Below are 288,358 nucleotides of genomic sequence, written 5' to 3'. Positions count from 1 at the left end.
TTGTACTGACAAGTTCATAGCAGGCAGTGAATTGCCCTACCAAAGCTGCTTATTTGGTTTGATTTGTTTTTACAGTTTTTCCCCCTCTGCAGTCCCTTGCCTTTATGGTGGGCGGAATTCAAGCTGAAGATTTTCTTTTGTGTATATTAATAGGGTCTTCTCTTCCCAAGTACCAATTTTTATGAAAACTCCAAGAGTTTACATATCTTTGGTACTCCCAGCTCTCTGTCAGAAGTAACTAATCAAGCAGAAAGAGACTGAAATTAAGTTAGTAGCTCATACATACCATTCGCACACAGCCAGTGTTGCCACAGGAGTCTTGTTTCCCTAGGGAATCATCTGAAGATGTTTTACTAATGATCAATAAAGGCAAAGACAAATTAATGTCTTGTCTCCGGTTTTGGGACAAGAATTTGAGATATTTGTAAAAAAATAAGTGGTCTTCCCATATGCCTTAAGCTTTTATGAGAATGCATGCACAGTTGGCCTGATAGCAATTTATCATTGCACGTCATGCTAGCTTACTTACACCAATATTTTTATAAACCAGGTTTATTAGGAAATAATTTAATAAGAAAAAATATTGGAATAATAAAGCATGTTAAGCATACAGAAAGACATCAGACATAATGTAATATTTTTTTCCAAAAATTATCATCACCCACCTCCATCCTTAGTCATAGGACTGGTCATTCTGAATGTCTACATATATTCTCTTAGGCTGACTGTTTGCAAACTGATATAAGTGAGAGCCTGCCAGGGTAATAACAGACTCAAATAGCAGTATATTTTTCCCAAGAGTTGCAGCAAAACGAAAGCTTCATAAGTATAGTTGTTTAATGTATCAAAAATACACAAAAGCTCTGAAATGTGCTTTTCTTCTAGCTTATCATGCTGTGAGGTTACTGACTGTCTTTGAGACCTTTCAACTTCAGCTAGTGTCATTTATACCATTTCATAAGACCAAAGGCCAAAACTGTTGTAACAAGCTGGAAGCAGCAATACCCTAACATAAACAGAAAGGAAAATAATTTTTTTGTTTCTGCTCCTTGCCATAAAACTTCTGTCTAAACTAATTCATTTTAAATTCTCTTGCCTTCAATTTCACAGTTTCTTCTATGCTGTCCTTTAAGTCTTGAAGAACATAATATATATCACTGAAATATTTCTGTAAGACAACCTTTTATCCCTTTTGGCAGAAATTCATGTTATAATCAAATTTAAAATAAGATGCACACCAATTTAAAATTTCATCTTTAAACTGGACAGCTGGGAAATTTTCTGTTTGGACTGCATTATCTTTCTAATTGAACTGCTTTCTGAGCAATGCAGATTGTGGTGAAAGGTGCCCTCTAGCAAGATGGCATTTCTAATCGACTCATCTGAACTGTAACATTATTGCTGCCTTTCATTTGATTGTGTCATGATGAGTACATCATGATGCCTGTGATCTTTAGGGAAGGTGGATCACCTCCCTAAATTTAGGATGTTATGAATTATGGGCTGCAAAACTGTCCTTTGCATGCAAACAACCAAGTGAATTTCTTCCTGACATGGTCTGTTACTACAAAGACATTAGAGATGCTATTTTAAGTCACATGTGCAAGCTGCCTGGAGACTATAATCAGGTTGACTAATCAGGTGGCATGGCAAATTTGGCCTGTCATATGGTACATTGAATCCACTGTCTTTGTATTCAACTCTAATATTTTTTACTTACTGAGAAAATAAAATCTCCTTTCTCTTCTCTTTAAACTCAACTCATCCAGAAAAGTGGGTATACAGTTGCAGTAGACTAATTAGTTATGTGTAAGCCTCAGATATAGGGTGAAACCTCGGGGTTTTAGCCTATATAATAACTAGGGGCTCTTATAAGATTTATAATATTGCATCTGCTCTTGTTTCAGAGCCTTGATTAAAGACAGAACGAAGTCTGTGTTGCTAATGGTTTGTCGGTTTGTGGCTCATTTGCTAGTTCTGCCTTTCCAAAATATTGCTTGCATAATTTGTAGTCCATTATTATGCAGAAACAAAATCACAGATGTTTGTATTACTGAGGTTTCCCTCTTCTAACTGCATACTCTCTTAAGCACATCCCGTGAAAAATCTATGTCTTGCCCATTCATTTCGTAATCACATAAGAGATCTTCTAGAAGCAGCATTTTATGGGGGTTTTTTAATGATTCTCCTCAATCTCTTTGCCTTCCATTCTTCATTTCTTTCTTTCTTGCATGTTCCCTATCTCATTGGCATGCCTGACTTTCGGCAATATTGTCAAGACATCCATCCACTCCTGTTGTTGTGCTTCAGATTCATTAAACAATCACTGGAGTGATTATCCAGTGGCCAAACCTCGGTTGGATGTTCTTCACAAGGTCAAACTAGTCTCCAGTGGCACAGTCATACCAATGGTAGAAACTTTGGAACAAAAAAATATTTGTTGTCTTTCTCCAAAAATACAATACAAAGACGTGAAATTTGGTTTGCCTTCCATCTAATCAAAATATTTCTGTAGAGAAAGGGGGTTGGGAAGGATAATCAACAGGAAGATCGAATTAAGAAATCTAACTGTAGTTGTCCAAATCATAGCTGGCCTATATTTTTCATCTAGGCTTCTTACTGTAGAAAAATAGAAATGTAAGGATGATGCATGCCAGTTGTCCTTAGCAGACAGGAGTCATTCTTTTGAAAGACCATGCATCATTGCCCATAAAGGGAACCACCTTTTAATTCTAATGCATCTGCAATGTTAAAAGGATGTTCTGCTTCAAGATCTAGTGGAGGAACGGCTAGCTATTCTAGACGTCTACAAACCTTGGAAAAAAAAAAGTAACAGGAAGGCATTTCAAGTGACAATGAAGATACAAAGGAAGATTGTTTTATAATAATTTCAGAATTTATGTATCTCTTACAGAGTTTGGGAAGCATATTTCATCATTTCCAAAAACTGGCTAAAGTGGCTAAATAATAGAGCAACTGCTATGCCAACAAGAGGCTGTTGCATTATTCAAGGAGCTTAAGATAATACTGAGTGTGTTTAATCATACTTTTCTCATAATTTTTTGCTTTCTAAAGAATAGATGTATACTCTTAAATATTGACATAAATACTGTTGCTCCATATAAATGTTGCTGTTCTCTCCATTAAGGTGCTGTTGTTCTCTTTGGTTTCAAAATAATCTTAAAGTACATTTTCTTTCCCTAGACACGAGAGCATAGGTGAAAGCAAGAATTCAAAGGAAGTAGAACTGTGAGTGAAAGGACAAACTTGTTGGTACCATAGCTACCCTAATCTGATACTAAGATTGCAGGTTGGTAACAAGTGAAATATTTCATAATACAGTCCATGATAATTATAAAGAAAATGTCTTCCTTTTATGAAAGTCAGGTTCCAAACCACTGTCATTTTTTCAGAACAATTACTATCAAGTTATATCTAATCACATCTTCACGATCATTCAAGTTACAAAGCTACATATTTCCTTGCTTTAAGTGGACTTATTTGCTCACATCAAAGTTCTCCACAACTGATCGTAAAATGAACAATGGTAAGGCACCAGAATGTCATTATTTCTGCCTCTGCTCTGTTTCTAGAAATGTACCTTTAAACTCTTTATCTTCTTTCTAGAGAAATATGCTTTCTGAGTAGTCCCAGACTGAAACTGTGCAGGTATACTTTGACACAATTCAATATTCTTCTTTGAACTTTTAAAGTTATACCATTTTCTCACTTCAGTTTGAAGCTCTTCAAAATTCTTCTATTTGCAGACAATAAATACACCAACATAGCAGTAACATCCCTTTTGTTTCAAACTAATAATTCTGTTGTTCCAAACTCTAGAGACATAAAACCCCAAGAAAGATTGAATGAGATGTGAATGTAGACACTAAGGAACTTGGAAGTTGGATGTTTCAACAGAGTTTAGATCAAGAATGGTGTGTATATGCAAAAGCATAGAAGACTGTCGTTCAGCAGGTTTCTTGAAGGAGTTTGATGATTCATCAATTATTGTGAATGTTAATCTTTGGGGTAACAAAGGCTGATCAAAGGTATTTGTGGGTTGCAAGACTTCTTTGGATTAGATCTTGGTGGCTGATGTGCAGATATATTAAGGTGTTGCATCCTGGGATTGGGTTTTAGGGGTTCTTATTTGTGTTAGCTAGTCGAGTCCTGTGTACCCCCGCGTTTCCCCTGTGTTGTTTCCCCTCTCCCCGCGGTTTCTGGCCCCATGCTGCCTGCTGCCGGATCTTCCCCCTCTGCCGCTCCTGTAACCACCCTGCCGTCTGGCCCCAGGAGACCCCGTGCCTGCCACCCCAATCCACATGATCCTGCTCAGCCCGAGGCTCGGTGCCCGCCCCTGCGGGGTTCTCTGGTTGGTCGCTGTTGCTGGCGTCACCGCCACGGCAGCCGCCCCTATTGGCCGGCAGGCCGTGGATCCTCTTGCCCCACCCCTCCATAAAATCCTACCCCGCCGGCACCCAGGCGCCATTTTCTCCCATGCGCGTGCCGGGAGCAGTTGCGTCTTTCCATCGAACCGCGCCACGTGACCAATAAACCGTTCCTGCCAAGCACGGAGTAAATGGACAAATTCCTTACGTCTTTACCGGATCCCTAGCGCACGGTAACAGAGGCTGGCCAGCCCATGCGCCCGAGACACGGAGCCGTGTCCGGGAACCCGCGGCAGAAAACCCCGGCAGCACATGGAAGCTACGCCACAGCCAGGCTCCCAAGAGCCGCGTGCAGCCGGGAAGAGCGAAAACCCACGCCACATGAAGGCATGCTATTTTGAGTGGAAAACGAAATGAGATATTTGCTAGCACATAGTAAATACAACTCAGGTAGTTTTAGGTATCTGCAATACCTAAGCTTGAGCTAGTTGGGGTAGACTTCATTTATATGTGGAGGAAAGGAAAAGGCACTTTTACAAACTTATTACAGACTTCGGTATGTAAAAAGTCCATAGTACAAGGAACTGTTTTCTACAGTGTAAAATAGGAAGGCCAGATGACTACATCAAGTCAAAATGTACAAGAGTCCTACAGTTTACATATGTGTATTTACTAAGCAACTATTTCTATTTACCAGCAACATTGTTTAACTTGACTTCATCTATGGCCAAAAAAGGTCTTGACTTCTATTGGCTGACTACCTCTCAATAACTAAACACTGAAATTATTTCTCAGTATCTGATTAGGAAATAAGTTGGAATTCACATTAACTTGTCGGCTATTTTTTGGTTCAGGAAACATGTAATAGAGTTTTTGTTTTACTTTAGCTTTTTTGTTTGTTCTCTTTTTTTATCTAGTTTGTGGTATGAACATGGGTAGAGAGTTCATATTAAAAAACCAACATATTCGGCATGTTTACATAACTTAAATTCATAAAAATATTAGAATGTAGAGATAAACCAAACAGATTTTAAAGAAAACTTAAGGTAAGTTCTACATAGGGTGGAAAAACACCAGGACAAAAATACTGAAATTTACAATAAACAACCAAAGGAACCATTCTGTAAAAAAGACAAACTACACTGCTTCCCAAATGGTGCAGTAGCATAAAAAATAGGCAGAATAGAAGCCATTGAGTATTCAAGATCCACATCTAGAAAGTAATTTTATAGGGCAAAACTTAATGTCTTCCTGTCTAACTATTAAATGTGTGAAACAGTTTTGAATATCCTAAGCCAGGCTACTTTGATGTTGATCAGTTTGACCTAGAGTCCTATGAATGAGTTAAACTATCTTCTACACTAAAGGGACATTTTGACAACAGAAGTGGAGGTGTGTCATACCAGAACCATTCAATTATGTAATAGTTATTTTCTTTTTCCTTCCTTTTTTACTTTTTTTCTCTCCAGAAAGCTGAGAATTAGATTCTTAAACTTAAGAACACAAGTCTCTTACTCTGTCTAGTCTCTCACCACTGACTAGTGGTGTAGGAACTTAGCACTAGCAAAAGGCAGGACCCAGCACCCACACAGAATAATAAAAATCATGCTCATAATTACTCCTGTTTAATGCAATGTCATCTATCCATGTGTGTGCTCTTCTGGCATGTAGCTGTGGAGATGCTTTGAATCTCAAATGGCTGTAGACAAGATGGGCGACTGAAGATTTCAGTATTTTCAGGTTTCAGAACCTGAAAACTGAACTTCAGCAACAAGATACGTCTGGCAGCAAAAAATGAAGATGTATTTTTGCATTTCACCTTTATCTCTGATGGTGCTTGCAACACTCTATTTTATTATGTCTTGTTCCAAGCCAATAAAGACAGGATATCCTTTCTGTGAAGCTTGGCCCTGAGAGGCCCCACATTGTCTTTTGTACCAAACTAAAACGTAACATGCCAACAGCTAACAATAACATAGTACATGATACACATACTTATAACCAACTGGACACTAACCATGCTAACATTGCAGCAAAGTGGTCATTATTAAGAGAATTACAGAATTACACACTTGCTGTAACCTGGAGAGGTTAAGCTCTGGTGTACTGAGGCTGTGCAGTCTCACACACTCTGAAACTTTAAGGCCTATTTCATTCTTCCACTTACCCATCCACAGGTAGAGATGATTTTCCTTTCCATTTCTGTTGAACAAATATCAAGACAAGACAAAACATTCTTTCTAAGTGCTATTCGACAAAATGAATGTTAAATATGGACTATAATTTGGTTTGCCATCATTTTTTACTAAGTACTTGAATAATGATCCCATTGTATTATATAAGGTAAATATAGACCCATGCTTGCGTATGTAAACTTATATTTCAAATCAAAGAAAATTCATTAAATCACAATCAAACAGTGTCAGGCAACTATAAAAACAGACCAGACACATAATCACCTATTTCATTTCTAGTTGAGCTACTGTTTGAAAATGAGAAAGTCTAGAACAAACAAAATAGTCAGATTTCTATTATATTTTAAGAAACATAGAAACACTTATGCTTTGAGAGCATTTTTCCCCTGTCATCTATGCATATTCTTTCACTTCATTTCACTTTTATGTGGCCTTTACATTCTGTATTTATAACTATGAATAAATAAACTCCATATTCTCGGAGTATAGCAAAACATTTGCTAGATCTTCTTTGCCAATGGTAGTATTGTTTTCTGATTAATGTTGGTTAATAGCACATTTTCCTCCATAAATAAGGAAATAGAAGCAGTTACAGGCATGACATAAAAACGAAATTTCCTTCCTATTTGTGCTTACAGATGTTCAGGTGTTGTTAATATTGACACATAAACTGTGTGTTCCATTTCATCCATACAAAAATGAACCAATTTCAAAACATTCCTGGAGTCATCCAACAGCAACTTAGAGAACTGCACACATTTTCATATCATATCATATCAGTATTTAGGCATCTAAGTTATGCCTTCAGTTTCTCAGCTTTTCCTAGCTGAATATGTGAATCTTGCTGCTTGCCTTGGATTTTCACTGGATGTCTTTGCACAGAAACAGTGTCTGGGTGCCAGTCAGGATACCTATATTGCTAGAAGTAATTTTATAGCATAGGTTAGCATTGCAAGGATTTATATATAGCATCCAGTATATAATAGTATACAATACTTGAGATATTTTTTTATTCTCTATCCATTTCCAGCTAGATATGTATGTATAAAAAGAGTATTCAAGCAGGGTGTCCAGCATGTCTGGAAAACTCGGTCCTTAATGCCAGTTTGCCTTATCATAAGCAGCAGCCTTCTCCTATTTTTCCATTTTCTGGATTTAAACATTTTGAACTATTACCAAATATGCATAGCTATCTATTAAATAATCATTTATAAGAAATGAGATATCAATAGCAAATAAAAGATAAAGACTCAGAAAGATGAAACATCAGTCAAAACCTAAAATTGTACTGAAAACCCAATTTATTAAAAAAATCAAAACGCAGAATCAAAATACAGCCCCACTGAACCAAACTAAAACACTGATTCAAAGTAATATGAAATAATGTAATTTTCTTATTTACATTCACTTTTACAGCATCCACAGCTTCCAGTTCTACTCTGCATCCAAGAAGATGAAAACTTCTTTTAAAAGAAAGTTGAACTATCATGTCATTGAAGAGGCACCTAAAAAAATCCCACAAAAATTGTCTGTATTTGGTCAGACATGGAATCACATAATGAGACAGCACACTATATAAAGTTGAAATTCAACTCTACTTAGCAACAATTCATAACCAGTGAACAGTTAATTTTCAAAATTATGAACTGTGAATACAATGAATTTGGAGAAAAGTCCTAAGTAAGGTCATACAGCAATTTTCATTCATTTCAAGGAAGCAGATAAATTGAGATTATTGTGTGAAAGAAGATGTAGGAACAAGAAAATTTTACATGTGGGAAATTAAAATAGTTAATATTATTAAAATATTTGAAAATTTAGCATTGAAAACCTTGAGAAGTACAGATTTGTTTAGAATAAAATATTTAGGGATTTCAATAAACAAGATCAAGATAACAGGAAAAGTAGTAACATCAACAAGAAGGGCTAAATGGAGATAATGGATACATTTTATAAATGTAATGAAAGATGACAAAAGTAAAAGGATATAATAGATAATTCTGTTTACTGACTTTTAAGGTCAGGAACTTGTTTTTAATCTCCATGCTTGCAATTAATTGTATCACTTATTTGTTCTGCAGAAGACTTCATGTAAAACAATGGGGAAACAGATGCTGGCTTTGAACTCAAGCAGAGTATCAAGCCAGAATGTGAAAAAAAGGCTCTTGTTTGAAAGTCAAAACATTTGAATTAAGAAGACAAAAATACATTTAACTATTTGAATATTAACTTTGTTACAAAAATTTATATATGTGAAAAGAAAAAACAACCCAGCACTTTCTAGGTTAAAACGATATTAAATAGAACAATATCATAATATGATTCCTGATGTCTTTAAGACATATGTGCATACTCACATACATAATTTCTCAAATATACTATAATTTGGGATTTGTTTTCCATAAAGCTACAGCATGATTATTTGAAAAAAATCCAGCATGTTTTTTTTTTTTTTTTCCCAGAGAAGAGCAATAGAGATTAATGTCCTAGTGGATGCAAAAGTCTATGTTTGTTTTTAATTTTTATTATATATATTTGTGTTAGAACCTATAAATGCTGTCATTCTGGTTCATTTGATACATCTAGCTCAGTCTATTTGCCTATGTTAGTTGACAACAGATGTTATTTCATTTTGTAACAGATGTTGTATTTACTGTAAAGTACAAGTGAAGAAATCATAAAAACAGAAAGAGAAGGTAGAATCCACCATTCCCAAAGATAACTTCTTGAGATGGACAGGTCTGAACAACAGCACATGGCAGCAAGGACATTTAGCTCTCTGTTGTGGATGTCTTTACAGCTCTGTTGCTCAGTTCTGGCCTGACATTCTAATCTTGGTTTCTTATCTGGTCACTTCTGCTGTTTAAATCATATTGTCCTGTAGTGGGGGATTTTTGACAGGATCATCCTATCTCATTGTTGTACTACCTTCTTACCAGAATCAAGAACTTACAAACGTAATGAAACTCACTGCAAAGTCCAGTTAATTAAGTTTTGTGCTGGGTTTTTGATGTAGTTTTCTTTGTTGTTTTCATATGTATAAACACAAATAAATAAATGTTGTTAAAAAAAACCCCTGTAATTAAGTGAAAAATTTCTGGAAGACAGATTTCAACAGAGTTTTCCAAAGAACTGTCTCCTCATTTCTCCTCTCCCTTCAAATCAGCATGTTGGAAGTATGCATGTACTGTAGTAATGAGGAGTTAATTTACAGCTTCTTCATTCCTTATTTGGAGAAATCCATATGAAGAGGGGAAACTATTTTTGCTCTAGGAACATATGGAAAGAAACAGGGGAATTCACATCTTACATTATCCATAATCTTCAAAATCAGAATAAAGACAATGATATTAAAGATGAACTAACTGAACACCTTTGTATTTTTTTAAAGTATGAATAAATATCATCACATTTCTCCCACTGTTCTATTTCTCCTTATTATTATGATTGCATCCACAACATTCTTATTCTCTTCTGTTCTCTATGAAAGTTGATTCCTTAGTTTGATGGACCATAAGGTCTTGGGTTGTAATTCACTTTATATTGTCAGTATCGGTTTGACTACACCCTCTTCTATTCTGCAATGAATTTGTTTTTATCTTCAGTCTTGCATTTGTTGGATCAAGTTGCTAGCTACCATAAGGTGTCAAAATCTACTAAAATTATGTTACTGATAAATCTGTCTCATGTTTACTGGCCAGAAAAAGCTATTGAGAAGAATCAATATTATCTTAAATATTTTGCTTAGATATTGGGCTGCAGAAAAAGACAGAGTAGAGCAGAGTAGTGCAAATTTTTTTCCCTCTTTTAGTAAAGCACTATCTTAAAATGGTTTAGCTTACAAATTAAAAAAAAAATTAATAATTTGTACATATTGTAAAATCTCATTATTTCATATTGCTTATCTTTCTTATTCACAAGAGCTTGAGTCTGATGTTCTCATTTTAGAACTCCTAGAATACTTCTTCCCTGTTGTGATAAAAAGTAAACCTTTTTGTAGATGCCACAATGGCATAGGTAAATTGCAACCCCCAAAATATCCAATTTAAAATGAAAGACTTTAAGTGAAGATTACTTTTAAGCTATTAATATTGCTTGTCTGCTGATCAGATGAGATTACTGGAAGGATGTTGACGGGTGTAACTGACCAAAGCTGAAATTGTTTTGTAAAAATAAAAGGTATAGGTAGTTTCCTGTGCTGCATTCATCAGAGAAAAATGATACAATATCTAAGGAAATATTCATCTATCTAACACAAGTATCACTGCAGATTTTTTGTCACGAATATTAGTTGACCGGTAACATATGCATATGTGCATTATGAAAATAAATTTGTATGGTTTGTTTTTTTTTTTTTAACACTACAGCAAAACATCATTTTCAGTCTTAGAGACTGAAAGACACAATAAAGCATGCTGCTAATATCAGTTTGCAAATACAGCTATACAATAAATATTTGAAGTACATTTCTGAAATTCATAATAACAAAGTAAAATGCCATGGTCAAGATGTTGCACTCATATTTCTGATTTGTTCTTATTTGAGCACATAGGAAGGCAATGAGTGTATTAAAACCCCAGCAGGAGCAATCAGGGCATTTAGCATCTTGCAAGTTACTGGTGCTCAGCAGTTTTAGGGGAAACAAAAAAAGCGTTTTGCAAGTGCATCCACAGGGTACTACGCTGTAGGTGGTGCTCTGATACCTAAAGTAGCTTTTGTGTACCAGAAACGTGTTCATGCTAATTACAGCCTGAGAAGTCTTCTTGAGGGAAGAACCTAGAGAGTGATGCAGATGGAAAAAAGAGATGATGGAATAAAACAAAATGAAAAAATATTTTGAAGATAAGCAGAAAAAGTATACATTTGACATTTTTCTTAAAAATATTTTCATTAAAACAATTTTTATCTTACAAAGTGGAACAAGATTTGCTCATTTTGATTAATTTTCTGGGTTTTTTTTTTCTTAAAAAGAAATAAGTAGGCTAAGATTTTTTTGGACAATCAGCATTTCATCAGAGCTAAAAATAGAGATTATAATATTGTTTGCTCATGTAGGGAAATGGTGCAGCTGAGGTCAAAAATAGCTCCTTTACCATTGCTCCAAAAGGAACATGACTAAGCTTACTTAATGTGTAATTCTGCAAAACATTTTTAAACATATATCTAACAGTCATAACTGTTATGTCTCTTAATGATTACAATGAATTCTTAGAGAAGAATGGGGTATTTTTATTTGTTTTTCTTAATAAAATGCCTATTTTACCTCTTCTTTTGGCTTGTATTTGTTCCATTCCAATCATAATAATAAGTCAAAATATTACAAATTATTTGGCATATCAACAAAATTATTTAGCATATTTTTAATTTTAGTGTATCATTTGATGGCAAAAAAAAATTCATTTGCTTCACTGTTCAATGTCTACTTTTTTTTTTTTCATTTTAATAAATCTGAGGCCATATTCCATTGATTGAACTTAGTATTATTGCCAGGTTTTTTTCATTTCATTCAAAATGACTAATCAACTATGGTCATTCAATGACCAATCAATTGCAACAGGTTTTTTATTTTGAAAAGTATTAGATATTTATTTTTACACACACACACCTGTACAACACTGATAATTCAACACTACTGGCTTCAATTTTTAAATTGTCAGTTAAAATTAAGAGTTGTAATGTATTGTTGTGCAAGTCCTTAACTTCACACTCAAACTTGCGTAGAATAAGTAAACTAAAATTTATACACTATGTAACTTCATTCACATGCTTTCCTTCATTTTGGGAAATCTATCACTTAAATTATATGTAGTTAATTTATCCTAAATAAAAAGATGAAGATAGCAAATGCTAACCCAAATGGATTTGGTTTTTGTTGTTTTAAATCCTAATGTAGCAGCTTCTGAACACTGAAATAGTATGAAAGGATGCTGTTTGTTTATGGCCATGAAGAAATAAGGAGCTTTTACTAATTAAACTCATTTAACAGCTCTATTGATGATGAAAATAGAACTAAGAAAAGTATACCACAATCTTTCATGGACACTCTTTTTCTCCCCTTAGGTTTAATGAATAAGGACTAATCAAACAGATTTTTTTTAATCAGTAGACTAGATATGACATGGATTAAATGCAAGGAGCAGATCCACTGAATAAGCAGAGTCTATTTCTACAAGCATACTTCACACTATAAACACACTTGATCGGCTTCAATTCTATTATAACAAGAACTCCTTAACTGAATTTATTTAATTAGAAAAAACTAGGGGCTCTCTCATTGTCTTTACAGATACGCATAACATTTAAAAGCAAAAGTTAATTTTATTTTAAAAAGATATTACTTTCCAGAGCATTTGAAGGAGTCTCTTAATGCAAAACAGTTAGCACATTTGAATAAACAAAGTTATTTTTAAAATTAATTCCTATTGTAGCTTAATAAAAAGTTAACTCTCCTCTGAATATGAAAGTTGTGATCCTGTATTTTTAGTTTTCAAATAGTATTGTCAATCCTCCAGAACAGCATTGTTTCATGATATTTTTATATCTATATTTTCATTCACTCATTACATTTGTATTTGTAATTGTTTCTATATTTTGCTATTTTCAGATAAATATATGAAATTTTAAAAAGTGTGGATTTATTTCATTTTGAAAAACCAGTATTAATTTTTTTCAAATTGACTCTGCTAATGAACACTGTATGTCAAGGGCATGAAAGTGACTTGTAGTATATGAAAGCTCACCAAATGTGGCATTTGTTTTGCTGTAGTTCAATATTTTAAGTTCCAATACTACATTTTACCCCAGCTCTTGAACACACTATATTCAGTTAAAATAAATCTCTGTTCATGAAAGATTCTAGATTTGCTTCAAAGCAGTTGCAGACAGTACTGCAAAAACACAGCTGAGATATGCACAACTGGAAAAGATTTAAGAAGCTGATGAAAAGGTGATGAAATTTGTCTAAATGTATTGAAATCATATCTTTATTTGCATCTGATATGTATGTACCTATCTGCACAAAAAGACTGCATGTCTAAAGTATGTGTCACAGATGGTGGTCAAACTAATTAATCAAAGGTCCTGACAAAGAACTATTTTTTCTTCTTTTTCCTCACTCTGTTACTACTCTGCTACTGACCACGTCACTCTTGTCCAAGTCTCCATTTCTGGAAGAAATTAAATTTTCTTTCCTATTGATGGACTATGAATTGTAGAATAGGAGACACAGGGAATGGTGGGTTTTGCTGTCAGTGCAGTGACAGCATCTATTATATTATCTCACTTCTAAATCTCTCAGTAGCCTCTCTACCACTTTGAGTAGGAGAAAAAAACACAATGAATAATTACAAAATTCAGCTAAATGTTGTCTACTCTATACTTACTGTGTGCTATGGGCTAGTCAGAAATAGATTCAGGTGCACTGACTGATACAGACATCTTCTTGCTAGCAACATCTAGTGAAAATAACCGTTAGAATAATGGAAATATTTTTTGGTCATTGCTTGCAGACATCTAAAATGGGAGGTAAGCAATTTAGTAATTCCTCTTAAGAAATGTGCTATCACTTTTCTGGAACCAGTGTATTCAACCCAGCTTGCAGCTGTTGAAAATTCTCACAGGTTGCTGACCTGACAAAGGATTTTAATAAATGTACACATTGATGTCACCAAGAACCACTAGTCTCACTGATACAAAGCTGTGGAGAAAGATAAAATCTTGGCCAAATATTCTATAGTAGACTAGGGCAGGTTGAATGCTTATGACATCATTAGCATTTTTATTGGTGGATACATGCATTGACACATGTTTATTTTTGTATAGTATTTTCAGCACAGTCTCACAATGAAGGGTCACTGTGTTCTTCACTACATACATATGAACAGCCATATACTTGAATTCAGTTATTTTCTCACTAATAAGAAAGAATGCTTTTCAAAAGTCTGCACACAGCTAGCTTACTTGCCCAGATAAGGTTGGGGCAAAATAAAACTATTATATTTTCTTGTGATAAAGTAAGTGGTTTGAGCTAAAGCTACATTAAATGGATGGCAAATAAATACCTTGACTAATGTCTTAAAATTATTTAAAATGAGAAAAGTATGTATATCGTTTTCATCTATTTTTTTTTCACAGTTCCTCACCTTAGAAGAAGGGATGGTTGCTCCACAAAGCTTTGTAAGAGCTGAGGACGGCACTGGAGAGGAAAAGAAGGACTGAATGTTTGCAGAAGTGCTAAATAAAGGTGGGGGGCCTTTATTATGTAGAGCAGACAGCTCACAGAGGCTGGAGAGCTTCATTCTCCCTTGGGATGAGGACACACTGGGTGTACCCAGATCAAGATACACTCCTAATGAGGGGTTGTCAAAGGATATCTTTGATGTGTAACACTCACTGTCAATAGATATGCTGATAGTAAATGGAACTATAATGTTTATTACTATACATTGTCCATAAATACTTATTTCTCAAGAATCTCAGTCCAACGTGCATCCCAAATAATCAGGACTCTGACTGGACAGCAGGGTTATGTTTGGTCAAAAAAGCTGCCAAATGCTTCAAATGCCTCAGCTCCTCTGAGGTATTACTTTGATCCTGGTGCCAGGGTGGTCCTTTACACACTGATTTATTTCAGAGTCAAAGGCAAAAGATCTGAAGTACAATTTATCATCAGTACTTCAGATTCTGGGGACATACAGAGGTATAAATTTCTTAAGTACAAATATCAAGAGTTTACAAATATTATTCTGAAGAACATCTATAATAATATCTACAGGCATTACTGTAACATTCAAAAGGTCCCACTGTGCCTTGGTATTCAGCTCACGCTCTCATATAGAAAGTCTCTCCAATTCCCAGTTTTTTCACCACTCATCATTTTCTCTTCATTACTCAACAATTCCCTCTTCCATAATTCTCTTTCTCCCTTAGTCTATTAATTGCTGTATTCCCAAATCCCTGCAGTACATATGTTGTCTCAGTCCTTCCCTCTACCATAGTCATCCTTTTCCACACCTCCATTGTTAATCTTCATTTTCTAATTAATCTAGAAGACAGCTTGCTGTATTTGAGCATTTGAGTTAGCTAGACCAGGTACATCCCTAAAAGATAGCCATGTCTCTATAACCACATGCATTTCACTAACTGTCTTACACACCTGTGAAGGTGTGTATAATTATATCACATAATTATTTCCGTTAACATGCCAGGATTCATTCCTACACAACAGCTGAAAATCTCCCCATTGAGTGTGGAGAGGGCATTTTGGGGAAGGGTACAACAGCCACTTTGCTTTATCTCTCCTGGCATGTTCATTTATTTAGCTCAATAAAGCTACTGTGAGGCTTGAAACCATGTTCTTAGTAATCCTGAATGTTTGTGAAGCAAAACAAGAAGTATCTGCTTTTTGCATGGATGCAAGGGAACAGAAGACAAGAATTACATCTATCAGTACCTAGAAAGGCTGAAGTGTGGACTGACTTATTGAACATTTATAAAAACTGTGTCAGAGCACAACTTCGTCCTGGAGAGATCCTGTCCAAATCGCTCTCAACCTCTTCTCTCCCCTCTTTTCAGAGTCTGCTCTTAAGCATCTTTTTCTTACTTTCCAAATCCCTTCTAACCATGCTGACACCTGTGCTTTTCCCCTCCTCCTCCCCCTACAATATTTTTAGATCCAGTTTGGTCTGAAGTAAATCCTTTGGCTTCTATTCTCCAGCTGTTCAGCGTTTTTCATGATACCTCCCTCTAGACTGTGTTGAACACAGGTAAGATAGGTAAGACAGTTCTTAGGAACTGAGAAAAGGAAAGGCAGTGAGTAGGTTGAAACAGTAAACAAGAGAGAGCGTTTCAATGCTCAAGCCAAGAAAGTAAGCTTGTGAGACAGAGGACAGAATAGTTGAAGATGAGGCAGTGTATCGTCAGTCTTTCACTCCCTGACGTTTGCTTCCTGTAGCTGGATCACAGTAACAGAAACATCTCTCCAAACTATTTCACAGCAGCACAACATCCTATTGGGGAATATTTCCAGTTAATTATTAGCATTCTCAATAAACCTAAGGCAGACCTTTCAGCAAAAGTTGTCTGTGTAAAAAGACACAGCAGCAGAGGTTTTTGGCCAGCTTGAGAGAGAGAGAGAGGGATGTAAGGGTCCTCCTGCCTGTACCCAGCCACTCCAGACTCAGAGTGCACAAAATTAGAACTGTAGAAGACAGAGGTAAGGGAAACACTGCTGCAAATGCAACACTCTCCAGTTATAAACATTTCTTCTTTTCATGCTGTTTCAGCTCTTAAATTTTCATCTCTCTGCAGATGCTGAAAAATACCCACAGATTAGACTTCCATACCTCAAATGAAAATAACATATAAAGGGGAACATTTTTACAAGTGAAATGAATAGCTAGATTCTGTGCAAACACTGATCTCCAGATAGGATAACATCATAAACACTGGGAAATAAAATTAATGGTTGAATGATAGCAGTACTGTGCTCCCAAGAATAATAATCAGACATAGATGTTTAACCGCCTGTGACTGAGGACTCCTGTATCTTGTTATAACTCACCTCCCTACAGAGTACATGGCTCCTTCTAAATATAAATATTTGAAGTTATAATACATGTGTATTTGAGTATGATAAAATGAGCAGGAATTTTAAAGGTTTGATTTTTAAAAAATGGTATGACTGAAAAGGATAATCTAATCCTAAAAACATAGAAGCCTCTTTGCACCATTATATTGGCTGTTTGGGTACTTTTATGTAGTGTTTTTGAAACTGTTTTTGAATAGTAAGAATTAGCTCTGAAAAAATCAGTAATTCCAAAATGTTTTACTTTAGACGAGTTTTTTTTTTTTAACTGGTTTGTGCATTAGCAGTGCTAAGTAAATATAAAAACATATTGGGGAATTGTTTGTCCTGTTTTCTCCTTTTTGACTGAATTCTACTAAATTGTCACCTCTGTTACAGATAAACAGTTTGCAGTACTTTGAAATAATAATACATATTTTTTTTTAAAGGGAAATTTTTAAAGTTGGGAGTAAAATACCAAACCAGAGCACCTTCTGATGGTCTGCCACTACTCGTTTATAATTTTTTAGAAATAAAAGACCTTAAAAATACCAAAAAGAATGTTACAAATTCTTTTTAATAAGTCTCACTCTAATAAGGAGCATAAGGATAAGGAGCTGACATCACTACATCTCACTAGATAATGCTGTTTGTTTAACAGACTTATGAAAGTTTTATTTTTTCCTTCAGGTAATTTTTCTTTTCTTTTTAGAGGTAGTTTGATAAAGTAGCAAATTCCTAAGATTTCTTAGTAGTGTGTACTGCATAACATTCACATTACCTGTGATCTTGAGTGATGTATAAAGGATATCGATTTATTCCTCATTCTTTTTATCAATTAAAACAGAACTAACTGGCCTTTGTTAAGGAGCCAGTCTTGCCTTTGAATATGCTAATTTCTGTACCTTATTATATCAGATCCCTTATGTGTTGCACAGGAATAGTAATTGCCATGCCACACTATTGTGAAGGTAAATATTATGATGTGATATTCTCACCTATTGTAGCAAAGAAAAATAAGATGGACGGTGCTTTATAAAGAACAAACAGATAAGTTCATACGTAAGTTCATACAAGTTAAAGGACAGTAACCTTAGGGCCTTAATTTCTGAGTGTTTTTTTCAAGATACGGAACAGTATTTACTGTTTTAAATTTTTTTCCTTTAAGGGCATTTAGAATTGTGCCACTTTTTCCTCTTTAGGAACACTGTTCTCAGTTTAGTAGATTCTATTCCAAAGTTACATTTAAGTGAAGTTATCTGTAGGAGAAACCACTAGAGCTATGAAACATAAAACACAAAATAGCAACATGTGTGCTCGTGGATAACCAGTGCACACAATGGCTTTATGAAGACCATTCCACTGGTTTCAATAGAGACAGATTGGATTCTATGAGCCCAACCATTTGAATCAGTGAAATAATACATTTTTCTTCATCAATATCCTGTTTCTTCTAGGTGTGGGGAGAACACAAGACACTTAGGTCCTGAATGCAGTATCTTCTCTGAATAAAGTCACTGGAAAAAAAAATCAGTCTAGTCTTCTTCCTCACTTATGCTTTTGTTGGCTCTTTTCAGCCAGCCAGTGGAAAGTTTGGTATGCTGTGATGTTACTTTCCCTATCACTTCATTTACTCTAGATTCTGAGAATACCTGCCCAGGTTTGCAAAAGCCATTTGGAATCTTTGGATGTAAGACAAGGGTTGAAACTTTACCTGCTCAATCAGTGAGAGTATTGCCACTAACTTTGGCAAGGCATGGAGTTCATCCAAAGCAGCAAGACAAAATTATCCTTCTGTTTGCATCTTACTATATCTTTTGTTGGCCTTTTTGCCAAAAGTTAGAGGATTACAGAGAAAAAAAACAAAAAGGAAAAAAAATTTAAAATTGTAGAAATGGTTTTGGGGGTGTGGGGAGGTCAACAAGGCTAAAGGTGCAAGAAAGGAGCCTCGGGTGCAAGGAAGAACAACTTAAGATTTACTAAAATAAAATGTAAAACCAATGGCATTTTCCGTTACTGTGGTTTTAAAAATCAGCTATGGTTCTGAGAAGGTAATTTATCAAACACAGAATTGTAAAACATTTTTTGTGTACATCAGTAAATATATATTTAAGAGAAACAAAATCAAACCCAAACTGCAAGGTGTGGATGAGAAAAAACAATCTACTTCTGTGATATTTGACATCACAGATGAATACCAAAACAAAACCCCAAACACAACTCTGGTTTATTACATTCTGAAGGGTCAAACACAGCAAAGTCACCGAAAAGATACTGTTGTAGCTTTATTGAAATAAAAGCTACAAATTATTTACAAGCATAGGAATTACTGGTGTCCTATTCTGAAAAGCTACAAAATTAGACAAACTGAGAAGAGGCAATTTTTTTTTTTTGCTATGTGCTGAAGGTTACTAGAATAATTTATAAAAACAAATATGGTACTGTCTGCAGAAATCACTGGACAACAACATGACAGCAAACAAACTCTCCAAGTGCGTTAGAAATGGCAAATTCAGGCTACAGATTTTCTGGTGTTTTATTCAGAAGGCAAAGTGATTTTTCTGTTTATAATGACGTAAAGAACTGTAGATCTGTAAATGTTGATCTATAAAATACTACTTTTGTGCAAAACAATGTAATATAATATCAGTAACTAAAGGCACTTTCACCTTTTAAAATACAGGATTGATCTAGTCTGTAAAATAAGCATCTATGTGATGGAAACGTACGTTGATCTCCAACTATCATTTCCTATCACAGTCCAGAAAACCGAGGCGAAGACTCAAAAAAAGACCCCAAAAAACCCGGTCCATAGGAAAACCTCGTCACACACTTCACTTAACCACTTTGCCCCCTCATCTACGCAGCTTTGTGACAATGAACACCCATCCGTCCCCATAGGTCCTGGCACCTTTGCCGGCCCCGGGTCCCCGCGGGCCCTCGGGGCAGCCGCAGCCGATGGTGGCTCCGAGCGGGATTCAGCTTCCGCGGCTCGCCTGCAGAGAGCCTGCCCAAGACGGCGGGTGACACCGGCCAGAGCCCAGCGCAGCCTCCGAGATTCGCACCTGGATCCGTCTGTCGCGGGTAGGACCCCCATCCGAGACCGCCGGCCGGGCATGCTGCTGATGCTGCTCGCCTTCCCACACCTCTCCCACTCGCACCCTCCCGACTCGGGTTTCCTATCCTGCCTTTCCGCCAGATCCAAGCGCAGGAGTTTCCTCCGGACAAGTGCAGCCACATGCGGCACCACCCCCTTCATCCCAGAGCTCCGCGTGGGGCCGGGGACGCGGCTGGGGCGGGACGGGCGCGGCGCTCCCGCTTTCCCAACCGCGCGCAACTTCGCGGGGCGGCGGCGGGCGGGCCCAGCCCAGCCCAGCCCAGCCCGCCCCCTACGGCCGGGCCTCCCCCAGCCCTCCCGTGACCGTGGGGCCACCATGTGCATCTCCCACCCCATGCGTTCCTCCCTCCCTCCTTCCCTCCCCTTTCCCACCGCCTGCGCAGGCAGGATGCGCGCGGCACCGCCATCCCCCGGCGGGAGCCCTGCGCGGTGCGGTGCGGTGGGGCGGGCACCCCGCTCCCCCGACGCGGCCCGGCCCCGGCGGAACCGCGGAGACAAAGTTTGCGGCGGCAGCGGCGGTGCCCGTGCAGCGCGGGGCAGGCCGGGCGGGCGGCGGGCTCGGTGCATGCCTGGTGCGTGGATGAATCGCAGCAGGCGGCGGCGGGCGGGGGCGGGGGCCGCGGCCGGCGATTGGGCGGCGCGGCGCTCGGAAGCACTTTGTTTTCTATTCTAATGAGGGCGGAGCGGGGCTTGTGGATATTTACGTTGAGGCGGGAGCCGCCGCCCTTCATTCACCCACATGGTCCCCGAGCCCGACCGCTGCTGCCGCCGGGACCTGCCTTCGCGCCACTTCCCTCCCCACCCCCCCGCCTCTCCCCCCTCATCCGCCCCGCCGGGGAGCGGCGCGGAGCGGCTCCCCTTGACCGGGCCGGCCACGCCGCGCCGGGGCCGCGAGAGAAGGAGGAGGAGGGAAGATGGTGGCGGCGGCCGCTGGCTGGTGAGTGTCGCTGCCGCGCGCGTGTCGCTGACAGGAAACCTGTTGTGAGGCGGCGGCGGCCGCCCGGCGCGGAGGGCGAACCCGGGAAGGCAGCGCGGCGGCGGCGGGGGGCGGGCGGGCAGCTCGGAGGTGGCGGCGACGGTAGCTGGTGGGGCCGCTGCGAGCGGCCGGGGCGGTAGGAGGGGGTGTGGGTGGGCGGCGGGGGGAGCCAGGAGAAGGGCGCATGGCGCGGCGCCTCCCGAGCTCGCACACGGGGCGGGAGGGGCTGGAATGAGGGAGATTTGAAAAAGCGTGCGCGCCGCTCGCCGCTGCAGTGAGTCCCGCCGCCCCCTTCCCGCCCCCCCCCCTCCTCCTCCCGCCGCGCTCCGGGCCCGGGGCGCCTCGCCGGGCCAGGGTGGCGCGGGGAGCGGCCGAGCCCCCGGGACGGGCAGGGCAGGGCGGCGTGCGCGGCACAATGGCAGCGGTGGCCGGGGGTGGGCGCGGGCGGGGGTTCTGCCCCCGCGGCCCGCGGGGGGAAGGCCCGTCCGGGAAAGTTTGCGCCGTGCCCGGCGCGGCTGCGGGGGGGAGCTGGCGGCACCAGAACAAAGCCGCACGTGGGGCAGAGGCCGCGGCGGCGGCGCGGGGGCTCCGCTCACCGCCCACGCCCAGCTCGGGAACGGCAGCGGCGGTAAAAGAGGAGGCGGCTGGCGGGGAGGGACGGGGGGGAGGGCGCGGGTCGGGGGGGGGGGGGGCTCTCGGGGAGTTCCCAGCGAAGGCGCTTTTGTGCTCCGTCGCTCCCCGGGGGAGGGGGCGCGGGGCCCCGGGGAGCGGGCAGCGCCGCGGGCTCCGAACGCGTCCCGGGCCCCTCCGCATGGGCTTTTGTTCGCAGGAGGGGCGGGGGCGGCGGGCCCGTCTCTTTCCCCTCCCCCCCACACACACACAGTTCTCCGCCGAGGTGCGGGACCTCCCGCTTCTCCCGGGCAGGCGATCGGGGGACAGCGGGCGCGCCCCGCGCCGCCGCTCGGGAGCCGCGAGCTTCATTACGAAATCGGCGCGGCGGCGGCAGCTGCGGGCCCTCGGCGGCGCCATGTTGCTGGGAAGGGGGAGGAGGCGGGGGACATGGCGGCGGCTGCGTGCTGAGGCCGATTGTTCCCTGTTAGGCCCGGAGCCGCGTGTGGGCAGCGGCGGCCCGGGGAGCATCTTCCCCTCCCCTCATCGCGGCCCCTTCCCGGCCCGGGCGGCCCCCGGGCGCAGGCGGGCCCGACCCTTTCGCGTCCGCCCGGACTGCGGGGCTCGGCGGGGCCCGGGCGGGCGCGCGGGGGGGGCGTCACGCCGTAGCCGGGCTGTGACCTCCGCGCTGCCGGCGGCGGCGCCCCCTGGCGGCCGGCTCTGTGTTCTCGGCGAGCACGTGCTGCGGGGAGCGGGCCCGGCCCCGGCCCCCCGGCCTGGCCCGGCCCGGGCCCACGGCACGCACCCGGCAGCGTGGGAGGGATCCTGCCTAGACGCAGAGGGGATCCACTTACCGGGAAGAAAGTGTGAGCCCGCGTGCGGTGTGTGGCACGGGGCGGTTCATGGCCGCTCGAGGGGGTACGGAGCGTTTCGCGCCCTCTCGGGAGGGGTGGAGTGGGGATGGGGAGCGCTGGGTTTGGGAAGTTCCTCGGTGACTTTGTTCATTCCTCAGCAACAAAATGGAAGTAACTCGGTGGTTTTTTTCGCAGTATCCGCACGTGCAGCTGGACATTATGGAGCTTTCTGTGGATGTTGCAGCAGTGTGTTAGCAGAGGAAGTTAGTTTCAACAGATGATGGTAAGTTTTTATTTTTTAATAATTTTTTTTAAGTATAGGGGCAAAAGCAGTTCTTTTGAGGCTCAGGCTTAGAGTTCAGTTAGGACCACTGAATTCCAAACAGTTCCTTGGGATTGGATGCATGTGTAGCAGTCTAAAATTTCACTCATTTAGAGGAGAATAATGCAGGTTTCCCAAGCAATCATTTGTTTGACTAAAGCAGATTGACAGTGAGGAAGTTACAAAAATCTTCAGATTTCGTATCTTGAATTTTTCTTATTTTAACTAAGCTCTTTTTTTTTTTAGTCAGTCTTACAGAAGCTAGTTTTATTGTAGTTTTGAAGTATTATGTTAAATTGGCTATAAGTATCACGTGAGTGAGACATTATATTTACATGTTCCTTCAAGTTTATATTCCTGTTAAAGAAGGAATTAAATACATTTTCAGATTTCAAATATAGTACTGTCCAGCATTACTGAACCTCTGGTCTATAATAAGGTGTAATTTGGTTGTGGTAGTGTATTTCACAGCTATCACTAGAACCTGCTTTTTGTTGCTAGATAGACTAATCTAAATGCCATGGTAGAAATTGTAATTTGTGACAGGGTGTCTTGTGTCAGGAGCAGCAAATATTCTTAACTGGACAGCAAAATGAGTAATTGGAAAACTTAGAAAGATACCTACCACATTATAAGGTGGTTTCTTGACTTTAGAAAGCCACTGGTAGGATATGTTGAATCTAATTTTTGAATTCCTGATTTTCTGGAATTTCAGTGTAAACTTTTTTAATTGAAGAGACTTGGTGGGAGCTCTTCACTAAATTCAGGTTTGCCTTTGAAAAGTCAGGTATTTTTAACTCTTCAAGTTGTTGAGGTATTCTAAAAATAATGTGGGAGAAGCATTTATTTAATTTTCACATTTGGGTCTTCTACTGTGGATCAGAATTGATTTTGATACTCCGTAGTATTGCATAGGCGTGTCCTGGATTGGGCTGATGGGTTGCTTTAGTTTACTCTGAAGGAGATCTTTAGCCCAGAAATGTGAATATTTGTTCCAAAGCTTGTAATTTGAAACCTGATCAAATACTCACTTTGTTCTTTTCTTTCAGCAGGTACAAGGTAGACAACATCTTGAATTACTAAAAAAACGCTGTTTGCGTCAGAGTAATGTCAAAGTGCTTACAGTGCAGGTAGTGATATATAGAACCTACTGCAGTGAAGGCACTTGTAGCATTATGTTGACAACTGCCTCAGGAGATCCTGCAGGACTTCAGAGAATGGAAAGGTACAGTGTGGTGGTGTCAAGTGCTTTTTGTACTAAGGTGCATCTAGTGCAGATAGTGAAGTAGATTAGCATCTACTGCCCTAAGTGCTCCTTCTGGCATAAGAAGTTATGTCTTCATCCAGTCACTCAGGTTAAGACTGTAGATGTTCCAGTAGTTTTTTTCTTTGCAGACTTCTGTTAGTTTTGCATAGTTGCACTACAAGAAGAGAGTGGTTGTGCAAATCTATGCAAAGCTGATGGTGGCCTGTTATAATCTACATCAAGGACTTTGAATGCTTTCTGCTGGTTATGGGATATTTTGTGGCCTTCCTTATTTCAACAGCAGTCTAGTGAATGACAGCTCTTGTAGCACTAAAGTGCTTATAGTGCAGGTAGTGTTCACTAATCTACTGCATTATAAGCACTTAAAGTACTGCTAGCTGTAGAACCACATGTTAATTATGTCTTACAATTTATTTGTTGTTTATTGAACACTGTTCTCTGGTTAGTTTTGCAGGTTTGCATCCAGCTGTATGATACTCTGCTGTGCAAATCCATGCAAAACTGACTGTGGCAGTGACAAGTCAGTCAGTGAGTGTGGAAAAATTATACCCCTTTCTACACAGGTTGGGATCAGTTGCAATGCTGTGTGTGTCTGTGGTATTGCACTTGTCCCGGCCTGTTGAGGTTGGTGGGGATAGAGGCTGAAACACCCTTGTAATTTTAAGGAATTTCTCCTTCACTGATCCATGAAATTTTAAATTTCTATTTTTTTTTTTTAATGTAATGGAATTCTCTGTGTAACCAGACTCAGATTTTTTTGTATTTGGCTTCCTGTTTTGTATGTATTGGATTTGTTGCTGACAGTATGTATTCACTGAAATTTTGAGTGTGGTTTTTTTTCTCTTTTTTCAAAACTTATATCATTACTTTCCTATTAAACTGAGGTGGATGCTTGTTAACAGTTTCTTCATGAATTTGTTGGGAAGAAATGGTCTTGAGTATCAAAAAATCTGGATGAAAGTTCAGACTTTTTCAGGGTAAGCTTGCTTTGCGAATGCAAATTACATGAAGGATTCAGCAGCTTCCTTTTGTAATGCTTCTTACTATATTGAAACTCTGCATTTTCTAAATGATAATGGGGTGCATTATTAGCCTTAGTTCTTTCATCCAGAACTTGTCAAATTAAAGAGCAACAAATGAGGTTACAGGCAGAGCCTTAATCATTCATCACCTATGGAATCTTAATACGTGTCCACTTATCATGGAGTATCTACATTGATGAGTGTAACAGTGAATCACTTAGCTTGTGACACATAGCAATGAAATAAAGAAAGCATCCCTTGAGCTTCCTGAAGAACTTACCTGAAGGTAAACTCATCCAAAAAAGAAGCTGAGATTGGTTGTTTGGGAAAGATATAACTGGCTCTATAAGGAAGAGTCACTAAAATGTGTAAGTGGCACATTCAACAGATCTTGCATTGTTAAATGAGCTGCATAGAAGTAAATTACTCTCGTAGCTCAAATGTTGATGGGTTTAGTTTTCAAACAGGCTTACAGAGGACTAATGCTATAAATTCAAATTACTCACTTCGGTGCTTTAAGCTGCCAGACCTTATATAGTATTTTAAAGAGTTCCTTTGTAGTGGGAAAATACAGGTCAATGCTGCCCTTGCTCTTCTTACTTCAAATTGAGTATGACGCTAAATGGGTCATTCCTAAAGAGTGTTGAACGCTGGATATTGCAATGCTATCTTTCCATATTACTCTGTCCTCTAGCAAGAAGTTGAAAATACATAGATGCCTTTGACATCCTTAAACTTCTTTCTGAAGTAACCAAGCCATGTTTGACTTGTGCATGCTGCTTAGTTTCTACTGCTTTTGGTGTCTTATCTATTCAGGAAGTATTGCTCAGATAGGTTTTTTGCCCCAAATACTCTTATTTCCAAGCTTAAAATTCTCTTAGTCTTACAGATTAGAGGAATCTTGTGTCTGTGGAGTCAACAGCTGAGGTGTGTATCTTGTCCTGATTTCTGGATGCTCAGTTTCTGCAGTAATTTGCTGGTGATTTAAGGTTTAACTCCTGAAAGGGTAAAAGCAGTATTCTCAAAAGTTAAAATGCGGAAAATGTTTTAATATATGATCATGTTGATACCGCCATGTAAGTATCAAGTTTTGAAATCCTTTTATTAGTTGGACAATGAAACCTTTTAAAATGAAGTGCTTCCACAAGGAAGTTTTATGTCAGTGGAGCCTTGTCCATTGAGTGTGTTGCAGTGTACCTAGTTTTAATACCTTTATGTGAAAATGAACACTGTGACTTCCTTTTGTGTTCCCATCATAAATTATTTTAGTGCCTGGACTCCAGAAAAATACTTTGACATGGTGTGGGTATGAGAAATGATTTTGTAACTTACACAGCATCTTCAAGATGTAATAAGCTCTGCTTTAGTCAAGAAGCAGTTATGGCAGCGCCTTTCTAATACTAGTCTTCCTTGCATGACTTCAATACAGCATTGGCTTATTGGTTTTAGAACTTCAAAGTTTTGAGTTACTAATATGCTCATTTTGGAAAACACCTTGATACTCTGACTGTACTTTTACACTTCAACTTAGTGTTCTCATTGATATGTAATAAGTAAATCCAGCCTGTCTTACGTTAAGTTCTGTGTAAATTGGGCTTTTTCAGTCATTTGAGTGTTTCCTCATAAATAATCATCAGCTCTGTACATTGGTTTCAGTGTAGCTGAGATACTGAAGTAGTTGACAGGAGACTGTAGAGAGAGAAGTAATGCTACTTGTCTTCAGTATTCATGTAGAAGATGTGACTAGAGGAGTGGTTAGGTGGCTGAAACAAGTGCCAGTTCTAAAATCCTACAGATATCTCGAGGTTTTCTGCAGATGTATTCAGGTTTTCTGTTAAAAATGTCACGTGTGAGAAGCATATTTCTACTGGCTTTGATACAGGTATTCATTTTTACAGTGAGCTGCTGTGAATTAGTTGAAACATATGAACTTCCAGGAGATTAGTCTAAAGATAAGCCTGCATGGATTTTTAGGAATTGTCTAAAATGAAGTTTTTTCCAAGTGTATATGCAGCAAGAGTGTAGCTTATGCTGTCTTTCTAAACAAAAAGTAAAAAATTCCAAGCAGTATGAACACTTCTGTAGTCCTAGTATAGCACAGTTAGTCTTATAAGAAAAACCTTGTCTGTTAACCCTAGAAAATTCTGTGTACTCAGTATATGAAAGCATGCTGGGGAATGAAACATTTTTTACTCATTTGTCACTGGGTGATACTGAAAAAACAGCTCAGTTCTTGAGAATTGACTTTCTTATGTTGACATTTGAATATCAGACTTGACTAGTGAGATGACTGTCAGACACAGACATTTTGAGCTCATTCATAAGACATTAAATGAACAGGACTAGAAGGGAGTCTCCCCTGCTGTGGTGGCACAGAGTTGGATTTCTCTGGCATAGCTGACTTTCTACCACAGAAAATTAATGCAATGCTCTATGTTCTACAGTACATCACTCGTATTTGTGTAGTTCATAAGTGGTTTTGTATACGAAGTCTTTGTAAAGACAGCTTTCTTTAAATTTGTGATTATTGGAATTTGTTTTCCATACCACTTTTGCCTATCATCCCCCAATGATAGAATTAATTTCCTGAAGCCTTTTCTCTCTTTGGTCCTGGTAGCTTCATGTGAATAGGCTAATGGCATTCAGGATATGAAACACAGAAGTGCCACAGATCCAGAATAAGAAGGAGTGGACTGTATCATGTTCTGACTCTTCGTAGAAACCTTGCTATAAAATCTGCAGTTCTCTGAAGAGCCAGTTTCTGGCAATTTCCTTTCCTCTTGCTACTTTTTGGTGATGTCTAAAGGAAAAGATACTGGAGGAAAATAAATGTGTGTTGTTAAAATTCTCCATTTACTACATCTATTCTTCTGATGGCTATCTGCTGTGCATGTGTCTCTTGTACCTGTGTAGCATCTCTCTAATGATACAGCAAGAGTAGTGTTGAAGTAGATACCTGTTAAGATGTATGGGAATTACCTGGAATCAGATCATGCGTGTGTTCCTACCCTGCTATTGTTGCATGCTACACGTTCTGAAACTGCAGTTTGGAACAGGACAAACAAAAAATGCTGCATGCATTCATTCCAATAGAGTAATACAAGACTGTTTAATACTACAGCCAATTGGGTTCTTGGTGGGAGGAGAACTGACTAGCAGGTAGAGACTGAGAGTCGTTTTATAACTCATTCTGGATTTTTCATTGCCGTAAAGAAGAAAAAACTACTAAAGCCATTGTAGCATTTTATTCTTACTGTTAAACAAAACTTAATTTTGCCTAGTTCCCCTTTTAAATGGGTGAGCAAATCTGTGAATTTTTGGGGTCAAATGTAAGGGTTTTGGTGTTTTTATTGAGATGGGGTGGGATGTTGGGGGTTTTTTCATTACACTTAGCTTGCTAGGATGACATGACATGCAGAATTCTAGTTTTAAATGCCCAATGCCCAAACATAGAATGCTTGATCAAAAAGTTTTATTACTAAAAAAATAATTCCAGGCTCTGTGAGAGTGAGTCAGGTTCTTCACATTGGTAACAAACTACAGGCAAAGCTGTAAATGCAAATAGTTGTGATCTTGGGTAGCCTTCAGTGGCATTTTATGACACAAGGAGATTAGCACTTGAATGACCGATTCCTTCGAGCATTACGAATTTGTACCAGGTTCAGACATCCACTTCAGCTGAGGGAGGCACTCTCCCTAGTTAATTAAAGGAAAAAAATGGCTTTTATGTGTGGCCAACATGCCTTGCATGGAACAGTTTTGACACAAATTTTGTAAACAGCAAGCTGAGACTTCAAAGTGAAGAAATGCTTACTTGGATGATTGGTGTTTTGGTAGTATCTGGGATTTAGACTGATTTTGCTTACTGTCAGCTGACCCAGCTAATGCCTGACTATCAATATATAGCTTGAATTAATGGGGCAATGTTTGGAAAGAAAAAAAAACAGTCTGTGGTGAGTGTTTAAGATTATTATACAAATAATCTATATTGTAGTCAGTGCAAAATACATCTCTAGTGATTTAGAAGTGTGTTGGAAGAATCTGACCTACAGGTAAGTGGTAGCTGGTCATGCCCCATTTTAATAGAAGAATGTAGGCCTATTTCTTCTTGGAAATAGTGTGATATTCCCTGGGAGGTGGAAGGTGATCAAGGATGCAAGTAAAGGAAGGAAAGATGAAAAAACTGAATGGATGGTAGAAAGCTTGGTTAAGACAGAAGAGTAGCATGACTTGAGTCACTTAATCTCTGCTTTGTATGCTGCTATGACCAACAAGAATGTTAGAGCAACTGTCCTGCTGTGGGGCGTGTCAGCAGTTGGGACAGAAATGATCAGGAATTTAACAATGGATAAGATGCACAACAATAAGAAATCCCTTGGGTGACATGTTATAGAATCTTTAAAAGATTCCAGATACCCGCATCTTTTAAGTGTATTTATGGCAGTCCTTTTTCCTGCTGCAGAACAAATTAACTAGTTCCTGTTTATTGTACTTGATGCAGAGAAAAAGCTGCTTCTACTGTTGCAGAGGACTGGCATTTTTCTAGTTACTTCTGTAATTCTTTAACTGTCCTCTGCAGAGATGTATAATATAAGCACTTAGGAAGTACTGAGTCACTAGTTAGTTGTTTCGATGTATGTGTATCATTTAATTTCCTCACTCCATACTACTTTGGCAAAGGCCCCTGTTTTATGTGGAAAATAACACTGCAGTTCTGAATATTACTTATAATTGTTGGAAATAAAAGATACTTGTGTTAAACCTTGTAAAACTGTGCGTTCAAGTTGGTTTTATTTTTTTAGCTTTCCTAGTAGTTTTCCAAAGACCAAAAAATGTCTTGAAGAACTTCTTTTATGTATCTCGTTTTCTACACACCAACTTGAGAACTTGGCGCTACTATGCAGCTGATAATTTTTTTTCTAATTTAATAAAAAGTTTCCTAATGAAACAAGAATGTCTTAGGGACAACTTTCTTAACTGCAGAAAAGAGTGTCAGTATGTGTGGTATGCTCTGCTAATAGGGTTTTAATTTAGGTAAAATCTTAATTCTTACCTAGCAAAAGATTTTGAAAAACTGGTTGATTGAACAGTAATTGATCCCTAGATTTTATTATTAGAATTACTCCGTGTGGGGTGAAGGTGTATAGTTCTGCTATATTAAATTTTTGATAGAATGTAATTTAATGAGTGACATACTACTGTTCTGGGATGTAGTTTTGTGCATCAGTGTTACCAGATGAAGCATAAAAACAAATCATTACATCTTTGTGTCTATCAAAATAATGCACTGTAAGTCATAAATATCTTTGAAATTATATTATGCTTATGTTCTCAAGGCTTGTGGAGGATTTTGTGTTAAGAAGTGCTCCCTTTCAGTCATCACAGGGAAATTTTGTGGTATAATACTGCACAGGGTGGTTAACTTCCATGAGCAAGTTGTAGCCTCTGAACTGCTCAGTTGATAATTTAGTTCCAATCTGAAGGTCCTGCAGCTGTTCTGTGTGTCACCAAATTATACTCTCTGTCAGCATCTTCTGGTAGAGCTTTAGCTCTGATCTTGCATTAACAGATACATGGTGCTTCTAAGTGTATTGGACTGGGAATGTGTGCAGGTGAGAATGCTGTAAGAACTGATTAGGTGTTGGAAAGCCCAAAGATGCTTACTTACATAATTATGAGAATGAATGTAGAGTATTTTGTGGTTGCTTGACCAACAATCCTACCAGAGGTTCTTGGAGTATTTTCAATGGTCAGCCAAGAAATTTGGAATACATCAGACTTTGGGGAAAAATTGAACTAGAGATGCTAAAAAAAATATTGGGGTCAGTCTCTGTCCTTTAGTTACTGGGTGCCTGGGGAAGTAGTTCTTTCCAGTTCTCCCTGTTCAGGTGTTCTGAAGAAATTCACTGATCCCAGCTTAAATCCAAATGGTTGAGTTATGAATAGATCCTAGCAGGCAGCATTTGAGAGGCTGCTCTAGCAGTATAGTGAAAGGAGGTTTTGCTCAGGGAGATCCATATCCACGGAGATCAGTGCAAACAGAAGTGAGAATGTTCTTTGTCTGGCCAGGTCTGAGCCAACTACTGTTTGAAGCTGTATCCTGAATGAGGATGATTCTTTTTACCTTTATTTCCTAGCAACTCACATCCAAAGATTGTATAGATCACTTTGACAACAGGTGTTCACTTGTTGGTATCTAGTATTCAAAGTTATTTTTGTCCCTTTTGAAGGCTTGTTTATTAAATTTAGCCAGTAATTAAACAGTCAGTAGAAAGATATAGTTATGCATGAATTCAAATATGTATTGCACTTGAAATTTGGAAAGAAAAACATACACCATATTTTCATGTGACTAACATGTTCTAAATGGGAGGTTGAGATGGATGGAGGTTAAAACATAAGGGTAGAATAGGGGAGGAAAGGGAGAAAAATAATGGCTGGAAAAGAACCTTGTCTGTTGGGAAGACTAGAACTGTGATCTCTCCAAGAAAGCCTAGAAAGTAGGTAAACTGTGCTTGGAGTGATAGTGTTTTGCCATTTTTGAGTTCATAATACTGCAATAGTTGCGTTTGTTGCAAACTAAGTTTCATTCTAAAAGTGAAATAAACTTTCCTGCTTCTTATCTAGTGGGTTTGGTTTGATGTTTTGGGGTTTCTTTTTTTTTAGAGAGATGAGGGGCTGATTTGCTTTCCAAAGAAGTAAGAGAGGTTAAAAAATTCCTGCAGAATTTTGCTGGACTGGTAGACTAGTCTCAATTCTTGTCTTAATTCTAACACAACTTTTGTTCTAACACAACTCTTGAGTGTGCCCACAACGATCTTGTCTTTCTTGAGGTAGTTCATTCTGCTCTGGTGATGTATTTGACATAGGGAAGCTTAGTAGTTTTGGGAGGAAGTTTTTTTGGTTTTTTTTTTTTTTTTTTTTTTTTTTTTTTTTTTTTTTTTTTTTTTGCATTTATAAGAGGAAATGTGGGAGTGCTAGAATTTTGAACTATTCCATTAATAAAGTAAGTGAAGAGTTCCTCTTCATTGTAACATGAGTTTCTTGATTACAGAGAATAGAATCTTTATAGGTTGCTTCTTCAAACTGGTGGTTTTCAAATTGGTTTTTTTTTTTTTTTTTTTTGTAAAAATAAAAAAACTTAATAAATTTTCACTGTGAGAATGAAGAGTGGTGAAAAAAGGAATCAGAGCTTTAGTGAATCCTTCCTGCAGTATTTAGTGATGGCATATTCAAAGACTGTCCTAGATTCTCTCTGGAGATGATGGTACTCTTGTATTAACACTTTCTCGTCCTTCCCAAATCCTGAAGTTGTTCCTGGCAACATACCCTAGTATATCAAAAAGTAAGCCTTCTTGCACTGATTGGATGTTTCTCTGGGTTATTTTCATGTAGCAGTTATCAAAACAGCTTCTCTGGACTCAACCTGGAATTTGAGTTCTGTCCTTCATCTACTGAGAAAATTCCCATCCAAACTTAAGCAGCATCAATGGCCTTGACAGACATACTTCATACTCTGACATACGAGTGGTTACCTGGGAAAATAGTTTGTGGGAGCTGCCAAAAGTGTTGTACATACTGAAGTATTCAGTATTGCAGCTGGGAGCCACATTCTGGTGTCTGCAACCATGTGGAGTTAAGCTTGAAAATTATTTGCTCCATCTGTGCATGTATAGTTCACTTGCTAAGTGCCTCTCTAGTACTAAATTAAGAGCTCGGTCTAAATTGTACAGATTTGTAGGCCTGTTCTCCTTTGGGGATGGGAAAGCTATAGGATGTTAGGGATCACCTGCTTCTAGAAATCTGCTGATTTCTAGGACTTTAAATTAGGTTACATTCTACCTTATATTCTTTTATAAGAAGTGTGTTTTTACAGACATAGCAGAAGTAAAGTAACTGTCTAGAATTCAAGAAAAATTTAAGAGGAATATCTATATTCATAAAACATGAACTAGGTATTTCAGAGTTCTGCTAGCGATAAACTGAGCCTTCCCTCTGTAGCCTAAAGGGAGCCTAGGCCAAAGAATGCAAACAACAAATGGGTAAAATTAGTTTACTAATAATCTTCTGGGGAGCACAAAACAAAAGCACAAAACAAAACCTAGATCACGATTTTACAAAAATATGCAGGTGTATGTCTTGCCTGTCTGTGTGGCTATTCAGAATCATTCCTTGGGATTGAGTGATCCTTGGTGGTGTGGTAAAATCGGTCCCTTGTTTGAAGTCTCCTGCACTCCCAAGTTGCTTTGAATGTCTTGTTTATGGATGTCTGGTTTTAGTGTGAAGGAGGAATACAGCTGGTGCTGGTAGCTGGGCTCGAAAGCTGCACATAGAGATGCGAGTTGAGCTCCGAGTGGGAGCCCAAGACAGAGTGAGAGCCCAAGACAAGAAGCCGGGAGCTGCCAACCTTTGGGATAACAAAGGGCATGAAGATGGATGCCGCCAGCCAGGTGAATGGACACTGAGAGTCACAGCAGGAGCTGGGAATTGCCGCCTGTTTGGATAACAAAGGAGCTGAAGACCGGAGATCCAGTGAGGTGGATGGATGCAGAGAGGGGGCAGGAGCATGGGGAGACTGATAAAAGCCCAGAGGTTTCTTAGTGAACGGTTTTTCCTCATAGGTACCAGCTTGCACTGTGTCTGTGGTACTGTGCTGGGAATAAATGGATTTCTGTAATGAGCCATCCAAAACCCTGCTCTGGGTAACCTGGTCTGACTGTGTGAGTGGAGTGAGCAGGGAGCCAAGCAGGGCTCCCATCAGGTCACTGGAGCCGCCTGCTGGCAATGGGCTTCTGTCCCAGCAGTGGAAGTCTGGCCTTGTGGAGTGTGACTGGTGGGGAGCCCATGAATGGTCAGAGTGGGAAGTTTCCTTACCAGCACTTGATAAAATACATGATGCCACCACTTGAGCTGGTGTTCAGTGTGCTCAAGACACCAGTGCCGTTTCCACAGGCAGCAACACCACCATGTGTTTGACTGGCAAGGCAGGTCAAGTGTCCTTTCATGTGGTAGCTGTAACTTGTAGAACTGGTGCATTATCAGTATTTGAACACCCTGTCAGAGCTGCAGCTCTCTGCTCCACTAGTCTTTTCACTAACTAGAGATTTATCTCTTTTACTCGTTCAGAACATCCTCATCAATTATCTTTTTATGGCCCCGACAAACTCAAACTTCTCTGTTGTCTGAGTCTCTGGTGTGCTCCTGATTGATAGGTAGGAAATTGCACATATGTGGTGAGGATATAGACATTTATAATCTTGATTCATCTGCTTGGTCTGTTCTAGTATCAGGGTTATGTTTGTCTTCTGCTAAGAGTTCTCAGGGTCCTTTAAGATCTGCCAACAAGTCTGAAGTGCGGCTTTTTTATCACTCTTCCTAAACTTTGTTTAAAAATTTTCTAAAAACGTTTATCTTTGTATGTAGATAATTAACCTTTTATATAATTGTTAGAAATATTACAATGTTAGTTTAAACTTGCTGTATTTTGATCAGAATTTTAATAAGTATTGTGGATTCCAGGGAACATTTTGGGGAAGCTTTTAGTAAAACTATAGGTATTTGCAATTTCTCTGATTTCCTCTGGCTTGCTTTTAGATCTAGCCTTTCCCTAAGCATATAAGGTCAAAAAAAGTAACTATGCTCCCAAATGACATTTCCTCTTTGTCCTTGAGGGACCTAAGAAATGGGTTATAGACAAACCAGGAGCTTTTTTTACTTTCTTCAAACTTCAGGAATTGTTCTTTCTTCACAGCTGCTTCCTGTTTCCCTATAATGATCAACTTCTTGTAGTTGATTTAGTAAGATAGTTGTTGCTGTGGAGTCTGCCTCAGTATATGTATTTTCTTAGATGCTTTATTTTATAGTATTAGCTATTATTTTATAGTAATAAGTGCAACATTGCATTAAGATAAAGTAAAACTGATCTAAGTTCTGGGTTTCTCATAGTTGAACTGTGCAGTTGACTTACCTTGTACCTTTCTTGTTCTGTCTTCTACCTGGAGACTACAGTACTGTAATACAAAATCATCTTCTTTCCAAGAAGCTTTGCAAACTGAAATTAGCACTATATACTGTTGCCTACTGGTTAAAATTCTCAAACTTTGTTGTACTTGTTTTTCAGGTGTTCTTTATCTTGTGCTGATTGAGTTCAAGTAAAAATAGAATAGTTCAGTTGGAAGGGACCTACAACAGTCATCTAATCCAATTGCCTTGACCACTTCAAAAAATTAAAGTATGCTCCTTGGGACATTGTCCCAGTGCCTCTTAAACATTGTCAGGCTCAAAGCATTGACCACCTCTTCAGGAAGCCTGTTTCAGAGTTTGACCACCTTCTCAGTAAAGAAGCGATTCCCTGGTGCAGTTTTGAGCTGTTCCCACCATATCCTATGACTGATCTCAGAAGAGATCAGCACCTCTCTCTTCACTTCTCCTCAGGAAGCTGTAGAGACCAATGTGGTTATTCCTCAGTCTCCTTTCCAAACTAGACAACATCAAAATATTCAGTCACTCCTCACAGAACATCCCTTCCAGCCCTTCCACCAGCTTGGTTGCCCTCCTCTGGACACTTACAAGGACCTCAACATCCTTCTTAACTTGTGGACCCTGCACTGCAAACAGCAGTCAAGGTGAGGCTACACCAATGCCGAATACAGAGGCATAATCCCCTCTCTTGACAGGCTAGTGATGCTGTGTTTGATGCACCCCAGGGTGTAGTTTCACCTTTTGAATGCCAGGACACTCAACTGACTCACATTGATCCTGCTGCCAACTAGCAACACCAGACCCCTTTCTAGAGGGCTGCTCTCCAGCCACTCCTCTCCCAGTTTATCCTGGATACAGAATTTGGTATTTGGACTTGTTAAATTTCACCTCATTGACGATTATGCAATGCTCCAATCTATTGAAATCCTTCTGGAAGGTCTCTTGTTTCTCTAAAGAGTCAATAGCACTCTCTAGAGAGTCCCAGTTTGGTGTCATCAGCAAACTTGCAAATACTGTGTTCAACTCCACAGAAAGTCAGAGCTTGGGACAACTGAAACATTTGGCTGCCTTAACTGAGTTGGTAGAGCTTAATTACAGAAATTTATGGTTAAAGTAGGCACTGTAAAGAAATTAAATAGAGTGAATTAAAATGTGTATTTGAAGACAAAAGTTCAAGACAAACTTCAAAAACATCAAGATGTTCTTTTAGCAGAACACATAGTTGTTTCAAGAGTGTGTTCTGAGGTAGCTCTGAGTTCATTTTGCTCATTAATACAATAATTACCTTTAAGAGTTTTTAAATTCTGGATATAGTGTTTTGCAGTAACAAATGTGTAAAATCCATTATGAAAGGCTTGCTTGAACTTCTTATGATCTAGTATGCAAGGAAATGCATCTGCTGCTTAGTTATATGTAACTGTCTTTCATTTGAGTGTCTAATTGAAAGGAGAACTGGAAGAGCTTCTAGAGTATTAGATAAATGTCATATCTTTAGAGATGGCAGTATAATAATTTGAGATAGGTATCCATTTTATGAAATACAAAGTTTTCATAATTTTAATGGGATAAATATGATTTTATGTCTTAAGTAATGAAGGCAACTCAATGGTCCCAAAACTTAGCATGATGTGTTCTGTATTTACTATTCTGGAATAGAAGTTAGGTAGCTGTTGCCATGTTTGAACAGTTGGTGGCTCCAATGCTTTGCAGCTATCACAATACCTACTACTGAAACAAATTAGTTAAATTCTAGCTGTACCAAACTAGTTAGAAGCGTAAAAGGAAAATCGGAATTAGGAACTTAATAAATAGCCAAACATTTGCAACTTGCATTTTAAGCCACAAGGTAAAAACCCTCTTTTTATTTCTTAGATAAGCATAAACACCACTATTGCTGTCTAGCTTAAGATAAATTATAAAGGGGCTCCTTTACAAAGTGCCAGTTCATAATCAGTAGCAATACTAAAAACAGCATAGCTGGCAGCATCCCTGCTCCATATTGCAGAATTATACAGGTAGAACAGATGTAGATAGATACAGCTATCCTGACCAAGAAAAAGGAGGGAGAGAATAATCAATCCATTTCTGGAAAAGAGGCAGAGATGAGCATGTAGACAATCTTTAAACTGAGACTTGTTTAAGTGCTTATGTACCTAAAAGGGAAAGTACTTTTGTTTGGGTGTGGAAATAAAGAATTTGATGGGCACTGGTACTTGATAAAGCAAGATGACAACTTCCTAACAGAAGAGCAGGTGCTGCTTTTAGCTGTCTTTTCAGTCATTGCAGGAACATTTAATAAACACAAAACTTGAAGAGGATGAAAAAGGTTGTGAAAAATGTTAGCCCTAGAAGTCTGGAGAAAGTCTTAGATAAATGTGTAGATGTGAGATGAGAAATGTCTGGTGATGACTTTTTCCAGCTTTTTGACCCCCAAAAATATGACTGGAGAGATGGAACATTACTCTACAGGTTTTCCATGTTCTAGAGAAAAGGAAAATATAGAATTCCTTTTTTTTTTTTTTGTTAGCCAGTGTTGGAAAACTACTGTTTGTCTATTTCTGATGAAATATTTATATTATGCCATCCTGAACTAGTGTAGGTACTCTACTACTGTTTTCCTTTCTGCCTTGTTTTTCATCTGGATTGTTATTACCATGTTTTATTCTTGAAGCTTCTGTAGTTTATGGTAGAAACAGCACCACAGGACAATCACAGGAAATGCATCCTTGCAGGTACAGCGTGGCCCTCCAAACCACAGTAAGGTAAAGAGCAGTTTGAGAAGACAGTGAATGAAATCATATAGTGACCCAAAGTTACATGTGAGTGCAGTCTGGATGTAGCATTTTCTTTCTGTACAGTTGAATGTTATGTCCTAAAGAAATTCTATTTAGGCCTGAAAAAGAGGGGGGAAAGGATTTTAGGAGTCTTTATAATGTGCAAACTTACTACGACCCTTCATTTTTATTTCCTTCTGTTTCTGGAGGAGATTAACAAAAATTAACCCTGCTGATCAGAATTTGTTTGTCCATTTTGATTGCTGTATAGCATTATACTATCTTAACAATATTTCATCAAAAAACATATACTAGCAAGGTGAAGCAAAAAAAAAAAGTATCAGTTCAATACCTACCCTCACTTCTATATTTCTTTTTAAATTAAGATTTTTGAACTAATTTCTTTATAGTAGTCACCTAAGAGCTGCACTTGAAGACAAGGTTTGAATATAACGATACAATATTTACTGGAGATCTCCTTTAGCTTTTCTTTTAAGCCGATAACATTCTTTTCAAGTATGTTCTATGATCACTTTTTCCTATTTTTAATAATATATCTATTAATATTAATTTTGATAACTTTTATTGAAACCAGGTAGTATTAAGATTGAACTTACATGCTTGAATTATCTATACAGTACTCTGGAATAGCCAGTGGACAACAGCAGACTAACATTTCAAAGTATTTACATGCTGCACTGATTAATTCTTGTTCCTACAGTGGACTCCAAAGTTGCTCACATGTAATATATAGCTTCCATGAAATATATGTCAATGCTATTGAGAAGACAGGAAAAACACACCAATCTGAGACCCTCATCCAGGACTAATCAGCTCATTAGCAGGGATCAGTTTGGTTTCAGTTTGTGAAAGGATTTGTGGCTTGGAAAAAAAAAAAATTATGTCTTCTGTGTGGCAGTAAGATGTAGTAGGAAAATCTGTGCTATGTATCTCCTTAAGCATGCTATTTTTTTTTTCTTTAATGAGGACCTTGGCCTTACTTTTTCCAGGTACTGATTTCATTTTGCTGTTTAATACAAAATGAGAAATAAACTTGAAGTATGCTTCACAAGTAGTTCGGGATAACAGTATTTGTGAAACCTTGTGTGGTGGATGGCTTTGGTATTCACATTCTTTCCACTTGAAGATTTTTCCTGGAACTGAGGCATTTTGGATATCTCATACCTATAACAGCAGAGAAATACCTATTTGTTGTGGGTTGGTTTTATTTAGTCAGGTGTTTTATTAATGTTAGTTAGGTTTGTTCCTTGTACTTCCCTATTTTTCCTCTCACAGTGGTTTGTCCCAAGTTGTTTACCCCGAGAGTTCTCTCCACTCGGATCCACAGTTACCTGTCAATCTTCTCACCTCTCCCTGTTTTCTCCTTATTTAATCCCATCAGTCAAGGTTTGTCACTCCCTGTTGGGTGTCAATCTTCTAACCACCCCCAGCTTCTTCAAGAAAGTTCTGTATCAATCACCCCACCTTAGCCTTTCTATTTGTCCTAGGACTAGTACCCACCTCTGTTATGTTACCATTGGTTGTTATAATCTATGTCATCCCTCTATCATTTGTCCTCATTGGGCGAGCCAGGTTTCCGCCCCTGTCTGGCCACCCCCTATTTAACCTGTTGCCAGGCTTTGTTCTCTGGCATTTCGTCACTGCATCCACCTCAAGAGCGTTTGTTCCGACCACGCCTGGGGGAATAAAAGCTCTTTGGGCTCGCAAACAAGTGTCCTTCTCTCATCTCTTAGTCTCCTCTTGGTGTGTGAAGCTACCAAAGCTGCGTTACCCACGCCGCAGCACTCAGCACTACCAGGGTGGCAGACGCCGTTCCCCTGGAGTGCCCTCTCACGTGGCGGCCACCCGGCCTCACACGGGCAGTGCTAGCCGGCTCATTTCGTCTGCTTGAGGTTGTGGCAGGTAGCCGCCGCACCTATCAACAAATAACTATATGCATCAGGCATATAGCCAGTAACATCATTACGCAATTGACATAATTGATATCATTACAATTGACTTTGCATTGTGAATTTCATTATCAAGTTAATAAAGTTTTTGTGCTGATGAAAGTTGTGTCCTGATAAATATAGACTGATCCATAAAAAGAGCACATGATGTGGTTTGACAGGAGGTTCAACAGCCTTTGAATAGAAAGCTGTGGCTGTATTTTGTGTATTTTTAATGCAGGAAAAGATCAGTGCTAGCATTTTTAGATTAAATTCTTGGTCATGTGTAGCAAGGGTATCCCACTTGGTAGACTAGTGTTTTGGTTTTCCCCAGACCAGCTGCTACAACTACTATAATGCATGTTAATATAATATCAGAGATTAATTGCATAGCTTTGCCACTTAAAAAAATACATTAATATTTTGCATGTTCACTTGGGAGATGGGAAAGTTTGGATCTGTCTCAAGCAGAGATATCCAGTCACTTGAATCTTGAATATGTGAATGGTATTAAAGAAAATGAAGGTGACTGCATGATTTTTTGTTTTGATACTTAGTTACATCAGATGTAACAGTTTCTGTGTTTTGGTCTAAATTCAAGACTTCATATGAATTCTTTACCTTAGTGTGTCAATTCAGGGGGGACCTAATGGTGAGGTAGGTCACCTGTTCAATACTGGCAGGGTGTAGCTCCTAATAACCCAAAAATATATGCCTGGGAGTTGTTATTACTGAAAGTTAAACCTTTACTGCCTTTCAGGAGTGCCTAGGTCTGTCCTGATTTTTAAAATGAAAAGAAAATAAGAGATTAAGAATGTTCACCCCAGAATATCTAAGGAGGTCTCCATGGAAACAGTGTACCTAGCTGTAAGGAGAAGTACTTTTGAAAGTAAATGGCTGACTGCTGAGCTATGTTTGAAGTATAAATTATTAAATGAATAAAATCTTTATGAAAATAGATATGCAATTACCTTCTGGATACAGTACTCTGAAATGAGTTCTAGAATTTGGAATTACTCTGAAGAAACGGAAGCTGTGCCTGGATCCCAGGTCTGCACTTCTGCACCCTTTTCCACCGTAAGGGGGAAGTCAGTACTGCAGGGCTCAGGGTCGGGACGGTGTGGTGGTGTATGATGGGGATAAGACCTTTCAGCCCACCCCATGTCCCCAAGCCAAGGGTGCACCTGCGGGAGCGGGGCAGTCCCTGGCAGCGGCGGCAGCAGGCAGGCACAGCACTTACTTGGGTCTGCCAGAAAAGCCTGCCAGACTTTTCCTGGGTGACAGCAGCTGACTGATTTCACCGGGAAGATGAAGAGCATGTAGGGAGTTACGGAGAGGCCAGGAGCTGGGACAGAAGGGATCCTGGGACTGTAATGCACAGCGGAAGCCTCAGCTGAAGTTAATGGAAGAATAGCATCTGCTGCGTGCTTGGAGGCGGGAGGAGCAATGCTAGTGGCCTGTCATTGTTGAAGATGTCCCTGCTCGTCACAGGAGAATTGGACTAGAGAACCTTTAGCGGTCCTTTTCAAACTTTACTATGATTGTAATGTACTCCTCTGTGGTCTGCATCTGTTTCCACAGTCTTCTCTTTCTCCTGTGTCCCTACCGGAGTTCTCAGCTGACAACTCTTTGTCGTTGCAAGCATGAAACAATAATAGAGTTTTCTCATTAAGTGCTGAAAAAGATTTTCAGTTAAAATTCATATTTTTTACCTTCTTTAAAAAATACCAAAATATCCCAACCAACATTTTTGAGAATTTATCTCAAAATCAAAACTTTTGCAAGACTAGTATTAACTTTTTCAGCTCTACTTTTAATAAACGATTAGATGAATTAAACTTCAGAGTTGTGTGTGAAGTTTTACAGGCCTCACTACGTTTATGGTATAGTTGGTAAGTGTGACATTGTTATGAATACAAATGCTGTGTAGCTTTTAGTCCTACTTCACTAGCTTTATTATCCTAACCTAAAATAAAATAACTGTTTGGGTTTTTTCTTTGTTTTTGTTTTTATTTTTGATTGTTTTTGGGTTTCTTTCTTACTATCTATAGAATCATTATAATAGCTCTGTATAACTGAAGAAAATGTTGGTGATTTGTGTGGTTGTTGTTTTGTTGTTGTTCATCCTCATGCTGTTGCTGTAACTTCAAGAAGTTCTATTTCAGTCCTAGGATCCCTACTCTGTTCAAAGCTATATAAAAATCAAAATGATGTTATCAAAACCAAGAACTTACAGAGCACATATATTAGATCAGAAATAGAATTTGATGCTGGGAGATGATGTGAACATAGCAGACAACACAGACACTAGTCTGTCTTCTTAATCAATAAAGATTGATTTCTTTACTGTAGTATGTATAGAAATAATAGTCAAAACTAAAATGACTCTTCTAAATCACTAAATCACTCTTCAAATCTTTTTACTATGAGGCAGCTTAATAGATGTTTGTACTACTTTCAGATACATGAGACAAAATAGCATGAAAGTATATGATCATTTCAGAACTTGAAGATGGAGACAGGTGCTGTAGTCCTTGGGAAGTAGAAATTCCCCTTTGTATCCTGAGAGGGGACCACTTAGAAGGATATGCAATCAAAGCCAAGCAACTTGTGTTTGACACAATAAGAAATATGAGAAAAGTGAATGTGGTCTAAGCAACAGTTTGGAAAGGGTTATCTTTGTGGTAGCTCTCTGAAGAGATGAAAACAGGAAAGGTGGCACAGCCATATAAAGTGTTTTCAGTCATTACAAGATACAGTCCAAAGGAGAATGTCATTTGTGTAGATGAGGAGGAAACTTAGCTGTGTTCCAAAAATAATAGAAAGCTTCATTTTAGCTTTGTGTGATTTAGAGGGATAAATTGAAGATCCTCCTCAGCATTGCACCAGTGTTTCAGGTAATAGAGTGATATTGTTTGTGATTAAGGAAAAGATGCAAAGGGAGAATTTGTGGAAGGGATATTCTTAACTCATCTTGTGCTAACAGCTAGATATCCATGAGGAGCTATCGGTTGTGTATGTTCAGGCTTTGGCCAAGAAGATACAAGTGTAGCCAATGCTAATGTTCTCTCATAAACTTCATATATAGGTATATATACTCTCATATTTAAATGAGAGGAGTTCCTTTTTTCTGCAAACCTGCTTCATCACAGGCTTACATCCTCCTACAGGCAGCCACCAAGCTCTGGCATTGGGTTCTCCATGGACTGCAGGTGGATCTCTTTTCCATAATGGACCCATTCACATGTCACAGACCTTTCAACTTAAGTTCAGACTGAAGTACCAGCCTGTCCAGTACAGCAGGACAGGAACAGCAGCCACACTGGCGACCTGCCATCCCTTGGAGGCACATCTGCATGGCTGTTATCAAAGCATTCCCAGGCACAATACAGTAAGGTGATAAGCAGTACAGCACTACAGCTAGCAGCAAAAGCAAAATATGCCCACTAAAAAGCACTAGATTCAAAATACAGTCACAAAAGTGAGCCCCATGGCAAGAGACAGGAGCCTGCTCATTACTAGCTAAACAGCACTACCAAATAGAAATTCAGTCTAGTGTATTCCAGAATAATTAATTCTTGAAACTTGTTAGCTAGAATACACATTTTAAGACTAAAATCAGGGAAGCTTTGAAACATAAAACCTGAAATTAAATTCAATCTTCTAATGGAGCAAAAAATAATTATTTCCTTCCCACTTCCTATGCTAAAGTTATTAACAAAAAATAAAAATTGAAAAACCAACTCTCCAAATCCCCCAACAAACAAAAACCCACTTCATCTTTTGGACTAAACTAGAATATTGCTTATGTGGTAAGATCTAGTTAAAACATGTACATTCAATTTCTTACCAAAATCTTCCCTCTTCCCTTAAACTGTAGAGTTGGAGGATAGAGGTTTCTCTGAATTGATATTAGTGGAGGATATGAGAAAGTACTGGTTCCATTTGAAGCAAAGGGGTTCTAGAGATTTCCCATCATCTGTTGCTGTAGGCAAACTTCCATGTGGTTGTGGGGTAAAGGAGAAATCTGTAAGTAGGAATACTTATATGTTTTTCTTAACTTGCAAGAATTTTTTTCCCTGAATACTAATACTTTATTTTCATAAGTTTGCTGTGAGTGCTGCACATCTTGTATTAGGTGTTGAGGGTGCCATTTCATCATTTTCAGAATTTGCTCTACCATCTTCAAGTTGCTGAATAAGATCCTATGTTCTCTGGCTCCCATGTTCAGGTTGTTTTCCCCAGTGGTGTTTTCCAATATTTTAAAAAATACTATTTTACTGAATGAAAAAGGGATTCACTGCCTAGTACCAGTTTCCATACAAGACATTGCAATTTATTTATTTATTTATTTACTTTAATCTAAACAAAATATTTTTATTTGCAGTAGGACTCACTGTTTTCTTCCCTCCCCCCGTTTTTTTCATGGGGGCATAAAATGTCTTTCGCTGTAGTGTGCTTTATCAAGAAGATTGTAACATGTCCTCTGTGTACGTTCTTTATACATCAAGGTATAAGAAAAGCACAACAAATTCTGGTAAAGGACATTTCATATAATCTACGTTGGAGCTTGCTGACAGAGGGAAGTTGCCAAACCCAGGAATATGGATGATTCAGGAATCCCTTCTTATGACCTTTCATTCAGTAGACTGGATAATGACATTGTTTTATTGCTTTGCTCAGTAGTGATTGATCTCTAGTGCAAATTTTAATAACTTATGTTTCGGTTTGTTAACTGTATTCAAATGAAAGTGTGGAATAATCCACACTTAGAACTGATTTTGCAGTCTTGTGTTGAAATTGCTGACACAGATTAAAGATTTCCTTTAAATTGAAAGCCTTATGTTTTACAGTGCTGAATGACCACTTGCAGCTTCGAAGCACACTAAGAAAAATTTCTGGCTGTCAGGGGTGACATTTAAAATTTGTGCTTGGAGAAAATTCTTGATTTTGGCATCAAGAAAGCTGTTCTAAAGATAACCTGATGCTTCCCACCTGCTTCCTTGGCTGCTGCTCTAAGAGCTCGCATCGGACTTCACCTTGTAGATAGGACAGGAGTTTGTCACGTTTGCCTCAGGAAACTGAAACTTTTGATGATGCTCTGAAGGCTGCCGAATTCTTGGAAACTTTTGTCAGAAAAACAAAAGTTTGGCATTTCAAGCCAAACTGAACGGCATACCTTACTGACAGTGTTAAGCCTATTGTTAGCAGTTCCCCAAAGGGCTATACTTTTTTTTTTTTTTTTTTTTTGGGTTTTTGGGTCAAAATTGTTCCCCTACTATGCCAGCACTTCCTTTGCCTTTGGGTTTCTCCTCTGCAGCCCGCACTCCCAGCACCCCGGGTATACGTGGTGGGGCGGGGGTGTTTCCTCTTGTCCCCAGCCCCGACACGGGCGCTGGGCAGCGCCCTCCCGCTGCCGCCCTGGGCGAGGGGGCCCCTCCTCGGGCGGGGGCCGGGCCGGGCCGGGGGAGGCTCCCGGCGGCGGCGGCGGGCGGTGCCTCCCCCCGCGGCGGCGACTCGGGGCGTCTCGGCTGCGTCCCTGCGGCAGCTGGCGGCGGTCGCGGGCCATGGGGAGGAAGAGCTTCCGCCTCGGTGTCCTGACCCTCGCCGTCCTGCTCCTGGCCGCCGCCTCGGAGGGTGCGGAGCCGCCGCCGAGCTGCGAGGCGGTCCGGAAAGTTTTCCAGCTCCGGCGGCTCGGCCCGCTCGGTGGCGTCCCGGAGTTCCCGCGGGCAGGTAAGGCAGAGCTGCCGGGGTAGGAAGCACCGGGAGCGGCGGGGCCGCCGGGTTTGAATTCAGTGCCACCGGCGGCGATGGGTGGGTAATGCTGGTGGCGGGGCTGGGCCCCACGGGCACATCGGGTCCCCCGCTTTGTAGCGACATCGCGGCTGGCCCCTTACTCATGACAGAAAACGCTCTTCTCGGGCTGTGGGCACTGGAGCACCTCGATACCTGCCTAAAACGCCCTTGTGCCCACCCACTTCCACTCCGTACCGCACAGAACAGAGCGCGGCTTCAGCTGGGGTCATCCTGCTTCCAGCCGGCCGTGGGCTGGCACAGGTACGTTGGTGGCAGCGCGAACCCTGGAGGCTGGGGACAGCCACCGAACTGCGTCTGGGGCTGCTGGAGTCACTGTGCTGTGAAATGAGAATGACTTACATCGCTGCAAGTGGTTGGGCTGCGCATTTTCCCTACTGGATATCTACCTGTCACTGGAATGTAATGGAATAAAATTCCCGGGAACGTAGAGTCTTCATGGCAATTTGAGTATATCTAGCATTTGTATCAGCAATTTTTTTTTTTTTTTTTTTTTTTTTTTTTTTTAAGTAGATGCTGAATGACGTTGCAAAGCACATATATAGTAAGGTGTAGGTTTTTAGGTTTGAGGTTTTGGTTCCAGGTTTGTGAGAACTTCAGTTGCACTCAGAGAATTAAAATACAAGTATTTTAGTGATTAGTGATATAGGATGAGAAAACAACTTTTTTTTTACCCATCTGTAAAGTGTGTTCATGTTTGGATGACAAGTTAACTAGTAAATGTGAGTCAGTGCTTTTTAAACAGAAAATGCAACAAAAACTGAGTTAATGTCCCCCTCACTTTAAAATATCAATAACTAACCTCATTGTTTTTTTTAAAGATAATTTGTATGGTTTTTATTAACTCTGCAAGGCATACTAGGTTTATTTTAAAGAAATCCCTCCAAAATAGAGCTTTTAATAACTCTAGCTTTAAATGTGACAGATAATGCTTAACAAAGTCAATATTGCAGTGTATAGTTTACAAATTGGAGTACTATATTTATCACCAGTACATTTATCAACAGGCATGGCTGTCTTCTTGCATTGTCCTAACCTAAAGATTTAATAATTGTCTTTGATAAAAAGAAAATAAACACTTCAGTTGGAAAACCTGATGAGATGAGTACTTCACAAATGAAGGTGTTTGGAAAGTGAAATCTGTGTTACAGCTCTGTCGGTGATTTAGTTTTTCTGTGCTGATTATTTGTGCAAATAATCTCAGTATGAATGATATGGTATCACTTTATCTATGTTCTTCTCATTCTGTAGCCTAGTGTAAATTTTGTGCTTTCTCTCTTATTATTTTTGATTACTATACCATTCATTTGTGTACTAGGGATAGGGAGGAAATATGTTGACTCAAGAGAAAAGAACTATAGTACCTTACATATGTTTCTACTGCTCTGCTCCTCCAATTAATTTCCTTCTTTCTCCTATAATATTTTTTATACCACCATTCACTTTCTTCCTTTGATTTTGACTTTTCTGCATTTCCTGCTCATAGGAAAAGCCGTGTTTGAATTGTAAGAATATATAAAAACATTCCTTTCTCTGCTTCTGCCCTTGCAAACAGTGGGCAGCAGGAGGTGTGGTACAGCTGTATGGTCAGCAGCCTTTCACTCTTCGAAGGAATTACATTGCTGTGGGCTGCCAGAGTTCTTGTTCTGAGTAGCATTGATCTCAGATATCATGAAACAAATAATTGCAAACAGTAAAATCTATCTAGAAGTGCAATGACAAGAAAAAGGGGATTAAATGAGTATTCTAGAAGGTTTAGGTGTGATTAAAGGTATTAGTAGGCTCAAAGCGTAATGTGAAGAGAAATGTCAGTTTTTGCTACTGATCTTCTATATTAAGCCTTCTTTTGAGGTAAGATGTAAAAATATTTTAAAACCTTTTCTGATGACACTAAGAAATGTGTTTGTGTATAAGATGCACACACTTGCACATGCATTTCTTGTAGGTGTCCACTTATGAAAATAGGTGTCCAAGCGGCCTTTACAAGTTTTAATTTTGGTGGGCATCTAGCAGCATTTTAATTTTATTAGGGTTTCCATCATGTTCCCAATGGGGCTGAGAGATGCAATTACTCTGGGAAACTTATATCTTTCTGGTAGTGCAGTGTGCAGTGGGTGGGATATCTTTGGCATCTCAGGTGTTCCTTGTGGGCAACCACAGTGGACAGCTAGTGCAGCTTATGGCATCATGGAGCTACTCCATTATCAAATGTTGGTGTTGTCTTCAGAATAAGATGCATAAATGCCTCTACTGCATTGCCTTTATGTCTTTATTTTAGTGGTACCTTAGACACAACTTGTTTAAGAACACTTGCATTTAAATGTCTTAAGCTGACTCTTTGGGGTAGAGCATGATCACCAGCTGAAGAACAGCAGGAATGCTGGTTGATGTATGGTTTTGTATGCAGTGGAAGTCAATAAAATTATAGGGTTTATAGTTGCCTTGTTTTTGTTGCATGTATAAAAAAAGGCTGTACCATTCCCATTCTTTCCTCTTCTTGGTAGGAATAAAAACAGTAGCCTTATATCAGTAAATCATACAAATTCTAGTTCTGGAGATTGCCATGTGTCTGTATTTTGAATATATGTTAGCTCAAAATCCTATACATTATTTTATATAATTAGTTTTGCAGCCATTGTATAAAGATTGTGTATCTTTAAGGGAGAAAAAAAATACCTCTGTCATCCTATGCAGAAATGACATATATATGTACATGAAGATGATCTTGAAGGATATGAAAACTATGAATTTGAGTTTGTGTTATCATCCACATAGGACAGGATATAATAGTGTTGAAAATGGAAACTAATAATAAATATATATATATATATATTTTTTTTTTACCAATCCCAAGATACTTATTGCTACCCCTAGCAATCAAGACACTTGACTAACACTTCTCGGTCTTTTGTAAATGTGATTTGGGAAGTATAGTACAGACTTATGCTCAGTCCCATCACATGCTATATTGGAACATTAATTGCGTTCATGCTGATTTTAAGTGTTAGTTGCAAAAATACTTTTTTTTTTTTCCTGTCTGGTTCTGTGCTACAAGTACATTTTTGGTGGGACTGTACAGAATAACCTCAGTAATTAAAAATCCGAAAAGACACTTTTTTGCTGTATGAAGAATGAAATAAAAAGTACTCAAAGGTTAGGTCTGGAATTTTTTATTTTATTTTTGTGGATCAATATGACTTGGATTAGTAAAAAAAAAGAAATGGTTGTCTGCAAAATACTTTTTAACATATTTTTATTTCCTATGTTCGAGGTATTGTATATCCTTTCTGGTATTGTAACGTAAGATTTCTTGAAGATTTCCACTCTTATACCCTATATGCTAGTAAATCTAGAGCTTTTAGCTAATTTCAGCAGCTCTTTTTTTCAGAGAGATTAAGTGGGAGCTCTGAGCTCTTCTTGTTATCTTCGTTGCAAATAATATTTATTTTCTGATTTCTTTCTCTCAGAATACCTAGAACAGAGATGTTGTGGATCCCCAATTCCTGGAAGTGTTCAAGGCCAGGCATGATAGGGCTTTGAAAAACTTGGTCTAATGAAATATGTCCCTGCCCATGGTGGAGGGTTGAAACTAGATATTCTGTAAGGTCCTTCCAACCCAGACCATTCTATAATATCATTTTAGCAATAGCAGAATAGGATTGCTGGTAAACCATTCACTCATGCCTTCCTAACAGAGATCCTCTGGTAGGTATGTCAGTGAAAAAATTTTCAGGCATCTGTTTGTATCAAAAAGCTGAATTCTGTGGCTTACTGAAAAATGTTACATTTACTGTCACTGTAGAATCAAACAATTCCCAGTGAAGTGGGGGGAAAAAAGTGCTGGAGAATTTTTTTCTCAGCAGTTTGTTTTTGGTTGGTTCCTGTTCATTTGCTTTTTTGGTTTTGGGTTGGTTTCTTTTTTTCCAGGGATTAATCTAGGCTTCTTTTTAGCAAACACTGGGAGATGATATGAAAACAAGAAGCATAAAAGAGAGTGAAGACTGTGATTAGTATAAATTTTACTGTAAGGGCTTTTTGGTAGAGAACCGTTATGAATATCAAATTGAATAAATGAGAAAAAACGTGCTGGAAGGATGAGATAATGCCAGGAAAATTTGGTCTGTGGTACTGTTGTTAATTCAAGTTAAAATATTCTTGCTAATTCCCCTTAAAGTAACAATAGAAGTCAGTTTAAAATCCAGCAGGTTACTTTAATGCAATTCTAAGATCATATCTGAATTTTAATTTGGGCTTCTAGTATAATTTACATTCCAGTAATTTGGATTTTGGTTCTACCTCAAGTCAAATTTTTTTTTTCTTTTGTTGTATGGAGGCAGGGACACTTCTAATTACTTTATTTGTTTAACAGGCATTCAGAGCTCTGGAATATGATTTAGTCAGAGACAGAAAGTTAATTGCTCTGTCAAATCAGTTACTGATGTTCATTATATCACATCTGTTTTTGTAAGGACTGTTGCCAGCAGCATAATTTTATGTGTGTGAACATTTCACCTCTGGATCCACAAAACAATCACTGTGAAAAAAAAATCAACAATTTTTTGAGATTAAATCAACAAAAAGTGGGCTCAGCTATATAGCAGTTCCCCTATCTCAATCTCCAATCTTTCAGCTTCTTTAGGAAGTCATCAGTGCCCAGTAGTCTTAATCTTGTTGGGTTGGCCTGAAAGGTGGTGCAGCTCAATAGAAGACAGAGGACTGCCTCCTGACTCTCATGTCAAGTGGAACAGACCAGGATTATGTCTACATTGCTTAAGGCTGATGTCCTGTAGAAGGAATAGACTGTCCTCACTCCATGGGATTTTCTCTTGAATCTTCTTGGGAATCAATACGATGCTTTTGTGATGCCAAGACACTGTTAGTTCCCCTGCCCTGAAGTTCAAGCAGTCTCAAAAACAGGAGGCCTTTTGGACAGGACGGCATGTTTTGCTCTGTGAACTGTAGCGTGGGTGTATTGAAGGCTTCACCTTGCTAGTGTGCTTCTTAGTAGGCAGGAAGATGAGTTTGGAGTGTATAAAGAAGGAGCCAAACTTGTTCTACAGTGTTGTCTGGAGTGCCCTTTGAAAGCAGTATATAGAATTCACCATCTCTTGAAGTGCAGGTGAGAGAAATACTGACGCCTGCTGAATAGAGCCACAGAAGTGGGATGATAGTTAACAGTATTGACAGTCAGGGCCAGGTGCTTGAGGCTGATCCCCATCTCTTTTTCTGAGCAAAGCTGAAGCACTTTACAATCATAGTGATAGCAAGTAATGCTAAATCTGGAGTGGTGCTTGTAACAAAAATAAGTTAATAAATATTAAAGGATAAGCATGAGAAGGACTTAGGTCTGAAACAGGTTCCAAATCCATTTTGAAATAAACCACTGATTTGACAATTGCTTCCAAGCCATATGGCATTTCAGTGCTGGCTTTTGAACGACTGTTTGTCATGACAATCCTGTTTTGGGATTTTTCAGACCCTGGATGTGATCTCTTGGAAGTCTAAATAAACTGACAGAAATTTACTACAGATCTGGCATTTGGTCTTCCTGGAAGTTAATGTCCTCATCCTGACAGTGTTTGTTTATCTCAGGGCACTGAAAATACAGATTTGTACAGCTGAGATACTTAAAAGTTTGAAATCAGTTGCAGATAGGTAAACTTGCACCTTAGAACAATTACGTTTTTCTTCTCAAGCTGTCTTTCCTAGACTCATCTAGATTATTTTTAGTTCTAAAACCTTTCCTATACCATAATTGCTTGCTTCAATATATATTTTATTACAGGCTAAAGTATTTCTCTTCTAGCTGTCTCGTGGTCTTGTCTCAAAGTGGTTCACAGTGTAAAGCCATCAGAATTTGGTACTGAAAAGAGCCAATATGCCTTTTTGGAGTAGAAAGTGTTTTCTTCCTCTAATTTCAAAATTGGTTATTGATGAAACAGTTCTTGTGGAAGATGGAAAGTTTTTCAGATGTGAAAACTCAGAAGATAATTGTGTGGGTTTTTTTAATATTGCTTGTACTGAAATTGGAAGGACCTGTTTCACGTTCTGGTTTATCTTCCTTCTGAAACATTATCTGTAAACTCTTCCTTGTTCTGTAGTTCTCTAAAAAAACAAATGGAAAACCACTATGTGGGTTTTGAGCAACAATTTAATTTTTAGTCAGTTGGGTGCTTTTTATGTTGTATTTGGTTACTTTTTCCTGGCCAGTGAAAGAGCTGTGTTTAATGAGTTGGAACAAAAGTAGGTCAATAAAATGTACTTCATGTGTACATGATTAGCAGTCTTAAAACTATAAAATAAAGTTCACTTAGGATTGGGAATGAGATCTGTGTTCAAAAGATGCTGCTTAAAAAATACTTTCCATAAAATCAAGGGAATAAAATAATACTGAAGAGTCATCTGAAGCCATATATAAATATTCATTATAATTTTAGGGTTTTGCTGAAAGTATGTCTTTTTGAAGCTGTACTCAAGTCCATAAAGACTAGATAAAATTTCAAATTAGCTTCTGTAGCAGTGATACCTATATCTTTTGCTTTACAAGTATATCTATATATCTTTACTTCTGCTTTACAAGTGACATAGATTTGAAAGCTAAGCAGTGCCTAACAATTATTTAAAATACTAATAAGAGTTTGGGTAATAGACCTAATTTTTAGGTTACTTCATTTTAATATTAGACAAGTATTATTCATGCCTATGCCTGTATACACAGGGTAACTGCATGTGAGCAGTTACCCTGTATATTATTTGTTAATAACTAAAATGTAGAAGTTGAAAGGTCATGCAGATGAAAATAAGTTTCTCACTATGTTTCCCTGAAATCTTGTCATATCTGTCAGTGAAATAACATATTTGAGAACACAATTTGGATTGGACTGTTAAGTTTTATATTGATATCATTTAAATTCACATATTTATTCTTTCATGGTATGTTTATTCTTTTTATTAGAAAGCATTGTTTAGATACAGTATTAAAAAAGAAAAATATTTTGAATACCACATGATAACAGAGAAGGTGAATGATGCTTTTTATGCTTTATTACGCTCCAGTTGTAAAGTTATAAAAGTACTGAACTTTCCCTCTGGGATTTCAGCCTGCCCGAAATTTAAAAAAAACACTCCTTTGTAGAAGTTTCTTACAATCTATTAGGGAAGTAGGTAGTCAGTGTCATGGATTCATGGGAATGTTTGACATTAGAGAAAGACACAGGGAGATTAGATTGGAAGTTAGGGCTGCTCCGTGTAGAAGTTAATATAAGCGTGTTCATTATGCACCTGTCAGGAGTGGGCTTTCCACTGGTGTGTTTGTAATGCTTGGAAGTAGTTAGCTTTTTTCTAGTCCCAGATTGACAGAAGCACAGGAGTGCCAGCCATGAGCTGCTCCAGCAGTTCAGTATTTTAGAGGATCATAGAATCACAGAATAATTTGTGTTGGAAGGGACTTCTAAATGTCATCTAGTCTGCAATGAGAAGGGACATCTTCAACTAGATCAGGTTGCCCAGAGGCCTCACCTAAGCAGATCTTGAGTGTTTCTAGGACTGGGACATCTGCCACCTATAATGTGATGTACAATGCATATTCAACATATTTTACCAACATTGTTTAGCAATATTCACAGCTGGAACAAGATTACATTGTCAGGGAAATTATATTATATGACTTTAATTAACTGTAATAAGTTTTCCCTTCCCACAGAATGTTAATTAGTATCCCCTTCTGTTGAACAAGACCAAATGTTTTAAAGCTTTTGGTGTTTCTTCTATGTGTCACTACCCATGTAAAAAAACAAAAAAAAACAAACTGTAATTGTTTTCTAGTTGTTTGTGTTTTGCTTACTTCTGTTTTATGTTAATCAGTATAACTGCCTTTTCCTTAGGTGTTGATCTCCAGGTTTGTACTTCTAAAAATCCAACATGCTGTACCAAAAAGATGGAAGAAAGGTATCAGATTGCAGCAAAACAAGATATACAGCAAGTGCTTCAAACATCAAGTGCTACATTAAAATTTTTAATATCTCATAATGCAGCTGCTTTTCAAGGTAAAGCTTTCTGCTTTTTGTTTTTTTGTTTCCAAACTTGTTAATACTTTTCTTGATTTTCATCTTTGATTATTTATGATGTAATAAAAGTTATCTGTTAATTTTTAGCTTCTCCCTATGCTTTTATGCTTTCAAATAAGGAGTACTAAATCATGCAGGTGATTAGAAACGGCATTGCTTTTTGGAATTTGTGGCTTTTAAAAAATTATATTTGAGAAAAAGTAAGACATCATTCTAGTAAGTTGCTTTGATTTTAATTGTAAACCTGTAACTTCACATTCCTCTTTAACTTCTTTTACTGGGGCCATACTAAAATGCAAAATTAGTGCCTGGAGTGCTATGAAAGAGAGATTTTTGTTACATCACTGTTTCCACCCACTATATTCTTTGTGTTTTTCTAGTAGACATTCTTGGGTAGTTTGTTTTTGAGATTTTGAGGTTCTTTTTTCAGATCTAGTTTTTCAGACTTTTGAGTTTCTAAATGTAATTGAAAAAAATTGCACATTGAGTGATAGCTGTTTTAATAAACATTAGGAGATTACCTGATAAATAATAGTTATTTGGACTGGTGGTGGGGTTTTCTTTTTACAATTACTCTTCATATACTATTAATTTCTTTTTGATTTAATTTGGCATAAGTTAATGCAGAAATTGGTTAAGAGAAGATGTGAAAGTAATAGAGGTGTGAGGTTGTATGTGATGGAAGGAGATACAGAGTTTACATGTGTTGAGGACAAAGCCCTAAAGTCTTGTAATTCGTCTGTTAATACGTGCTTATTAACCTTTATGACCACTTCATTAGAATGGGTAACATTGTAACTTCATACAGGCTTGGGAAGTTGTCCTTCTGGCAGCTCGCTTGTTTTTAACCTGTGATCCTGAAATAATTAGCAGAATGGGATCCTGAAACGCAAAGTTGACTTTGGAGTCCTAAAACCTCCTCTTTTTTTTTTTTTTTTTTTTTTTTTTTTTTTTTTTTTTTTTTTAATTTAGTCTGTCTAATGCTAAAAATAAGCTGGAGTTGTGAGTTGCTCTCCATCTTTTGGGAGTTTTGCCACTTAGCCTGCCTAACACAGCTGTCAAAGGGTATTACAATCAGGGAATCATTGATAAAATGTACAGAGAAATCTTTTAATCTCTTTTCTGCTTTTGTTTTTCCTTTCAAGTTCTGTGTATTATCTTTTGCTTGGTCCCATAAAAGTTAGCCTAGAATTTGGTACATTTTATAGTGTGTTAAATTTGGTCTGCTGTCTTGGGTTCATCATTTGCATTTAAACAAATAATTTTAAAAGCATATACTTAAAGGGGAAATCTGTTTTATATATCTTACACACTTAATGTATTTTCAAAGTACATGCTTTAGTCTTTACGAGTTTTGTCTTTATTTTCCTTTTATTTAAAGAAGTATAACAGAGAGAATGTTGCCTGGATTCTGGTATTACTGGGATTTAAAACCTTGTTTAACCTTGAAGTAATTACTTGTGGAAAAACATGCTATTGAATATACCACTAATTTTTGAAGAATTGCAACCATTGCTAACTAAAATTAAAGCTAAATGATTTCAGATTCAGAAACAATAATAAGATGCTGCTGATGTTTTTTCAGCTTGGAATTCTAGGTATATACTAAGACATTCTATCTGATCTGATCTGAGTTTTGACCCTGCTTTGAGCAGGACTTTGGGCTGGACACTTCTTTAAGTCCTTTCCAATCTGAATCATAGTATGACAGGATGCCTATCTTACCACTAAATGTTTAGGCATTCATTTTATGTTTAGATGAGGCTGGGCTGGGCATCTAGGAGTGTGATTATCTCTTCTGATACTTTGGCAACTGGACAGACATCTCAGGAATCATGCAGAAAGCGTGAAGGTGATTGTTGGTGTGTGTAGAGAAGGGAGCAGATGTCATAGATTTTGTCACTGCTGTCACGTGCCTCTTCTTAAAATATGTTGAGCTTGGCCTTAAAGGGGTGGACTGGATTCCAGCGGAACAAATAGCTGATTTTGTCTCAGTTTCTTACATATTCAGTAGAGAGAAGTAGGCAGCTAAAATATATGATTTGTATCTGACTCTGCAGGTCTTCAGAAGTGTGTTTTCATTCAGCATTAAATACAGTCTAGAGATCCTGCATCTTCAGGGTGTCTAACTACCAGGGACTTTATGGTGACCGTGTTGGTGAAATGAGGCAGCTGTCTGCCCATCTGTCTATTAATTTGTAATGTGTGTGCATGTGTCTTTATATAAGAGTAAATTCATCTATATATATTGACATATCTTTGTCAACTTCTAATGTTTGTGAAACTTCTGTGGTTCTGTATTATGGTAAGTGCTGCTTCCTGACAGTAACTATTGGCAATTTTCAAATGTTGCAAAAATTCCATGCCTCTTAGGACATGTCAAGCTATGTGGTGCAAATTGCTCCACTTGTGTACTGGGTCCTACTGAGCACTGTTAGTTTTTCCCTTGTGTTTCAGGATGTTTCAGAATGTGTGTTTTCTTTTTCATTGTGAATCTATTTCTTTGAGGGATGGTAAGGGAACAGAAGGATGGGTGGCAATGAAGTTAAATAAGATATTAATCCGGTAAGTGGGAGATACATTATGGAGAGCAATAAATAATTTTTCCCTTGGGAAAGGTGACTAGAGAACTTAAGCTGTATGATAATTTTGTTTCAAGACAGTACTTTTGATAGGATAACATTATTGCACATTTCTGATTTTTAGTATTTCTTACCTTAATATTTGAGGAAGTAATTGTTGCTGCTGTACAGGGATTGCTATAACATCTCCATTCTAGTAACCATAAACCCAAATCCTTTTTAAACCTTACATTTACATGCCATAGACATATCTCAGTATGTACACACTCATTTTATACAGTTCTTAGATGTTACTCAAAGTTCACACTGACCTTTGCTATACCTGTTTTCAAAAGATAAACAAGTGCCAACAGGGTTACAGTATAGTCACATTGCAGTGCTGGTTTTTGTGTAGAGAAAAAAAGAAATCCCTACAATTTCTAAAATTTAGAGAGGAATTGAATAGGTATCTAAGAATCTGGTGATTTGCTGTAGGATGAAGTGCTGTGCAACAGAATAGCAGATCTTGTGTCACTTCACTATTTTTCCACAAGAGAGCTGGTAACCCTTTAAAAAGTGGCCATGTACGACATAGAACAAGGTAACAGCTTGTCTGGTTGAAAGGGAAATTCAGAGATTAGAATTTAGTTGCGGAGTCTAAAGCAAATGGACTTTTATTTGTGCTACTACATTTGGCAATTCTAGTACTGTTGCATAGTTTTTATAAATACGGAAGCATCAATCATTTCTGAATGGGGCTGCCTGTCACTGAAACAGGTCTTGGCAAGTGTGTGTCTGTATGCAGTAGGTAATAAACTGCACTCTTCAATAGAGCATTACCTGGCATTTCCTACTGTGTAGGAAAAATTTAATGCCTTTACCATATAAGTTCTGAAGTATATTGAATCAGGCTTTCTTGATGCAGTTTCATGTTTTTCTATTAAATTATTGCTACACAGTAGATCAATTTCCACTTTATCCTAGAGCAGAATTAAATGAAGTCAAATTGTTGCATCATATTGTTTGAGATCACAGTACAAATATTGCATTTAAATTGTAAAAAGTTTTAGTCAGTAGCTAGAGTAAATTGTGTGAACTAGAAAATGGGTTGAAATCTTCTGAGCTGCTTTCTCTGGTACACCATAAGACATAATGGAATTTCTTTTCAACTTTGTGAAACTAAATGTGCTCTGGCACTAATTCAATTGCTTTCCACTATTCTGAAGTTTTCTGAAGAAAGATTTGATGATCAGAAAACTTCCAGCTAGAGCTGCTGTATCTTTCATGGTTTCGAATGATATGTTGCCTGTCAGATCATTTGCAGTACAAACTGCTTTGATGTTCTAACATTTTCTTCTTCCACATCTCCATAATCCTTTATATTTTAAGTGTGATATAAATAAGCCTAAATCTAAATACTGGTGAATCCCACTTCTTTTAATTAAATGAAACTTAAGGATTCTATTAAAAGACAAAAATTAGGAGAGGTTGAGAGACACCATTTGTCACTCTGTTATATTGAGGGATGAGAGTCTCAAAAATATCTGTGGTTCACCAGAGTTATGTTCCTCTTTCTCAATTGCTCTGCAGCCCTTCCTCACAGCTATGATTATGCTCCCCTCTGGACTGAAGAAGTAGGGAATTTTAATAACCCAGAAGAATAATTATACCCACTGATGGGTCTAAGGAACAAAGCTGTTTTACAGACTTTTAACTTCAGCGATCATCTATTCATATAGAATTTTGAATCCTTTACAATAAAAAAACAGGATAAACATTATGCTAATATAACTTAGATTTGGGCCCAGTATGTCTGTATATACGTAAAACACAGCACTAAGGGGCTGCTGGAAGTGCAGAAATGTGGAGATTTAGATTAATACCTAAAATTCAATTATTAATCCTGAGTTTTAAGTTCTGTATTGCAAGCAAGTCTTTTATCATTCCAAAGGAGTTTGGTTCTACTCTATCTCATTCTTATCTTTAGATACTTATTTGCCTATATGTGTGCTGTGCCTGTAGGCACTCCTGGGGTATATATATGTATTGATACATGTACAGGGATTTAATGAGCTTCTGTACCAGTTTGCAACACATCAGTCTTTTCTTAAATTGTTTGTTTCAAGTGTGCACTTGCACGCCTATATTCTAGTTTCAGCCTGTTCATTTACCGTCAGTTCTTTCTCCTAGTTACAATAGTGTCTGAATTACAATTAAGCTGATGTCAATGCACTGTTCAGTCTCATATTCAGTGAGTACTAAGATTTTTTTTTCATATTTTTGTTAGTACCCAGCTAACTATTATTTGGTTTATGTTTTTGTAACAGAGTGATCAGTATTTAGATTTTTTTTATGCTTTATGTAGTTCTTATGCATTTGAAAAAGAAAGTGAAGTACAAATTTAAAGCATCATTCCCTTGGGAGCAGTGGCCATAGAAAATTTGTATTTTCATGGATACCTGCTTCCTGCTTATTCTGAGAACTTAGGGAAGCTAATAGCTGACAAAATGCAGGAGTTTGAAAGACTGAACTCCGGCAGAGAAGGTAGTATAAAATTGATGGTTTTGAATGAATGTTTAATATTATTTCAAAGGTAGAATTCCCTGCAGCCTTTTAGATTTCCAAGATTTTCAAATACACATGTAAGTTTTCACTTAGTATTTTTATTCTGTGTTAAGAAAAAGTAAAAACCCAAAAAGTTAGCAAGTCAAGTCTTGTTGAAAGACAGAACTCAAAATAGTCCTGACACAATGGAGACAAAGTGCAAAAAAATTGTTGTTCAATAGGAACAAATGCAAAGTACTCCATTTAGCTGGGGAGGAACAGTGGAAGACATAATAGTATGGGGGATATCTTGCAATGGATTTGTTCTGTAGGATAAGTTCTGTGAATAATGATAGATCAAAAGATGGCAAAAATCAGCAGTTTCATACTGTTGTCAGGCAGGCAACTATTTTAAGATTCTTAAACAGAAAGACAGAAGACATCTGCAAAACTTCTGTTTTGAATTGGTAAACTGGAGAGCATTGTTCAGTTTTGGGTAGTGTATTTGAAAGACACGGACCAATTGGAAAAAAAGAGAGAAAAATTATGCTCTGAAATCTGCATAGAAAAAACTACACATAGAAAAGTGCTTATCTGTACTCCTTTATAGCAGATAAAGCCCCACTGGTGTCTTACTGCAGCAAAGAAAATACAGGCTCAATATTAGCAAATATTTTCCAATGACAACATTAAAATGCTTCTGGTTAACAATTTTGGGAATTCTGTGTCTTAGAAACAAGCTGAACAAGAAAACAGTTGCCAAGAATTATGTTGAAAATAAGATTAATTCTCCTTGCAGGCCAGGGGTTAGACTGGACTACTCAACAGACTTTTCTTGGCCTTAGGTTTACAATGTGATTTACAAAGAAAGGCTAAATTATTTGAATGTTTTAACTAGTTTTAAGATTAATCTGTGGGTGTTATGCTCTAACAAAAAGTGTTTGTTCATTAATCTCTCTCCAAGAAGCTTACACAGTTTTTACTATAACATAATGGGATGGATTGCTTCAGTCATAAAGACTCTTGCAGAATGGGTTTAAATTTAGAATATTATATATCAGTATCAAAAGAACACAAATTAGTTCATAACTTGATACATAATTTTCTTTTTCCATTATTAGTTCTACAATGGAACTATTGTGTATAGAATTAATAGATCTGCACCCTGTCACTTCAACAGATACTTACGCTATTTTGAACTACATATTCTACATGGGAAATTCAAAGAATTGTACAGGTTTTACAGTACAGATAGTCTTATTTTTAACCTTTTTAATTTTCAAATTGTGTCTTGGTGAACCTGACAGACTGCTTAGAAGTGGAATCATGTACTGCATTTCGAAGGAGAGTTTTACTGCATTACTGCATTTATCTTTGTGAGAGGTAAACCAGTTTGGTTTCCCAACAGACGTAAACCTCCTGATGTTATCTGATCTTATATGGACTTTTTAAAGATAGGTATATTTCCATCTAGAGTGGATAAATCGGAATGTATTTTAAATGACTTTTCAAATTAGAAAACCATTGTGTCAAAACAGCAGAAAGGAAAAGTGAGGGAGGGTAGAATTGCTTCAAATTAGAGTTAATCAAACATTGAAATACATTATTACAAAACTTAGAAAACCAAGCACTGACCTTCCTGTAAAAAAGTTCTTCCTGTACTTGAAGTAGCTTAAGTATAGTAAAGAGAGAATTAAGTCAGGTAATATGCAAAAAAGGACTGTTCTGTACACATAAACCTGGGAGGAGAATTTTGCTCCTGTGGAGACAAAAACTGAAGGTTGTCACTGCAGACCTCAGGACTTGCCAAATGTAGCTGGAAACCTATGGTTAGATAACTGAGCTGAGCCCAGTGTCACCATTGACTGTAATGACAGCTTGGACACTTAGCTGAATTTCACAGCTTGGACACTTAGCCAAATTTCACATGGTATGCTTTGTCTCACCCCTCAAAAATGTGTGGTTTATTCCAAGCCTGTGATCCTCCCCTGAAGTATCATGTGTCTGTAATCCCATTGGCCCAATCTTGTTCCACGGCCGCTTTGAATCCCCCTGTTAAGTGTGCCAGGGGGATGGGGCACCCTCTCTCTTAGCCGGCTCTCCTGGCCGGCGCTCTTTCAGCCTCTCTCTCCCCCTCCCCTTTCCCCCCTCACTCCCCCTTCCCCCCTCTCTCCTTCAGAAACCATGCTGCCTCCCGGGGGTAGGACCCCCAATAAACCCTCATCCTATTAGCACCCTCAGAAGCCGTGTGGAGTCTCCTCACCTGCCTGCTGCTACCAGCGAACTCACAGCTTAGGGGGCCCCCCAGGGACACGCCGGGGGGTTCTCCCAAAACGCACCGCAACACATAGATACCTACACTGAGGTGGGTCTGAAGCTGTGCCCCAGTGAGTCTCTTCTACACATCAAAGTAAGAGCCCTCAGAAGTTCCCTACTCTCTGAAACCTTACCGTCACCCTATCTGACAGTGCAAGCGTGTGAGTAAAGTTTGGGAACAAAAGCAGGTTACTGAGCAGTAAGCTCGCACTTGAGTTTCCAGCCTGTCAGCTGCTTGGAGGTGATTGCTTTTATCCTGATGTAAATGAAAGCTGGCTCACTGCTTCCCTCCTGCTGGAGAGGTGGAAATGTGCAAGAAGATTGCATAAACATATTGTCAAATCTATTGTTCACTCTTATCATGTGGCAATTTGCTTACATGCAAAATAAGAACTGTTTTTCTTGAATTAAGCAGAAAGGTATGTGTGTCATGTAACAAAGTAGGTGACAGTGATTTTAACAGTCATAATGAAACAAACTTACTTACACAAAACAGGTCATGAGCAAGTGTAAGTAGTAGTGTAAGAATCTTTGATTCTTAAAAGAGATGTTGATACAAGTAATATCCATTTTTAATAAAGCTACCAATTTCATCTGGTATTAAAGGCTTGAACTTAGGTCTGTGCAGACTAGAGGAGTGCCATGATAGAAATCTGCTGATCCTTGAGTTCTGGAAGAGAACATTTTGTATGCACTATTTCAGTGCATTTGAAATGCATATGCATTGCAGGTCAGAATGTAGCATGCAGCATGCTACAGATCTGCTGTAGATCAGCTGCATAGCCATTCAGTACTTGTACAGTAGCCATTTATCTAGGGGTTTTCAGTAGTGTCTAAAAATACAGCAGAATTTACTGAGGAGAGTTGGCTGTTTTCTGGGCTATTTATTTTGCAGTGTGTAACTCTTCCCTGTTCCAGCTGTCTTTGTCTGTATACCTACTTAATATCCACTGTGATAGAAGAAAAATGAAAAATTAGCCTTGTTGTTTGGTGGTTAGGGTACTTGTGTGCCACAAAGCAAGGGTACTGCTCCAGTGAGTATTTTTAATTATTCGTATGATTTGTAAATGTAGTCTGCACTGACAGGCCTGAATCAGTTTAGAACAAGTGTTTTTCAAGATACGTAGGAGCTCTAGGCTGGATATATTTCCATTATCCAGATCTCATCTGTTTTACTGCATTTTTCAGTGACTCCTCTAAGGTCACCAGACTTTTAAAAAAGGGGATTATTGGCTGATTGGGAGAAAATTAACTAACTTCTCTTAAGAATGAAGAGATATGTGTCTAAATTCCAGTGGACATTTCCCTCCACTGCTACCACTGTGATAACCATGGTCTGGCTGCTTGTGGAAATAAGCTTGTGCAAAGTATAGCAAAGATGTTCTGCAGAGCCAGGCTTGCTGAGAAGATTTCTTTCAAATCAAGTTGATGTGTTATTTTTAAACTGAAGCATACCAATCCTTGTTCCATACTTGTGTAAAACACATTATGGATATATAGATATATTTATTTATTGTTAGGCATCTGAAAATAATTAAATATTTGAAGTATTTCTTGTTCTTTATGTTGTGCCTATGAGGTCTTTTGAGCTTTGTAAGATGGGATAATGTAGTTATAATTTACAAGGTTTATGGATGTACAGAGAGGGACTAGAAATTTGAAGTTATAAAATGGCTTTCCTTTGTGTTTCCATTATGTCATAACAGTTTCAAACTAAAATAGTTTACAAGCTAATTTTCTTTGTTTTCACTAACACAAATTTAATGTCATGTAATTTTAAACAAATTGCTGATAACGTAAAATGCCTGATTATCACCAAGAAGTAGTTTTTTTCAGTCCGCATCTGTTACTTAAAAGTTGCAAGCCAGAATCCTGTAAGCAAAATAAGACCTAGTTCAACCATATTAAAATTCTATGTACATTTTAATTTGATTTTGGCTGTGTGACCATGTTATACTGAAGCTATTACCTGGCTCAGTGGTCCCACAGACAATTTCCCTTTCTCATTCCGATTTTATTGTAAATGATTGTCAGCGTAGTAGAGGAAACTGCAAATTCAATTTTGATCAGTCCCATGAGAGACTTGATTCTTCATGACTTACTATTGTTATTTTGAAGGTAAATTGAAATAGCCATCTAATTTAAGGGTTTCCTTCAGAGTAGAGGATTAAAATCTGTAATTTGTTTTATGCAAGGTCTTTTTCTTTATTGTGTTATTAGGTAGAAGCTAATATTTAAGGAAATCTTGTAGTGATTGCTCCCATGGGAAAGATGTAGCTATTCATTTAATAATTCCATTTTATATTTAATGGTTTATTAAGCTGGCTTTTTTTCCCTTTTTTTTACACCTGGGGATCATAAACCTGCTGTTCTCTTTTAAAGACGATGTTTTTTGAGTACTTACTATATTTTAAGATTTAAAGATAGCTCTTCCTCCACTCATGGCACTTAGTCCTTACTGTGAGGCAGATTAATGACCTCTTTGGTTTAAAGAACTTTGATTTTGCTTCCTCTTTCAGTGCTGTTACTGTGGTACAAACTAGCCCAGAATATGGGAGATGAAATAGTGAGAAGTTAGAAGAGAAGAAAAGGTAACTGCCTGAGAACAAAATGGTTTAATGGCATAGTTCAGTGTGACCCTCCCAGAGGCAAAGGTCTTAACAGTAGGTCATTGGGATGAGATTCAGGGCTTGATTCAGCTGCAGAACAGGTATCTCTCTCTAGTGCTGTTTTAGCTGTCTTAGGGTGTCCTTTCTGTCCTCCAGGCCAAGCATGACAGCAAGGTGCTGATCCCACAGAGGATATCCTGCAAAACCTTGAGAAAAGTAAATGTCTGTATTCTGGGCAAAAGATTCAACTAAGTTCATTCTTTCGGAATGTAGAAGTCAACAATGAGGCGTCTACATGTGAGGTAGGGGCATTTAGTCCCATCATGTTCAAAGGAAATGAGATCAAATAAGTCTCTTTTAAATGGAGTCAAGTAACGCCAGTGATTACTCCTTTTTGCTTACATGCTTACGTCTTACATACATACTGCATATAAGATATATGTATATTCTGAAAGTAAGGGGCTAAGTTATATTGAAGCCCTAGACAATGTCACTGCTACAGAAAGAGTTACAGGGGCCTAAGGAAAGAAGATTTAAAAAATTGCAATGAAAATGCTGCTTTTCAGGAATTTCCCAGTTTTTCAGTTAAGATACAGAATAGACAAGGTAACAGGGTGAAAAAAAATCATGATCATAGGTTTAGTCTTGCTTCTAGCTACAGGTTTGCTTCACTAGCTGAAATACTTCTTTGGTACTCAGCTTCCCTCCCTGCAGTTGCTATGGTTCCTAATGCAACTGGAACAGAAGCATACTGTCAAAAAGATTTGGTCAGATGCACAAAAGTGCAAGCTTTTTGCGTATTTTCTTAAAACTCAACACCTCTTATAAAACCAATCAAGAACACTTATACTAGAGACAAAAATAATTAAATCATCCATGTCAAAGATCTTCAGAAAATATCTGAGCATTAGCTTATGTTTGTGCACTCATCACAGGAGTGGATTAAAGAAACCAAATAAAAAATCTGAGATGGATAAATCCTAAAAAAGCCAATCTTTAGAGAAATAATAAGAGAAGTATAAAATTAGGACATTAAGCAGAAAGAAGAGAAAAAGAGAAAATAGGTGTGTCTTTTTAATTTCTTCTTTTCTTTAGAACTTTACAGTCTTTGTTCCCTCACCTGCCCAGTGCATAACTAAACCCAACAGTGCTTTCTTGAGAAGATCACAACCTAAAATGATGGTAAGTATCAGAAAGGAAGGTGAAAATCAAAGGCAATATTAATTAAATAATAATTAAATCAACTGCTGTTTGCAGAGAATCCAGAAAGTCTCTTTTCTGCTTCTCAAATGAGGACACTACTCTCCTCATGTAACCTAAAGAAAAAAAAAGTTTGGGCTTTATTTAGGAGACTAAGACTCCTCTTCTCTGCATTATCGAGCTTTAAATTTCAGTGGAACACAGTACAGCTACAAGCTGCAGCTGCAGTAGAAGGAGCAGTGCCCTAACTTGGCTCATTTACATGAAAGTAACTATTGTGACACTGAAAGAAGTCCAGCCTTGGCATCTTCTCACTGTTCATGCTGAGAATTCAGAACAAGTGATAGTTTTTAACTTGTCACACCTGAAAATGTAAAACCTAATACAGTGTGAGAACAGTGTGGCACTATTTTCGTGAAAACTTAAAAATGAAAATTCTGAAGACCAAGGAAGCTCTATTTAATGTTCTAGGAAAATGAAACAAGAAAAATACTCTGAAGAGAGCATGTAGAGTTTAATTCAAGGTTTAAGTTGTTTCTCAAAAAAACCTTCTAATTTACTTCTCTTCCCATAATAATATAGGAGAAGGTGGTATTGGTTACTCTTGACTCAAATCTTTAGAGCATGGACAAATTCTGGGGAAAAATGTGCTGGTTTGTTCTACAGATCTATTTTCCTATTTTCTTTTTTTCCTTTACTACTTTACTTTCAGAAGTTGACTCTACGTATTTAATATGGAGATATGCAGTGTTAGTAGCATTCTTTTGCTGTCCCTTGGGTCCACAATGACAGAGTAAATATTTGGCGTATGAACCTGGTGAGCTACTAAGTAAATCCACAGTGGTGAATGCATCTTCTAGGCAGTGTGATCTCTGGCCATGAGGAGGTACTCAGCTGGTTGAGATGCATTTTCAATGTGTAGGCATAAGCAGTATCTAGGCCAGTGCTTCTCCATTTGGTTAATATAAATGGCCAGATGGACCCAGGTAGGAAATAAGCCATACATTGTAATAGTCAAGGTGATTAGCCACTGGAACAGGCTGTTTGGGGATAACAGAATATCAGCCCCATTTCAAGTTCTTCACTGCAATCAAATGTCAGCCACTGCCCTGTTTTATAAAGAATTATTTTGCAGGCCCAAGGTGTGTTATAGCAGTCAGATCTACAATCCTGTTCCAGTCTTAAAAATGGTGAGTGTGAATGTAGGAAAGCATTCATCATAGTACAGTCTGGCAATGGAATGATTCTTTGAAAGATATATAGTGTCAATTTAATCAGAAAACTGAATGCAGTCTACTCCACAGACTTCCCCCCACATTTCTTCCTCATGCAGAATTTTAAGGGAAGACCACTAAGTTATTCAATCTCTCCAAGGAGCTTTGCAACAAAGAGAGATTTAGCATTGTATGTGTATCACACTTTTTTTTTTTTTTAATTTTCTTATTTAGACAAAAGTCTAAATATCACATTAAGTGTTTATGGTTGATTTGGATACTCTTTGCAGGCTTTATATATTTTTAAGGACCTTAGAATCTATGCACTTTTTTTATCCTAAGTGAATATTTTCTGGATGGTTTGGGTTAGGAGTATCAAGTCACATTACCTATTTAGGTGCTGAAATCACTAATTTCTTTCAATATCACAGACTTTTACACCACTGACATTATCGCTCTCTGCAGTCCGTTTTTGCATAGTTATTCATTAAGGCTTTTTAAAAAAAACAGATAATAGTCAAAATTTCTTCCTTTTATTTTGCACTCTTCTCTGTTATTAATACTGTCTAACTGAATTTGTCTCAGGCTTTTAAGAAGATAGTAAAACCTGAGATCCATCGATGGGACTTCAAACGATCAAGTTTTACAACAAAACAGGACTTTAAAGATTTTGTCAGAGCTTTTATTACTTGATCACAGATGGAGAAAGGTTGTGCATGACAACTACTTTATTTTTTAAAAAACTGAGATGCTTTGAGCATCTTGACATCTTATAACACTGCTGTTTTACTATGAAGAAAGAATTTCTGTCTGTTCCTGCCCCGAATCATCTTCCCTCTATCAAATGAAATCTGTAGCACTATACAGGGAAAGAATGACATTGGAAGCAAGTTTCCATGGTTTATTATTAATTGCTAAATGAGTCTTTACCTTACGTAAGTAATATTTTGCCTCCATTCTTTAGCAGGCTAAAGCTTAACATGACTTAAGTGAAATCAGCTTATTTTTACTATGATTCTCTAGTGAATATTATTTTGAGCTGTTGTTTGGGTTTGCTTTCAACTATCTATTTTGATTCATGACTCTATTGCTATAGAGCTATATAGGATTGAGAACACTCCTAGCTGAAGAAAGTAAAGAAATGGTAGGAAAAATATAGGACTTGTATAATTCATCATTAAAATTCTAATTTTTACTGGATTTTATGATAAAAAATGAGTTAAGCAGAAGTTTGTAGATGGAGATAATTTCTCTTATGATCTGTATTGAGTGGATAAACTTTAAACTATGTTTTTTGAACTCATAAAAAGTCATTATCTTTATCTACAAATCCTAATCTTATCTGTGTAGTGATGTAACCAGAGTTACAAGAACAGTATACTAGTACATAGCCTACTTTAGATGTAAGAAAATTAATCAAAAGAGAAAATTATTGTACTCCATGCTGTCTCAAATAAGTTCTACTTGAGGAATTTTTCTCTGAAAAAAAAAATTCTGTTGTCTGCTCCCAGATTTATTCCAACACCAGTATCTAGTTGCCCTTTGAACATCAAGGCCTGTTCTAATCTACTTCTTGTTACTACCCTAGTAAAGTTATGCCTTGGAGGACCTCTGAGAAATGTATTAAGTGAAAGCGTTTTTACTTTTGGTTTATGTTTTTCTCTTGTCTCTTTGACGAGTTTTCAAAAATTAGATGTAGCAACTGCTTCCAAGTATTCACTTTGTGAGAGCACAATAGCTGGAATCTTTCCTAATGCTTTAATTTTGCTACTTTTTCTGCAAAACTTTGTGTTTGTTTCCCTCCCTTTCTATTGAGGGAGGGAAAAGGCATCTACATAGAAGTGGACAGTAGGGGGGACTTGGACTCTTTTATAATTATATATTTTATTTTAAACAGCCTGTGGATTCAAAACCAAGAATGCTTCAAACACTGACAAGACATCCTTGTTCTGTGTCTCCATAGCAGGGCCTAACCCCCTAGTAATTTCTGCCTTTATCTCTGAGTTTTTGATGATAATGCTAGAGAGAGATTTTTACCTGCTCTCCTTCCTACCCTAAGAATTTTACATCCCAGGATGGCGGCCAGCTGGCTGACCTTTCACAGGACTAGTGAGAGATACTTGCTTCCACATGGCTTGTTAATCCCAAGGAGAAGCCCCAGCTGTTTTTTTCCAAATTTAAAGAAAATAATTTGAGATTTGGAAAATTTTGGATTGTTGTTTGTTGTTTTAGATCAATATTTATGCATACTTTAATAATCTAGTTGCTTTTCTTCTGAGTGATGTGTACAAAGAGTTAATGTACTTTTGTTGGGTTTTAATAAATCTTAAAGAAAACTGTCAATGCTTTATGTGTCAGATATTTTAACAACATGGACATCCAGATCTATTCTGTTGCTGATTTTTTTTCTGTCTATATACAGCACAGATACCATATTCTTCCTTGCCTGAGGAGGCCACAGACACCTGGTTTGGCTAAGGACAAAGCCAGGGCCTAAAATACACAGGAGCATGAACAATGAGCTAAAAAGTGATTGAAAGGCTTGTGGTGAAGCTGGCAGGAGAAATGTGTTCATCAGGGGAGAATTTTAAACTTTATTCCCAAATATTGTGCTAGGAAACTCTAGCATATCCAGCATCAGGAGAATGCTGCAGTATGTGTACAGACCTTTTGTTTTAGTAATTTTCTTTTGTGTCTATGGATTAGATTTTTTTGGGTTTTTCCCCCCCTTATTTTTCTTTAAAAGAGATTGCAGTCTATCTGTATGATCTTTAGACCAATTTCAGAAAATTAATCTATTGCAAAAATAATGCCCATTATTCTGCCAAGGAAACACAGGTGGTAGTCATTCTCCTGTTAGAATCCCTGATGATGCTTTTGATAGATAGACTAAGTTCCTCAGCAGAATAAATGTGGACAAAAAAAAACATATTCAGTAATAGATAACAATTCATAGCTAGCTCATAGAGCAGAAATGGTCCTGGTTCTTTTTTAATGTACTTTTCCTACTTTATATCAAATTTTATCATTCTTTTATTCATCCATGTACATTTCCTGTCTGATTTATCTGATGTTCCTTCATATGCTTGCAACTTTACTTTCTTTACCTATTTTTAGTTTGGTTATTTTTAGTTAGCACTTTCATTTGCGATTAAAATCGGTAATACTAAAAAACCCTGTTCTGCTCCTGTGTATTACACAAATTAAGCTTTTTTTTTAAAAAAATTGGTTTCCTAAGCACAAACATTAATACTACATTCAGTGACTTGACACCTCTTACCTGGTCTCAGGGGTTCTTCTGTAGAAGCACAGGTCTCCTGTGAATCCTGTGCCACATCTTCCTATCACAGGTACTCTGGGGCTCCTTCTGTTGCTCTGTATATTTATGGTTATTCAAGTTGCTTTTAAGCAGATTTTATTCATATTAGCATTGACAGCAGTTGAACTGCTGGAGAAGAGCATTTTTAACACTGCTGTTTAGAAATTAGCTGAATGCAATGAGACTGGGAGAATAAGTTATTTTTTACTCAGGAGGCATGAGAAGATTAGTATGTATCTATAGTTTACTGGGATGCATGCAGAAATCTGGCTTTCCAAGGAGGAACCAAATACATGATACAGTTGCATCCTCTTAGGGTCTTTACTGAAGTTATTGCAGTTGTTTTGCTGTGTAAAGCAGCCCCATAATGACTAGGAAATATCTTGATTCCTCCAAAGAGAGAATTGATGTCAGCAGTAGAATTACACAGATAGGCTAATGACTAGTCATATATTTTTTGAAAATTCCCTTTCTCTATTTCAGATATTGTTGCTCATTGGAATATCTAGTAGCCAGATTCAAATCCTTTTGGGGTAATGTTGGACAGTGCTTTGATGTGGATCAAGACTTGAAACATTCATTCTGTTTCATATGCCATATGTAGAGATAGAATCACATGTTCCCTGTTTTCAGTGGAAGCTGGGGCTCTTGCTGAGGGAGCTGGGATATTTAGCCTGGAGAAGAGAAGGCTCAGGAGTGACCTTACTGCTCTCTACAACTGCTTGGGAGGAGACTGTAGCTAGGTGAGGATCACTCTTTTCTCCCAGGCAACTAGCAGCTGGACAAGAGGAAATGGCCTCAAGCTGTACCTATGGAGATTCAGGTTGGACATCAAGAGGACTTAATTAGGAGGAATTTCTTAACTGAGAGGACTGTTAAATGTTGGAATGGACTGCCCAGGGACATAATGGAGTTACCATGCCTGGAGGTGTTCAAGAAATGACTGGAGTTATGGTCTAGTTGACAAGGTCGTGTTCAGTCAGAAGTTGGATTCAGTGATTTCAGAGGTCTTTTCCAACCTAATGGATCCTGTGATTCTTTCAGTGTTTACTGTTAAGGTAGCAGAAAATCAAAATAACCAGATAACATTTATTGTTTCAATGTACTTTTTTTTCTAACTAGACACCATTTGTTTCATCATTTAGATTCTTCTGATGAAGATTCTGTGATTCTTTCAATGTTTACTGTTAAGGTAGCAGAAAATCAAAATAACCAGATAACATTTATTGTTTCAGTGTACTTTTTTTCTAACTAGACACCATTTTTTTCATCATTTAGATTCTTCTGATGGTGGTGCTTACGGTTACTGCATCCTTTCCCAGAAAGGCTTAGAAGTCAAAAGAAACAGCATTTTCTTAGGTGTCTCTGAAATCCTTTAAGAAAATAAAGAGCTCTCTTTTTAGACAGTGTGAGTACTTCAGTCAAAACTAACTTGATTAAACATAACAGATGATGGAGATTTTAACTGTGCTGTCAAAAGACAGCTTTGTTGATAATGTGAAAGTTAAGCAATTAGTTTGCTTTCCAGACTTCTCAGCTGTTATTCACAAGGAAAGTATTGTGAGAAATTCTACTCTTGCCTTTGACCCTTTCCTTCACACTTATAAATGCATGAAAGTGAAAACCAATGTTCTGTTCTTTATAAATTTTTCACTTAAAGCTCTCTTAAGAATAACCATGAAGAATTGCATGAAATGGTTTATATATATAGTTACTCTAATACTTCTCTTTCAAGAGGAATAAAGAAAACCATTGTGGTTACATTTGCTTCAAAAGTTAAAATTCTTTGTGTTTAATGACTGCAGTATCAGTTTGAAGGAAAGTAGTTTAAAAAAATATTTTATAACTGAAAAGTTTTCCATACTGTAGCTCAGAACCTACAAACACAGTAATTAATCAGTTTTCAATTTATGTTATCTTTTCTGGTACAGTAAAAGCAAGAGGTTTTACAACATACACTAATGTGTTCAGGTTATATTCTTTTTTCTTTTTTTGACAGATTCTTAAAGAAAGGATAGGTGTTTTTCCTACCCTCCCATTCATACATTGAATATGTGAAGACCTTGAAGTCCAGGATTTATATTTTTCATCTGAGAGGTGGCAAGTGAAAAGTACAACTCAGGGAGATCAGTTTCATAGCATGGTGATTTGGCATTGAGTTACTCCAGACAGCTGAGTGGTGAAGTCACTGAGATAATTAATTCATCTGTTGAGGATCTGCTGAAAGACTTTGCCAAGACACAGTAACTGATTTTGCCATTGAAAGGTACCTATTTCTTACTGTTGTTTGCTCATACTTAGTGATTACAAGTTTTACTAATTCTGCTGAAAGTTCAGTCCTAAATTAGGCAGTTTAGCCCTCAACGTAGGCTGTGGAGAGGAGGGATGGTGAAGTGCACCAGTCATGACTCATGGAGGTGTCTTTATTAGCAAGAGAAAAAGCCTAGAGCCATGAGACTCCTTGCTGTCTGTACTTAAGTGGAGTGCATTTGAGCAGCTTGATTAAATCCACAAATATACCAAAACCCATCTTCATTCCACGTAATTTGAACAACTAAGTTAGGAGCCTAGCTTTCCTGAGTTCTTCTGTAGTCAACAGTGGAAGATAGGTAGTTGAAGAGTAAAATTAACCTGCTTCTTCATCTCCCACCTCAGTGCCTTTGTTGCTCCCTGAATTTAGGCAGTGTCAAATGAGGTATCAAGTCGCATCAATTTCAGTAGGAATTGGGTTGCCATTATGAATTTGAGTATTAAAAAGCACATTCATTGTCTTTAAGTATTTTGTTTTCTAGCATCTGTGTTCAAGCTTCTTGTACAAATAGATGTTCAGTGGATTCAGTTAAGAATCCGCTTCTCTCTGTTGGATTTGTGCGTGTCCTATAATCCTGATTTCCTTATTTAATGTAGGTTCCTGAATTAAAGTCAGTATGAGTTTTTAAAGCATGGCTTTTATTTTCATGTTCTGTGCTTGCACACTTCCTAATCTTTTAAGTATCTGTGGTACTGGAAGGATAAAATTTATTCCAAGGCTTGTGAACCAGCTGTGTATTTGAGGTCACTTAATTTTCATTGATTTGTATCAGAAATATTTATGCCAAGGAATAGTATTCTGTTCAAACAGAATGAGATACCTTTGTCTGTCAGTTTCTCAGTTAAGTGCTGGTTTTCATCATGGGTATTTCTAAAGCTCTTTCTTATTTTTCTCTGTATTTTTTTTTTAGCCTCAATATGTACTTCTAAATTATTAGTGTTCCTTCCTTGCTGACTGTTTGGCAGTATTGCTGTCCTCTGCTCTTTGTAGTAGCCCAATCACTTTTGTGGCTTCTTAGTGAAGTACAGTGGGAAACTAACACTGGATAATTTTTCCTGCTGTAGTGTGTTTAAGTTGGATACTTTCCCTGATCTGCTTCATGGAGCAGCTGCACAAACAGTTGTGTGTCTGTCTAGTACTGCAGCCAGAGACTTGTGAAACCATAGCCTAAGTCATGGTCCTTTTGAGCTGCCTCCAGTGCTTATAATTAGAAGGCAGCTATGATTATATGTCTGCCATAACTTCTGGTTTTGTAGTCTTTCTTTCTTATTAGAGTAGGTACTCACATTCATCCCATTGTAGTTATTAACCCCATCTGTTTTACTGTAAATCAAATGTGCTACTTTAAGTTCAGGGAAGGGAAGCATTAGGGCAGTCTTGTAACTTCCAGTGCTTTGTATAACTAATGCTAAAACATGTTATTTAATTAAAAGGTTTACATAGTTTGTCTGTAGTATAATATAATTCCTGTTGGTTAATATTTATAATTAGGTAAATGCATCAGAACTGTGTTCTACTTCATACAGATTTTTTTGCAATTTTTTGCATGAGTTCTATACAGTGCAGACTAAAAATATAGTAGTATTTAATTAATACACAAACTTCTGAGAAATTGACAGGAACAATTCTAGTATAAAATGGGACAAATACACAAATTAGATCTAGAAGTTAGTGTAGAACTTTTGAATTGAACTCTGAAATTCAGCAGAACTTAATCTGGGAATAAATGTTAAAGTGCATTGAAGTTACAGTGATGGAAGATATAAATAATATTTAATTTAAAACATTCTATCTTTTAAAGTTGTATCCATCTGAAGAAAATACAGTTTTGAAGTTTAGCATCTGTCTCAGCTTAAATAGAGATGTGGTTTCTTGAAAATTTTCATATTTAAGGTAATAATTAATAATTCAGAAGACAGTTATTAATCAAAAGAAGAAGGAATACATTTCCTTACTCTTGTATCTGACCAGCAAAGTCTCAGAAGTGGGAATTAATCTATAAGTAATATTTATTTAGAAATTAGCTCAAATACCATCAATTCCTTCTCTTTTTTACTTTTTTCTTTAAGTCTTTACCATCCAACTCTTGCTTCACATATACTCCAGACATTTTCTGGAGACTTTCAGACAGAATAAGCTTGGAAATGATCCATGTTAAGTATAAACACTGTTTATATTATGATCTGAAAGAGTTACTGTATTTTCATTTTATGATTAAGTAAGCATACATACGTTGTTCTTAGTCAAGTGGGACTACCTCTCAGCAGATTCACCATACTCCTTAGTCATGTGGCACTCTGACTCTACTAGATTTTAGTGTAATTGTTTTCCAAAGATTGTGTTTCTTATCAATGAGGAGTTTGAAATATGTATTTTTTTTCCTGAGGAGCAAGTATTACAAAAATGTTGTGTAGAGATTTGAGAAGTGAAGGAAAAAAAAAGAGGCAAATGTTTATACTAACTGGGGTCACAAACATTCTTTTGATCCAGATGTGTCAGGTCCTTCTGGAAGACTTGTCCTGACCAAGGCTCTGCTGCTTGCAGATGCAGCTCTCGGTGATTTGCAAACAAAGTGTAGCAAAGGAGTAAAATGGGAAATCAGCAAGCTTTTGAACAAAAGGAAGCCTAATTCACCTAGTTAGTATAGGGGTAGACTTACATGAGAGAGGGGGAACTCACACTTGCTCACATACGGTCACAGAGGTGGGAGATCACACCACGGCCATGCCTTCAGCACCTACTTATGCTCACTCAGGGTGACAATACTAAGATCTTGGGCTCATATTAATATATCCTAGCTTTAATTTGAGCTGCATTTGTACTGATAAATAGCACGTTGCCTGGGAGGAAGATTGAAACTATTATTCATTCATGTTGCCTGAGCATTAGCGTTTTCTCAGAGAGTGTTTGACTTGTTCCATGTTGTGCTTGCTAAAACGTTCATCACAGAGACAAACCCCTAAATGCCATTTGTGAAATACCCCTGTTCCTAAGAGACAGGAATTTGATCTTACCCATTTTGTGTTGGTAATAACTCCTCACTTGACCCGAACCCTAACTGCATCCCTGCAATACCCTATAAAAACCCCATGACCCTGCCTTTGCCTGGTCTTTCCTCTCCATCCTGCCCTTCCTCCCCAGGGGTAATAAATGGATTTTTGAGCTTCCTGAAACGAAGATCCATCTCACCTATTCCCATGCCTGGTGCCGGCAGCTGCACCCTCCCAGGACACGATGAACGCAGCTGCAGCACAATGTAACGGCCATTTGGATGAGACTGTGGTACATTTGGCTGTATTTATCCTGCGTGGACCTCAGACATTATTGTCATGACACATTGTGTTCTGTTACATGCTATGGAAGGTGCTGCAACTGTCTGTGACACAACTTCAGACACTTTCAAAAAAGGAAATGAAAATTAGGTGCTGATGGCATAAGGTTTACCAGCTACTTGGTGGGCTGAACCTGTGCTTCAAAGGTGGTACAGGCCACTCAAAGCTGACCTGATCTCTAGGATGTCTCTCTTATTGGTACAGAGTCTGAAGTGGCTTTGGTTTTCATTTAGGCACTTAACCCCAGTTTAATATGAGGTCATCTCTGAGTTTTTTATATCTGAACATGCTGAGCTTTATGAAGAGCTTCCAGAATACATGGAAAGTGGAAGATTGAGTGATGCTAGTACATTTTTCATGTCTATCTATTAGACAGACATGAAAAAGCTCTATTAGAGCTTTCTGGTTCTTTACAGAGATCTGTACTTGGGGTATCAGCTGAAGAGGAGAAGGTATCTTGCCATGAATATAATTTTCTTGGAATAGCTTATATTCTATGGCAATAAGTATGATTGATAGAGTGCATGACACATTTCTTTCTTCTCACTGTATTTTGTGGCTGATGTTTTTTAAAGTATTCCCTTCAATATTTTTGTGTTAGGTCAGAGAAATCTGGTCTCTTGCAGTTACTGCGTGCTTTACTTTTCCACTTATTCACCATCACACCTAAACAGATGCATTCTGTTGTTCACATCTGTTGAAGTTTTTTTTTTTTCCCTAGTCAGTTAGCTGACTTTTAGTAATGCACATTAAAAAAGTTGAATCAAGAATACTAACGTTTTTTGTATGTGTATGTGCAAATTCACTCACGGTGCAGAAATTGATTTTGAAACTGTCCTTCAAATCACAAATTATTACTATAATAGTTAAAAATACACAGAATATCTTCTTGTTGTTTTAAAATTTTGTGCATTAAAATACATATCTAGCAAATGAATGAACATAAGAAAAAAGCAACATTAAAAATATTATGTGATGGATTAAATGAAATAAGCTCAAGGAAGCAAATTTCCATTTTCTGTTGTAACACCTGCAGGTGTTAATTCAGTTGTAGTTTTAATGTACAGGTTCTGGACTGTGAATTGGAAAGGACAGATGTGCTAAATCAGGTCGAGCTTGCAAGGCTGAGGTGTTCCTCTTGTGCTTACTACTGTTTCTACAGAAATCCATATGTTTTAAGACACATGATACTATTTCCTGTGTCAGCTTGGTGTCTTGCTCCGCTGCAGTATTAGCGCATAACTCTGTGATGTGTGGGTGGTTTGTACTTTCTGATTACCAGGGGTAAATTCAGGAGAATCACTATCACTTTCACCAGCTGCATCTGAAAAAAGTATATTATTCTTCCACAGATTTGTTAATGTAATTCCTTACTTGTAGTGTTTGACAGTTGAAGCCCTGTCCATACTGTGACAAAATATCTCACTAATATGTATCAGTTGATCATCTAGTCAATCATCTCTGTTGAGTTTAATAAATAAAATTTAGCTAAAACTATTTTCCAGAGAGGTATCTAATTTTGTTTTGAAACTGTAAGGAGGAAGATATGGAGCCATTGTTTTCTTTGATAATTTGATTCAGTAGGTAATCACACTGCAAGTGAACATCTTTTCTGTTAAAGAGCTCTTTAATATCCAGCATTTTCTCCATATGAATGCAATTGCATCATTATCAATAATTGTTTCACTAAGCTAATCAACCCACTAAGTACTTACTGTAAAACATTTTACATAATTGTGAGATAGTTTTACTGATGGAAATGATGTATCAATTATGTATGCAAATCACCATAGCACTGTATACAGAGGCTAAATTTTCTGTATACTTCTGCATTCTTAATAGTACCTATTTGTATAGGGATTTTTTTCCTGAACCTGCCCGTGATATTTGTTACTGTATCTTACATTGCAGCTTTTCCTTCCATGATGAGCTGGGTGTGATTAGGGGTGACTGGCACTTCTTCCTCCACAGTGTTATCTAATGCTGTTACTGTCCTAAAGACTTAAAGCTTTCACCTGCTCAGTGGAGCTTTTGGAGAACTTGTAAGGAGCAATACCTGTGGTGTAGAGATAATGTTACTCTACTCTGATCCTGAAAATATACATAGTGCAGACACTAATAAAAAGTTAAAGATGGAAAGTTGAAAACTCAACCCAGCTAAGTTAAAGCAGATTATAATATTATTATAAGTCCAATAAACTGCTTTTTTTTCCCTATAACCAAGAAGCATTAAGCCCCGTGAAAACACAGAATCTAGGGGTTTAGGAAAGATTTGGTTGTAAGCCTTGTACAGTCAGGATGAATACAAGATGCAATGATAGGATGATAATCCTTTCACAACTAATCGGGGCAGTATTTCCCATCATCCCTTCCTGACATGAGAAATGAAGTGCACTTGCAATCCAGCCATCTTCTTCCAGTGCCAAGAAAATGAGGAGAATTTCCTGGAGTTTTTCCCATCATTTCCAACATCTTGGAAAAATAATTAGCAGAAAAATGGGGCCCATATTCTTTTATTTATTAGTGTATGTGAGGAAAGAGGAAGGCCTCCATGTCCCACATCAGGTGAGGAGAAGAACACATATAATCTTCAAGACTTCTTAGACTGAAAATATGTAACAACAAATTCTGGCACCTCTGGTATATAGAAGAAATTTTGGTGTTTGTCTTCCTGGAATGTTCAGCAAAGGTATTAGCTGAAAGGTAAAGAAACACTGTTGGGGTTTTACTTTTCATCTGAGGAGTATACAGATGAGGGAGAAATGGAGCTGGAAGCCAAGAATTTCAAAATACAGACAAATACAAAGTGCAGGGAAAGGCTGCCCTACTGAGAGGTTACACAGGCAGTTGAACTAATGTTGAAGTACTAATGAACTAATGATGAAGTACTAGTATGTAATCTAGAACTGCATACCCAGTCATGTGGTATGTATGTGGGCTCATGTCTCTAGGCAAAGCAAGCTTAGATCACTGCAGGTTTAGATTGCTTAGAGTTCTGTGTGGACATGTCCTTCCACTCAGATTCATTCCTCCCAATTCTAGTCATGTAACTTGTGAGGTTAAACACAGTGGCCTTACTTGTTCAATCCAGGGAGGGAAGTAGAATGGGCCCTTAGGGCTATGGGAACATGACTCTTCCCTGTTCTGAGGTTGGAATAATCAAACAGGTTGATAGAGACTTCTCAAAATGACATGAGAAATAGATGTTTGTGACAAATGACAGTGTGTGACAGAAATTGCAAATAATAAATGGATTTCTTAAGCAGCCATTAGTTAAGCAGGAGTTATGGGAGAAATGGCTGAATGTCACAGGTAGTGGGAGGGGAGCATTGAGATGGTTAGAGGAGCAGAGTCTTGCCAGGCTGGCAGGACATAACGGTTGCATCTACTTGGTAATGCTATCACATGTTCTGAATTTGAGTATGAGTATGGCAAAACAGGCAACCAAATGGGAAAAGCTAGAGATGGGTTGTGTGAGAGGAGATTGGGTGGAGACAAGGGGATTCAAAAGTGGCAAAAAGGTGAGCACAGGAATGACAGAAGGGATAAGATGCTGTTCAGGCTGTGTGGTGGATGGTGGCCAAGAGCACCTGTCAGGTCACAGCAGACAGGGTAGGACAGTAGACTAAAACCCTTGGCCTGACCATACTGTAAGTCAAACTTTTTATGTCATGGTTGATTAGATCAGGGAAAAATCCTGAGTTTGATCATTATTTCTCACAGATCTTTCTTAATGTTTGCAGTGTATTTATTGATAATTTACTTCTGCAAATTTATTACACTGAATTCTGATGTATTCAATGACTGAAAGATGTCTCTATGAACAATTATTTATCTATTGGTCTTGCATGGTAATGCCAAAACCACTCCTTTTTAGATCCCTATTACAAGTTTTTCTCCAAAGAATGTATTCTATCTGCATCTGATATATTCATCTAATTCCCATTCATTTGCAGTTTGTTTTACTGAAAGTGTAGCCTTTGCCCTCTATTGCTCATCTTCCTTTTAACAGTGTGAATAAAAGACACTTTTTCATATGCCATAGTAAATTAAGAAGCCTTTCTTTTGTAGGGCGTAATAATGTCTTCTATTTATTAATTTACAAAGCTATTCTAATTCCTTTGGGAAAATATGATATTCTATTTTCATTGCAGTCTTGCTAGATCCCTTTATTTTCTGACAGCTAAATCTCTAAGGAAAATTTTGTATAAACAGAGTCATATTTGCCTTTTAAACATTCTCACGGTCATTTCCTTCTGGAGTTTTTGATATTCTGTATTTATTTGTCATATGCAAGATGAGTTAGAAACAATTTGGATCATAAGCTAATTGGTATCTCTGGTAACACAGTTGTTTGGGATATTTTTATGCCTGTATGTGGGTTTTTAAAATTTATTCTAAATTTTTGGATTATTTATAGTAACCTAAATGTGTGTACCCCAGGAGTCCTATTAACAAACACAAAAGAGTTTTGTAAGGATGATACCTTAAATTGTATATGTATGTGTTCTCCTTTGGAGAGAATTCTTGAAGTATTCATAACCATAGACTATTTGTCTTTACAAAGGTTAATGAACACTAGTTAACAACTGAAAAAAAATATTTCCCTGGCATTTGGCATCCTTTTCTTTCTTCTGAAATACTACACATGTTGAAAATGACTGTGGTTTGGCTGTCTATGGAGATTCAGTTCATTTCTCAGTTGACAGAAATTTCAGAGAGTAACTAAAAATTATTAAAGCCATTCAGTAGGAAAGAATGACTGTTACATGGGATATATATGTACAGGATGTATGTGCAAGAAGGTCTTACTTACACTTGGATACACATATATCCTGTCTGTATGTATTTTGTTGACTGTGCAGTGTTGTCAGTTGCTAAGTTTTCTTACTATCATACACACAAATCCCAGCTCTTTACCTTAGATCTTCCCTTTAAGATAGAGCCATCAGTGTTTTCAGCAGATTTCTATTTTCGGTTCTGTTCAGCCCATAATTATTAAACCAAGTATGTGTTAGCTCAAAATTTTATTGCTTGAGGATCATGTCAGCTGTTTTCACAGAGGACTAATTCAACCATTTTCAAATTCTTCATTATATTTTTAAAGAATATTTTTTCTTGAGATGATAGTCCAGTTTACATAGTCCAAGAAAGCAGTACTTGAAGATAAGTTGATAGAACAGTGGCAATTGGGACTTGTTACCTCAAAATTCATCAAAGTTTTTCCTATCTTTTTATAGGTTAATAGGCACTATAAAAGATACTATGCATGTTCCTATATACAAAAGAAGATAGAACTGGTGCTGCATGTTAATAAAAATGTATTCAATGAGGTGTGACAAGTTACATTTATTGCAATATTTTCCAGTTGCTGTGAGAATGAATCTAGACTGATATGATTTCTGAAACTCATGACAGTGTGACCAAATAGCTTTTAAGATGAGAGAGAAGTAGTGTAGCTTTCCAGAAAACATTGCAGAGAAATGAGGATGGTGTGAAGGTGGCAGATTGTAGCTGTAAGTAATATGAAATTTGATAAAAAATAGGAGGATTTTCAGGTGTTGAATCAGAATAAAGGAGAACCTTGTCTTCCTTTTAATCATGAAGAGTTTGAAGAGCTACAAGGAAATCAATCAAGAACTGCAAACTGTTGTTGATATCTCCATTCACATGTAGTCTTCTGTTAGAAATCCTCTGCAATAGTTTTCAGTGATTTTCAGGATACTCCTGTTCCATAAAACTGGCTGCTATTACCACTCGTGAGAAGTGTGCTGAAGTACTAATACGTAACCCAGAACTGCATAAAATAGTATGTGAGAAACAGTTTTCCATACCTTTGTACTGACTCAAGTACCGTGATTTTTCTGAGAAATTTACAGCTGAAAGTCTGGTAATATAAAAGATGGAGAAAACATTGAAATTCCAAGTGTCCTAGCTTTCTGAATGTAAAATACCATTTTATTTACAGACTGATTTGTGATTTCAACCTTCTGTTTTGAAAATAAGTTAATCTGTTCTTTTAATATGGGAGCATATGTTGTAGCTGCCCTAAGGGAATTCACTAAGGACAACTCATGAAACCAGCCTTGCATCAAACAGTTTAGGGAGTTATCAGCGCAATGCAGAACACTTCCAAGAAACAAACACTTCACATCAAAGTGTAAAGACTATTCTGTATATTTTCATAGAAATGCTTAATGCTGTGCTACTACAGTGAATAGCATATAGCACCATGCTTCTAAATTTTAATATGTTATTGCTTCCGTAGATGCTTGGATTTTGGTTTTGTTTCTTTTTGTTGGTTTTAATTTTTTTTTAGTTGTGGGTTTTTTCCAATAAATAGAAGAAGAATGTATGTTCTTGAATTGTTGTAAAATTTTATATAATTGTGAAGTGTTCATATAAGAACATGTTGTCCAAATTTTTATTACATAATTTTATTGCAAACCAGAACATAATAAGTGAAGAACCCCATTAGTTTGTTACTTGGAAAGGATTATTTATTTTAAGGTGACAGCTCAGTTTTGTCAGCAGAACTTTATGGGAAGATCACATGCCAGATACTGACCTTGCACATCTTGGTGATCTATGCAATATCCTATAAAGTTCATAAAATTCTTCCCTTTGCAAAGCAGCAGAGTCAAATTATCCAGCCTCTACGCCACCAGAGAGGGGAGCATTAAAACAAAGGTTTGAGAGTTTTTTCCCTCCTCTGTAAAAAAAAACACTTTCCAGATCATAAAGTCAAGGGACTCTCCACCAACGTCTTTGCATGAGGGTCTTGGGATGGAAAAACATTTTATCATCAAATGTGCAAAAAAAATGAAAGAAAGACAGGAGTGTTCCCTTTTTTAGGTGCACTAGATTGTCCACAGCCCTTTCAGTTATGTTAGAAAAAGAAAGGAGCCAGCCATGCTATTACAAAATTGCCATTTATGTTACTCTGGAGGAAGTATTAATATTTTCCTGTAACTTTCACACTTGTGAGAACTGTACTGAAAAGCAAATTTAATTTTCTTTCTTTTCAAGTGTAATTATGTTTGCTATATGCTAATTGGGAAAGTTCAGTGTAACTTAAGATTAAACTATGTTTATAACAGGAGGTAATAAGGTAAATATTTATGATTTTAAAACTTATGTAGTTTTTGAAGGATACATTTTAGAAATTTAGGATTAAATTTCTCTTCTTTAAATTTGCTGTATTCACCAAGAAATCATTTTATGAATTCACATGGAAGTTAATCCTGTGTACACTTACCAAAATTTACACTTTATATGTTTCGCTGAAGATTTTAAAACCAGAACATGGCAGTGATAGATCATGTTAAAAATATATTTTTTGATTTGCAAGCAAATGTGTGGCATGTTTACAATGAACATCCTATATTAATATATTTTTAACAGATATACTTTCAAGTACACTTAAAAACATTCAAAGTATTGTTGTGATGAATGATGTATTCTCTTGCATTTATATGCTGATTTGCAGTGTTGTAGGTGCTCATAACTATTAAGCCAGATATTATTGTGAACTAACAAAATTCTGTCCGGTAAAAAAATCTGTCAAAGCATGACTTCATTTTATTATATCCCAGGTCAGTACATGCTTATTAATGGAAAAAAAAGCTAAAAGGGCATATTAGAATGCATTTGGATTGCTAATATCATGCTTTGATATATTTGTTCTTACTTCCTTATGTATTATTCACTAAAGGAATTGTATTTCATCCTACTGACTATATCCTGTTTATGTTCTATGAAGAATTTTTTTGGGTAAGAGTACACATGTACTTTTTTCCCTTAGTGGTCAGTAATGACTTTTTTTCTTTTTTGGGTATATTTTTATTATTTTATTTAAGGTTATCCCTGTGTTTTAAGTTGTATATTTCTCTGAAATGAGAATTAGAAACTATAATTCACTGTCTACAAAATAAAAAATGATCAGTCACCACAGCTCTCAAAATTTTATGTCTTCATACATTAAAAACTATGATTTTCCTTGAAAATTAAATCCAGGAATTTGAATATCTAAGTTTCTTATTTTCTAGAGCACAGGGAGTTAATACTGCAGTGCTTCTACCCTGAAAAAGTTGAAGGTTTTGTACACTGGTACAGCCACAACTAGAGATGTTTTAGGACTTAATCACTTTAATTCTGAATTTCAGAATCTGATGTTTGGTTATGGAGAGTTAAGTAGCAAATAGTTGTGGCAAGAATACATACTTAATAGAGAGTTTTGACTAAGGCACAGAAGCTCTACAGAAGACTGGAACTCCAAAATAATTTTCTGTTCAGCATTTTCCAGCATTTATGGAAGATAACTTGCAGGTTGAACAGCAGCAGAACTTATCTAGCCAGCCTTACTAAAAGATTAAATCAGTATTTAATAAATCATTGTACAGCTCAGAGGTTTACAGCTAGCCCCATTTGTGTGGGGTCTTAAGTCACTTACTTCTACTCCTGACCTTTCCAAAATCAGGGACCTAACTTTCAGATATTTTCTGGTCTAAGTTAAAGATTCTAAAGCATTTTCTCTGCATTCATCAGCACTGTATGTTTATTAAGGGCTTTCCACTTGTCACTATTGACCTGTGGAAGGGTCAAGCTCCAGCTAAGAACTTTACGTCTATGAAAATACAAGCTGTGTTTTTACTAATTAATCAGTAGTAGAGTATCCAGGCAAATGCCTGTGTTCTGGATTTGACCATTCCTATGATTGACAACTATGTCAGAACATAATTGCTTGTTAGTCATCCAGCACAATATCAAAAGCTTCCTGTGTAGACTTTTGCAGTTGTTATGGTTCAAGAACACCTACTGCTGGAAGCCAGCATGCTGGTTCAGAGTGGATGTGGGTCATTCCACACACATTGTCTTCCATGACAAAGTACACAGCCATGTTTAATTCATTAGTACAGATGAAACTTAAGTGTCAGAGATATCCGCAGTCTTGAAGGTCTCAAAATTACATTTTTGCCTCTTCAGTCAATCTGTTCATAGGCTGCTTTGAATGAAACACTATTATACCAGCACATAATAATTAGAATTCTTGGAAAGTTTAGCTACTAATATTGGCATTTGGGGATTGTTGGTTTGCTTTTTAACCATAAAAGATTTGAAGCTGTGTTTTAATATTGTGCTGAAGTGAGCTTTCTTTTTGCCTGTGATATCTAAAGCAAAGAGCTTTTATGTGGGATTTTTTATCAGAAACGGCATCTGATTAGGAATTGTGTTAATGTGAATTTAAGATTAGGTAAAAGACCTTTTTTGCCTTTGCTCTCTTGACTCGTTGTGGTAGAAATTGAATGCAATGATGAAATGCTCTAGTTTTAATCTTCCCAGTAAGAATCAAATAATCAAGCTGCTACCAAGCAACATGTTGGTCAGTTGAATAAGTCTCCTAGACTTCACAAAAGAATGTGCTGAGCAAATGTGAAGGTTTCACAAAGCCATTTAATAGCAAACTGCTTGCAGAGCAGTTCATTACTGTTTGAAGGAATCATTGCTGATGTATGGGAGTCATATGCTTTGTATTACATAAAGGCTTTTAAAACAATCCTCAATCCAAAGGTGAGCCTGACATTGTTCAGAAAAGATTAGGGAAATAGCATTTGATAAACCATAGCTCAGAGTTCCAGTAGTTTCAGTGGAATCCTACCATAAAAGTTATTAAGTTTAGTCCTAATGAAAAAGTAGTTCATTAGCAATGGCACTACTTTATATCTGCTTCGGAAGTGAAGAACCAGTTATGGCTGAGAAAAGTAGGGGAACAATCGACTTGTTTTTCCTGGTAAGTTCTTGGAAGCCCGGTATAGTCTATAAATATAAATAGAATTCAGTTAACATATATTTAAATATTAAACTGTTTATAATGATCTAATTATTTGTCAGTACAGAATGATGACTTAGGTGATTCTTGAGGCTCTTAAGAAGGTAGGACGGTGTAATGGTAAATTTACCCTGCAGATTGTGCCAAAGAGCTGGAAGAATAAAAAACTTTCATCGCACTGAGAATGAGGAAAAAGAATTGTGAGAAGTCCTCTGGTTTTGTCACCTCTACTGTGTGTATAAAAAGAAAGCAAGTAGTTTTCTGAACTTCAGCATGTATAGGATAGGTAATGTTTTCTTTTGTGCATATTCTCTTCTCCATTGAAGTTAGCTGAAGCCCTGGACATGACTCAAGTAGGATAAAATTACATATTTTATTTATAGTTAAAGGATATGACCTCTGAATGAAAATAAATAAAAGTATGGAACTGAAAGTATTTGCACTCATGTAAGGGAATGTTAATAGATTCTCCAGGTACATAATAACAAGAACATATACTTTAGGTATTTTTAAAAATAATCAGGTACTTTTATAGCCTGCAAGGTTTCAATAATGTGGCTTTTCTGTTTATTAGCTTCTTTATAACTGTCCTGTGTAATAGTTGTGGATATAGAAATATTGCATAATTGTAACATCCCAATACTTTATCAGAGCTCTCTTGTTTCAATATTTCAGTGTCATTCACAATTAGTATTGAAGCATAATACTCAGCAAATACAGTCTAGCCAACTAGAATAAAGGTAACCAAACAGGATGAAGTTCATAAAGTTATATTTGTACTCAAAAATTGATCTTAATTATCACAGTTAAAGTGGCAAGGAGATTTTCATAAAGATTCTTTTAATGTTCACACTGTCAAAAGAACCCAACTCTGCTGATAAAGCAAATAAAATTTTGCCAATGTTTAAAAAAAATTGCTTTTTTAACTTAAAAGGAGATTTGAAGGAAAAAAGTATGAATAAAATTAATTTAATGTGGTACTGTGACCTAGTCCTTAAATGACTGTCAATGCTACATGCAGAAAGAGCGATGACTTCAAATGTCTTGCTTGTTTTCTTTGTACTCGAGATACTGAAATGATGTGTTACTGTCATCTGCACAGAGTAATCTCTGCCCAGTTGATCTGTTGTCTCATTTCTGTATGTCTTCGACAATAATTGAAGCAGACGTTTCTGTCACTGTTAAGCACTGCAGAGAAAACATGGAACTTGTCAGGAGAGACTATAAGGTATCGCGATTGTATGTTTCACTTCTTAGCCTTGAACCCCCAATTTATTTGTCAGCTTTGTGAATAGTATCAAAGTTTTGATGCAGCCAATATAAGATAGATGTGATTCCTTGTATTGCCAGTTAAATTTCTGGAATTGATGTTTGAGGTTACCTATTTCTATATATTTCATCAAAACATGTTTATTCTTGTATATGCACATAAAATCTCTCATAGGTTATCAATATTAAATGCAACTTCTAAGGGATTACTTTGGAAGTTATTTTGTCATGCTTTGCTCATTGTGGTGGTTTTTTTTTTCTGGTTGTTTTGGTGGCATCTGTTTTTCCCTGTCCTATGGTCTTCTTGCTTAGAATAATTCCTTGCTGTCTTTGTTTAAAACAATTTAAAGGGAAACGCTCAAAACTGAGTTGTCCCCTTTGTTTTAACCAATCCTTGTCCACCAATAGTGAGAAACAAAATATGAGTAGATAGAAGCGAACAAATAACAATTTGCTGCCAAGTGAAACTGCAACAGGAAAAAATAACAGTAATTAATTCCTAGATACAAAATTCCCAAATCTCACAATCTGCCCAAGGACAGAGAGACACCCATAATGGCGGAAATACCCTTTCCAAGATGGCATCCACCACGGACAACTGTGTTTGGGGAGATGGGGAAAATGGCATCAGACCCTCCCCCACCAGGTGGTGACCTTTGCAGGTGACTGTGCCTTCTTTGAGACAAAGGGAAAGGATGACAGTAGACCCTCTTGGGAATGTGGGAGGTTACAGAGGAGCTCAAGTGGCTGATGAGAACTGCTGGCGTGTGGGCGGTGAGTGCTGCTGTCTGCTGCCTTCTCCTGCTGCCTCGTCCTCCTGCCTCCTCCTGCTGCCTGCCAGACTCTGCCGGTGCTGGTGCTGCTGCACTAGTGTCAGGTCTGGGGAAAAAATGCTCTTTGGGCACCAACACAGGGTGACCTGGCCCCAGGGACTGGCTGGAATAGATAACATTTTGGGTTACCCGTCACAGAGTCTTGACCTGGAAGAAACATACTTTCAGTTCATGTTACAGCTTCATTCTTATAATTTTTAGGAAATTCCAAATTTTTATTACACTTATGCCAAATTAAAGCAGAAAACAAGAAGCATAAAAAATATGAAATACATGCAGACATCTGTCTGTTTTTGAGAGATACAATTTTTGAGATACAATTCTTTTGAACAGTGTATAAGCATTCAGATATATGTAAAAGATTTTAGAAACATTTTGATATTACTGAAGGATCTCTTCATCTAAAGACTATATACAGGGAGCTTTTAAAAGCCAGTGGTAATATAATGTTAATAACTTCAATAATACTTGGTATCAAATTTCATCTAGTAATTTTTGCATTGGTATGTGGTTTTTTGATCTTTACCATATCTTATGAGGAGATTTCCAGTCTTGAATGAAAATATTCAAATTATAAAGGATTTGTGGTATTTTTAAGGTACATTAGATCAGCAATTAGTGTTCTCAGTCCTGGAAAAGGTACAGCTTATTTTGCTTACTATGTAGCCTAGTGTGAGCTTTTTATTCACTCAGTCTTGTTTTCAGCCACTTACTGTCAGACATCTCTTACCCATGCAGGTTGGGGTAAGATATTTCCTAGGCATGCTTTTGCCTGGAAAATTTTTGCAGGCCTTTTTGAAGATTCTGTACTTTTACCACCATTTTCAGGGGTTTGGCATTCATTACATGTGTATATACATGAAGAAATAAGCTGTTGTTACTGCACTGGTAATGAGTGTGATTGGTCTGTAATGAGTTACCGTGACAACTTAGTGCAAATGTCCTTGACCCTTGTATCTGAGGATTTCAGGAGGCATAGCAGTCACTATTCATGTGCAGCTAAAGTCGTAAAAATATGGAAAACCCTATGGTTTGTTCATAAACCATAATGTACTAATGTACATAAAACCCTAATGTATTACTAGTTATCATGTAATTTATTGACCTGACTTCTTAATTTGGGCTGAACTTCTTAAATCTCTTGCTATAAAGTGTAGATTATAGAATTGATTTGATGATGTTGTTGTTTTCTGAATTGTTTCTAACTTTTCTGCAGTCTTCTCAACAAGATGGCGCAGGATTTTAATACTGGTTTCACTGGGTTTATGTATGGGTGCATCAATTCTGACACAATATGATCCCGAGGACTGAGTTATCCTTTATAAATGCACTGTCATAAAAGCAATTGGAACTCAGCTCTCTGTATGCCAATATTTCTAGGTCCCTCAGTATCAGATTATTTAAAGATATTGCATTACCTGTCTTACACTCCTTTGAACTCTGCATTTGGCATTTTATCTCTGTACAAATGTCTGCATATTACAGAAATATCCAGATTCAGCTGTATGATTGGCCTTACCACACTATTTGTATTCCCTCCAATTTTATGTCATCTGCAAATTGTATCAGCAAAGGTTTTATCTTTTGTACTATTAAATGCAGTTAGTCACAGCACAGGATCTTAGAGAATCTGGTTAATTTTAGTGATCCAAGAGGGGTATTTACTTCATTTTTACTTCAAGTGCTTGTTCTTATTTTTTAATTCAAATGTTTTAAGTTCTCATCTCATTTACTTTTGTGAACTGAAAGATCTTGTGATCTCATTATAAAGTAGCAATCTTTCCAAGAAGACCTATCTTCCACAAAGTCACTCTTCTTGGAACTAATTGTGATTTTACTCTTACTTAAGAACATTTTGCTTTCCCAGGAAAGCATTATTTTGCCTGTAATCAATATCAGACCAGTGAAACACTATCCACTTAGCATACATAGTGTTTATGAGCTCTTTATCTTTTTGTTTTTAATAGTTATTACTACAATACACATATATTTAAATATTTTGGAAATTCTGCAGAATCAAGTATTTTTGGAAGATCCAAATTATTTCTTCCAGAGGTAATTTGTAATAGCCTTGGATGAATACTGTGTTGTTTTGTTCATTTAATAAAATTGAATACTTTCTTGTCATTACAGTTATCATGCAGAATAAAATGTCTTTCTCAGTTACTATTTCTGTAACAGAATTTTCCTTTTCCTACCAGTTTACTTGAAGGCTGTCAATACCCTTCCTTAACTCATGATTGTAAACCCGTTTGGTGTTGCTCTCACAGGGAGGTTAACCTCTCACAATGGGTCTGGGTTATTTTGCATTTTGTGGGGAATTGGAACTTTTTCTAAATTTAGGTATCAAAGGTTTGGAGGTCTATATCTGAGCTGGGTGCACAGGTAACATTTAAAGTCAGTGGAGAGAAAGAGACACTTAGAGAGCAACATGTTCATATTTTAGGAGCAGATGAATGATGCTTTAGACAGCCAAGTTCTCCATATCGATTCTACAAGTATAGACTAGTAGGATTAGTTCAGGTGCAAAAATTTTAAACATGAACAGATGAATTTTAATGTCTCTCATAGTATTCACGTATATATGTGAAAGGCTCTTCTTTGACCTACAGAATCATCAGAACTTTGCAGTGATCAATCCATTTAACCTGTTTAAGAAAGGAGTGAACTATCTTCTGGATTTATCTCTTTATTTCTTGTAAAGTGAATGTGTAGAATCTATTTAGATCAAAATAATTTTATTTAAAACAACTGTATTAAACTCAATGAGGTGAAAAATCATCGTATGCAGCTAATTTCCATCAAGAATGGATACAGTTTGTGTATTTTTTGCTTGAGACAGAGCCAATTCAAATACCTGCTATGAAGGTGGCTCTTGAATGAAAACCTAAACATCCACTCTGTTCAATTAAAATTTGTCTAGTGGTAAAAGTGGCACACAACACTAAGATACCAATACCCAGGGGTATCAGAATGGAGAAAAATAAGGTAACAGCATGTTGCTACTATAGTTCATGTTATGGAGCTGCAAGGGATACCATTCTCCTTGCTAATAGTTAAGATAGGAGTCTGCTTTTTTCCTGTAATTAAATACTACTTCTTACACTCTTCTTGCTTTAAAATACTCAAAAGCGGAGTTATCAGAGAGGGCAGAAGCTGTCAGAACATCACTGGAAGTAGCTGTGTAACTAACTTTGATCTGCTGTGGTTGAAAGATAATTGTGTGTTTGCCACAGAGAGGAGAACCACGGTTTTACACATCCAGCAGGATGTGAAAAGACACTGAGAATCAGAAGATTTAGCAGATGCTACATAAGATTTGCTAGCAAAATACAGAAAGTGCTATTTTAGAGGCCTCTACAGTACCCTGTCTGACCACTAGCTGTGCCTTCAGAAAGGGCCTTACAGGTTCATGACACACCTGCCAGTCTCACATGGAATTCACTCCTAAAACAGCTTCTGTTATCACTCAGTGCTTTAGAGAACTGAACATAACCTCTTGGGCTGTTTTATTAGAGATCTATTTTCCATCACACAGGACAGAATCAAATCCAACTGAAATAAAATAAAGGCAGAGGTTGGCATGTAAATACATTTTCAAGATCTATTATTGTGTATATATGATGTAAATTATCACCTCTTTAAAGGACTTTGGAAAGATTCTGTATTAGGGTGTGAAGAGGGAAAATCTGAATGGCACAATAGGAGTATGCAGTAGCTGTGAAATTTGACCATTGTGCACTTAAATGCTATTAAGCTCACGATTTTTCTTAATTAGGACTTGAGATATGTTGGCTGCAATGGACAGAACAAGGGCAATGGTTTTAAATTAAAAGAGGGCAGTTTTAAATTAAATTTAGGAAAAAAATCTTTGCTCAGAGGGTGATGCAATACTGGATCAGGTTGCGCAGAGAAGTTCTGGATACTCCACCTCTTAAAGTGTTCAGGGCCAGGCTGGATGTGGCCCTGAGTGACTTGATCTAGTGAATGGCATCCCTGCACATGGCAGGGAGTATGGAACTAGATGATCTTTAAGGTGCCTTCCAGCCCTACCTTTCAGTGATCCATGACTCTCTATATCTAGAGTAAATTAAAAAAAAAAAAAAAAAAAAAAAAAAAAAAAAAAAGTACACTAACTAGTACTGATATTTGCATCTTATAGAAGTTGTGTGTAATTTTTAGATTTTTATGATACTAGGTCAAAGAATCCACAGTTTTCAATAGTTCACACTGATTTTTAGGTAAAGATTGTAATTTTGGAGCTGAGGTCATCTTACTGTAAATTTTTGAAGTGTCAGTTACAGTGTAACAGATTGCTTGCTCTTACGCATCTTCCTCAAGCAGATTTGCTCTGCCGGAATTTAAATCTTACTCTTTGGAGTCAATTAAGATTAGAGTTGAAAGTTAGGAAATCATTAAAGCAATCAAAAATTCAGAGTTCAGGCAGCTGCAGCCTCATTTTATCATCTTAATAGAGACTGTGTACCAATAGCATATGGTTAACTATTCAGCAGAACTTGAAGAATGAAAAATTATCACACCTCATATCACTGTGTGGCTCTTTTGTTCATGTTTTCCGAAGTTCATCACTAACGGGTCTTCAAATAAAGAAATAGATCAGGACAGTGGTAAGTGGTCTTATCTTTATACTTTCAAACAAACGTGTGACATTGTTATGAAAAGTCAGTGCTATTCAGAAAACTGTGGTCATGTTATTTAGAAGGTAAATAGTAATTTATCAGAACAGTGACTCCCTTAGGAATAATTAGTGTTGAGATCACAATAAACCAGTTCCTGTCAGTTACTGACAAAGGTAATTGCTCTCAACTGTAAGCTCAGGGAAAGGATTCATCATATATACCTGTTCTTGTACTTCTTGGTGTTAAAGAGACCTTTACTGCATGCTTAGTATCTTAAGAAACATGAAGGACTGTCTTCACCTGACAGCTATTTAAAAACAATAATGGCACTAAAACTTAGGCTTAGGACTTGGCTCATGAAGTTCTGTAGAAAAACAATGTGCATTAAGAAGTGTATGTGTGTGGATGATAACACTGAGACTGCTTCTCACTTGGCAAGAATTACTCAACAAAGTTTTTTTTTAGTTTGTGTTGGTGGTTTTATTTGTGTCATAAATTAAGGTTTTTCAATGCAGTATGAAAGAAAAATACATGGATTTGGCCTGTAGAAGAGAAAAGTTGTGAAATGAAATAAAAATCATGTAATTAAGGGAATTTGTACTATTTCATGTCACACTTACCTGACTACAATTAATTATTGAGCAGCAAAAACAAACTTTGAAACCAATGAGATTTTTCATCTAGAGAAAAACTAGAGGAAAATAGTGACATCTTATAGTACTTTGATGTTAGAAGAATTTATTGTACAAAATATCTGGGAAGGTCTTTGATCCACTTAAAAAAAAAATTCCAAAGAGAGTTAGAAGCACTGAATATCACACAAATATTAGTGCTCTCATTTCCTTCCCCTGAGCTTTTTCTTCTTTGTTCCAGATGGTTTCTAATTTTTGAGAGGGGAGTTTTAGGAAATTCAAATAAAACAAAAGCTCTGCATATAGCAGATGACTAAAATGAAAGAAAAAAAACCCTAGGACTCTTTTTTGTTTTTACTTCTCATTGCTTTATACATTGTGATTGCTGAAAAAAATAAGGAAAACAAGAAAGGCTTCAATTCAAAGTAGCAAAGTGTTACAGATTTGAAAGATGGAGATGTAATCCTCATTTGATAGAAACATACAGCTGAAATTAGTTTAAATGTGCTTCATTATTTTGTTCCTGAAAACTTTCAGTGGCTGTAGAAATGCTTGACCTTCAGTTGGGTTGTAAAGCCTCTCTTGATCTGTGATTTTAAATTAAGCTGTATCTTCAAAATTTCCTTGATGCTCAAGATAACATGTACATTGGTTTGAATTTTGATATCTTATTTGGCTTAGGTTAAATTATTTATGAATATGATAATTTCAAGCATTACTTTAAAATTTGTTTAATTAAAAATAATAATAGTATAGTATTTGTTTATATAGTGATCTTTTTTATTAGTTTAAGTGATTAACTTGGGATAGCATTAGTTTGTCATGGAGTTTTTAATCGTCATAATAAACATGCTGTTTTGCTAAACTTTGAGAAAAATCAAAATTTCTAAGATATTTCTCTGATTTTTTTTGAGATTGTTATGAGTAAATAGGAGTTGATTCAGATGTGTGGAAGATGTTCTGTTTGCCTTTTAAGAAACAGTTAAATCTGCACACATTAGATTCTTTCTTCAGCTGAAAAAACACAGTCTTTTCCAGTTCCAGAAAGATTAATTTTCCTTTGGTTTGCCGAGGAGTTGACACCTATTTCTGGTATCAAAATTATTATAGAAAATTTAGGTAATACCTATTACCCTGCAGGTACCTGCTGCAGATGATGCAAGTTTCTGTGGCTTCCCTAGGGTTTTTCGGTGGGATTTGGATGCCCATCTATCTAAAGAAATACTGAAATGTCATTCTACGAAGGAGAAAAGTGTAAAACTCTCAGAAATAAGCAAATGCGGTGGATTGTAATTAAATGGCAAAAGTCCTTCCAGAGCAAAGAGGATGCTGCATGAATAGGCACTCACTAAGTTAGGCAGACTCAGAAAGTAGGGGAATGTATTATGTTCTGAATTATTTTTGGTAACTCTGTAAAAACATAAAGGAGATTTACATAAACTAGTTCCCATATTGATTTTTTATCATAAAGTCAATAAGTAAATGAATTTAAAAAGTAAAGATCCATTTCAGGACTGGCCACTTGGCTACTGTGAGCAGTAGTTAGTATTCATGGCCATCCTTTTAGTAAGTAACAACTTTTTAGTTTCCACAGACAACTGTACCATAGACAACAACATCCCTCACTCTTTTCCCTGCCTTTTCCGTCGCATTTCCTTTATTTTCCAAATACTGAAAACAAACAAATTTTATTTCCAAGCAAACTGATGTAAAAATGTCTTATAATGAGAATAAGCTACAATTTTCCTTTTTTTTGTTGCTCAGACTGATCTGCAGTTCATTGCCTAATGCTAAGTGTAAGAGAGAAAAGTCATGTCTGTATTACAAGGATCTCTAAAGAATTTCAGCTCCTTGCAGGCTTCCACATATATACTTCTAAAAGATTTTTATGATAGTTCTTGTTATATTCAATCAGATCCATATATTGTTTACTGACACTACTCACTTTTTATTTTTCAGTATGCAACATGTGATTACACAGTATTTATTTTTTTATGTTACAGAAAATACACTTCAAAAGTCCACGAAGACAAAAGCCTTTCAATTTGCTTCTTTGTAAAAAATAATGGATTAGACTGCAATACAAATCCTATTCTCAGAGTTTGCTACAAGCTCATAGATTTACTTCTTGGTGATTAATAGCTATAATATTTTTATATCTCATTCTTGCTGACCTCAGACTCCAGTGAAGCTAAAGGGTGTCAGTTTTTGTGAATAGGCCACTGGAAGACATTAACACAAAGTTTCCTTAATCTTAAAACCTGAAAACATCTGTTTGAATTCTGTAGCACGTTGTGTAGGTTTTCAATGAAGGCAGCTTTTAAAAAATTGGCTGATTTTGCTCCCTGCAGTGGCTTTTGCTTCAGCCAGTGGGAAATTATTTCAGAAGGATTTAGATGGTGCAGGAATAATTGGTTTAGTAAGAAAAAGTAAGTCAAAAGTTAAAGAAGTCAAGCACTTTTCCACTACATTTATATATCTCTTCTTACACCAACAGTTCTTTAAAAGGAAAGTATTATACCTTATTTAATTCTCTTTCCTGCTAACTTAATGGCAGCAGAACAAAATAAAATTTCTCTGTTATTAGAGAATAATGGTTTTACTGATGCACATTCTATAGTATTTTCATGATCATTAATTTCTCAATGAGGAATACTTTCTCAATAAGGAATACTTTCTCTATTATTCAGCAAGTGAAAAATGCATAATTATTTACATTTTACAGAAAATTAGTCAACATTTGTTTTAAAAACTGAAAAAACCTGATTATTATAAAAATGTAATAAAATAGTGACTTTAAAATGCAATGTACTAGTGGGGCAGAGAGAGATTGCATTGATATAAATGCTTGAAGTTGCTTTAAGTATAGATTAATCTGCTACAGTACAGAAAGTTCTGCAATACAGATTTTTTTTTTTAATAACATTTACTAGTAGGAATCTGAAATACAACATTCCTCAAGATTCACAATAATTCCAAGCCACCTGAACATTGTTTATTTGGGTCTTGGGCACCTGTAGTGTTCCCAAATCCTAGGCAAGAGTTTAGTCTATCTCCCTTCCAACATTGTGTGTCTTGACAAATTCATTAGGCACTTTTGGATTTTGGCTGGTAATCACTTGTTAGCACAAATTTAGTCTGTAACTGAAGAAGTGCATATTCTAGGGAAAGGAAAGCTCCTGCTTTACTCCACAGATGAGTTTTGCAGACAGCCTGAAGCAACCTCACAAATGCAGGCACTGTTCCTCATGGGGAATGTCATCCATCCCAGTATCTTCTGGAGGGACAGTGCAGCAGGATGTAGGAAATCTAGAAGGTTCCTCAAGAGGACTGATGATCAGTTCCTGACACAAGTGATAGAGAGGTGCGTAACTAGACCTCATACTCAGGAACAAAGAGGGGCTCATTGGGATGGGGTGACAAGGCAACTTTGGCTGCAGTGACCATGATGAGACAGTGGAATTCAAGATCCTGAGAGGAGAGAGCAGGGTAAAGGGCAAGATTACAAGTCTGGACTTCAGGAGAGGAGACTTTGACCTCTTCAGGGATCTTCTTGAAAGAGTCCTGTGGGATGAGGTCACTGAGGGCAGAAGGGCCAAGCAAGCTAGTTGATATTCAAGGATCAAGTTTAAGAGGTGTCCATCCCACTGGTCATGAAGATAGGAAAAAGAGGCTAAGAGTAGTTGCTGGCAAAAGTCAGATTTAAGAAGGAAGTATCCAGAATGCGAAACCATGGACACATGACCCATGAATTGCTGTCCAGTCTTAGAGGGATGAAGTTAGCAAAGCCGAAGCCCACTTGAAGTTGAAATTATGGAAGAATGGCAAAGACAACAACAAAGGAGACTATGAATATATAAACAGCCAAATGCTAACTGGAGAAAACCTGTACCTGCTGCTGAATGAGCACTGGTCATGATGACAAAGGACATGCAATATGCTGAGGTATTCGGTTCCGTCTTCTCATTCTTTACTAATAAGACCAGTATCCTGTTTTGGCTGCCCCTCTCAGCATAGACGAGGCCAGACCTGGAGTACTGTGTCCAGTAGGGGCACTTTAGGACAAGAGAGATGTGGATATGTTGGAGAGACTGCAGCAAAATGCCACAAGACAATTAAGAGACTGGAGCATCTTTCATATGAGGAAAGGCTGAGAGAGCTGAGACTGTTCAGCCTGGAAATAGAAGGCTCAGGGGAATCTTACCAATGTCTGTAAATACCCAGAGAGAGGGTGCGAAGAGGAGGGGATTAGGCTCTTTCCAGTGGTGTCCAGTGACAGGAAGAGAGGCAATGGGCACATACTAAAACACAGAAGATTCCCTCTGAAAATTAGGAAACACTTTATCATATTGGGTGGCCAAACATTGACACAGGCTGCCCAGAGAAGTGGTGGAGTGTCCATCCTTGGAGAATATGAAAGTCATCTGGACATGGTCTTGGACAACTGACTCTGGGTGGCCCTGCTTGAGGAGGGGAAATGAGGCCTGCTGTTCTTGAGAGGTCCCTTCCAACCTCAACCATTCTGTGATTCTGTGATATGAGGCAATTTTTAACTAAGTGTCCCACTGTAACTGCCTGTTTCTCCAGTTTAAGGCAGAGACACATGAATTCTCCAAGTGGAGAAACAGAGAAGTTAATTGTGGTCAAGACTATAAGCTGTTTCAATTTATTTTCTTTCTATCCTAGAAAAGGTCTCTAATCCCTGGTCTGGATTATACTGGAGATAAGTACTTATAATATGTTTTTCTTTTTTGTTTCCATCTGGTTGTTTTACATGGGAATATAGATTGTATAGGTAAGTGAAAAACTGTTTTCAGAGTGAATGCACTATTTTGTTTGGGAAGGGAGGTGTTCCTAGGAATGATGATATTTTCAGGGTACATGCATTCAGAGAGCAAACTTGCAAACCCAGTTCCATCCTGGAAGATCTGGATTATGTCATCCATCCTGGATTATGTTTCTCATGAAGATTTCTTTTTAATGGGACAGGAATAATTTTGGAAAGAGGTGAAACAATAAGTTTAATTTCTGATTTCTTGAGGTAAATGGAGATGAGTTACATTTTTTGCTAGTTTTGGAGCATTTGTGTGACTTTGTTTAGTCATTTCTATGTATTAAGTAATAGTAACAAAAAAGAATCAAATTATCAAACTTGAAAGAGATCAACAATTATACTGTGGGTTAATGACTACATATTGGGATCTCTTTAGACTCAGTCTTGTGGATGCCTAAATTGTAAAAGGAGAGTGGTGTGATTGAGAGCTGCAAATTTGGAGCATTTCCTGGTAGGTATCTGCAGTCTCACACTTAGGTAAAACTCTTCAAAAAATTATATCTCTCTATATATCTCTTATTATATGTCAGTTACAACTGCTAAACAACTAGAGATAATGAGGGAGTACATGTTATCTTATATGTATTTTGGAAGTGTTTACAAGAGGTTGTAGCACAGAAATGACGTAGTTCTTGGCGTTTGCAGAGACTATGGCATGGAATGCCAAGCATTTAACTGTGTCCTTAAATCCATTCCAAAGCAGCAATATACACAAGGCCATATTTAAATGTTTAGTTGTGTTGAAATTTTAATCCTGCCAAGTCAGTGAATTTAGCAGGCTCAAGGAGGAGTTGATGGAAGCAAGACAGGTAGTAAAGCTAATGCGCCTGAACATAGTTACTGGAGGTTTGCAGGTGCAGCTCGTAGTGTTGGCAGTGTTCAGCTCTTCATAAGGACTGCAAGGATGGTTGGAGTCCCTTTATCTTGCATCTCTCAATCATTTTTGAGTGAAAATTGTTCAAGGCAAACAAAGTAAGAGGTCTGTTTTTTTTAAAAATCTATTATCAGTCAAATGGTGGGTTTTTAATCCTAGCTGAAGTCCAGCATAGCACTTAAAAGAGCAGAAACAAGAAGGACAGAGGCTCTCCATAAAAAGCCACATGGAGGTGACGTGAGGAAATGGCTCAAAGTGGCATTTGGAGCACTTTCATCTCAGTATAAGAAATAAAGTTTTTACAGTGAGTTAATGCACTTTTTACAGATGAATACTTATCACTGGAGGGTTTCACGATTCAATTGGACAGGTTGCTTGATAATCTGATCTAGTCTCCCTTTCCCACAAAAGGCTGAACCACTTGATCTTTCAAGAGCCCTTCCAACCTGGGCTGCTCTAGGTTGGTATGTCTTATTCAATTCTCTTTTACCTCTGTTCTTTTATTTGATCTTATCCAAGTCACCATCTTAAGCAGAGTGAACCAAATTAAAAGATACTGCATTATTAAACAAAAAATAGTATTTTCACAGTTACCTGAAATACATACACTACCTTCCAGGATGATAAATGGTACAGCTTCAGTGATTTCTTTCCTGAGGCTGAAGAAACCCCCATTTTTCTTTTCTAAAGCATTGTCTCTTTGAGGGTACTAAGAAAAGCATTGTTGAAGATTATAAAGAAAAATATTTAGTATACATTTTCATATTTGAATTTTTAAGTCTAAGATGAGTTTACCTACCTTAATTGGCTTATGGCAATATACAGTACATAATATGTACTTTCACATCCCTTACACAAGGTGAAACAGATGGTGATGTTCTAAAAATACATTGTTAGACACTATTTTACATGGTTTTGCTCTTGACATTTTTGAAGTATCTGGAGGTTCAGGTGCTAAGCATCATATATATTTACCTGAACTAGAAACTTTATTTTGCATGTATATATGGTTTGATTTTTTAATTTATGCTAAAAATAAATGTCTATTTTCCTTTCTTCTCCCAGCAAATCATAAGCAGGTAAAAAGCCACTTTGTAACTTTTAACTTAAAATTGATTTTGTTTGCTAAATTATTTTTATCATTTTCATGAGAAATAATTAATATACAATAAACTGTAAATGAGTATTGCAAAATTCAAAATTTAAACTATTGGCAAAAAAAAAGAAAAAAAGCCAGAACATTCTAACGACAGATTGCTGGTAGCTGGATTTCATTCCAGTCTGAGTGGAAAAAGTTATTGTGTTGATAACCTGAAAAATGCTTTTTTATCAAGCCTTCTGAAAAGAAATCATGAGGCCAGAGGCAGACATTGGTTTCTGCCTGTTGAGTGCTTGGGTGTTTTATATGAATCTGTGGATAGAAAGTAAATGAGAGTTTTAGTTTTCTCCCTTTCAGCTTACTGCCCTTGCGACAAATTATAAGTCAGCCTTCCTTTTTCTTGCTCTCTGTTGGAACAAGGATTGTTGCGTTTCTGCCTTTGTCTCCAGTGACAAAGGAACTGTTGATGGATTGTCTGAAGCAGTATGATATGTGTTGGGGCTGCTAAGGGTTGTTAGGTTTGCAGGTTCAGCCACTGGTGAAGCTGAGTCTGTGTCGCAGGGCCACACGGATGAGGGGACACATGCACGCGCCGAGGACACCGACATGGCTGATCACACAGGCTGCCCCAGGAGGTCACCAGCGGAGCACACACCCAACACTCCAAGTTCACAAGCACGTGGACATTTGTGAGGTACCCTGGTGTACCTTTACACAACTGGCACCTCTGCCTGGATTCCAGCCTCTCTTACCTGCCCCACAGGCTGCTAGTGCAGCTGGGTGCTTGCTGCAAACACGCATCACTCACACATTCATCCCACAGATACCCCACATTAAATACCAGCCTCTCTGCCTGTCTGAGACCTCTGCCAGGACCTGAGGCCCCTTCACAAACACTCACACTACCCCATGAGCCAACACCAGGCACACAGACTGTGACCCAAGTCCCGCTCCAGCCACCAGCTCTGAGCCCCTCACTCACCCCAGTACCTCAAGTTTATTTTTACATGTACACCATTCACAGAAGTTGTAGGATGAATACCCCCAGTGCCTCTGTCCAACACTGATTAGCAGTGCAATTGTCTTGTTTATATCCCTTTCTGCATACTCCTGTATCTGTTTCCTCCTGCTTCCCCCCCGCTCATCGCCCACCACTCGACACAGTCCCGCCAAACCCTTCCACAGTGCAGGACCCCCAGGTTTGCATCCTTGTCTCTTGAAAAGTACAGTTCTTTGATAGCCTATCAATTAGTGTGACTGACCAGGTTTGTTTCTGGTTATTGTTTGCTAATGCTAATTGGCCTGGATTTATGTCTCTCTGTATTTTGTCTCCCTTCCTTTCCTCATCCTCCCATCTGGAAAAAATATTCTCACGTTCCTCATAACCTTATCAGTTATGCCACTGACACTTTATTCTTAACCTGACCGCCTGTACTATGTGTTGTTCATGGCTTTGTGGCTTCTTTGGCCAGAAACTCTCAAAAGGAGCAGGCAGTTGCGGCATGTACCCTAAAAAGAACCTCCACCTGAGATGGAGTATTTGTGTTTAAACTATATCAAGTTGAACATTAGATTAGAATTGTCCTACTTGCTAGGAAAATGGTATTAATATTGGCATTAAAGCAAAATTATGTCTAACTGGCATCACTTTGCTGGAGGTGTAGGTAGCTGCAGTGAAGACTCGATAATGAAGACCTTTAGGCAGGAGGAAGGTGTAATTTAATTTGACCTTAGGTTACTTAGGCGTATAAGAGGGAAACAGCTGGCTGTGTTCTTGTCTCAGGGCACTTCTGACCTAGGATATGTGAATATCAAGGTATGGCTATCCAGAAAACTGTCAGGACAAGCGAGGAAGTATGTAAAAGAGTGTCTAAAGCTGTAAGAGTAAGCAGTGGTGGAAAATAAATGTAAGAGCTCATTATGACTAAAATTGCTACTGGATCACATTGAAGTACATATTTCTCCAGGTCTCCCATGCTACCAGTACTGTGCAGAGACATAACAAGCAATGTCTCAATCATAAAAGGTTCACAGTGTAAGTAAATGAGAAAGAGAAGCAAAGAACAAGTAATAAATTTCCTTTAAGTCCACAGGTGATTAGTGGCAGATGAAAGAACAAAGGCAGTCTTTTTCTGAATTTTGATCTAGAGTCCATTAGTTATATTTCATTACATATAGGGTATTACTGTTATTCCATTCCACTCCTCATGTTCTTAATGAATGATACAATATAATACAAGATGCAGTAGAAGTTCCCTCCAGCAATATTGAGTTACTTACTTCTTTTGAAATTTTGTTTCATACATATTAAAAAGTAGTGTTTTAATAGCAGCATAGTTTGGTGTTTTGCACGCCTTTGTGGTAGGATTTTTACTAATCTTTCTTGTCGCAGCTTGGATTATACCTGTCATGCTTCATGTAGATCAGCAAAGACATTCTTGTAATATTGTAGAATCCCTAAGCATTTCTTTGCGCCTTTTGAACTGCATTGGGTGTTTTTTTTAGTTCTTTTGTTCTTCAGATTTTCTATTGAGCATGGAACTCCTTGAGTAAGCAAAGATTTTTGTCTAATACCCAGGGGCAGTAGTGAAATTCACATCGTTGTGGTTAACCGTGAGAATTTCCAGTAACGATTTGTGACTATGTCTTTTAGAAAAAAGTCTTACTTTGAAAATGTTGATGATAATAAATTGTAAAGAGTTAGCTTATTGTCAAATGTTTTACATCCTAATGCAGCAATGTTTCACTGCAGGGGAACCTATATGAGTGCCCAGTCCTGTCATTTGCAGGACAACAGATGTTTACCTTCTAAAACTACAAAGCTGTAGAAATTCGGAATATTTATGGTTAATACAAAACTATATGTAGCAAAACATTCTTAAACGAGGTATAAATAGCTAGACTGTAAGATAACTGACTGATTTAGACTGCTGCAGGCTGTTTGCATTTGACAAGCAAGAGGAGTGTACTGTGTCCATGAAGCAGTTGGCTGTTAGCTCTTTCAGAGAGTTACGAACTTTAAAGTTTATAAAACTTTACAGAGTTTTTATTATAGAAATATGAAGGAGGACGGGAATCAGTTTTCAGTTACTGGTAACATTTTGGGTGTTTGCTTGACAAAATATCCCTCTTTTGCTGTTAACTTGTCATCAGCCATTTATCAGTCATAGTTTTGGTTTATTGTGTGATGTCCAGAGACCTGTACTATGTCATGGACCAATCTGTAGTGGCTGCAGCTACATGCATGTCTGATTTCCTTGAACTCAGATATGGTGCTTGGTCCCATCAGTCTGGCACAGGCACAGCCTGCAGAATGGGCAAACCCTCTGCCATAACATGTCTGGAAAGAGCATTAGCTTGGAGTTATGGGAGTAAATCAGCCTGAGTCAAACTCTGAATGATTCAGACCATTAGAAACCTTTTATTTTGAGGGTTTATTTGATCTGCTCAAACTTTATTTGAGTTTTATTTGATCTGCTGTTCTAGAAAGAATGATGGTTCGTACTTGTGTTTCCCAAAGGAAGTCTTTGCTTTCATAACCTACAGAAAATCTCTCAACCCTCATGCTGTTATTTTTGTATGTTTTACCTGGTTTGTATCATCTTTACACCTGTTTGAACCCTGTCTAATTGCCATCCTTAATGCATCCTTTCAGTGTCAGTCCTATATTGCTGCCCCACAGCTGTATTGTACTGGTTTTATAGTTTCTTAAACAGTAGCCTGTTTAGTAGTTAGAGATGTTACTTTGGTGTTCTTTTTCTCATGTAGGGCATTATGTTGTATCTTACCACTAAAATTATCTCATGGCTCTGAAGAAGAGAATTTTAAACAAATCACATGAAATAAAAGATAAATTTGATATCATAAATCATGATCAAAAAGATGTCCTTAATGCTTGCACTGTAAAAGATAAAATATGGCTTGGAAGCCCTAGCAAGAGGATACAGGATACAGTGAGTCCTCACATCTTCACTGCAGCTCCAGGGCATTACTGGCTCTGGGGCTAATTTGTCCCAGTAGAAAAGACTTAGCACGATAATTCTGTACACCAAGAAGTATCCATGACTAATGGTATATATTTAGGTAGTTCTCACCTCTAACAGGTTAAATTCCTAGCAGAAACAAAGTATATTGACATTCCAAAGTCTGTGTAAGAATGGTGCTCAGCATGTGGAATAATCTATGTAAAAGTGATGATAAGATTATTAAATACAGCACAAAGCTAGTTTTTAAATGAACAAAGAGTCAGGTCATTTACATCTATATACTAGAACATCAAATAAATGTATAGATAACTCTTGTATAAATCAGACAGTGTCAAATCTCTCAGCTGGTTTCAATTAGTATTTTGTTGTAATGATAAGTAAAATCAGCCCTAGAGTTATGCATGTTAGCTAAGTGCAGCATAAAAAAAAAAAAATCCCAAATCAGTCAACCAATATTTATTTATAATATTTTTTTTCCTTTTAAAGATTATTAGTACATTGGCATAGGCAGTCAGTCTCAAAGGGAAGTATTCCTATTTACCTTAATGCACAGACTAGAGTTAGCACTGATGACAGCAATCAATTGTAAATTTTTTTACATGATACATAAGCTCTGTGAACAAAGACAACACTTGCCTGTCTCTTTTCATTGTAAATTTTATAATTGTAACTTCAGGTGGATGAAAATACTGATTTTTTTTTTCTTTTTTTTTTTTTACTTTTGAAAGAAAAACCTGTGTCTTGTGGATACTGTGGGATTATTGAGACTTTGTAATGACATTATCTGGTTCTGACATAATAATGTGGATTTAGAATAGATGTTACTCGGCTATCTTTTTTGTGAAGTGCCACTAGCTAGAAGAGGTTAACTATGAAATGCTGGATTATCTGAAGTCAACTTTCTAGTCCAAATTTAAGGCCAAGATTTTATGCCACACCATAGCATTATGTCATTCCCTAAGTTTTAAAATCAGTTGGGCTTTATTTATCAATTAAAAGGCAAAAGATACAATCAATTGTGTTTTCTACAGTGATGTTATGATAGTCATGTTCATAGGAAATAGAATTGGTATTTCTGGTAGGATTATGTTTTAGTAGAGCTGTTATTTCTGAAGCTGAACGTGAAACATTTATATGCCTTTTTCTGCACATAAAATCTCTTGTTAATTTTTTTGCCATTCTCTTCAAGGTTTACATGACAGTATGCAAAAATCTTTTGCATCTTTTAGGTGTGTGCAATTATCAGGGCAAAGTGAGAGCCAACTTCTCCTTACTGCCCTTCCAGTTCAGTGTTGCAGGTTTTTTCCAAAGAGAAAATAATGATTTAGTCTTGTAAGCTGCTGCAAGTATCTCTTAAAAATGGATGAAAAAAGTTTTTATATCTTACGTGAAGAGGTGTGTGTGGTGCCCAGAGTTTTCCAGATGAAAGAATATACTTCAAAGAAGAACTATTGTGTAAACTACATCTTAATTCCTGTAATCAGTATACATTTAAACCTGCAGAGTTGAAATCTGCATTAATTTCATGTTGCTTTTCATCACTTACATATGGTATTGTACTGGTAGGTTTTTAAAAATCACTGTAATTCTGTGATTTTTTTCTTTTGTTAGAAGCTTCTTCTAATTTATTTATTGCTTGCTTGAAGAATGGACCCATAATTGGATCAATAAAGAAACTGCATTAACTGAAAGTTGATCAAAAGTGAACAAAACTCTGTGTTTCAGTATCACATTTCAGTCTGTCTTATTGTTTTTATAGTTCCAGTCTCTTCTCACAGGCCTTTTTAACCATCTGTATTTGCTGCTCTCAGCCACCCAGGCTGCAGCTATTTCTGCAAGTACCTTTCTGAATGACCATCAAGTAGATAATGAGAAGTAAAGCAATTACATCATGTGCAATTTTTTGCACCCTTTTATTTAATATGTAAACATGACACTGCAAGAAAGAAACCAAGTGGTGTTTGCTTACTTACAAGTAATTTCTTGGGGTACATTTGAACGGACTTACGGTAATTTATAATTCAAGGAAAAGGTAAGGATAACAAAACATAAGAACAGATTAGTAACACCTGGAGCGGTTACAGTCAATATAATTCTTACAAGACTATCACAGGAAAGTGAAGGACTAGAAAGAAAGTAAGCTTATTAATAAATAAGGTAGATTAAATTAATGATTAATGACTCTTAAGTAGCCAAGTGCTTAGGTCATTTAAAAAACCAAAATCAATCTTGGGGAAAAAAAAAAAAAAAGGAAAAAAGAAGGTAATGAGCAAGTATGATCAGGTTGGCATATCAGGATCTATTCCAAGTCTCAGGAGAGACACAGCTATGCAGTCTGGTTGAAAAACAGGTATTGAATTGGGAGGCTGAGATCCACACCTGACTGTGACTTGCTTTTTCTTCTCAAATCACACTCATGCTAGTGTTTATCTGCCTGTTCACACTATTTCACCTGTGCAGTGAGGAATGGCAGCTGATGAGGCACCGCTGCCTCTGCAGGGCTGGCTGCTCGATGCCTGGGTTTGGTTGATCCGGCAAACTCCTCACTCTGCTTTTCTCTCTCACAGATTGAATTATGGCCTGGGCCTTAGCAAATAGCAGCTGCACTTAAACCAAGTTACACAGAAATTTGCAAACTGTAGAAACATGTTTAGACCCAGTGAATTTAAACACAGTTTATTAAAGCTGTAATTTATTCTAAAAAAAAAAAAGAAAATTAAGAAAAAGTGTGTAGGCACTGGAGGATTAAGACAGAAAATTAAGGTGGAGCTGATCTTCAAAAACTGAAGTGGATAAGAGGGAAATGATCATTATGAATTCTGTCAGTCTAAAGTAAATCTTAAATGATGAGAAGAATACCCTTAAAAACAAATAGTAAATTGAAGCATGGGAGCAGTTAGTGTAGGAAAAAAAAACAAAAAAAACAAACCCTGTGCACTAAGTCAAATGATATTTTAATCAGATTATCAGAACGTTATTAGTGTCAGTGATTAAAAAGGAGAGAATAGGGGAATAGAGCTGATATATGTAGATGTCCTTAACCCTTTTGGATGCAATTCAAGATATTGGTAATTGTCTGCTGAGCCCTAACAGTCTACAATGTACAAAGTAACCAGAAGGCATCACTTACCCTGTATCCACTCAAGGGAATTCTTTCTTGATACAAGCTAGGTTTGCATCAATGTATGTATATATATTTATAGCATATCTGCATATAGATTAGCACTGTATATTTGCAGTGTTTGTCTTTTTCTGTGTGTGTAAATACATGTCTTTTGGGGTTTTTTCCCTCTTCAATTATTTCTCAGTCTGCACAGTTGGAATGGGACAGAATAATAATAAGTAATAAATAACCTATTCAACTACTAGGAAGAGCACAGGGTAAGACAAATGGGTTTATTTTAAACAACTTTTATTTTACATATTTAATTATATTTAAGTTAGAGTATGCTAGGTTATAAATAATTCAGTGGATCTGAGAGGTTAATTTGGAAAGAAAAAGAAAAAGAAAACTGTAAAAAAACTTCACAATAAAATCTCAAACACAGCCAAGAGTGAGAACAGTTTTATTGGAATTGTGCCTCTTTTTCAACATTTACATCTGTACAGTTATGTCAGATGGTTTGATGCTTTAAAAAGCTTGAGTCTACATTTATTTCTATAGTATTTTCCAAAATATTGAAAAATATTTATTGAATTGGACACCAGTTTTCTAGAAAGTAATGCTGAAGGACATCTTTTACAGATTTCACAAATATTGAGGAGTATTTCTAGGAATGATAAATATCCAGGAAATTCAAGTATATGTCTGAATTTACCAGAAATGCTTAACGTGCCAAGTTTTATAGGAATACACTGCTAGTTTTCTCGTTAAGGCAGCCTAGTGTATGACATAGTGGAGAAATCACTAGATACAGTCACTAGTCACTTATGGGTCAGTCCTACAGCATGACTCATGGGGATTTTCTTTCTGTTTCATCTTTGAGTTGTGAAGGCAAAAGTAGAAATCATACCTATTGCCCAGTCTGTAGTTATTTCATCTTTAACACATTCCGGGTATTCTCTTCTTTCCATTCTGTGAGAAGTGCTCTTGAAAACTGACAGCAGTGCACGTGTTGATAAAGCCATCAATATTACCAGCTTAACCTCACTTCAAAGTACAACATGATATATTTGCTAGGTACAGTTATACATATGTATCGAATGACTGAAAACCCTTCTGGCACTTGGGTCTTATTACCTTTCTTGATTACTATCAGTTTGCTGCATGTATAGTTCCTTCTGAATTTTATTAATGAGCTTAGGGTCATTACCTTAAGCAGTGTGTATTCACGGTAATTTAAAAATCAAAATAGACATAAGGCAATGGAAATTAAAATAAATAGCAATTGTGTTTAATGTATTTAAAATAGTTTTTTTAATTTCTACAATGAAATAATTAGTTATTAAAAATGCACAGAGAAGTAACATGAGAAGGAATATATCAATTTATGTCCATACTGCTTTTAAACATGGCTGCTCTTGGCTTGGATGGGTGCAGTTTTCACTGAGTGAAAATCTTTGTGGGTAGCTGGACCTATTCAGTGTTGGTGAGTGGAGTTAGACACAGCTGATGGACAGGCATCAGTGGGATTCCCCACAGCTCAGTACTGGGGCCAACCCTGCTTCCTGTCTTTATAAGTGATATAGATGAGGGGATTAAGTGCACCCTCAGTCAGTTTGTAGATGACACCAGGTGTGACAGGTGTTGATCTGCTGGGGCTAGGAAGGCTCTGCAAAGGGATGGGGATAGAATGGATCAATGGTCTGAGGCCAATGGCTTGAGGTGCAACAATGTGAAGTGTGAATATGTGAATATGCCTGCATATTGGTCACAACCACAGGCTGCGGGCAGAGTGCCTGAAAAGGTGTCCAGAAGAAAAGGACCTGCAGGTGCTGTTTGACAGTGGCTGAACTTGAGCCAGTGAAGGCCCAGGTGGCCAAGAAGACCAATGACATCCTGGCCTGTATCAGCAATAATGTGGCCAGCAGGACCAGGACGATGATTGCCCCTTGTAGTCAGCACTGGTGAGGCCACACCTCCAATCCTGTGTTCAGTTCTGGGCCCCTCACTATAGGAAGGACATTGAGGTGCTGGAGTGTTCTGGTTTAGGGAGGAAACTTCCAAAGAGGTCCCTCTAGAAAGCAGATTCAAGCAGCCCCTCCCCCTACTCAAGGGGGAGATTTCCTTGGAGAAAAGTGGAAAAAACCTGTTTATTTAACAAGCAAAGTATTCACAATCAATATTAAACAATAAAGCCTCTTGTTGTTCCAAAGAGTAGGCAAATTCAGAAGGTTCTTGTTGTGGGTTGTAGCTCTGCTTGCTCAGTCTTTAATCAGTCCCTCCAGCATTGGAAAATGCCATATCCCAGTTGCCTGTGGGCCAAAGGCATGAACTCCCAGTGTCATTATGGGTTTTCAGTCCAGAGCCGGGCTGATCAGTTTGGAGCAAAAGAAAAGCCACAGTCCAGAGAACTTCTATGCCTCAGCTAGCTAAAAAAAACTAAAAGGAGAGCTCTCTCCCACTCTCTGTGCTGCAGAAAACAGTCCATCAGAAGGAAAGATGAAGCTCTTATCTCTGTGTTTTGAATACAGCCATCTCAGGCATTCCACCGCTTCTCCCTCCCTTCACACTCAGATCTAATTTTAAAAGTGCAAAACTTATTTCTGGGCTAAACAAATTAATGGGGATACAATTCAGCATCAAAAAGTCACCCCAGACATGGAGCAAGTCCAGAGAAAGGCAGTGGAAGTGGTGAAGGGTCTGGAGCACAAGTCCTGTGAGGAACAGCTGAAGGAGGTTGAGTTGTTCAGCCTGAAGAAAAGGAGACAGCTGGAAGACTTTATCACTCTCTACAACAATCTGAAAGGAGGCTGTAATCCAGGTGGGCATTGGCCTCTTCTTCCAAGTAACAAATGATAGAAGGAGAGAAAAGGGCTTCAAATTGCATGCGAGGAGGTTTAAATTGTCTATCAGGAAAACATTTCTGCATGGAAAGGGTTGTTAAACAGTGGAAGAGACTGCCCCAGGAAGAGGTAGAGTCACCATCCCTGTAGGTATTTAGAAGACTTGCAGATGTGGCACTCAGGGACATGGCAGTGCTAGGTGAATGGTTGGACTCAAAGATCCTAAGGCTCCTTTCCAACTGAAATTTTGATTCCATGATTTTTTTTTTCCTCTAAATAAAAAATACATAAACCCCAGTGGTCCCTGAAAACAAACATTTTTAAAATGAACTTAATCATATTCCTGTTAAGAAGTTAAAAAATGTCATTTATGGTAAATAGATCGCCTTTTTTTTTATGTAGTAAGTAAGCTGATTGTTTCAGAGCTACATAAATGATGTTTTTTTTTTTCTAAAATAACCCAGAGAAACTAATAAAACTTTCAGATTAATGGCTGTTCTCAATTTCCATGTGAAACCAAAAATCTCATTTATAATAATGTTACTCAGTTTATTATAAAACTGTTAAACTTCACTAACTTATCACAGATTACTTACTACGTATTACTCAGAGCTACTGTGTACAAAAACCATCATTAAGTCAGCAGATTTGTTTTATTTGTTGCTTGTTGTCGTAATTTAAAATGAAAAATTGAAGCATCTATTCCATATCATTTCAATTCCTGCCTACACACCGTTTGCTAAAATCTGTTCTCTACCAGATTTTTTTATGATTCAGATGTTGGGCCAGAGGACACCATAATTTGCCAATCAATATCAGAAGGCAAATCTTTAGAAATTAAGTTGTTAAAATTGACATGATGAGTTACAGTACTCACTTAAAGGTAATGTATTTTCAAAATGTAATTATATAGCTGAACTTTACCTGTAGAGATTGCTCTGCAGGAAAAAAAAAAAAAAAAAAAAACACCAAAACATTTTATTTGCCTTGCTAATCCAAGAAATTGACAATTCTACGTTTATGCATTACATGTGCTGTATAAATTTCCTGTGATCCCAGTTTCAGATAGATACTGCATAAAACACATAGGTCAAGGGACCCATTCTTGCACTGAAAGATAAACTAGGCTTCCTTTTACTTGCTTAAACATCTGAATCTTTATAGATCTAATACGGACTTAATTGTTTCACGAGAAAATCTGAGTCGGCCAAAATAGCTAGAAGATGTAAAACCCCCTGCAAGCTAAAGCCAAATTTAAATAATTTCATTTTCTTAAGCAAAATTCTTTTTTTAGCTTTCAGCTTTTCAGCACATAATTTAGATTATATTTTTGGTAGCAGCATGAAAGAGTGAGCTATAGGTAAAAATACGAGAGCACTTGTATATGTGTATTTGAATTTTGTCAATACCAGAATTCAGATACTAAATCTGAAGCACTAGCTAAGTAATATGTAGCAGACCTAAGAGACAAATACATATTGAATACATGTTGGAGAAAAAGGGTTGAAACAGTAGTATAGCCTGAAAGACAACCAGCTAATGATGACACAATCAACAACGGAGGTGCTTAAATTTTGTCTTTAAAATGGACCAAATTATTTAGTAATTTTGCATCTTTAAAGCTCCTAATCATGCAATCATGCAAAGAACTCCACTAAGTTAATGGTATTAAGTGTTTTCAGGACTGGGACCCTAATCATCATTTTCTTTCTTTCTCACTCTTACAGCATGTGTGCAGCTAATTGGTGTTTTGACTGAGTCAACATATGAATGGTAACACCAAGGAATCAAAGGAAATTGTTCTCATTAGAATGTGGAGCTAGAGAAGTACTGCTTTCCAAAAGAAATATTATCCTCAGAAAATATTAAAACAAATTGTCCTTTGTGGCATAATAAAGTTTGTGTAAAGAGAAACATCTGGCAGAAATACATAATCTACTGTAGTGTAACATTTGGAATTAATTTATTTATTTTATTGTCATAAACAGTTTTTTAAGCTTCTAAATATTTTATCCAGATTTAAATGTATCACTGTGTTGAGTTATTCTATTATATTCAACTTGTAATTCCTCTAAACTAATTTTATTCTGCGCATAACAACCCCTGGAAAATGAGACATGTTGTAGGTCAAGAAACTTCAGGCAAGGTTTTAGACTTTGTGTACAGTCACACATTTCATCACTAAGTATTTTATAAGGCTTCCAACATCTGGAGGCACTAAAGTGCAGGTGTCCCAGTGTTGACAAGAAAATTTGCCTTACAGTAGTCAATAGTTCAGGAACTTAATCTAAAGTTTCTTCATTGTATCTTTTATGTTTATAATATAAATATTCCCACTCCTTTTATAGTCAGTGGAAAAAATGAGCCATAGTCCAGATTTACTCCACTGGAACTGTATTGGATGCCTCTGTAAAACCAAAATCTAGAATTTGTATCTGAAATACACACCTACACTGAAGATGTCTTTCCTTAGATTAATTGTACCATGACTGGTAAACTTTGATGAAAGATAAGACAAAAAAGTGACTCTTACTTTTTACATTGTTGTGAAATGTGCTCAGAATGGTCACGCATTTTTTATCATGTCCATGTAGTTGCTGGACACTTAAAAATATTTAGTTCATACAGATTGTAAAGATACCAGAACATATGCTGAATAGATATCTAAAGTATTTATGCACAATAACAATATGGAATGTAAATAATGTAGAATAACATAGATGCCAAAGAGATGCCAAATCAACCAACTGAATTTTATACCTGATCTTCTCAGCATTTCTAACCTGAGCCTGCAGTCATCAGGCTGCCCACTTCAGAAGCAGAGCAGTAGGACACGTGTTGCTTTAAACAACACTGCATACACCCTTTTGTATGAAGCAATGTTTTTGTAAATTTAGCACTGCTTCATGATTCTCTAAGTACCAAGAGAAAAAGAAAAAAAAACCACCACTTTTATTTGAAAGAGAGAATAAGGGGTTGAGACAGAAGAGAGAAATACAGAAAGATTTAAATCCAAAATAATCTAGAAAGCCAAACAGTGCAACACTTTCAAGACCCACCTGCCTTCTCAATGCCCAAGGAATGTTAGATCCATCTGTTAACTGGAGATAAAGGGAAATTATTCTGAGGAAAAGAACTGCAAGCTTTTATGTTATCTCATTAAGAGAACTACATTGCAGATTTCACACAAGGACAGTATTTATAACATATAAATGCAAGATTTGATATAACCAGCATATATACAAAGACATCATAAGACTTCAAATGTCCATCAGAGTGGTAGTATATTAGTTCAGTGTATTAGTGTTATAAGCTCTTTTGCCACTGAGTGTGTGTACAGCAATATGTTCAGATGTTGTAAAAGTACTTTGTAAAAGCTTTTTCTTTGAGAGGAATGAAAGGGAGTAAAATAACAATATTACATTAAATGAAATAGAGTTTTTCAGCTATTATACTTTCCTTTTCTATTAAATTAGTCATCTGTTTTCTTTCCAAGTATGTAAAAAAAAATCCATCTTGCTAACAAAGCTCAAGAACCACAGAAGTTTCTCATCATTCAAAAGATACATATAGTAAAATATTTCTTCAAAATAATCATATTTGCCCAGATTCTAAATTTCTTTTCATCCGATAAATTCCTTTCATTTGCTCTGGTCAGCAAAGAAGGAAGTGAATGTATATTTTCTCATAGTTGTTCTCTGTCAGGCTGTTCTGAGTTCTGCAGCCAGTCACACAAGAAATGAATAAGCATGACATTGATAAAGCAGTTGTGATACAAGAATTTAAAGGTAAAAGAACCATACGCCCAGTGGTAAAGTAATAATGTTGCTCAAGGACATGGCAGTAGATTAAATCCTATTATACACATACATACATACATACATACATACATACATACATACATACGTACATACATATGTATAATGTTTTTTTTTTTCTTTTGATGACCATAAAAACTAATTTAATGCATAGAATTTTGTGCGCTTCGCACTTTAAAAATTATTTTGAAATATATTCCTGGAAGCAAATTTGGACTTCTGACAGTATTCCTCTGTGTGATGTGTGCATGCTGAATATTCAGTGTATACAGATAGATACAGGACATAAAAGCAGTTTTATTGTCTACTCCAAAGTCTATTTAGTGAGCAGAATTCCAGTAATTTGTATGGACTCTGGAGACAGAGCCCTCTTCACCTTTCACCTGTATTTTTGATCTGAGTATCTAGCATATACAAACCTTACTCAAATAATTCTTCCTAGGAACATGAGTAATTTCTTCAGGAATTGTGAAGGTTTTGAGGGTTTTTTTTTCCAGTTCATGATAATTTGACCTTGATCATATAATCTTGGAATTGCTAGGGCTGGAGGAGACTTCTAAGATCATCTAGTCCAACTGTTAATCTAAAGTTGCCAAGTATATCACTAAACCAAGTCCCTAAGCAATCATCCCAGTCATCTTCCACTCCCCATCTTAGAAGTCCTAAGGAGCACTTTGAAGTCACTGAAGTAGTGTGAATACTTTGTTATGGGCATCCTTGTAAATGCCCAGTAAATGACAGTAAATGCTTCTAGCAGTATATGGCTTTTTGTTCAAGCATGTTTTGTCTGCTAGTCAAATTACATTAATATGAAAAAGTTTGAGGTGAATATATGTTCTGTTTTTTCAGTAATTGGTTTGTTTTAAGGCTAATTTGTCATGCTTTAAATATTATTTCTGAAGCAAATCGAATTATTTGAGACATTTAAAAAGTAAGGTAGTGATGTTCTTAATAATTTATTGGGTTATATTTATTGTTAGTATACTTGTTATGTCTTGGCATCAAGAACATGACTGCATGAGACAGAAATGAGGAAAGGAGAATACATATTTAAAGGATCTTTCAATATAAAACACACCCCTCCCCCCAAATATGATATTGAAAATTCTGTTTGAAAATATCACCTGTGCTTAATGACTTGTTGTAGAGAAGTTCTAGAAATGCAATTTTATGAATTCAGATGTTTCCTTTAAAATGGCTGATATAGAACAATAATTGCAGATGAGCGACTATATAATCTTGTGGGGTTTTTTTAAATGCATTGTAAGTAATAAATATAATATGTCTGGTAAAGTGATTTAACTAAATATTGCAGCAGGCTTTCATGAAAAATTCTGATAATTGCTTTGGTCTTTTCTGACAAGTGAAGGACAAGGATAGAACTCAGCCTCACAAAGGAGTTGCCACCCTTCGATGAACTGTTTGTATACACAACTGATTCCACAAAGTACAGCAGAGCAGTGGTTCCAAATGATACAACAAACAGCATTATGTTATTAGTTAATGAGGGAAATTTCAATCCAATACTGTAGTAACAAATGCATGATGGAGCACTGGCTGCTGCTGTTGGAATGCAAAACAGAGCAGCTTCTGATGCACAATGTACTTGCCATCATTGGCTTTTCTGGGTGTTACGTAGAAGTTGTGCTGTACTCCTAAGGTCTTGCAGGGATTAATTTATTAAGCTTTTGAAACTGAGGAATCCTTCTGGGAGTGACATTTAGAATTCTGTGTGAGGTAAAGCTATCATATTCCCTATGAAAAAAAACATAAAAAGTTTTAAAAAAATGTGGAAAGGAGGTAAAAACATGCACAACAGTTTTATCCCAACTTGAAGAAGAGCTGTGTGTGTGTTCCCTCAAGATCAGGTCATAGATGTTTAGAGGGAGGAAGAAGTTTTTAAAACTCTTATTATTATTGTCCTGACTCAAAGCCTTTCACTTGCCAAATCATAATTCTTCTGCCCAAAATTGAATTATTGCCACAGCTGCACTAGAACCTAAAGCTCTAAAGCCCCACAACTCTTTCTAGTTCCCTCTCCCAGACCACCCCAAATTCCATCTTGTCTGACACTCCAGCTCTACCTACGGTTTCCCAAACCTTATCCACAGCGAGTCCTACAGCATGTTCTGTCCTGAGACCTTATTTCTTGTGAACCTGCTTAACACACCACCAGGCTTCCCCATTCCTCCAAATGCATGTCCTGCCTGTGCTGACTGCTCACCCTAGGGCCCTCAGCAGGGCTACTCAGCTCCTCCTGAGCTCTGCTCGTGCTGCCAGCATCCATGTCTGTGCCCTGCTGTATTGCTCACAGCTGCTATACTCCCCTGTTGGTGGAACCATTGGCAAAAATCATCTCTAGATTTGGTTTTTCCAGCTGAAATTCTGGGACAGGTAAGCAGCATAGAACCACTAAGGAGAAGGAGCAAAACATCTGGGTGAAACATGGCCTAATCACCCCTGTAATTACCTTCACATGAAAATGACATGACTAAGAAAGAGGATCAAACATTAACAGTCAAAAGATCTTTCTCATTTCCTTACTCAAATGTTACTCGCACTCAGTTAATTGATACTCCTGGACTTAAAAATATTATCACTTCATTGTCACCTGAACAAGTATTTAAACCTATTTTTTTCTTTAAAATTTTAACACAGTCCCCTGCAACTTGGTGAGATCTCCTTCCATTATGGAAGACCGCTTTTCAGTATTTTGGTAGGTGGTGCAAAATTCTGGAAAATTCTTATCCAGTGGCAGTTCACACATTCATTCCACTGTCATATACTGATAGGAAAAAACCTTTCATCATAAAAAACAGTAACTGTCCATCTTGAGTTAACCTGTTTCTGGTCTCATTTTCTACAGACCTGCCATATTCTCTTGGGTTTTTGACCTTTAGATCTTGTGACTTTTTTTTTCCCCTCTTTATTATTGATCTGTCTTCCAAACTCCTCCCTGTCCTATGATTATGCATGATGAAATGTTCATTTATCAGGCATCCTGGCTATCAGACAGCTGAGCTCACGTAGAGCCTTGGTTCTGTATTTGCTGGACTATTTGCTAGGTCACCTGTCAGCCTCAACTTCTCATCTCTTGCCTTTGTGACCAACAGTCAGCATTTCCTCATAGCGTCTCCTTTCCCATCTTAACATGATCTTGGGGAACACCAGACTTCTCTCCTGATTTGTCACGATGGTACCAAGTATCATAACCAGCTCAAGAATTCAGAAAACTATGAAGTCTGGGAAATGTCAAGACAGAATCTCTCAAAATGTTTTAGGTTGCAAACAACAAAGGACAAAACTAAACAGCTTTTGTCTAACTTGTCTTTTAAAATTTCACCGTTGTTTACTCTGCACTCTCATAAGGCAATCTGTACTGGACCATGGCTATCACTTCCAGTAAGCTTTTCTTTATGCCTAAATTAATCTCCATTTCCAAAGCTGAAGCTTATTACTACTTGCACTACCCACAATAGACATGAAGAATATTTTTTCTGTTCCTCTCTGCAGTTACTTTCTATCATGCCTTTCCTGTTTTAGGTTGGATTTAACTTATATTACTTGTATGTTTCATTACAAGTCATACTTAAATCATCATCTCGGGTGATTCTTTTTGTTATTCTCCCCTCTATTTCTTCTAGACAATTCAGCTACTTTGGGAATTCTAGTTCCAAAATCAAATTTAATGTTGCAGTGTAATGCATCTTAAAGCCAGCTACAGCAGAAAGATTATTTACATGTCTACAGGTTATGTTCTCTTTTTTTTTAATGCACTAGTTGTCCAGTCTCTTCCTTTCCTACATGGCATAAAAGACTCCTGTTCAGCTTCATATGCACGAAAGCCCCCAGATGTTTTATTTCTTGCAGGCAGTTATTCTAGAGTCTGTATTTGTGCCATTGACTACTTCTGCCTGAGTAAAGTATTTTTCACTTCTCTTTGGGGAAATTAATTCTGTTTTTGCAGAACATGTATCCAATATGTTCTGGTCATTTTGAATTTTAGTTCTGTAAGCAAAAATGCTTACTGTTAGCTTCAGCTTGGCAATACCTTTGTATTTCATAACTTCACGTTTATTAAAATGATGCCAATATTGCTTATTAAGGAAAATACTGATTTGGCCAACGGTAGATTCCCAGGAATCACAAATCTGTATATTCTTGTTCATCTCTCTCAGTATATTGCTTAACAGGGAACCATTTTTATTTCTCTGAATTAGCAACTGGTTTTGCTAATTAAGAGTAACTTAATTTAGACTATTTTAAGTCAGATTATGAGAACTTAGAGAACATTATATATCAGAAGCTTCACTAAAGCTTGCTTTTTTCTGTTAAACAAATAAATCTTGTTTTGCCCCTTTAGCCCCCATAGAAATTGGCTTTTAAAAATTGTTTCAATCTTACTCATCATCCCTTCTGCTGACACTTGCAGTTTTTTGTTTGCTGATATATTCCAATGTTCTTTCTAGAAATGAGTATTAGTCTGACTGATACATATAGCTTTTCCAGCTTTTTCTACTTTCCATTTTTCAAGGATAGATAGGTGGCTTGTTTGGTTTTGTTCACAGGTTTTGAAGTGCCTCTGAAATTGCTTCAGCAAATTCTCTGTACTCCCTGAATTTCATAATTTCGGAATGATTCAAAGCCAGCTAACTAATGGGTGTGTTCCCTAACCTTCTTCTTTTCTTCTATCTTAAATGCATTGATGTTTGTGTTATTTACATTATCTGCCTGATCACATCTAACTCTATTAGTGAAGACTGAAGCAGTAAATGCACTAAACATTAATTTTTTTTTAGTGCCATGACTTGATAGCTTTTTTTCCTCTTGAATAATGGACCAGCTTTCCTTTGTCTTCCCCTTGCAGTTAATGTTCTTACTGATCTTTTTCTTTGTTTGCCTTGCATGTTTCTTGCTAGTTGTTTCACATTTTGTGCCTTCACTTTTCTCAGTGTGTGCATCCGTCTTCTTTTGTAAGCTCTATGTCTTCTTGCTTTCTTTTTTGTGTAACAAATTATTATCAGTCCATCTAGAGAGATTGATGAATAGTCTGCATTTCCCTAAATTACTTTCCCAAAAGATAGTTTGTTTATTAGAGATTGTAACTGTATCTGATCTTATTTTTCAGGCAGTGTTTCTTAGATGTGTGTAAGAATTATCTTGATCTGTTCAGTCTTTATGGATTGCCAGTGGTGCAATAGCCCCCATCTTTCTTTCCTCATTGTTATAAAAGATATTAGAACAAGCAATCAGTAATAGAAAACATGGTAGTCACATATAACAAGTCATATACTTTTATATATTTTTGGAATATGTAAACAAAGATGTAATAATAATGATATTTCAGACAAATTTCCTGTCTTCATTTAGTCATAAGTGTAGATAGAATATGTATGTCTCTTGATGTATAAAACATGCTGATCAAATAATAAACAATCCTCATAGCCTCCTTCTATAGAAGTAAATATATTATCCTAACATTGCAAAATAATAGAATGGGATGAGAGGAAATGGCTTCATGTTGTGCCAGAAGAGGTATAGGTTTGGTATTATGAAAAATTTATTCACTGAAAAGGTTGTCCAGCACTGCAACAGGCTGCCCGGGTAAGTGGTATGTTACCATCCCTGAAAATTTTTAAAAGGTATTTAGATGTTGCACTTGGAGACATGGTTTAGTGGTGAACAGTGCAGTTCTGGGCTAATGCTTGTACTTGCTGATCTAAGAGCTGTTTTCTAATGGATGGAATTACAGCACTTGCCTAAATCTTCACAGATAGTCAGCATCTCAAAATTTCGGGGATATTGGAATTTGAGTCTTCATGATTCTCAGTACTATTCAGTGATGCAAACTACCCTACATTATTGTGGGAAATGCTAACTATTTTACTTCTATTTCCATATCTTCAGCTCTCAGTCCTAAATAACATAACATGCATTTCAATCTATCATCTCAGAACACAGCTACTCACTATAGCTTAGCTATGTTGCAGTACTGTGAAATAGATTCTGTACAATACCCTATCATATGGGCATGTATACTACCCATTAGTTTTTTATGGAGTCTGCCAGCATTTCTGTTACTGAAACACACACAGCTCAGAAGTAGACTTTTACTTGAAAATGGAGCCATTTTTGCATGATGTAGAAGCTGGTCAAGTTTTTTTTACAAAATACTATGCTGTTAGCACCTATCCAAGAATCTAGTAGATCTGGTCTTAGATTGGATAGCTTTAAATAGCATAAGCATTGTATCCTGTTCACTCAATTAAATACACCATTTCAAAGTGCTATTTAATTGCTCACTATTGCTGTAACTATGACTGACAAGTGATTTGTACACTGTATTATTTATTATTGCACAGTAAGAAAACTAGAATTTTTGTTCAGATTTTAGCACTTGACACTCAGTGAAAGCAAATCTTCTAAGTCTGCAAATCATCTTTAAAACATTAGATCAAGAAACTAAGTCTAAAGAAGCAATTAAACACCAAACATGGTAGTTAAGTACCAACCTCAGTGGGCTCCCACATTGCAATCTGACACACAAATTGCAGCGTGATGTGTGACAGACTGATGAATAATATTCTGTATCAACCTGTAAACTGGCAGACATTCTTGATACAAGTGAGTGAATAGGCTTAGTGTGTCCAGCTGATAGTTGTCTTTCATGTGATGCCAGGTAGAAGTCAAATTCTATCGAACAGTAATATTCTTAGATGACTCATTGACAGACGTATCTTTGATAGCAACTACCAGAAGCTGAAGAAAATTTCACTGACTGCCTTCAGAACTGTAATCTGAAAACATGCCATTTAGATGGTACCTAACTCTACAGGTGCTGCAGTTTCTAAATTCCCAAAGGTGCTCAAAAAGTGTACTTCCATAAATATGTAGGAGCACTTCAATTTCTAATGTTTCAGTTTTTAACTTAACTGTGGTGGTGGCATGCAAAAATTAGAGGTCCCCATGCCAAAATCTCTTGGATCCTGGTTCTCACAGTGTGTGCTAGATTGATCTCAGTACAAAATACCGTAACAGCCCTGGCTTTTCTTGGAGGCCTCCAAGGAACTGATAATCTTATTATACTAAACTATAACACTGAACACATAAAAAATCCAGCTGCACTTGCTTTCTACCTGAAGGAATTAGATACGTTTATTTAATAATTTTTAATGCATTCAGCATGCAACTCAAGCAGCTTTGAAAACCTCACACTCTCTTCTCCAAAGCAGATTTCTTTCCTGCTTTCTAAATAATTGAACAAAACTGTTCTCACTGTTAAGCCAAATAATTGATTTCCTTTAGGTAAGTGTACCTAACACATTATTTGAAAATGAAGTATGGTTTTTTGTCAGCATTTGATCCAGGATCTCTCTGACTAGCTCAGGTTTTTTCTTCCTGGGAAGAAGAAATCACTGAGTTCCATAAATGCACAACATGAATGAATTTCCTGTGTGTTTCACAGTCAAGGATCAGACGTAGTGCAGCACAACAAAAAAGATCAAGGGCCAGTAACATCAATAAACAATGACTTCTTATCATTATGACCAGTATGAGATTCAAAGCTCAGTCTCCCTTCTAGCCTTTGATATCCAACATCAGCAACTGATTATGTGATAAAAGAGAAATAGGTGATCCTACACAGCATTGTTTTCTCAGAGGAACTTAGAAATTATTACTGGGTAATTTCTTTTCTGGTCTAAAAACTATTATCTGTGGAGCATTAGTGGAACTAGGCTATTTATTCTGTCCCATGCTGTACTGGAAGCCACTTTGGGACACAGATGGATGCCACAACCTTGTGCCATTTACACATTAACAATATATTATATTGTGTGTTATTTTCAATGGATGCACAAAAGTACCTCTCAGAATTTTCTTAGGACTTCAGTTTTTAAATAATAAATAATCTTCCTTCGGCGAGATAGATGTGCGTACCAGAAAAGGATATGTTCTGAACAATAAGGTGAGCTGTTTTCTCCATCTTCCACTGAAAGGAGAAGTCTCTGCTGGCCCAAGTGTTGGTAAAACTCAGAGTTCGCTTCACATTCTAGCTAAGTTAGGAAGACCAGAGAACATCAGTGTACAAAAAGGTTCACCTCCAGCATGCTTGGATGCTGCTTAGAAATCTTTCTGTAGAGCTGGCTCAACTTTGTATACAAGCATTCTTAAAAAATTGAAGTGTTATTATTTAACAATCACTGGATTCCTACTTTCACGTCTTGCTCTCCTAGATATTTTGATTGTAGAGCTTCTTAGGAAAATTAACTTTATTTTCTGGAACAGGGAATTACTGCAGACCTGGATTTCTGTCCTAAATTCAGGAAATTAGTGGTCTTGCAGCCAGACCCAGAGGAAAAAAAAATTGGAATCTTAATGTCTATGGAGATCCAGGTATTTAGAATAGTTTATTTTAGGTGGATTTTTGGAAATGAAGATTTAGTTCAGAAAATTGTTTCAAGTGGGACTTCAGTGTAATAGTAGTTCGCTAGTAGAAGTATCTTAAAGTCAGCAAAGTACTGACTTTTCACTGCATGTTGCTTTTCTATGGGAACTAATCTATGGGAACTATTCTATGGGAGTATATGTATTTCTATGGTATAAACAAAAAAAATCATGTCAATATGGTAGATTATTCTTTAGGAAAAAGTGTATTGAAATAGTAGTGTGCCGCATCCTTACTGTAGGAATGGAAAACGGGTGTTATTAAATTCTTAAATGGATGGTAACAGACATTATATATATACAGTATATCAAACAATATGCATTTATTGACATTAAAAGCAAATATATTACTGGTAGATATAAAGATATTTAACACCTAAAGGTTACCAAAAAGTAAAGAATCCTATAAAATATTGCTCCCTTTTTTATTTCCTCTCCCCTCCCCCAGTGTATTAGTTAATAGAAGTTATCGTTGTGGCAATTGAAGACCTATGAGCTAGGTAAACTCAGTACTAAATCCACCTAGAACTAAATTTAATTGAATTTGCAGACATTAAGAGTCTGTATTAATCTTCTCTAATTTTAGTCACTATAAAGTAGCTAAAAGAGTTTCTATTCAGTTGCCTCATTTAGGCTCAAGCTAGTTCATAAAGAAAAGGAATTCCAAAGTTCAACTTATCCCATCCTAAGGTGGATGGTTGCCATAATCAGGATGAATTGTTTGAATGGGAGCTATAGCTGGCACAGTTAAAGTGTCTTTTTAATTTATCAGTAACCTTAGATTTGCCTCAGTGATAAAATACGAGGAGGTGCCTGTCCGATTATCTGCTGATTATCCAAATAGATAGGATAGGTAAAGTGTTTGACTTCTGTATGGCTAAAGTAAGGTGAAATGAATTCTGCTTTAAATTTTGAAAAAAATGACATTTTGGCAGTAATTGTCTCATTATTTTGATACTACAAATTACAATATTATTCATATAAAAATATTATTCACTTTATTTTTCCCCCATCCCAGAACACTGTTAAAGAAAGAATACATCTGCATTGTTCTTACCTGGCCTTATAAACTAAGCCATACAGTAGTACTTATTTGTTTACGTATTTATTATTGAAAAGTATTGATTTGGTGAGATTGTAGCAGCAAGTTATAAATTATGCATAAACTGCATCAACAGATAAACAAGAGAATAAACCAGAGCTTTGCAGTTTTAGAGTGGTGTTTTTATTTATTATGGGTTTAGAAAAGCTAAAACCAGTAAAGCCCAAGAAGGAGGAAACATTCTACTTGAAAAAAAAAAAAATGTATATAGTTTTTTTTTTTTTGCCTTTTTCCATTACTCCTCTGAGTCCTTTTTTGTATGTGCCATGTATAAAGACATATGACTGTAATATGACTGCTCACAGACCTGTGTCTGCTCAGTGGAATGGTTTATGGTGAGGTGCATTTTTCCATAAAAAATACGTATGGGTGTCATCTTTTCTCATATAGATAAAAGTTTACTAAGGCCCGTATTTTCAGTTGATCCACAATAACTCTTCCAATGCTACTTCTTTTTTTCATGCTTCCTAAATGACCCATGATTATGGCTCATGCCATACAGAAAGCCAATTAATTTATGCACGTGTAACCAAACCATGCAGCAAAATGTCAGGTGAGAAAAAAAAATGTGAAAAATCTTAATGATAGGAATAAGTCAGAGAATCTAATAAATAATTGTTTAAAAAATGTTCTGATACTCAGCTTCACATAGGTAATGCTCATTGAAGCTTCCGAAGCACACTTCTGAAGTGCTGTTCCTTGTACACATGCTCTGTTTTCGAGCCTCCTACTATGTGACTAGTTGCATCTTTATTTTAGGGTAGCATTAGGATATATTAAGGTATATTGATTTGCATTATCTGCCAGCTGGAAGAGAAAGGGATGCCTTTCTTGCTGTTTGCTCTGAATCAAATGACCAGTTTCTGAGGGCAATTTCATGTCTTCAAGAAGGATAGTCATCCATCAGCAGTCATACTGGTTTGAGGAGTCTTCTTCAACCACTAAGAGCAATACATAAGAGTCTCAAGAAAGAACAGGATGTTCCTGTATCTGTGCTGTAAATGTCATCCCACTAATAAAGAGAGGAAGGAAATTACTTCTCAGGACATTCCTGTAATATTAAATATGCACAAACTACCTATATGAACTTCTGATCGCAGAAGAGAATAGCAGGGCACTTATAAGAGTCTCAAGAGACTGAGAAGTTCCCTGCTGTTCACCTTCCTCTTGTTTTCACAGCGTATTATTTGCTGATTTGGAAATATAATCATTCCTGCATGCATGGGATATAAGCAGAGAATTTTTTTATTGCTTTAAAGACAGATGATTTTCATAGTTATGGTTTTCCATCTTTTGTGTATCCTGTGTTCAGAGTAACAGTCTGTGTTCAAGAGCTGGGATTATCCTCCCTCAGGATTAAAGTAGGACTAATTTCCATGGCTTTCTTTTAAAAGAAACATACCATTGGAATTGAAATGGAAATTTTCTCTCCTTGAATGGTCACAGCTGATCGGTGCTGTTGGTTTTCCTTCTCCCATGACATTCTTCATAGACTCCAGTGTGGAGAAGAGCTGTGGTTCACTTTGTCACTGCTAGGAAAATGGCCAGTTCAGAAAATAGTTTATTATTTGATCTTCTTGTCAGACTGGATTTGGCAGGGAATTAAAAGGCATTTGGTACATTGAATGGAGAATAAGGATGCTACTTCCAGTCTTCATAGACAGCACGGCTTGTATTTCTTTTCTCTCCTATACCTCTGTTATCTGTTTGATCTCTGTTAATAGAAGGTGAGGGAGCTCTGTGAGGAGATCTGAAACTATATACAATATTCAGAAGTTAAATGAAAGATACACAAGGGGAAGAAAACACTACAGCGCTGCCATCAACATTACAGGAGGAAGATTGCCCAGAACTGAATGTCTGCTGCATCGGCATTGCTAAGTGCACAGGTCTCAAGAAATATCAAACTGCAGGCCAAATAATACAGTGTGGCTCATTTCCACACCACTTAGGACTTCTTCCCAGAGCAGGATGGAACATCTTTTTCATGTACTGCTTGACTGTGTGTGCACACTTGATTTTACATGGTATTTTTAAATGCATGTTTTTAGTCTGCAATAATAGGATGGCTGCACTGCACACACCAAAATAAACCCAAGGTACTTTGCTATATGCCATTGGTTGTCCGATTATAAAGGGAATGGGAAGCTTTAAGGAGCAATATTGAAAGAGTGTGGAGAGTGCTGCAGCTTACACTGTTTCAGCTATGCTGTTTTTTCAGAGTGGTCCCTGTAGTAAGCCTGTCTATAGAACCCCACAGGCACTCTTGGAAAGAACTAGCAGGAGTGATCTGAAACAAACCTGGGAGTAAGCTATTAATCATATATCCAGTGGTAAATATGCATAAATAAAAGAAGATGCATACACATTTATTTCATGTGACTACTAGGTCAACATTAAACTAAGTGACATCAAAAAGAAATGGAACATGACGTCCAACTTGCAGAGGCATATTTTTCATCGTCTGTACAGGATGTATATTTTTTTAAGAGTTCATTACTTTTACCAGAAATTTATTATATTATATAGATTGCATTCATGTAGTAGAAGTTAGATGAATACATAATAGAAAATATTTTATCTACTTGCAAGAAAATAATCTCTGGACAAGTAAACCTCTGGAGCAAACAGAGTTTGATCTAATTTTCTACAGCAGGAATTCAGATACAGCTCTTCCAAGACAACAATATGGAAGTTTTAAGTAAATTTGTAGCTGAGATAACCAAGATATACATGTGAAATAGCAAAACTAATGATGATCAGTATAATAGAGTGGATTGATGAGTTTGTCACCATCGGCTCCCTCAATACAGAATTGAGAGAGGCACTTTTTTGGCATGATTCATGCATGCATAAAGATTTTTACATGATTCATTTTCCCATAAACATCTAAAATATGTCAGATTAATCATACCTTAAACATCCCATAAGTTTCTACTGTTGAGGAAAAGAGAATATTGTATTTAGCTGAGGTGGTAGCTGAGATGAATCACTATCTTGTATACTTATGTGACAGGTGTGATAAACAGATGTGATCTTTATCTGCTGTCTGGTGGATTTTGAGTTTGGCATTGTCATTATTTAGTGAATATCAACTGCTTTCATCAGTATTGGCATGCATGCATTCAAAGATACATACAAACTGGACAATATAAAATTGAAAGTTCTAAATGAACCTTTTACCTTGAATTACACAGGTAAAACGTGTTTTAATAGATGATATCACAATATATGATACTCCAGGGGCATAAATCAGATTCTCACGCAGAGCCATTAAAAAAAGGAGGAGAGGGGAACATGTTCCCACATGTCTTATCAAGATCCCCTAGAAACAGGTAGTTTTGTTCAAGGCCATCTATCACCCATGTTGATCAGTCTGTTATCAGGTAAAGGACCCTTGTGTACAGCTATGGAGCAGCATTTGTAAGATGTAGGCATGTTCACTTCAGAATTGTTTTCCACATGGTTTTCATTGATTGGTTTCTTTTGTCAATATACACATTCTGAAATGCCCTAGTACTTGTCTTTGGATTTCTAGATGTAGCAAAAGACTGGTAAGGGTGAATGGTTTATTTTTTGTTAAACAGAAAAGGAGGAAACTAGAGCATTTTAGATTTCTTGGCCTAATTTCAATTATTGGGAATAAAAAGATGAATTATTTAGAAGCTAAAAACAAGAACATACCAAACAATAAAAATTAAACTGTATTTACTGGCAACAAGTTGAGTTAAACTAATCTCATTTCCATGTAGGGAAATGGATCCAAAATATAGGTATGTGAGAAGCACATACCTGGTCTTAAGGCAACCAGCTTTCCTAAGTCTCTTTATGATCTTCAACGTGGCATTCACATAAGTAATTTGGGAATGATCTTGATTAAATTACCACTAAACAGATGCTAAAGTTTTTTGTAAATGTTAATTTGATTGGTTAGCAAGTGTTCACAGTCAGAATAGAAAAAGGCACTTCACACGTGGTTCTTAGGCAGGTACAGACACCATTTTCACCCCTGTGTTGAATGGTGAAATAATCAGTGTTCTCTCAATGAGGGCGGGCAGTAAGATCTCTTTCATAGGCTGGAAAATAGAGCTAGAATTCAAAATGTGGACGTGTGTGGATTCTGCACTGAGGCAGGAATAAGATTGAGTTGAAGACTGAAGAAGGACTGGCTCAGCAGTTGTTCTGTTGAAATTATGTATAAAGCTTAGTGTTTCCCACAGTAAACATGACTTAGAGAAACCATGCAATTCTGAAGTAGTTTAGCAAAACATTTTTATAGCAGCTAGTCAGGCAGAGCTGAATTTGGAACTCCTAAACATCCAGCTTGTCCACTTAAACACATAACTTGGGCAATTTAGACTTCTTTTTGGTAGTATTTAGAATTAAGTTCAACTACATAGGGGCAGAATGTGCCCCCCTTATGACTGAAAGAAGATTCATCATTTTAATAAAAAGATTTTTAACAGTTTTCAGGAGTAAGAGTCATCTCCCAGTTTCTCTGAACTAATCACCCTCTTTCTCTGTATAAATAGAGGAGAAAAGCAGTGTGATTCATCTTATTTCCATGTGGACATCTAAACTAGGTCAGATGAATCATGCCATCATCCTCTCTACTGGTAGCTGAGATGTGGACAAATCTGCTTTGGAGATGTATTTGGTCTTTAGAGAGGTCTACTGTCATTTGCAGAGGATCTAATCTGAAGTAACTAAGAGGAGGAAGACGAAAATAATTTGTTCCCATTGGTAAAAGCAGATGGGAGTATGGTGAAGCACTGGAATGATTTTCTTGAACGTTGTGGCTTCTCTCTTAATGTGCATATTTTAAGGATAGTTTAGATGAAGATGTTAAAATATAAGGTCATAAATCTAGTTGAACCTGCCCTGGGTTTAATGGATGGATTATAACACATCTCAAGTGTCTTTTAGCCCTGTGTTTGTACATGGTTTCATTCTTAGTGATGTATCTTCCAGTCCTATGTAATCCAGGATACATAACTGTAAAGGGAGTGGAGAGGTAATGAGCCAGTTTTGAGTGATTCCAGAAATGCATACCCCTTGTCACATTGCACGATGGGGCAAATCATATGATGGGATAGAAAATACTGTGGGCTTGTAGTTTAGAAGAGACACATATTTCCATAAGCTAATATCTCCAGCTCCTTCCTGGAAAGCATTACATGCCTTGAGAATGTGTGAGTCAGCAGTGCTGCATCAGCACTTGCAGGACAGGGCTTAGCAGAGCACCTGCAAACAGTATTGGGGTGAAAGCAAGTAAAGTTATGCTGTGAAAGTAGGTAATGTGCTGATTATACTCATAATCTTTCTGAAATGAAAAAAAAGGAGCATCATTTAAAAAGGCAAATTATCTTTTGTGTATTTGAAAAGAACTTGGTGAAGTCTAAAAACCATTAAGATACTAATTTTGAGAGAATAATTTAATGATATTCAGCCCATACTCAGCCCATATTTATGCAATTACACATAAGAAATTGATATGCATTTAAATCTAACATCGGTTGTTCTCTGGTCCATTGAGTGAGCTCTGACTAAACATTAATAGTTTGGTGAGACATTAATAATATGGTAAAACATTAATAATGTGGTAAAACATTAATAATAGGTGAGATAATCTCATTAAAATGCATCAATATACTAGTATTTAAGAAGAGGATGTAAAAAATTTTCAGAGTAGTCTGCTTCTTGAAAACGTGTGTGGACTATAGAAAGAAATCCAGACTAAGTAAAGAAATCCAGGGTTCGACTTCTTCCCTGTTGCCATGAGGTCAGAGAGCTGGACTGAAAAATCAGATGGGAGATCCTTTGTTCTGCTGCCTCAGCAGAGGAGGGCATGGAGATCCATGGCCTGCAGGAGACAGAAGAGGTCTCAGTGGGACCTAAACAATTCTTCTATTCTTTCATTCTAAGTGCCAAAGCTACTAGCAACTGTGGATCATTTAACATGTATTATTTAATCCTTATTTTCTAAAGAATGTGTCATTAGTGTAGAGATCAATTGTATTAAAATCAGGATTCATACTGGATAAGGAAGGATGAATCGAAGTAGAGTGAACTGTTCCCGTCCATATCAATATTTGATTTTAAGATGTTATCATCAAAAGTAGCTACACAGAATATTCCGTACATTTGTAATTTTCAAAGCAATTACTCTTTCCTGGGATTTTCCTGGAGTACAAATATCTTCTGAATTTCATTTAACTTAGATAAGTTTATATACTGAAACTGTATGTCTTTTCCTAACCAGTTTAGAGAACTGGAGTTTTATATTTTTGACAAGTGCTATTTTCTGCTTCTAATTGTGAGAGAGAACATTTTACTGCTTGGTTATCCACTTCCTTTGAGTTTCTACCTTGTCAAGTGAGAAATGCTACATTTACTTACCTGTCTGAAACTTGGAAGTGCGTACTTCATTCTTTTTTAGAGCATGTGCCAAAATAGGTACTGAAATACATGGTGTAGACCAAAATGCTTTTTATATCACCTGCATTAAGCAGAATTTTGCACATATTACTAATCACTAACAGTGATAAGGTCACTAATCACCAATATAGCAGAGCTATGCAGAGGGACATGCTCTACAGAGGGGCATTTCTTCTTGATATCCAGTATTTACAGAGGAACATGGAACTAACTTCAGTACGGTATAGATGCAGTCATAAAATTCATTATTCCTGAATCTTCCATAAAAATAATGGATTGTTTTTATGAAATGTATGAAATGCAGACTTAAGGATGTTTTCATATTTTTTTTTTCCTCAGTAAATTTGAGGTTAAGCAAAGTGAATTGAAAGATAATAAAAGCATCTAATCCCTTACCAAGCTCTCTGGAGGATCTTTGAAACCCATTACATGTAGTCATATGTCAAGTAAACAATCTTCTTAAATTCCTTTGACTGACTGGTCTGATAATTTTTAGTGCGGAATTCCTCAGACTATCAGATGCAGGAATTCACCAAATGTCAACCAGCACTTAGAAAAAAACTGTGATATTAAATATTCAGTGATATAAAATGAATATATTTACTTGTTTGATGTGCAAGAAATGTTGATCTGTAGTGTTGCATGTGCTAGAACCGGATTAACGTTTCACTTTAATTTGTATATTAAAAAAAACCCAGCTTATTGAAGATGAGTGAGTATTGTCACCATAAAACTGGGAAAATTGGAAAAAATAAATGGAAAGTCAGGTTGTAAACTTTTAAACAGAAAGACAAAAGCTTCATCTGATGTCAGTCATCATCATAGCTTTATGGAAATCTTCCTGAGGTTGTTCTTTCTTTCTGTGATTCCCTAATAATTCCTACCAAGTTAGCATGTATAGACATAATGCTCTGGCAGCTTCCTGGAACCAACCATATATTTCATTCTAAGAAAAGCAGACTACAGGTGTGAAGAGGGAAAAAAATTTGCATAAATGCACAGTAACTTTGTACTTTAACTACCATTAAGACCATTTTATAGAAGCACAATCATCTCAGCTCTTTATTTGTATAAATTGCAGTACTGAATTATGTTTAAGGACACTTCCCTTAATACCAGTTCACTACAAAAATCTTAGGGCTCCAGTGTCACATCTCTTTATAGTAAAGGGAGAGGAACAAGCAGTTCCAGTGAGCACTTCATCTCAACCTAAAGTAGTCATCTAAAGTCAGAGAGATGAATCATATTTTAGAAGCGCTTCTTAACTCACATACACATAGTTTGAAAATTATGTGAAATGAATTTATCCTTCTAATCTCTTAATTTTCTGGCCCTCCTATCTCAACATCATCCTGGTATAAATTCTGAATAATACTATTTTCATACATCTGAGATGATTTGCTGTCCTTATTTATTATGGCAAATATGTAAAAATGGTTATCTTAAATCAGTATCAATTTAATGTCTTTTTGCAAACCATGCACAGCATTTTACATCAAAATATTTTCAAACAATTTTGTTATAAGATTGTTATACACGTTTTAAAGCTCTGATTCCCTGGAGTGCCCTGCTTGCAACTCTGAGCATATTTTGTTCCAGGGCAGTAAGTAATCTATTCAGAATTTAGAAATATTTCCTCTGGGAAAGTATTGCCTGGAGAGCAGTGCAAAATCAGAGAGAACATAAGCAGAATCCAAGGGGGAAAAAAAATTGCTTTGGTTGAGCTCTGTTAATTGCTAGTTATTTCTTCTTCTGGCACCATAGAAAACAATCTGCTCACGTTGCTTCCAAAATGACAAGATGAATGGTTCCATAGTCATCACTATTAGAAGGATAACACCAGACTGAAAAGAAAAGGAAAGAACAGTTTTGAGAGAAAAGTGGAATCACTCCTTATAACTAGATAAAATCATAACCTTGCATTATTCATTCATTCTTTCATTCATATGACAGACATTCAATATTAAAATATGATCTGTCGAGGTAAGATACTTTACATTCCAGTTATGACTTAGGTGTATGTTAAATAGCAAATTCAAAGGCTATATATTTTAAAATCATCAGCAGCAAGTTTCACTGAAAAGTTAAAAAATAATCTTCTGAATCAACTCTGATGATTTCCATTAAGTCATAAAAATTAACGTAACTCCAAAGAACTGGATAAAAAATAAATTTATTCCAACATTATATTGAAAAACAAAACCACAACAAAAACGGAAACAAAAAACCAAACCAACAAAACCCCCCAAAAAACAAAAACAAACAAAAAACCCCAACAAAAAGAAAAAAAAACCTACAAAAAAACCCCAAGCAAATTACAAGATTTGGATCATCGTGTCAAATCACAGGACCTCTTTCATTGTAGGGCTGTTCCTCAAATGCATAGCTGAGGAGATGGAGAAGGAAAGGAAAACACACCCAAATTTTTTGATTTAGAAAGTAAATTCTACATTGCAAAATAGTTTTTGTCAGGTTTAGTCAGCAAAAATTAACACTGCATGATGATATTGAGTTGATTATAAAACAAGAATGAGAAGTACACTACCAATTCAGACTAGTGAAAAGATGTAGCACGAAAATGAGAGAAATTCATCTTACCTGGCTTTGGACATTTCTCTACATTCTATGTATTGGTTAACTTGGGAATGAGTTTTTTATGAGTCCTCACAATTTCTTTGGGAGGAAAAAAGAAGAACACACCTTACATATGGATTTGAGACAATTTGCTATTTCATTTCAGAGTGCAACAGTGCTTTTTAGTGTAAACAATGCTTATAGCCTGAATTATGTATGATTATGTATAATTGCTAATTCCTATTAATATTCCAACTAAAACTGTCCTTTGCCAACTTCCTTGTGTCCTGATGCTAAAAAAAAAGACGCAACACTAGCCCCAGCTAAAAAAAAAATACAATATGGCTAAACCAAACTCAAAATCACAGGATATATAGGAAACTCCTTAAATGTATGAATAATATGCCACTGAACACAGAACAACTTAGGCAATGGTCAGCCAATTCTAATTCAAGTTTATTCAATGTTTGTGTTTTTTTCAAAGACAGGTATATTAAATTCAAGACCAAACAAGACCTGGCAAACTCTAGAGTTTGTTATGAGTACTTTGAGCTCTAAAAGCCTGAAGTGCATCGCTATCCTTTGGCAACACAAAGTTGATTATGCTACAAGTTTAATCTGTTATACCTGTTTTCTTACTGACTTCATTGGTGAGTCTGCAGTCTATGAAATGGATTAATTTGAAATATGTGTTAATGAGGAACAGTTTCAATGAGTCTCAAATCTATTTGACTGGCACTTACCCTATTGATCTCTCTCCCATATAACCTTCACAGGTAATGCCCTAATGAGTTCATTCTTTATAGTTCATTTATATGTCTTGAAGACATGATTCTTCCAGCTCATTTTTCTGATATGGTAAATGATTCAGGAATTTTGCATTATATCTGTCACTTTGTAAATAGGAATAGCTACACTGAATTTCCTACCTATACATAATTCTCCGATGTATTTTAAACAAAGATAGTATGAATGTAATGCTGTGTGGATGAATTCTTCTCCACTATTTTTTTTCACAGCTTCTGAATGGCTTTTGCTTACCTTTGGCTGTTACTTGTACCTCAGACATTCATCGTGAATCTAGAAGGACAATGTATGCAAGGTACATTTGATTGTGCTATAAATCTTTAGAAGAGGGAGTATGATGCTTCTGGTTTAGTTGTGCTACCCATAAGCAGAAAGAAAAATTACAAGGTCACTGAACATCAATGGCACCTGGCAAGACTTTCCCACAGAGTTTTTTCAATTCATAATAAATTTATAACATTGCTAGGTTTTCCAGGTTTGCTTGGATTTAGTTATTGATTCCTCTATATTATGGGCTGATCCTTCAAATAGTCCAGGCTCATCAATTTTGGATCTCCTCTGGACTGTGAAAGGCAGTTTTGCTAAATACGATGTCATAAATCAAGGATGGATTTTAACCTGCTGGTTATAATTTATTGAGTTCTATATGTTACCCTATATGTTATATGCTATAGAGTGAATTAATTTATAATATATAATTGAAGCTAGTGAATTATTGCCAAATTATAAGATTTCACAATATGTTGGAACACTACTAATACTGTATTTTTAATTTATTAGACTATCTCTGCATTAAGTACCATATGTGCTTCAAAAGGTAGTGCTCAGCATTTAGAACCATGCATTTTCTCATTTAGCAGATTAATAGAACATCTGTGTAAATGAAGGGTAAACTTAAGAAAATGTTGTTGGATTACAACAGCATGGTTCCACAGAAATGTTTTTCAAATTAATTTTCTAAGGTTCCTATAGTATAATGACACTTTGCCAAAACTATTAAGGATGAGAATTGCAGGGCTGGTTTAAAATCTAATCCAAATTCTATTTCATTCTGTGCAATATTTCCATTAAATCTGATTAATGTCCAGGAATAAAAAACTGGACTTGTTCTATTTGTTCTAGTAAACAAGTCACGTGTATACTTATGATTTTTATTTTAAATCCATTTATCCTCTGGACTAATTGATACCTTGGAACTTCTTTGTAATTTAGAACTACCCATGGCTCTAAGGAACTGAAAGGCTAAAGGAAGAGAGCAAATCCTTTAAAACAATGACCTGATAGTTATTTTTACATCACTTTGTAATCACTTTGTTAAACACACTATTATCAAAAAATAATGTATATATGTACTGGTATGAAGTATCAGCTGAAAAAATGCTAAAAAACACCCAAAAATGCTAAAAAACCAACTTATTTGAAAAAAACAAACAAGTTCTCATCCACAAATTTCCTAGCCTCATGTTTTGTTCTTAGTAAAATCAGGAAGAGAAATACTACTGTAAAATTAATTGATTAAAATATTGACAAGCCTGAAATTTGATTTAGGAGTGTATAAACAACCATTTTAATTGTCACCAAAGAAAAACAAAATTAACATGTCATCTGTGGAAAACACTAGAAATTATTAATAGTAGGGTTGCACAAAGTATCTATAGGATATTGTATAGCAGTTAATATGAAGATCTCATCAATTATGGAGATATGAGACACTGGCCCTGACGATTAAAAAAATAATTTAATAACAATAGAAAGAGCTTGTCTGGCTCATCTTAGTTATACTTAAAATGTATTTTATATGTATCAATTTATACTGATTGAAAACTCATCACTTCTTTTGTGTTGCTGAGTAATTAATGCTGATTATGTTAGTCTCAGCCCATAGATTTAAAAGATAAATGCATTGCTACAGTTTGCAGTATTGAACCAGTATATATTTGTCACTGAAGTTTCAGAATGTGTTGTAAATGACATAGATTGCCATCGTAAGGTATTCACAGGACCTATTCAGTATTGAAAGTAAACATAGGTGTGATTTGCTGTCTGTCAGCAAATTTGCTGAGAACAAAACAAATCTGTGAAATAGCCATGGTTATAAAGTAGAAAATGTGCCAGTACAAAAAAAAAAAAAAAAAAAAAATTCTGTAAGAAATCCTAAAATGACAATTAAACAACATGGTGCAGAATTGTAAACACAAGTGGCCAGTATAATCACATTCTATTTAGAAAGGCAGAAAGTCAGTAAATTACGTAGTTGATTATTGTACTCATTCATCTGGGGGTTGCTGAGGCCCCAGCAATATAGTTTAGTTCAGTTCTGTTTAGACCAGATTGTAAAATCTATTGGTTGTCCATATGCAGCATGATTTATTCTTTGAACTAATATTTGTGCACTTGGTGATAGGATACTACAGCCATGGTTTGTAAAAGACATTTTAGATCACAGACTTTATGGTTTCCATCTAGGAAAAGTAATAATAAAAAAAGCTTTAATATTCTTCACATATTATTATTTTTAGCCATCTAAGCCAAGAATCAATTTTACTTAATTTTTTTGTCTTCACTTTTCCAGGCTGCTTCAGGATTTTATATGAAGGAGTGTCAAGTCTGTGATAAATAGATATCTAGAATTTAGTTCAGTGGTTTCAGCATAGCCATCTAGTACCATTTTAAATGCAAAATATTTGTAAAGAGCCTACAGATATGACACAAGACCTGCAGAACACACATGCCCTTTTGGACAGGGAAATAAAAAATCTACCACTAAAAATGCTATCAACTCTTAGGCAACTAAATAAAGTTTCTGTAGTGGGAATGCTTGTTCTTTGCATTCCTTGTTTCCCCCAATAAAAATGAGATGTATTATAGTTAGATATTTAATAATTTAGGGCTGTCATTTAGTTTCCCATGTTCCTGTGCCTTCATGGGAGCTGGATGTCCAAACTGCGTGTACAGCTGGTGGAGATCTCATCCTTGGTTCAGGTGCCTTAAAGTGGGCATCTTGATCAATTTAATCTACCCTGTCTGATTTGTTGTGCCTCATTGTCTGCTCCAGAAGGAAATGGGTCTCCTGTAGCTCAGGGATGACGTGTGAGGGACTGGTGGAGGTGCTGGGAGCTGCAGAGGTACTCTACTGCATGTTAACTCCCAGGATAAACCCAAGAGGCTTTTCTATGTTGAATAGGTCTCCATTTGTGGGAACATAGCTTCCTGAAGGGTACTGACTTTAGGAGTAGGACTTTTGAAACAAATTAATCTCTTTGATATTTGACATTATCTCTTTGACATTATGATATTTGGCATCTATGCATGATTATAGTGAAATTCACTTAAGGAGAGGTTCACATATGTATCCCACACAAGTGGGATGCACTTTCTGACTCTGTACTGTGAGCTGTCAACACTTTTTTCTTACTTGTGTGAATGCTAGAAGAATAGAAAAGAGAACAGCAAATTCAATTTAAGAGTGGCGTGAAATACAAAACTAAGACTTAAAAATAGCAGAGGAATGATTGTGATTTAGAAGCATGTATCTTTTATTGGAGAAAAGAGAGACTGAATACAAAGTATATATGATCTTTTCACAAAGCATGCATTTTCAAAATCTCTGCAGTCAGCAAGAATCCTTGCACTAACCTGAACTGAAAAAAACTTTTTCTCATAATATAAGACACTTAGACATAGGTATTTGTTAAATATGTGATAGCCAGTCTTGGGGTTTTTTTACATTTATTCTGGTTTTTCTACTATAACTTTAGTTCAGTGACTGACCAGCAGACTTCAGATTGCTTCAGAAATTGCTTGACATGGTTTCACACAATTTGATTCTGCCTGTATTTAACGTCACTGTTTAGACAGTATTAACTGTACTTCACGCTTTTCCTTACTTTATTTTTACAATCTTACTTAAAAATGAATGTGAAAAAATGCATGAAAACTTGTAAAACTTGAATTAAAAGTTACTGAGTTGTAGCCATTCAGTGTATAAAATGGGTTAATATTTGTAATATGTTTTTCTGTGTTTCTATTCTCAACTCTAAGCCAAGTTTCTTTTTGATCTATCCATATATTGCTTCATTGTCTTCCCTAAAGTGCAACCTTCTCAGGCAGATCTAGGGAATTCCTCAATGTAAACACTCTTTTTCTGTTTTGAAAACTGATGTTTTTTCTTACCTGCAAATCATAGATCAAGTCAGAAGAGGCTATTTTTCCAGTATACTTAAACTGCTTTATTAAACACTGCTCAGTGTATTTAAGGATTACCACCTAAAGTGTGAAAAGCAAGTTTGTCCATACAGGCTTTATTCATTATCCAGTTCTTGAGGCTCAGAAATGGATTATCCATCAGTTCCTGAGGAAAACAGTTCTTGACCATACCAATTGCCAGAGCAAACAGCACTGGGTAAAATCATGTTCTCATGTGTGTTTGGAACATCTGCGTCCTCTGGAAGACACAAAATAAAAACTGATCTTTAAGAGTTATTAAGTTTTAATAGAATTGAATAGTTGTTTATATTGTTTAATGTTAATTTTGCCCATCCATTTAGGATGGTAAGAGGAATGACTTGGAGTTACTGAAAGCATTCAGCTGTTTCTTGCAACTTGCAGAATGATTCATGAGATGAGAGAGCTCATGTGTTTATATACATAGATATAATAGGACTTTGCTGTATTTTGTAACTTAATAATGAAGCTTACAATTATTTCCTTTTATACTTTTTTTAGGTTGTGTTTAATGTAGCCTGCAAAAAAAAAAAAAGGATTATTAAGTGTGTTGTAACATTTCTTGTAAGGTGCTTCCCTATATAGACAGTTGTTGTAGTTTGTGAGAATTTTCTCTCCTCAAAAATTCTAATGCAAAAATTAATTGGGGATATATGTAAGTTGTCCTAATGTAATTGTTTTATGTTCTTACACTAATTTCTTTTTTTAAAACCTTAAAAATAATGATTGATTGATTGATTAATTGATTGATTGATTGCAGAAACTTTTGAAATGCTCATCAGACTGGCTGAAAATTACACAAGCACACTTTTCTGCAATGTGTATAGAAACATGGCTGCTGAGGCTACTGTGCATGTGCAGGAGCTTTTCACAGATGTTGGGCTTTTCTTATTTGGCACAGACGTCAGCACAGAGGAATTTGTGAATAGATTTTTTGACACCCTGTTTCCAGTAGTCTACAACCATGTGATTAACCCTGGTCCGACTGACATTTCCCTGGAATACGCGGAGTGCCTCCGAGTGGCGAGAGGAGACATCAGGCCCTTTGGCAACATTCCCAAAAAGGCCATAGGACAAATGGGAAGATCACTCGTACCCAGCCGGACTTTCTTGCAGGCTCTGAATTTGGGGATTGAAGTGATCAATACAACAGATCACCTGCACTTCTCCAGAGACTGCAGCAGAGCTTTGCTGAGAATGCAGTACTGCCCCCACTGCCAGGGGCTGACGCTGAGCAAGCCCTGCATGGGCTACTGCCTCAACATCATCCGAGGCTGCCTGGCTGATGTAGCAGAAGTTGATCTCCACTGGCGGGGGTACATCCAGTCCCTGGAGGAGCTCTCAGGAGCCCTGAGCGGAGCACACGGCATCGAGCATGTGCTGCTGAACTTCCATTCCCTTGTTCATGACGCTCTGGTACAGGCTCGGATCAACGGGCCAGAATTATCTGAGCAGGTAAGATGCTGGTTTTATCCACACTCGGGGCAAACATGACAGTAGGAAAAGTATCACTCATAGCTGTTATTTGTTTGGCCATTTTTATGGTGAGGAACCATTTGTATCTGAATTCAGCTTTTCTTGACTAAGCAGTTTCAGGGAGCACAAAAAATACTTTTCATGAACATAAGAAAATTGTTTGATTTTTATCTTGTGTGCACATTATGATAAATGTAAACAATCCTTATTTTAGATAACAGTGGCCTGCCTTAAAGAATCTATGCCTTTTTATGTATTATTTCCATAATTTTGGAAATTGGTATGTTTCAGAGGAAGCAGCATAGTTCATTTGTAACATGAAATAAATCCTTTCTTACACTTAAGAAAAAAAAAAAAAAGTTGTGTGAGAGCTCTGTTAGCTGTGAATGTGTGAAGAATTTTAGGATACTGCTATGGAAAGTGGACACTATTTAACTACACTTTAGGGAAAAAAAGCTAGTATATATGCTAATTTATGAGGGTAACTACCAAAATCCAAATTTTTCCTGTATTATATTTAATCCACATTTTTTTTTTTGTATTCTTACATGCAGACTTCCCTGACAGTGGCATATTCTATATTACGTACTGGATCGGATAGCTTGGTTTGAGGAGAGGCCTTTAGTTTGATAGTACACCCTAAAGAGAGTGTCCAGGTGTCCCTGTGCTGTGATATCAGCTGAGGTTCAGGAGCACTTCTAAGACTGCTTCAATACGTGATTAGCTGAAGTTAAAGCAGTGTCTTCTACTCAGCAGCTGACATGACCTCTGACAATAAACAGCTTGCCTTAATATCATAAATAAAGTTTTTTTCATTTCTTACTAAGACCCAGAGTCTGATAAACTTCATCTTGCTGAAGAATCTTGCTAAGATTCTTCATCTTGCTGTAGTCTGTGAATAGCAGTGTTCATTTCTACAGATTTCCCACTATATCTGCTTTATGCCAACCAGCTTCATGAGCCATAATATCCTGCTGCTCAAATTCCTTGAGAAAAGCTGTCATCTTTTTTTGGAAAAGGGTTTTTCACTAACATTTTGACTCAAAAGTGGTTCATTGATGTCTCTCTAATTCCCAAGTAATTTCAGATCTACAGTTGCCTTTTAGGGAAATACCCTGTTGCTCCTTTGATTTCTGTAGGATCTTCTATGCCTACCATTTTCAGGAGCAAGCTAGAACAAACAAGTAAAGTTTCAAGGGAAGGATTTGTGCTTCCTACTTCATCCTGTGTCACTTAATTTGAAAAGTTTTAGACTTGGATTTTCAACAGTGAATTTTCATTGACCCAGACTTAAAAGTCTCTCAGCACACTCATGTTTTCAAAATGAAAGTTTTTACAGTCCAAAATAGTATATTTCACTGAATTTTAGTAAAAAATTAAATGGGTGAAGAGCCCTCCACTTAGTGTTTTTGCTTAAGGAAAATTCCATATTGATCCAAAATATAGTGCTTTATTTTGATATTCCTTCCTTCTCCCCATCCTTCATTCAATGTAAGGGATACTAAAATTTCTTATGTAATAATATTTGTTGGCAATGTGCTTGTTCGAAGATCATGATTTTACTAATGCTACATTAAAGTCATCTGTGATTTTAATATGATGTGTGTATAGAAACATTTCCCAGCTTCAAAACCCACATACTTCATTTTTGCACCAGACCTAGACATCTGTCACCTCATTTCTCTGTTATAATTGACCAGTCCTTTCTCTCTTTGATCACTAATTTGGTCAAATAAGACTGTAATGCAATGATCCTTTGGAACATGGTGATCTAATCAGTATATTTCATATTTTCCCATTTATTAGGTATCAAGACTTCATTCTGACATGTAATAAATATAGTATTTCAGCTTTAAGAGGCAGAGGAGGGGAATTTCATTTAAATTGGCTCATTAATATTTATTTTATCTTCAGAGTGACTCATGAACTGTTTCAGGTTTTGATAAGCAATTAATGCGTCAGTGACTCTAACAGACTGGCAAGTGACTCTGCAAGCAAGCAAATAATAGTTTGCTTAGGCATGCAGCAGTCTGCAGTTTTAAAAGAGAATTTCATTACTTTTTGTGAGTTTTAAAGAAGCGAACAAAAAAAATTAAATGTTTAGAAGTATCATATATAATTATGCAAGTGTTAATGTGAGAATCTATAGGGTATCCTGCTTAATGATACATGTAGTTATGCAGTCCTTTTACTCATTCATGGCTATGTTTTTGTAAATAACCATATGTAAAGGATTTTTTTCTAACACTTTGCAGGAGTATTTAAATCTGATGTATATTCATGCTCTAAGCTCTGTGTGGTGTGGAAAGAACACTAATGCCTATATAGCATGGCTTCCTTTTACAAAACTTTTTTTCTAGTAATTTACAGCTTGTCCCCTTTTCTGCTTGGGTCAGCAGAGCAGTGCCAACTCTGTGTCCATCTGGAATTTGTCTTTCCCTTTCTTCTTACTGTTTCAAAATCACCTTTAATTCTGCCTCCCATAGCTCTGCTGACTGACAAGTAAGTGCAGCACCTGTTCATCATCTCGATACCAGTGCATTATTTGATGCTATTCTGCAGAATCTAGTGGAGATGTGTGGGCTGTGCAACTATTAGTGTATTTCTGTATTTTCACACCTACATGTTGTCATACATTTAATGCCACTTCTGTTCCTGAAGTCTGTATATGTCCATGTATTACTCAGTGCATAGTGTACCCTGTGCTTTTTAGCTGGAACAGAAATTTTTTAGCAAACAACTCTGTGAATGCTTGTGCAGATATAGTGTAATTGAGGTTTAAGAGAGCTGCACCATACAAAACAAAAACAGCTGCATTATTAGGATAATCTGAAGAAGAGGGTAGATAGTTCTTACACACTGGATAACAGCTAAAAGTGCCCATTGTTACAGAGCACCTTGCAGACTCATCCTGTGCTTCTTTTTCAGCCACATGCTGGAGTTGTCACATGCAGGTCTCTGAGCTTGTGTGTAGCCAAGAAAATCCCCACGGAGGGCACTGTACAGCCTGATGAATGCACAAGAACTTCATAGCACATTTAAGCCATTTAAGTCCATGTTTTTTACATACATGTAAAAAACCCCAAACCAAACCAATACACCACAACAAACTAAAACCCAAGCAAACAAAAAACCCATGGAAATTTGTTTGCAAGTTATAATAAATTGTTTCACGTCACTCCCATTCTGTTACTGAAACTACTGTCAGTGTTAAGACAGAAGGACAAAGAGAGATTTCAGCAAGATTTACAAAGTTTTGGTGTGGATAGAGCCTACTATCCCCAGCATAAGAGCACTTTTCCACTCCCTTTATGTATGGATTAATGTCACAGCCCCAGACCATGGAAGGCACACTTACTGTGTGATTCAATAGCAGCTTAATCCAGTGTCACCCTGGATTGCCCAAGTCCTGCTCTGGCACCATTCTCAGCTCTCTGTTCCCACCCCTTTGCCTCCATGCCTGCTGCCCTGGCAACTGGAAGTCAAACAGGTTGAGGGAGTGTCTGTGCTCTTAGCCAGAGTTTTGTTTTGCTGTTTGAAGACTTGTGCTGCCACGCATTGGGTAAACCGCAAGAGAGAGGTTCACTGGAGTGGAACAAACCTGAGAACCTGAGAGGAGAGGAAAGGGGTCTGAGGTCAGGCAAAAATGAAGAAAAAGGGGAAAGGAAAAGGAGAAAAGAGAAAGCTAAATTTCATAGGGCTTCATAGTTAAATCTTTCCTGCAAAATTTGCATACAAATTTTGTTCTTGATTCCGAAAAGATCAATGGTGTCTGAGTTTAATATTGAATAAAAGAGATGAAAAAGAATATTGATCAGTTGTTCATTGGCTATTCTGAGCACTGATGATTTTAGGATCTGAAGGAAAATGAAGTATGTGACCATGATACTAAAAGATACATATGCATATAAAAATGAGGGAATCGGAAACACAAAAAAAATCACAAAAATTCTGGCATTTCCTTATTTTGGAAGTGAGGAATCTGTACTACAGGTTTGGTAACATTCTTGTATGTATTTTTATATGTAATATAAGCCTACAAAAATTCAGAATGGGATTTTCAAAAGTGCTGTGTCTTCACTGTGTTCTAAGAGATTTCCAAACAGTTGGAGACAAGAAAAATATCAAAACTGTGGAAGCTCTCAAGTCTGTTCTTCTCAGTCTAATCCTGAAACAATATCTAAGTTATGTGTCTTCTAAAACATAGGCATAATTATATTCTATTAAGAGGGAGTTTTGTCTTGGTGTTTTGTTAATCACCTGTCTAATACTGGAAAGAAAGCAAGATCTTTCTTGTGGCATAGAATGCTAGCAGAAAGAAGAATTTAATAGACTTTACTTTTCTTCCTGGGTATTTTTGTTGTAATTGACTAGCTATAAACAGCCAGAATTGCTATAATAAAGTGATATCTTCAAAGAGAGCAAGGATGATACAGGAAAATACAGGTCAGTCAGCCTTACCTCCATTCCTGGAAAGGTGATGGAGTAACTAATCCTGGAAACTATATTCGAAACGAATGGAGAAAAAGTTGATTGGGAGTAATGGTTAACCTACTTGACATCCTTAATAGGACAGCCAGATTGATAGGATATGGGTAGAGCAATGGATGATGTCTACAAATTTACCAAAGCCTTTGATACTGTCTCCTACAATATCCTAAACTGTCAAAATGCACAGTGAGGAAGACTGAAAAATGGATGCGTGGCTGGGCCCAAAGGATTGTCATCAGTAGCACAAAGTACAGCTGGAGGCAAGTCATTAGTGCCCTGACCCCCAGGGGTTGATACTAGGGCAGATACTCTTTAATGTCTTCATTAATGGATGGGGTGATGGAACAGTTTGCCCTCAGCAAGTTTGCAGACAGAACAAAACTGGGAGGAGCAGCTGATACACCAAATGGTTGTGCCATTCAGAGGACCTTGGCAGGCTAAAGAATTGACCTAAGGGGAATCTGATGATATTCAACAAAGGGAAATGAAAAGTCTTGTACCTGGGGAGGAATAACTCCATGCATCAACAGCTGCTGGAGGCTGACTGACTGGGAAACAGCTTTGGAAGAAAGTATGTGAGGCTCCTGGAGGACACCAAGTTGAACATGAGAAATGGACCTGTACAGTAAAGAAGCCTCCTGGGTTTCATTAGGAAAAGTGCTGCCAGCTGTTTGAGGGAGGCGATCTATCCCTTCCTAGCACTGCTGAGACCACATCTGAAGTGCTCTGTCCAGTTCTGGGCTGCCCAATATGAGAAAGTTATGGAGTGACTGAAGTGAGGCCAGCCGCAAAGATGAATATGAGACTGGAGCATCTTCCATATATTGAGAGGCTGAGGGAGATAGGGCTGTTGAGCCTGGAGAAGAAGAGGCTCAGGGGGAATCTTATCAATGTGTATAAATACATGGTATGAGCCACTGAAGAGGAGAAAGCTAAGCTATTTTTAGCCTTGCTCACTGACTGGACAAGAGGCAATGGGCAGAAATCAAACCCCATGAAATTGCATGGAATGAGTTGTCCAGACAGGTTTTGGAATTCCCATTTTGGAAATATTCAAAACTCAAGTAGACATGAACCTGGACAACCAGCTGTGTCTGACCCTGTTTGAATAGGGATGTTAGACTATATGACCTCAAAAAATCCCTCCTAAATAAATCTGATTCTGTGGAATGGTTTAGAAGGTGGGTGTATCAGGGGAATATTCTTACTGAGGAGGCAACCATCTTTTACTCAGTATCTGTGGTGGGATAGGAGCTGCATAGAAGGATCATGGACAGGGCAGGACCATATCCTGTTCACGGTGTTTTTATAGTGCAGGATGGGGCACTGGCTTCATCTCATGACTGGTGAACATTGCCTTGCAAGCATATTGCTAAACCTGAGTCTTCACAAGTCTGTATGCACTGTCTGTTTATTTCACAATCTTTGGTCAAAGCAAAAGAATTAATTGCTCTTTATACAATCTCTAATCATGGATAAAATTCCCCACAACAGGGTGATAACATTTGAAACTAATGGAGTGATAGCCTCAAGGTTCTCAAAGGAAGTGGTAGCCAAGCTCCCACTCAACAGTAGTACTTCTGTTCTCAAGAGAAGTGGAGGTACTGGTGATAAGCTATGGAGGGAAAATGAGGTTTGGTTTAGAGCTTGGACAGATACTACCTAAATTTGAAATTGTGGGAAAACTAATTATATTGTTCCTGTTACCAAACTATCTATCTGGATTTAGCCTTGTACTTCTTTAACTTTCAGCAAGTGTGTGTTCCCATTACCAATTTGTAAAACACACCCCCCCAAGTGAGGCACTTGCCATAAAGTTCTTTCATACTTGAAAAAAGACAAAAAAATCCCGAACCCGTATCATTTTCAGCAAAGCAGATTTTGGAATAAAATTATGGAATTCTGCCTGAAGCTTTTGGCATATGACTTTGCCATCATAACTTTCCTGAATTTAAATTATTTGATACATTGATGAATTTAAATTACTTCACAAGATCAATAGAAACTGATTTGTGAAAACTGCTGAACAGTAATTGGATTTAAAGTCTAATACAATTGTGTTCAAAAAGAAGATTCCTGCTTCAGCTAACACAGAGTTAAGACCATCACCTTCCCTTTCTCTCCATTCATATATGCATACAGCCATAGCTGTGAAAAACTGTACTGCTTGTATGATACAGTATGGCATATTTTTTTATACATTTGTCATTTTTTTAATGAAACATGAAGTAAGACTATTTCACTCATGACCTTCATCAAATTCAGATTATTCTAGTGTTGTATTTCACTTCCCGATTGTTTCATCATGGAAAAGCTCTTTGCGTCTATCAAAAAGTTTTCTTCTGAAGCTAAGCTGGGTGTTGTTCATCAGAAAAGAGAATGGAGAACTTTGAAAACAAAGTGAAAATCACCAAGTGTTATGGCTTGTTTCTAACTAATGAAAAGTTGTTTTCATTAAATAGTAGGCTTTATTCCTACCTGAATATACTTAGCAATTGGGCAGCTCTTCCCATCTGTTTTTGTTTGATCCATCCTTTCTATATATTTCAGTAGCTTGAATTTACTGAGGTCTGAAGTATCAGACCACACACTGTATATTGCTGTAAGTCCCTATGCTGTTTTTTTTGTGACTGAAATCAGTGTTTATCAGATAATGAGAAGATACATGCTACAACATTTAACATAAAAATCGTGGCAACCACAACTCAGAGCATTTTGTATCTTGGAATGGCAGTTGTATGCCTAATGTTGCTGGATTATCCTCAAAACTGGATAGTCTTTTTCCAGTGCAATTATTCTCCTTTTTTCGAATGTGTAGAAACAGGGCTTGAAATCATGCACGGAATATTGGCAGAGGCAATAATACATGCATAGGTATATGCATGTATTATTAATAATACATGCATATTGTGGAAAAATGGGTGTTAGGATTATGATCTGCTCCTTTGTTATATCCAGGCATTGTACTCAAGTGCAAATTGGAAACACAAAATATGTACATGTTGCTGGACATAAACTTGATAATACCCTGGTTGTCTTTTATTTTAAGGTTTATGATACACTGGGAGATATGTGGCAAGCACTGGAAGCACTTGTTTACATCAAGAAACAAGTTCATAATAGCAGAACATGAAACCATGAAACCATGAAACTATGACTGTCTAAACAAAATCAGTTGCTCTGTTCCTTAGCATCTCAGAATTTAAATAGATGGTATCTCAGCTTTTGGTAGCACTTTCAAGGTACATCCTTTTCTATGCCTCTTCTTTTTTTCCAATTTTCTTTTTTTTTCTTTTTTTTTTTTTTTTTTTTTTTTTTTTTGGAAATGACAGAGGACATATTTCTCACCTTTGGTGAGAAGACATTCAAATCCAATGTTAAGTTCACATCTCACACTTTTCTGAAAAGTGCTTTTTTAAAATTCATTTGCTGAATTGCGCAGATTCCTCCCCTGTGTCTCCTACAGTGGAGTTACTTGTATGGGCTGCAGTTGCACTTGCAAAGTATTGTGGACTGGCAACAGTCTCCAGTGCCCAAGCCCCCTGCAGTACCTGGGGGACTGAGGGGTAACAGAAGAGCTGGAAATGAAGGAATGAGATTTACCTTGAGATGAAGGAGGGAGGAGATAGGAAGAGGATGTTTCTAGTCTGAACTTTATTTCCCACCATCTTAATTTCTTTTTAATTTGCAATATATTAATTAGTCTTCCCCAATCTGAGGCTGTTTTGGCCATGACTTTAATTGGTGAATGATCTCCTTGTCTTAATCTTGACCCACAAGCTTTTTCTTCTTATTTCTCTCCCCTTATTCTTTAGAGGAGGGGGAGTGAGAGAGCAGCTGGGTGGGCCTTTGGCTCTTAGGCAAGTCCAACCCACCACAGTTAACAACACATATGCATGGCTTTGGCAAACAATGCTGAGTAGTGCAGGTTTACATGAGATATGTTCAATCTAGACTGCCAAAGGAGTATATAATGGCATGTGTTATGCATTTGGATTTAATGTGTTTTGAATGAACCTGCTTCACAATTTGAAATTATTTGAAACATGTTAAGTTGTTCAATTTTGCTGCATTTATTTTTTAAGATGGAGATCTGGTATGTCAGGAAAGCGTAGGATCTTTAATATACCTTCCCTTTTTTATCTTTTTTTAATAACAGAAGATTAGGTAAATTTGGGCAATATGCACAGATCTGAAATGGCTTTTCTCTTTCCATTGAATGCATGGGAACTCAGAGGCCTGAAAAATGCAGAGAAAGCAGTCTGGGCTGCCATCATGGTCTGGGTTTAGGTGATATGATAGATATCTAACTCTGCTTTGGCACAATGGCAAGTTTGTCTCAATGTGCCTACTGGGCACTTGGACTGAAGGTGAGAAAGATTCTCTGAGACTGAAAGTACTGCGATCTGATTTTTCATATTTGAAAAAAGAGAAGAAAGGAGACTTTTCACTCCTCCCCCAAAGCTGAGTAGAAGGCATGAACAAGTGTAAAGAAGAACACTAACTAACACTAACTAATCCTTTGTGTAAACTGTATATGTGTTTTTTCTCTTCTCTTCATTTTTCATTGTGAAACAGAATAACTTCATGAAGAGTGAGGTACTGAGCTGAGCAGACTTCTAGTATCTTGGTTGGCCTTTAAATCACTACCAACTCTTTGTAAGGGCAAACTTTTTTCAGGCCAAATTCAGGGAGTTTGAAGCAAATGAGCTTTCTGGACTGTTTTGGTCCCTGAAATGATATGAACATGTATGAATAAGTGACTGTTTTGTATGTTGCAAAAGGTCTTCAAGGAAAACTGTTTTTCCCAGGTACAAAGAAGAGAGTGAGAAGCCATTGAAAAGCTTAATATACACATGCACGAAGCAGAAACATTGATCTTGTAAGCTGCAGTTTGGAATGGGGAAGAAACACATAGGGTCTCTGAAATACTAACTAGGTAGTGGGTTTTTCCCTCCTTTTTTTCTGACGTTTTTTGATTTTTATTATCATGAAAAGGTGACCCTCCGATTATAGAAAGAGTTATTGACAATGCCTAATGCTAAATGAAATAATGTATTCTGACTGTTAATTTAAGTGAACATGATAACATGATTTTATTAGCTTACATACTTCTGTTACAGAATTTTGCTAACAAAACTGCTGTGCTCTTCACAATTTTGGAACATAAATTGCAGCCTGCAATAAAGTGTAAACACGTTGTGCAGATATGCTGATGCAACCAACTTGGTTTGCTTTCACTAATTCTTTATGTATTGAAAATTGAAATATATTTTTTATTTTAAGTGAGTTATGTGCTTGGTAAAGGTTATAGACCCCCAATTCTGCTTTTATTGACAATCACATTTCTACTGAATTTCTTTTGGTTTACACAGGTGACCTTGGATAATCTTAGACCTAGATTTAAAGAACAATTCTGCTTGTGTCCTACAAGGCAGCACAACGTTAGCCCTCTGTGTCAGAGCTGTATTTGCTGGGCACACAGAAATAAAGAGTAATAAAGTATATTTGAACTAAAATAAAGCATAAATAAATCAGTCCAACTACACACTAGCAGCTGATCTTTGGAAAGGGCTACTGCTGGTTTTATATAATTTATTTTTGGAGGAGAACCACAGAGTGTTTTCACTGAACATACATGAAACACCTTGGCATCCACTGAAGCAGACTTGGATTGGGAGAGCTGGCAGCCTCTCATAAGAAGCAGTTTTTGTTGAACTGCCTTTGAAGAGTTTGAACTGGCAGTGCTGTGTTCTGGCTACAGGGTAACTTGGCTGGGAGCATTCGGATTTCCCCTGACATTAAGTCATTTAAAGTAAAAAAAAAATAAAAATCATTTCCTTCCAGCTCCATTCAGGAGGAGAAATTATTTTTACTGCCAGACTTGCTGAGTGTTAGTCCCTCATGAATAGAACAGCAGAATTAAAACCATTTACAATTTTAGTGATTAAAGACCAGAAGACACAAATTAAAAGTATATTAAGTAGCTCATATTCAATGGGCTCTTAGATTTCGTTTTGCAATCCCCAACATGCAAAATTATGAAGGAAAGCACAGATAATTAAACATTGATAAGAAATGAGAACAGAGTTCTCAAGAACTTGGACAGGATTACTTATTTTGATAAATGTAGTAGTAGGAGGAAGATATGAGTCTCAGTCATGTGAAAGTTGGGGACTGTGACTCCTAGAACCCAGCAGCTTGAACAGCAGTCTTTTACAAAACCATATGAAAAAATTCTAATTATACAAAGCTGGTTTACAAACTCTTTGCATTTTTGTCTCTTTCCTTGGTCCGAATTGAAGATTTTGTAGAGTCGCAGAATGGTTTTCACTGCAAGGGACTTTTAAAGATCATCTAGTTCCACCCCCCTGCCATGGACAGGGACTCTTTCCACCAGAGTTTCCAGACCAGATATTCAAGGTCCAATCCAGCCTGGCCTTGAATACTTCCAGGGATGGGGCATTTCCCCATGACAGTGGTGGTGCTGCATAGTGCCAAACCAAGTGGAATTATTAGTTTGGTGTCTCCAAGTGGTACTTCAATTTATATATCACAGAAAATTACTTTCCTTTTATTTCCAACATGTAATCCTTTCTCATTCTTTTTCCTGAGGAGGCTGCCACTGCCTTGCTGGTTGGTGTGCATTCTGTACATCTGCAGTTTACATTTATTTTTCCTCAATACCACCTGCTTGGTTGTGAGACAAACTCTTTCCACAAGTTTTCTTTGAATTGGATTTGTCCTTTTTTGAGCTTGAAACCACTTCCAACTCTATATCTCTTGAAAAATTATAGCTGCACATTTTTGTGTATCACCTGAAATTTCAATTTCAATTTTGAATAAAATTTCTTGGAAAATATCATTAGCTGTCAGTTCTGTTTGAGATTTGTCTTACAGGGGATTCTGAATTGTTTAGTAATTTTAGCAGGTATTATTCTAAGTGTCTAATTCTCTAGGCTTTTGTTCACAATGTTTTCCTCCTCGTTTGTCATGGACTTCTCCTGAAAATTCTGTAAAATGCTAAAGGGTAGGTATGAATCTTGTAATTTGCCAGTGTAACTCCAGAACTTGGTTATTTTCCTGTGCCTGAGACATCTTGTTAGAGTCAAGTAGTCACAGATAAAGAAGACAAAATTTGGAAAGAAAGCAGAGAAAATAATACGGAATTTCTTCATGGTTTTCCTGGGTTGCAAACCTGATACTTCACCAGTCTCTCCTCACATTAATGGTTGCATATTAGCAGTTTTCTTGTTCTGAAGAAAAAGCAAATGTTTATTACCTCATGCTTGCTCTCCTTGTTTTCAAAACCTTGGATTTTGTCTCGATAGGGAATACTTAAATCTCCCATGTGTGCCCTCTCATATGTCAAAATACATTTTTCTTTGAAACAGAAGTTTGAGATTAAATGAGCAACTGTTCCAATAGAAAAAAAAAAAAAAAACAAACAAAAACCCCCCCAAAAAAACCCCAAAAAACAAAAAAAAAAAAACCCAAAAAACCAAAAACTAAACAAATCTAAACCCCCCCAAACCAATAGAAGGCTGCTGAAGTGCTTGGGAATACTGAAATACTGATGCTCCCTCTCGTGGTTTAGTTGAAATAAAACAAACCAGGGAAACTATAACAGTATAATGCATTATTTTCCTTGATCAAAATCTTTGGTATTTTTGATTAGTAATCTGGTGCTGGAAATGCTGTCAACTCATCAAAAATCTGTTTCTAGAAGAAAGTATTCCTTTTGTATTTCTAGAAAGGAAAAGAAAATTAACCACAATTTTATTTGTAACAAATGGATTTCCAACCAGCATAATATTTCATTCTAGCTTTATTTTAGGGTTGTTAGATTTCAGCTGTCCATTTGCTCACGAGTGTTTGAGTGGATTTAACTGTAAGGAATATGACAAGTTTGTGATCTGACAGCTAGAATTGAAAGCCACCAGACTAATCACTAGCTAAAACATGCATTAAATAAAATCAGATTTGGCATAGACTGTGCTGTGCATCGAGGAACAGGAGAAGACACCTCTCTGGGTACAAAACCTCTTGGTCTTTTACTCAGATCTGGCTGGGTATCAGAATCAGGAGTCTGAAAACTGTCCTTTCCTTCATTTAAAAAGTTCCTTTCATGGGTTTTTTTGGTAGGTTTAGCAAGCACTGTAAGTTTTTGATACATGTATCAAAAACTGTATAACTGTATATACATGTATATCTCTAGGATTTCCTGTAAATGGAGTATGTGTCAGGTGTTAAGCAGATTGATCCAGTCTCACTGACCTTCAAGGCATCAGTGTCCATGCAGGTATTTAAAACTTGAGTCTACTGAGACTTGGTAAATCTAGTTTGAATTGCATCACAGGACTTTGCATTGTTTGCTTCAGTCATTTGATGTAAAATAATTTTGGTAGACATGCTGAGGTCAGAAAAACCATTTATGTTGTGGGGGAAAAGAGCAAAAGGCACAAACCAAAACCAAAACAAAGAATGTGACACATTTCTCATATGGAGTGTCTGAACTTAGAGGACAAGGTCTGACCATTGCTATGATGCTCCCATCATTGTGCAGTCCTGTTTAAATGCAAAGGTTTATAATTCTCCAGTTTTCCAAACTGTGAGTAATCATAAGTAGACATTCTAAGGAATTGCACCAAGCAAAATCAAAGTGCCATAAAGTTCATGTGTGGCACTAATTGCAATTTAACTGCGTGGTTATTACAAGAGCTTTTAATTAACTCAGTCATCATACTGTGGCATACAAATTGTGCGTAATAACAGCATGCTGACTATAATGACAATAGGTTTGTCTGAACTGTGAAAATCAGGAATTTTATAAATTTCTGAGGTTTCTTTTTATGCTCTTAAATATTGTGTGGTATTTAAGAAGTTTTCAAAAATGGAAAAAAAAAAAGAAAGAAAAAATCCTAGCAAGTTGCTGAGGCTTGCCTGTTTTAAGATTTTGTGGAAGTCTAATTCTTCCTGAAATTCAGTGAGAGTTATCTCACTAAATTCTTTTTCTGATGATTTTTCTGTTTCACTTTTCTATTTTTCATCCTCTTTGAGGATCATTCTTTATACTTTTTTGTTTTTGAAGCCAAGAAAAATGCTCAGTTTTTGGAAACAATCAGAGGAAGTCCCATTCCAGTGACACTGGAAGACAGTAAGAATACATTCTGATCAGATATTGTTGAAAAATGGTAATTTATTAGTTCAGTAGAGTAGTAAGAACATTGCTCTTCACTCAAAGTTATGATTCCAATCTCTCAAGACTGGCAATAATAGCACTGAATGATTTCTCAATTGGAGGGTTAATTTTGCAGTGCAAAGACTAAAAATTAGGAAACAATGTAGCTAATGGCTATAGTTGTGCTCCTTCATAAAACACAAGAAATACAACTAGGTGATGTTACACTTATCACATGTACTTCTTCCTGTAGATATAAAGAAAGCATTAAAAAAATGTAAAGCAGAAATTATTATGGAAACTGTATTTATCTGGGTTTTAGACTGTCATCCACCCTGTGCTGGGAAATTAAATACTGGAATGTTTGAGTTATAAATTATTTGGCTCACAGACAGAACAGGCACCTGAAGGCAAGACAAGAGTACATGACATTCATATGCACAAGTTTACTGCAGAAACCAGGTGATAATGAAGACTGGGCTAGTGAGGGAGGCAAAAGTAAATTTGTCATGCACAGGAAGTTAATGACATAGAAGTGACAGACACTGCTGAACAGTTGAAAAACCCCGGGCTGGGTTCGGCTGGGTGACCTATATGAGCATGGTGTACAGACACAGAAAGAAGAACCAACACCACACAGAGCCAGTGGTCCCAGAGGTTTAAGTATCACAGATATAAGAAAGGTTACAGAGTAGCTGACATGACCATTGTAAATGCTGAAGTAGCTCATCCTTCAGAAACTGTGTCTGAATAAGTGAGTGGCTGCTAAAGAGCGAATTTTGTGCTGCTGCCCTCATTAACAGAACTGAGTTCTCAGCAGTATGATTACTGTCATGCATATCTTTGTGAGAATGGCAGAGGTGCATGTGGTGCTGTACACATGCTTTTTATTAGAATTTTCAGGATTTTCCAACAATGGAAAAAAAAAAAGTATTTAAAAAGACATTTCAGATAATTACTGGTTTTTAATGCTATTTTTATATATCAAATTTACCCAAGATTAATTTTTAAGAAAGATTTTGTATTTGAAACTGAGGTTTGTATTTACATGTATCAGTGAATGCAAATTTCCTACTATTTCAAATGCATTTCTTGAGACATTGACTCAAAGAGAACAGAGAAAGGCTGTAAGACAGTATTTTGAAAGAACTGTTTATGTACACCACATATAAAACAAGTATCATCCATATTCCAAGGCACTATGACTGTAACAATTATTGATTTTCTTTCCTTTTTTTTTTTTTTTGTTCATTTTAGTCAGAGCAAAATATAACGAGACTTTACTGTAAATTCAAGAAACATGGATAGTTGTGGATTCTCTTGTTTTCCTGGTGAAGGTGAATTTATATGAGGTTTTTTCAGTTTACTATATGTGGAGCCATTTTATTTATTTTTGTCTTTCTCTTTTTTTTTTTTTTTTTCCTTGACCTAAAGGACTGTTACTCATATGCTCAGGGGCTGTATTGGCCAGCAGATCACCTCCTTTCTGTTTCTCCTCTCCCCACAGGCTCTCACCCTGCAGTCAGGCTCTGCGAGTGCCTGGACATCAAATGTGCCTTGTTCAGATGTGCAAGGCATCTGAGACCTGCAACATCCTACACACCTGACCCAGGCCTGTCATGAGACAGGAGCCTCCTTCCCAAACATCTCGATCTGACTCTCACTCTCTGTTAAACCTTATTTTTATTTTTGGTAATACAAAGTGTAGCTGAAGAGCTATGGGAAGCTGGAACTGAGGCAAATTGAACAATCAGTTGCTTTGTCATAGAAGCTGATCATAAGCATAATGCTCCCTGTGTCACATCAGTGAGCATAAAAGAATATGATAAAAGTGAGACAAATGAAATGATGGAAACATTTTGTGTCTCTGGCATATCTCCATTATATTGGCATATAGAGGGGCTGATGTGATAAGCTGCTGCAGAGGCTGGCACTGAAGGAGCAAACTCACATAAGGATGTGTGAAGCAAGGGGGGAAAATGGAGAGTCCAGTTAAGCTGGTGGAATATCCTTTAATGTGGGAAATGCTTTACTGGAGGAAATAGACTGAAGGAGGGTTGAAACTGAATTTGAGGACAAGAAGGAATGTAGTGAGATGCTGTCCAGAGAGACACTGCCTCTAAGAAGAAACATGGAGATGAATGCCTCAAGTGATGTTCAAAGGGTAATCCCTTAAAGGACATTAGTCATATGTCCAGAGATAATTGTCTTGCAGGTAAATTCGGGCATGTCATTTGGAGGGGGTCTAAACTATAACTTGGCTCCCTGAGTTGTAACATGTGAACCACAGCCTAAAAGGACTACTCACTTTCAACTTGACCTTCAATTTCAAATCAAAAGGTGAACACTAGCTCTTATGTACTAATAATAATGATTCTTCTTTTCACTGACCTAAGCAAGTGCATTCAGTGAATCTTTCATTATCACCATATATAACATGCATGACAACAAACTCATTAAAATTAAATGTGTTTATTCTATTTTAAATTTTAAATATTTTTCTTGACTAGCTGTACAGGAGCTCTTGGTATGAAAGATGGTCCCTAAGATTTGCATTTCTCTCTTTAATGCATGATGATAACTTGAAAATGAGATTTATTTGCTGTCTCTGTTCTTACATGCGGGAATATAAAATAGGAAACAGTAATCCTTGTTGTGTAGCGTACACACTCCTTCCTTCACATGGTAGCATTTTGAATATGTTTCTGCTTCAAGATTGTATGTCTGCCTTAGAGGCCACATTGATCTCCTCTCTCCCTTTTTCTCTCTAAAAGTTGACTACCTAATGACTACCAACTTTTCATAAATCACATACAGTATTAGTTTTTCACCAGTGCCAGCTTACACAAATGCATACTGTTCAGTCTGCTTAATATATCTTGTCAGATATGATTACAAGCATAACTATCTCTTATTTAATAGATATATGTATATACCTAATTTTTTTTATTCAATGACTAGGAAGAGTAATGAGCTATGAATGTGATATCCTATGTCATAGAAAATGCTCAGTATCACATTTTACAAAGAAGAAAATGAGACTTCATGTGAATTTTTATCTGTTGACATCTAGATCAGAAAGCCGGATATAAAATTCCTTGGTATTTTCAACATCTGTGGTCCAATATCATTAAACTTACATCTTGGATCATTACCTTAATGGCTTTCAGTGTTGTAATGCAAGTTTCCACCATACTAAGTGTCCACTATATATTTGTGTAGGTGGGCTGAACATGCCATAATAATTCATCAACCCTGAAAGAAGGCAGAAAGTTCAATGCATATTAATAATATGATTGGGATACATTACAGAAAAAATGGAAATATGCTGCTGTTCACAACACATCATATTCTCTGAGGATACTGATACAGTCTACATAAAAATAAATTTCCTTATGGGAAAAAAAGCACAATCAATAAAATACATGGTGACTTTCTTACACACTTGGTATCCCTTACAAAGGAATGCTTTTACTGTTTTTTTCTACTATAAAATTTCTAATTATGTGTTTGCTGCATTCATTATGGATACAATGTTATACAGTATGATAATTAATTATGCTTTTCGTAGCTTAGTCTTTCATTCTTGTTAAAATGTAGTGAAACTGAATTGAGAGATACATAAAAATTGTTGCTTACATGTGTTCTTTCCTTCTTCTTGTGGCTTTTTTCCTTTTAGGTGAATAAGTTATGTGGTCCTCCTGTAAGAAAGCCTAAACAGTCTCCAGGTTGCTCCTTTGATCAGAACAAAGATAATCAAGGGTTGAAGATGTTCTCCAGAGACAGTGAACAAACACTCGCCAACAGAAGAAAGTAAGACATTAGTTTTACAGCCAGAAAGAAAGAATAAAGTAACCCATTAATTTTACAACAGAGTAGATTATGCTCAATGCAATGGCATGAGCATTGAGAATAAAGTCCCCAAAGAATGAAACATTTTAGCAACACAGCCTATTCTGTTACATTTTGGAAAGGGTGATTTCATAACTAGATTTTGTTTTTAGAAGTAATGGACATATGATCAGAGTCATTTGGTGTGATTTAAAGTATTTGGGAAGTAGATAACATTGATAGAATATGAGTGGTAGCTCTATGTGTAATTGTTAAAATTGCATTTAACTTTACATAGCAGCAGGCATTATTAAATTTGAGAAAAGTGACTGTAGCTTTTTACAGAAAACCATTTGTACAAGCTGATAAGACAGAAAAAATGAATTATTTTTCTTACATACCTTTCTGCTGCAAAAAAGAGACAACTAAACATTTGGGACTAAATCTTGAAAGCACTGTTCAAGCAAAACCTGCTGATTTTTTTTTCTCTGGCTCTTTTGCTGGTATATAGTGAATTGAAGTGACTGCAGAGGCTTGGAGATTTCATTTAAACCTGGCTCAGCATTGTAGGGTGAACTTTGTGTAACTGTGTGAGTTAGGTGTTTGAGCTGCCATCACAGTCTGTGGAAAGGAGAAGTCATTTTAGCTGCCCACATGCCTGTAAGCATCCAGTGCCACTCAGAGATACCCTGGGGTATGCCAGCTGATCTCCTGCCAAGAAGGATGCAGGTGTCCCATAAGTTGCATCATAGAGTTCAAGCCTGACAGAGTTGAAGAAGTGTTTGGAACATACTCTCAGGCACATGGTGAGACTCTTGAGGATGGCCTTGTGCAGGGCTAGGAGTTGGACTCAAAGATCCTTGTGAGTCCCTTCCAAATCAGCAAATTCTATGATTCTGTGGTAGCTTCCAGCTTTCTGCAGATATCTTAGGTAGCTGAAGGAATCTCAAAGGCTAGTCTATATTTAGACTAGTTAATCAGGTTTTTAATGACCGTAATAGCACTCTAAGGCATTAGGAATGTTGCAGTTAAGATTGAAGGCTCCAGTATGCAAATGAAGTACAAAGTTAAAATCAGAAATTTTGTTTCTATCATAGTGTTTCCTAAAACACAGAGAAGTTTTCTTTGTCCTCTTTTTCCTCTCATTTCACTTTGTAGTGCAGAAGGAAAGAGAAGTGAGAGAATTGCAGGGAATAATTGCTCACTGCTGATGTCTGGAGAAGAAAAGGTGCCTCTGAGCTTCAAAGGCAAACCATTCTTCTCAGTGTAAGGACCTCCAATTACTAAATAGTGGAAAAAATGCAAAATATAAATAGAGGTTTTGAAAACATTGTTGTAACAGAAAGATATGCAAACCAGAAGTGTACTTCAGCCAGCACAGACGTTTTTTAGGGAATACCCATTAAAGGGGTGCATGTTTCTCAGTTACATGCAAGTTCTTGATATTTTCTGATTGCTAACACTCTGCAAACACAATACCATATTCTAAAATCTCACTTAAACCAGGACTGTTCCATGTTTCAAAGCACAGAATGCTGTATTGACCTCAGGGAGATTGCCTGAGAGACCTTCAGGGGCACAAGAGGCAGCACAAAGCAACATTATTTTCCCTTCCCTTCCCTTCCCTTCCCTTCCCTTCCCTTCCCTTCCCTTCCCTTCCCTTCCCTTCCCTTCCCTTCCCTTCCCTTCCCTTCCCTTCCCTTCCCTTCCCTTCCCTTCCCTTCCCTTCCCTTCCCTTCCCTTCCCTTCCCTTCCCTTCCCTTCCCTTCCCTTCCCTTCCCTTCCCTTCCCTTCCCTTCCCTTCCCTTCCCTTCCCTTCCCTTCCCTTCCCTTCCCTTCCCTTCCCTTCCCTTCCCTTCCCTTCCCTTCCCTTCCCTTCCCTTCCCTTCCCTTCCCTTCCCTTCCCTTCCCTTCCCTTCCCTTCCCTTCCCTTCCCTCTCACCTGTCTGAGATTCTGGAGACACTTCATGGTATGTAAACTCTGCACCAAAAAGGGGAAGGCAAAGAAAGTTTGAAATCCATTGATACAGATTCCAGTTTAACAACTTGCTATCTGCTATCATCTGCAGTTGCTGCCTCCTGGATCATCTCCTTCCTTATTAGGCACAATCACTTTACATTTCACTGTATATTCCCATAGCAACTGTAAGAACCTCACGTGGAAGTGTGACTTCAGCAAGTGCTTGCAGCCTGCTCTTAAAGAAGGGCTTTTCTCTAACTCCACCTTATTTACCTCCTGTGGTACTTCTGTTTTCCAACCGAATGTCCAGATGAATGTTTACAATTTAAAGTACTCGTTGGGTTGCTGCTACCTGAACTTCTGAATTATTTTTACCTATTGGACCTAAGCTGGTATTTTCTGGTACTATTTGGTACAAGAAGAAAAAGAAATTTCTCTGTTCTTCTGATGCCAAAAAACTGTTAGATGAATTTAAAAAAATCTAAGCAAACCCTTCCATAGCAACATACAAACTCAGAAGTATGTAATGCTTGTTTCTCCAGAACTTCATACTGCAGACAGCTTCTAGTACAGAGGATGAAATTGTAATAAAGAAAAAAAAAAGAACATTTCTAAATAAACAGATAAAAAGTATCTTCAGCTTTCACTGACTGTAATTGCACATTTGTGGTCAGCTGCCTATAATTACATGCTATCTGGTCTAGAGGATGATCATGTGAAAATTGACATTCATACCGTTTGCCCTTCTAACTACTTTGGTCAGACATCAACAGGGGCTGAAATCAGTTATTACTTCTCTATTAAATTTATCTTTGCCTCAGGACGTATTTACTAATAAACGAAATGACCTTTCTGTTAGAATGCAGTTTGTGACAACATATTATGACAGCTATATTTATTTATTTATATTTCTTCAGAAGAAGAAATTCCAGCTGTTCACTTTGAGACGACTCTCTAAACACTATTTTTCAGCCAGAATGTAAACATAAAGCATAGACAAAATCAAAATCAATCCACTCAATGGCATTTGGAGGGAAATTGCAAAGCCACTGTGCACACTGGATTCAATTTTGGGTGTGGAGAAATAAAATATATGATTATTCATGGCTAGGAGAGTGTGGATGAATCATATTTAAAGCCTAGTGCACATAGGCAATTATATGTTGCATCGTCAAAATTGACCCTACATGGGATTTTTCAGAACTGCAGTTTTAGAATTAGTAGGGCACTCAAATCGCATTTAATAGACATAGTAAATGAAAACCATTGTAGTTTGTGTAAAATATTTGCCATATTACATGAAAGAAGGTATGGCTTTTTAGATTGTGGACTGTATAAATCACTGATGTTTTATCTGTTTTAATTTGAAGAAAACAATACTGAACAATTAAATTCCCTATAGCATATAGTCCTATGGAGACTAAATATAGGGAAATGTATATACTATTTCTGGCATTTTTTCACAGCTCCAGACACTATAAAAGGAGTTAACATAAAGTGGAGCTTGCTGGGTTACAGAGCAATGAGTACAACATTTGGTGGGGCTTTTCTGTGTGCCTGCAGGTCATTGATAATTCAGTAATGTGTCATGTTCCATTTAAGAATGAATAAGTATTTTAATTTTTCCCAGTAGGAAAGCGTCTCCCAGGAAGACATTTTCAATTCATAAACAAACAATTTATATTAAATACCACAATTCTGTTAAGAACATACCAACTAAAAAGTAATTCATTTGTTTTGAATTAAGTACAAAACCTTATCATTACCTCTGGGCATCTTTAAAATTATTTAAAATAACAATACATAATTTATAACCTACCACACAGCATATGGTAGAATTGATACTATCCTTCAGATAGTTATTTAAATCTTTACTAAATACTGAACACCTACATCTTAAACCCATTTTACCTGAATCTTGAGTTGCTGCATAACTTTAAAAAATAATTTTTGTAGTATTTGTAAAGATAGGTAGGAGACTTCTTGTCCGCACTTTTGGAAAACAGGAGACTTATTAATCTGCACCTATTTTTTTATTTGCTATGCTATTTTTTGGAGCATTTTTTCATCTATTTGTCCAACTATAGCATTGCAAACTGTGACACTACAACGCAAGAAAATTTCAGACTGAAAGAAATAGTTCCTGTTCCAGAGCATATGTAAAGTAGGTTTTTTTTTTTTTAATTTGACCAATCAGAGTATCAACTTTGTAAACTAATCAAGTGTATCTAAAAGAATCAAACTCATCTATTGACAGATCGATTTAAAATATCACCGGAACCACTGGAGAGTAGTGGAATAAACACATCCCTTATGTTTTAAAAATGCACAACAGCAAGGCAGCTCAGTGTTGTTGGTTGACACTGACAGTTATTTCTGGTGTTCTGTGTGCAGGGAGTTTATCAGCCACCTCCGGCTCTACAGAGCCTTTTACGGTGCCTTGGCGGATCAGCTGTGCGGGAACAAGCTGGCAGCTGCCGATGGGCTCCCGTGCTGGAATGGAGAAGATGTCGTAAGAAGGTAGCTTTCTGGCTCACTTCTGTCTTTTTTCTGTTGTAAGTCAAGTTTTGCTAAACAGCTTCTATTCGAGTCAATATGGTGTTTCCCTGTGTCTGTGTCAAGATTAGTTTGAAAAATAAATAAGCGTGGGTTCCCTTCTCTCAGGCTTCACCCGTACACAGTAGATAAAATCTCCCTGCATCTCTGTTTAGGAAAAAGAAAAAAAGAATTCCAATGTTCTTCAGACATTTTTCCTTCAAATTCGCAGCACCTAGAGATACACTGGAAAAGAAGCTGGATTGGCATTTACAAAATAAATGTTGGACAAAAAGAATATGGATTTTTTTTGAACTTGGTCTTTATAAAGTGCTCCTTTTAATGTTGTGTGTGGTAAGAGACTCAAGCATAAAATCTTCTCTGGCTGTGAGGTATGAAGTAATCTCTTAATATATATTGTTTCCCATGAGAGAACTAAAAGTTAAATGTGAAGATAAAGCATTTTAAAAGAGAAATGTGTATTTTTTCTATATGCAGCAGCTTGGGAGACATCATTCAGCAGCAGTGGCAGAGAAGAGATAATAAACTGCTACAGTCCTAGATGTGTGTCGCTGGAATCATTACACAGCTTATAACACACTAGCATTTTTGGACGGCAGAAAGATTTTCAGAGAGCTGATCTCTGTGTTTTTGCTTTATTGCTTTGATCATCAAAACAAGTATTTCTCTGAGCAGGAAATCCTTCCCTTCCTGATGACAGAGACCAAAATACTGAAAAGTTTGTTGCAGTTATTTGTACTAAAAATCATTATGTTAATGTGGTGTGGATTAGTAGGTAGTATCAAAGGTCATATCAAAGAAGGCTGTGAGGAGAGTTAGTAAAGTGTGAGACAGCAAATCGAGAGAGCAGTGGGCAATATGCACCTTTAGGTATTTCTAAAAAGTTAGATAGGACCTGTCATTTATTAATTGATACATGAGGAAACCTAGTGACATCCTTTTATCAAACAGCTACAGGCCCACTTTCCTTTATCTTCTTGGGAGTCACGTGCTTTGGCAGCACCAAAGTCCAGTGAGTGTTTATTACTCCCTTGACAGTCTCACTGGCAACCTTTGTCCAAGGATTTCAACAATCTTCTGAAGATGCTGTGTTCCTTCTTTAGGTGACTGTATTTGAGATTTAATCTCAACTGTACCTCCTTGCTTTTGTTTTTCTGACCATTCCCTGGTTCACTTAAAGTATTCCTACCAAATATTTCAGTAACAATATAAAGTGAGGGTTTTGTAATTACATATTCCCTAAGAACAAAGTTCTTCTATCATTACTTGTGTCTGCTTATATACTTATTATTAATACATTAGATATTTTCAAACCTTTCTTATTTTATCATATGATACTATTATGCTGTATCTATTATGTTATATGATTATACTATTACTTTGTTTATACTACTATACTGTACTGTTTGATTTTGATTGATTAGACATTAAGGTCCTGATAAATCAAACATTCCCTAAATTTTCTAAATTCATTGTTATTTTAAAAGTAATTTAATACTTATGCTAATATATATATATATATATAGGCTATATATATGCTTATATCTATGCTTTTATATATGTATGTGTGTGTGTACAATATATTTAATATTGGATCCACCCAAAGATATAATGGGTGACAAAACCACTGTATCTTAAAAGTAAGGAATAACACTGCGTTACTAGTTTAACTTAAAAATTTCCTTAACAAAAAAAATTTGTCATTGTATATATATTAATGCATATATATTTATATTTTTGGTCAGTAAATGTCAGTGTCAGTTTCCTGAAAGAGCTGAGATGTAGATAGTAGAAGTACAGAATGATTACTAAAACCAGAAGAGCAGGAAACCCCGAGTTGCTCTAGATTATCAAATGGAGCTGAGACCTGCAGATTAGTTCCTACATCTCAAGACCTCTGACTGTACACTAAATACTTTGAGGTACACAATCTCCTGTTTCACTATCTTCATGAAGGCACTCAGATCTGTCCTCTTCCATCCCTTCATTTTGCCTTCTCATTCAGTCAAAATGCCCTTTGTTCAATTGTAATTTTTTATATTTGTTCTTTGGTAACTGAAGGGGGGAAAGCTGTCCTGCACTTTGACCAAGGTAAGGGTTTTTTACTGTTAATATTGTTACTACAGAAGTGATCACCTAGGAAGAAGGTATAATGCTTGTATAATGGCTGGGATGCAGAGCAAGCATTTAAAATATATTCTGCTTAAACATTATCAAGATTTTTCTGGTGACAGGGACAAAAACAAGTAGTTTTGTTGTCCAGCAGCTACATAAAGAAGGACTTTTAAGAATAGGCAAGGCAGGCACTAAGAAACAATGCAACAAAAGATGATTTATCTTAGCAATGTGGAGATAAATTTGATAATTTCTTAAAATCTCCTCTAGCCCTATGATTTTGAAACTAGGATTATCTAAATCCTGTGTTGCTCAACTTCTATTGTCATGATGCCAGGATACCGTGACATTTTAGAAGCAATAATGACTGAGCAGGCATCATTGCTTTTCCCTTTAAATACTGAAGAACCTGTACACTCACTCTCTTTACTCCTTTTTTTTCTTTCTCCCCATATCCTGCCTGCCCACTAATATAATAATAAATAACAATACTGATGAACTCATCAGTGAATCTCACCAGTGTTTCTGGCACTGATGGGGAAAGGTTTACATTGTTCAAATTAGTTAAAGATAAATCAATTTTATCTATTTTGAGATTATTATTTTCCATCTGTTTTTGCCTTCTGTTTCAAAAACATGTGCCATGCTGATGACTGAAATTTAGGCTTGACATGAGAACACAATATAATGAACTATGTATTACTGGTGTATCAGGACCTGAGGAGATTGCTTAGACTACTTGCTGTATCTGTGTTTCAAGCTGCAGGTAGCAAAAAGCCCTGAAGACAGAAGACAGATGAATGAGGAAAAAAAAATCTTTGCAGTTTTTAATTTTCCTTTTTTGTGCATCTTTCTGAAGGAAGCATTTCAAAGGTTTAATCAGCTCTCTGACAATATTTGATATCAGTTAAGTCTTATAACCTTTGCCTTCTCTAATGCTATCCAAGAGATTATCAAGCGTGGATGGGAAAAGGTCAGAAAATGAAAAAAGGTTTTATTGAAATGAAAGCTTACTTAACAGTTTACATTTCATACACTTCAGCTGTTCAATTTTTTGTTTAAGCCTTCTTTTATTTTTTTCTTTTTTTTTTTTCTCCCAAATCACAATGCTATGGAAATATGGCCCTTGATTCTGCAATTCAAGAAATTGTTCTGGATCTAGCGTTTCACAAAGTACAGGCTTATGCTTTCATCAAAACCTCAGCCCAGGATTCCCATATTCCTGCATTCATCCCTAGCAGCATCAGTAGTGGTCAGGACTTGCGGAAGCAAGACCACTCTCATGAGGTCTGTGTCACTGCAGCATGAGGCACAAGACATCTCAGAGGAGTCTTCAGCCCCTCCCCTGTCTTACCCAATTGTGTGACTGCAGTGGTCTAGCATGAAATTGAAATTCAAACTTCACTTTCAAAGCCACAGCTGAGTGTTGTGATGAAGTACCTGGAATTTAGTGTTATAGGATTCATTAAATTCAGTGGAAAAAGAGGAATTGAAATTAATAAGTTATGCACTACCAAAACATATGAGTTTGGAATTTCAGTGGCATCTTAGCCTTAAAGCTAAAATAACAGGAGCTATGTAAATAGACTGAGATTGTTTCACTTGACAAACATAAAGATATTTAACTGACATTTATACAGCTTTGGTTGTCCAGAGAGCCTGGCTAGAATGTGAAGAGAGATAAATTAAAAATACACAGAGGAGAGCATAATATATACTGTATAACTTGGGACCAGCAATTTAACTGAAATAAAAATAGATGTGAGTGAAAAAATAGTCATATTTTATGTGTTGAAGGATTCAGGAGTAATGGAGATTATTAAAAACAGCTAATCAAGTTTTGAAGGAAGAATTTCATATAAAGCGCATATCTGAAGTATCCAAATTAAGAGAAATTAAACAGCATGATTGATTTTAATTGCTGAGCAAATCGTTAAAAAGTGATTATAATAAGCATCTCTCATCAAATAAATGCTTAGCTTTAGCACAGCTCTTAGGCCGGGGAAATTTTCTCTTTTGGTTCTTAAATATTCTGAAACTACTACAAACCTGTTCCTGTTCTTACCCAACAAAAGAAGATAAATGGTTATATTAGGGAAATTAATAAATTGATTCGAATTTCCTTCTATTTGAACTAATCATCACTTTTTAAAACAAGGAAAAATGTAAACTGCTGTCTAAGATACCACTTGACACCTATGCAAAAGATGTGCCTGAGCAACTTAAAATGTAGGAACAGCCCATTATGGCTCTTACTGCTTTGCCCAACAGGCTGCTGCCAACAAGGACCGGAACAGATCATAGAGAAAAAACAACTGTAAGCTTGTACTTCCTCAAAATACGCAAATTTTTGCAAATGCCTGACCCAGAACTATGAACATTCAATCTTCCCATGAACTCAAAAATCTTCACACCACTAGCTTTCCACAACAAGAGAACCAGAAGTTTTCAGATGCCAAAGCACTGAGTCAGTTTGAGAGGGGTTTATGATGCATATTTCTGTGTCAACACAGAAAAGATATGAACTGGTGTAAGACCCCTTTGTTTATAATAATTTTGGGGCTTGTTCCCTATTTTGCTGTGAGTTATAACAATAAAAGTCATTCCTGCTTTAATATTGGTAATATCTATTCTCAGTATATGCTTAGATAAATCTCATGTTGCTTCAGGGTGGAATGGATTTAATTACATAAAATCAAAAAAGTATGTATTACATTTGAGAACCTCAAAATAAATAATCTACTTTTCATTTTGTTTGCTCAAGCAAATATATCATTTTCTGTAGTGCTTGCCCTAGAATCATTGCACTTGTTTGGCGTGCACAGCAGAGCCTCTAACAGAAGGGTTCGGACAGTGGGTGAATTAATTTCTATTAGGTTGGTAGTAATTTACAAATTGTATTGACTTTTAAAATTAAAAACATGATTAGCACCATGTTAAATAAACTATATGTAGCATGTTTAAAGTCACAGAAGACTATTCAAAGGTAGACATGAGAAAGAACAGTGACAAAGAATATTCCAAGTTTGAATTATTGCATCATTGTACCTTCATTTTGGAAGGTTTTGGCTTTTCATTTTACACAATCATAGAAAAATAGGAAGCACAATTTACTATTAGTGATCTGATGACTCTTAAAGGTTTTCCAGGTGAATTCAGGACTACTTTACTACACTTCATAACATGAAAGAATGGAGGCAATAAGAATAAAAATCTATTGTCTCCTTTTTGTATAAGGGTTAATATTAAAACCAAGGAAAACTCATGCAGGAGACTTTGCTGCATAGTTCAAAAATAAACCTTACATAGAATAAATAACTAGGAATCATAGTAGATTATACTAGATGGAAAGTTTGTACTTCATTGAAGTTCTTATAAAAGAAATATGCTCTTACTGAATTCAACTTAGATATACAGGTTCTCTTTCAAATAGTAAGTCTGGTGATATTTTACAATTTCACACAGTGATACTCTGAAACATTTTATATTTCTAAACCCAAGTTATTTATCACCTCTAGCCATGGCAATTTGATACAGCACCCTCAATGAGTAATTTAAACAATATTTTGGGTTGTGAAATATTGTCTATGGGGTCTTCTTTCGCTCTAATGCCCACAGCAATTTTCTATAAACTCTGCAACTTTACCAGTCTGGAGAGGAGACTTCAGTGTAATAATGTTCAGCACTGCAGCTTTTACAGATGTTCCTTTCAACCTTTGTATTATTATGTAACCTCTGCTGAAGACTTTTTGTCTTGACATCTATAGGTCAGATTTTCATTGAGCATCCTGCACTGACTGTGAAAGTGTGCTTTTGAAACTGAAATTGTGCTGAGGGTTTTGCTTTTTACATTTTTATAGATGACATAGATATTCAAGCAGGGTGCCTTTAAAGATCTGGAAATTGCTTCGGACACTTATGTGAAAACCACAAATTTTTCCTATGAGTCTAATCGTGAAACTTTGCAGAAAGTTTTTCTTTATATAAGAAAAATTTGCATTATGTAATCCTATTTTGATGAATATTCTATAGATTTTTATGTGGACAGATTGGTATTTTTACTGTAATTTATATAATACAGATGATAAAAAATTGGTATTCATATAGTTTTATTAATGCATTCAAAAATTTGTTCATTCATTATTTTTTCTAGAAACAAATATTATTCTTTCCAGTTTTATGAAGTATTTCTTGCTGCTTTTGTAGTCAAAAGAATCATTAGATCCTCTCTAATGAAGTAAAACTAATCTGCCATTTAGAACAGTTAGTCTATGGGCATGTACTTCGAAATATCATTTTATCCTTCTTAATAAAAGTTATGGTTTCTTATCTTCTTTAGCAGCTCAGCTTCTACTTGTATTTCTTCAGAATTATATGATTGGAAGCATAAATTGTCTTATAGTCATTAAAATTACTATTTTGTTCTATTTCCATTGTAACACTGCATTTCTAGGGTCAAAGTTTTTTAGCACTAGTCTACATATGGGCTCTCAGGAAAATTAAGCTGCACTAATGAACACTGTGAGTTTAGAAATCAGTGATGTTAGCTTTTTTTTTCTCTCGGTTCATTGAATAACCCAAATTGAAGCTACTTTAATTCAGAAGAAATTTTAATTTTTAAAGTGTAGTAAAGTGAAAAGGACATAGGTACACCCATGTATACCATGCTGCAGCCTTAGTAAATGATCCAGCCAAGCACTAATGTGAATAATCACATCCAAATCTGAAAGGTTTTTGTGTTCAGGTAGCACCTAAGATATCAGAAGTTATTATAACAGATCAAAGCAGCTGAACTAAATTGTTACAGGAGACTGTGCAGATCCCTCCTAAAAACATGCTTTTATACCTATGAGAGAGAAAAAGGAAATAAGAAGCATTAAACCCAGTCCAGTCTCACAATGAATTGTCTTTCTTTCAGAATAAAGATATCTCTGCTACCAGCAAGACCTTCCTTCAAACTGTTGGGAATCTTTATGCATATTTGAGAAAATCCCTTGGATGGAGGGGTTGCGTTCTAGTGTACTGCTGGGCAATAAGATGTAGCCTCTTCCTTAGTCTGAGGAGTGAATCTCTCTCATGTTAAACACACTTATGTCTTATGTTAATAAGAGCTTGCCATGTTAAAACTCGTGTTATTCTTGATTTTACGTAATCCAGGTATTTGTGTGAAGAAATGCATGTCTGAATGGGCCTTTTGGCCTCTTTTTGGGTGAAGAGATAAATGGACCCTTGTAGGATGCAGTTAGTTTAGTCTTCCAAACAGTTGGATAGAACTTCCTAGAAGGACTTTTTCTCCCTTTTGTAAAGGGCATCAGTCTAAAAGTACTGGTAGAATTTATGTTATAAAAGGTTAAAATATCTAGTAACTCAAGCTAATACAGGGTATCTATGCTGACACAAAAAACCAAAATAACCTAAAGACTAAATATTACAAATTACTAAATATTATTAGTAGAATAATCCTGAGCAGCTATGTCTTAAGTGTTTCAGATATTTCACTTGAAAACTAGGTACCCATATTTATCCTTATACTGCATATAATATCATATGTTGATCTACTTTTGCTAGTACTGATCTTCTGGTCAAAGTGATGTATTAAGCTCACTGAGCTAAACTGTATAAATTAATTATGCAAGACAAAGCATCAGTTTAATTCTTCCTCAGTACTATAGGTCAAGGATGGAACATATTCTTGAATAAGGCACCAAACCTTGCATTTCACATAGTTTCTCAAAGTTTCAGTTTAAATGTAAGATGAAGTTGGGAACAGGTTTGGAGAGAATTAGAGTGTTTATGAAAAGACGATTAATTTTCCCTGTTCCCTTAGCCCGTTTTCACTGTGGGTGATGTTATGCTATCTAGAACTCCGGTCTTCAAGTCCCTGTGCAGTCTTTAAGCCTTCAGCCACAGAATCACAAAATCTTGGAATGGGTCAGATAGGACGGGACCACAGGGATACATCTGGTCCAACCTCCCTGCTCAAGTAGGGTCCTCCCAGAGCACATGGCATAGAATTGCGTCCAGACAGTTCTTGAATATCTCCAGTGAGGGAGACTCCACAATCTTTCTGGGCAAGGTGCAGTTCTTATAAACAGTTATTATAAACTCTTATTAACAGTTCATAAAGCAGTTCTTATAAAGTGCTATAAAAACCTGTATTTTCATGTTGTTTTTGCAAATATGACAATGACAATATTTGAGAGATTCTTATGTTCCTGTATAAAATAGGTTCTCAGCAGTCATTATTTTAACATGCCTTACTCTCATACCCTGATGTCTTTAAAACATCTGAATCACACATTACTGCAACAGTTATAGATGAAGTAACAAGCCTAACCTATGTTATATCTAATAAAAATGCATTTTTTTCATTGTTCAGTTAAGTATTTCTGGAATCTACAAAGATAGCAGGGCAGACAGTTAATATTATTCATTACAAACATTAAAACAACTTGCTCTTTTCTATTTAAGGAAGAAAAATATATAAGCAGTGCTTCTTGAAATCCTTGAACAGAAGATGTTTAAAATAAATAAAATATAATTAAAAATCCTAACATTGTTTTTGATTTAAGGATGTTTCATCTTGCAGCGAAAAGTATTGAACATTGTCAGTTAACACATTGCAATTTCTGAATGGTTGAAGAACAACACTGAATGGTGCTGGGGTGCTAGACAGCAGCTAATGGAGAGAGGTGGCATTAACCATTTTAGAGGGGTTTTGAACAAGAATGTCTAGATAAATATTACTGACCCTGGACAACATACATTTCTAGTACAGGAAGGTTTTTACTCTGCTCAAACCCAACAAAATCTCATTTAGGAAGACTGCCCTTCAGTCTTTTGACAGCACAGACTGTATTCACAGAGATTCACAGTAATCATTTAATTTCAAATAAATATTTTAATATAGATAGAATTAGTTTTTCAAACAAGAATTTTTTACCAGTCAGTTCAAGAGCTGATAGCTAGGCTCTGCTCCCTCTCTGGAATTTTAATTGCTTAGTAAAGGAATGTATTTACAGTGAAAAAGAGTTGAATCAAACAGCCAGAAGTTGTTTATTTGCCTTGACACCTGTGAAGAATTTAAAATGCAAATTATTTCAGCTCATGTTTCAGTCAATATAATTAATTCTTCTGTATTCATACGTTGACAATGCCATATTTGAGTGTACAAGGAAGTGTACAACATTTTGAGTGTACAACTTCATTTTTTGGGGTGAGATTCAACTGACATCTATAGCAATGCAAACATAGGCATCTGATTTGGACTTCTTGAGTCTGTGCAGTCAATGGAGAGAGACACATCCTACTTAGTGCTAGTGGACTGGCTGTTTCTAACCACTGTAATCACTTGGGAGTGTGCAGCAGAGTGATTGCGTAGCTTAGATCATCTGAATCTTGTCCTCAAGAACATACAAGTCTGATTGTAAAACATTTGCACCCTATGGGAAGATTGTCATGTTTAACCCCAGCCAGCAGCTGAGTTCCACACAGCCACTTGCTCATCACCCCAATAGCAGGATTGGGGACAGAATCAGGAGGGTAAAAGCTAGAAAACTCCGGGGTAGAGATAAAGACAGTTTAGTAGAGAAAGCAAAAGGTACACACACAAGCAAAGCCAAACAATGACTGAATTAATGGGCAGGCAGGTGTTCAGCCATCTCTAGGAAAGCGGGGCCCTATCACATGTAACAGTGACTTGGGAAGACAAAACTTCATCTCTCCAAACACTCCCCACTTCCTCCTTCTTCCCCCCCACTCTATACACTGAGCATGATGTCCTATGGTCTGGAATATCCCCTTGGTTAGTTTGGGTTCCCTGTCCTGGCTGTGTCTCTTCCCAGCTTCCCATGCAGCCCCAACTTCCCAACCACCATGGCAGTACGAAAAGCAGAAAAGGCCTTGACTCTGTGTGAGCCCTGCTCAGCAATAACAAATACATCTCTATATTATCAAACCTGTGTAGCACAAATCCAAAACATAGCCCAATACCAGTCACTGTGAAGAAAATTAGCTCTACTCCAGTTAAAACCACCACAATTCAGAGCATATTTCATGGCTACCAAAAGGAAGGTACAGAAATGGGTCACTTCTCCCCCGTGCCTCAGGGAGCTGTAGTTACAAGTGCACCACTATGCACCACCCTTAGATGTTATCAGAAGGTAAAAAAAACCCAAGTTTTCTGGACTCCATCTAGAGCTCATTGATTTGCTGTTCCCTGCTACCTTTCAGGTTCCTCTAGGCCCTGAATTCCTCTGCAGAAAGCGCCTGTGTGGCAGATGCTTCAGCAGTGCCATTGCAAAGGTTCACAGGGGTAGCTGCAGCACACACGATGGGTCAAGCAGATGCTCACAACAAGAAAAACTCTCGTCTCGGCTGTGTACACAAATTGTACTGGAATACATGAAGAGAAGCCATATGTAAAAAGATCATACAGTTATTCAGATGAGCAGTTTTCTCTAATAATTGCGTCAATCCCCAAAACGTTTTAACTATTTGGGATTTACACTGCCCTTTTTTTCCTCCCTTTTTCCAAAAGTATTAAATAGACCTTGAATAAAATATTAACTAGACCTTGAATAAAATAGATTATAATTTCATAGAAAGAGAACAAAATCTTTCTCTAGGTACAGAACAACTCATGTCCTAGCAAAACATCTCCTGATAAGTAGGCAGTGTATTAAGTTAATTTTTCTCATTTATAGGTGTGTTTGAAATAATTCTGAGCTTATGCATTTAAACTTGTGTGGATGTGACAGTAATACTCCATCACCTTCACCTGTCTTCTGGCAATTAAGAGGTACAAATACATACTGTAATTATGGGAATTTTGTCAGAGAAAATACATTCTTAGGGAATTTTGTCAGAGAAAATACATTCTGTGTGTTAAAGAAATCAGAGGCAGAGTCTTCGTGGGGGTTTTTTAACCTTATTTGTGTCTTACATTATCTTGCTACTAGTTCAAATGATTTTAAAAATGATTCATTATAAAAAAAAATGCAGAACTGTAGCTATGATGCATGTGCAAAGCCACTTATGAGAAGTCAGCATTAGTTTCCAGCACATCTAATGATAACTTTAGTTCACATTTCATTACATTATTACGATAAAAAAGAAACAAGAAATTGGAGGGGGCTATATTAATGATTGTTGAACTGCACCAAGTCTGATTAGTCCATAATCAATTACCCGTGTTCAAAGCTGCCTTCCCTCCCCGCCCCCCCTCCCCCGCACCACCCAACCGTGTTCACAGCATTGCAAAGTGAAACAGCAACTGGAGAAAACTCCCTTGTTTTGGCGGTCCTGCGGAGAGAGCTGCTCTGTCTGTTGCTGTATCCTATGTTGCCACCCAGTGGAGAAGACTGTAACTTCTCCTGGTCACAATCCCCAAAGTGAGAAGCCTTATCATAGAATCATAGACTGTCCTGAGTTGGAAGGGACCCACAAGGATCATCGAGTCCAACTCCTGGTCCTGTGCAGGACACTCCAAGAATCACACCATGTGCCCGAGAGTGTTGTCCAAACACTTCTTGAGCTCTGGCAGGCTGGTGCTGTGAGCACTTCTTACCCCCTGCACAGTAGCCCTTTATTCTTCAAGCAAATACTTCGGGGTTGTCTTTATGGGGAAACATTGATTGCTTTTGTTGTTTTCACTTGCTCTGGTGTTTGCCCCTTCTCTGTACATATTTGCTGAGTTTGCTGGTGTGCTAATGCGGTACAACATGGAACAACGATGCAGTTCCATTTACATTAATGTAAAAACTGACGTGGCACTGGATTTGAGCTGTGATTTGCAATAGTACTTTATATTTTAGGAAAAAAATTATCTTATATTCGACTTCCTTTAAGTTCTGCCATGTGCTGTTAAAATCTCTTTTAACACAAACATCTTTTAGCTTTTGCTATGTTTAAACAAGCAGCTCACAACTTTGAGGAAAGAAAAACAAACCACCCAAACTCTAAACCTGTTTTTCACTTCATATTACTGAATTTTCTGACTCATTCTGTACTTACTTCATCTAAGTGTTTGCAATTGCTGTACAAAGCTAATATAGGCAAGTTTTGGCAGCCACTGGTATTTAAGTAGTGTATCATAAGGAAATACTCTGAGTTATTTAGCAAAAGGAGGACAGAAGAGAAGGTTGAATTAGAGTACAGGAAAAAAAAGGAAGGGCACTGATGGACTCTGAAGAAGAGAGATATATGAATGGAAGACAGTGACCAGTAGCTTCCATATCAGAAGCCATCCCTGAATAGCCATCTCTTTGCCCTGGTCCACAACCCCAACAGTGTCCAGAGGAGACCAGTTACAAATGGAGAAAGATATCTGGTAAATCCTTTGTCTTTGGAAGTCTGTAGTAGGCCATTACTGTGACAAAAGCCAAGTTACTAAGCAAACTATCTCAAACGGTGCTTCCTTTCTTTAGAAAGATTAAGAACAACAGAAACTCAATGTCTTCAATTGTCCCTCATATTTTCAGCTGAAAAGAACTCTCCTTGTCTAGTCTGCTACCTGGTATGTCAATTTTAGAGTTTCTTCCCCCAAAGACTTTATCAAGAATGGGAAGGAGAGGAGGGCAGGGTGATTTTACCCACAAATGCTTGTGGAGGGTGTTAAAACTTCTTGTGAGATATTCTGTTTCTTTAAAGCCTTCTTAACATTAGCATTCTCCTTCTATCAGTCTTTTACTGGTGAAACTAGGTTGTAATAGATGAGGTAGAAACTTGGGAGGATATAAAACCTATGTCTCTGTATTTTTCTCACTGTCTGCTGTGTGAATAAAGAAAACCAAAAAACATGCTGTTATTTATAATTTTCAAGGTAAAAATATGCACAAACTGCTGCAGTTCAGGATTCCAATGGGAGGAAGAAAGATAATATTTTTTTCAACTTGTGTGTGGAATTTCTATTTTTAGTCTGGTCTCAGAAGCACAGAAAAGCCTGCATTAGGAAGGGACCTCTGGAATTGCTGGTACAAGTTCTATAACAAGTCAAGGCCATAGATTAGTGTATTCAGGACACGGGCAAGCTAAGTAGCATTTTCAGTGGCAGATATTTTACTAATTTTTATAGCATCCTGTTCTGATGTTCAGCTGCTTACATCATTCAGCTAGTCACATCATTATTCAGCCTTCAGACTATTTTTTTTCTTATATATTCCTTAAGATTGTATCCTATGCAATCAAAGGTGTGTAAATTGTAGCCAGATATTATTAATGTTTGATATACAGATGGATATAACAAATGATTAATAGAAAAATAAATAGTCAACAGTTAAGACTGGGGAGAGTTCTCAGACTAGAAAAAGATCCCACCCATTTTAAATCCTGAATATATGTGCAGAAACTGGAGGGGGATTCATTCCTCCTAAATTATGGACATTTTACTATCTTTTTACTTGAGGAATCAGATTCAGAGGCATCTACAGCAGCATTTTAATCTGGAGGAAGAGTGTGCTTTTGACATAAATCTCTCAGTCATCTCTAGTTACTTCAGTTCATGTTGTGAAACAGTTTTGGGCCAAATAAACAGGATTCCTTTTAGATTAAACTAAACAGTAAGGTATGCCTGAAGATGGCATCTAACACAGCCTTACTACTAATGGGCATTCAGTCTCTTGGGATTAAAATAGATCTAATCAAGTATTCTCTCCCCCACAGATATCTGTAGTGTAGATATTGGGCCCAAAGCATCAAGTTCTGACAGAAAAAAAAAAATCTGTAAATTTGTGGTTACATAATTTAGCTACTTGCTTATATTGGACACAACTTGGCTTGTTATGGCTCACCACAGGGAGCTGTGCATGTGTGTGGGAGGAAGGAAGACTGGTAGGAAAACCAGTGTACAAGACCTGGTAAACCCAGACACATGAGGTGAATAGTCTGTATTTCATTAAAAAAAAAAAAAAAAAAAAAGAGGGTCAATGTGTGATGTATTTGTATTCAGCCTATATTGGCTGTTCATTATTCTAAGACTCATTATTTTAATGGATTATATAACAATTAACATCCTTTTTTTAAAAAGAACCTTGTTGACACTTGTATTGAGAAGGGAATTGTTAAATTATGTGCTTGATATAAAGGCTTGTGATTGTTTGAAATAATCATGTTTATAGCAACACAAATCTCTAATGAGGCATGATGAACTGGGACATCTACTTCAATGGAGGAAAATAAAGTGAAACACTTTTCCTCCAAACAGAGTACATGCTCTGTTGTTTCAGTGGGACAATCATCATGTACAAAGCAGTGTATTGGGATGTTTTTCAGCCTTAATTGCCCTGTCAGTTACAATTAGAGGTGTTAATGTAACTGTGAAATGCTACAAATTACTTGTGGCTTTTTCTTCTTATGCATTCTCAGCCTGTCTTGCACAAAAGGGTATCAGAATGACTGAGATCTCTTGCTGAGCCTGTTATTAAGGTTTCCTTGTTCTGCTCCCTGGGTACAGTTATTCACTCAGTGTGGATTCAGTATTATGGGTGTAAAGATGCCTGCAGCAGAATGGATCCTTTTAACACAAACGGAAAAACATTTGTGTATTAGGCATTTCTTCTGAAATAGCTGAAGCTAAACCAGCAATTTTTATAGCTGGTTAAAAAATTACCGTTTTTACAACCAAAGTTGTTATTGGTATGAAATCATACAATTTTCAAGGTCTTACAGGTGCTTACTTATTTATAGGGTTTCGACATTATTTTTCTATTATACTTAAGGAGCAGATGTATTTCAAAATCTTGCCAATGTGATTGTCTAGAACAAAGGGATCATCTCAGCAGAATTACACAGAAATTTTTGACCCTTGGAGGAAACATGAACTTGAAATGGGAGGTCTGAGGACAGTGTATTTGCTAGTCCTCTCATTCCATTAAGCAGTATCAAAAAGTTGTCTGGTCCAATGCTAATAAATGAACCAAAGGGAACAAATCAAATAAGCAATGTGATACTGTACTCTGTGATAGACAGAGAAAAGGAAGAAATGCAGAGGATTCACAGAAGAGTGGCCAAATGCTTTGGTAGGTTAGATTTTATTTTCTTCCACTACTGAAAAATACTGAGTGCAGCAGTCATTCAGTGAACTAATAGACTTACTTCATCTTGTTTTGAAACAGCTGCTTTGCATTTCTGCAGTCTTAGAGATTGCATTGCTCTTTGAAAGGACAAATGTCTCTGACAGTGGATTAAACTCCCTAGTGTTTATTTCAGAGCTGGAAAAAACATCACACTGCAGGATGGTCTTATCCTATTGCCTGAAATCTTGGAACACTGAATAAATTTTACACAGTCAGGGACACTTCAGTTTCATCATCAAGTGATGGATGACTGGGTAAAGTGACATATGTGTTCAGATTTGAAGTATATATACTGCTCAGTAAAGTAATTTAAAATACAAGTCATCATTATTGTTTGTTTCTTTGGATTAAAAACTGATTACTGAAGCCCATTATTTATAAGGTAGCAATTCAAATGGGATTAATCCAGATGAAATAGTTTCTCCTCAATATTTTTGTTCTTTTACTTGTGTAGTACAAGCATCCTAGTAAATTTTAAAGATTCTAAAGCCTGCTTATGCTTATAAGGGGAGAGGTCAGTATTTGAAAATATTTTGAAAATAGGAGAAAAGTCTGCAAAGTCTTTATCATAGTCTTCAAAGACGTGAACGGTTTTCAAAAAGGCTTTTTTAAGTCTCTTGGAAATTTTGAAATTTTGAGGGCAAACATGTTTTGTATGTTAGGGAAGTTTTTATCTTAGACTGTTTTCCTCAGCAAAACAAATGAGCAATTGGCTAAAATTATGCAATGGTTAAAAAATGTAAATACATAATTGTTTACAACAATTGTTTACATTGTGTGTGTCAATTTAGCATATTAAAGACCAAGTAGCAAATTTGTCAGATCTACAACATGTAATAATTAAAATTGGCTAATATTGTAACTTTTTATATCATAGTTTGATTTTCAGTACTTTTTTGTTATAGGAAGTGTTTTGAGGGCTTGACTGCAACACTACCACTATCACCACAAATACAGATTATGAAATATTTTTCTTGCTGAAAGAAAATGTTCCTCAAATTGGAATCTCTGCATGCCTGGCCTTGGGAGAAAAAGAAAGCTGAACCTTTTTCTGTCTAAAATATCTTAGGGATGAAGCTTTCATGTTTGCTACTTTACATGTTTAGTCTACTCAGGGAAGTGGATTTAGAAACTGAAAAAATACTTTTTATTGCTGCCACAACGTGGTGGATTATGTGCTTCAGCTCCTGGTCTGCAAACATTGGGAATAATGGAGCATGGTTTTAACCTAGGCTTTAGGCATCTGACTTTGGGCTGTTTCATAGGCTAATCTCCTAAGCAGCAGCCAGAGCTGGACAGACTGCAAGAAGGTGATTGGGAAGCCCTGAGTTAAGCTTCTTCTCTAAGCAGCTCTTTTGGAGAAGCAGTCACCTTTCTCCCATGATAGCATAGGAAGCCTTGGCCAAATCCCTCCGATTCATCTTTCTTGCAGGCTTCCTTTGCCTTGACTTTGTCATCTGCTTAACTCAGACAAGAAAAAGGCTTTTTGGAAGGTAAATGCAGTCAGAGAAATATTGCTGAAATCAAAGGAACTACTTACGTGTGTAACCACACACACAGAGAAAAAGTACTTGCAAAGCTGGGGTGTTAGATAATAAAGTTTTTGAGGAATATGCTCTCTGTTTGGCAGAATTATTTGTTAAATAAATAGTAACCAGACAGCATTACTTTTGCAATCAATAACTGTAGTATTTCTTCCCATGTTTGTGTTTAGATAAAAATGTATTTACGCTGAAGCTGTTGCAAAGACTGACTGAGACTTTAAAGTGGCACAGTCACTCAAATATTTCACATGTGCTTTTCACCAAGGGATGACAAGTTTTATTTTTGTGTAAAGGCTCTTATGATAAACAGAAAGAACTATGCTGCTATATTTCATAGATATGGCTGATTTTTAAAAGAATTCTCAAATATATTTTCACATTAACATGCAGAAACATAAAGACATTAATTCTTTTTATTTAACACTGCTTGTTCAGATACTGGACAGTTACACTTGACCCATTTCTGATCTCTAGAGAAGAAGATGATTAACTGCAGGTTTTTCTTTCCTTCTCAGTGTAGCTATCTAGAAACAAGCTATAAAAAGGCCTATTCAAGGGAAAGAAAGGTCAGGCACTCAATCAGACTGTAAGAGCTGGGGTTTCTGTCAGAATGAAAAATCTTTTCTATAAAATAATAACTTCTTTTGTAATAGTTTTTTCTGTTATTAATATAAAATTAGCATAGGTTTTGTACAAGTGTTTTTTTCTCATTTGAATCTGTAATTCAACTATTACTTGCTGACAGAAAGAGCAGGTTAAGCTTTGGAAGACCAATAGCACCCTGAAATAGAATCGATGATGCAGCATTGGTAGTTTCTGGGGTTTGGGTATTTGTGTAGGATCCCTAATGGCTCATGGAGTGGAGAATAACACTAAAATTTTTAAACTACCTTGGCATAACATAGAAAATATCTGAAAAAAAAATTAATAGGGAAAGCTCCAATTAGCAATGGTAGGTAGACAGAAATAAATGTCATGTGCTTACTGGGTGAACTGATAAGGTAGCAGCTCTCCAAGGAAAGGAGAAGAAGCTGTGCTGCATCACAGTCAGAATGTATTCCAAGAGAGATGTGCTGTTGGGAAAGAGGAATGCATGCATCACAGGATGCCAAACAGTTGTGTATTTTCAACTCTATTAGGACAAAGGAAAGGTCAACCAGAAGAGTGTGGCCAGCCAGGGTAAGCAGGGCATGGAAAGAGCCAGTTCCTGCTGAGAGCTGTTGGACACATTGTTCATAAAGCAGTGTTGGGCTGTGGCACACTCACAGAGTTTGGGTGTTGTATGTGGGGTTGGTTCAGTTAGGGGTTTTAATAAATGTTAGTTAGTCGCTTCTCTATACCCCCATTTTCCTTTCACAATGGTTCGCTCCAAGTTGTCTACCATAGGAGCTTTTACATGTCCATCTTCTAGCCACTCCTGAATTCTTCCTGAAAGTTCTGTGTCAGTCACCCCATCCTTGCAATCCTATTTGTCCCAGAACACTGTACCCACCTCTGTTATGTTCCCGTAGATTGCTGTGATCCACGTCATTCCCCTGTCGCCTGTCCCCATTGGGCGAGGGGGGCTTCTGCCCCTGTCTGCCCACCCCCTATTTAACCCAATGCTTCCATTATCCATTCGCCATTTTGTCTTCACACTGTGCCTGGGAACAGCTGCTCCAGTCACCACAGCGGCCATGTGGGAGATAAATGTTCTCAGCCACGCAGGCAAGGTGTGCCTTCTCTTGTCCCTTTGCTTCCTCTCAGCATATGGCTACGAAAGCTGCATTACCCACGCAGGAGCGCTCAGCCCTAGAGCCTCTGTGCACGCGGCAGCCCCGGTCTCACCAAAGGGCAGCACTTAGCCAGGCACCCCAGCTGCCCGAGGCTGGGGCGAAGAACAAAAGCCGCATTTGGGGTCTGTTTAGTTGTTAGTTCTTTTGTGTCAGTTTGTTATGATACTGGCACCATAATACTGACCAGTGTTGCTATAAAAACAGAAAACAGAGCAGGATTACCATGGGAAAGATACAGAAAGAAGTAACACTGGTCAGAGATAAATCATGATAGTTATGTCTGAGAAAACAATTGGTGATTTGTGGAGGTGTCACATATCTCAGGTCCATCTAATTTATTCTGGCAACACTCCATTTACTCCATAATGGTATTAATAAGTAAGGGCATTCTCTCTCTGGAAAGGCAGAAGTCTTCTCTAAGTTCTTTGATATGCACAACAGGAAAGGTGCAAATTGGTGTATTTTGTATTTTTGCACAGGACAGAAAAGCCTTTATCTGATTTAGGATAAAAACTGTAGTTACTGCTTCACATTTCCTTTGGAAAAGAAAAAGTGAGCAGGAGTCCTCCAATGTCAATGATTCCTGATGAAGAAGACACAAAGTCCTTTGAAGTCAGCCATGGTTCAGGGATTTTACAGCTGTATAGCAGATGAGTGTGCTGGGGCTGTCACACAGTCATAGGATAGTTGCAGGGGCCTCTGGAGAACATTCAGTCTGGCTCTCTGCTCAGAGTAGGGTCACCTAGGGCTGGTTTCCCAGGGTTCTATACTGTCCCACATTTTCCTTAGGCTTTCTTTTTCGTGTGATGCTCCTGTAGAAACTTCCATTCTTATCCTTTGTGACTGTCTCCAGATTTAACTCCAGGTGGGTTTTGACTTGCCTCCATCCTTGTACCCCATCTCTATATTTATCCTTGGTGCCTTGACCCTACTTCCACCTCCTATAGACTTCCTCTTCTGTGTGAGGGTAGTCAGTGCTCCTGGTTCCTCCATGTAGGCCTCCTGTCTCCTTTGCTTGATTTTCTGCACAAGAAAGTGGACTGTTCTCAAGCTTGGATAAGATGAACCATCTTTTTTGGACCTGATGGTTTTTTCCCCAGAACCATCTCCCATGACAATTGTCCAAGCAGATCTGTGAACTGGCCAGAGTCTACTCTTTCTTCCTTTCTCCCCCATTAAGCAAGGCTCTTGAGAATAATAGAAAATATTTTTAAAGCTACTTTGAGGTCTTTAAGGTGTCATACCTGGGAGTTGAGGTTCAGACATTGCTACACAGCTTGCAGAATGTTGAGTCTGTGTCCTGTTCTTGTGCCACCATCTACCTGACTTTTAAATTGCAGTTACATACCTCATATCCATTCCTGGTTTTGAACAGTGTGTCTGTATGGAAGCAACCAGCTTCCCTTAGACTGTGTGTGGTTCTGCTAAACTAAAGAAACTCTTCCAGGACATATCTTACCTGCTTAAAGGAGTGCATTGTAGAAGGTTCCTAGCTGAGCTGGCATGTCCACCCTGCACTCTGTGGAGGTGCCATCCCCTGGCAGCAGTGTAGCTAAATATTAAGTCACACACAGCAGTGTTTGTTCTGCTGTTGAATTTGAAGATCCTGTTTTCATGGCTGCAGTGTTTGGTAGCTCACTGTAATTGTGTGATCAAGTACACTTGATAGGGAAAAGACTTTCTGTTAAGTAAATAAACATAATCTTGGGGAAAATGTAAATAGTATGAAGTATAATGATACAGAGCTCTGTCACTTAATTTCTGACTCCTGCTGTACTTGTATTAACCACCCATGACAATCTCTGACAAATATCAGACATATGATGAGGGCAGACTGGGTACAGTAATGTTTACATTTCCATGATCAAATCATATTTTTGTGGAATGGGCTGGTTGAGTTTATCTAAAATATGCCTATTTGGCTCTCTGTCAAAGCAGTTTTAGAGCACTTTAAAGATTCTTCTTTTTGTTTTAGATTAAATATCCATTTCAGGACTCCAATACAATTCAATTATCAAAAGCCGTTCAGTTACAATGCACATTTGATTCACAAGAGGAAAAATTCCTTTTTTATTGTATTGATAGACTTGTCATAATTAAAATCAAGATTCAATTTTTTTTAAAGCATAACCTCCATATTTTGTAAGCTGTGAAGGAGACTTGGAAGTGATTAAAGTGATAAATCCACAAGTTAGAATTCTTTTCCTTAGGAAGCTCAATGTCTCTTTCTTTCTGTTAAAATCTTGTCCTTTTTGCTCTTGCTGTCACAGAAAACAACATGCGTTTTTCTCAGCATCTTTACTAGTAAGTAGGGGACATACATATTATTAATTTGAGTTTTCAAATTACTGTTGGTAAAAAATATTTAAAAATTAAGGGTCTTTGAAGGCAGATAAAATAAACACAAAAAATATAGAATTTACATGTCAGTCTTCTTGGGAAAGAAATACTAAGTGCAGTAACTTCTATGAAGATTCAATTAAAATATAGAAGGGGTTCTAAGTATTCTCTATGTAGTTGCAGGAAGAGAATTTTACAGAGTAGTAAAGTATTACCTGAAAAATTACTAGCAATGGAAAATTATGCCCAAATCACATATTTGAGATTATTATTATTGAAGATGATGATTTGTCAAACTATGAGCAAAAGCTTTTACACAAAGAAACCTGTCTGAGATATTAAAATGTGCTCAAAATATGCCTATTAAAACATTTTTTTGTCTGAAATCTTCAGGTTCTAAAATTTTCACAATCCTTTGTCCATATTTTTTATTAATTTAAGATCTTTTGAGGTTATAGAGCACTACATTACTCTTTATATTTTGCTATTATTATTTAAATTTTAAGCTGTAGGTTTTTTTTCATTCTAGAAGGTATTATCAATCACTGATTACAAAAGCCAGACAAGCAAGTATTGAGTGATAAGATTCAGTTCTTAAACTCATTTTCCTTATCTTCCTTCCATTTATCATGCAAATTGAATCTATTCCCTGACCTCGATAAAAATAAATTTCAATACATACTAATATTTCCTGACTACTTCCCCAAAATACTAATTATATTATCAAATAATAAAGTGAAGAAAATAAAAAATAAAATACTTGCAAATTATCAATCTCTACAATGTTCTTTTATTCAAGTGTATATGAATATTGGGAATGTCTATAAATCTTGTGAAACAATTGCCTATATAGAGCTGAAATAACAAAGGGTATAAATTTAATTATTTGTGCATAAAAGTCGCTACTTATGCATTTATACCTGTGTGTAAATTATTTAGATATTATTTATGATTAAGCTTGTAACTGTAAAACATGCAGAGTGGTGACCTATACTGGGTTCCATAAATTTTTGTATGAACAATGGTTTAAACCCATCAATTGAGAAAAAAGGTTAATAAAAATGCCTCCGAAATTCCCATATCAGCTGTTTTCTTCCTCCCTGGCAATATCATAAAACCCCAGTCAGCTACTGATATTGTGCAGCAGTCACAAGATCTATCATTATATCAACCTGTAATAATTCAGGCTCACCTCAATGAAGTTTTTTGGAGGAAGTACAGCTGGATATGGCATCACCTAAGTTTATCTAAATGATGTTCACATGAAGAATCTTTAATTAACTCTCCATAATTGTGCTGAATAACTTAACAGACCCTCTTTGTTTAGGAAAAAAAATAGTACAAATCAGATGGACCAAGCAGAACCAGAATGGTTATATATATATATATATATCTTTATGTATGGTCCAACACCACTGATTGGCTCCCAAAATCCTTGGAGTAGGGTGATGTGTTCAACAGGATGCCATGCCCTGGTTAAAGCCCAAGCCAGTTAAAGCAGCCCAGTGAGTGTCTGATGATCTGGCTGTAAATCAGCTGGGGTCAAGCTTAGCTCCAGTCATTGGATGGAAGTGTGCTGAGGAAAAGGCACTGTTTGAGTTTGAGCAGAGCACAGGTTGTATGGCAAAATTAAAGTGTGGGATTTAGAGGAAAAACAGAACTGGAGACTATTATCATGTTGTAGCAGACAGGAAAAATTGTGCATATGAAGATTTTTCACTACTGCTCGGTTAAGGGGACAAAAGATGAGAGATACCATGAGACAAATTATTAAAAGGACAAATGGACTAACTCTATAGAATGGGGGAAGAAAAGGAAAGGAAATTCATTTTAATAAAGCCCAGAAAGTCAGCAACTGTATGGGAGACCATTGCATAGTTGTAACTAGCCTGCTGCATCTGAAACAAGGAGTCACATCCATATATTTAAAACTACAGAAAACTCTGAGTAATTAATTCAACTTGTCAACATCTCATGGAGTTAAATATACATAAGTTTTCTATCACTGTTTCCCAGGGAGTATCAGAGAAAAAAGGAAATGCAGAGGCTGTTGAGCAATTTTCATAACTAAACAGTAGGTGATAACTACAATATGCAGCCAACCAAATATTTACCCTTTTCCTAAAATATTTGTATGAGATAATATTTCATAATGACTGTTTTCTTTCTTCCTGTTCAAAGATTCCTAAAAAATAGGAAGAAATGGCCTCGTATATATTTAAGCAACATTAAATCTTTTTTTATTAGCCAAGTCATTGCAAGCAGAATTTTGCATTACCTTGAAAAATGAGGGAGTTTCTTTCCTTACTGACTTAAGTCCTATTAATTTTCTTATCAGTTTGCATCATTCAGAAGTAGCCTTTTGACAGTCATCTCAGCATTTAAAGTGCCCATCTGCTCTGTTTGGTAGCATCAACTTTTGCCCTAGACTTTCATGAATCATTGAAAATGACCAATCAACTTTTAAAAATACATATTGTCAAAAGATTTTAAGAACAATAGTCAGTGGTAGTCAGTGGTTCTGACTATTTTACCTAAATATAGTAAAAACACATTCCATACAGTAATTTAAGATATCTTAGGTTAATGTAATTGTTCTGTGGATTTGCAGAGACCTTTTTTTTCCAAAAGGTTTAGAACACCTAATTCTTTCCACAACATATTCAATTTTTGTATGTCTGTCTTTTCTGGGAGTGTTTTCCTAAGCATAAATTCTTGATTTTTATTATAAGTCATAATTTTTGCTTGGTTTATTTTTTCCTTGTATTATTTTTTCCTTGTAACCTTAAGGGTACCACCATGTGAATATTAATTTATGTAAGATACTACAGGTGTGGGAAATGTGGGAAATAGAGGTGCTGAACACACGATGTGCAGCTGTCCCAGTGAAACTGGGTCTGACTCCAGCCCTGAATAATACATTACATCTTAAGCTGGGTTTGTTCTGATTTGAAATAGTCTTTGATGATGTCAGGGAAAGTATCATAGGAGGGAAAAGGGATTGATTCATTCCACAGGTTTAAAAATTAATTTAATGACTTGTGGCTCATCTATTACCATCTTCCTACTGTATCATCTAGTGTTTCTTTTGTATCTGAAAGGGCATGCTAGTGAGCATGCTAATGAATGTGCTGTAAGCTACACTATGGAATTCTCCAGTGTGCAATCTCAGAAGAATCACCCTTTTCCCTTTCTGCTTATAATGCACTCAATTCACAAGAGAATTAGGAGAGGGTACTCAGAACCCATCCCTGCTTTCACTAGCATTACCTCCAAGGCACCTTTATTAGTAACATAATGCAGTCATGCATTATAAAGACTGGTTTACCATTGATCAGTTTTTCTTTTTATATGCCTTCAAGCAATTCCGTATATTGATAAGGCACCTGTCACTCTGATATCCAAATACTAAACAATATTGAATGCTGCTAGGCCACAGTATAAGTAGCACTTTCATCTCTTCTTCTGTCATGAGAAACAGGGAAGTGTTGTGTCTGCAGTTTGCTTAGTTGTACTTTTTAAAATAGCAGCATCTGTCTTAAGGGTGCAAGCTGGCTTGAATTTGTTAAAGAATGTAGAGTCAGGCCATTCTCAAAGAATATTCTGTAGATAAAGATGTGACACAGCTGGCCATTCAGTGACCACTGGGATTTCTAGGTCCTCCCTTGACCCAGGAAAGGAGCTCATTAGTTTTCTTAGGAAAGTTGCATTGTGCTATGTTATCCTCTAAAATCTGGCGGCATGGCATTAGAAGTATGGCAAGTAAGTCTCTTCACTGAGTGTTCAGTGTCAGCATCGCAGTAAAAGAAGATAGGGGTCATCAGTGAGATTTGTGGAAATTTCATTATAGGAATGCCTGAAGACTGAGCAATTTCCTGGTTTTTTTTGTAGTGATTTAACTATCCTGATAGAAAGGAAAACAACCCTATGCAAAAAAAAAAAAAAAAGTACATTAAACCCCATGTCTGTTAAACAGTCTCAAAATGGAAAGGTGGTGCTGTATTTTAAATGTCCTCTTGTCACTGAAATCTCATCTTAAAATTAAAAATCTATGCCAAAATAGATTAAAACATTCCATAAGATATAGATTAGAACATACCATTAGAACACTTCATGGTATTTTTAGTAAAATGTTAAACTGCTTTGGAATGTTGTGGGCAGATTCTGGTACTTTCTGTACATACACAAGAAACAGATAAATGGAGTAGCAAAATGTGCCTTAGGGCAACCTAAAAATTTATAAATGGCATATTAAAATCTTGTTGGGGGGCAAAATGGTTATTGATACTCAAATGAGTTTAGCTCAAAAATTCATATTATTTCTTCATGGTCCAACCTGTATTGATAGGATGATATCTACTTAATAGGAAACAGATGGAATCATGCATGTATGTGATAAGAAACATTTATTTAGCCATACTTTCTTCTGTAGATAATGTAATTCTCAGCATTAGAAATAACTGTATGATTTGCCCTTATATAAGGTCCCTCCCTAACAAAATTATTTTTAAAGGTGAAAATAGTTACTTAATATATTGCAATTAAAAACAGAAAGTATGATATAGAATACCAACTAATTCCAAATCAAATTAATTTAAAATCCATCACTTTAAATCCACATTCTGCCTTATGAAAATGGAGAATTCAGTAGTTTTTGAATAATTTGATGGAAAAAAAGCCAGGATTGAAAAAAAATACTGAGAAGAGACTTTGAAACCTGAAGATAAATAAAAGAAATGCACTAAATGGTTAGCAGAAAAAAGTCAAGTTCTCATCTGCCTATACTCACAATCAGAGATCGAATTCCAACAACTTCTGATACCTTCAGTTCCCAGTAAAGTCAGTGCAAGTTTCTTATGATTTCACTGCAGCACTACACACAGAACCTTCCAGTTTTGGTGGTGAAGTTCTGGAAATACAAGTTTTATCCCTAAGCAGATAATTTTAAAGTCAACTAAAGTTAAACCTCTGAGAGGCTTGGAAGTCAAATGAATGCACAGCAGGGAACAAATTACAGAGACTGAGAAGAATCTGAAGAAGAAAATAAGACCCTAAAGATGTTTAAAAAAGGGAGGAAAAGGAAGATCACAAAGATGATAGGAAGTCCAAAGAAACCACTGCATGTCATGCAGTAAAACAGAGTTGAGCTGAAACTTCAAAGAGTTAAATGTATGAGACAGGAGAATAATATCAGGAAATAAACATAAAGGAGAAAAGGTAACCTGTCAAACAGATCAAAAATTAATTTACTTCTGAGTGACATACTTTATGCTATTTGGAAAAAAATATTTCCCTACATTCACTAGAAGACAGAGAATAAATCTGCCTATTTGCTCAAATGCATCCCTCCCTTGGCCTTAGTTGTATCCTCAAGCATATACAGGCATCTCAGCCTTGCTAATTCTGCTGAAAATATTTTTCACTACTCAAGCAAGGCTGTCATTTCTATCCCCCTGCCAGCTGGCCCTCTGCTGATATATTGAAATAACCTGTCATCTGAATGACAGCTGGCAGTAAGAGGACTTCTGGTGATAGAGTTGATTACTAAGCCTCATTGACAGAAATAGGTGTTTTTGCTCAGTCTTTCTTCAGCCTTCCTTCCAGGCAGAAGAATAAAGATAAATACTCATTGACAGACCTTTGAGTTTAATGAGAATACTCAGCCATGTGGATTTATTTTTTTCCCTTCTCTTTATTTTAATTGGTATAATTCTTGGCCACAGTTTCCAAATGCTTTAAAGGTGATTCCTTTCTCTGAAGCAGTTTTTATCCTATAATAATATATTTACATGCTATACTGTATGTTACTATAATACAGTTAAAGTTATTTGGATTTTTTTCCTTTGTCTCTGAAGCATAGAGACACAGCCTGAACTGATATTATTTTATGCTTTCAGACGAAAACAAATGTTTCGTTATTCAGACTATAATACTGGGTATATTCACAGCCTTTGAAGGCAAGAAGTGACAGTGGAAGTTAAAAGGAAATTATATGCTCTTTGCCACTAAAAGATGCCCTTAAAAACATGCAAGCAGAGAGCATATTAAGAAGGATATGACTGCAATTATCAGTGGAACTTAAGACACTCTTTTCAATGACTTCAGCAGCTGATCATAGATAAATAAATCCTCAGATACACAGATAATAATAATAATTTGAAACTCAGCAAAGCTGTGTGTTCTCTTGGCTATCATACTGGCAAGCATTGCATAAAAAAAAAAAAACAAAACTTTTGTTTCAAAAAACTGGTGTATAATTTTCAGGACTTTCTTCTTCTAAAGAAATGTCCAATATGTTTCTTTTAAAAACTATTTCTCCTTCTCTGACATTCTTCTCCTTCAAAAAAAATAGTTAATTCTTTCTTTTAAGAAAGACTAGATTTCTTAAATTTTCTTACTAGATTTCTTAAAAACCTTTTTAGAACTAAAGTGTTCAAGCAAATTCATTGAAATGAGGCAGCTGTGAGAGACCACTATACCCTTTAAATCAGGGTGGTGAGGGAGTCAGACCACGCAAGGACCATGCTGCAGTGCAGAGGATAAACAGTTCTTAAGAAGGCTTAACTCCAAGGAAGCCTTTGTGGCATTAGATAAAGTGAAGTGAAATGTCTTATTTTTATACAGCACATACTTGTGAAGACTGAAATTTTCTCAGGTATTTTTTTTAAATGAAAAAAAAAACCAACTTTGGACACATATAATGAGTTAATATTTTTAAGATCTTGGATGCTTTTCTGGGTATTCAATACAATAGAAAGAGCAGAAGGCGAGATGACAATTTGTTGCAATGCTCTTGCTAACAGCTTTCGGGTTTGGTAATAACAGCTAAACCCAAAATACCCAAAGCTTTCCCTGAACTATGAGACTCACTTAAAAAAAGTGTTATTTCTCACTATCTCTCTCATATAATATTACTTGAGATGCTTGATGACTGGAAGGAGTGTATATTTGATGTTGCCAGCATGACTTCAAAAGAGACATTTGAAACTCTAAGTGAGGAACAGTCTTTAATTAATTTTAATCACAGAACTAAATGTGAATAAAAAGGTATCTTCACAACAGAAGTGCACTTACATTTATATGTTGTAAAAATATTATCCTTAGTATCAAAGACTTTTATCATAAAATCACAGAATCATAGAATGGTGTAGATGGGAAGGGAGATTAAAGAAAATCTAGTTCCAACCCTCATGGGCAGGGACATGTCCCACTAGACCAGGCTGACCAATAAATGCAGCAGGAACAGGAATCCAGAAGAGAGGATATGTGGTTAGAAAAGTCTCAGTCATATGAGAGTGGATTAAATCATTGCAAGTCACTTTGCCTTTCTCTGATTCCCTGCCATAAGGGTAACATCACTTACCTAGCTGCCTTATGAGGGTATAACGAATATAAATTAAATCATGCTTCTAAAGTATTCGGATAAATTATCATCACTGTGTTCGTTATCATGAGGATAATCAAAATTGGGTGAGCAAAATTCTACAGTGCATTGTCAATTGATATGAGAAAAGACAGGATAAAATTTGTCATTGGATTCTTAACTTCATACACCCTTGTCAGACTTTGCAAGCAGACTCAGGATAACATGTGATATTTCTTATCTAGACATAGCAAGCTGAATAAGGAACAGATTGTCAGCCTAATATATGTATCACAGTAGCCCCAGGGCAGAGCAAATCTTTATGGTCAATTTATGAACGCCTGAAAGGTTTAGCTAGGAATAGAATAATGCAAACTGGCAACCTTAACTGTATTGTAATTTCCCAGTTTAAAATCTTCCTTGTTGCAACGGTAGCACAGAATTGATTGTATTCTTAAACCCTCAGAATAGTCATCACTTTTGCAGTTAACACTGAATGAACTTTTAATGCATTTATTCTAATAGTTCATTTCAATAAGTACTTGTATTGAATCAACAACAGATCTGTATTGTCTCCAGTCACCCTCAGGGAACGTTAGATCTGGATCTGTGGTCCAGCTTTAAATTAAACAAGCTTGTGCACACACGTAGACACTACAACAAATAACCGGAATGGTTTTACCTTTATGAATCTCAAAGAAATAATTCAGAATAAGAAAATAATTGTAAGTGAATTTAATGACCAATGACATGTAATTCAAAGTAATGTATTTATGTCACTTAGTAGATTGTTCCAGCAGAAAAAGAAATAATGGCTACAGTGTTTCAGATATACAGTGTTTCTGTCTTATCAGAGCATTAATTTGCGTGAAAAATGAAAAGCTGTTCTATTAGGCAGACGTATCTTTTGTCTTCGTCAATACTATATAATTTTTTTTTTCATTATGATGTTTTATATGGAAGCCATCATTTTTCAGGATATAACAAAGATGTTAAGCTTCCTGAAATTAATGTTGGGAAAAAAATGAAATCTAATCCACTAGTATCCTGTAGTCTTTCCTACTAGGAGAGGAGGTTATGGACAAAGCTGTTGATACCTAACTGAGAATGAAGGCACATAGCAACTGGAAAATTGCTGGATAGTTCTCTCTCCTTCAATATATTCTCACATTGGCCACACCGTGGAGCTACAGCTAAATGAGTCAGAAACTTTCAAGCACCCTACCAGGTCCACTGAAACAGGAAACATATAATTGAGACAAAGCATTAGTTAATCTGCAGTGTGTGCAAATACATTTTAATTTTATTCTGAATTCTTTTTCCGTAAACGTATTATGCTAATAGGAAGGCCTTCTACGTTTTTCAAGACTGAGATAAAACATTCTCTGGAAAAATAAGATACATTTCATCTTTCCTCCTGGTTCATGCAGCTATAGTTTGAAATTAAGGCACATTACCATAAACAATCAGTAATGTAGTACCATAAGAAATGTTCCTTATTACCATCAGTCTATGTCCGGAGAAAAAGAATTAACAGTGCCTTAATTGCTATAGTTACTGAAATTGCAGTTACTGTTCTTACTGAAACATTGTCATGTTTTTTTAAGAGGTTTTAGCAAATTATCTTATTTACTGAATTTAGTAAATTATCTTTTAGTAAATTATCTTCATAGATAATGTCTTAAATGGTCCTCCAGGTTTGTTTGCCCTTTCTTGATATCCTTACTGCTTTTCAGTCTATGTGCATTACTGATTTTCATAGGGTATACTTAAGATCTTTAAACAACTTTCAATAAACTTTCAATAAAATAAGCAACTTCAATAAGTTTTCAATAAAGAAGCCAGTCAACCTGAGAGGCCCTAGCTCAGTGTACAGATTATTGGCTGAAATGGTAAAAGCTTGGAGAAATGCCTGTCTTTAAAGAGATGCCAGGTGTTTGTTTTCAAAAGATTCTGGGGTTTGACCTGGGGGTGAATAAACGATTCTGACTTAGAAAAGCTTTCTGAATTATTTGCCTTGACAAGGCAGTTGTCCCCAGTCTGACTGCTTCACAATAGCCTGTTGTCTAAGCAAGTCCAGTTTAGCTTGAAGTGGATGATTTTGTAAAGATCCCAAAGTACTCAGGTTATATATTTTCTGTTGAAATAAAGAACTTGGAGTTTGGGTTTGTTTTTTTTTTTTTTTTTTTTTTTTTTTTTTTTTGTTTTTTTTTTTTTTTTTTTTGTTTTGTTTTTTTTTTTTTTTTTTTGTTTTTTGGTTTTTGGTTTTTTTTGTTTTTTTTTTTTTTCTTTTTTTTTTTCTTTTTAATTTGCTTGGGGTTTTTTTCCTCTCTCATAGGGCTTCAAAGTTACTTTTTTCCTTTTTTTTTTTTTTTCCTGTCTTCTTCTTCAAGGATCAGAAGTGAGCAAAGTGGTTAAAATTTGTGAAAACTAAGGGGGGAGCTCTTGCTTCACTGGCAGGTGCTGCAGAGAGACTGCTACAGGAAGGTTTCTGCTTCTTGTTTAAGCCACGTATCAGAAGGGGATATTTCCTAAAGGGCTTTGGTGTGATCCTCTGGCCACTTCTCCTCTAACCCTTGCTTTGCCCATGCCACTACAGGTTGGCATGTAAAGATTCATGTTTGAAGCAACATTTTAGAGCAAATCAAAGCATGCTTTGAATATTTCCTCCTTTGGATTCTTTCCTGTATCTGCAACTTTGTAAATATTGTATAAAATGTACATACATATGTAGAATTGAAAGCATGGGATTTTATGTTCTTTGTGATTTGTCACTTTCTTCTCTGGTGCATGATATTAGTATCAGAAAGCTTGACTCATGTTTGAGTATAGCTTTTTCTATGCAAAACTTAACAGCTTCTATTTCTTTAGCATATTTTTTTGATTGTTAGATTAATATACTAAAATTTTAAACTCTCAATAATTTTAAAATAGTCATGACAAAGCAATCCACATATACATGGAAATTCATATCATTTTAGCATATTTTTTTCTGGGCAGTAGAAGGAAATTTTAAATGTACAACACAGTACATATCCAAGTATGGCATATAACTCCCTTTGGGTCTGCACTCTGAAAATATAGCTCTCTTTTTAAAGACCAGACTATGGAACAGCTAAATATTTGCAGTTCAAGAGGCATTTACGCTGCAGGAACACAGAATGCCATCCGTGTTTGTATGTTTACTCTTTGGTCTTGACATGTTATTAAATGTTTAATGTTAGAGGTATTTCTTCTATCCTTAGGAAAAAAAAAAAATCACTTTCCCTCCTCTGCTTTCTCCTTTAATAGAAAAAACCTTCTGAGTATTGGGAAAGACTTTTTCTTCTTAAATTACATATATAGTATTTTTAACCTTCACTTTTAGTTATCTCCAGAAAAAAGGCCTTCTGTTTTGTTGCTTTTATTGGTGGTGTTTTTCATTTTACTTAGGTGCTTCTGTTATGATTCCACTGACATCTCTGTCACTTTCTGCAGCTCCAAGAAGAGCCTTGTACCTTTGAAATTGTCATTACCTTTTGTCTGGCTGCCAGGATTTTTGCCACTGTAGTCTTGTGATGCAATAGCAATACCTTGTACTGCCAGCCCAGAGACTCCAGATTATGGGAAGTGAAACTCCAGAATGGAGCAAAGGTATCCACATCCTTATTTTTTAAATATATTTTCACTGTCTGATTGGTTACAGGGGCTTCTGGTAGAGCCGGGACTCAGCCTACTGTTGGCATTGAGTTAGCCAAGAAAAAAACCCACCCCAAAGCCCTCTGGATTTAGCAGTCTTCTTTAGCAGGTTGGAAGCAAAGGTGAAAGGAAGGAAAAAAGGGAAGGAGTGATGCCTAATAATGGCGATTATCCCTGTATGTAGCATTGAATCAGACAAATATTTAATGCCTTCTTGAAATGGATGGATTAGAAACACCAAAATTGTTATAGATGTCTATACCTGTATCACATACAAGGACTGTTTTAACTGGAGAACAGACAACTGAGAAAGAATCTTGTCAATCTTAAATATCGTAAGGCTGGGCAAGAGTATGGGGCCAGACTCTTTTCAGTGGTGCCCAGCAACAGGACAAGGGGCAGCGGCCATAAACTGAAACACAGTTTCATCTCAACATGATGAAAAATTTCTTTACTTCACGGGTGACAGAGCACTGGAACCAGCTGCCCATTGAGGTTCTGGAGTTCCCTTCCCTGGGGATAATCAAAATCTGCCAGGATGTTACCCTGTGCAACCTGACCTAAGTGACCCTGCTCTAGCAGGGCGATTGAACTAGGTGATGTCCAGACTTCCCTTCTAAATCCAGCCTTTCTGTGATTCTGTGACATGACTGCAGCTCACTGCCCAGTATATATGTTTGCATACATACTGAACTGATTTAAAACTCAGTGGTGCGGAGTCCAGGACACATTGGACTGACAGGAACCTGGGTGAATAGTCAGGCTCTGGCTGCAAAAAAAAACCTCCACTACAGACAAATTCCTGTCAGGATTTCATCTTCTGAGTGTAGACGAGCTGTAGGCATGTCCGTGGTTACAGTAAGAGGTAGCATTATATTAGATAGTTCTTTGTTAAAAAGCATCACGTGGAGGTTACCCCCTACATACTGCTATCAGACATGACTTGCTTCAGAGTACTTTGTCATTCAGGGGGAGTACAACCACTGTTTTGAGGAGGGCTGTGTCCATTCTTGCAAAGCTGAGAGAACGATGTATGCAGCCTAGTGCCTTCATCTTTATGTTTAAGAAATAATGATACTGATAATAATTGCTTTTCATACGGCATATACAGTGGTAAGTCAGAGAAATTACTCTTATTAAGGACACTAGTAGTAAGTTAACTTTTATTTTTCTGTATTTTTTAAAACTTGTTATCTTTTATTTTAGAAGGTCCTTTCCCAAAAATTGCCAGTCCACAATTTGTGTATCTCCCTTTTCAGAACACAAGAAAAAGCAGGTACAAACCAAACTTGATCAAGCCAGCAGCTTTTTGCTTCCCTTTCAGCCAGATGGTACTTATTAGCAGTGGACCAACTTAAAATATTTCCCACTGCATCCCTTTTTTTTTTTTTTCCCATAGAAATTCCACCCAGTGTAGACTTGATGGACTGTGCAGCTTTTATGAAATATTATTGTGTGTGTTAGATCCAGAAATAAAGGGATCATTTCAAAGGGAAGGAGTTCACATGTGTGAAACTGCCTTGGCAGCTATTTCTTTTACATATACAGGAATTCTTTTAAATCTATTGCTTATCACAGCCGTGCTGCTTAAATTGAGGAGAAGAACAGTCTGCAAAGTGAGTTGCAAGACATTAGTGAATTTATATATCTAAAATAAAATTATATATTCTGACCACAGTCTGGATAATTTATGTCTAAATTCTCTTATAGAAGCCAACATGTCCTTTGACTGCTGATAATTTTCTTTTTTATTTATTCACGGTGATTGCTCATTTGATATTTAAAATTCAGAAACAAACAAGTTTAAATTATTGTTATGTGCTATACCCGTTAGTTCCGTATCCAGAAACGATACTTCTATAAATATAAAATTGAAAAAATATAAATATGGCTGAGCTGATATCCATTCCCAAAAGTCCTGCTTTCCTGTTGACAGTTTCCAGTGGGGTCTGACAGGAGAAGGTGGGTTAAGCAAAATAATTTTTTGAAGTTTTTCACTCGGGTTTCTGTGAAATAAGGAGTGCCTAGCCAAGCAGAACTCCTGGTCACATGAGCAACCATTTTACTATATTTTTATATGTGTATATGTACATATTTATTTTTTATATGTGTGTATAATGTAACTAGTGCTCAGGAATGTATCAGGGCATTGGAAAAATATCATCTGTCCTGTTAGGTTATTAGAACAGTCCCTGGAAGAGTTTCAATTTATATCAACTGGCACTTCCCCAAGCAATTCCCAGACATAATTTGGGAGTTTGAAGGTTCTAGGCACTGTTCCCAATAAGCAATATGCTGCAATCACCCTGTTTTGAAGGCTGGGAGATCTCACAAGCATCAGCAAGGGCTGCTTCACACCTGTTTATCTTGGTGTCAGGAAATGTTCACAGCACACAAATGTCAATTTAATATAATACAGATAGATCACATATACTGGAGAATTAATTGAAATATTCAGACTCTCTGTGCATTGGACATTTACCATTTCAAAGCAATTATCTTTCCTTCAATATTCCATCTCCCAAACTCACACTCTCTTTGCTGGAGAGTTTAGGGTTTGGTTTGCTCATTTTTTCATTAAAGCAAATGATTAAAGTGTATCCTAAATTGAATACACCTAGACAGATGCATTCTGAATGAGGCTCTAAACTGAGATGTGGCAAAACCATGTGGTAACAGCATCTGTGGTGTCAGTATTAGAGAACTCAAAATCTTTTTTGTCTTTTTATTAGTTATACATGGAATACAATTGTACGATAACAAACTGATGTTGTGTGTTTAACATAATGAGCTCCTTTTCTGACGTTTTCAACCCATCTCTTCAGTTTCTGACCTATATCTATAAAAGCAAAGTAACTGTCCGCATCTGCACTTTGCTGGAAAATGCCATGATTTCTATCCTATGGCATGTTCCTAGATATTCTTTGGGAATGATCAGGCAAAGGAGCAAGAGGTTGGAAAATGTGCCCTTTTTGCTTACTTTGTAAACATTTGCAATTCAGGCAAATACCAAAATGCACTTGAGAACTTTAAAGTGTTTGTGGCTTGTGCAGTCAGTCAAGTATTGTTAGGTGGTCATTTATCCATTAACTGATTTGCTTCTGAGAGTTTCAGTAAGAGAAAGACAATATTATTGCTTTGAACAGATGAAAAATAAAAACAACAAGAAATGAAAAAGTTTTTTTCCGAAACTATTGAGCTGTGCTACACCTGCCAACATATTTCTGGAATTAAAAAAAAAAAAGTTTTAAAGGAATGCACATGGTGTGTATATGTGTCTGGTGTATCAGTTCTCTTGTCCAATTACAAAATCCTCCACCCTCCATCCAAATACTAGGTTCCAATCTAACTCTCATGCTTGAGCCTCAACTTCTTTTTTGCACCCTTGGAATTCAGCTTTACTGGATGTAGTGTGCCATGGTGTTATGACCTACTCCCCAAAGGTGAGGGTAACTGAGGCTCCTGTTGGTAGATCCCTTGGGGCAGATAAGGGTGAAACAACCCTGACTGATGGCTGTTCATATATATATATATATATATATATATATATATATATCGCACTACTCCAGCTCCAAAGGGTCATTTTCTTATCAACCTTTTCCCTTACCTGACTGAAAACCCAGTGAAATTAAGGTTGGTTTGCGGTGGTCATCAGGTGGTGGCAGGAGGGCAGACCCTCTGCACCTGGGCTGTTCTTGTGCATATCAGAGGTTTTGCTACCACAAACCCAGAAACTCTTCTCCTTCCCTTTGGTTGAGACACGCAAACGTGGCCTCAGCAAAGCACCTGCTGCTTTTGCAAATGACTGATTGTTTGAGTCATTAACCTTTAACATTTTAGTCACTCACACATGGGTGCTCAGTGCAAACCCTTCTTGTTCTATTCATTAATCTGATACTGAGTTTCAGCTTCAGTTTCCTGGGGTTTTTTTTCCTCCCTAAATCCTTTCTTCACTATATTTAATAGACTATACAGATTATTTTTAATTTCCCATAAACTTTATGCTGCAATGACCTCTATATCCAGCTGAGATGGCTTCAGTTTAGTAATTACTAGGTAGACTTTTCCTTCTTTTGCTGCATCTGCATTTGCAATTGTTTCCTGCCTCCAAACAATATTACAATGTTACAAAGATTACAAAAATTGGTCACCCTCTGGATGGCCAATTCTCTTAATCTGTCTTTTGGGAACCAAACAGTTAGCTCTTCCTCTGGCCGTTTAGTGGTTATTTCCATATCTAGCTTGTGGTCTTCAGCACAGAAGAAACCCAGGTGTTACAGCATGTCTGAAACAGCCAACATATACACACCAAAATACCTTAAATTTCAGCTAACCTGTTTCCAGTCTCTGGCTCATAATCCAAAAGACACAGGCTCCTCATATTTTGCTTCAGTTTTCAATTGTTAAATCTTTGGGTGGCTTTTATTTTGATAGCAGTTACAACAAAACTTTTGCTTTGGAATTATCTGTTCATAACACTGAGGCAATATGAATTTTCCTGGTGGTATTGAGATATATCATCATCTAAATGACTCCAGGCAAATATACTTTTGCATTTTTATTGCAATGGAACTTAAATAGAGGTTCGAAGTGAAATTTATGTTTAAAGTTCAGATCTTCAAGATCTCCAAGATGACGCAAAGTGACTTCCCTGGCTAGCAGGTGAACGCCCCAGACAGATTCAGCAGCATGGTGCCACCATTTTGGTCTTTACTTGCTGTGAGTGAGATCCTAACTCCTCAGCCAGGTCAAAGTAGCCCTTCTGCCTTTTTGGAGAAAAAAAATGTAAAAAAAGGCTTTGGCTTTGGAGCCACTTTGGGAAGCCAACATAAGAAGCCTAGGGTTGGAGCAGGTGACTTTGAGCAACCTTTTTTTCAGCAGCAACTGTGCTGTATTAGTCCTTTCATAAACTTTGTAAGTTCTATTTAAAGTTGAATAGTCCTTATTCCTATTTCTCATGTTTGTGTTTTACTAATGGTTAGTAGTACCTTCATTTACATTCATTTATTTTTTTCACTATTCAGTTTATCTTTTCCCTCTATTTAAAATAATTCTCTTTTTCTAAAGAGATAACTGTAATATCCTGTTGCCGCAGCGCGCCGTCGCGCGGGGCGTGCTGGGCGGTGAGTGCAGGGGCGCAACCATCCCCCTGCGAGTTCTGCAATCCCAGCTATCGGCAGGTTCGGCACAGGGACAGATAACGAAGACACAGGTCTTGGGGTAAACCAGAGTGTATTTATGGGATGGACAAGATGGAGCCCCAAGACCAAGCTCGGGGGGGGGTGAACAGAAATTTTATACAGTAACTCAGGAGGAGGGGTACAGGAACATTAACCAATGAGGGTAAAGCTGGGGAGTGGTCTAAGGTGGGACTAAACCTATCAGGAGAACTAGGGGAGTGGAAAAACACAAAGTAACAAATAGGGTGTCGAGTATAACAAAAATAGACAGGGAACACTCTGGAAGGAAGGGTAGGGATAGGGAGGATTGACAAGGAACATTCTGGAGAAAGGGGTGGGGAAAGGGAGGACTGACAACTTGGAATTGAGGGGGTTAGGGAGCACCTTGGGAAGATTGGCAGCTTGGGAGAGGAGGGGATTAAGGAGGAAAACAGGGGGCAGACATGAACTTTAAACAAAACACACTACAACATTCTGTTACAGTTTATAAAAGAATATTGACTCCCTTCATCTTAGATTGTTGCTGAGATTTAAAAAATGAAATATTTCTTGGTGTATATTTCTATCTGGTGGTATTCATCCTCACTTCATCATCCTCCAGCTATACTCCTGCATTCTGGTGACTGGAATTAATCTTTCCAAACTTTGGCACTGTACACACTTTTTTCCGCAGAAAGACTTTTTGTAATGATTTTTTTTTTTTCCTCCAGTCTAATGAGTTTTAATTTCTCTTTCTTTGTGATCCCCTTGTCTAATTATATTGTCCTCAACTAATATATTAAGGTTTTTCTTTTATTTTCAGATGAGTTCTCAGCTTCATACATCTTTAATCCAATAATATTTTAAATTTCAATATTTTCTATTCCTATTTCCTTCTTTCTCTCCTTTATTCTATTTGCTTCCTCCCTCCTTTTTTTTAGTTATTATTTATTTTATTTTATTTTATTTTATTTTATTTTATTATTTTATTATTTTATTTTATTTTATTTCCTCCTTCACAGTTGATAGTTTGCTTTTGTTGTGTTTCATGTTAACTCCATTTTGGTTAATACTGTTCTTCCTAATAACAAATATATATGTGTTTAAATACCTAATTTCTGCATCTAGGCAAACAATTACTGAGCTTTTACACTTACTAGTGTTGCGCCAAGTAGTGGTGTCAAACACAGGATCTAACTCTTACCTGTTTGAGGTATCTGACATCATGGAAAGTTCATCCTGGCTTTAGATGTTCCTAAAATTTCAGTAGAAATCTTCTAGTCAAAGTGTTGGCTCAGTTCTTGATTGTTCTTACTATTCTCTTTATTTAAAAGAAAAATTTAAGTAAACAGTGATTTATTTTTTAATATATTTGCATATGTCTGCAATGCAAAATGTCTAAAAATAAGAGTATTTTTCTAGAATTTTCCTTTACAGCTACAAAGCTGACATCTTATCAAAGTATGTATATGTGGATTTCTGCTTTGAGAAGGAGTTAACTGTATCCTTTATTGTTAAACACAACCCAAAATGAGACAAAATGTTTCATGAAATTAGGGTAGGCCAAGTGATTAGGGATTTAACTTTTTATTCTTCTAGATTTTAAACTCCTGGTAGTAGCATTTGATGTAGACATTAGAAGTCCTGCCTAATGTGTGCTTTCATACTACAGGTTCTCACAGTGATGCCTGTTTGCTCATAGTAGACAGACATTGTCTGTAGAAAACAAGAAACCAGATACCAGTAGTAGCATTGCCTAGCTAGAAGTGTGGGAGTAGGACTTTGCCTTTCCCTTCCTTGAACTTCAAGGGATTCCTGCTGTCCCATTTCTCCAAGTCAGGGATGCCTCTGAATTGCAGCCCAATTCCAACCTATTGATTGCTCTTCCACAATTTGACATCACCCACCAACTTGATGAAAGTGTGTTTCCTTCACTGTTTAAGGTCATTAATAAAGCCATTAAAACAGTATAAGCCCCAGCTCTGACTCCATTTAAGTGGGTTTCAATTAAATGTTGTTCTACTGATCACAACTCACTAAAATTAGTGATCCAGCCAATTTTGCAACTACTCTGCAGTCCGTTTACCCAAACTATATCTCATCAGCTTGGCTATAAGAATATTGTGCCAGGCCATTTCAGAGTCTTTGCTGAAGTAGGTTGTACAGCACTCTTTGTTCTCCCCTCACCCTCAGAGCCAGCATGCCAGGTGATGACCCCAGGAAGGTCAGGCACTGTGCCTTCCCTGTACCTGTGCTGCCTGTTCTCAGGGCTGCTTTCCTTTCTCCTGTTTCTACCCATTCAGGGAAAAAAAAAGGCTGTGAGCATAATGAACTTCAAAGTATTTGAAAGCATATTGTGATAAAGACTGTTACGTTTATTTACACGACTTTAAGTACAGTCTCAGAACAGGGAGACCACTTCAGTTGCATTCATCCTTTCAGGTTTCTGACAATCTCAGAACCTCCTTCTCTCATCAGACCTTGTACAGGAGGCAGTACATTTTCCATGCCAATTCCACTAGAAATGCAAATAAAGCATAGCTGTTGGAAATGAACTAGTGACTACATCTGGATTCAGGATGATATTTGCAGAAATAGAAGGTTGCAGTTTTTGCAGTACAAAGTACATCTTGAACAAAATTTTAGTGACAGGTGAGATAGTAGAATTCTCTAGGGGATGTAATGAAAGTGAAGAGAAAGGGGAAAAAAGAGTTAATAAACCAAAATCCAAGTCAGATTGGACTGCACTTGTTTAATCCCAAATCAAGAAAAGTGAGTAGAAGATCGTCCAAAGGTTTGGATGTAAACGCAATGCAGGGCTGTGCCTGACTGTAGGAATTACACCTCTAGTATTTTCCTGGAATTTCTCAGGAAAAACTGTAGCAGAACAGTTTACCTCTTATAAGACTTAGGTAAATCTGTCCAAATCAAACAAAATATATCAACTGGGCACAAGGGAACAGTTTGTCTTGTGCAGCAAAATTTGAGGAAATACTTTGGTTTTCAGAGGAAGGGGTGGTGTGTGTGAAGGGGGTGTGTATGTGTGTATGTGTGTAGTGTGATTGTGGTATTATAAGAAAAAGAAAAACTGTTTCAGGGCCTAATTCAGTTTCTGCCAAACTGGTGAGAGCCTTTTATTTGACCTCAGTCACGGAGGAACTCATCTCCAGTGGTTAAACTATTAGTATTCCAGTCTTAATCAGTGAAATAAACATATTAATTAATATCCAGGAGATAACCTTCATAGACTGAATTGGATGCATTTAGGAATGCTTTTACACATGTCTGTAGATGGCATCAGCGTACTATATGCAAGGCAAAAATAATTAATTACAACTATAAATCTTTCTTTCCTGTCTTCTGTTACCAAGTAATCAACCTGGACAGTTGAGCAAGTGCTTTAACATCTAGGATAGCATTCTTCTGAAATAGAATACAAGGTAACGGGAAAAACAGTGCATTCTTTCTTTTGTTGCAGATAAGCATGGACCTCTTCTGTATTGTTGGCGTCAGCATTTTTCATAACCATTGTCTAGCAGGCACTCAGAGAGACATTCAAGTTCAAAATTTATTGATTTTTCTCCTGTTGGGTTATAATAGAAAATTCTTCCTGGACTCTGATTTACAAAAGCAGAAGGTGGACTTGATGTTCTAAACTAGGATATACACAAATATGTTTACAGAATCTAAGGAGAGAAGAAAAGCTCTTTCTACCCTCCCATGAGTAAATTTTTTTTTGCGACAAATAAAATGTTATTGAAGAATATTTTTTAATTAAGCTTTTAACAGCAGAGATTATGCTGAGGTAGAGCCTATATTGCCTACCCCTAAGCAGGTTCCAGGCATCAATCTTTTTCAGCAGCAGTTGAGAAATCTCCTCTGCAGCACAGAGTATATTTTCCCATCAAGTGGGAACTAGTGACCTGTCAGGATCTGCACTTTTGACCTGCAGTGCAACAAAAAAAAGATTTTCAAGCTTTATACTAGGCTGAAACATGACACTTAACCTCTTAAGGGCATTGAACACAGGACGTATAAATTCGTGACTTAAAAATGTATACACAAATGTGCAGTATATCTTAAGGAAATCTCACAGTATGAAAACTATGAGATGGACAGACTAGTTTTTCTTAAGCAGAGGCCAGAAACTGCAAAATAATCAGTCTTTTAATATTATATAATTTTATATTAATTAGATTATTTGGAGAGTCTTAAGCAATCCTGTAACACTTTCAGAGCAGGGTCCATCGATTGTCATCGAAGTGTTCAAGACCACATTGGATGGGGCTTTGAGCATCCTGGTGTAGTGGAAGGTGATCCTGCCCATGGCAGGGGTGTTGGAACTAGGTGATCTTTAAGGTCCCTTCCAACCCAAATCTTTCTATGGTTCTGTGACAGCCAAGATGACTGGGATCCCTGTATTCTCTCAGCTGCATAAAGAGGATGTGCTTTTACTAAACCTTTTAAAGACATTCAGTAAATCCATTTCCATCTTTAGGATGAATTCTAAGAGTAGATATCTGTAATTGAGCTAAACTCTTATGTTTAGGCAACTTAAACACCCCAACTAGCCAGATATAATTACATATACCTAGAAGAGGTCTGCTGAACCTCAGCTGTCCTCTGCTATCAAAAGGAAAATCACACAGTCACTCCTGCATGTTTAGTAAGTTTTGTGCTGCAAGTAGTTAGGCTGTGTAATCTCTTCATTCTCTTGAAAAGCTATTTTTTTTTCATATACTCATTCAAGTTGTTTCTAGGAATATGTCTTGGCATATCAAATCACGCAAAAATGCAGTATTACTGATGCACATTTCAGTGATAAGAAATGCTGATAGTTTTGGGGTTTGCTGTCTCGAGTGCCTTCAGCTTTTATTTCCTCAGCTTTTTTAATTTTAAATTAATTTCCTTTGCAAACCTGGACTTCATTATCACTTTTCAGTAATAAATACTCAATGTTGTAACATCACTTAGTTCTACACGTGAACTTAGTTTATGTGGCTTCAGTCATTCTTAGTAGGTTAAGGTGACATTTTTTGCTGTTTCAGGTGGTGATTTTTAAAACAATTCACTCAAGTAGTAAAGCCATAAACTTTCCTAGGATTACCTGTTCTAAGTGACCTAGGTTGTGTCCATTACTTTTTCTATACAGGAACAACATTGTTTAGTGCCAGATTTTCCTATTTATATTTTCATATAGTTTTTACCACTCTGAAGTGTCTGAGTAGCCAGGGCAACTTTATTCTGCTCTTCCTTTTCCCTCACCTGACAGTTAACATAAATTACTATAATTTTACAATAGAAGATAAATTAATTCTAAATAGTCAACATTTGGTCAATTAGTTGAGGCAGTGTAGACTTTATTTTTGTGGGTTTTTTCCACTGTACTTTGAAGATGCTTTAGAATTTTCAAAAACAAATGCTACACCACTTTCTCTTGAGTACTGTAAATACACCTGCTGGGTGTAGTATCTGTATAAGCCCAGTGGCTTATACAGAACACCAGCTATTTTATATACATTTGTAATAAGCAATTTCGGGACAGTGATTGCTGCAATCTTAAAGAAAAACATCCCCACATGATGTCTGTGTACACTCTAGCATAATGGAAACCAGCAGAGTATTCCAGTGACAAGTTTCAGAATATTAGAAGAAAAAAATTGCAAAATGTGTGTCTATTTATTTTCCATTCTGCTTTTGCATTTTGTCACAGTCTTAACCTGCTTGTGCTACAAAATACTGTTGTCCAGGAGCTTGATTTTTTCAATACACTCAGGATTTTAAGAATGTCACTGTTCCAGAGAAAGAGGGCCTTCAGTCACACCTGCCAGCCTGCAAAGTTCATAGGGGATTTATCAGTACATTCACATTTTCCATGGAGCACTTTCTCAGCTTTCTCTTTAACAGCTTTATTCTAATCACATGCTTCATCTCTGTATCCTCAGAGAGAGGGCTGTTTTCACAGGAAAGTAGCCCTGCTTTATATACTGAACATGATGTCACATGGTCTGGAATGTTCTTCTGGTCAGTTTGTGTCACCTGTCCTGGCTGTGTCTTGTCCCAGCTTCTCATGCACCCCCAGCTCCCTTGCCAGCATAGCAGTACGAAAAGATGTCTCTGTGTAAGCACTGCTCAGCAATAATGAAATCATATCTACAACTCTGCTTTCAGCACAAAGCCAAAACACAGCCCTGTACAAAACACATTCATGGTGAAGAAAACAACCTCAGCCCAAACCAGCACAGCCAAGTAAAAGGAATTTGCACAGCCAAGTAAAGAGAATTTGTTGCAACCTCAATTGATTCCCATTTGCTATAAACTGGCAGCATGGGTTTACAGCATCACAGAAAATGCCCCAAGTACTTCCAAATTCTCTCAAATGAACTTCCAGATTGCTAGTGACCCAGTAAGATTATGAACATAGCTACTCAAACTGGGCTTACTGAATTAGCTTGTCTAATTTTACCCCAGTCACTCATCCTTCAAAGATCATTTTCTTAGACCATCCTTTGGCTTGGTCACTCTTTATCAGTCTTCCACCTTTATATCAGGTCTGTCTATTCCATCACATATCAAATTATACTTGTATTCATTAGTGCTGATGTTCAATTTTATCACAAAACTGAATATGCTGATTACAGGAGAATACCAAAATACTTAAATAAAGCATAACTGGCAAGTTGCTTGAAAAAAAAAAATACAAGGTCTGTAAATATGTCTGTGGTTGGTCTTTTTCTGTGACCCTATTAATACCTTACTGATGGCAGTATCTGTGCTGCATCCAGATTAAATCCTGTGAGAGAAACCAATGCACCAACTCCATCAAAAAGGAAATCTGGGGATGTTACCCAGGTAAGCACAACACTGCAGTCAATTGCTTGAGTGATCTGAGTAGCCAGGGCCCTGAATACACTGTAGTGTGGGCACATCCTCCTGTAATACCTGTGGGGCTCTAAGAAAGCTTGACTGTTAGATTGAGATGCAGTCTCAGCGTGAAAACAGGGAGTATTTGAATTAGGATTTAGGGTATGTGCATCTCATTCACTGTTTAGTACTGCAGCAGTTCTGCTACTGTCCACTCTCATCCTAGTTGAGAGGAAAGCAGGGGGAAGTGACATTAAATGTTGTTGGTGTTCTCATTGCTCATGCTTCAAAATCTATATTCTTGTTGACTTCAATGTATTTTGGCTGTTTTCTGTCTCCAGCATTTTGCTGTATTGCTGACTTGAGTATGTGTGGGTCACAAAAACCAGGAGTGGATCTGAAAAGTGGATAGTGTGACTATCTGAGTCTTTGTCATTAGCAGTGAATAGACTGTCTTGGAATACAGAAAATAGATTTTGTGTCTAAGCAGTTGTTTCAATAAGGCTTCAGGATGGGTTAAAATTTTATCATAGCAATGGCAGGACAAATCCTATTTTTTCATCTGTTATTATCAAGTGACTTTTTTTCTGTTTTCTGACTGGCTTTGCTTTGATATATGGAAGTAGGTCAAGCAGTATGGACATAATGCTGAGCAGACTGTGTCACAATGATTTAGTAAAAAGGAAAAAAATTTGCGTGTTCGTATTTGCACAGCAGTATCCATACTATATAATGGATTTTCCCTCTGCTTCATGTTGCCATTAAAAAAAAATATTTGAGACAGAAATGACAAAAAAGATCTGGATCAATCTCATGGCACGTGTTTCAACTCTTTCATGCTTTTCCACAGTTTTGAAAATAGAGCCAATGGAAAGCCTCAGTAAAATATAAAAGTATCTAAGTGGATTATATTAGCAAATTTTCTCTTGAGAAGATACTGAGTCTACTACTGTATAAACTTTCAAAGGTCTTCAAGCAGCTTCTTTTAGGCATGTCTGTTCACTTTCTAAGCTAAAAGTTAGGGCTGTGTGCCACTCCTGATTTTACATCTCTTCTAACTTTGTTTTTACAAAACTTTATGTTCTATCTTTTGCTGTCTTCGTTCAGCAGGTCTCTAGGGAATGAGGAATATCCACAAATACATGGATGGGTTCTGTGATTAGAAAGGAGACCAAACTTCAGGTCTATCAGCAACCAAAACTGACTTCACAATTCACATTTGTTTATTTATTTATGTTTGTATTTTTTAATATAACCTCTGTAGTTCATGTGATTATTCTTAACACTCAGCATCATCTTCCAAAAATAAATTAAATTTTTCTCTCAGTTTTCATATGTAAAGCTCAATTGATTTAATAAAACAGAATGAAGTAGTAAGAATCCAAAAAAGTTTCTCAGGTGCAGTGGAGAGGATTAGATGTGGTTAGTATGATCTATTACCAAGCTGTTGGGGTTTTTTTCGTGTATGATATTTGCTGAAGGACAGCATCAAGTGTAATAAAATCTGTGCTAATGCTAGGTACTGATGAAAAGTTATCTTGTTATATTTTGAACAGAAAGGAAGCTTTATGGTATTCCTATCAGAAATGCGCTCATCCTTTGAACATCTTCCCTGGCACAAACAGCTTTTTAATTTAAGTGGCAGATCAAACTGCACATTTACCAGTGGAAAAGGTTACTGTACATCATATAAATTAAAGGCCACCTAGCAACATCTTTAAAAATGAAGCTTGGTACTAAGTTTATGTAGGATTTCAAAAATTAATTATTTTAGCTGACATTAATGATTCAGTTATATGTAAATTATGCATTAGAATGGAACTGCAGACGAGGGAGAGATCAACTTTTCATTTTTTGGTTGAATGTAAATTACAGTTACACTCATTGAAAGTCCCCTTAACCCTGCCAGTAACACGTAGATGGCCTTCAGTATAAATGAGAAACAGGCTCACTATGGGATCTTGTCATAAGGAAGTAAAAGCTTTGCTTTTTTTTTTTGTTTAATCTTTTCATGAGGAACTAAAAGTACAAAACCTGTTAATTGTTCAGTGGCTGTTTTTCTTTCACATACTTAATATATTTAAAATATGACCTTTAAATATTGTCTTGCACTAACTAAGCCTATTCACTTTCCTTTTCCCTCTTCATTATGATTTTTAATATTGTTACAGAAAGAGTATTTTAAGACAGTCTTTCTCTTTTAGGAACCTCCCTATATACTATACAGCATGCTGAAAGCATTATTTAGGAACCAAGAAGGCCAAATTGAGTAGTACAGTGCTGCATTTTAATATGTTACAATGGAGTTAGAACTTAATTTGTAGCCTATCAAATGATTATTGAAATCTGTCAGGAGTTACTTTTATTTTTTGCTTGTTTGGTTGGTTTTGTTTCATTTTAATGTGAGAGAAGGCATCTTTTTGTTCTTGGGAAGACTGAAGTAATTTGAAGCATGGCTTTTCCCAAGTCTGTGTCCTAGGGATCACAAATTCTTGTTTCTTTTTTCAATGATAATATTTATATTGAATTTAATTGAAAGAAGGACTACATTGTGAGGCCCTTTCAGTGTAGGACAAAGTTTGTTAAAAAGTGTATTTATTTGTTACACCACTTGAACAGAAGAGTGTGTCTCTTGAGTCACAGAATTCATGTTAATAGTTGCAGTCCACGTATCATAATGGACTAAATATGTTAATTTAGAACAGACTGAAATGTTCCATAAAGTTCTTATTTGAGTTTTAAATAAATGAGAATATGCTGTACTGATAAGAATTTTAAATGGCTTTCCTAGGAGACTATAGTTTTGTCAACTCTTCAATTTTATGTGACTCAGAAGTCACATAAAAATTGGATATTCACAGTGCTGTGTACCACATTTTACAAATCATTAGTTTCTCAGATGAACAAATAAAAAACATCATTCAAAATTTGTGTTTGTGGAAAAAAAATATATTCTGTTAAACCAAATTACACACCTGAAAAAATAGACTTTTTTTGAGGATACAGGTCTGAAAGAGTTGATCAAGTAGAAGGTTTTCTCCTTCAGAGAAAAACCATGACTGATACCCCTTTGGTTGTCTTGGTCTTCACCACACTATCACCATAATATGGGAAGTATTAATATAATTTTTTTTAAGAATGTTCACTGCTCAACTGGTAAAAATGTCCTAATTGTTATTACAGAGAGAAAATAAAGTACTCAGTGTTAAATATCCAGTGATCTTCCATTATTTAAAACACATATTTTAATAGGCTGATGTTTTTCAGAATTGCCTGTCTTGTTAAGTAGTTAAAAATACTCAGGAATACCAATATTTTTCTCCAAAGTGCCAATAAAATTAATTATATTTAAGTATATACTAGATAATTTTCAATCTATATATCAGTCTCTCTATGCATCTAAAATAAAAGCTGAAGATTCATTCCACAAATATTTTCTGTCAGATTTCAAATAAGATTATTTTATTCTTTTAATTATTCTTTTAATTTAGTTCATTCCATATTTTGTCTTCTTTCTTGTTTCTCAGAATAAAGCCTTCTATCAATTTTGATGAGCACTTTTTATTTCAGTTTTTAGTCTTGTGGGAATATTTTCAAACATCTGAACGCAAAGGCAACATCAACTGTGAATTAAATAACTGCAGGTATTTAAAGTAGGTGCAGACACTAAGCTTCTTTTAAGTAGAATGCACACACTTTATTTGTACCCTGGCTACTTTACAAAGAAAAAAAAAATAGGCAACAAGGAACTCATCTACCAGGAAAAGAACTGAAAAATATTTTAATTTTTCAATGTTGGAGAAATGCTATGTTTGTGGAATGTGGTTATGCATATAGAATTATTCATTTAGGTAGTCTGAAACAAAATATGGACGGAGCTTCTCAAAAAAACAGATAAGATATTCTTTGATAGGATTGTTTCTACACTTTTGATAATAAAAATGGATTCTTAGTGCAGGGTTGGAAAATACATGTTTTTTTTTTTTTCTTTTTAAATCACAGGTTAGGTGTAGAATTCAATGAATCTTGTCATAAGTTGAATGCAAACCACATATAACCATGCTGTACAACAGGAGAAGTGAAGATGTGGTTCTGCAACAGTAAATATAGTAAGCAAAGAGAAATGTGTTCTATTTAGCAGAGTGGACTTTGGAATGAGAGTGGAAAATTCAATGGATACATTAGAGTTTACATGTCATGGAACTCAATTTATTAATGTTGCACAAACACTTTTGGATTCTGCATCTGAAACACAGATGTGATGCTTAAGCAGTGTGTTTAATGCTGCCTAAATTAGAAGCCTGTGCTCACCTTTTTTATTTTCCCAGAAAGTGAAGTGCTTCTGACAGCCTTCAAAAAGTAATCCAGAGGACTTGGCTTGGGAGATTTCTTCTTCTGATTGTGTTTAACAGAGCTTGGTGGAACCTGCAGGACAGTGCCAGGTTTCTTTCTCTCAGTGGGGAGCCAAGCAGCACTAGACCTACAGAACATTACTAATGATGAACTTAAGAGAGCTTTAGCATTTGACCCTGAACTAACAAACAGTATACTTTTATTGCATCAAAAAACCTAACAGAGGTGGCCACCAGATACCTCTGGTACTTTATGGAGAATGATATACAGATGAGAGACGAAATGGGAGATGTTAAACTGTGGCATATCAAGGTAAACAGCATGAACTATGCATGAGGTGTTATTACTCAAGGCTGTGAAATATTTATACTTACAGGCAATTTAATTAATTAATTGGAAAATGAGAGATTTACATATGAGCATACTATAGAATCCTTTGTTGAACTGATTAAAATTTTTAATATATTAAAGATATACAGGTATGTATTAGATTACTTGGTTTGAGATTTCCTGTCATCTATTTTTCATTTTTTTAGTACACAGTAGTGTGCTTATTATCTTCCAGATGGCCCTAAATAAGGAAGCTTGTGAGTGGGATTCTTGTCTGAGATGGCATTTAATTTAGATACCTATATACACGTGTTTATTCAGATTTGACTGTTCTTTGCAAGGGCTATATTTTAGACAGAAGGTATTTTCATCCGTATCAAAATTATGATGATACAACTATGACTGAAATTTCTTGAAAAAAATGTGTATTTTTTTATCAAAGAAAAATGCAAAAGAGTTGCAAAGCAAAGGTCAATAGCAGAATGTGGTCTTAAGAATATAATGAAGAAAAATGCAAGTTGAGGAGATCATGCAACAACAAGAGGAATGTAAAGAAAACCTGAGGGAGTGGGATAAAAATGGATCATCTAGGCAGGAAGCAACTGTTGTGCTCTATGACCATATCTCTTTCCCATGTGGTCAGAAATTCAGAAGGACTTCCAAAGGCTACTTGTGATATCTCATGTAATGAATAGGTCAAAGGACAGAAGAAGCCTTTTGAATTCTGCACCTCATTGTAGTCATTGCATCATGAAAGACTTTTGATGAAAGATCGAAAGTTTCAATTTTTCTGTAAAGACTGAAAAAGGTCTCTGCAGGCTTTTCAAATGAATAGAACTGAGGGAAATCATAAGTCTGCTAAAGAGAAGATTGCAAACTCCAAATCCTTGCTAAGGAACAATTCAAAATACAACTTGACCCTGCACGATATAAATATTCTCTTTTCTGTTTCTTTTCCTACCTGGCTAATTATGTATCACCTTGCAATTTGACATGGTAGGAGCAAAAATCTACTGTGATTTTCTAAAATGCATATGAAGAGAATATGAATATGAAACTAGGAGTCTGTTTCCTTCTTTATATAATGTAATGATATTGCGTTCCTTTTTTTGATACTCAGACATCAAAAAGATATGACCAGTGTACAGAGAATTCAATTTAGTTTTGACTAATTGGATGTGATAACAAACTTTTGTGTTGAAAAATAAAAAAGATTCTCTTCAATGTATTGAAAGCAATGTAAAGGCAATGAAAGTAAGAAATTAAATATATTCCCACTGAGAGAGATATTCTGCTATACTTTATTTAAAAATTAAGGAATTTCATTAAGTAAAATACTGTTAACTAGGGTCAAAATAGTACAAAAAACCTATTTTAATTAGTGTTCTTAAGTTCTCTTATCTTAATGGAAAGTACACAAAATTTTATTATAGGCCTAGCCTGTTCCTTTTTCTTTCATTGTTTTTCCTTTTAAACAGAATTTTGTGTTTTGTCATTTGAAGTAATTTATTTCAAGATAATTTATTTCAATGTAGGTTAATCCAGAAAAATTCTTTCAAATTATTGACCTGGTACAATTCATGATGGTCTTGTCTGTAAAACAGGTGGCCTTTCAGATTTCTGCTGGATCACTAAATGCAAAATAAAAGGTGAGACAAAAGCCAAATACCTGCATAGCCAAGAAAGCACACATGATTTCTTTTGAGTGTCTAAAGGGAAAGCATGTGGTAAGTGTCATTAAGGTAAAGAAATGCTGTAGAGTTGATTTGCAAATAAGAGATTTTTAGATATAGATACTGCCTTTAGTTTTGGCAATATCCCAAATAGTTTTTTCAGTTCTTAAAAATTTTATTGCCAGTTGGATTAATTTTGTTAATCTTCCAAGCACAGAAAATGAAAAGCAGATGAATCCATGATGTGCCCAATTATCTACTCCTTAAATAGCTCTATTAGTTGAAATAATAGCCAAGAATACTTGATGACTGTTCTGTTGAAGCTGTTTCTTTATGAGGAAGGGATGGCACACTGTGACAACTTTTCTTCCCCAAATGAGACTTCCAGTGTGGGTCTAGAGGATTGTTCAGTAGCTGTGGCTTTTGCATAGTGAAGAGGATAGCACAGGCTTTTTGAATTATACTGGATGGCACTATAGTACTTGGACAAAAAAAGGTCAAGATTTTAAAATAAAGTTTTTTGAATTTCTGTACCATTCTTAAAAGTTCTTTCTGCCTTGTTTCCTGTTTGAAGTTTAACTACAGATGATGTTGCCACACTCTCATTGGTAGCTTGTATGACTTGTATGACTTGTATGAGTGGCAAAAACCAATGCCAAATTAGCCTCCATACAGTGTCCAGTTCTGAACTGGCTACCAGATTGGAAATTATCATGGAAATTACCAAACAAGCATTACGGAAACTAGAATTCTTAAAGGCTGGCACTCTTTTTCAAAAATGTTTGTCAACTGATGAGTCTGCAAAATTCAGATTATTGCCCTTATTCTGTAAAGTGGCGAAATAACAGAAGGAGAAGCAGCTGGAAGAGGAGGAACAACAGCAGGAGGGATCATAAAAACACCAGTTTGGGGGTGATTTACACCCTGCTTGCTGGCTCCAACATACTACTAATTGCAGAGGGGACTTGAAAGAAGGACATGAGCATGAGAAGAGCATTGGGAAGCATTAAGCCATGACCATATGTAGAAATGTTTTGAATAGACAGGTGATCCAAAACCATGTTTTTATAATGATCCTCTGGGTTCTTAGCCCTGTCTTTTTGCAACATATCTGAACTGTTCTTAGCTTGGTAAGATTGGGATATATGCGAATGAAAAACCTTACTGTGATTAGAAGTCATAATTATCTGGGGCAAAGAAATCTTAACAATTCATGATTAATTTTGCGACGTGAGGAATCTCTATTTACTTTTTTGCATATTAAGTCTGGAAAATGAGTTTTCATTGCTTGTAGGATATGCTCTTCTTTTGCCTTAATAGCAACAATAAGTGATTTGCATTATAGTAAAATGGATTTTGCATGTGAAGGTGCTTTTTCTAACCTAACCTCTGTTTTACTTCATTTGTATTTAAGCTTATAATGCAGTAGAATGTGAAGATTGTAGTAAGACCTTTCTACCTTGATGGAATATACTGAAATATAATGAAGACAGGTGTTCTCAGCATTTGCTTTTGGGGACACTGCTACCTGGGAGAGCTGTGAAGATGTGTCCAAGTGTCTGTAGTGATATTCAATTCTGCTTGGGTTTGTCATCCTCACAGAAGAACCTGCTTTAAAAAGAACTGGCTTAGCATCAAGGTCATCCAGGCTTTATATGAGCTTGGTCTCAGCATTGGTATAATCTTTAAGGATTCTGTGACTGAAGTTGATGTCAGAATTTTATTGCTCAGACCATGCACCCAGCTTATCTGCAGTGTCCAGGATACCGCAGAAATCTGTAGTGCCAAAAATCTGTTCCTACTTGGGGATTTTAATAATTCATGTGATGATAATAATAGATAATAGGTAATTGATATTGTATAGGCTTTCCTCTTGCTTTTGCCTTTATTTTTTAAGAAAGACAGTGTTCATTCTGTACTAACTTTTACCCATTTTAAATTTCACCCAGATGTCTACCCAAAATCACACCACTCAGAACAGCCTTAGGGCACTCCAGGAAAATGAAGATATATGAGCTTCTCAAACTCTGCTGGTCCTTGAGTGCTCCTAAGAAAAATTCAGCTATGCTTTCAGATTTGGTTGTGTCATACAGCCTTCCACTTCTGGAGTGTGTAAGGTGCTAAGGGGGAGACTGCTAGGGGGAGGAGGAGAAAAAAGATGAGAAGAACAAAGATGGGAAGACTGTTTGGACTCTGTAAGTAAAAAGGACAGGACCCCACATGTGGGGGAGAGAAAGCATATCAGGTGTTTGAAAGAAAAATTCTATAGCAAGCAGTCAGCTTAGCTAACTGGATAAGGCTGGCAGAATATTTGTTCACGTGGCCTGAAGCCAAATTATTGTCTGGCACACCACTGAGGATAGGATTTAATGGTCCTTTAGATAACATGTAAATGTAATTTATTTATTACAAACATAATACATTTTTAAAAAATAGACTAGAAAGCAGAAATACACAAACACATAAAATGTGATTTTTTCTATCCTGAAGTATTTATCTGAAAGTAATAAAGAAAAAAATAATCAAGTTAAGATAGAAAGGCATGGGAGTATCTGCCTTTCTTGGCAGCCAATGCTTCTAATAAGGAATGCAGAGGCAGCAGGTGAGAAATGACCCAGATTCATTCAGCAGTAGATCCATGCTTGGACACTAGCAATTCTGTCACCTGATATATGACTTAAGAGACAGAAGTGGAGAATGAACTATCTGGAGCAGTCTGAAAGATATACTTAAAAAAAAAAAAAAAAAAGCAAGAAGAAGCACTCCCTGTAAAGTCTGTTCCAAGACACTGAAGGTTCTTACAGAATCTTCTCTCTAGACTCAGGTAAACAATTACATTCTTTGTAAGCTGCAGAACAGAGCAGTTCCTGTGGATATAGGCTATAGGCATGGCACAAGTGATGGAGGAACAGGAAGGAATATGCAGATTTTACTGTGAAATTATTAAGGACAAACTGTTCAGGGAAATATTCCATCCATGCAAAACCTGTTTTTTTGTTTGAAACTAAAACAAATATAAATGAAAAAAAATCATGGGGTTGCTGCTCTTCTTGGTCAGCTTTTTCTGACTCAGGCATTGAGGTATGAGTGACTGAGCACCAAACAGACTTTATCAAACAAATAACCTGCCTCAGATCTAGGGTTGCCTCTTTACCAAGCAACCCTAACTGGAGATTGTTATATTATTATTATAAATAAATAAATAAATAAATACATAAATAAATAAATAAATAAATAAATAAATAAAATGTGTTTATACTTCAATTAAATATTCAAGTATAGCTGCTTGGCTCTGCAGGAGTTAATGCACTACATAGACATTTGTTTCATGTTTGTTTCCGTGGTTTGGAACTGGGAACATAGCATTCACAGTGTGTCCCATGAGTCAGAATAGTCTACTATACAGTTCAGACATAATCTGCATTTTTTTCACAGCAACAACTGATAGAGAAGGCTATTTTTGCTTGAGAATTTAACTGAGATATGTCTCTGAGCAAGAGGAGTAGATTTTTTTTCCTTGCGCACTTGACATTAATTACTGGCATAGCAGCATGCATGAATTGACTGTGACAGCCAGTAATACCTTCAACATCTAATGAATGAATAGAAGAGTTTAGTTTGGTACATTTTTAAAGGGCATTACATGGCATTTAAGCATGTTTTCATAAGGCAGAATTTTCCTTGAAATATTAGTTTTCTTTTATGCTTTAAAATATCTGTGCTCTTCAGTTGACAGTACTTTATGGATTTCTTTATATTAAACATTTTATGTTGTATGAGTATTATAATCTTCTGAAATACATTTCAAGTGGTCAGTATTTAGCTGATCCATGTTGGAGTCAAGCACATTAAGTCATTCAGAGGCCTGTACCATAGAGAGCTGTTTCTAGGTCATAGAGTTTTATTGTCTACAATCACAAAATGTGGTGTGGTTGGCAAACCCTGCATTGGTTTTTGAAATTACTGTGCTACCAGTATGTTCCAATCAATGAGAACCTTTGAGCCATGAACTTTATTGATTCGTATTCTCCTGGGTAACATGAATGGCCTTCTTTAAGTCTTCCAATTTCACTATCAAGATTTTTTTTTTTTCTGAAAACACAGCTTAAAAGAATGACAGGTTTATTCATGCAGTTTCTTTGTCACCCAACTCTGTCAGAGCCTGAAACAAAAGCAAGTGCTGCAATAGGAATAGAAATCAAACAGCAACCATACTTTTGATTTTGAAACCTTTGGTAAGGATGCTTTTGCTGTAGTTTCTGACTTTTGTAAATATGTAATATCACATTCAACCCCTTCAACCCTTTTTGGGTTAAATTCTTCAGAATTTATTATAATGTTTTCATTACTTTGAACGGAAGAAATGACAAAACCAAAATTCTAGTCATCCTTTTTTTTTTTTTTTATTAAAGATGTTTGAATTGCAAATTTCAACTTCATAGCTCAAGTCTCATCAATAATGCCAAAGGCAAGGGAGCCATGGCTATCTGTGGAATTAGCAACTTAGTGTTCTGTACAAATGATTCAGTGAAGCTTCCTTCTCCATTTGCTAAACATACAATATTGAAATAACAGCTCTATAAGGAGTAAAATATAACCAGAAATACCATCTGGATTGTGTCTGTATCAGAGTGATGGAAGTGTCTTTAAATAAATACTTGGTTCATGTTAAGCAGGAAAGAAGTAGAAAAGAAGGTCATGGAATGGTTTACTTTTTTTTTTTGGTTGTTTTTTTTTTTTTTTTTTTTTTCATTGAGAAAAATCTCATAGCTGCTAAAACTTAATTATTTAAGATATTTTCAGTCCTGAAATCAGGCTGATAAGGAATTACTGGAAGAGAAATTGAGTGAATTAGCTTCCAGAGTGCCATGCTTCGCAGATCTCTGTATGCAACTGTGCTGCTTCAGAGGTTCACATTGATTCATTTAGAAAAAATCTGGAGATAGCTGCACATAAATAGATGTATACAGCAGGACTTGGTGAAGGTCACAGAAAGTTTGTGACAGAGCAGGGAATTAAACTAGCCATTTCCCTTAATTCCAGATCAGCTCTGTAATCATGAACTGCCTTTGCTTCCACGAATCAAGTCATTCCCTGCCTCTGCCAGAGATATTAACCATCACAAGTTGGTTAATAAATTTGGCTCTGGTCCACAGAATTTATGTGCACATGTGAAGCTGTGATCATCAAAATGCCTACCTCAACACCAACAGTCATCAAAAAATTTAACAGGGAACCAGAAGTTCTGCTTCTGTGTAGGCAGAATTATCTTAGGAATTTCAAGCAAATCAGCTATGTGATTATCTCATGTCAAATCCAAACACTGATCATTAAATTAGGTTTTCTTCTCACTAAATCCCCTACAGGCCCTATCTGAAGGCATGTTCTCAACACACTTTTCAAACACTTTGTGGATGAAATCCATACCTAACATTCTAATGATAACCAGTTTTATTTTTAAGGAAGATGGTATATGCCACTTGCTCTGTTAATTAATTCTCTTAAATAATTGTTCCATTGCTCACCATTGCAAAAAAATCCCGTTTCTAGTTTGGGAATAAAACAGTGCTATGCCTATTTACTGCTATAGCTTAGTATAGCTTCTTTAAGCAAAGTTCAGTCTTGCTATATTTTTGCTTTGTGCTGTACATAGGAGAACAAAGACTCAGCTTGCATTTAATTATTTAAGGTGCTTTAAGTGATGAGTTGAAACAAATTGTGACAGTGTTTTTAAGTCTGAAAATTACTTGCTACAAGATGTGTAAGGCAGCATATATACATAAGTTTTTAAATTGTCTATAACTGTAGACTTGAAATAATGCCACAGATATTGGTGGTTTTCTGTAGACTTTGGATAAGATATATTTAAAATTTTCCTCAATTAAGCCATGTTTTTTCAAGTCCTTTAATACCATTTTCCAGTTCAAATGATAGCTGTTCTCATTTTCATGTCTGTCTTTGGCTTTTGAGCTCTTATACATACCAGGTTTGCTTCCATTGCTCTTAAAGTTTATATGTTAGATTTCATTCTAAAATTAAAATTTAAAATATAAAATTATCTTCTATACTCAAATTACTTTTATGAAAATATTCATTTGGAAACACAAATCTATCTAGAAAAGTGTTTACATGTACTTTTCTGTCCTTGAACATTTTTTTCCCAATGGTTTATTTAAGCAAGAATAGTTTGTTTGTATATCTGTTTTCCTACCTAATACTCACACCTGTTCATGGACCAAGTGCAGTCTTTAGAAACATGAATACACAGAGCCAAGTTTCTTTAAACCTCACAAGTGACTCAGCCAAGTGAGTAGAGTTCTCCTAGATCTTCATTATCTGAAAGTGCAAAAGTGGAGAGCCATTTATGTGAGGTAACATATGGTGCTGGCATGAACTACAGTGATTATACTGACAGCAGATAAAATTAAAAATTGAGGAACCTGGGCCAATCAATTCACTGGTCTGTAAATTACATGGTACTGTGATGAATTTTTCCTTACATAATATATGGTTGCACTTTCTCTTCTCTGTTGAATCTTCCTATTAGAATCAGTTATTTTGACAGCCAGAAGTGATTGCTGAAGTGCTACTCCTGTACTGATAGTACTGTCTCCCTTTTTTATCATAACATACAGAACACATGCATTTTCTTTAATGTGATAAATACAGTTACATATTCTAGAGGATGTACATTGGCCATCATTTGCTCACAGAACTACCTGGAAAATGTCTATTACTTGGTAAAGGATAAGGCCCAGATGTGAAATAGACTTTTTTCCTTACTTAATTTTTTTTTCCGCTTACTGACAGATAATCACCCACAGAACATCTGACGCTCCCTAACAATGCCAGTGTACCCAGTATATAGGGAGACACCCATTTGGAAAAATGCTGCTCAAAATGGAATTATGCTGTATTCTTTCCTAAATGACTGTCCTATATTGATTAAACCCAGCTATGTGTAGTCCCAGAAATCCTATTAGGCACCATGATTCTTGAAATCCAGTGACCTGAATCCTGAATGTCTCATTTGTCCCTTATTCATCACATCACAATTAAGACTTGCCTGTCTCCTAAACAAGTAGTCTGTGTCCTGCTGCCTCCTATGTTCAGTGGTGTCAGAGTCTGGGTTTTGACTGGGTTTGACTGGGTTTTTTTAGATATTTCACACAAGGAGAGCTTAATGTTTAACATCAAATTTACTTATGTGAAGATAGTTGGCATTCATAAAAAGTAATACTGCAGTAGTCTGAAATCACAACAAAACATATCAGAGGGATAGAAATATACAACTGAACCACAACACAAGCATGATTCCCATTACTGATCCCCGTATTTTCGCCAACACGTCATCACACCCAGTGTCCCCAGTTGCTGTGAAGGAGCATGTGGGTAAAAGCCAGCTGAAGCCCATTTCTCTGTTTTAAGTTCCTTTCATTAGCTGTGCAGCTTTTATCATTTTTGCTAGGATGATCCATTGTATGGTGGTCTGGCTAGCTCAGAAAACATTACTATCTCCTAATAATCGTGGGGAACACTGTTTACAGCCTGCAGACACACAGTGGTACAATGGATAACTGCCAGAAGGTCACCCTCCTGTCCCTGCCATGTTGACATGGGTTCAGTTTTCTCTACAGTGACCCCTTACTTCCTTCCCTGAGCTCATCTTTCCTGCCTGCCTCCTCTCAGTCTTCCATTGTGGTGGTGTGTTGGTTGTCACCAGTGGAGAGACCCAGGCTTTTCAAAAGCTGAGTCAGACTTACATGGGATGATTTTCCCTTTTAAGTTGCCCCTGTCTCTCCTCTGACTACAGAGGGACTCAGCAGCTGAGCAAACAGTCTTGACACTTTTAGACAATTACTTAGGCAGAATTAACCCAGGCCAATCTGTGTATGCCCAGATAATATCCTGCCACTGGAGAGCTGTCTAATAGCTGCTAAAGCCATTTTTTAAAAGTGGATCAAAAGTCTTTTTTCCCTCTACATTACAATCACTCTGACCACTTTATTACATACTTTGTTCTGCTAAAGTACATTATAGCAGGCTATTCCAAGAAATGGTGTGTAAAATCCCACTTTGAGGATTTAATTAATTGCTGTATTTTTAGTTTGTTAGACATATATGTCTGTTCGTGAATATATCCAGGTATGGACGTGTTCACTGTATGTGTGGGTGCTGAGCATATTTGTGTGGATGGTAGATGATGAAAATATCATAGAATTACATCACAAGATGCATTGCGCATTACGCTACGCTGTAAGAAGTGTGTGAGCAGCATAGGGAATTTTCATATCTCTCTGCATTGAAATAGATGCATATTTTATTTGGTACTTTTCCTGGATTATTCACTTAAACAATAGCCAAAATCTGCTGGAACTATTTGTTTGCCTACTAAGTATGAAGAAGCTGATTGGTGTGAACTCAATTTTGCTCCAAATATAAGGAGCTCTAGTCAACTGGATGTTGTTAATGTAAAATCCACAAGTGTTATAATCAGCAGAAAAATATTGTTGATTGTTTATTCTGTTCTTTCATACCACATTTCAAAATGTAGTATGTGCAAAATATGCACTTCAAAATTTTTACTTCCCGCTTATGTAAAAACAAAACTTCTTGTGCTGTTCATTCCCTCCGTCCAAATGTATTTAACAGCATAACGACAGGAAAATGACCTCTTTGTATATATTGCAAGTGGCAGTATCATTAGAATTAATATTGATGAAGTCCTTAACTGATTCTGATTATGTTAAATAGAACTATAAACTTTTGCTGCATACATATTTTTATCAGTCACTAAAATTATTGTAAAATGTCACACATTTCACATTGCAGAAGTATAAAGTAATGAGTAAATATTATTTTGTTTGAAGTTATTATTTTCCATATAAAAAGTACACAGCAACAGACAAAATCTTCTCAAGTTCTGTTATTTATGCTTATATATAAAATCTTGTTTTCTCAAGTGATGTGGCTTGACAAAATGGGTTGTCATGATAGTATAAATATAACTTCTCATAACCACCTTTATCATATTTTATCTCCTGCAAAATTTTCTTTTTACATACACTTTTAAATCATGTAAGTATGAAATTATGGATTTGCGTTCATATTAGTTACACAGGTGGCTTTTCAAATTGATTTGAAGGTATTGTCTGGTACAAGTACATGATTATTTTAACATTAGTGGCTTCCATAGTGCCCACGTGTGAAATAATCCAGATATTAGGTCCACACTTCTAATGAATAACCATTTTTATCTTTGCACCTCATCCCCAGTTAACATTGTTTCTCTGGATACAAAAACCCCTGAATGTATAATCCTGATATCAAGTAGACTTTCCTAGTTTCCTAGATCTCACTGGGACTTAATTTTTCCTTCTTGCATTTCTGTGTAGTTGGCAGTCTTATTATGCCAACAAAGGTCTCTTGATATATGACATATTTATTCAAACCTTAGCCACAGATGCTTTCAGAGATTTTGCCATTCGACACCTGGCTGAGCAAAAGGTGATCATTCCAGGAGATGCTGGGAATCTGGCTTACTGCAAGTCACAGCAAATCTTCCTGGCCTTTAGCAGACAAACCTACACTCACTTTACATGTGCTCAGAGCTGGCTAAAGGCCAGCCAGCTTCAGCCTGAAAGCTGTGCATCTTTGTTAGCACGGCACTGTACTCTCATTAGGATTACTAAAGTAGCTTGAGTTCACATCCCTCAGGTCAGGACTGGCTGGCATCTGTCCAACTTGGAGCTTGGGTAAAAGAATCTCTCAAAACCCAGAGGTTTTAAGAAAAATTCTGAACATTTGAGTTTTCATAAGAAGGTTACACAAATACATAAAAACAAAACATAAAAGCTCAAACTCCAACAAAAACAAAGCAAGACATCCAAGGGCTAAATGTATATCTATGTCCAATTCTTATTTCAATGCAATCACAATTTAAAGAATAAGTTAAATTGTCTAATTCAATATAGATGTTAGAAACCACTGCATATGTTAATATTAGTGTTAGTTTACAGCTATGGCTAAGCATGTTAGTTTCTCCCAATGCACTTCAAGGACTTATAATACTGAAGTTTGTTTAATAATGTACGATGCTTGTAATATGTTTTTTTTTTGCAATACCCAGATTAACTAGAATGATCTGTTTGGAGCAGGTAGACACACCGTGGGGGATTTGCACAGGTCTGAAGCAGCAGCTGTTGGCCAGCTGTGGTACCTGACAGCATCTCAAACAGCACATACACAGCTGAGGGAGAGAAAGGGCCCTTCTGGACATAGTCGATCTTCTAATGAAAGAAAAAGGAAATACTTAAATGAAATAAACTAAAAGCTTTTCAGAAAGAGTTCAGCTGTTTAGAAAATCAACCCCTAGCCCAGTGCGCTGACAAGTTTATGGTCCATGCTGTTTGCAAGATAAATCCGTAAGTTAAAAAAATTGAGAACATCTCAAACCTCTTCTATGCCTTCTTGATTTTATTTTGCACAGATCTGTGGTGGGCTGTTGCAGATGGCCACCAAAGCTTCTCTATCACTCCCCTCTTCAGCTGGACAGAGGAGAGAAAATATAATGAAAAGCTCTTGAGTTAAGTGATTATGATGATTTAGTGATTATGATGATATGTCTCCTGGTACTATATATTGATCACTGCCTGTGATTAATAGTTGATCAGAATGAGGCACAAACTGGAAAAAGAAAAAAAAAGGAAGTTAAATTCATTAAGCTAATATTATCGTTAGGAGCAAACTGGCAACCCCCTCCCAATATATAGTTAATTATATATATTAATTATATTATATTAATAATATAATATAATATAATATAATATAATATAATATAATATAATATAATATAATATAATATAATTACTTTTGCATTATATTTGTTATATTATGTATTATATATTATAAAAATATATTATCCATTCTTGAAAATCTGCATAGAACTTAATTTAGTTCAAACATATTAAAAATTACATAAAAGTAGTTATATAAAATCTATTAAATATTGCAGATGAGAAACATTTTTTATATCTTGACAGTTTTTTAAAAATTTATTTTCCCAGGGTTTGACTATATTACATCCATTTAAAATAAATATATATATATAGTTCCTTGAAGAAGATAAAAGAAAGTAAGATAAGACACTCCTCTTACTTGGTAATAGATTTTGTTTACATGTACAAAATTAAAGTAAAAACCAAGGGAAAAAGTAAATTTAGTATAATAACCATGCCTGAGAAGAAAAATCTTGCCCATAAACCTAAATTTTATTGAAAATCCAATTTTTACCTGAATATTTGGTAAATAATTGAATTAATCAATATCTCTTTTTCTCCGGAAACAAAGTTTCTTTTGCTATTCAGATTTCTGTCATCTCATATAAGTTTTAAAATTACACAACTGCTTTCCTTCAGAGGAAAAAAATTAAACTTCATTCCCGTGGTGCACTAACCAGTAGTTTAAATTTTTCTTTTCTTTTTTTTTTTTTAAATAAACTAGTGAAATTCCAGAATAGTGGTGGAATAATTGTAACAGCTTGAGAACTGAGAAATCTGAGTTCACCTCCGTGCTTTATTCTGACTTCTTTTCAATCTCTTTCTTCAATACAATATTTTTTAAATGTATGTTTAGTTTTCAAACTTCGCCAAAGGGAATTAGAGTGTTTAAAGTCACTGATAACAACCACCCTACTTCCCTCCATTAAGAGTTGATAAAGCATTTAGAAACAGTTGAGCTGGTAGATCTATAACAGAATATCTAAAGGACTCAGAAACTGTTTCTTACTCTGAACAAGGGTTTTGAATTCATATACTTGAATGACATTTGCCAAAATTCATCTAAGACAAAAGAAAGTTGGGGTTCCAGGGCAAGATATGCACATGCCTATTGTGGTGAGCAACACACTCATTTGATAATATTGGAGGCTGTTTAGGAAGTCCTTGTTATGTCTTTTGGCTTTTAATATTGCTGCCATATTTTAAAAGCATTCTAATAAATAAATAAATAACCAAAATATGACACATTTTTATTTCAATATTTTTCTGAGGTGTCAAAAACTGTGATATTACAAAAAATAATCCTGTTTGCTGTTGAGGTCCATATTTTCACTGGACAGAGAGCTCTTTGAATAGATGGCATTGAAAGTTCAGGACCTTAAATTGAAAATTCCTTTGTATGAAGAGCAGAAGATTGTGTCTTGATTAAGTCAGAGAATATAGGTTGCATTAATACTGCTCTCTGGCAGTTGAAAAAAAAAATTCAGTGTTATTTGGTGACTCAGTCCTATTCTGAAAACAAAATAGTAAGATCAGTGACCTGAATAATGAGTATTTCTGGGATGTGTTCTGAATACTTTGACCCAAGTTTTTTTTTGACTTGACTTTCACTTTGTTCTGTCTACGTTGAAAAGATGTATTATAATGAAAAGTACATCCTAATACTCACTCAAAATTAAGTAGGAAGAGGCCAAAAAAGTATAAGTAATAGATTATGTTACTATATTATTCACAATATTGGGTATATTAGAATTTTGTGTTATTCTGTGTAGAGCTCAGCACTTCAGGTGAAATTGCTGTTTCCAAGCTGTTTTAGAGTGTTTACAGCAGACTCATAACAGTATGGGATTGCCAGGGTCAAATCCCAAATGGCAAATCCACAACTTTTCCCAAACCTATTCCAGCGCTTCACAGGACTTGTGATAAACTTACCCTAATAGTTTGTATTTTAGTGTTTCAGCTCCTTCATAGGGAAGCATCTTTTGTATATTAAACAAATCAGGCCTTATGCTATAGGGAGGGTGCTTAAGAAGAAAGAAAACATATTTTTTCATTTGTAAATTAATATTTTTTAATGGTCAAAATACTGTTGTTTCAACAGTTACTTTACTGACACACTACAGTCTCCTAAGGAAAATATAAAATCTGGGGAGGCAACCCTGCAGTCTGAAGAATGGACTTAAGATGTTGATAGTAAGGGCCACTTGTACAATAGTTCTAGCTCCCAGAGAGGGGAGATAATTATCAGTGGCACTGATTAAAAAAAAAAAAAAAAAAAAAAAGAAGCACAACCCTCTTCACATCAGAAGTTTGCATGCCTCTTCATGTTGCTCCATCTATTTATTGCTTGACTTTATATGGCACTTCCTCTTTAAACTGCTTGCCAAGTTTTGTTTCATCTCTGGCTATTAAATGCCTATTCCAGAGATAAGAGTGTGGAACAGCTGAATTACAGCTCAAGCACCAACTTCTTTGGGCTTCACAGTTCGAAGGATTTGGCTGTTTTATATGCAGTAAGCAATCTATTGTGTTATCAGAGCATGTGTAATAGATTAGGATGCATTAGAAAATACCAAGCCCCAAACCAAACCAAACCACGAAAACAAAGAAAAAAAAAAAAAAAAAAAAAAAAAAAAAAAAAAAAAAAAGCAAAGTTTTCTGCTTTCTTTAATTCAGCAGTTAGAAACATACTACCAGTGTAGGGAGTAGATTAATTTCTAATGACATGGGGTTCAGGGCTGCTGCTCATCTCAAAATCCACTGGGAGGTAGGCCATTGCAGGCATCACAAACACACTTCTTAGTCAGTCCCACTTATATTTCTTTAGGTTATATGGAATAATTTGAGATTCAGGAGTTGAAAAAAATGCTTCAGTAATGACCATGGGCCTCTGGCCTAGTGATTAGGATGGCTTGCTAGGAATTAGATGTCTTAGTTCCTGCTGTCATGCACATTTCATCATTTTATCCAGGAACTGTAAAAGAAAGGCTATGTACTTTTATGTAAAGATATGGGAACTTTTATCTTCCTTCATTTCCTCCCCAACTATTTAAAACAAACCACAGTCCTTTTTCTCTCTAATCAAATTAGTCTATAGGTGAATGGCCTCCTGATGTGACTAACACTGCCAACAGAGAGGAGAACTTCCTGTTACCAGTTCTTTCTTGTGTTATAGCATGAACTAAATCTGAGGCACATCAATCACTTGAATCATTATGTTTAATCCTATCAGTTGACAATGAAAACTCCACAGAATTGATAGAATTCATCAAAAACAACCCACTGAAGAGAAATATTTTTAAGGTGACTTGAAATGTATGTGTATTGATAAACACAAAATGATGTTTAGCTCAAGAAACATTAATTTCTGTGACTGTGCTGGTTATTGTGAATCCTTTTTTAAAGATGCTTTCTCTTCCTCCAGAGATTTTGCATAAGAAATTAGTCTGTGGTTTTCCTGACATCAGCCAATGACCTAAAACTTATGACTAAAATGTCACTGTAACACTGTTGTAGTGTGGAAGACCTAGTTTTCAGTTGCCTGTTCACTGTTAAATCAGGAATAGGTAAAGACACAAGTGAAACCCTACTTTCCCAAGTTCCATGATACTGAAGCGTGTTTTTATCTCTCAGTGAAATTCCTCACTGTTACAATGCTTTTAAAATCCAGCCATTTTTTCATAAACATTCTGACCATTTCATGATACAGAACAGGGGTACTTGAGTTTGGCTTAGTATGTAGATCATAGCAGAAATGAGATGTGTGCGCATATACATGCATACAAATATGTAACTGTATGGAAAATCTGTATATATTTTTGCAACACAGGGTTCACTTAGTATTTTCAGACATGCAATATTTGCTGTAGAGTACTGTTTTCCTGAAGAATATTTCTTGACAACACTTTGACTGCCCTTTCTTGTCTTCCTTTGACAGTGTTTCCCATACAGAAGTTAGCCTGCTTGACTTACATTATCCTTGAACCCTTTGTTGCCTACTTGACATTAATTTCTGTAACCAAGGCAATATCACAAGTGAAGTTAAAAATCAAATCTCTGAGAATAGCCTTATCTAGATTGATTCTCTCTTCAGACTGCATACTAAGCAGTCACACAGAGCTTACAAACTTATAATAGATGATAGAATTCTTCTCCTTTTGATCCCAAAGGAAGAAAGTGAAACCCTTCTTTTCCTTGCTTGCAGCATTTCATTACAATCTATGTAAGTTTCTTATAAGTCTTTTTCCTTCAATTTGTCTGGTTCTGCTGAATATTTCAGTAAATGAAATACTTTAGGCTTCTTTAGAAACAAAAGGGAAGATAAATCTTGTCATTATCTGTCCTGTTTTCTAGAATGCACTGAACTGCGTGTTCCAGAAAAAAATGCCAAGTTCTTTGATTGATGCTCAGGTATACAGTTCCCATTACTGAAATAGCTGGACATGTCATAATGTTTAGCTCTTGTCTTTTCATAGAGCTTCCCATGGTACAAGTTGGTAAGAATTCTAATGACTTTAGAATGGAAAACTGAAAAACAGAGAGAATAGGCTTGCTTCAGGAAGCTTACTACTTCAGATAGGAGTACCCCAAGGGTAAGGCAATCTAATTTGAGTTTAGTTATTTAAAAGTTCAGTATTGTTTCTAGACTGGTTGTCTAGGAGGTATATCTGATGGAGAGGACAAGTCATCATTTCATCCTACACTATTGCTTTATTTCCCACAGGAGAGCCTTCTTTTTTCTTTCTTTTTCCATACTCTGTAGGAAATAGATGCTTAGGCAGTAGATGCCGAATTTTTAAATAGCTAAAATAAGTAGGTGGAGTACAGTTGCTAATTATTTTTAATATTTCTTCTTCTTATGGGGGGCATTCTCAGGGTAAAAATTTGTGGTATTTGTCTAAAGGCTGTATTTTGTTAAGATTTGATTGAATGGGAGTCACTGCCATATTTTTATTGTAATTTTTTCACAATGGGGCCAAACAAAGAACAATTACAATGATTCATATGACAACAAAACTGAACCAAGTACCTGGAAATATGATCTTCATAAAATTTAGTTAAAATATTTTTGCCACAAGGGTCCTATGAACCTTTTCCCACTGAAGAGAAAATAAATGTATTCACATCCACTCATTTCTATCTAAAAGAAAGCAATAACTGAATGTGGTAAGTAAAATTTTTAAAAAGACACAAGAAGGGCTGGTTGGGATGAAACGGAAACCCAAAAGTTTATTAAAGCTCTTAAACCTCCAATACAATCCCTGTCTTTAACCACTTAAATATTATCTATGTCAGCTTTCTTAGCTCATCTATTTATTGATTGTACCTACAAAAAATAAAGAGTGAGTTTATCTTTGTAAAGAAACATTAAAAGATGGCTCCATATAACACATGAATGCAAAAACTGTTAGGCTGAAATGTTGCGGACAACACTGAAAGATCCTTAAATGTGTTTTTAATCCCTGCTTATGTCCCCTGTGCGATGATATGCTTTGTATATAGTGTTTACATTATTCCTATTCTGTTAGATGTTAAAACTGTGCATTTAAAACATGCCTTTGTGGTACTGATATAATTTTGTCTAACAGAATTGGAAATGAAGGACGCAAGTCTTAATAGGCCAGTCCAGATAACTGCATAGTGACCTCCCAGAATATCCTTCAGTCTTCTCCAGAAGTTTATTACTCAAAACAGAAGTTCAGCTCATTACTCTGCTATTAATAGCTTCTGAAACTGAAGTTCTTCATGCATATGCCACTATCTTTGAGTACAACTTTATTTAAAGTCCATATTCTTTGTGACCTGTCCTGAAATACTTTAAAAAACATCCATCATGGCTCCCATAGAGGGTAAAAAGCATCAAAGGTTAAGGCAACTGTACTTGTCTTTGATATAAGGTTAATTAAGCACTAGTGCGAAATGAGAAGTTACTTTACTGTAATTGCTGAAATATGGCATTGTACAAAATGCTTAATTTCCCATGAAGATTAAGTAATACTAGAACATAACTGGCATTATAGTGTAATGCTTGATTCTATTGTTTCATAAAATAGAGTGTGCTGTAGAACTTCTGATACATAACTCTGTATTTGTTCTTCATAGGAGCTATTCACGGCACTCTGAGAGCAGGCAATGTGGGTAGTCTGCAAATCAGGGAATGCAAATGCTTCTAGCAAAGATGCTGCGAATAATAAAGCTGTGAAATGAAAAAAAAAGTTACAGGTTAACTGCTAAACAAACTTCTAGCTGCTGAGAAAAATTTTCTCCAATCCAAATTGTGGAGTAATCCAGAGGACTGATTACTGATTTTCCTTCCACACAGATGTATATGATGTAAGTGCACTTGAGTAAGTTGTAAAAATGTTTGAATGAAGATGCAATTCCATCCTCAGGAATCTCCTCAGGAAAATGTTATATTCTCCAAGACTTGGTAGTGTTGAAAATGGGAACAGATTACACTGAAGTGTTTTATCTGGGGGAAAAAACCCCAAACCAACAAAATCAAAACAGCAAACAAAAGAGAACCCTCTCCCGTCCCCCCGTCACCCCTCCCAATTAGTATTAAGCACATAGGTTTCAAAAAACATTGAAGATAAAAATGTCATCTGTTGTATATGAGTCATCAAGTCCTAGTGTACATCATCGTCATTCATCCACATTTAGATAAATTAGGAAGACAAAAAGAGTCCAAAGCCAAAGAGATGGATTGGCCACTTACACTGATTTATTAATAATTCACCAATATTTTGCTAACACTGGGTGTACTCGGACAACAGAGAAGGACAGTATAAAACAGCTTTTTCACATGGGATTTAATTCTTCAGAATATCTAAGCAAGAAAAAATCTATTGAGTGGCTCATGTCACTGAATTTGCTGAAATAGCACTTCACTCTTATCATTGCAGTGACTTAGGTTGATTCCTTCAAATGACCTTTTTTTGCTGAATGACCTTTTTTCTGTTATCAATAATCATATTCAAGTTAATTATCTGCTTGATAGTCCTTCACCAGGACTTTACTCTCATTTTGTGCTAATTTTCCATAAATTAACTCAGAAAAAAACCAAACCATTCAAAAACAAAGAAGAGATTGTGAAAGTGCACTTTTGACATAGTTTGTAGTAGTATACTTCTTATGAGGCTGTGAGATAAATATTGACTGCGTCAGGTATCAGTCCCAAAATTATCAGGTGCATTCCAGGTCCCGAGAACCCTTTGGTCTCTTCATTGAAGCATTATGTTGGACAAAATATGGCATGTCATAATTCTGTCTTCAGAGTTTGGTGTCCTATATAATGCCACAGTTGCACGACCCTTTTGTCATTTCCAAGCAGAAATATTTTAGTATCCTATAGGGGAAGCAGGCTTCTCAATTTTACACTAATTAGGCTTGACAGCTTTGTATTTCCAAGTCGCTTGAATTGTTTTTCCAAGGTAATTCCTTTTGTTTTGCCAGCTATTTGCTGTAAACATTTATGTGCTTGTTTATCGTAATTAATATCTCTCATTTCCTTGCTCCATTAAATGAAGGTACAGTAGAATTATTATGGTTGTTAGAAGATTTCCAGAATGCTACAAGAAGAAGGCGATACTGTTGTCCTCATTTATATAGATTTAGTGCACTTGCATATGTCTGCTGTTTAGTTATTTTCTAATGTAATAAGAATTTATTTTCTCAATTTAAACATGTGACTTACCCAAGGCACCTAGTTTAAATGAAATATCTGTCTCAAAGCTCTTCTTTTCTCTTCAACAGACCTTCAAATTACTAGAATGCATTTGTTTTTTAAGGTGCCTTACAGACATGTTTTGTCATGCTTTTTGGTGCATTCATTTTTGCATCACATATAAGAATAGTGTCTCTGTCCAGAAAATAACAACATACTGCAGGGATAAGTACAGGTAGATAGCTATTACAATGATTAACATTAATTAACAAGAAGACAAATTTCTATGGCATCTTTCGAGTGAGAATTCTTCAAAAGTTCTGGAATTTTTGAAACAGTATAAAATTTGCTGTGCTAGAAGAAAGCTTTAAAAAATGAATTTTTAATGTGTAGGTTACAGCAATTTTTCTTCGGAAGAAAATGTAGCTTTTAATAGAAGTTACATTGTTTGCAAAAAAGGATAGTCTGACTTAACAGACACACATCCTGTAGAAGATTTCAATCCTAAATACATGTTCCATGCATAGCAACTGAAGATCAGTTGATGCTTTTGAAAGTCTCTAGAGGGAGACCTGTCTGCCTAAGGAAGCCTTTGGGACATCATTGGCACTTCTTAAGGCCTATTAAGAATTAATTTTTAGAAGACGCAGCCAACATTAAAACTATGACCAACTGGCTTCCAACCACATATAGAATCCTCTCAAAAATTTTAGTGTTCAAACAAAGGCTGTGATGGAATGTTGGGATTTATGAGCTTTAGAAGAGTGCAAAAATGTTTTGTAGGATTAGAACATAATGGAAATTATTAATGATAGAATATTTTGTACTATAAAAAATAAAAAACAGGACTGGGCCACACTTGGAAATTCACTGAAATACATACTCTGAAAGACTATAATGCTTTATTACATACTTCAGCGTTACTTGTTTTATTCATGTGAACCTAGTTTCAAATAGTTATGTTAAAATGGAATATCTGTTTTAAAAACACTATTTCAAAAATATGTCACTTAGTCTTCAAATGTAGAAAAATCTTAAGGCTGATCTACTATTTTTTGTTTTCCTTTAACAAGGCAGGTCTGGTCAATGATAAAAAATTATATACCTTGTCTTTTTGAAGACATGTTTTAGCCTAAATAATTATAGAAGCATATTCTTTTTTCTGAAGCACAAACAGTAGTACAACTTTACTCCGGTTTTTTCCACTCTTCATGTTTAACAAGTGTATATGCAATCTGTTTTTTATAAACATATACTAAATTGCAGGTCTAAAATAAATTCTCATTGAAAAATTCAAATACATTTTATTTTATATTTTATTTTACTGAAATTTTCATCAATTAAAATGTAAAATAAAATATATAGGGGAAATGGGATCTGTCCTAGAACAAGTACTGTTTCTGATATCTAGGTGTAAGATATTTTTTACAAACTTTCTGAAGCTAAGTTTGCAATATCTACCCTTAACAAACTATGTAACACTAAAAAATAGCCAGCACATCTGTCTAAGTTCCAAGTGGTTTTTATTATTGCAGTGATTCTTTGATTTGTTCATCTTTGCTAATTAAAATTTACACCACTGAATGCTCTTACTCATTTGTTGCTGCATATATTTATTTTTTACTTGTATTCAGGTAATTGTTAATTTCTCAATTAATATTACCCAGAATTTTGAAATACCCAGCCATGATGAAGATGCTAACGGCAGGTGTAAACCAGTAATTATCAGCAATCATAAAGCAAGCAAGCTGAGTTATTAAAAATAATATCCCATGTCTGAAATAAAACAAAATGTAGCAGGCACACTGTGCTATTTTACCATTTTTAAACATAGTGAAACTATATAAACACAGGTGCTTGCTCGAAACTTGTAAGTTCTAAGTAATTTAGCTAAGTTAAGCTAAAGTTCTGAAGTAATTTAGAATTCAATTAATGTGAGAAGCTGAACAAAACAAATCCCCTAACAAGGCTGGTACATGAAGGCTTACTTTTAAAAACTAGAGGATACAAGTAAGAAAATCCATTTCATGAAGGAGAGAACATTCTGCAGAAGTTGTAGCTTGGTTTCTGTATCAATGGCAGTTAAAGGATATGAAAACAGGGAAGCTAAATAAATATATTATTTTAGAAGTTGTTTGGTCTCTTCAGCATTATATTCTCATCCTCTGGATCTTCCCAAAGAACCTGGTGGAAGCAAGCACTTACTTTAAGAGGAGTTCCCTAGCATTTCAGTACTTACTTCAAGCAGATGAAAACCAGCACTGCATCATTTACACCAAATTGGTTTCAAATGCAGAAAACCAGGTGGACGGAGAGAGACTTCTCCATTGTTACCCAATGAGGAGTTTGTGGTTGTTTTCTGTTTACTGTGGTGGAGATTACTCTAATGCAGTAAGATCTCATTTGAGATGAAATATCACAAATGATATGAGAATTCTAGTGCTACAAAGTGATTAACAAAATGAGCTTTGTCAGGTAGTGTGTCTGTACAGCTGCAGCAGCTCTGGCCCCACTGAATGTCCTACAGCTGTGTGACTACCTGACACACACCAGCATTTCAGGGGTAAGGCAATGTAGCGCAGTGTAAGCCTTTCACAACCAGTTGTCTCAATTTCATGACCCTGTAACTTGACAACTTAATGCAGATTCCTGAGTAGCTCTTGATAGTGGCAATTGACCCAAGCACTGAAAAGCACAAGAATCACACAGAATCATAATCAAGGTTGGAAGAGACCTTTAAGATCATCTAGTCCCACCATCAAACAAACAGCATTATCACCATAAACCATATCCCCCAGTGACATATCCAGACTCCTCTCCAACTCTTCCAGAGGTGATGACTCTACCACCTCCCTGGGCAACTTATTCCAATGCCCAACCACTCTTCCAGTGTTTTGGGCTATTTTTATATCTAATCTGAACCTCTATTAGCACATCTTAAAGCCATTTTGTCTTTCACTCAAGACATGGCAGAAGAAACTTCCACTGCAGCCTCCTTTCAGGTAGTTGTAGAGAGCAATAATGTTCCCTCCAAGTCTCCTCCAGACTAAACAGGCCCAGTTTCCCCAGCAGCTCCTTATAGGACATTTTTGAGACTCTTCATAAGCTTTGTTGCCCTTTCTGGGTCATGTTCCAACACCTCAATGTCCTTTTTGATGTGACCACCCAAAACTGAACATAGGATTTGAGGTGAGGCCTTACTAAGGCAGAGTACAGAGGGACAATCAGTGCTTGGCCACCTGGACACACACTGGCTCATGTTCAGCTGTGCATCAGCCAGCACCTCCAAGTTCCTTTCTGATGATTAATTCTCAAGCCACGCTTCCTTGAGCCTATGGTGCTGCATGAGGTTGCTGTGAACCAAGTGCAGGACTCAGCACTTGGCCTGGCTGAACCTCATGCCATTGTCCTCAGCCCATTGTTTGAATCTTTCCAGATCTCTCTGTGGAGCCTTCCTACCCTCCAGCAGATCAACCCTCTCACCTAATTTGGTGTCATGTGTGAACTGACTGAGGCTGTATTAGAGCCACTCTCCAAACCATCAATAAAGGTGTTCAAAAGGACAGACCCCAATACTGATTCCTGAGGAACACCACTGGTGACCAGAAGTGGTGGTGGTGGTAGCAGCTGAAAGAGATACATCAGGATGGAGTGACCAGCTAAACTTGCTAAAGTGTAGAATACCACCAAGTCTCTTGGGAGAGGCTTGACTGCCAGTGCACTTAGGGATATTCTGGAAAATAACTTTTCTGTCATAGTATACCTTTCATTACTTTAATCTCCCACTTGAAACATGGTCAAAGTGCCTAAAAGGAACTAGAAAAGGAAAATCATAATCAGTTGTTGACCATAAATATGAAGTATTAGTTGTCGTCACAAAAAGATTATTTTGTGCTGGAGGGATATACATGTACAGATCTTCCTGAAGTACCCATCCAAAATGAATAATACAAGAATTGATGTATTTGTTACTTCTAGTAGCTTTTCCAACTGCATGTACCAAGAAACCGGTGATAGCAAATAAAGCATGATTTTCTCTTTTATCAGAGGTCTTGAGAGAATCAAAAGTAAACCCCACCAATTTTATTTATAAATACAATAGAGAGTAATAGGTAATTTATATGAATATTCATATACTGAGCTCAGAAAATGGGCACCTTGTTATTCATCACTTTAAAACATGTTTATAGAATACAAATATATTGGTTCTTGGTTTTTTTTTTCCTAATGCTGATGAAAATGAATAGTACTTGGGGACCAAGTCTGCCTATTAAAGTGATGTGATACATTACCATGCTTGTACAGAAATGAGCACAGATGGCGGGTCTATTATTTCTCTAGCAAGAAATTTGTCATTCTTTTTCCCCAGGATTCAAATCTGAGCAACACTTGCTTAAGTCAGACTACCTCTGTGGGGAACCTTAAAATGTTTTTCCCATTACTTGTACATTAGGAGTTAGAGAAACAGAAAGTGATTAATGCCATATTAAAACTTTAAAATTAATGAAGTCTCTCAAACCAAGAGTCTGAGATTTTTATATTTCCTCCCACCCCCAAATAAAGGGAAACAAATTTTGCATGTAAATGTGAGTCTACAGGGATGAAGTTTTGTGTACCATGTTCAGATTCCCAATAGCCTGTTTAGCTTCGACAGATAATTTCATTTACATTAGAATACTTGAAGATGTTAGATTTATAGACATTTGTTAATTAAACACAATTATGTGAAGTATGAAACAACAACTTATGAGTAATTTATAATTTTTGTAGGCAAAAGATACCATTTCAAGACAAAGAGTAGATTAAACAAAAATATGTTGACTTTCATAATCTTACTTTTATGGTAAAAATCACAAAGCAATACTTCATAAGGTTTTGTCAATGCCTTATTATACACCTGAAGAAAGAAAAAAGGTTTTCAATATGCCTTATGACTTGTCAGAGCATATAATTACAACAAACTCAAAGTTAAATGAGAGTTTTTAATGTCAATTGGTCAAAGCTGGATCACCTTGCAGTGAAAGCAAATTTAATATGGGTTAGGAGGAAAAATGCAAACATATATATTAATTTACTTCAGTATATTGAGGGTACTCACATGTGGGCATTCATTGCACACTGTCTCTACCACTCCTTCCTCGTTACACTCTTCCCCTGCTCCAGCCCAGAGTCTACCCCATGGGAGTCACCTGTCCATAAAATTGTCTAACTTGGGTCCTTCTTATAGGCTGCAGTTCTTCACAAACTGCTCCAGCCTGGGTCTTTTCCACAAGGTGGAGTACATCAAGAACAGGCTGCTCCAGTGTGGGCCCTTCCAAGGGTCACCTCCCAGCAAACCTGCTCCAGCGTAGATTCCTCTCTCTGTGGGTCTACAGGGCTGTTCCTCTCATGTTCTCAATCCATCTCATCCACTTCCTCTTGCTCAGCAGTTTTATCTCCATTTTAAATATGTTGTCACAGGAGTACTACCACCATCACTGACGTGCTTGGGCTTGGCCAACAGTGGGTCGCTCTTGAAGCTGGCTGGCACTGGCTCTGCTCTGGGGAAAGCTTCTGGCACCCTGTCCCAGAAGCCACTCCTGCAGCCATCCCTGGGCTTTACTTTTGGTTTGCCAAGCAAACCAAATATATTTTGGGCAAAATATTCTTCCAAATTGAATTCCATTTAAATTAATCTTCATTTTTGCAATCCAGCTCTTAATTTTCCATATGTGATGGTTACTCCCATTATGTTCCTGGAGGAGAACTCACATCCAGAACCTGGAGGATCAATTTCAAGACTGAAGTCTTGGAATACAAAATTTAAAACTCTCAAAGGAGTAAAATCTTTTCAAAGCTTGAATAACAACATAACACTTCAAAAGTATAAAGATTTTTTAAAGGAGAGAAATATCAACTCCTTTAAGAGTCAAGGGTGGAATATGGTAAATATCTGGTAAATTTGATGAACCTGAAAACTTTAGAATGTGTAGTGATTATACCAGTACTGGGTCCAAAGAGTTGGTATATAAGGATTGGTATGTTCTCTATTGACATAAACTTGTATGTTAATTGGAATCTTCTGGAGCCCCTGTAACAGACAAAAACGTCAGGAGAAGGGATGAAATGTGTCAGTTTTCACATTCACATGAAAATGTGTCATTTTCACAAACAAGGGTTTGAAGAGTTTGGGGGCAGTCAGTGTATTTGTGAAGGTTCTAGGTGGAAGGGTGTACTGTTCTGTTTGGAAATGTTGTGGAGGATAAGGAAGCCTGCAGGCAGCAGAAAGCAGGGAAAACAACAAATTCATTCTGTAAGCACTGAAAAGGATCATGTGAGGTGTTGATGAGGGAAAAGTCAGTAATGAGAAAGAATGGTGGAAAGGTGCTAAACAGCTCAGAGGAAATAAGAAAAGTAATACCAAGGTTGTTACTACCAGTACCTTTTGATCCAAATATTTGTTCAATGCAAATGGACTTAAAGATGTGGTGTGCTACTTGTCACTGTTTCAATGCATGTCACCTCTGCTTCAGCTTCTTACCCTTCCCCACTCTGAGCTGAAAAAAGGTGAAGAGGAATTTAAAGAATGTTAACTCTGAAGAGGCTGGAGAACGTGATTGAAACTCCTAATACCAGGTCCACTCTCAAGACAGCATTACTTTCTCAGCTACATTCTCTCATGTGAAAGAAGGGAGTCAGTCCTACAGCAAAAACCAGCTGTGCAAGACTTCTGATTTCATTGTAGAAATAGCTGAAAAAGAAATGATAGTCAGTCTTGAATGAGTCATTGCCAAATAATTCTCAGGTGAGTGAAACTAATAAAATTGTAGTCTAGGGAACTTTCAGCTTCTGCATGATTTATTTCTTCTTGCATGGTTAGAGAAATGAGTATCACTGAATTAAAAAAAGAGAAGCTTTTTCACAGTTATGCAGTTCACAGACAAATGTGCAATAGTTGGGTTTGCAGCATTTGAAAAAAAGGTGTTAATTGAAGAATTCTGAGTGACAGAAAGTGAGAACACAGATTTTTCATGCTGTGAAACAGAACAAGACCACTGGATTAAAAGAATAGACATAACCTTCAAGATTTTTTATAGTGTTATGGTGTGAAGAGAAATTTTGCTGTTGCATTAAACTAGTGTGTTGAGCTAAACCATTTGTTTTTTCTGGTCACTGCAGCATTGTTCAGCTGGAATTAATTCCTTATTTATTTATATATTTTGTTTTACACAAATTACTGCCAAAGAAATTTTTTTAAGGTTTTTATGTTTGACTTTAATTTTTTCACATTTAGAATTACCAGAAGGTTTATTGACCCATCCCAAATTGCTGCATTAAACAATGGCCCAAGACTAGCAGGCAGACTGTGGACTTTGTGCACACCCCTATATACAAAGCTTTTCCTCATCACTTCAAGCAGGCAAATGGCTCCATTGCTACAAGGTAGCAAAAAAAGCTGTCTTCTGTAAATCAAAGTAACACCTTTTCAAGAATATGAGCCATTAATTTATTCAGTGTGTATACTTCCTCAGGAATATCCTAAATCTCATTTAGAGTGATATTTAAGTAAAGATCAAGGACAAAATATTGTTATGTAGTAACCTTATTTTACTGCACAGCATTTGTTGTTGAGCATATGTGCAAGCTTTTCTACAGAGTTAAGAGGACCTGTAATGTTTTTCATAAAAGAAATTCTGCAAAATTTGAATGTGCTGTCTTTTCTGTGCTTATATGTGTATATAACAGGCAGGAATTAGATGTTTCTTTAATCTGATAAGGTTATTTCTTTCTTTTCCTTATGGCATAACAGCTGGCAAAATACTTTGGAGGCAGAGAGATATAGAGCTGTCCTCTCATAGAGTACACTGAAAAAATATAGCATATGGAGAGTATTTGCATAATGTACAGTATCTGTGATGAGAAGGTAGATATTCAGCTTTTCTTGCATAAACTTGAGTCTTATATATAATATGGTAAGTTGAATGAAGAATTGCTTCTTAATAAGCTACAGGATCCTGTTTGGTAGTTAGTTATTTACTGTATTTTGAATTTCGATATATTATAAACAATGTTCTACTTACTCAAGCAATTTTTTTTTGAATCAGCTTATATCTGGTTTTTAGCTTCTTTTTATATATCTATATATCAAGTACATTTTAGCCTACTCTTATATAATTTATGTAATGCTAAATAATTAATGCACAATGTGGCTGTTATCTTACAATAAATATTCTGTCTGTGCATGCACTCACAAAAATACTAAAAAACTTCATGTTTATTTCTGAACATACAGTGTGTATGTAATCTGGAGTTTGTTTTAAAAACCTGAAATGTCACACATTAAGGTAATCATTATGTTGTTGTATTTAGCAAAATCAAAATGGAGCACAGTCTTTTTGCACACACACAAAAAGACATGCACAGGGCTGAATGTTTCATGCTACAAAATGTAGATAATTTTCTTTATTAAAGTTTGCAGTAAACTTAAAGTGCTTATAAATAAAATAACAGAACTTTGTGGAATGTAGTAATTATATTTTGTTGTATTTCTTTTTTGTGAAAAATATGTGCACAAAATTATTGCATCTCATTAAAGAGGTATGCTGGTGCCATGAGAGATAATACAAACTAGAAGACGACCCTCTGAGAGTAGAGGAAGTTACTAAACCATTTTTATGTGTGTTTCTGTATTAAACTAGCTATACGCACCGTGTGGTTGGCAGTGGAATCAAAGCTCAATCTGCAAATCCAGAAGTAAAAGTGAAGGGAACAGATCCTGTAATAAGTCAAATGATTGACAAGCTGAAGCATGTTATTCAGGTAAGGTGCTTTTTCCTATGGATACAGTATAGTTCTAACTACCACTCTAGTAATGAAAGTATTAATTTAGTGCACCATAAAGGTTAATTCAAGTTTCTGCTGAGTGCACATCTACATCAAAACACTACTTGCTCTCTGTCTCACTTCATTTATTAAAAATGATTTAGTTAAAAGGTTTTGCATATGGCAGATAAGTGTGGGAAGTGAGGCTCTGGTAGCTGGGCCATCTGTACCTGCGAGTACCACAGCTCAGCATTGCAGTGAGTGTACAGAAGCACCAACAGGATGATTTAGGGATATTCAGTGGGTGCATATGTTTACATAACAATAAGACATAATTTCCCTCTTCCCTCTTTACTAAATCTAGGCTCTTTCTTAACGTGTACTGCTGCAAGGTTTTTTGTTTAGATGGCAGATAGAAAAACTTGGAAGTTTGAATGAAAATTACATGCCTGCTAAATTAGTTGGTGTTCATTACCTGATGTGCATACTTGTGACTTACTAAATTTAAGGCTTACAAGCAAGTAAATTCCAATATGGTTCTGTAAAATCAAATTGTAATAAGTTTACAGGATTGTAGGTATCTCTGGTTACATGCCATATTTATATGCACAGATAGCCAGAACTAAAGGACAAAAACATAATTCTGTTGAAGGCAACAGTTATTTTGCTGACAGCTCTGTATTTCAGTTTAAAAATATAAGTTTTCACTCTGATCTGAAGGCTCAGTGACCAGAAAAGTTCTACAGGCATTTTTTGTCAGTGACCCATTTAACCCAGTATCCTCTCCTCTGCACTAAAAGGTAAAAGGAGAGGCTACTTAGGGAGGCCATGAAGCTTCTCACTGTTATTGTCTCCACTTCCCTTCTCTACCCCATTCCCAAAACAAGAGAATTAGAGATATTAAATGTCTTCTTCTTGCCTAGTGCATTTAAATCCATCTAAGGACTTGCTTTAATTTTGTTTTTACATCTTCTTGACAGCTTTTAAGTGCAGTTTCCCACATGGTTTGTGGAGTTGAAATATTACTGATAGCTTCACGGTAAAGCCCCTTGGTTCTTATATCTCTAATTGTGAACAATAACTCTCCTCTGACAACAAAACAAAGAGTGCTGAAATAAAAAAAGAAAAAAACAGAAAAATTTCTTTTCCATCGGTAGTGTTGTTTCCTGGGAGAAGTGGCATTAGATCTGAAGTTCAAAGGAAATCATTATTCTTTCCTTCATAAAAGAAATATCTTTTTTATCCCTGCAGCTTCAGCATCATGCTTTTGTCTCTCTTCTTTATTAAAATGCCATCTACAATGCTGGTAAAAATCAATGCAATTTTCCCTAAAAGAGATGCCATGATTTAATTAATAACTACAAAATAATATACAAAGATAAACTTTGTAAATATTACTTGATAAGTTCCATCTATCAGGAATGCTTTCTTCCTTTTATATTAAAACTGCTCTTTATAGTTTGTGTTGGTTTCCTCTAGAGACTTGAAGTTGTGTTGTTTTCTCCTTGAGTGAGTACCTAAAAGACTGGAATAGAATGTTTCCATTATAGAGTACTTCATTTTGAGAGCTTACTTGCCCTTGTCCCTAAAGACTTGAGTGGATCTAGGGGAAAAGAACGTACAATTTACATACTAAAGTGCTTACCAACCTCCAAGTATATTTTCTTTCTGTAGGATAGTTTCTTTCCTTGTAGCTCTGAGTATGAAAATAGGGTCAAGGGATAAAGAGAGCATCAAAATCCTTAAGAGACCTGACATATAACTGCTTTTCCCCAGCTGAAGAAGCTGCTAAAAAAGCTTTCTTCTTCACCATTTACTGTTTGGGAAAAGAAGATGAGGAATGTAAATTAGAGATTCAAACACAAAAGATTGCCTTTTTGTCTTGTGTGATAGGAAAAAAGATGAATCACAGATTAAGCTTACAATGGGCAGAAAATAAGGGGAGCTTAATGGATTGTGGTGATGCCTCAGAGACAGAGTCATACTTAAACCTAACATACTATCCAAGCTGTATTACCGAACTTCAAAATTTTAAATAGCTAATTCAGTAGAAGTAAAACATATTGGTGAAGTTTTTCAAAACTAATCATTTCTGAAATTTAAAAACGATATACTTTAATTCCTCCTTAGGGTGAAAATAGCAAAAGGGCAGATATTTTTGAGATCCTTTTCTGCTCACATTTAATATTAACTTCAGAAAACAGATCAAGACCATTCTGCCCTGCATACAGAAACAGACAGATTTCTTAGCATCTCCTCCATTTTTTCCTGTTGGTTATACAAAGGCATAAAAATCCCAAGCAAAGAATTATCTTTAAAATATGTAAATACCCAGTGTTTAAACTGTATTTTCCAGGTTGTCTCCTGTTAAAAACTTTAAACCCCTGAAATCAACCCCTGGTTGCATGAGTGACAATATCTCTTTTCAGCAGGCTGTGGTTTCTGGGCAGTTCTTCTTTGTGAGAGGCTCACAGTAATCCTCCTTTTCCTGTAAATAGTGGATGTACCAAAAAATCAATAGGAGTTTTTGATTCTGTTGGACCTCAACACCTGTAATCTGTGCCCTGGACTCCACAGGTTCATATTCACAGCAACAAAGTGCAATTAGGGGAACAGATATGAACCAGTCAGTGCTGAATATGGCTTGAAAAAGTCACCTTCTGTAGAACTCCTTACTTGTACAGCTGGTACTTTCCAGAGTTTTAAATTATGGACTCTTCATTAATTTATCTTCATGGCTGGCAAATTATGGGTTCAGTGCATATCATTTTATGTACTGCAGTCTGCAACTATCACTCTAATAGGTAATCAAGACAAGAAAAGTTAGTTTCATATGGCGTAAATATTAAGGGGAATTATTTTCCTTTCTTCCTCAATAATTTAAAACCATGATTAATTAATCATTCCTGCAAGTACAAATACTAAGGTTATGAAGTAAGTATGATATTTTGGAGCTGTGATTACAGGCAATTGGACCTCGGACTTTTTAGTGTGTTTCTTCTTTCAGAAGACAATCTCAATCTCAAAAAGATACTGCTTTTAAAAGTAATAGACATTACTTGGAGCTTGTATTTACAGGTTAAATAAAGTCTTCCCCATTTTAGGAAACCTTGCCATAGTAGAAGATACTCCTATGTCTGCCTGTCAAAATTAGGAAGACGAAATCTCCCTCTGGAGATCTGCAGAGGTACCTACCATTAGTGACCATACTGGAAATTTAAATGCTTCTCTCAGAATAAATTATTTCCAATTTCTAGGTGCAGTAAAAGGCATGTCTGAACTTATTTGGAGAAGATCCCATCTTGCACTGCTATACCACTAGAGTGTTAGCTGATATGCATAAAATAATATTTACCACAAAGGGCTGCAAACTGTCCCTAATGGAATTGATGCTTACATTCCTTAAAGGAGTAAATGCCATTACTTCATATGACATTAAATCCTGGTGACAGTCTAATTTTTCCTTTACTACTTGTCATTATTGCATAGCTAGTGCTCAGTTTCACCATGCTACCATTTGCCCATTTACCTGTCTCAAAAAGGCTGCAAAAATAGTGAGATGAGACTTTGTTTTGACACTGATTTGGCATGCTAACAACTAAATTTTTCATCTGCATTTTTTAAAGCTTTTATCAATGTACCACAGCACAGTCAAGTTAATATGTGTTTTTGTAAGAGCTGTTCAAGTATGGATTGGAAATTGTGATGTAATATATTATCTGAATCCTCACCTGCTCATACAAAGAACCATGTTTTGAAATTATTCATACACAAGGTGTGGCACTTGCAGTTGTGTGTACAGCAACAGCTGTATATATGTCACAAATTAGACATTTTGATTACTTTTTTAGTGACTGAAATGCAATTCTTTCTCATGGAATGAGGGAAGTACAGCGTTAGACAGATACGTAGTTTGACATACTCTTTGGTAACATGCTCTTGGAGACTCACTTTCTAAACTTTTCTTTCCCTTTCTCTTCTTAAATGCTTTCTGTTGATATAGTGTAAGCTGCATTTTGTACCTTTCAATAACAGGTAAGTGAGAAGCAAAATTTCAGTGCACTTTATGCAGCAGCCATTCAACATTCACTGGTTTTAGAATTGCTTTCAGCTGTGTTTGTTCCTAAACTGCCTATTTATTTTTGCTTTAGATTCTGTTTTTACTGTTTGTTTTTTTTTTTTTTTACGCTTTTTGGTTTCATCCACAGTCAGAACAAATCTGTAGGTAAAGAATAGCTCAGTATGTTTGTTGATTGTGTTAACTTTTTTCCCCAGGGATTTGTTGGCACTGCTTCTTTTTTTTATTATTATTTATTTCTGGAAGTAATACAATGCTACTGTCTTTTTGAAAGCAAACTCTTGAACAAATTCTTGTTTTGGCAAGGCATGATAGTAGAGTACTAGTGATGTAGGGATATCGGGAAATTCCTATTTGACAGAGAAGTCTATTTCATATTTGTTGTGTGAGCTGTTCCAGTCTTTTATCCCCACTATGGAGAGCTGCCTCTGACTGCTGGCTGGTGCCAACAATATGTTAAGTGCTTGATTATTACCACTGCATGCAAAATACTGGCAGAATTCCTGTAAAAACATTAAGCAGTTAGAAATTAGGTGGGAAATTATTTTCTGAGATTCATACTCCTCCCTTTAAAATGTATGTCAACTTCCAGCCTCAAAAGTACACAAAGGAGTTTAGGATTGCTGATGCTTTTGTATCTCTTGGGAATGAAAAGGTTTTCTTCACAGTTCTGTGATGATAGTGAAGGTATAAACCCTTTTTGTTGCTCACAAAGGTGGTATTTGTAAGTCAAACACTAAAAGTTACATGAACATTCTGAGATTACTGGATGTCTTGAAAATTATGTGTAAACTCAAACCTACATATTGTTTACAGGTAGAAGGCAGAAAAAAAGGTGATTAGGAGGGTGTGCAGTTTAGCTGATGCATCTCCCACTGCTGGGATGCTTAGGAGATAAATTGAGAAAAACAGTCACCAGCCACATAGTCTTTCTGATCAGTAATTTAATTAAAACACTAGTAGTAGTTTCCCTAGAGTACTCTGTTTTTCACTAACTAGATTACCAGAGTTATTAAGGGCTAATCAAAGTCCTGTTCATTTAGAACAAATGATTATTTCTGTGAAGTATCTTTTTTAAATAGGATTTATGCTGAAATGAAAAGAGTATACATTGCACAGGTCTTTCTGAAGTTGTTTGTTGTTCAAATTTGTATAAAACTTTTAATAATGGGCTAATTTAAAAAGAAAAAAAACCTTAGCATTTGATTTTATGTTATTTTTCTTATTATGTTTATTTTTCTTATAAAGCCTTGCACAGTGCACAGTGAGAAAACATATTTGTTGATACAGCAGGGAGATACTGTCAATTCTTATCAGTTTTTTTGAAGAGAACAGTGGCTGAGAAGATAAAACAGCCTTCTCTAGCTACTTAGGTGGATAGTGACGCCAACTCAGATGAGTATACTCATGACATATTCATTATGGTGCAAATCCTACCTACAAAAGTCTATTTTGCATCTAAATTGTTTGCTGTTTGTCGTGGTTTGACACGGAAGTGAATTTTTTTTAGAAAGTTAGGGTCAAACCAATGAGTGGTCAGGTTTGGATATTGGCACCTGGAGTGACCACTGAAGGCATGGACACACCTCTGAGAACACAGGGGGTTAAAAGTAAGAACTCCCAGGGGAACTGTCTCTTTGGTTCCAGTGGTTGGAGAGTGCAGACTCTCCTCTGCCCAGCCACAGGTTGGGTGGGGGAGGGAAAGCCATGTGGCCTGGTAGAGGTAGGCCAGGGGCTGAAGGACTGGAATCGAGGGGGCCCTCTGTGGATGGAAGGGTGGAGAGAAATGGAGATACCTTTGTTCCCCCCCACCCTCAGAGGGAAAGAGACAGAGAGCCTGACAGCACCTGGAATTTGCCAGCAGAGGAGAAGGAAAAATGGGGGGAAGATGCCCAGCCATGGGAGTTGGAGTTCTGGGCAGAGATTTCAGCCATCTGGGGAGTCTGAGACTTTTAACCCTTCCCTGGGAAATGAAGGCTTTGTAAAATATTACTCCTCCTCAATTTGAAGTAGAAGAGAGACAGTCTGGACCTGAGATGTTAGAAGAAGGAATTTTTTTGGTGGGAGGAGATGATGAAGTAGCTTTTGGCTGGACTTTTCTTGTTAGTCATTGACTGAACCAATTCCTCCTGCAACAGAGACTGCATTTTTAAGGGGATGCAATGGTGAGCCAAGAGACCTGCTTCAGCGACTACCAGCACAGGAATGGAGAGAACAGAGAAAAGCTGAGGAGGGTGTGGTGATGCCCTCTGTCCTCAGGAAGAAGATGATCTCTGTTCTTGACACCCTCGGCCCCAGGAAGAAAATAGGGGGGACTGTAGTCCCAAAATGAGAAGCTGAACTGTTGTTTCTTTTGGTCCTTGGCAAAGCATCCTTAAAGGAGCCCTATGAGCAGTCTGTCCATGCACGGTGGTGAGAGAACTGTGACATGGAAAGGAGAGTGTCACACTGGCAGATTTTCTCTGGGCAGTTGCCATGTGTGACATGGAAACCCAGGAGATTGCAATTGTGTTTCCTGGGGGGGGTCTATGGTGCAAGAGAGACTCCTCTCTTCCCTTGATGGACTGAGTATTGATTATCTGAAGGGTGGCAATTTGATCAGGAATCCTGCGTGGTGTCTCACTGTGGTTTGTTGGAAACTGGATGGGGGGAGGAGGAGTGTTTTGGAGGGTCTTCATCCTGGATTTAGTGTGTGTGTCTTTTATAGTAGAAGTAGCTTAAGAAAGTTTTTTTTTTCCCCTTTATTTCTAAGCTTGGGCCTGCTCTGCTCTGTTCCTGATTGCAACTCACAGCACTTATTGGGGAAGGTGTATTTTCATGGGGGGTGCTGGCATTGCGCCAACATCAAACCATGACACTGTTATAGCTGGTAAAAATTGTTTGTGTTAGGTTTTTTTAGCAAAACAGGACCATTGTTCTATGTTCTCAATTTCAAGTACAATGATGAGGGAAGGAGAGTTTTGAGATTTTGTAAGAGGCTGACGTAGCTTCACCTGCTCCTCATAGAGACAACCACACTTGTACACTGTTATAATATGTACTTCTGAAATCAATATTATTATTTCATTAGTAATAAATAGAGGAATATTCTCAAACAGACATGCTTGGAACAACATGTTTGGTAAAAAGGGAAGAGAAATGCAGAGCAGTATTAAATAGGACTTTAAAAGATTTTTTTATAGGACTTTCAAAAATATTTTCAAATAGGACTTTAAAAGTTAAGCAGGATATCAACTCTCTAGTCAGAAGTGGAAATAAAATAGTGGCTCTAACTGTGTGAAAACTGACACGCATCACAAAGCCTTCCCATAGTTACTTTAATTGACAGCTTCTTAAGAGCAGAGGCTTAAGAGCATATTATTAAAGAATAATAGAATAATATCACATCAGGAAGGAAAGTATCAACAAAAATTTAAGAAGCCACTTACTGTTCCTGTTAGTACTGATTAATGACAGATGTAATCTGTCAACATCTCAGTAACATTAAGAAAATACTTTGTATGTAATCAAATACATTAAAAAGGCAAAACAGGAGTGGGACAGTAGGTACCATTAAGGTGTAAGTGCCATTTACATGGTCTTGCAGTGGTCTCCTCAGTGCCATGGAAATTCCTGTGTGAGGCGTTCCTCTAGGCTGACATATCAAGGGCATAAGCAGTACGGCTGTGCTGGGTGTCCATTTGTGCATTGGTGCTGGCTGAGCACTGTGTCCCACCTTGGTTTGCCAGCTGTGGACTGTATACAGGAGCAGAGAGTGTTCAAATATAGCAGCAGTTCTGAAAATATTGATGGGAATGCATTGCCTTTTGTCAGTCCAAGTGTCACAGCTGAGGAGAATGCAACTGGGGGGTTGAGGATTGGACTAGAAGACCTTTAAAGGTCCCTCTCAAACCAGACTATTCTATGAATCTATTGACTCTATGACTATACTGTGTTAACTCATCTGCTATTAACACCAGGTAATACACATGAGAAGAGCTGTCATAAATACTATGGACATAAAAGGATGTCATCAACAATTATAAAACAGCACAAAGGAAACAGGATTCTTTATCATCAGTGATCATAAGACCATTTCTTAGAATATGTGCAGCAGTCATTATACTTAATTGTGACATCTAAAATAAAACAGGTACCACAACAACACAAAGCACCTAAAAAAAAACCCCATGCATTTCAGAAGCATTTCAGTGGTTAACTGTTAAGGGAAAAATGTTGCTGGTTACAGACTTTCTGGCCTGAAAAGTAATGCATCCTTTTTGAGCATGTTGAATGTTTCCTATTTGAGACAGGCTATTTCCTTTTGGTCTCAGTCCTGGGAAATCCTTGGAGGCAGTGACCTGTGGAGAGCAATACAGAGCAAGTCATTTGCTGCAAGCATCATCATAATTTGTTCTCCTTGCCAGTTTGTAAAATAAGCAATGTGTTCTGTAGGCACAAGAAAAATCCATCTGGAAAGCAATCTGTTGCACTGAAATCTTATAAACAGAATTCTCATGTTATCTCTGAGGGCTGTGTGTGTTGCCTAAAGAACTCATCTGCTCTTTGGAAGTTTTGGAATTGTGGAAAGCAGCAGCACAGTATGGAATATTCAACTGCTTTTGAACTCTGTGGGTCTCAAATCCATGTGGATAACACAAACTGCATTTGAAACTGTACCGTATAGTTTAAGGTCACAAATTTTGCTCAGCACAACCCTGGTTTTGTCTTGAGAGGGTAAGTCAGTGAGCAGTTGAAAAATCAGTACCAAAGGTGAATTGTTTAATTTGCATGAAGTCTCAGCAAAGCTGTTCAGGACTATGAAGTAAAAGGAAGTGTCAGAAACAAGCTGTGCTGTGCATTTTTAGAGGGGTTTTTGTTTCAAGAGAGAATACAGAAAAAATACAAAAATATCCTGGCAGACTATGGTTATGTGCTATGTTTGTGGGTAGGTTTCTTAGCTTCTCTCCAGTACAGAAATATGACACTGCTCTGTATTTAACTGACTGATACATTAAAAAAAAAACCACCAAAAGAAACCTGATAAATATGCTGATTCTAAATTCCTTCTAAAACAAGCATATAATAAAAAATACATTCATAGAAGAAAACTTGTCAAGATAGAAAAAAATAATAACTTTGATAGTAACATGATTGAATAGATATTTACATATTTCTTTACAAGACAGGTTAGCTGCGGCATTTACTTTTGTTCTCCCCGGCTGCACGCAGCTCTTGGGAGCCCGGCTGTGGTGTAGCTTCCACGTGCTGCCAGGGTTTTCTGCTGTGGGTTCCCGGACACGGCTCCATGTCTTGGGCACGTGGGCTGACCAGCCTCTGTTACCGTGCGCTAAGGATCCGGCAAAGAAGTAAGGAATTGTCCATTTACTCCGTGCAAGGCTGGAACGGTTTATTGGTCACGTGGCGCTGTTCGATGGAAAGATGCAACTGCTCTGGCATGCACATGGGAGAAAATGGCGCCTGGGTACCGGCGGGGTAGGATTTTATGGAGGGGCGGGGCGAGAGGATCCACGGCCTGCCGTCCAATAGGGGCGGCTGCCGTGGCAGTGACGCCAGCAACAGCGACCAACCAAGACAGCGCTGGGGTGGTTCCTGGGTCCCAGGGCTAGTGGGGATGTGGCATCAGGGAGATTGGCAGGGATCTCTCTGGCAAGGATGGGGAGTGTCCGCCTGAGTGATTGGGGTATGCTCCAATAGCACGCCGCTAGGAGCAAACAACCGCAGGGAGGTGAAACACGGGGGGTGCGCAGGATTACAGAATTTGACCTATCTAACATAAATTAAAAACCCTAATCTAAACCCGAACCCCAGGATGCAACAGTTAGCTATTACTTTGAAAAAGAAAATTTTCAAATTTCAAAATTTCAAATTTAGTCTTTAAAAAATCAAACCAATCTTAATATACTTTATTAAACAGATTGTGGAGTCTAATTTGAATTCTTTAATGTGTTCATTTCTTTAAATGACTTTTCAAAAACTTGCATCTTAAAAGTAATATTATCTTACTTGTTGGCTTAAAACCAGCATACTTACCAGTTCCTTAATGCTGTGTTTTGGCCTTTTTAACACTTGTCTGTGTCTGATAAACTTCATCCTTAAGAGCAGACCAAAGAAAGCTTTGAAGAAGATCTAAACATTCTGCTGCCAAATACCCACCCTAACTTGTTTGCGAAGCTCCATCCTTTTAGGTCATACTTTGTAGATAAAATGGAGATACCTCTTTCTCATTCCTACTCTGGAACCAGTGATAATTGTACTAAGTGCTGTTCTGGCAGTGGGATATTGGTGGGACACCTCTGCTTCCTCTTTTCCATGCACTTTTCTTTTTTCTCTTAGTGGGTCATTCAGCTTGATCTGTGGACTGCCTCACTGCACTGATATAAACAACTGTAGGATAGAAAACCTCCAAGCAATAAACAATTAATTGGATCTCTAAAGGGAACCCTAAAGCAATCCTGTATCTGTAAATTCCTAAACAAAATATACAGAGCCCAGTTTTTCATGTATGATAATGTTTTGATTAGAAAATTCTCTTGTAACTTGCTTGTCACTTCAGTTGAGCAAAATAATTAAAAGTAATCACTATCCTCATCTAGTTTATTTGACATGTGATTACTGTATAAATCTCCTCATAGGTATACTGGCCCATAGTACAGGCTGTGCAAATGATGAAAAGAAATTTTGTGGGGACTAAAGGCATTTGCTGATAGAAGTACTGTAAGCTAATTTTGGATAAAAGTGTTTTCCTTTATTTTCTGCCTGTTAATGGGATGTATATTTACACTGAATACAGAACTGTCCTATCCTCCTTCTGTAATCCTTCAAGTATTATTTTGCCAGGTCCAGTTTCCCCTTGTCAGTTTCTTATTTCTGCTTCCTGACCCTCCCCAGTTCCTCTTCCTCTTTCAAATAATCACATGACTTTCATCACTTCCCTGTCATATTCAACATTTCTTTTAACAGGTATCTGACCTTCTATGTTTCCCGTTGGTATGTAGGTCTGGGGCAATGACAACCCAGCTCAAAAGCAAGAAAATTGTTTCCCATTCAGTCAGGACTATAACTGAAAATATTAGTTTAAATATCTGAGTTAAGGTCTTACTGTTAGCTGCTAACTAGTCATGCAGGAAAGGAGAGAAGTGTATTATAGCCTCTGTGACAACTTTTGTCTTGATTGTGATGAAAGATAGGGAGGCATTTTAAAGTGCAAATAATTAATGACTATGATAAAAACACAGTGATAAGATTGAAAGAGCCTGCAAAATTCCAATTCTATTACCTTGAACTGTAATTTTCTTCTTAATGCAGCTACCTTGCCCTAACTCTGCCTTGCAACAGAACTATTTACTCAAATCTGCTGAATTTATCAAAGCACACAGATCTGGGCAAACAAAAAACTGCAGTATAATGTGTCAATAAATATAAACACATTAATTTTTCGTGAAAAGCCTGCAAACGTCTCTACCAGACCTGCATCACAGTAAGGCTACCATTTATAAAACTATCCATCATTAATTCCTTTATTTCTTTGTCCCCTGATTTCACACCTTTGTCATATACAGGAATGTAACAATCTGCTTTCCAAGTAAGTCTCATACAGATTTTGAAGAATCAGGTAGCATCCTAATCATGGAGCATGTTATTCTATAGTTACATGGAAGCACTTTGGGAAGTGTTTTTATTTATTGTAATAATTTAATCCATTTCATCTGTTTTTTCCACCTTCTGTTTGACTGTTGTTCTTCTCTATCGTTTCATTCATTAGAAGTCCTCCTCTAAACCTCTGTACCTCCACGCTACAGTTCAGTGTTGCATACCTAGTACATATTGTATCATAGCTGTCAGTTTCCCCCCATTCTTCTGTTTAAGAACTATTTACAACCTATTTGAAGCCTTGTTTGAAGTGCCAGCCATCTGGTTCCTTTACAGTTCAGCTGCAATTAGTTCGTCCTATTAATTTCTAGTGTCTACTGTTCTTAATTAATCAGATTTTTTTTCTTGCACTTTTTCTTCAACTTTAGATTAATATTGTTCCTCTACTTCTGTTTTTGGAGGCATGTGGGATTCTCAAAGTATGTCAGTAAATGCTACTATGGAGGACTTGCTCTTCAGTTTTCCTCCCAGCAGCTTAAATGTTGTCTCCAGAGCTTTTTTTGATTTTTTTTTAATAGATCTACATGTACCCTTAATATTTTTTCATATCCAAAAGTTATTACATATCTTATCTACACAACTCACAGGGCTCACCATAGCCAGGTAAGGTACTGTGATTTATTTAGTTACTATATGTAATAAGAGTGCCTTTGTTATTGCTTTTATTGCTTATACTGGCTTTCTGTGCAGATGCTTCAAAAAGCCACTTGTTTGATTTTCTTTCAGCCCTTTTAAGGAAGTTTTGTATGACGAACGTGCTAAGACCAGAGTGTAAATTTAGGATTTAGCTGGTGAAGTGTGGGCATATCTATTTAGATACTTTTTAGAATATACCATAATAATCAAGGAACAGACTTTTCTCCTTTTGTAATTCCAGACCACTGGATTGGTCAGATTTAAGTGTATTTTTCTGCTGGATAACTGTAGTTAAAGTCTGCAGGTGCTGTAAACAGACACTTGTATTTTTCGTGTAAGTAAAATGAAATCTCTTAAAATATTCAGCTTGATATACCTTGGGGGCTTATATGTGAAGAGGTCACATAATAAAACATCAGTTTTAAGAAAATTGTTTTCATACACATCGGTAAAAAGATGTGTATCTTCCTATCTAGGACGAAATCTCTTCAGTTAGAAACTTCTGTGTGACAGAAGTTTTATCAAGAAATAATGGTGTATGAAAACATAGCAAGTAATAAAATAGACAGTTTGGGGGAATTGTGAGAAAGGAATTATTTGGAAGTTCTAAAAGAGAAAAACTATTGGTTTTAAATGAAACCAGTTCTTCTAACTGAAAAAATTGTTTAAACATCATATACTTTTCATTCATTCTTATGTTTCCTATTCAATTGAATTTCTAATTTTTCCTAAAACTGTTTTTCAACATGAAGGAAAAACCCCTAGAAATAAATTATTTAACAGAAACAAAAAAATAAGAGAAAGTATTAGTAATTGAAATATAGGAACAAATAAGCAGCTATGAATGTTTAAATTATATTTTATTTTTGTTTGATAATTGTATAATAGTTTATATTAAAAATATTCCCCTACAAAATTATTCTGATTTTTGATTCCATATTCAGCTTTAAAAAACTTAATTGAAGATTTTTAATTTTTAAAAATTGCATAATATGGAGAACTATACCCTCATTTGATTATTTCAAGGCAATTTTGCATTAGACATTTTGGTATTATAGATCAAAAAGGAATGTAATCTGTACACCCTGAGATTGTGTTCTTTTCCTTTGTACTTCTATATTTTACAGGAATGGGTGGTTTAGATGAAGACTTAGTTTTATAAAATTATTTTATTTTTGATTCTGCTCAACTTCTTTCTCTTTTCCCCTTCTTCTCACTCTCTCTCCCTTTTGTTTGCCAGTACATTTAAAATAATAATAAGTTTCAAGCACTACAATGTTAATTTTTGAGTCTTGCCTTTATTGCTTTTAAGTTATATGACCATTTCATTATTCAGGCTGTGAAATATGCAAGTTCCTTCAGGATAGGAATATAGTATATTGATATTTTTTGTAGTTTTTGAAAAATACAGAGTAACATGAATACCTATCACTACTTTGATATTGAAAGCAAATTTGTATCCTGGGCTCAAATCCTGAGTAATTTAAATCTTAAATACTTTAAATGGATTGCTTTCTCTGCAGAAAAGGGAAAAAGACACCTCTAGAGGCACTTTAGGCTTGAGAAAGTGTGAATCATACTCTAGAATGTCTCATTTTTTTCTATTTCAGCATTTTCGTATAACCACAGTCCAAACTGAGGTACCTTTCTTAGATATATTTGGCCAAGAATATGGAATTTACTTAATTATGGGCAACATTGAATTCTATTTTCATTTCTTCATGTGGACCTAAGACACCTGTTTTTTAAGAACAAATTGACTGCTTTTCTGCACCACAACAATACTGTATGTTTCTAAAACCTATTAGAAGCTCCCCAGACATGTAAATGTCATTAAAACCCTCTGATAAGATAATTTCTTGGGAGTAATTTGAATGACCATAATTAAGTCAGGATCTATTTTCATGACACAAAATTTTAGCAAAAATGCCAATCTTCAGGATGCCCATCTGAGAAACATCTCAGTGCTCTTCTCATTCTTCTTTTCAGAGTTTTCTGTAGCTGGTTTGGGGTGGTTTGGAGGATTGCTTTTACCCAGCTCTTATCTGTTTGCAGTATAAAATTAGGGATATAAGAACAACTCTGCAAAGGTAATGATTTTGAGTACAAGATGTACCTGAATTGTAGAAACTTAAGTATCAAAGAACCAGAGGAAAAATAATATAACAAAATGAGAATCCAAATCAAAATTGATAAGCAAAAAAATAAAGTCCTAGAGAAAATAAGAAACTCCATGGAAAGGTGTTAGAAAGTGAATTCAATTGCACTGAATTTCCAGAAGCCATGCTGATTTAAACTCATGGTCAAAAGCGAAATAAATAGGAACAAAAATCTTCAGCAAGAAAAGTAAAAAGCCTCTTTGAGAGAACCTTTTTTTTTTTAAGCCTTATTCTATAAAAGCTTGAATAATGTTATTAATATAGTTGTATATTTCAGTGTGATAGATGAACCTTTGGATAAATATATGAACTGTTTATTTCCTTAATCCAGTTGTACTGTGGTATTGTATTCAACATTTCCTAATTTCTTTTCGGATTCTATATTTGATTTTAGTGTATCATATTGTCACAAGAAAAGATGGTAGTAAGAATTTATATTTTCAGTTCTTTCTGCTTTGCTTAAATACCTAAATATTTCCAAACCATCTACAAATATTAAACTGTTCTATTTGAAAGCTGGATATGATTGCCCGATTCTTGAAAATAAGAGATTAAAAATCTCTTACCTGCTTTTTCAGTATTAGCAATGTAAAAAAATGTTGGTTATTTTTTAGAAAATGAGGATTGTTGTTTTGATGAGCTTTTAATGGAACGAAGTAGATACTGCTGGGACTTAGTGAAAAAGCAACTCTACTTTAAAAATTACTGAAGTAGTATCTTCTGCTTTCTATTGAATGATTCTGAGATCCACTAATCATCAGTGCATCAGTTGATGAAGTGATTTTATTTCAGAGTTTATTGCCTTGACAGGATCAATAATCCTACTATTAGTAAACTCAGTAGAACTAAAAGGCTCAGAGTATTCCCAAACTGCACACACTTCACTAAAATGTATTAAAATTTTTATTAACATTGAATATCTGCTGACTCTTTAATAGTTGTAGAACCATTTTGACCATTTTCTGCTTTATTGATATTTCTACATCTAATTTCATAATTACATAATTTAAAAGGTAGAAGTGAAACATAAGGAACTTCTCTCTACATTGAACTTTCCATAGGAAATAATTGCAATTAAAAAATATTTCATGGAAGTGTTTTGAGAACATTTCTTTGCTTTTGCTATCCTGATGACTGTGAACATTTTATACTATAGAAGTGGTGAAATTGGAACCATGTTTTTTTTTTTTATAAAACTCTTTAAGCGACATGAATCTTTGCAAAACAAAATGAAAAGAATGAATCTTGCTTTTATGCCATGTCCAGGTAAGCCAATTTTTTTTTCCTGTCTGGATATGGCAAAAAGGCTTCTAAAAATTCTCTTTTTTTTCTTTTTTTCATTGTAGAAATACTCTCTTAGGAAAAAAATCACCTCTTGAGGTCATAAGATACTTTGCAACACTTAATTGTTCGGTCAAGCTTTTATGAGAGTAAAAAAAAAGTAGAAACAGGCTTTGAAAAAGATGTTTAAATATTTATTACTTGTGTCCTTTTCATTCATATCAGACTTGATCTTTCTCTCCCTGATTTTAGAAAGTTTAATAATTATGACGAGGGTTGACTACAGTATCTACTTCTATTATTAGCATATGACATATGGCATTCAGATATTTTATTTTTCTATGTATTATGATTAATGTAAACCTGCATTTAATTTTTTTTTAAAAAGCTTTTATAATGCTACTAATTAATTTACTTTTACAGAAAAATATTTAAATGACAACTCTGAAAGAATAGTTTTGAATTACTCAACTTTGAATTACTCAACTTTTGGAAATTAATTCAATAATTATTATTAATACTATAATAAAAAAAATATTTAGTAGTATTCTTTGTTTTGATTTAGTGTCATTTTCTTCTTAGGCATAGATTACACAATTATCTGCATTTGTAAGTGTTAATTATTCTTGCAAAAAATATTGTTTTACTGTTTATATTTTTATGGGTTTTTTTCAAACTGTGATTGAAATTTTTGTTTAAAAAAATGCTGAAACTTCATTCAGAAATCCCTTTGCCACTGACAATAGCCAAGAAAGTGGTTTGGAAAATTAGCATATCATTATCATAAAATGACTGGTTTTGCAGACTATTCTCAAGAAAACCTCTGAATCTAAAATTAAAAAAAAATTAAAACCTTTTTCTTTTTTTTTGTTTGTTTTTTTTTTTTTTTTTTTTTGGGTTTTTCTTTTGTTCTTTTTGTTTTTTTTTTCTCTAAGTACTGACTAGCTTGCACATATTGTTACCTCTGTTGGAATAAGAGTTACTCAGATGCATCTGTATAATCACACCTCCTTTATCCTATTTTGTCTTAAGAAATAATATTTTTATTTAACTTCAATTCGAGTCATTATTAGATAATAAATTTAATATAATTATTTGTTTTATCTTTAAAATTTTGACTCTGAACCTATTATTTGTGAAAAGGCACAATATTTCCTGGTTATCCCAATTAATCGTGTACTGATAAGAACAAATTCAGCATTTCTCTTTAATTTCTGATTTTATTGGGAGTTTGATTTTAAAATGTATTCAGTGAGACAACAAAATACATCTGTTAGGAAGAATCAATAAAGGACAGTTTTCTTAACAAGATCTGGAACATGGTAAATGATGTGTTCCTAATTGTTTGTGAAATTTGTTTATTGTCTGTCTGTTAAGTTTTACTTTCTTTTGCCATAAATTTTAATTTAAGCTTGGTTCTTTAGGTGCCATAAATTAACTTAAATGTATATGGCGTTTACTGCAAAATGCTTTACGCTAACACATCTTTCTCCTTCCCTTGGTTTGTTTGTTATTCTGAGGTACTCTCCAGAATATTAAATCTCCTTGTGTTGTGAATTCTGTCTTTCTGCAGTTTGAATTTCTATTGGAGATTTCGGTATGGATGGTATTAAAATTTGGAAAACAATTACTCCATTAACATAAAGTAAGTGAAGTGATTACAATGTTGATTAGGAAAAAGGATAAGCCTTTATTTTTCTCCCTGCTATATATTTAAGGCGGGCATACGGATGCAAGTGAGGCAGTGTTAGATCAGACTCAAGAAGAGTTATGAGAAATGAAAACTACAAACCAACAGCTAAGAATGGGCTCTTACATACCACAACCATCCTGCAAGCAGTGCTGCAACTGCATAGCAATGCACACAGTCCAAGCTCTGGCTGATAGCATTGGAGCCTGAAGACAAATTATCACAGAATTGCAGACCAGCTGAGGATGGATGGAACCTCTGGCACTCATACAGCCCAACCTCTCTGCTCAAGCAGGGCCACCCAAAGTGAGTTTCTCAGGACCATGTCCAAATACCTCTGAGATGGAGACTCCACAACCACTTCAGGCAACCCATGCCAGTGTGTGGTCACCCTTCCAGGAATAAAGTGCTTCCTGATGTTGAGAGGCAACCTCATGTATTTCAGAGTGTGCCCATGGGCTGCCACTGGGAACCATCCAGAAGAGCCTGGCTTGCTGTTCTTTATGTCCTTCAGGTATTCATGCACATTTATGAGATCTCCTGAGCCTTCTTTGGGCTGAACAGCCTCAGCTCTCATAGCCTCTTGTTACACAAAATATAATTCAGTCACTTATTTACCTTAGTGACCCTTCCCTGGATTCTCTCCAGGATCACCTACCCTGACCTGCTGGCAGCACTTGTAAAGTAGCCCAGAAGACTGGTGGTCTTTGCCACAGAGGCACATCACTGGCTCATGTTCAGCATGGTGTCCACCAGTACCCTCAGGTCCTTTTCTGCCAAGCTTCTTTCCAATTGTGTGGTCCCCAGCCTGTGCTTGTGCCTGGAGTTATTCCTCCCCAGGTTCAGAATTTTTTTGCAGGTTGTTTTTTTTTTTTAAGGGTTTTTTTTTAAATGACTGTAACTTTGATACATACTTTGGAGCAGTGTATTGCTGTGAATTCATGGGTTTCATACAGGCATGTCTTGGCAACATGTTTAATTGCAGTGTATTATTGGAAATTAATCTGTGCACTTGGACAATAAATAACACATACATGAACACAAAATGTAACTCATTCAAAATGTATATAAAAATACTTGACAAATATGTGAGTATAGATACTGTGCCTTCAAAGAGAAATGTATTTAGAGGAATCTTCAACTTTTAAACTCCAAAACTGTTAATGAAAATTGCAATTCCAGCTCTCCAGTCCATTGCACTCCTGTCTCTCCCAAGTAGAAGAAAACAGAAATATCCAATATCCAGTGCACTAGTAATAGAAAATACTGAGAGGTGTCCTCCAGAAGTGTTTAGTGTAACAGTTGTCTCTGCAATATGCTATCTGACATGAAGTGGCAAAAAAATGCATTTCTAAGTGTTTATAGCACAGTTCTTGCCTAGAAATAGCCAAAACAAATTAAATTTCTATCTTAAAAAATCCTTTATTACAGTGACCACAACAAGCAGTCTGTTGCTGTTGTAACAGTTTTTGATAAATCTCTAGCTTAAATAAATGGGAACTTTAGGAAGAAAAAAATAGAGTAAATTAAACAGTAGAAAATAAGTAAGAAAGTGTAGCTATTATCAAAAGACCTTCGAAAGTATTCATTCTGAAAAATCATTAATTCAGTACTTCCTACTCCCAAATTTTCATAAAATGTACATCTATTTCAGCAAAATAAGAGAATTTGATGCCTGTTGTGCCATTTTCCTATTATTTTTAGCACCATTTTTTATGGTTTTTTGATAATATTTCTGAAAGCACTCAAAATGTATGTCTCATTTTACATCAGTTGTTAATGGGAAACCAAGTGGTGGTGAATACTGAGGAGGTATCCAAACTAACCAAGATATCAACATCAGTAGCAGCTTGCAGAGTAGTCTGCAAGGATAAGGCCATGATGTTCCCAATAAAGTCTACTCTCTATGGAGTACTGCACAGCATAAAGTCATGGGAAACAGAAGTGAGAGAATATTGAGAGATGGGAAAAGGAATGCCTGTCCAAATAGCATTTGCCAACTTGCCAGCCAAACTCTTTGATTTAAAGTTTGGACGATCCCTTAGACTTTGAAAGACTTTTTTTCCTCCTAATAGTTTACCAAAATAGTAGAGATCTGTTCTCTGCAAGAGCTTTGTTAGACCCATGATTGATTCCTCTGACTTACCCACCTGCACTCTATACCTTTTGTATTTCCATCCGTAATGCAGTCTATACCTAGTTTTTTCCAACCATTTTAGCTGACTGGAACAAGTCAGTGTATAAAATACACTGGCAGTGTAGAATAAAGCAAACTATGATCTTCGTAGAGTTCTTGGGTTTTTTTGGGAAAGAAGTTACAATAATTTTATTGTTGGTGATACCTCTGTATTCCAGTGCACTGAGGAAAAAAGAATGTTCTACCATTAGTCGTAGTGTTTGGTAACAGTAATGTCTTTAGTGCTGCCTTGTAAAACTCAGATATAATGAAGCTTTTTAAAAGTAAACTCTTTACTCTTCTATCTCTCCCTTTTCTTTTGTAAGCATCTGGAAATGATTCTCTTGTTTTAACCCAAAACTGCTCTAAACAGGCCATCCATGGCCCCAAATATAAATGATGGTAAATTTCGCATTTATCTGCCATGTTCAAGCAAAAAAGGAACCATTTTCATTTTTGCATGTGTGATTTCCTGCAGTAATACGTACTTCCAGGGTGTGAAGAACTACACAGGGTTCTCTTTGCCTTTTTCTGTTGTTTTCTTATGGTAAGTTTTCTTTTTCTTATAGTTTTCTTATGCTTGGTATTTATGACTTTTCCCTCTTTGAAACACAGGAAGCAGGGAAGAGTTGTCTAGAAAAGACTCATGCCATTGTTTGTGCTTGCTTAAGAATCTGACTGCATATTGATCTTGTTTCACTAGACTATACAATTATCTATATATCTACCTGGAACACAGCAATCAGCATAAACAACTGGCTTCCTCCCATGCCTAATCATGACCTTAGTAATAGAATGTAGTAAAGAAAACTTGTAGTAACCATAAAGCAATCTGTAAAAACAAAGAAAATAATTGTTGCACTCATCACAAACATCTGAATAATTATATTCATTCATCTTTCTTATTTTACTCTGTGTCTGAACTTATTAAAGTATGCATACACTGATTGTTTTCTGAGTGTGGTGTGGGCTGTTTGCCAGGATCAAGTTTTCTTTTCAAGTGCTCTGATGTCACAGTATCACTACTCAAGATTTTGATGTAATATTTTACTAGGTTTTTTAAAACTATGTTGTCTTTAAAAAAAAGAATAATTTCTAAAAGGGACTAGCTGATCATGATCAGTAAAGTCAGTTCCAGAAAACAGATATCATTACAATATTAACAAGGTCTTATGATACAGACCTATTCCATAATTGTTATATTCTCCTTAATGTAAACTAATTGTCTCATAGATAATTATGGGGGAGAATACATGATAATATATACAAGCATAAAAAAATCTAGTTAATGTCTGTTTCTGCATAGGTTTCCTTACCAATTTCTTCCTTTTAGCAAGTTATATAAGTGTATACACTTATGCACACACATACAGAAAGCATCTTTATGCATAATCACTGAAATATCCTATATCACCTGTCTGGTTTTGTGGCTAGAGAAAAATAGTTGTGGTGGAATTGTCCTCTGGTTGAAGGTAGCAGATAACAGAGGCCTCTTTTGTCTTGTCTATAAGGGAAAATAAATGAGCATTGTTTGGAATTTTATTTGTGGTTCTGTCCTCTAATAGTGCCAGTCCAATAGCATGAAGGTAGATTAGTGTACAGAAATTTTGGCACAAAACTGCTATCTACTCCTGTAGTCCAACATTTCCTGAATAATTATTTTTAATAAGAGAAAAAGCTGAAAAAGTACTTGTTCAGCTCACTATCCAATAACCTCCATTTCAATCACAGCTTTGCTTAGCAAGTCTAATAATGTTTTGGCTCTTGCTGAGATAGCATTTATCTACAAAGGGGAAAATAAAAAAAGAAACTTGAAGTCCAGTAGGGAACAACTTTATGTGGTGATTCTTGTCAAACTAGTCCTGTGTACAATGGAAGTGTTTCACTTGCTGAATGCCTATCACAAATACCTCAATTTATTTCTTTATTGCCTCCTAACCAATTTTTTCACTTGCTGAAAGTTAATTTCTGCAATAGTTCTCTTTTCTGAGCTGCTCTGTCTGAAATGGAAAGTGTTTTCATTTCTGCTTGTTTACTTTATAGGTTCCTGCAGACTTTCTTACATTAGTTTTGATTGTTACATTTAATTTCAGGAAGGCTTTAATTCTTTAAAGATGGCCTCACTTCTCAGTCATTCCTAGTTACAGACATTTAATCAGTCACCTCAGTGCAAACAGTCCATCAGGTTTTTAACAACAGAACAATGACACACAAAAATGGAAATCCATATTATGAAAGAGGCCCTAAATCAACCCTTACTGATTAATTTCCCCTTTATTCACAAAGCCTAAATCATTCTGACTGAATCAATCAAAAAGCTATTACCTTCATACTTGCAAGTGTTATTTTCAAAATCAATGAAAACTGAATTTATTTTTAAGATGCAATATATTACCAAAATAAAAGTTCCCATTTATTTAAGCTAGAGGTTTATCAAAAACTGTTACAGTTAGTAAAATCTTAGGGTTTGACCCTGTATATTTTTTTGTGTTTTTTTAATTTTCAACTTTTTCCATATTTTCCATTTTAATTTACTTCAATGGCTGAATTGCTCTTAATTTTGTGAAAGTATTTTTATTCCTTCTGTACATGAAGGCTCTCAGACAGAGCAGATATTCAGTAACAGGAACTTCCTAGGGATATGTCAGTTGGCAGTAGCTTTGGCTGCAATCACCATAAAATCAGGGAGTTCAGTATCCTGAATGAGGTAATGAAGGACAGAAGCAGCATACAGACTTAGGGGCAGCACCCAAGAGAATTAAGAAAGTTGGCTGATGTCCTTGCAAAGCTGCTCTGTCATCTTTGGAACATCATGGAGATGGTGCATCGTGACTGGAAAAAATTAAAAGCCTGAAGGTCAACCCAAGGAATTACTAGCTCATCTTTACCTCATGCCCTGGGAAGATTTTGCAGTTGTCTTACCAGAAGTAAATCATGTTTGACCACCCTACTGTGATAAAATGACCTTACCAAAACTTCAGAAATCACTTTGTGCAGTTGTACAGACTTTGGGGCTTCTTATTACAGTGAAGTTCCTTCCAGCATGCTAAACCCAAGATTTTTGTTTTCAAATAAACACATCCAAGATCCTTGCCTATAATATATTTAATTATATTATATTATATTATATTATATTAATTATATTATATTGAGATTTTACTGTATTACTGAAATTTATTCCACTAAAGGAACCTGTATGTTCCTGTGTTCACATTCACATTCTTATTCAAGGCAGAAGAAAGTCAGGCAGCACTTGACTCACATTTTGAAGATGTTTTAATCCATATTTTTAAATAGAAAGCATAGAATTTAGCATAGTTAGTCATGCTTATTTTGGAAGACTATCTTTCAAACTGAAACAATAAGATCCTTCCGATCTTCCTGGAAGAATTCCTATCAGATATTCAGTTTCATTGCAGAAACTCTCATGCTACTCTCGTCAGACTCCAATTGGCCTATTGGATTCTAAGAGGCACAAATTAACAGGAAATAGAGAATTCAGTAACATTATTGCTATCCTTTTCTTTTCCATGACAAATTCTGAGAAAAAAAAACAAGAAGCTGTTTTTCCATATAAATTGCAACTTAGTGCTTTTTTGGTAAATGGAAACATGAATGATTTATACTTTTTTTTTTTTCCTTTTTGCATCTATTTTTAGGGGGAGGGGAGCAGTTTGGTGGGGATTTTTTTGATTTTGTTTGTGTACTGTCTTAGCACACATATTGATGTAGGTTTGAAAACTTAGTAATAATTACCTCTCAAGAAAGAATGTTTTTTCTTAATTTTTTCCACACAAATTCCACTTCCTAAATTTCTTGTATCTCTAGTTCTTTTGTCTTTCCCAGTGTCTTGTTCATTATGACTGCTACATTTTTTTTAATCAGCATTCATGTAGAGGAAATATAGAAAGTGATATGATGAAATTATGAAGAGATAAGCATGTATGTCACTTATGTAAAAAAAAACTGTGCCAAATCAGGACTGTGTTTGAGAACAATGGTTTTTTTCCTATTTGCGCACCTGCCTCTTGCTGTGGAAAACTGTTAATCTAAGGAAAAATAGAGATGGACTGTATTATATTTATTTCAACTCTAGTTCCTTTTAAAGGCAGGACCATAGTCCTGGAGAATACAAAGTCCTGAAATCTCCTTAGGAGATTCTGCTAAGAAAAATAAATCAGATATCTCCTAAGAAAAATAAACTAATCACTGAGATTTATTTTATAAAGTAGACAAAATGCTGTCATGTATATTGTCCTTTCCATCCCAATGCTGTGCTGATTAACTTTAGTTTGTACAATACTAACTAGATCTTGGTATGGTTTAGTGATGCTGCCTAAGCAGACTGCTCATCTGTGTGCAATCATTTTTTGTCCTTTAGGAAACATTATTCTAATGTTTATAATATACTAGTTTATTTGATCAATATGATTCCACATTTACTATAAACCACTTTCAAATTTATTTTAAGATCCAGCAAAGTCTTGGCTTCTCTATTTATAAAAAAAAAATTAAAATAATTTTAAATTTAAAAAAATTAAAAAATTAAAGAAAAAAATTAGTCTTGGACATATAATGGCTTTGGTCCCTCCTGTGAGGAATAGTGTCTGACTGTCTTGGAGCCTAAAGGATCTATACACATGCTTGTGCAGTAGAATTATGAAATATGCAACAATTAGATAAATTGTTATATAGTCATAAGTTTCTATCATTGAATTAGAAATAGCAAGACCATGAATTCAGTTTGTACATGGGATTTTAGCCAAAGTAAATAAATGAGTGTTTTAATTCACTTGGGTTCAAATTTATTTAGACTTGTCATATTTAACAAAAGAAAATCATAAGCCATAAAGGAGCAGTCAGGCATGATATTAAACAGCTGAACATGTCAAAATGATCAGCATGTAGTTATGAAGTTTCATTCAGTACATCACTGCTCTACAGTTATTGTGTTTGATTTGTACATGCTTTAGATAAATTGATGTTGGGTGTGGAGGGCAACCTTTACTTAGCTTTTGTCCACTGACTTAAGGCATTGCTTGGACAATATTTTCAGGCACATGGTGTGACTCTTGGGGTGTCCTGTGTAGGGCCAGGAATTGGACGCAACAATCCTGATGGTCCCTTCTAACTCAGCATATTCTTTGATTCTTTGATTTTATGAATAGTTCCCCTGTTTCCTCAAAGGCCCACTGATGTAAAGATCATTTTTTTTTCTGTTGTTATTTATTGATATCTATAGCCAGTAAATAACGTATTTACATACAGTTTTTTGCCTTGTCATATTTCTCCGCTGCATTTTTCAGCAAGCGAAGTCTTGCATGTGTTGCACATGCACGTGCAAATCAAATTGAACACTTTGTTCTATGCAGCTATAAAAAAGAATTCAGTTCTAGATCATTTGTAACTAATCCTTTTTGATCTCAGTTAAAATGATGCCCTGTTAAAACCTTGACATTTGAGTTTACATAAGCAGGCAACTATTATTAGTAACTTAATTCATGGATGGTAAATGGCTTCACAACAGCTCCAAAGCATGTATTTTCCTGTCAATACTCTTTGCAGCATGTTGTGCTCTGCCTCATCAGAAGAAAGGGGAACAGCTTATGTATTATTAATAAGCAGCTCATTTATAGATAGAAAGTTCGTAATCTTTGAATATTAATTGGAAGCATTCTAAAGGAATGATTATAACCGAGACGTAGAAAGAAGATTCCTTCCTCTAAGTGTTGAAAAGCATATTATTTTTGGACTATAAATTATTTACATGGAGTTGCTGCTTAGAACCAGGAATCTTTTATCTTTCAGTCCTTGTTTTAAACCTGATCAGCAAAATGACATCTATCTTCACATTTCCCCTAGAGCCTGACAGTCATGAAAGCATAGCCATTTTTAGGCAGATGTTTGCTGCTGATAAGATGCATTAAAGCATGGACCATTAGCTGAACTGTTTTGTAAGTCATCAAAGATTCAGATTGTTTAACAAATTGATATCTATGCAGAAAACAAAAGACAGAGAAGGTCTGTGTAATGCTGCATTAGTTCTTATTGACTGTCTTTAAGACCAACAAGAAGTGCTACATTGGACAGAGTACGAATGGAATGACAATGGGACCTGTTTCAAAACAAGCTTAAAACTGAATGAAATACATCATTTATTAAAGTAATAGATCTCCTCAATGCATCTCTCAACTATGCTGAAGCAGACTTTTTTTTCCTGTCTACTCACATCTATTGCTGTCATATTTAAATTAAAATGTAACTTAAGCTTTGCATAGAAATGCATCCTAAAACTATAATGCAATACTTATGTGTGTGTGCTGCATGCAGTTTACAACTACACAGGTAGACCTAAAAACAAATATTACAAATGGAAAGCTGAATAGTAATAACTAAATAGCTGAATGGAAGAGAAACAAACAAAGACAAAACAAAACAAAACAAACCCAAAACAAAACAAAACAAAACAAAAAAACCACCAAAAACCAAAATAGAAAAAAAAAAAAAAAAAACAAAAAACCCCAAAGGAACTGGAAAAGACTACAGATACGTAGAAGTGGAAAATATTCACTGACAGGCAGATGAAAAGTATGGCAAAATGCAACAATAGGTCTAGGGAGAAAAAAATAAAATATGAGATATATGCTAGTAAATATTTATGAGAGAAAGACAAGCAAGAAGAAAAAACATTGGGAAAAATGGAAGACAATACATCCCCCAGAAATAAAAAAAAGAAAGAAAAGAAGAAAAGAAGCAAACAAAGGAGGGAATTTGGCTGAAAAGAGAGGCAAGGAAAGCAAGGAATAATGTTACTCTGTGTGCGTGTCTCTAGAGATGAGAAATTTCTTACATTCAGACTATGCATATATATATATATATATATACATATACATATACATATACATATACATGTAATTTCATGGTATCAACTATGACTTTTAATGTCACAGAATCACAGAATGGGTAAGATTGGAAGCACCACAGTGGGTCATCTGGTCCACCGTCACTGCTCAAACAGGGTCACCCTAGAGCATGTGTGGTAGATAGGGACAGGCAAACAGAAAATCTCGGGATGTGACGGAAAGCAAGACCCTTCCCCCCTCATTACCCTATAGGTAATCAATCACCCCTGAAGCATGCAGCCCCTCCTAACTCCAGTAGTTTTCCACTCCTTACTAACCCTAGCCGGACCCACCGTCCCCCTTTGACGTAGTAAGACTCCCTTGACTATTTAACCTCACGAGATGAGATAATAAACGCCATTTGACCATCCACCACATTGGTGTCTGTGCATATCAGTGGCTCAAGTGACCCGGGTGAGGCCGGGTCGCCGTGCTGTGTCTTGAAACCAGGTCGCCCGCCTTCTCAGCAGAAGGCGACAAGCATGTCACAAGATTGTGTCCAGACTGATCTTGAATGTCTTCAGTGAGGGAGACTCCACAATCCCTCTGGGCAATCTGTTCCAATGCATGGTCACCCACACAGTGTTGAAAGCCTTGCTAAAGTCAAGATAGACAATACCCACTGCTCTTCCCACATCCATCCAAGGTGGTTTTCTCATCATAGAAGCAATTAGGTTGGTCAAGCATGACTTAGCTGTAGTGAATCCATGCTGACTCTTCCTGTTCTCCTCCTTTCATCCATGTGGATAGAGATGAGGCTGACTGGCATCAGTCAGTTACCTGGGTCATCCTTGCTATTTTTGAAGACTGTCCTCATAAAATGTCCTCATGCAATTGCCTGATAGATCTTATAGATAAACTTGTTCTGCCAAATGTTTTAATAGATCAGGGTATTTTCATGTCCTGACATTTTATATTTGTGAACTTCAAGTATAGCTCCAAGTAGTTTCCATAAGAGCATAACTTTGTAAAAAATGGAACTGGTTAGGAGATTTAAAGTAAGAATCTTGGACAAAGAATCAAGTAAATCTTTGCAGTTATAATCTGGTGAGGGTGTTGTGGCAGCCATGCTAAGCTCAGCAATACCAAATCAAAATTTTGTTTTTCTTCCTCTAAGCTTTGGATTGCAGCCTGTGGCTGGTAAATAATATATGTTAGCTCTGGAGTTATTCTTGTCTTATCTTTTAACACTGTATAGTTTTTCTTCCTTGTCTTTTTGCTACTGGAGTCCATTATTGCAGATAAAGGAATAGATGTATTACATTGGTTAAACATTCATTAATGTAGACAGCATTAATTAAAAACACTTTGAAATTTACTGCTACTTCAGCAGGAATGGAATAGGACCCTTTATACTAGTGCTATGAAGACTTTATTTACCTTAATGAAAAAATATTTTTAGAAATATGTATACTTAGCAAGTTGCTTTGTTCTAACTTAGAGGCAAAAAAAAAATAATTCTTGTGTAAACATTAGAAGAAAAGCTAAGGCAGGTATGAGGATAGGAATAAAGTTCTGTTTAGGCTTGCAGAACGATGTTATGTCCTTTGTCTTTTCAAATCTGGACTATTCCCAGTGATCCACATGTGTAAATTTAACTGAGACCTGTGTTCCACTTCTCTTCACATACTTTTTACCCTACGTACTATGCTAAGGTTTCTTCAAGCTGTCTCCATCTGCTGCCTCAATATCATTCCTTAGTTAAAAATTATTTTTTACCCTTCACATCACTTCAGTCCTTAAAAGTTTATCAGTCACACCATTCATTTAAAGACATCTGATGTGTTAGCTGATTTTCTCTTAGATCCCAGATTTCTCTGAACAAGCTTTCCACCGATGTCAAAGCAAAAGTCTGGTTAACCTCTCATAGAAATGTCCGTTCTAAATAGTTTTGATAATCAATGATTAGGTGGTTGGGGAAAGTTTCCTACACATTTTTTAAAATTCTCAGTCTGATTTTTTGCTTGAAAGCAATTTTCAACTCCAATACATGGTCTTACTAGATACTAGCTAGTTTTTTTATAGCAAGCATCTAAAGGAAGTGCACAGAGGGACTTTATGTCTAAAATGTCAGTCTTCTGGAAAATTTCAAAAGAAAATGAAATAACAAGAGGATCAGATGCAGAGTAGTATAATTTTAAATGCAATTAATAAAAACTGCCTTGGAGTAGATAATATGTGTGCATATGTGTCAGCATTAATTTAATTTCTGTAGAAAAAAACAAACAATCACCCCCCTAAACCTTATACAAGTTTTAATATGTTTTCCTACAGATTTCAAGATCAGTGAATGAGTATTTCATTGTGCAGCTGACATGGGCTGTACACTAGAGGCTATATATCAGGAATTAATTGTCATTTTGCAAGCAAATGAGATAGCAGTCAGGCTTGCACAAAAATTACACTGTCTCAAAAAAATAAATGATTCCTTGGAAAGCATAAATGAACTGATAATCAGGAAGCTAGACATTAGTGGAAAGTAGTAAGCTCCTTGAAACATCTCTACACCCTAAGAGAATTTTAATAAGACATTACAAACTTTAGTAACAGAAAACCAAGCACCAAAAGAATGGAATCTGTCAGAGTGATCATCTAGCTGTTCTAGAGGAAAGCTGTGAAGATTTCTCACAATTTTTCTTGTCCCCTATTTTAAGTACATAATTGCAAAGCAAGTAAGTTTCTTAGCTCCACCAGAATAAGATTATTTTTAAGTTTCCATTCACTGAAGATTTTATTACTCTGGCATAAACTCAGGAGCTTTTCTTATAGTAGATGGCTCAGGAGAAGGATGTACATTTTATGGCAGATAAAAGAAAATTTTGTTTGACATTTGCAATGTCATCATGCAAACTGGCTTAGAAATCAGTTTGATTCCATGACTACTGAAAATATTATGGGCCAGATTCAGCCTCACTGAGGCTGGATATGAACAACCTCTTTCCTGATTTGATAGAAGCTGTAAAACCTTCTATAGAGCTAGTTAACTGAAACAATAGAAGCCTTGCCCTCAACCCCAGATTGGTATCACTTCCCAGAATAAACACATAGGCAGGCACTTAGGGAAGAAAATTGGCTTTAAGCATTTATTTGCAGGACACAAAAAAAAAAAAAAAAAAAAAAAAAAAAAAAAAAAAAAAAAAAGGGACAGAAGAAAAGGAGAGAAAAGCCAACAAGACTGCAAGACAGAAAAAGCTACAGGAGACAAATGTTGGACCAAGTGTGGCCTGAAAGAGATTTATTTTTTTTCCTTTGGAAATGAACTAGTTTGCATAGGGACTGTTTGACCCGCACAGCCCCAGTGTTTGGGTAACCAAGTAGCCAAAAACGACAGTACTGATGGCAACCATAAGATTCAGTTTCCATGGAGACAATGCATATGACTGTACCTTGCTAAACAAAAATTAAGGATGATAAATGAAATTAGAAATGAAAATGGAGGATGAAAAAATCAAATATGTCCCAGAAAATGTAAAATAAGACAGAGATAGCTGAAAGCTTCACAAAAGGAATTAAAGCAAGGTCTATATATTTTTCTAGAAGGTGGCAAATAGCTCCAGACAAACTCATTCTTCATGCAATTAAAAAACTCATTCCCTCCATCTCTTCTGCTGTGTTTTTCTTCAGAAGTTGTCAAATCATAGAGTCCTAGAATCATAGAATGGTTTGATTTGGACTTTAAAGATCATTTATCTCCAGCTCCTCTGCTGAGGCCAAGGACACCTTCCACTGCACTAGGATGCTAGAGTTCATCCAGCTTTGCCTTAAACCCTTCCAGGGATGGGGCACCCACAAGTTTCTGGGCAACCTGTTCCAGTGCCTCAATCCCTCTCACAGTAAAGAATTTCTTCCTAATATCTAATCTAAACCTACTGTCTTTCAGTTTAAAACCATTTCCCCTTGTCCTTTCACTGCACGCTCATGTGAACAGTCACTCTCCAAATGAAATCAAGTACATGTCAGCTACTCCCAGCTGGTGGATTGCTATTTTTATTTAAAGTAAAACCAGTGCCATAGGTAATGAATGTGCCAGGCTGTGAATTTGAATGCCTGAGCAACCAGCACACTATCTTTAATTGCCAGTAATTCAGGAATGGTAATCTGTTGCACAAGAATAGATGAAGCCTGTGGGAGAAATTATTCCAATCAGTCCAATCAAAACTTGGCTGGGAGCTTTGTAGTAGGTAACTTACAGTCAGAGATGAAATCTTAATTGAAGCATCAGTTATAAAATTCTCGTTACTTCAGGACACTCATTGCTTCACCAGTATCCCCAGGAAACCAGGATATTTTCTAGTATATCTATTCTGTGTCAGGAATTTACAGAACTGAGAAATCACTGGGAGAACAGGAGAGCAAATCCTAGAGGTGAAGGTCAAACAAGGAAGTTTATTTTAGGACGAAAAATTGAGTTAGACCAAATACATAGGTAAGATATACTCTTTGAATCAATTTGTTATCTTCATAGTTGCAAACAGAAGGACTTGGCCAAACCCCACAACTTTTGAGAAAGAGAACATAGAATGTTTGAAGTTATACTGATAAAAATAAAAACTGATAAAATGACAATTTTGTTTTCCTTGAAGCAAGTTTTTAGTTTTGGAGCTCACCCTGAGGAAACAGACCAAGATATCTTGTCTACATACATGTTCAGAATATATGATCTGGATCTAACCATGAGTTTTAAGTTGCCTAGCCAAATGATAACCATTAGAAAAAAAAAAGATTAAAAAAAAAAAAAACCAACAAAAAACAACATTAAGAGTGTGGTAAACTTTTTGTTGCAGAGTGAACCAGCAAGGAATGCAGTGATGAGTGAAGAAGATGGAAACTAATTCTTGAGAATGTTACAGATACAGCTCTGATGTCAATATGCAAGAGGGCGATTCAGAAGCCACTTATATTGTGATAAGGGAAAGTAAAGCATTTAATTTGTAAAGTAGAGGAAGTAGGCATTAGTCCAAAAGCTAAGATAAGCAGTTCACTGAACTGAAAATTCAGTAATTCGGCTGATATTTTAAAGAGAATTTCACAAGAGACAGGATCATTCCAAGTACAAGTTCTGCTCAGTTAGCAGAGGTTAATGACAGTTTCACACTCTAATCCCCCATCCCTCCAAAAAAAAAAAAAAAAAAAAAATTGGAGAAGGGATGCAAAAGGGGTAACCCTGGTGTTTACAGAATAACTCCTCTTTTGTTCATAAAGGCTAATAAGAAATAAAAGCAGGGGTTTTTTTGAAGATGCAAAATGTTGCTGAAACTGATTCAAATATGTGTACTGCAGAAAGAAGTGATTAAAGGATCACAAACTGTATCATCCATTTTTAGTCAGCATAAAGAATGATTGATAATGTTTTGCACATACCTTAAGGTGTCTAAAAACCTTGGATGCTTTTCTAGTAAATTCCATTGTAACAGTGCACAGTGCACAAATTAACAGTAAAAAAATAAATAATGACATAGATAAAATAAAATATGTGATTATTCATTTATGTGTCTGTATAGCTTGTAAATAGGGTCTTTATACTAAACTTCTATTTTCTCCAACACATTCTTAACATATTCATAATTCTTTTATCTTGGTAATACTCAGCACCACAATCTTGCCTGAATAAACACCCAGAAACCTTTTAGAATTAATACTACAGTATAATAGCAACTTTTTTAGTGTGAGCAGAAAGACATCTATTTAAGATTAAAAAAAAAAGGAATTTCTGAATCCTTTGTAAAATCTGCTCCTGCTTTTCTATGATGAAAATAGAAAATAATTACAAAAAACATATTAAGCTCTATTTTGTAAAAAATTTATAGATAAATATAGCCCTTGCAAAAAAAGTATAATTTTGGACCCACAAGTCCAAATACTTTGATTATTTATTCTAATTCCATTTTGCAGCCTAAAGTGAGACACAATTAAAAGACTCAAACATACAAAAAATAAATTGGCTACTTAATTCGGTTTCATTGTCATAAATAAGTGAAAGAAAAATTACACTAATACTGAAAAAAATAATAAGCTTCTGAAATTAAGTTCTAATAATCTAAGTGCTTATTATAACTTGTTTAATATTAGATATTGCTAAATCTAATAATGAAGAGGTTTTAATGGTGTTTGGGAAAGCAAAATTGTTTGGGAAAACAATTTTTTTGCAAAAACTAGTTTTGCAAAAAGTTTGGGAAAACTAATTGAATCCTGGTTTTCTGTTTTGAAATCAATACTCAATATACACCTAAAGCTTATACATTCAAAGTTATAAAATTTACAATTGAAAATTGCCTTTTTAAAATCCTCTAAATAAAAATTTGCCATCATACTAATTTATACCCATCACATAGTTCTTAACTTACCAAAGCTTCCCAGCTGTAAAAGATTAATGGCTGCCTCATGAAGTGTGTACAATATAATTCCCAACTATAAATAGCTAAAATCCCACTTCTGTCTGTTCCAAATCACACTGCAAATATTTAGTGTAAAACTAGAAGAAATAAATTATTTACTTGATGGAATAAAAATGCATAATTTTTGCATTGACTTTATGTTAGTCTTGGCTATGGCTGTGACTACTAATTCACCTATATTTGATAGTTCTGCACCACAATTACAATATTAATGTGCTAAAAGAATGCTCAGACTAAGTGTGAATAGTGTGAGTAGTATCACTGACCTTGATATCTAAGGCTGTATCAAATAGTGTTAGTTAAACAGTTTATACTATGGTCTATTGTTTGTGACTGTAATCTGAATAAATGTTTTTTTCCTTGCTTCCCAAACTCTGATATAATGATGGTACTTGATAATGAAACAGCTTCATTCTGTCCTCTGTTCTTTTGCTCTAGATGATGGGGAGAAGTGTGAGGGGAAGTCTGGGTATTGCCATTGTTCTGATTCCACTTTTGATGCCAAAATGATGTGATACACTGAAATAACATTAGGGTCCAACTACTAAAGGATGCCTCTGCCCAAATTAAGGTGCAAATGAGACCATTAGTATGGATTTTATTTAAAAATAAATATGAGGTAGAAACAGGTAGGAAGAGAGTGGGGAAGAAGAGAAAGAGGATGAGTAAGAGAGAGATATTAAGCAAAAGATATCATCACTACATGGGTTCCTGCAGCTTCCTGGCCCTTCTTTACCCTGATCTGCTCAGTGATGGGGGTCCCCAGGTGTTCTAATTGAGGTACTGCTCTTATACAGTCCAATCCCAGGTATCCATGAGGTGTATGTGTCATTCCCATAACTTGGGATGACAGTGTGTAAGCTATTGCTTCCTTTTCTCACAGTTTGCCATGGTTGGAATTTTTGTCTGGATAAGTTACCTGGATCTGCTTCATCAGGCCTGGCATCTTCCTCTTGTTGCTGTCTGTGCTTTCTTCACAGTCTGCACAGTGGTATTTTGTCTGGTGTGATAATTCCAAACCTTTCACCTTTGTGTAGGCCTCAAATGAATGCCTCCCTCCTTTGCATCTGTGCCCGTTGTGGTTTATCTTACAGGAACTTTCTTCTTGGACAGTGAGCTGAGACATTTTAATCAAATTCTTTAAATCCTGACAGCCATGGAATTCACCTCCTTCACAGTTCCCACATGGAGATGGTGAAGCTCTGTCCAGTTGCTCAAAGACTTCTCTGAAATGCCTTAGCCTATCTCAGGCACCTGCTTGTGGCTGGAAAATATGGCATAGGACCCACAGGTGTCACAGGAGCAGCAGCTGGAGGCCCTTCAGGATAGACTTCGCTGTCTCAGGCAACACTAAATCAATACCTGCGGTCAAGTGAATTGAGCCTCTTGTCAGCACACCGATAGTGTCTAGAGAACCAGCAGATCAAATGTCAGTGTCTGGTTTTAGAGTGACATAAATAGCTCTGTAGGCTCTATTGACTGTATTTAGTGGATCTTCACTGACTATGATGATAGTTTAGATTCCTATCTTAGAGATAAATACGTGCCTGTAGTATGAGCGTTTTTAGCTACATCAGACTCTTTGCATAAGTAAATTTTCTCATGTAGAAAATGGAGTGAGAAAGAATATTGCTTTAGCCATGGAACACATTGCTTTTTCATGCTAGTTTTCATCTTTTGCTCCATGCTGTAGCACAAGCAGGGCTTCTGGCATACAAAATATTTTTATTTAAATTAAGTATCTTGAAAAAAATCTCATTTGTGATCTGGGAATATGAATGGTTCTGTGGCAAGAAACTGGAAGATGTGGGTTAAATATTTGTTTCTATCTCCTCCTACCTTTTACTTTTCCTAGGAAACACAAAGAAATTTTTTCTGTTTTAATTTTCAGCTAAGTTTTTTCTTTTTGTTTGGGTTTTTATTTGTTTCTTTGTTTTTAAAATGATGTAGTGGACTAAGCAATAGTATATCCAACTACCACTCCCAAAGAGCACTGAGTTAAATTAATCTTAAGAAGCTGCAAAAAGGTGAATTATTAGGCCATTAGCCTTAAAACCTATGTCCTTATATATTACTGCTACAAATAATCTGTGAGTGAAAATGAATTGCAGTGTTTTCACTAGCTAAGGTTGTTTTATTCATTGCTAGTAGTAGAAAACTCCTAAACAATGCACTGACATGAATTGGTTTCAGTACTATTAAAGAAAATAAAAATTCAGGTCAGTGTCTCACTTTTTTGTTGCAAAAAAAACCCAAAAGATGTGCATATAATTATGTTTTGTGGGTAGGCATACCCACAGAAACTGTGGCCATGCCTTTGCAAGCAGTACTTCTGGAAAACGTTTAGTAGTCTGAGATTACAATAAGTGCAGGCACACTTATTGCCATCCTTGAAAGGTTAAACAAAAGTGTGTACAGTAGAGACAGGAAACACTATTTTTCATTTAAATGTGTCCTCGAGGAGACCAATACCACAATGCAGACCTGAACTCAATATTTTAAAGGAGTGTGGAAACATACAGAAGATACAGAGAAAGCTACTATGTTTAGAAAAGAGAACTCTCAGTCAGAACCTGCTATTTAAGCATCTTTAGCCTACTATTTAAAGCAAAGAAAGATGGAGGATGGTTTGGGAATTATTTTCCTGGTTCATAATAATTTTCAGAAGGAAAATCTTGAAATTCAGCTTTAATCTGAAATTTATGAAAAAATAATGCTGAGAGAAAGCAGTTAGATACATTTGAGGAGAAAATAATTTTTACTACTAAAGGTGGTTCACCAGTGCACTAATATGAAGATTAACTCTTCATACTGTGAGATCAGGAAGTCATGACTAAATTACTTTTGCATTGTATGTTTCAGTCGCACCATGATGTGTTTGTTCCATGCTCAAATGGATAATTCTTAAAAGCCTGGTTAAATCAATTTTTTTTTTAACTGCAAAGCTATACATTTAGATGCTATAACTATTGGTTGTTAAAACTGTAGAAATGCATTGTGAAATAACTCGGCCAAAGAGATATGCTTCATCTTTGTTTTACTGGAATTTCCTTTCCTTGCACTGCAGTTCTCTTAGCAGTGTTGGCTCATTATCCAAGAACCATCATTATCCTTCTGCTAAATCCTTTTGATTTTTCAGTTTTTAAGAGGTACTTTGAGGTCTGTGGTTGCTGAGTTGGGGCCTTCTAAACAAAGTGTAGTAATAACTAAAAAGGCATGGTATCCTGAAAGGTTATTCTAAAAGCCTAAGCAGTGGGAATCAGAAAGAGAGCTGTCTGAATTTTTTTGGTGTTATTTTCTTCCCAAAATATTTTATAATTGTTTTTTATACTTAATGTAAAATATAAACTATTCCTTCCTATGCTTCGTCACCCTCCACCCTCTGGAAGCCTATCACAGTACTTTCCAAAACATTGGCAGAACCTCTGAAAAACTTTTAGCAATTCTCTTTCTGGCAATTTCAAAGTCCAGTATTCCTTTGTCTGTAGTTACCATAATATGTATACTTTTGCTTTTCCTGTTTTACCTTTTGTATTTCAAGTAATGTTTGTAAAACTAACTAGTATTCCTCCCTCCCTTACTTCATAGCTATTGTATTTGTAATCACTCACCTATTTTGTTTAGTGGTGAGAAAAAGAGAAAAATATACTCTCAACCACCACTTTTGACTAATTCCACCTTTCTAACATTCCCTTCTCTCTGGCATCACGGTTTTGTCATACACTCAGTTTCTCTTCTATGTACTACATGAGCTTGCATGTTGCATCCTGGGTTTTAGGTTCAGGTTTGGGGTTCTGGTCTTTGTTAGCTTACCAGTTCCATGTATCCTCGTGCATCTCCTGTGTTTCCCACCCCATGGAAGTTAGCCCAGGCTGCCTGCCATTGGGTTTTACCCCCTGCCGCTCCTGTGACCACTCCCCTGTCCGGCCCCGGGAATTCCATGTCCGCCCCCGTTGTGTTCCTATTAGTCGCTGTGGCCACATCACCACCACGGCGTCTGCGCTCATTGGGGGGAGGGTTCCTGTCCTCCCCTGTCCACCCCTATATCCCTCCGCGTCACCCCAGCCTCAGGGCCAGATTCGTCCAAGTGAGGCTGGGAGTGGCCGCGGCTTCTCCATCACGGCTCCCGCAACCAATAAGCATCCAGCCATCACATGGACAGATTTGGACAATTCCCTGCCTCTTCATTTCCTTCCCTTGTGCCAACAGCAACACGCAGCCAGCCCACCCCAGGGCGCAGCCGCAGAAGCACCCGGAAGTAGTGGCAGCACTGACCCCAACGAGAAGTCGAGGCGCCCAAGCTGTGAGGTTGGGAGCCGACCAGGTCTGGGAAAAGCAATTCGCAGCCGCTCTTGCACTTAATGCTCAGATAAGTGGGCTAGAATTGAGTGTCATTCAAAACTACTGGCCTCCCAAGTTCTTCTTGTTAGTTTATAAAACGCACAAAAATGGTGGTTTGAAAAATGTGTGGAAAAATAAAAGTTGAGAAAACATAAAAATATTTAGATACTGATAAAAATACTTTAGGTTTCAAAAATAATTTAAAGTAGGTGTAGCTGTGTTTGCCCCAGGGGGCACTGAGACCATGAAAACAAATTTTAGAAACAGCTACGGAAAATCCAAAGAGCAGGCAACATTATAAGACACCACCTGTGTATTCAGCAAGCATGAAAGATTAAATTTGATCAGATCAAAAAGCACAATGTGGATGACACATAAGGGATGCCCTTGGGAGTTCATTCTGTTTGACTACAAGGGAATGGTTTTTCATTAAGTTTTTTCATATCCACAGCTGACTGCACACTACAACAAAAACAATAGCTATGTTCTAGAGTTAGAAGTTTCATGTTGTTAAACTTCTCAGATCAAATAATTTCATTTTCCTAATGGCTCTTCTGCTTTTTGAAAAATAACTAAGGAAAGAGGTAAATAAAAGGGAAAATCTGTATTTATGGTGTCTGTCACCCATTCAAAGACTTTGTGAAGAACACTCTTTGTAGTTTCTCATTTATTCAGCATATCAACTGAATGATTATAATATAATCAAACTGTAAAGGTGTTTGCAACAATATTTTTTTTTTCTGGGATATGCTACTTTTTTGTTTCTGTGCTTGTTTTTCAAAAGGAAGCAATTTTCTTGAAAAAAAAATCGGAAAGAAGTCTTTCTTTTTCTGTCACAGCTATCAGTTATAGAATCATAGATTTGTTTAGGTTAGAAAAGACCTTTAAGATCACCAAGTCCAACTGTTAACCCACACTGCCAAAGTCCACCACTAAACCATGTCCTTAAGTGCCACATCTACATATCTTTTAAAAACATTCAGAGACAGTAACTTAACCATATCCCTGAGCAGGCTGTTCCAGTGCTTGACCTCCCTTTCCATGAAGAAATTATTTTTAATATCAAATCTAAACCTCCCTTGACTCAACTTGAGGTGATTTCTTTTTGTTCTATTGCTTGTTACCTGAGAGAAGGGACCAACCCCCACCTCAGTACAACCTCCTGACATGTAGTTGTAGAAGGTGATGAGGTCCCACCTAAACCTTAATTTCTCCAGGCTAAACAACTCCAGTTTCCTCAGCCACAGCATCACCAGTGCTGAGTACAGGGGCATGATTACTGGCCTGGTCCTGCTGGCCACACTGTTTACTGATACAGGCCTAACCCTCCTTGGCCATCTGGGCCCACACTGTTTCTTGTTCAGTGTCTGTTGACTAGCATCCCTAGGTCCTCTTCTGACAGGCAGCTTTTCCACCACTCTTCCACCTGTAGCACTGCATGAGGTTGTTGTGACCCAGCTGCAAGACCCAGCACTTCACCTTGTTGAACTTCATACCATTGTCCTTAGCCCATAGACCCAGCCTGTCCAGAACCTTCTACAGAGCCTTCCTGTCCTCTAGCAGATCAACTTTGTGGCATCTGCATACTTACTGAAGGTGCTTCCAATCCCCTTGTCATAGCTAATTAACAGGGCTGTCCCCAGTACTAAGCCCTGGGGATCACCACTTGTGACTGTCTGACAACTGATTGTAACTCTATTCACTATAACTCCAGTTTCTTCAGGAGAATTGTGTGGGAAATGGTGTCATATGTTTTACTAAAGTACAGAAAGACAATATCCACAGCCTTTTCCTCATCCACTGAGTGGGTCATCTTGTCATAGAAGGGACCAAGTTATTCAAGTCAGACCTGCCTTTAGTAAACTCACACTGTCTGAGTTTATGAAAGGTTCAATGGCTGGACTTAATATCTTCAAACCATAATGATTCTATATTTCTATAAACTCATTCAGACTTGTAGAATTGTGTGTGCCTAAATGGTGCAGCAGGTCACTGATAATTTTATTTTGGATTATGGGGTCTTCATTCTGCTTTTACTCCTGTCTTCCAGGTCAGAGGGCTGAGTATCCAGAGTGAAGCTGGTCTTTGTATTAAAGACTGAGGCAAAAGAAGGCATTTAGTACCTCAGCCTTTTCCTCCTTTGTCACTGCTTCCCCCCACATTCAACAAAGGCTGGGGATTATCCTTAGCCCTCCCTTTGTTACTAATCTATTTATAGAAACATTTTTTAATGTCTTTTAGGGCTATAAGTCCTACTGGGGCTTAGGTTACTTTTGGCATAGAAAGAGAAAAGACAGTTTCATGTCTCTTTTTGTCATGCATGAAATCTTCCAAGTTTTCATTGCTTAATCAAATTTAGTTTACAGTTAACTAGCTACAACAGAACCCCAAAAGAATAGAATCTGTGGTACTAATAGATTAAATTGTCTAGGCAATTGATATTCTTAGAGCTAGAGCATTAATCAAAAACTAAAACTATACCTTTTTGTTGTCTTCTTTATTATTTATGTCATGGTTGACTTTACCTAATTTCTTTGTTCTTTTATTGATCCACAGCTTTGAGTTTCCTCTGGGCATCATGGAGTGAATGCATGCCCAAAGAGTCAAACTAAAAGGAAAACACCATTTTCTTTTGATATTGCTACATTTCTTTTCTGTATTCTTGCTGTCTTAACTATGTATATAGTTAGCTTAATCGTGCTGTGTCAGGCTGCAGTACATAAACACAGAGGGATCATAAATTTTTAAAATCAATGCATCTCAATACTCTAGACAAGTGATAAATTTTTGTTCATTTTTTATTAAAAATACAAAATTACTGGAAAACAGTTAAATTTCTTATGCTATACAGCAGATTTAATGGAAATAGTCTTATTGATTTCACTAAGACCTAGACCAAGGCCTTTGGGAATGTATGAGCATAAGGACCATGTTTGTGTAATATGTGTTATGAACCTAATAGAAACTTTTATTGTATATTATACCATCTGTCAGCTCTTATTTATCCTTGCATGTATTACAGGAAAATTATTCCCTTCCATGTTAAAAGCATGGGGAATTTTTAGTTGTAAAATAAGTAGGATTTTTAAAAGTAAATCAAACCAGACTACCACAGTGCTTTATTTTAAATTACATTGATGTCATAAACATCCCTTGGTGATCCAGCACTAAACACATATCTGAAATTTTCCCTTCTTATTCACTATGTAGCAATAAAAAAAGAAAAATAAACACAGTAATTGCTTTTGACTGATGTGCTTTCATTTTTTATATATTATTTGATAGTTTCACTTGTGGCATGTGGGTCAGGCACACCTTAGAGGAGGTTTAAGCTTTCCAGTACCTAAAGGGGAGCTACACGAAATCTGGACAAGACCTGGAGTTGGTCCTTCTTACAAGCTGGGATTGACTTAAACTGAAAGAGGGTAGGTTCAGGTTGTATATTAGGAAGAAATTCTTTACTGTAAGGGTGGTGAGGCACTGAAACATGTTTCTCAAAGAACCTGTGGATGCCCCATCTCTGGAGCTTTTCAAGGCCAAGCTGAATGAGGCCCTGAGCAACCTGGTGTGGTGTAAGGTGTCCCTGACCACGGCAAACCAAACTGTTCTATGGTTCTATGATTATGACATGCAGATGTGCCGTCCCACAAAACTCAGTATGGCTATACCAGGTCAGACTAGAAGGTCTATGAAATCCCATGTCCCCATCTCCAGTATTACCTAAAACAAATGCCTAATGAAGAGGATTTCCTTAATACATTCAGTGGCAGGGTCATTTTTACATATTCAATAACCATTAGGTTCTGTTAACTGATCATATTTTCCTGCGAAATCCATGTAGCATTCACAGCACTATATATCAATTAGTTTTACAATTCTGTGCCTCATTCCACAAAGTACCCCTTTTGCTTGTTATGTAACTAGCTTCAGTTGACCTTATTTGATGTTCTTGTTTCTTCCTTTTGAAAAGATGAAGAATAGTCTGTTCCAATCCACCATATCTAAGCCAGTCACTTTTTGAATCTCTGTAGTATCGTCTCCCCTGACATTATATATTTTCTTTATAGAAAATTCCCTTTTAATCAATTGCTCATAGTACAGAATTCTTTGCTTGCTTCTCATCAAATATCTTTTGTTGTTTTGGTAGTTCTCTTTTTTTCAAATAAGAATGAGCTAAACTGCACACAGGTCTAAATGTGAGTGTAACTTGTGAATTTTGATGCAGTGAACAATGTTCTCTAAACTCTTTGTGATTTTTCTTTTTTATATTTCTTAATAATTTCTAGCAATTTGTATGTATTTCTGAGTTATTCTATTTATTGGTTTGGTGTTTTGGTGGAAATAGCTGCCATTGAGCCCAATGTCCTTAACTAGTAATGATCATATCAAATCCTTTTGTCCTAGATATTGTTAGAATTCTTTTTCTTTCATGTTATGAAACAATTTATATTTGTTTGTATTAAATTCCATTAGTTATTTTATTGGCAAACCACTCATAAGGTTCTTCCACAGGTCATTGCAGCTGAGCCTTGACTTTATTACTCTGAGTAACTTTATAGCATAAACAATCCTTCATCTTTCACTCCCGTGCTCTTTTCAAGGCATGTATTCATAAAGACATTGAAAAACATAACCATAACTTGGGTTGTCAGGGTTCTCCAGGGGTCAATTCATTCAGCTGCCTTCTCACAGCATATTTCATTAGACTTGATAGCTCAGAGTAAACATCTAGTAGAGTCTTGAGTACTTGCTAGGACAGAGATACCACAAGCTCTCCATGCAATCTAAGCCAGTACTTAAACATCCTCACAGCAATTTTAATACTTTATATCTAATAAAAACTTAGTGTGTTTCAACTTCTACCCATAGCCTCTGCAGGCACCTTGAAGAAGAGGCTGGTTTCATTGCCTCTGAATCCTCTGATCAGGTAGCGGCAAACAGTAAGGTTTCCTTTCCTTTCCTGGGCCTTCCTTTCTCTGAGCTGAAGTCTACCCTGGAGTGTCATGTAATCCAATTCCAGGTCCATGTTGGTGGCCAGGGAAAACTGACTGCTGAGCCAGTACATTCATGTCCTTCCAGTCCTGGGGAGTAGAAAACTGGGTGCAGCAGTCTAGGTGTAGTCTTACAAGTGCCAAATAAATGTGAAGTATTATTTTACTACTCTACACATTAAAAGGAACTGGATTTGTACTCTGATAATGTGTCCTTGAAGATTAGCAAGTTCTTCCCTTCTTGCTTTCTGGGACAGTTTCTCCAATGATTCTATCAAACAGTCTCCTGAAGGGGCTACAAGCTTCTCTTTTGATATCCAGGTTTTTAATTCTGCTGTTTGGTCTTGCTCATTCCTCTGAGGAACCTAAATTCCATGGTCTCATGGTTGGCACAGACAAGCTTGCCCTTTTACCTTGATCACTTGAATAATTTTCCTTGTTTATGATTATCAGACCCAGCAAAACATCTCCCTCATTCAGTTAATTGGTTTCCTGCATCAATAATTTGTCTTACATGCATTCCAAAAGCTTCCTGGATTGCTTCCACCCAGTCATATTGTCCTTCTAGCAGATATTTTGGTTGTTAAAAGTCACCCATGAGTATCAAGGACTGTGACTGTGAGGCTTTCTTCAGCTATCTGAACCAGGCAACTTTGACCATTCCCACACATCCTGTTGTTGCCTATGACTATCACTGGATCCCAGGGAGAAGAGATGAGCACCTCCCTCTCCACTTTCTCTCCTCAAGAAGCAAAGAAGTCATCCCTCATCCTCTTTCTCTCCAAACTAGGTAAGCCTGGAGCTGGTCTTCATGAGACATGTCTTCCAGCCCTTTCAGCAGCTTTGCTGCTCTGCTCTGGACACATCCAAGGACCTGAGTGTCTTTCTTAAGTTGTGGGGCCCAGAACTCCAGACGAGGCTGCACCAAAGTTGAATAGAGAGTCATAACCACCTCTTCTGACTGTCTGGTTGAGCTGTATTTGATGCACCGTGGGATGAGGTTAAAACACCCTTCTTGGCTTTTTCATTCCTTTAGATCCCGCCCATGCCCGCTCAGTTACACTTCTTCAAAGATGGTGCCACAGTCACAAAAGCCAGAGCTCTACTTGCAACATGACTGCATAGCTGGGTGCTGACCAGGGGGTTTAGTCCATCTCTGTTTAAGCCTTTCCTGCCTCAGTGAGAAGTTTAAGGAGAGCAACACCTAGGCCTACATCTTTCCACCCCAGAGCTCTGTAGATGGTCTCGATATGATCCAGGTCACTGCTGGCAGTGTAAGTGGTGCCTGTGGTAAGGAAGAGGTAGCTTTCCATAGGCTGAGAAGCCTTGCAGAGGGACTGTAAGGAGTACACTAAACTTGGCCCTAACCAAAAAAAATCTCCCAAGTCATGGGATCTGGTTAGAATATTGGTGCCTCTATCTCCTCTGCAGGAGACAGCCACAGTAACTACTTCTCATCTTTTCTTTTTCATGCAGACATGATCTATAACTTTGCAGAAATCACACTGCCTTTTCCTATAGCAAAAATACCACAAAAAGTTCAGAAAGACACCTCAAAATACCCACATGAATTGTATGTGAGTAAAAGTGGTGAAAATAAGAGGACTTTGCTTTTTATAAAAAGGTGTCTGACATGTAACTAAAGCTTGTGATTATTTTTAATTGATTTTTTCAGCAATGTTCTTCAGTAATAAAAGTGATCTATAATATATCAGCACTAACAAACTGTAACACAGTTACTAATTAAACACATCATAAATACATCAAATAAGGAAAAGAACTGGTAATAACCTACCATAAAAGAACTGGTTTAAAGTGAATTCTGGAGAAACACGTTCTAGCTCTATTTCTGCTATCCAAGTAATATATTCTGTCTAATATAAAGTAGTTGTTCTGGCATACAAAGGAATGTGTCTCTTGTTGACATTTTAAAGACTGTAAGAACAAAGGAAAAAGAAAGTCAGAAAAGTGGCAGAAACCCCAGTGATGAACCAGCAGAACATTTTACTCTGTAATTTGATTCTTTTCCTAATACTCATGTATTGGCTGTAATGGAAACATTTATAGCAACCCCATTTTAAATGACCATTTTAAAAGTATTACTAAGGAAGCATGTCAAAACAATATTTGGATGCTACTTGGAGAACTGTGATTATGTGACTCTACAAATTAAATTTAAATTTAATTTAAAAATTAAATCAGTTTGGGATAATTTGTAGTTGTCCAATGCCCTAACAGTAGTCATGTTTTATTAACTAAGCTCTATTACTGGCTAAATATAAGACAGAACTCAAAATTAGTCAAATTTCCTCTCCTTTGTATTTGTGTGGGAATTAAGATGCATGATATAAAACTTGTATTTATTGTGAGTAGATAAATTGCATTATGTGGGCTATGTGGTGGCTTTACCTATGAGTAAGATTAAAAGAGAAGAATGGAAAAGAGAATGACTAGGGTGGAATTAGTTAGTATTTTGTATGCATATAACAAGCAGTAATATAGTCTTTACCATTAAATAAAGTAGCATTTGAAACACAAAAGTCTTGGTTAGTTTTCATTAATTCAAATGACAGACTCAGAAATGACTGCTGTACAGCTCCTCCCTGGAGTGTGTTAATCAGTAAGAAGCAAGAATCATGCTTTTTCTAACTTCATACATACTTGTGTTTGCATGTTAATGTATGGAGGATGAGATTCACATGTAAAATATATAAGTACCTTCCCTTCCACCCCAAATACTTAAACCTGATCATTAGGCTTAAGCATTCTTATAAAAAATGTGCATTTGAAGCCATAAGATGAAAAAAAAAATTGTCTCAACATTTTCCAGTGTTTTGGAGGAGTTCTTCACTTAAATTGTGGATTTAGGATAAAAATGGCCCACATAGTCTCTTTCATGCAAGCAGTCATCCTGTGCTGCCAATTTGCTCTGAATGAAAGTAATATTTTCTTTTGAAAATAAAATGCTTAACCAAATGTGGGTTAAAATTCATTAGTAAGAAAACAGTGTTTTCTGGGAGACTCAATGAATATGACTTTGTTCAAAGACAGGACTGATGAGTAAGAGGCCATAAGGAGTGAGACAGAGGGTTTCAGTAGAAGAAATATTGTTCTTTGGTGTTGAAAGTATAGAACAGAAATCCTGTATTAAGGAGATGCCTGCTTGGCCATTTCATGGACTCACATTTTAATTTTTAATATAAGATTATAATAGCCATAATAAACTGAATTATATGAGTATGGCAGCCTTAATTCTGTTTGATTGTGCAACTGTAAAATTTAAGGTTTATAATATATAATTTTCTTTACAATACCAACTCTAAGAGCAGGTGGAATACCTGACTGCTAGCTTCAGAGAAGAGCTAGGTAGTAAAAATTCAGATTCCTCTATGTGGAATTTTTATTTAACTTTGCAATCTCTCGTTACTGAGAGAATTAATGAATTAGCAAGAATGATGAATTGAATTATTTTAGCATTTTTCCAGGCAGTCTGGTAATCTGCCAGAAAAAAAAAAAAGAAAAAGAAAAAGAAAAAGAAAAAGAAAAAGAAAAAGAAAAAGAAAAGAAAAAGAAAAAGAAAAAGAAAAAGAATGTATTAATTCCTTCATAAAAAATAGCCTAACAATATCTTTGCTTACAAAATTGCAACTTCAGGTTCCTTGTACTGCAAATATAATAGAAAACACAAGCTTTACTTGAAAGTGTGGACATAAATTATGTGGAGGCAAAGAGATGGATGTCATTTTTTAGTAGAACTTTTTGAAATTAAAAACCATTGTTTCCAAAATGGACTTCTCAGGTTGGAGATTTCAGTACTGTCTTCTGTTTTTTCTGTTAAAATATCAATTAATGTAGATAGTTATTATTCTATAGAAAGCCAAAGCACGTGTTTGGGGACTAGAGTAATAGAATACAAGACTCTCCAATTCAGTGTACTTTGTACTGTAGAATAATATGCTGCATACTGATAGAGTTGCCCTTGGTAAGAGTGTATTAGATATTAGAGATATTAGACTATTGAAATTCAATCCTTATTCCATCCACAGATTAATTTTCTTTTAAATTGGCCTCATCCCACTAATAAAAAAATTACTGTTTTAATGTGCTGAGCCTATCCATTACAAGTGTAACATTTATTACAAACTATTAAGTGGATTTAAATAAAACTAACTGAAAGTTAATTTGATAATTAAGATAAGTTTAAATTCAAGTTACATTTTACAAGTGATGATTTCAGCACTAGAAAACAAACCATTTTCAAGGTTTTTTACTTAATTTTGTACTAACATCACACTAGACTGCAAAACTCTCTATTTTGTCTCTTTGCTTAGTGAAACCATTTGAGTTGCTTCAGAATTGAATATGATCCAAAAAATTTAATGGAATAATATTTATGTGCTAATAAAGCCACAGTATCATAACAGTCATGTCAGGCAGAGACATCATCATTGTCTATCAAGGCGTGTTCAGCACTGCGTGTTCATAAACACGAACTGAAGTGCAGTAAGCTGTAATAAAGCATGCTTGGTTAAAATAGTCTCAGTAGAGAATTCAATCAATCAGCTCTTATCTCTTCTGAGAGTAAGTTCTTTCCCAAACAGCATGCCTGTGTATACAAAATGTTTTCTGAAGTGGTGATTGTGAAATGCGGGATGGCTGCTGTAATTGCCTCATTGTTCAGCCTATGTCACAAAATTATGCTCATCATGCACCATAGGTGCCTCTGTGCGCATCAGGTGCGCACAACACTGGGCTTCATTCTTTCTTCTGACATGTGACATTGAGTATATTTCTTTGCTGGCACTCTTAGAAATGTGTTGCATAAAGGTAGACTGATGAAACTTTTATGCAAAAGTCATGTGAAGTAACACAAGAACACAATGACTGGAAGCACTGCTGAAATGATAATAGGTGTGTTTTGGCTTAGGGCCAGGTTAGTGATTTTGTGATGCTGTTTCATATCAGCTTGTCTCTCCGATTTTCTCAGAAAAGGAATATATATAGGCAATATCTGTCTGTGCTTAGGGAATTTCTAGCAGCTACAACAGTGTTTGGAGAATTATCATTGGGTGCTGTAAATCTGAAGTTTTGTCACTGCTCAAGTTAACACTGGAGTGAGCTGCTATCAGGTAGCCTCAGAATCTATGGGAACATAAACCTACTTATTTATTCCCTCAGCCATGCCAAGTGAAATAAGTCACTTTTGCTTTTCTGGTCCCTACCATATAATTCTCTACATCATGGCCCAATGGAAGCAAGGTTACATGGGGTGCAGCAGATGAGAATGTAGCAAACAAGTGATGCAATAGTGCCTGTTGTCTCAGTTATTGCGGAGAACAGTCCAGAGGGGGATTATTCAGAGTATCTTCCTGTGCATATGTTTTGGAAGTTCTGGTCTTTTGTGCTTAAGGTTTTGCTATGTGTCATTTGTGGAGCAGAGAGAAAGGCTAGATATTCCTATGGCACATTGTGGATCTAAAATCTCTCCTGCATTCTCACACTTTCTAGTGTCATTTGTTCAGGATAGACTCAGCTCAGATGTAAGCAGACACAGCTTACATCTGTGTCTGTGTACAACTGTGTACAACTGTACAACTGTGGCTGTGCTCAGGACTGGGGATTGAGCACCACAACAGCAAGTGCTTATGAATTATAAGGTTTTCAACCCCAACTTTTGCCATTAAGGATATGGTTGATTCCGTGCCTTACCTTTCCAAGCAAAACCAGAGCAAATTTCTTGTCCACTAAGTTTAGCAGCTCATTTTGTGATACAGAATCCTATATTTTATGGCAAAGCCTTGAAATTAGGTATACACTACTCTGGAAAAATGTGTCTCTTCAACATTTATTCCTACTAATCCAAGTATGTGTACAGAATTTGGTTATGTTCCTTAATGTTTAGATTACTTAACCTACCGAAATACTGAAATACTATGATATTACCAGTAATTCTTCATGCAGAAGAGATGTATGTTAGGCAATGCTGATAAGGAAAATATATCTTCTCATGAGTTGTTTTCACTAACTTACTGATAGTCATTTCTCAACTGCACCTGAGAGTTCTCTCAAAAGTTCACCTCACTTTCCTTTCTGTAACTGCCTCATGCAGTTTTTTCCATGCACTCTTTGTTTTTCTGTCCAACACAAGGAGAAAATGAAGGCCCTTTCTTTTATAATCAAGTTGTTTATGGATTTGAAGATATAGGCAAAAATAATCAATAAAACAAATGTGTTTAAATCTCTTTTTTACCCTTTTATGACTTGACTCCCTGCTATTTCTCATTTCTACCTGAAATCGATGATACATTTTCTACTGATTTTCTATAACAGGGAAAAGATCTAGCTGCCTGTTAACAAAGTGTAGCATACTGAAACTTGGTAAGGTGAAAGCAATGGTTAAAGAGATGCTATCAAAAAACTCTCTTTATTTTCCTATAAGATTTTTTAGAGAAAATAATTTAATTGTAATAGTTATATGCTTGTATAATAGTTTTAATTAATTTTTTTTTTTTTTAAAAATTCACTTTGCTGAATTTAGAAGCAGCATTTTGGAAAAAGGTCGTACTGTTCTTATTCAGAGTTTGATTTGACTCAATGATGTTAGTTAAGTCCTGTGGACTTGAATGGTTTCAAATCCATCAGATTTATGGACTTTCTGGAGGTTTTTAAGAATCTGGTAAAAACCAGAAAAGCTATATGAAGCTATATTTTTAAATTATCAATCGTGATTTCCTTAAACTGAGACAGTCCCAGCAGCACTCACTGTAAACCCCAGTGTATCTGAGATTCCTCAATCAGGTGAGCCTAAATCCACAAATGGCAATTACATGATTAAGTAGTTCCTAGTTGAAAGATGTAACTGCCTTACAGAGAAACAACTGAGGTTAAGTTTGCATTATTAAAACATACTATACTTATTGAAATGTAAAAAGGGAATAATTAGTGGATAAAACAGTTGAGCACAATGTGCAGTGAATAAAATATTACATTACTTAACATAAATATTGCAGTACTTAATTGGGCTGATTTTTCACTTTTATCAATAAAGAACTGGCAAATCAATAGTCTACAATACCACTATTAATTTTTGAACATTTGCTTACATTCTTTTTTTAAAAAAGTTAAAAGCTGCCTTAAAAAGTATAGAGGTTTTGCTAATTCTTTCACATTCTGTATACTGAAAGTGCATATTCCCTTTTCCAGTAAACAGTACTAGAAAATGTTCCTAAGCTGCCAATGAAGATTTGGCTCCTTGTAGCAGAGTAGTCTTGGCCATTTACTTAAAGGTAATGAGACTTCCTTTGAGAATTTATATTTGTTATTGCATGACCACCTCTTAGTCTTTGTCCACAGTACAATAAAGAAATTGTCCACAAGTATGGATAATTTACGAAATTTCTCATTTTTAAAGATCTCTGATGCTTTTTCTCCCCATCATTGTTCTACTGAGCTTTCCCCCCACAACTTTACAAAAGAATAGAACAAAACAAAACAAATCAAAACCACCCCAAACAAACACACAAACAAAAAATAAAGGGGAGGAAGAAAATAATGTTTTGGGCTTTTAATGTTTAAAGAATGAAATATTGTACATTCATTTTTAATGCCTTTAATTTTGTTTTATATACATAGGCAAAAGTTTCAGTGCCTTTAAAAAGGAAAAAATATTTTCAGCAAGACTTGCAAGTTTGAGTTCTTATCTGATGGTTTGATGGTGACAAAATACTGTAGTATGACTTTATCTGAATGTATAATTTTCACTGCCTTTTTTATTGATATAATTTTTGAGAAACTACTATGTGGATCTTGTATAATTACAATATTTTTGATACAGAAATCTGCATCAATCTGTATAACTTTATTTTGGTCTTGGTAACATTCACAATATGCAAAGGCTGAACTGACATTGCCAAAACTGGCTGTAACTCATCTTTTGACAATAACGTCTGTCAAAGAAAATCTCCCAAATAGCTTTGCTTATAAGGCTATGAGGAGAAAAATTAGAATACAGTGATACAATCACTAGTATTTAATTGTCCTCTTTATAAATCTGATATAAAAGAACACTTCAATGAACCACCTGTCTGTTTTTTCAAAATGTGGTATTCTTAAGAAGAGACTTTGGGTCTCTATCTTGACCCGGATTACTGATGAACACAACACCAAACAGATCCTTCAAAGGTTATTTCAAATTTCACCTTTGTAATGATGCTAATTAATAGAAAACCCACACTGTCAATGACACCATATAAAATGGCAACCAGATATAGATTTCACATAGAAGTTGTCTCCTTTCCTTTTTCGCTCAGCTGTTGCAATAAATAATTGTTTGGGGTTTTTTTTTTGGTTTTTTTTTTTTTTTTTTTTTTTTTTGTAAAACAAATATCTTGTCA

The 288,358-nt window shown here is 36.5% G+C and overlaps 1 protein-coding gene across 7 annotated transcripts; it reads left to right on the top strand.

The window, feature by feature from the left end:
* The first annotated feature begins 45,553 nt into the window (after window positions 1-45,553).
* GPC5 (glypican 5) lies at window positions 45,554-277,670 on the top strand. 7 transcript variants are annotated; one of them, XM_053934472.1, is made up of 12 exons: window positions 61,206-61,369; window positions 64,086-64,231; window positions 65,025-65,111; window positions 66,265-66,319; window positions 70,941-71,070; window positions 71,662-71,928; window positions 132,644-132,726; window positions 137,416-138,110; window positions 155,483-155,616; window positions 159,989-160,114; window positions 237,540-237,660; window positions 277,531-277,670. In XM_053934472.1, the coding sequence occupies exons 7-12, from the start codon at window positions 132,651-132,653 to the stop codon at window positions 277,534-277,536; spliced, it is 1,158 nt and encodes a 385-aa protein (XP_053790447.1). In that variant the 5' UTR covers window positions 61,206-61,369; window positions 64,086-64,231; window positions 65,025-65,111; window positions 66,265-66,319; window positions 70,941-71,070; window positions 71,662-71,928; window positions 132,644-132,650; the 3' UTR covers window positions 277,537-277,670. The 7 variants fall into 7 exon arrangements, 6 of the variants coding, with proteins under 6 accessions (XP_053790445.1, XP_053790450.1, XP_053790449.1 ...); XM_053934471.1 differs by having other exon boundaries at window positions 61,206-61,414; XM_053934473.1 differs by lacking the exon at window positions 66,265-66,319 and having other exon boundaries at window positions 61,206-61,414.
* The last annotated feature ends 10,688 nt before the right edge of the window (window positions 277,671-288,358 follow it).

The sequence above is a fragment of the Vidua chalybeata genome, chromosome 2, assembly GCF_026979565.1.
Source record: "Vidua chalybeata isolate OUT-0048 chromosome 2, bVidCha1 merged haplotype, whole genome shotgun sequence".
NCBI lineage: Eukaryota > Metazoa > Chordata > Aves > Passeriformes > Viduidae > Vidua > Vidua chalybeata.
Note: the sequence above shows the minus strand (reverse complement) of the source record. Positions and strands in the feature narration are given on the sequence as shown.

Excerpts from the sequence above, each read along its gene's own strand:
- GPC5 (XM_053934470.1), top strand. The coding sequence starts at position 45,587 with ATGGGGAGGAAGAGCTTCCGCCTCGGTGTCCTGACCCTCGCCGTCCTG. Across the intron at positions 53,879-137,415 it reads TAATGCAGCTGCTTTTCAAG|AAACTTTTGAAATGCTCATC; the intron begins GTAAAGCTTTCT and ends GATTGATTGCAG. Across the intron at positions 155,617-159,988 it reads ACACTCGCCAACAGAAGAAA|GGAGTTTATCAGCCACCTCC; the intron begins GTAAGACATTAG and ends TTCTGTGTGCAG.